At 35.0% G+C, this 207,561-nt stretch overlaps 6 protein-coding genes and 1 long non-coding RNA gene across 9 annotated transcripts; 4 read left to right on the forward strand and 3 right to left on the reverse strand.

Moving 5' to 3' along the window:
- Positions 1-37,807: 37,807 nt before the first annotated feature.
- LOC128557243 (uncharacterized) lies at positions 37,808-39,285 on the forward strand. Its single transcript, XM_053544423.1, has 4 exons — positions 37,808-38,003; positions 38,171-38,950; positions 38,981-39,130; positions 39,161-39,285. Exons 1-4 carry the CDS (start codon positions 37,808-37,810, stop codon positions 39,283-39,285), a joined length of 1,251 nt encoding a protein of 416 aa, XP_053400398.1.
- Positions 39,286-64,532: 25,247 nt separating this feature from the next.
- Positions 64,533-68,189, reverse strand: LOC123558769 (uncharacterized). Its single transcript, XR_008370873.1, has 3 exons — positions 67,825-68,189; positions 65,280-65,446; positions 64,533-64,973 (listed from the first exon to the last, which is right to left on the reverse strand). It is a non-coding gene; the product is annotated as an uncharacterized LOC123558769 (long non-coding RNA).
- Positions 68,190-75,811: 7,622 nt separating this feature from the next.
- LOC123556378 (uncharacterized) lies at positions 75,812-90,325 on the forward strand. Its single transcript, XM_045347030.2, has 4 exons — positions 75,812-76,058; positions 83,136-83,247; positions 84,170-84,656; positions 87,842-90,325. Exons 1-4 carry the CDS (start codon positions 76,005-76,007, stop codon positions 88,887-88,889), a joined length of 1,701 nt encoding a protein of 566 aa, XP_045202965.2. The 5' UTR covers positions 75,812-76,004; the 3' UTR covers positions 88,890-90,325.
- A 6,953-nt stretch (positions 90,326-97,278) lies between these two features.
- LOC123558770 (uncharacterized) lies at positions 97,279-110,358 on the forward strand. The gene is made up of 3 exons (XM_045350637.2): positions 97,279-97,419; positions 101,675-101,912; positions 107,518-110,358. Exons 2-3 carry the CDS (start codon positions 101,686-101,688, stop codon positions 107,993-107,995), a joined length of 705 nt encoding a protein of 234 aa, XP_045206572.2. The 5' UTR covers positions 97,279-97,419; positions 101,675-101,685; the 3' UTR covers positions 107,996-110,358.
- A 23,246-nt stretch (positions 110,359-133,604) lies between these two features.
- LOC123558771 (uncharacterized) lies at positions 133,605-148,942 on the reverse strand. Its single transcript, XM_045350638.2, has 2 exons — positions 148,787-148,942; positions 133,605-136,516 (listed from the first exon to the last, which is right to left on the reverse strand). Exon 2 carries the CDS (start codon positions 136,500-136,502, stop codon positions 135,261-135,263), a length of 1,242 nt encoding a protein of 413 aa, XP_045206573.2. The 5' UTR covers positions 136,503-136,516; positions 148,787-148,942; the 3' UTR covers positions 133,605-135,260.
- A 1,703-nt stretch (positions 148,943-150,645) lies between these two features.
- Positions 150,646-158,808, reverse strand: LOC128556853 (uncharacterized). Of its 3 annotated transcripts, none has more exons than XM_053542602.1 (2): positions 158,649-158,808; positions 150,646-153,154 (listed from the first exon to the last, which is right to left on the reverse strand). In XM_053542602.1, exons 1-2 carry the CDS (start codon positions 158,795-158,797, stop codon positions 151,924-151,926), a joined length of 1,380 nt encoding a protein of 459 aa, XP_053398577.1. In that variant the 5' UTR covers positions 158,798-158,808; the 3' UTR covers positions 150,646-151,923. The 3 variants fall into 3 exon arrangements, with proteins under 3 accessions (XP_053398577.1, XP_053398579.1, XP_053398578.1); XM_053542604.1 differs by lacking the exon at positions 158,649-158,808 and adding an exon at positions 156,293-156,442; XM_053542603.1 differs by lacking the exon at positions 158,649-158,808 and adding an exon at positions 156,146-156,281.
- Positions 158,809-165,529: 6,721 nt separating this feature from the next.
- On the forward strand, positions 165,530-189,328 carry LOC123556379 (mitochondrial ornithine transporter 1-like). Its single transcript, XM_045347031.2, has 6 exons — positions 165,530-165,646; positions 172,550-172,712; positions 177,195-177,606; positions 182,078-182,250; positions 185,186-185,347; positions 188,271-189,328. Exons 2-6 carry the CDS (start codon positions 172,571-172,573, stop codon positions 188,396-188,398), a joined length of 1,017 nt encoding a protein of 338 aa, XP_045202966.2. The 5' UTR covers positions 165,530-165,646; positions 172,550-172,570; the 3' UTR covers positions 188,399-189,328.
- Positions 189,329-207,561: the final 18,233 nt, after the last annotated feature.

Consider the following 207,561-nt stretch of genomic DNA (forward strand, 5'->3'; position numbering starts at 1 on the left):
TTTAAATTGTTGAAAGAACTGAGGAATGGAATCAAGTCTATTTTACATAGAATAAATGCCAGTCTCTTTTCTACTTACTTGCTTTTTCTATCCTCATGGCTTTTTGCTTAAAAGAAATTGTCCAGTTCTGCTGCCAGGGTGGATATTCAACAATGGTAGCTGTCCGGTACTTCTCCCACAAATAACTGTCCAGTTCTTCTAAGAGTGGAAACTCAGACCAGTTGGCTGTGAGCAAAACTGCTGCCATGTAGAATTCAACCAAGCCAGCTCTCTCTCAGCTGCCAAGGATGATATTCTGCAAACCAGGAAACCTCCATACACCTGTCCTTTACTGTCCAATAAAGTCCTATATTTCTGTCCAAATTAGCTGTCATGACAGCTTCAAAAGGAGGAATTCTACCAAGCCAGCTGTCCATCCATCCAGCTTTTGCAGGAAGAATTCCACAAAGCCACCTGCCCCAACCTGCTATTGGTGAGGAAGTCTTCCACTCCAGCTGTTTGCGAGGAATTTCCTGGCCAGCTGTCCCAACAGCTGTTTTGGAGAAATTCCACCAAGCCATCTAATGTCCTATATTTATGGCCAAGTAGGCTGTCAGAACAGCTTCTAAAGGTCCCAGCCAACTGTTGAGGAGGAATTCCACCAAGCCCTCTGTCCCAACCATGTATTGTGGGAGAAGAGCAACCAGTCCTGTACAACTATTTGGAAGGATTCTAGTAATCCATCTGTCCGGTACAGCTATTGAGGAGGAATTCCACCAAGCCAGCTTGCCATTACTGTTGCCATGAGGATAGATAAACAGTGGTAGATGGGAGAAAAATATTTTGCTCAACTTGTGTTTAGATTTGATACTTCATGTAATATCAAGGGCCAGTCAGCAAGGAATTTATTTTTGGTTTTCTAAGCTGGAATTGTTAAAAGAAATTGAAATAATTACATGTTACTAAACAAAGTAAAATTTCAATTTAGAGTCAGTTAGTCAATACACTAAATTACTGTCTAGTTGTAGAAACATAACAATAGAAGAACATTTTCATCAGCATTTCTGTTTAGTACATATTTAGTTTTGCATATTGATTAATTGGCATAGTAACTTAATTTAGTAACAAGTGTTTTGGAAAAATAGTCTTGTAGATACCAAATCATCGTTTCATTGTAACAGAAAAGATTGAGGTGTTTGTATAGTTTAAGGGAGTCCAGCAACCTGTAGCCTAAACGCCAAATTTACTTAAAATCCTTGGGCCTGTAATCATTTTCATCATTTTCACAGTGTGTCAAAACTTGAAAATTACTTGTACTGTGTCTTCAGATATAATATATACAATAAGCTTTTGTTCTGTTCAAAATTCTTCATGTGCAAGACACTCTGCTCAAAGGATTTTCTTCCACATACTGCCTGCACATCTGTTTAGGAATGGCAGCATTTTGGCAACTGAGTTTCTAGTTTTCCATTTCAAAGACAGTCTTGATACTTAAGTAGTAAGATATTATTTAGAGTTGAAGGTTAAGTACAAATATGTTTGGTTGTGGTCTTCCTACAGACATTTTTTAATTCATTTTTTATGTGTGTTTGAGCTGTATGATTGTGTTAATTGCTTATCATTCTGACTGCTGAAGAGATACTTCTGTGAGGTTTACTTACCTCCTGGACTGTACTGGGACTGTACTGTTTCATAGCCACTGTCAAACTTGACAGTCTAAAGACACTAGAGTACCGTATCATTATTGCTCAACTCTGTAATTGTAGCCAGTTCAAAGAAAATCCTAAGCTGATAAGCTTAATTGAATGCTAATGAAATCTAATCTGTTAATGAAATCTTGTTTTATGAACAATTTCAAGTGTTTACATTTAATTAGGAATATTGTGTATATTTGGAGTAAATTTCAAGAAATAGGTACAATAAAGGAAAAGATTAGCTTTAGAATTTTTTGTTAAAACAGAAATCTTTTGAAAAAAAAATCATTTATCATAAGTGAATGTTAAATGAAAATAGTTACTAGAATAATGTTGTGCAATGTAATGCTTTTGTGCATTGAATGACTGTCAAAGAATTACCTTGTATAATGCAGTGAAAGAAAGTGCAGTGAATGAATGTTAAATGAATTATATTGTAAAATTGTGCGAGTGAATATCAAAATCAAAATGTTTAAAGTAAATTGTTTTTTAAAACACAATGACCAGACAGTGGAACTAATGATTTTGTAAAGCAGTGGCAGAGTTAGGTTATTCTGTTAGAGACAATGGCATGGCATATTTAGTAATTTTTTGTTTTGTAAAGTGGTAAGAACTTTTGAGTTTATTTAATTTGTAAAACACAGTTGCAAGATTAAAGTTGATTTAATTTTTGTATCACAAAGTGGCAAGGTATTTTTAAGTGGATTTAATTTCTGAGTTTTCAAGTTACGGTGGAAAATGCACAAAACTTGATGAAGTTTGCATTTTTTTCTTTCAGAAGAATGCCACTCAATTTAGTATTATTCAAGTAAATCAGTGGCAAAACCTTGTATTTCATATACAGTATAGAATGGTTGTACAGTAGCCAATTTTTCCTGCAGTGAAGTGAAAGTTTGGTTACACAGTTGAGCTGATTTCAAGTCACTCACATAATCAGCCTCTGTTTTACTACAAAGTAAGATTTTTTTTATTGAGATGCAAGTTAAAGCTTAGAAAAGTACATTTTGAAATAAATTACATGTAGCCAGTATCAACTTCAGGATTTATCTTTTAAACGTTAATTTTTTAAAATATTGGCAAAGAAGCAAATAGCTGGTTAGCATTTTTTATTCAGTATATATTGGTTTTTTATCTGATGAAGCTTGGCTAGCTTTCAGTTTTGCTAAGTTTTCTTTCATCTTTGCAGTCTTTTTTCAGGTGAAGGTTAAAAAGTAGGAAGCTGAAATGATAGCAATGCATGATGTAGTGCCAGTAGATTTAAGATAGTCATGAGTTTGCTACACCTTGGAGATTTTTTTAACATGTCTTTCAATTATTATAATTTTTATATAATTTTTTTTATTAAATTTTGTTATGGTCTTTTAGATTTAACAGTCAATTATTATTGTTAACTTCGGTAAATAAACTTCTAATATGATAAGTTTCCATTGGTGCTGTTTTCTGACTGTGGCCAAGTTTTTTCCCCCTTTTTTTTTTACTGATGTTGAGGCCTGACAGATCCCTTTACTGTTGATCCACACAGCTATCGATGCCATTTAGGATCCCGGTGACAATATATCCGCAGCATGGAGTCGTGTTGGAGATACTGGTCTACAATATAGGGCCGGCAGTGTTTAGATGAAGGTTTCTCCAGTGTTGAGAGAGACGGGAATCGGAAATTGTCAGGTTCTTTTTGCCATCCATTTTCAGCATTTGTTTCTTTTCCGTATTTCAAGTTCTGTCTGTGATAAATTCTTTGATCCTTTTGACTGCCAATCAAGACTACTAACGTTTCCATTGAAGGATTCTGGTGACAATATATCCGCAAAATGGAGTCGTTTGGGAGTAACAGATCTACATTTTCCGGGCCAGCGGTTTGCTAGACGACTGTTGTTCCTGTGTTTAGAGAGGTGGAATCAAGGATTTTCAAGATTTGTCTCTGTACTAGGTCTTAATCTGCCAGAAATTGCTGATATCTGTTTAACTTGTTTGCAATATAGACTGGACAGAACTTCTTTTTGAAAGACTTTCCAAAATGTATTTTTCATTACCAGAATAGGCAAAATATCACAATAGTTTTGTAAGCCATCTGAATTTTTACCAAGTACTGTCTAATATTTTTTCAATTTTTTTTTTGTATTCAATCCAATTTCTTTTAAGACTGTTATAAAGTAAGCACTTATAAGTTTATTGGACATGATAAGGCCTTGGTGTAGCTGCTCATGCAGAACAAGTTAACATGCACTTTCATATTTATAAAAATACTTTTGACCAAGGGTTAAGTTTTGTTATACTCTCCTCTTGAATATGATTCTTTATACCGATACTTAGGTCAAATAGTTTAGATAAATGAAATGGTCAAAATTGTGACAGTTAATAGCATCTGTTCAATAACTAAACGAATTTTCTTTGAAGTAAGCCAGTATCACAGTAGAAATTATTTGAACTTTTTTTCCTTTATTTAATAGCCATTTCCTAACAGTGTCTCTGTTTGCCAATTGTATGAAACTTGATATTTTCTCTATTTAAATAGAAAATTTTTGACATTATCTCTTAATAATGTGATATCTACTAGATTCTAATATCTTAGGCCATGTTTCTTCCATTCTTTTGGCAGCTTTTTCTTTTCTTTTTATTAATAATTTCAGGATGGGAGTAGTTGTATTCCAATGGCTGTAAGCATAAAGTCACCTGGCCTTGTGTGGAAGACATCTATGAATCAATCAGTCAGATGTATACCTCTGATTTAAAGTGAGTATTGTGTTACAGAACTTATTAGTCCCCTACTGGTTGAAAACCAGTTTCGGGGACTATAGGAATGCGCTTTTCCGTCATTCCGTCCGTCCGCAATTTTGTGTCCGGTCCACAACTCTTTTATCCATGAAGGGATTTTAATATTACTTGGCACAAATGTTCCCAATGATGAGACGACGTGTCCTGCGCAAAACCTGGACCCCTAGCTTAAAGATCAAGGTCACAATTGGAGGTCAAAGGTCAACAGGGCTTTTTTCATGTCCGGTCCATAACTCTCCCATCCATGAAGGGATTTTAATATCACTTGGCACAATTGTACCTCATAATAAGATGATGTGTCATGCTTAACTTTGAGACCCCTAGCTCAAAGATCAAGGTCACACTTAGCAGTCAAATGTTAACATGGCATGAACAGGGTCTGTTTCGTGTCCGGTCCATAACTCTTTCATCCATGAAGGGATTTTAATATTACTTGGCACAAATGTTCCCCATGATGAGACGACATGTCGTGGGCAAAACCTGCACCCATAGCTCAAAGGTCAAGGTCACAATTGGAGGTCAAAGGTCAACAGGGCTTTTTTCCTGTCCGGTCCATAATTCTCCCATCTATGAAGGGATTTTAATATCAATTGGCACAATTGTACCTCATAATAAGACAATGTGTCGTGCACAACTTTCAGACCCCTAGCTCAAAGGTCAAGGTCACACTTAGCAGTCAAATTTTAACATGGCATTGAACAGGGTCTGTTTCCTGTCCGGTCCATAACTCTGTCATTCATTAAGGGATTTCAGTATTACTTAGCACAGATGTTCCACATGATGAGACAACATGTCCTGCACAAATGCCGGAGCCCTTGCTCAAAGGTCAAGGTCACCATTGGGGGTCAAATGTCAATAGGGCTTTTTTCCTGTCCGGTCCTTAACTCTGCCATCCATGAAGGGATTTTGATATTACTTAGCACAAATGTGCCTAATGATGAGGCAACATCTCCTGCGCAAAATCCGGACTCCTAGCTCAAAGGTCAAGGTCACAATTGGAGGCCAAAGGTCAATAGGGTTTTTTTCCTGTCCGGTCCAGAACTTTGTCATCCATCAAGGGATTACAATATTACTTGGCATAAATGTTCCCCATGATGAGACAACGTGTCATGCGCAACACCTAGAACCCTAGCTTAAAGGTCAAGGTCACACTTTGAGATCAAAGGTCAATACGATTTTTTTCCTGTCCGGTGTATAACTTTGTCATGCAAAACAGGATTTGAATATCAGTTGGCACAAACATTTCCTTGGATGAGACAAGATGTTGTGCACAAAGCCCCGGCTCTAGGTCTAAGGTCAAGGTCATACTTAGAGGTAAAAGGTCAAATTCAAGAATGACTTTGTCCGGAGCATTTCTTCTTCATGCATTGAGGGATTTTGATGTAACTTGGCAGAAATGTTCACCACTATGAGGCACACTTTTTGTGCCCCCCCCCCCCACACATGAGTGGTGGGGGCATATAGATTTGGTCTTGTCCGTGCGTCCATCCGTGACGCGCCTAGCTCGAAAAGTATTTGATATAAATTGATGAAACCTTGCATGAGTCTTTATCATGATATGAACTTGCACACCTCCTATTTTTGGTCTGGCTCCACTCCCTATTTTCAGAGTTATGGCCCTGAAATAGTCAAAAATGCACATTTTTCACCTTGTGACAGCCTAGCTCAAAAAGTATTTCATATAGATTCATGAAACCTTGCATGAGTCTTAATCATGATATGAACTTGCGCACCTCCTATTTTTCATCTGGCTCCACCCCCTATTTTCAGAGTTATGGCCCCTGAAATAGTCAAAAATGCACATTTTCACCTTGTGACATGCCTAGCTCAAAAAAGTATTTGATATAGATTCATGAAACCTTGCATGAGTCTTAATCATGATATGAACTTGCGCACCTCCTATTTTTCATCTGGCTCCACCCCCTATTTCAGAGTTATGGCCCCTGAAATAGTCAAAAATGCACATTTCACCTTGTGACATGCCTAGCCAAAAAGTATTTGATATAGATTGTGAAACCTTGCATGAGTCTTAATCATGATATGAACTTGCGCACCTCCTATTTTTTCATCTGGCCCACCCCTTATTTTCAGAGTTATGGCCCCTGAAATAGTCAAAAATGCACATTTTCACCTTGTGACATCCTAGCTCAAAAAATTTGATATAGATTCGTGAAACCTTGCATGATCTTATCATGATATACGCACCTCCTATTTTCATCTGGACATCCTTTTTCAAGATATGGCCCTGATAGTCAAAATGCACATTTCCATGTGACTGCTAGCTCAAAATATTTGATATAGATTCGTGAACCTTGCATGAGTCTTATCATGATATAGCTTGCGCACCTCCTATTTTTCATCTGCTTCGCCCCTACATTCAGAGTTATGACCTGAAATAGTCAAAAAGACATTTACACTTGTGACATGCTAGACAAAACATATTGATATAGATTGATGAAACCTTGCATGAGTCTTAATCATGATTGAAACTGAGCACTCCTATTTTATTGGGTCCAACCTATTTTTAGAGTTAGGCCCATGAATAGTAAAAATGTACCCTTTTCATGGTGACACCTAGCTAAAGTATTTCATATAAATGTTGAAACTGATAAGTCTTTATCATGAATAAATTCAACCTCTAATTTTTAGCTCACGAGCAATGCTCAGGTGAGTTTTCTGAAGCTCGTGTCGTCGTCGTCGCTGCGTCCTGTCTGTCAACATTTAGCTTGTGTATGCGATAGAGGCTGTATTTTTCAATTAATCTTCATGAATATTGGTTAGAATGATAACCTTGATGAGTTCAAAAATGGGTCATCTCGGGTCAAAAACTAGGTCACTAGGTCGAATCAAAGAAAAACCTTGTGTATGCGATAGAGGCTGTATTTTTCAATTAAGCTTGATGAAAATTGGTCAGAATGATAACCTTGGTGAAATCTAGGCCGAGTTCGAAAATGGGTCATCTCGGGTCAAAAACTAGGTCACTAGGTCAAATCAAAGAAAAACCTTGTGTATGCGATAGAGGCTGTATTTTTCAATTGATCTTCATGAATATTGGTCAGAATGATTGCCTTGATGAAATCTAAGCCGAGTTTGAAAATGGGTCATCTCGGGACAAAAACTAGGTCACTAGGTCAAATCAAAGAAAAACCTTGTGTATGCGTTAGAGGCTGTATTTTTCAATTATTCTTTATGAATATTGGTCAGAATGGTAATCTTGATGAAATCTAGGCCGAGTTCGAAAATGGGTCATCTCGGGTTAAAAAACTAGGTCACTAGGTCAAATCAAAGAAAAACCTTGTGTATGCGATAGAGGCAGTATTTTTCAATTGATCTTCATGAATTTTGGTCAGAATGATAACCTTGATGAAATCTAGGACGAGTTCAAAAATGGGTCATCTGGGGTCAAAAACTAGGTCACTAGGTCAAATCAAGGAAAAACCTTGTGTGTGCGATAGAGGCTGTATTTTTCAGTTGATCTTCATGAATTTTGGTCAGAATGATTACTTTGATGAAATTTAGGCCGAGTTCGAAAATGGGTTATCTAGGGTCAAAAACTAGGTCACTAGGTCAAATCAAAGAAAAACCTTGTGTATGCAGTAGAGGCTGTATTTTTCAACTGATCTTCATGAAATTTAGCCAGAATGATTACCTTGATAAAATCTAGGCCGAGTTCGAAAATGGGTCATCTGGGGTCAAAAACTAGGTCACTAGGTCAAATCGAAGAAAAACATTATGTATGCAATAGAGGATGTATTTTTCAATTGATCTTCATGAAATTTGGTCAGAGTGATTGCCTTGATGAAATCTAGGTCGAGTTTGAATATGGGTTATCTGAGGTCAAAAACTAGGTCACTAGGTCAAATTAAAGAAAAATCTTGTGTATGCGATAGAGACTGTTTTTTTTCAATTGATTTTTATGAAATTTGGTCAGGATGATTGCCTTAATGAAATCTAGGTCAAATTTGAATATGGGTCATCTGAGGTCAAAAACTAGGTCACTTGGTCAAATCAAAGAAAAAACTTGTGTATGTGATAGAGGCTGTATTTTTCAATTGATCTTCATGAATTTTGGTCAGAATGATTGCCTTGATAAAATCTAGGTCGAGTTTGAACATGGGTCATCTAGGATCAAAAACTAGGTCATATCTAAGAAAATGCTTGTTTTATCGCAAGAGACCAATTTTTTGGTCCAATCTTAATGAAAATTGGTCAGAATATTTGTTTCCATGAAATTACTAGGTCAAACATGTTTAACACTGTTATGGCGTGTTTCTTAGGTGAGCGACCTAGGGCCATCTTGGCCCTCTTGTTTGACTGGCTCCACCCTCTTTTTTATAGTTATGGCCCCTGAAATAGTAAAAAAAAATGCACTTTTTCACCTAATTTTTTGACCTAATTATGTGCCTAGCTCAAAAAGTATTAGATGTAAATTCAGGAAACCTTGCTGGAGTCTTTATCGTGATGTGACCTTGCATACTTGGCATTCTTCTTGAGAATCTTAGCTCTTATTACAGAGTTATGGCCCTTGAAATAGCCAAAATAGTGGATTTTTTGTTTGTGATGCTCATAGCTCAAAAGTAATGAATCCTTTGCATAAAATGTTTGTTGAGGCTTTACCCCATTAAGACTGCAAACATTTGAATTATTGCCCCTTATTTGTGACAAATGTACCAGTGGGGGGGGGGGGGCACACCCTGTGTCCTACAGACACATTCTAGTTTTAGAATTATGTCCCTTTGTTGTTACTATAAATAGATTATATTGTAACTTTTTTATTACTGGCCATAGGGAAAAATTGAGACCACTTTTCTGTGGTACAACATGCACGGTACATCCAAATTTTAGGTGTATTTTGATCTATCTCTACTGGTAAAGAGTTTCTTGTGGACTTATATTTTATAGATTTTTATACGCCCGTTTGAAAAATGGGACGTATTATGGGAACGCCCCTGGCGGGCGGGTGGGCGGCGTCCACAGACCTTGTCCGGAGCATATCTTCTACATGCATGAAGGGATTTTGATGAAACTTGGCACAGTTGTTCACCATCATGAGACGGAGTGTCATGCGCAAGAACCAGGTCCCTAGGTCTAAGGTCAAGGTCACACTTAGAGGTCAAAGGTCAAATTCAAGAATGACTTTGTCCGGAGCATATCTTCTTCATGCATAGAGGGATTTTGATGAAAGTTGGCACAATTGTTCATCATCATGAGAAGGAGTGTCATGCGCAAGAACCAGGTCCCTAGGTCTAAGGTCAAGGTCACACTTAGAGGTCAAAGGATACAAGAATGAAAACTTTGTCAGGAGCATTTCTTCTTCATGCATAGAGGGATTTTGATATAACTTGGCACAAATGTTCACCACCATGATGCGGAGTGTCATGCGCAAGAACCAGGTTTCTAGGTCTAAGGTCAAGGTCACACTTAGAGGTCAAAGGATACAAGAATGAAAACCTTGTCCGGAGCATGTCTTCTTCATGCATAGAGGGATTTTGATATAACTTGGCACAAATGTTCACCACCACGAGACGTAGTGTCATGCGCAAGAACCAGGTCCCTAGGTCTAAGGTCAAGGTCACACTTAGAGGCCAAAGGTCAGAAACAAGAATGACTTTGTCCGAAGCATTTCTTCTTCATGCATGGAGGGATTTTGATGTAACTTGACACAATTATACACCATCATGAGACGAAGTGTCATGCGCAGTTCCCTTCTTTCGAATTACTTCCCTTTGTTTTACTATAAATAGCTTATATTGTAACTTTTTCATTACTAGTCATAGGGAAAAATCGAGACCACTTTTCTGTAGTACAATATGCATGCTACATCCAATTTTGAGGTGTATTTTGACCAGTCTCTACCTGGTAAAGATTTTTGTGAGGACTTACAATTTTTTTTTTTTGATTTTTTTTTTTTAAGATTAACTTCCCTTAGTTGTTACTATAAATAACTTATATTGTAACTTTTTTATAATTGACCGTAGGGAAAAACCAAGACCACTTTTCTGTGGTACAACATAGATGTTACTTTCCAATTTTAGGTGTATTTTAAGGTATCTCTACCTGGTAAGGATTTTTTTTGTGGACTTAGAAAAACAAAACACTTAGTTATTACTAAACAACCACAAAGTTAAAATTCCATTTGCAAATACAGGTGCTAGAGTAAAGAAATTTGCTGTGACATGCTTGCACTCTTGTTTTTTTTGTTTTTTTGTTTTTTTTAGGGTTAATTTCACTTTGTTGTTACTATAAATATCTTTTATGATAACTTTTTGTATAATCGGCCAAAAAAAATTCCAAATGAAAACAACTGTACGTTTTTATATATGCAAATTTTAATCCAAGTGCTTTGTTATATTTTATTGTATATATAGTACAATATTGTTCATACATCATTGACAGATATCAGTTCATTATGTTATACTGCAGAAGAGAAAATTAGGTGCCTTCCAGTAGGGGACTTCATTCACTTGTTTAGACAGGGTTTAGCTAAATCAGTCGTCTGACTTACAGACACCTGGCTGTCACCTTAGTTTACTGTATAACTGTTACAGGAACAAGTAGGAAATATTTCTTGGCAAAAAGGCTCACGCAGCAAACTAAATTGGCAGTATGGAAATAAAATAAATTAGTTGTCGTCTGTGTAGCAGATTCACTGTTGTGTTGCACTTAAGACTGCCTTTGCACTAGACTTCTGATATGGTATAGACCAAAAATCCAGTGTGTTGCCCTTTCACTATAAAAGATATTAAGACCCACTAGCGCTGCTATTGAGAAAAACGCATGTCTCCCACAACTGCCTTATCCTTCAGTGATTCAAAGTGGTGTGGGTCACATTTGAATGAATGGTTCTGATCAGTTATGTATTGGAGGTCTGGATGGTTTGGATGAGTGGTACCTATCGTTAATGTCAAGTTTGTCTGGATGGTTCAGACCAGTGGTTCCTATCAAACTTGGGTCTTATGGTCAAACACATTTTGTTCAAGTTTGGTGAAGAGATGAGACAAATGCGGACAAAATTTGTGACAGAATCAGTCTGCCGTGGGAAACGGACAAAATCCCTCCTCAACAAAATCCCCCTTGCTATTTCTGATCTACCTGGAGAAAAAACCCGTGTGAAATTATCAAGATGGACAAAATCCCCATTGTGAAAATAAGTTGGACAAAATCCCTCCAGCCCCTGTGATGAATATTTGGAGAGGACAATATCCCCCTTTAACAAAATATCCCCCTTATCAATATTTCAGCTACTGTGTGGTGGGTAACATAATTATGAAATAATATTAGGGAAGTGGTGTTCTAATGGATAAGGTGTTGGCCACCCAATCCAGGGGTCGTGGGTTCGAGCCTCACTGGAGTCACAACCATGACTTCTGATATGACGCTAGTACTGGTTTTTCCAGGAAGCGGACTCGAGAGCAGTTCCAATAAGCTTGTTTTTATCACAATCGAGCTAAAACAAATTAGTATAAACTAATTATGAAATAGTTAATAGGCCAGGTGTCCAGGACATTTTATCAAATTGTTTTCATCAGGTTCAGAGCTCTGTGTTGCTATAGGCAGTGTAAACGGGGCAAAGAGTTCCAAGCTTAAACACATTATCATTTTACGAGGACAGCCACGATAAAAAAACAAATTTGTTGTCTCTATCCAAGTAAACCTCAATACAGAATGGTACGGTTTTTCTGAGTGAATCGACCTTGACTTTGTGTAGATATTTTAGCGTTCACTCATTAGCTCTACTATTCGAAGATAATATTCTACTCACCTTGGCGTCGGCGTCACACCTTGGTTAAGTTTTTGCATGCAAGTACATACAGCTATCATTTAAAGGCATATAGCTTGAAAACTCATTTTTCAGTCGGCTAAACGCTTTCAAGCATTTGACGAGTCCTTGCTATCGCCCGATTTCTCATTCTTATTAAATGGCCTCACAACACAGCGAAGTGATGTAGTTCCAGTAGATTGTCTCTAATTTCAAAGAGTTCATTGATCGAATGAAGTTCATTTATGTCAATCCCATTTGCTATGACCAATATACGATGTAATCTGTCAAATTTATGACTTGTAATTGTGCAATACTCGAATAAAGCCACGTATTTTCTTCCGCGGTAACTCATTAAGCATAAACACGCATAACGATTATGCGGGATTTGGTAATACATTTGCGCATATGATTATGGTGACGAATTTTATGCCCTTTTGTCACAAAATAGCAAATACGATGTTCACAAATTCAAATAAAAACTGCATATTAACTTATTCGCCAAATTATCCATTTGTTACCCTGTCCGTTTCAAAAAATAATCTTTAAAATCATTGCGCAAATAACAAATTTATTGCGCTGTGCATTTTATGAATTGCGCAGGCTTACCAAGCTTGCGTAACATCCAGCGAAAGACAAAATATAGTTCCAGAACATACTGCTATTATTTTATTGAGTTGGGTAGCTCTGAAAGCATTGGAATGTCTCTTATCAAAAAGTTTAGCACATCGATTAAATTAAATTATGACAGCTTCATTTTAAATGACCCGAATAAGATATGTGCAGTACGTTAATTCTTCCCCGAGACTTCGCGGATGAATCCTAACTACATACTGGACACTTGTGGGCGAACACGCGTGACCTGTAATTATAACAACGCTAATATCGGGAGAAGAAGCTCTTACTGGTCTGTTTAATTACTACTGATAATAAAAATGATTTTATTTCTTATTTTTTGAGAACTAAACAAATCGGCGAAACATTAAATTGTATTTTCTTGTAGTTTTTGAAATCGAAAATAGATGGTCTATGTTTGGCTGCTTTGACGAAACGAAAACAACTTTTTTTATGAAATGATTTAAATAAGACTGAGGTAATTTCACCGTAAACTTCAATGTCAGATACTGCCAATTGCTTCTAAATGTCTTCGTATCATCACAATTTGTAAAACATATTGTTGAAACTGGAGATTTAGAAAAGTGTAATTGTATCCGGATATAATTTTTTGGGTAAATATCGAGCTGTGTTATGAAATATTAACATTCAAGTAACAGACATGGTAGACAGATTCTAGAATTTATTTTTATAACACATACATAGAATCTATATCAGACTCATTCTAGTCCTGAGGCATAATCTGAAAGTTAAAAAGATGAAGTGACAGTCATTCATACTTTGGATATTGTAATACTAAAAAGAATCTAGGTAATATTTAGAAATTGAAACATAAAATTTTCAGTTAGAAATCGAACCAAAGGCTGTGTCAAGGGTCTCTTCAAAAATTTCTTGTGGTATCCTCCCACACCCTCCCCCCATATTGCCACTTTACAGTTTGATACATTTGCCATTTTACCACCTGCCACAGTGACAATGCCCATTTCAAAATCTGACTGCAATTTAATTTTCAGCCCAGTCTGGGCCTGTCTGTCTACATGAATCAAAATGGATAATTGAAAGTGCATGGACTTCGGGATTACTGACATGGTTTTGAAGGAGTTAACAGGTCTGAAATAGAATAAATGATGGTTTTAACTAAAAATGAACTCCATTTATTTATATCGGTTATCTTTTTCGGAAATTGGTAGCTAGTCCGAGTAACTTCCCTTAGTTTCGAATGCGCAATTTTCCTGTCAGTGTAAACATTCATGACACTATATGTTGACACTCAGCAACATTTACATATCTCTAAATGCAAAAGTAAGTATACTTTAAATTCACATCACTTATAATTTGATTGAACAATACCTAATATATGACACGGTTATCGCCAGGCCCGTTATCTGTAAAATATCTGAACATTTCATTATACCCCCACCAAACATGTTTGAGGGGGGTATATAGGAGTCAGTTTTGTCGCGTCCCGTCCCGTCGCGTCGCGTCGCGTCCCGTCCTGTCGCGTCCCGAAATCTATTATCTCAGTTATTACCAAATGGATTTGATTCAAACTTAAAATACATGTTCCACCTTATCACCCACATCATGTGACACAAGGTGCATAACTCTTGACACCAAGTTTTAATGAATTATGTCCCCTTTTACTTAGAATTTAAGGTTAATTTTGTTGTATTTTCACTATATCTCAGTTATTACTAAATGGATTTGATTCAAACTTAAAATAGATGTTCCACCTCATCACCCACATCATGTGACATAAGGTGCATAACTCTGACACCATTTTTTATGAATTATGCCCCTTTTTACTAAGAATTTAAGGTTGATTTTGATGTATTTTCTCTTTATCTCAGTTACTACTAAAAGGATTTGATTCAAACTTAAAATAGATGTTCCACCTCATCACCCACATCATGTGCCCACATCATGTGACACAAGGTGCATAACTCTGACACCAAGTTTTCATGAATTATGTCCCCTTTTACTTAGAATTTAAGGTTAATTTTGTTGTATTTTCACTATATCTCAGTTATTACTAAATGGATTTGATTCAAACTTAAAATAGTTGTTCCACCTCATCACCCAGATGATGTGACATAAGGTGCTTAACTCTGACATAAATTTTTTATGAATTATGTCCCCTTTTACTTTAAATTTAAGGTTGATTTTGATGTATTTTCACTATATCTCAATTATTACTAAATGGATTTGATTCAAACTTAAAATAGATGTTCCACCTCATCACCGACATCATGTGACACAAGGTGCATAACTCTGACACTATTTTTCTTGAATTGTGTCCCCTTTTACCTAGAATTTAAGGTTAATTTTGATGTATTTTCACTGTATCTCATTCTGATTGGCTTAGAGCCAAAGGGAAGTAACCTTTTTTTAACCTTTGTACTGAGTTTCTTCCCCTTAAATTCCAGGAATTAGTCTATTTTTAGAAATCCTATTTTTAGATTTTCAATATTTCAGGTATTTTTCTAACTTTTTTATTATAAGTCCTATGTAAAAAGTAAAAACATTTTTTCCGTGGTAACATGGGTTGGTAAGACACTTTTTTGTATTCACTTTTAGTGTATCTCTAATATTAGAGATTTAATATATTTACTAGTATTACTATACTGGTATTACTTATATGTGGAAGCCCAGGATGAAGTACTCCAAAGTATTTTTAAGATTCCTTATGGTTGCCATTCTTCTGTGACAAGACCGTATGATGGGGGTATGAGTCACTCCTGTGACAGTTCTAGTTCATCCATCCATTACAAATTGTATGTGGCAATCCGCGCTGTAAAATTTTAATATATAAATTGTCATATTCAAATTTTATCATGTGCGAATATATACCAGCCGATAATTGCCTCTTTTGGCAATGCCGGAGGCAAATGTTTACTGGAAAAATATATATAGTCATGGGCAGTATCTTAGTGTCAGCTGTCAAATTGTAGTTTGAACTTTCAACATTTTTATTTCTGTGAATCACTCTTCAATTTTAGAGAAATATATTGGGTTTAAATACTTGTATAATGTCAATCAAAGTTTTACTAGGCATGGACTGAATGTTCATTTCATTTATTAGCTCGACTATTCGAAGAATAGTCTAGCTATACTACTCACCCTGGCGTCGGCGTCGGCGTCACACCTTGGTTAAGTTTTTGCATGCAAGTACATACAGCTATCATTTAAAGGCATATAGCTTTGAAACTTATTTATTCTTTTTCTAGGTCAATTACCAACCTCACTGGGTCAAGTTCCATAACTCTAACATGTATTTTGAGCAAATTATGCCCCCTTTTGGACTTGTTAAAGTTTTACATGCAAGTTACTATCTCCAAAACTAATGCAGATATTGAATTGAAACTTAACATGTGTCTTCGGGGTTATAAAACTAGTTGATAGCATCAAGTCCCATTACTCCAACCTGCATTTTAGCCAATTTATGCCCCCCTTTTGGAAAATCCTGGTTTAAGTTTTGCGTACAAGTACATACAGCTATTACCAAAAGGCATATACTGATTTGAAACCTATTTTTTCCTTTTCTAGATCAATTACCAACCTCACTGGGTCAAGTCCCATAACTCTGACATGTATTTTTGGCAAATTATGCCCCCTTTTGGACTTATAAAATTCTGGTTAAAGTTTTACATGCAAGTTACTTTCTCCAAAACTAATGCAGATATTGAATTGAAACTTCACATTGTGCCTTTAGGGTTATAAAACTAGTTGATAGCATCACGTTCCATAACTCTGATATAAGTTTTGGTCAAATTATGTCCCCTTTTGAACTCTTTTGATATTGAACATTTTGGGTAATATTTTCCTGCTTCTGGGACAATATTTCGAATAGTCGAGCTTGGCTGTCTTAAGGACAGCTCTTGTTTTAGTTAAAAATTTACACAAATAACCAGATTTAAGCAGTTGTTTATTAGCTCATCTGAGTTTTTTTTTTAAAAAAAGGTGAGTTATTGTCATCACTTGATCGGCGTCTGCGTCGGCGTTGCCTGGTTAAGTTTTATGTTTGGGTCAGCTTTTCTCCTAAACTATCAAAGCTATTGCTGTAAAACTTGCAACCTTTGTTCACCATCATAAGCTGACCCTGTACATCAAGAAAAATAACCCCATCTTGCTTTTTGCAAGAATTATTGCCCCTTTTGGACTTAGAAAAACAGTTTTCTTGGTTAAGTTTTATTTTTAGGTCAGCTTTTCTCATAAACTATCAAAGCTATTGCTTTAAAACTTGCAAGACTTGTTCACCATCATAAGCTGACCCTGTACAGCAAGAAACATAACTCCATCCTGCTTTTTGCAAGATTTATGGCCCCTTTTGGACTTAGAAAATATCAGATTTCTTCCTTAAGTTTTATGTTTAGGCCAACTTTTTCTCTTAAACTATCAAGGCTATTGCTTTGAAACTTGCAACACTTGTTACATCATAAACTGGCCCTGTACATCAAGAAACATAACTCCATCCTGCCTTTTGCAATAATTATTGCCCCTTTTGGACTCAGAAAATCAGTTTTCTTGGTTGAGTATTATGTTTGTCAGCTTTTCTCATAAACTCTCAAAGCTTTTGCTTTAAAACTTGCAACAGTTTATCACCATCATAAGTGGACGCTGTACATCAAGAAACATAACTCTATCCTGCTTTTTGCAAGAATGATGGCCCTTTTTAGACTTAGAAAATCATGGGTAGGACAATATTTCTATTATACAAAAAAAATCAGATGAGCGTCAGCACCCGCAGGGCGGTGCTTTTGTTGTAATTATTGGATCTAAACCATTCATGGTGGAAGGAAATACATTTATCTCACATTGTCTTGTACGGAAACGAAGTAAATTTAAGATATAGACTGCGGGCATTTGTAATGAAGTGATAGTAGGTTTAAAGGCCACTTCCACAGCCTTGCTGTTGGGTTAACCCTTTAGCGACATGGTAAGAGTGTCACCTACGGATCATGCGGTCTGGGGTTCGAGCCCCAATAGGGACCTTGGTATTTTCTCTCCCAGTGTTTACTTTAATGGTGTCACAAGTGTTTGACGGACTCGTGCGGAAGGCATGGAGTGTCATTCTGGAGAGCTGGTAAGCTCTGAAAAGTAAAGAGGGAGAAGTGTAGTGATAGCAAGTTTATAGGCCACTTCCAACAGCCTTGCTGTTGGGTTAACACTTTAGCAACATGGTTAGAGTGTCTGCCTATGGATCACGAGGTCTGGGGTTTGAGCCCAAATAGGGACCTTGGTATTTTCTCTCCCAGTGTTTACTTTAGAATTCATCTCGTGTGGTTTTTGGCTGTATCTTATCCGTGTCAAAACCATTCTGCTTGTTTTGTACATGAATGCCCAGTTAGCACTGGTGATTTATAATACACAGAACTTCAGAAGGCAAAGTATGAGGTACGAAATAATGTTTTATTGTAAGGAATCATGTGTAACTGGATGATGCAGTCAAGGGCGTAAGAATTTAGTGAGTGAACAGCTGGATTATTTTTGCACAGAAAAAAAAACATTTTATCAGAAAATATATGTCATACACAGATTTTATTGGCTGCAGGATAAATAGAATATTAGGTTACTGTCTTTCTTAAGTTTATCCACCTGGTCTCCAAAAGGTTTATCCCCCTCAGAAAACCTCGGGTGGATAAACCTTTCTCCAACTCGATGGATAAACTTGTTAAGAAAGACAGTAACCTAATATTCTCTATGTATTAAGCAGTTGATGAACACACACATAAGTGTTAATGATCATTAATTTTGTTAAACTTTCAACCAAATCCATTACCTGATCTGAATCTGATGAAAATTACAGCTCCTGAAAATCCCCATGGTTGTGGGTCCCAGGTGCAGACAGAATGTGAGCCAGGAAGTACATCTGTAAAAGCCCAGACATTCCATATGTAGGAGTATCTTCATTCTTCAAGTGGGTATAATTATGTATATGAGAATTTTCTTCAAATCTGTATATCTTAAACATCTTTCTGACCCTTACCCTGCTAAATTTGTATAATGAACTTGTCCGTCTTTCAATTTGGACAGAACCATTAATTGTTATAAGGGGTGCTTACAGAAAAGATACTGACTGGCAAACAGAGCAGATCTTGATCAGACTGCACAGATGTGCAGACTGATCAAGATCTACACTGGTTGCAAAGGCAGAATCAATCCTGTCTAGCATGTTAAGGGTTAATTATATACTTGAGCCGCACCATGAGAAAACCTACATAGTGCATTTGCCACCAGCATGGATCCAGACCAACCGGTGCATCCACACGATCTGGCCAGGATCAATGTTGTTCACTAATGGTTTCTCTAATTACAATAGGCTTTGAAAGCAAACAGCATGGATTCTGACCAGACTGTGTGGATGTGCAGGCTGGTCTGGATCCATGCTCTATTTTGGTTTTCTCATGACGTGGCTCAAATAAGCTTTCAAACAAGCTTTATATAGTCTGGCATATATCGGCTAACTACACAGAAATACTTCAAAACAGCATGTGTTATTCTGAATAATTCCTGTTTGAAGCACTTGTTTTAACAAATCTAGCACTATTTGTAACTCTGACATAATATTATGTCAAATTTCATAAAGATGAAATAACATACTCGCATTTGTGCATTTGTAAAGAGACCCAACAGTGAAAATGAAGATCATAATTCGACACAAGAGATGTTGAATTCCATGTGATACACAGAGAGATGAGCTGAAAGCACAATCAGATAGTAAAAAATAAGTTCTTGTAATTGCTAATTCCTATTTACTGTTTTAAGGTGTATGCAGCCCATCTTCATGCATATTAATTTCAAATTTGAGGTGTTAATAAAGAAGCTGTGTTTTGTTATTCTTTTTGAGAATGAAGTGAGAACCTTAATGATCATAGGTATTAAAATACTTGTAACAGTTTATATATAGCAATAATGAATTTCACTCAGTTATGAGTTTATTATTGCTTTTCAGTTTTAAATCTTAGTGTTTTAGTTGGTTAAAATTAATGAAACTGTCAAATTGTAAGAATTGATGTCTTCAATTTCATTCTGCAGTTCTGTCAATCTGAAATGATTTGTATTTAAGACTGCACCAATGCCTCCTGATGCAAGCATTAATATTATTAAGCTCCCTTTAACATGAACTACATTAACCCAGGACTATTTTGTGAAATCAGATTGATTGATATATCATCATGGATATTTTAGCTGTCTAATATATTTATGTTGAACATGAGTATTTCAATCTACCGGATTGAAGAAAATGTCAAACACTTTCGCTCGCATGCTGAAATGAAATACCGTAAAGTATTCAGTAACAAGGTTTCCTGGGTTATAGCTATAATTATGCCCTTGAGTATAACTGACAAGTGTTTCAAAATGTGGATCTAATACAAGTTTTGTGTCAAATATTAAGTAAATCCTGCAAAAATGAAAATATGTATGTTTACAGAAAGAATGATACTAGTGTAACAGTTGAATATCTGGCCTGTAAGTTTTTTCAATAATCGAAACTTCACCAACCGTATAATACTTAAGTAAAGAACCATATAAGTATAAATGCTTCTATGATGTACTGATTTGTCCCCTTAGTACACTAATATTTATCATTTTATTTGCAACATACAGTTACAATACTTGTTATTAAAATGTCTTTTCTAAAGAAAAATTGCACAAAAGTATTGTATTTCAAGATACCATAGTTTTGCACTAACATGTAAGTAAATTCGTTAGATATATTTTGAGCAACACTATTGTATCTGAACTTTTTCAAAATACACTTTATCTACAAGATGTTAAATTAAACAATACATTTTTTGTAAAACTAATGTACTGTTTTATTTCAATTGATCAGATATCTTTTTTTTAATGTTAAAATTGAACAAATTGGATAGTTTTTTTCCCTTTCCTGTAAAATTTCTTAAATTTGAGTTACCATAGTTTTGCGCCAAACCCTCGAAATGTTTGTTTGTTTGTTTTGGGTTTAACGCCGTTTTTCAACAGTATTTCAGTCATATAACGGCGGGCAGTTAACCTAACCAGTGTTCCTGGATTCTGTACCAGTACAAACCTGTTCTCTGCAAATAACTGCCAACTACCCCACATGAATTATCAGCGGTGGAGGACTTATGATATCAGACACAATGTCGTTTATCAAATAGTCACGGAGAACATATGCGCCGCCCGAGGATCGAACTCGCGACCCTGCGATCCGTAGACCAACGCTCTTACCTACTGAGCTAGGCGAGCGGATCTGCAGAACAAATGTAACTGTTTTGCATTGACATAGATCTAGTAAGTTCTTGCCGCAGTGATCCGGGTATCATCTGGAACATAATATTTATCAACGACTACCTGCATGAGCAGCTACATTTATATTATTCTACAAAACCATTGTCAATTTACTCATATAACCACAGGATGGCCAGCACATATTCATGCAACCTCGCCAGGTATATGTATGTTTTTGACAACACAGAAAATGACGTCACTCGACCTTCAGCTATTTCCAGAAGTAAATAAAATGAAAGTAGAAATGCTAAACTTGAAAACGAAAGCCGCATTTTGATTCGTAGACAGTCAGGGGTCACGCGCAGGGGTCACCCCATCTAAATGTATGTGCGTGGATTTATTTTTTTTTCGGCGAACGCCGTCTAAATTTGTTTTCGTTACCTATGCCATGTGACTTCAATTTGCAAATCAAACTATTTGATAACGCATTATAGATAATTTATCAAAACGGAAGATTTATGCAACACACTGCCTGATTGGACGAGAGTGGCAATATCTTTCACTCTGTTGATTGTGCTACGCTGAGTGAAATGTAGACAAAGCGTTTATCCTAAACGACACTGTTTACAGTTTTAAATCTAACTTTGGCTCAGTATATTTAGCAAGAATATTGATATATCTCAAAATGATAAGTAAGTTTAATAAATATGATAAAAACCTGTTCAAATACCAACATATATCAAATTAAAGAAAGAGCTGAATACGGTCTGCGTATCACATGAATAAGGGTGTGATAAGAGTCTTTTATGTAGAGAAGTGCTTTTTAAAAGATTTTCCTTGTTACAATTGTCGTCTGTATATGAAAAGGTTTCTTGCTTTTGTGACTTATTCAGATTGCATATTAAAATGAGTACTTGTTTGCTTTGATATATTTGTTATAAATTATTTAACTGATTTATTAAATATGAATATTTTTCTTTAGTATGGTATGCAAATATTGAACTCAGTTGAAATCTGTTTTATTATATATATGCTATATAATGACTGAATCTCATTACACTGAAATGAAGGTACCCTGCATACAGTTTATCTATGTGATATGACTACGGTCAAACTTTGCTTATGAAACAGAAATATTGAAATAATTACAATTGTATGTTTTGCTTGACCTTCACTTTTTTATAGGTGTGACATCATTGTCCAAAAATTTATGAATAGCAAATATGCATTTGTTAAAGTGGGATCAGTTGGCCTATTTTAGAAATAGATAAAAATAATAAATAAAAAAAATCCTTTAATTGATTTTTTCTCATGTATTCTAATCAAACTTGATTTGTAGCATCTTTATTAGGCCCACAGCCAACTTTGTTCAGCTGAGACATTTGACCCCTTTTTAGGGGCTGCTAGAGCTAAAACTAGAAATGCCTTTATACAGCGTCTCATGAACAGCTTGGTGGATCTTTGTCATACTTGGTCTGGAGCATCATTATAAGGTCCTCTTCCAAATTTATTTATATAGAAACTTGGGGCCCTATTAGGGACCACTATAGCTAAAAGTAGATATGCCTTTCTTCGCATTAACCACTAAAATGTAATGGATTTTTATCAAACTTTATGTGTAATAATATCGTAAGGTCTCCTGCTATTTTGTTATAAATGGGGATAGGGACCAATTTAGCTAAAAAGATAAACAGGTTTAATGACCTCTTCTCATGAACTGCTTCATGAATCTTCATCAAACTACTGCTGTAATTATTCGTCTAAGGATAAACGAAACAAAATTGCAACCCTACGAAACCTTTGCAAAAAATTAAAAGAGAACCATTTAAATTGTTAAAGTGCGGTGTTTAGTTTTGCAATTTGAAAAATGTTAGATGAAAGATGAATGTTAGATGAAAAATTCATAAACTTCTATCCTTATTACAATTCGCCGACCATCATTTTTAAAGATATTCCTTGTTTTTGCGATTGGGGAGCCAATTTTCAGCACTTTATTACGAATTAATATTACCTGGGCTTTAGTACAGCATGTCAGCTTTTAATCTATGAAAAAAAAGATGCTCTGGATAAACACTAACCCACAGGGTCCGCAAACGGTACCAAGCATACATTATAATTTTGAACCACTCTACATATCAAACGCTACCTCATACAGCACTTTTATTATTCTACAAAACATTGTCAATTTACTCATTACCATAGATGTCCAGACATATCACAACCCGCAGTATAGTATGTTTGACGACACAGAAATGACCACTCGACCTCAGACATTTCCAGAATAATTTAAAATGAAAGTAGAAATGCTACTGTAAAAAATGCCATTTTGTTGTACGACAGTCAGGGGCCACCCAGGGTCACCCCATCAATAGTTTTGTATTTATTTTTTTCGGCGACGCCGTCTAAATTCGTTTTCGTTACTAGCATTGACTTCAATTTGCAAACAACTATTTGATAACGCATTATGATAATTATCAAACGAATTTATCACACACGCCTGATTACAAGGCATTCTTTCACTCGTATTGTCTACCTGAGCGAAATGTAGACAAAGGTTATCCTAACGACGCTGTTCAGTTTTAATCATTTGCTGATCATTTGCAAGAATATGATCTCAAAGATAGTCAGTTAAAATGATAAACCTGTTCAATACCAACATATATCAGATTAAAAAAACTGAATAGGTCTGCGTACCAGATAAGTGTATTAAGATCTTTATTAGAAGTGCTTTTTAAAATTTCCTTGTTACAATTTGTCTAAATGGAAAGTTCTTGCTTTGTAAGACTATTCAATTCATGATAAAATGATATTGTTGGAATATTGTTAACATTGTTAATGATTCATATAGAATTTTTCTTTAGTATGTATGCAATATTGAACTCAGTTGAATCTGTTTTAAAATATAGCATAAAGACGAATCTCATTACTGAATGAAGGTACGCGATACAGTTTATCATCGAATGACTTACGGATCAAACTTTGCTTGTGAAACCAAATATTGAAATATTACAATTTATGTTGCTGACTCTTCTTTATTTTTTCTATAGGTGTGACGTCATTGTCCAAAAATTCATGAATAGCGAATAAGCATGTGGGTTTAAGCGGAATCATGTCGCCTATTAGACATAGACTAACAATAATAAATAAAAAAAATCCTTTAAATTGATTTTTCTAATTATTCTAATCAACTTGATTGTAGCATTTATTAGCCAGCAATTGTTCAGCTGAGACATTGGACCCCTTTTAGGCTGCTAGAGCTAAAACAGAAATGCCTTTACGCGTCTCATGAACAGCTTGGTGGATCTTTGTCATTGGCGGAGCATCATTATAAGTCCTCTTCCAATTTTTATATAGGAACTTGGCCCTATTAGGACCACAATAGCTAAAAGAGATATGACTTCTTCGCATTAACCACTAATGTAATGATTTATCAACTTTGTAACATATCGTAAGGTCTCCTGCTATTGTCAAATGGATAGGGACCAATCTTTAGCTAAAAAGATAACACGTTTAATGACCTATTTCAGAACCCTTTCATGATGCAGTCAAACTACTGCTGTAATTATTCGTATTAGGATAACGAAACAACATTGCAACCTTGACGAACCTTTGCGAAAAATGAAATAGGACCATTGAAGTGTTAAAGGCACGTTAGTTTTGCAATTTGCAAAATCTTAGATGAAAGATCGAATGGTAGATGAAAATTCATAACTCGATCCTATTGCAATTCGCCGACCACATTAAAGAATTCTTGCTTGCATTGCGATGGGGACAACTTTCAGAACTTTATTACATTAAATTACTGGGTTTAGTACAGCAGTCACTTTAATCTATGAAAAAAGATGCTCTGGATAAACACTAATCCACAGGATCCGCAAGGACCAGCATACATGAAATTTGAACTTCATCAAACTAGCCAAAATGTCATTTTTGAGTCTGAGAGTGTCAGTATTGCCTTAGAGTAAGATATAACCGTAATGGAGAGCTGCGACCTAACATTTCAGAATATTTCAAAATAAGTCGGTAACTAAATGTGTTCTTCGAAGGGAAGGGCCATCAGACTGCTAATACATTTAGTAGTAAGGCAAGCGGAAAGGATGAGGGAACTGAATTGCATGAAGAGACAACTTGGACATTCACGTCTTACTAAAAAGGTCACATTTTGAAAATGTGTTAGAACTACATGCATTTGCATCATTATCTAAGTGCGTAACTTAACATAAGAGTTAAGAAATCTTAACAGTTGTTACTTATTTTTTTTACAATGCATCTTTTTTCAAGAGTGGGACAGATCTTAGAAATTGTAAGTATCATCGATAGAATTTGGAGTTACTTAACTTCATTGGTTTGATATCGAAAACTAGAAGTGTACAAAAGCACATTCTAGGGAGGTCGAACATTTACAGCTGGTGATCCAAGCTGGTCGCAACCCTATGTTGATTCTCATGCCCTCATCTTAAGTGGTTCTCATGGCAACTGGCTCATTTCTAAAATGAGCCATGCAGAGAAACCAACATAGGGTTTGCGACAGCATGGTCAGACCCTGCGCACTCATTTCTTAAAGACTTTCTAAATTGAAGATTAGACATAAGTTTTCATAACTATGTATTAGAGACAGGAACGCGCAGGCTGGTGTGATCCATGATGGTCGCAAACACACTATTTGTTCTCAGGCCTTATCGTTGTTGTTTTCCCAAGGAAGACCAACATAGTGGATTGCGACCACAAGGATCAACGCTGGCATCGCCAATTCTTTATATAGACTAATTTGAACCTTTCAGATGGCGTCAGCTAGTAGGATTTGCATCGAAGGAGAGGGACAACTTAGGACTTGCATCGAAGGAGAGGGACAACTTAGGACTTGCATCGAAGGAGAGGGACAACATAGGATTTGCATCGAAGGATAGGGACAAGCATCGAAGGAGAGGGACAACTTAGGACTTGCATCGAAGGAGAGGGACAACTTAGGACTTGCATTGAAGGAGAGGGACAACCTAGGACTTGCATCGAAGGAGAGGGACAACATAGGACTTGCATCGAAGGAGAGGGACAACTTAGGACTTGCATCGAAGGAGAGGGACAAGCATCGAAGGAGAGGGACAACATAGGACTTGCATCAAAGAGAGGGACAACTGAGTTCACGAAGGAGAGGGACAACATAGGACTTGCATCAAAGGAAGGGACAACGCCATCGAAGGAGAGGGACAACTTAGGACTTGCATCGAAGGAGAGGGACAACATAGGACTTGCATCGAAGGAGAACAGCATTAAGAAGGACAACTTAGGACTTGCACGAAGGAGAGGGACAACTAGGACTTCATCGAAGGAAGGACAACTTAGGACTTGCATCGAAGGAGAGGGACAACTTAGGACTTGCATCGAAGGAGAGGGACAATATAGGACTTGCATCGAAGGAGAGGGACAACTTAGGACTTGCATCGAAGGAGAGGGACAAGCATCGAAGGACAGGAACAACTTAGGACTTGCATCGAAGGAGAGGGACAACTTAAGACTTGCATCAAAGGAGAGGGACAACTTAGAACATGCATCGAAGGAGAGGGACAACTTAGGACTTGCATCGAAGAAGAGGGACAACTTAGGACTTGCATCGAAGGAGAGGGACAACATAGGACTTGCATCGAAGGAGAAGGACAACTTAGGACTTGCATCGAAGGAGAGGGACAAGCATGGAAAGAAAAGGAACAACTTAGGACTTGCATCGACTTGCATCAAAGGAGAGGGACAACTTAGAAAGAACATGCATCGAAGGAGAGGGACAACTTAGGTCTTGCATCGAAGAAGAGGGACAACTTAGGACTTGCATCGAAGGAGAGGGACAACATAGGATTTGCATCGAAGGAGAGGGACAAGCATCACAGGAGAGGGACAACTTAGGACTTGCATCGAAGGAGAGGGACAACTTAGGACTTGCATCGAAGACTTGCATCGAAGACTTGCATCGAAGGAGAGGGACAACTTAGGACTTGCATCGAAGGAGAGGGACAACATAGGACTTGCATCGAAGGAGAGGGACAACTTAGGACTTGCATCGAAGGAGAGGGACAACATAGGATTTGCATCGAAGGATAGGGACAAGCATCGAAGGAGAGGGACAACTTAGGACTTGCATCGAAGGAGAGGGACAACTTAGGACTTGCATTGAAGGAGAGGGACAACATAGGACTTGCTTCGAAGGAGAGGGACAACTTAGGACTTGCATCGAAGGAGAGGGACAAGCATCGAAGGAGAGGAACAACTTAGGACTTGCATCAAGGAGAGGGACAACTTAAGAATTGCATCGAAGGAGAGGGACAACATAGGAACTTCATCGAAGAAGACAACACAAGGAGAGGGACAACTAGGACTTGCATCGAAGAAGAGGGACAACTTAGGACTTGCATCGAAGGAGAGGGACAACATAGGATTTGCATCGAAGGATAGGGACAAGCATCGAAGGAGAGGGACAACTTAGGACTTGCATCGAAGGAGAGGGACAACTTAGGACTTGCATTGAAGGAGAGGGACAACTTAGGACTTGCATCGAAGGAGAGGGACAACATAGGACTTGCTTCGAAGGAGAGGGACAACATAGGACTTGCATCGAAGGAGAGGGACAAGCATCGAAGGAGAGGGACAGCATAGGACTTGCATCACAAGGAGAGGACAACATAGGATTGCATCGAAGGAGAGGGACAACTAGGACTTGCATCGAAGGAAGGGACAAGCATCGAAGGAGAGGGAACAACTTGGACTTGCATCGAAGAGAGGACAATATAGGACTTGCATCGAAGGAGAGGACAACTTAGACTTGCATCGAAGGAGAGGGACAAGACGCATCGAAAAGGAACAACTTAGGACTTGCATCGAAGGAGAGGGACAACTTAAGACTTGCATCAAGGATTGTACACTTAGAAAGAACAGCATCGAAGGAGAGGGACAACTTAGGACCTGCATCGAAGAAGAGGGACAACTTAGGACTTGCATCGAAGGAGAGAGACAACATAGGATTGCATCGAAGGAAGGACAGCATCACAGGAGAGACAACTTAGGACTTGCATCGAAGGAGAGGGACAACTTAGGACTTTGCATTGAAGGAGAGGGACAACTTAGGACTTGCATCGAAGACTTGCATCGAAGAGAGGACAACTATAGGACTTGCATCGAAGGAGAGGACAACTAGGACTTGCTCGAAGGAGAGGGACAACTTAGGACTTGCATCAAAGGAGAGGGACAAGCATCGAAGGAGAGGGACAACATAGGACTTGCATCGAAGGAGAATAGGACTAGCATCGAGAGGACATGAAGGACAGGAACAACTTAGGACTTGCATCGATGGAGAGGGACAACTTAGGACATGCATCGATGGAGAGGGACAACTTAGGACTTGCATCGAAGGAGAGGGACAACTTAGGACTTGCATCGAATGAGAGGGACAACTTAGGACTTGCATCGAAGAGAGGGACAAGCATTGAAGGAGAGGGACAACTAGACTTGCATCGAGGAAGGGACAAGCATCGAAGGAGAGGGACAACTTAGGACTTCAGACAGGATTAAGAATGAAGTGACAGAAAAGCTAAAGAAGACAATGTGACGTATGTGTAAATTGTCTAATTAAGGATGTATTCTAACTTTTAGAATTCGGAATTGAATGGGATAAAGATCAGGAGAGAAGGATGGACAAACTTAGAGACATGGAGTCAGAATGAAGGACAATAGAAAGCATAAACAGAACAATGAGAGGTAGTATGTAATGCTAATTAAGGAGTATTTTCTAACTTTGATATGTCAGGGAAATTGGATGAAAGTGATTAGAGATCAGAGAGAAAGGAATGGACAAGCATGACGAGAGCAGAATGAGCTACAGATTAAGCATACAAGAACATGAGAGGGAACAAATTGCTAATTAAGGAGGATATTCTAACTTTAGGATTTTCAGGAAATGTGAAGTGATTAAGATCAGGCAGAAAATGACAAACAGTGACAGAGTCAGATAAGTGACAAATGAAAGCATAAACAAGAACATGTGATGGTGAGTATGTAATATTTGCTAATTAATGGATGTATTTTCTTTTTTAGATATTTCAGGGAAATGTGGATGAAGGTGATTAAAGATGCAGGAGAGAAAGGAATGGACAAACAGATGACATGGAGGTCAGAATGAAGCTGACAGATGAAAAGCATAAACAAGAACAATGAGATGGTGAGTGTGTAATATTGCTAATTAAGGATGTATTTTCTGTCTTTTAGATATTTCAGGGAAATGTGAATGAGGGCAATTAAAGATGCAGGAAGGAAAGGAATGGACAAACAGATGACATGGAGGTCAGAATGAAGCTGACAGATGAAAAGCATAAACAAGAACAATGAGATGGTGAGTGTGTAATATTGTTAATTAAGGATGTATTTTCTATCTTTTAAATATTTCAGGGAAATGTGAATGAGGGCGATTAAAGATGCGAGAGAGAGTGGAATGGACAAACAGATGACATGGAGATCAGAATGAAGCTGACAGATGAAAAGGATAAACAAGAACAATGAGATGGTGAGTATGTAATATTGCTAATTATGGATGTATTTTCTAACTTTTAGATATTTCAGGGAAATGTGGATGAGGGCGATTAAAGATGCAGGAGAGAAAGGAATGGACAAACAGATGACATGGAGGTCAGAATGAAGCTGACAGATGAAAAGCATAAACAAGAACAATGAGATGGTGAGTGTGTAATATTGCTAATTAAGGATGTATTTTCTATCTTTTAGATATTTCAGGGAAATGTGAATGAGGGCGATTAAAGATGCAGGAGAGAAAGGAATGGACAAACAGATGACATAGAGGTCAGAATGAAGCTGACAGATGAAAAGCATAAACAAGAACAATGAGATGGTGAGTTGCAATATTGCTAATTAAGGATGTATTTTCTACTTTTAGATATTTCAGGGAAATATGGATGAGGGGATTAAAGATGCGAGAGAGAGAGGCATGGACAAACAGATGACATGGAGGTCGGAATGAAGCTGACAGATGAAAAGCATATACAAGAACAATGGATACGGTGATATGTAATATTGCTAATTAAGGATGTATTTTCTAACTTTTAGATATTTCAGGGAAATGTAGATGAGGGTGATGAAAGATCAGGAGAGAAAGAAATGGACAAACAGTGACATGGAAGTCAGAATGAAGCTTACAGATGAAAAGCATAAACAAGAACAATGAGATGGTGAGTATGTAACATTGCTAATTAAGGATGTATTTTCTAACTTTTAGATATTTCAGGGAAATGTGGATGAGGGTGATTAAAGATGCAGGAGAGAAAGGAATGGACAAACAGATGACATGTAGGTCAGAATGAAGCTGACAGATGAAAAGCATAAACAAGAACAATGAATGGTGGTATGCAATATTGCTAATTAAGGATGTATTTTCTAACTTTAGATATTTCAGGGAAATGTGGATGAGGGTGATTAAAGATGCAGTAGAGAAACGAATGGACAAACAGATGACATGGAGGTCAGAATGAAGCTGACAGATGAAAAGCATAAACAAGAACAATGATATGGTGAGTATGTAATATTGCTAATTAAGGATGTATTTTCTAACTTTTAGATATTTCAGGGAAATGTAGATGAGGGTGATGAAAGATCCAGGAGAGAAAGAAATGGACAAACAGGTGACATGGAAGTCAGAATGAAGCTGACAGATGAAAAGCATAAACAAGAACAATGAGATGGTGAGTATGTAACATTGCTAATTAAGGATGTATTTTCTAACTTTTAGATATTTCAGGGAAATGTGGATGAGGGTGATTAAAAATGCAGGACAGAAAGAAATGGACAAACAGATGACATGGAGGTCAGAATGAAGATGACAGATGAAAAGCTTAAACAAGAACAATGAGATGGTGAGTATGTAATATTGCTAATTATGGATGTATTTTCTAACTTTTAGATATTTCAGGGAAATGTGGATGAGGGCGATTAAAGATGCAGTAGAGAAAGGAATGGACAAACAGATGACATGGAGGTCAGCATGAAGCTTACAGATGAAAAGCATAAACAAGAACAATGAGATGGTGAGTATGTATATTGCTAATTAAGGATATTTTTTCTATCTTTTAGATATTTCAGGGAAATGTGAATGAGGGTGATTAAAGATGCAGGAGAGAAAGGAATGTCAGAATGATGCTGACAGATCAAAAGCATAAACAAGAACAATGAGATGGTGAGTATGTAATATTGCTAATTAAGGATTATTTTCTAACTTTTAGATATTTCAGGGAAATGTGGATGAGGGTGATTAAAGATGCAGAAGAGAAAGGAATGGACAAACAGATGACATGGAGGTCAGAATGAAGCTGACAGATGAAAAGCATAAACAAGAACAATGAGATGGTGAGTATGTAATATTGCTAATTAAGGATGTATTTTCTATCTTTTAGATATTTCAGGGAAATGTGAATGAGGGCGATTAAAGATGCAGGAGAGAAAGGAATGGACAAACAGATGACATGGAGGTCAGAATGAAGCTGACAGATGAAAAGCATAAACAAGAACAATGAGATGGTGAGTGTGTAATATTTCTAATTAAGGATGTATTTTCTAACTTTTAGATATTTCAGGGAAATGTGGATGAGGGTGATTAAATATGCAGGAGAGAAAGGAATGGACAAACAGATGACATGTAGGTCAGAATGAAGCTGACAGATGAAAAGCATAAACAAGAACAATGAGATGGTGAGTAGGTAATATTGCTAATTAAGGATGTATTTTCTAACTTTTAGATATTTCAGGGAAATGTGGATGTGGGTGATTAAAGATGCAGGAGAAAGGAATGGACCAACAGATGACATGGAAGTCAGAATGAAGCTGACAGATGAAAAGCATAAACAATAACAATGAGATGGTGAGTAGGTAATATTGCTAATTAAGGATGTATTTTCTAACTTTTAGATATTTCAGGGAAATGTGGATGAGGGTGATTAAAGATGCAGGAGAGATGGAAGGACAAACAATGACATGAGTCAGAATGAGTGACAGTTAAGCATAGACAGACATGAATGGCAGTATTAATATCTAAAGATTATTTTCTAACTTTTAGATTTCAGAATGTGATGAGGTGATAAGATCAGAGAAAAGGATGGACAACAATACATTTGAAGTTATCAAATTCTGCATTTGTGTAAGATATTGAACATACATAACTAAGTATACAAGTATCATTGTACCAAAAATTTATATCTTAAAGTACCGTTGTTCTACAGACTTACCATGATATTTGGTTGTTTGTAGGAACTGTTCCCATCAAGTTTGACTTAAATCCAGCAAAATAGTGCTGAATTATTAACTGGTCAGTAGGCAAACTATGGACTGGTCAATAAGTTAAACTATGGACTGGTCAGTAGGTCTAACTATATACTGGACAATAGGTCATTCAAACTATGGACTGGTACTTTATTTAAGGATTCATGTGATAAAGAGTCTTGTAAATGACAGATATTGTTTATGTTATCAGATGCTTTATATCTTTCAGGTGTGTTGAGGTGAAACCTGATAATTCCTAGGAAGACTGTCTTCGGCTGATGTACAAAAAGCCTGACAACAGCTTCAAGCCTGGCAATAGCTTCTGAAGACACATATATCAGTAAGTTAACATTTTCATTTAGTTATTGTCCATGTGCAGTCACATGGAGGAAAGATTCACAAGGGCAAAAATTAATCTAAAAAAATCGCATTTAATTTGGATTTCAAAAAGTCAAGTGAGTGAATTATCTCATCAGTTCTTCACAATAAATAAAATAATGTAAAATAACGAAATAAATAAAAACATTTTTTTTGGGAAAAAGTGACTCTTTTCTAATGCTACCCGATTTTAAGTTTGTCTAAAATTGCTTGATTGAGACTGTTTATATTTGGCTGTTAATGGGAAGTTGATAGCAGTAGAAAAAAATCTCTATGTAAAAATGTTAATCAGAGCAATGACAAACTTAAAATCTGGAGGTCCCAAGTCCTCAGAAAAGCAGAGGGAAAAGGAGCTGCTGCCTAGGTCTATCTTAAACAATATTTTAATTAGACTCAGAAATATGACATATGTTATGTTAACTCAAATATTTGACATGTAAAGAAAGAATCCAGAAGTGTCTTGCCACAATGTGCCATTAGTGTCCAAATTCAAGATTAAATTACACTTCAAAAGCAAATTACATTTCGTAACAACAGTGTCTCAAATCGAAAACTGTACTTAAAAATGTGAAAGTAGGTCACTAGATCAATGTCAAGGCAAAGTTTCTTGTAGCACAAAATCTATGCATGTGATCAAGTTTGAAGGCTGTAGTTCAGAAATTGAAAAGTAGGTCACTAGGTCAATCTTAAAGTCAAAGTTTATTTCGGTACTCAAACTATGCAAGTAGTCCAAATTTGAATGCTGTAGCTTTGAGAAATGTGAAAGTAGGTCAATAGGTCAAAATCAAGGTAATACACTCAAAACACAAACTATGCATTGTCAAATTTAAAGCTGCCTTCAAAGTGATAAGAGGTCATGTCAATGTCAGGTCAAAGTTTGTTTATGCACAATCCTAGTCAGTGGTCTAAATTGAAGCTGTAGCACAGAAATGTGTGAACTAGGTCACTAGTCACTAAGGTCAAAGTTCATTTCGGTACACAAAACTATGCAAGTGGTCCAAATTGAAGGCTGTAGTTTGAGAAATGTGAAAGTAGGTCTCTAGGTCAAATCAAGGTCAAATTTCATTTCGGAACACAGAAACTATGCATGTGTACCAAAGTTGAAGCCTGTACTTCAAAAATGTGAAAGTAGGTCACTAGGTCAATGTAAAGGTCAAAGTTTTTTCAGTAGCACAAACCTATGCATGTGGTCCAAATTTGAAGGCTGTAGCTTAGAAATGTAAAGTAGGTCACTAGGTCAAATCAAGTCAAATTCATTTAGGAACACGAAACCTATCATGTGATCCAAATTTGAATGTCCTGTACCTTCAAAAATGGAAGAGTTTCACTAGTCATGTCAAGTTTTTTCAGAGCACAAACTATGCACAGTGGCGGCCAAATTTGAAGCTGTAGCTACAGAAATTTAAACTAGTCACTTGGTCAAGAATCAAGGTAATATGTCATCATCTTGCCACTCAAAACCAAAGCTGGCCAATTTGAATGTTGTGACAAGAAGATGTTTCCTTAAAAGTCTATAGAACCATGTGACCCAGCGGCCTATTGACTAAGGGGATAATTTAACTAACTGTAAGAACCATAGTGATGCACATACAAATCCAAAGCTAGCTGTTTTGGACAAGGATTAAAAGTTTCCTAATAAGTCTATGAACCAGTGCCCAGGTAGGGCAATGACCAGGGTATTTGAACAATCTTAGTAGAAGACCACTAGATGATGTCACAAACAAAATATCAAAGCCCTAGGCCCTGTGGTTGTGAATAAGAGGTTTTTCAAAGTTTTTCACTATATGTCTATATAAACCATGTGACCCCTGGGGCGGGGCCATATTAGACCCCAGGGAAAGAATTTGAATCATCTTTGTAGAGGACCACTAGATGATGCTTCAGACCAAATATCAAAGCCCTAGGCTCTGTGGTTTTGGACAAGAAGATTTTCAAAGTTTTTCCCTATATAAATCTATGTAAATTATAGAAATAAACAAAGGGCCATAACTCACTAAACAATTGTTGAACTAGTCTGATTTTCAGGGGGACACAACTAGGGTACCAATACATCATTCTGACAAAGTTTGGTCAAAATCCCCCCAGTAGTTTCTGAGGAGATTCGATAATGAGAAATTGTTAACGGACGGATGGACCACGGACGCAGAGTGATTTGAATGCAGATCTTACTGTTATCCTTTCATATGTGGCTGTGTTTCAGAAGTTCGGGCATTGCTCAGAAGTAAAGTATTAAGCTGAAATTATGTCTTCAAGTTATAAAATGGTTTTCAGGAGAAAACATACAAGGAGTTGTAAATATATTTTTGTAAATTAGCTGCAGCAAATTTCCATTTCAGCTTCTTAAAAGATCAAGGCTGCAGGTTTGGAAATCAAAAGTAGGGCTGGGATGATTTCAAAATTTTGAAACTGGTTAAACTGTTGAAGAATTATTGATATATTGTGAACATAAGACCATTATCCAGTTTGACAGATTGTAAATTATTTACTTATCAGTCTGCAAAATTACCTAAATGTGAATTATCAATTTTGTTAAATAGCAAGTAAAGACAAAATCCAGAAGAAAGACAGAAGTTGAGCAAATCCATCTGTGTTTGGATCATACCCATGTACTGTCTAATTATCTTGCACTTTATATTTCAATTATCACAAATTACACAGAACAACAGGAGCTGCTGCCATATAACAACTGGATGTAGCTGTCCACTAACAGAATGTTATTTTGGGAAAGTAACAAGATCATAATTAAGTAAGGACATTTTGTTGTGTGATCTGCCATTCAGTCAAGTTGATTTAATCAACATCTTATCTAAGCTGCCCGCTTAGCTCAGTAGGTAGAGCGTCAGTCTATGGATCGCGGGGTCTTGAGTTCGATCGTCGGGCGGGGCGTATGTTCTCCGTGACTATTTGATAAACGACATTGTGTCCTAAATCATTAGTCCTCCACCTCTGATTCATGTGGGGAAGATGGCAGTTACTTGCGGAGAACAGGTTTGTACTAGTACAGAATCCAGGAACACTGGTTAAGTTAACTGCCAGCCGTTATATGACTGAAATACTGTTGAAAAACGGCGTTAAACCCAAAACAAACAAACAAACAACATCTTATCTAATGTATAGGATAAAACAAGTACTGAAAGTACAAAATTTAATGCCTTATTAAAGGAAGTGTAACAAAAAGTTGTACGAGAAAGACATTTCCATTTATGTTGGCAGAGTTGTCACCCTTTGTAAAAGAATAATGAAATTAAGCAACTATCTTTCTGGATGATAAATTACATATTTTATTTTACATATTTTTCTTTAGCAATAGAGGGAAATGATCAACTACAGTCAATTTGTTTCAACATTTACAAAGTCCAGGAAATTCCTAATACTGAACACAGGAGACTGATGCCTTGTAAACAAAAAGCAGCGCATGGTCAGTCGGTATAATATTAATAATGTAAGTTGCTTTTTGTCAGTGCAGCTATACAAAGTACAGTTTATAGAGAGCTATCCTAACCACTTTGGTATCTGGCTCTGCCCCTTGGTTAACATTTTGATGTACTTTTACTTTATCTCTGTTATTTCATTAGTGGTATATGTTTGCAACTTTGCACTAAAATTATTCTACTGCATGTGCTGCGGATGAAGAACGTGAATAAGAAGAATAATATGTATGAATGAGCAAACGATTTCGATATTTTACTCAAAATGTCTTCATTTCAAAGTAGTGGCGCTGATTATTAGACTAAACAGTTTTTTCTGACGCATATCACAAGACATCAGGCAACCATGATCATCAAACTTTAGTTTTACACCCCATTCTCTCTATTTAAAGATAAATAGTTATCAGAAGAAAACATGACAGGTTATCAGAAGAACTCAATCCTTCGTGTGACACTTCCTCCCCCGTGGATAAATGTGGCCTGTATTTACTAATACCGGATCAACCCATAACAATGAAATAGGTGGAAACATTACATGACAAAAATATTATATCGCAAAACCGATGTAAATAGCGGCATGGTCTAGTGGTTAACACGTATGATTAGTAAGCTTACCGTGCTGGTTCGAATACGGGACTAGCTACGGTACTTTTTTTTTAATTTTCTAACACATTTTTACCTGGAGAACAATGCAGGTAAAACTATTTGTATCATGATTTTCTTGTGCACTTATACTAAGTACATATTAATATTTTTCAGAGGATCTCATATTAGAATCGATATTAAATCTATTAACATTGCAAAATGAATAGAGAAAACTCTTGCAAGAATGAAAGCAAAAATAAATACAAAAGATGATATAAAAAAGACCTGCAAAAATAGAATTAGTAAAATCATTTTTAAAAGGAAGGACTCGAACCTACACCATACAAACATAAAAAGAATAGAGATCCAACACACTATCCACTTGACTGCAAAGTCTAGAGTAAAGAATATATACTACAATATACAAATTAACACCATGTGCTTATCGGAAAATACACAGTCCTGCTTTACCTGTTTTAGGATTTTACCAGTACCGTTAAAATAAAATTATTGTGATCCATTAATATGTTCGATATTCTTATTGTAAAATATGTTATTGTTGTTGTATATTCATTATTGTCTTTGTAAGCTTGATATTCTTATTGTATGTGCGATTTCCCGCGATATAAATAGCACACACGATATAAATAGCACAGCAAGCTATACAAATTATACAACCATAAATGACGTGTTTTGTAAATAGAATCATCAGATATTGAACAACAATGATGACATTTACCATAAGAATATCGAACATATAATATGAACAACGGCACATACAATAACAATGGTAAGACTTAGAATATGAATGACACAACATTGAATAACAATATCAGAGATACAATAAGAATAACGAAATACAGAATAACAATAATGACTTTCAGAATATGAATGACAAGGCATTGAATAATAATAACAAACATACAATAATAATAAGATACATATATATAATTTAGCAACATTTGACATGCCATACCTGTGACCTTCACCTGGAAGTTTTTTAGCCACCAAATTTTAAAATTTAATGTTTATAATATTGGTCTCAATGTAATAATGGCAGTAGCTTGATTTCAGAAGATGAAAATATGGAAGATCATGATCTGCCACTGGCAACACTGATAAAATTGTATAAAAAGACAGATGTGTCTGAAACAGAGTCAGATTGCTTCTCAGACATTTACAGCTCTGGCAGTGAATTTCAGTTTACTGAATATGAAAAAAGCTCTTGGAAGATAATCTGTCTGAGTCTGCTTCAGGCACATCTGACAATGAATTACAGAGGTACAAACAACTTAAACTCAAAAAGAAGAAAAGGTTTAGTAATTTTGTTCAAGATACTGTAAGTGGAAATAAAAGCATGGTTAAAAATTCAAATATTGTTAACACACGGGCATGTTCAAACAATTCTGGCACTGATTATGTTACTACTGGTAATGTTCATGTTGTAGGTGATGTGAGAAGTTGTGGTGGTGTTGTAGGTGATGTGACAAGTGGGGGTGGTGTTGCAGGTGATGTGATAAGTTGTGGTGGTGTTGCAGGTGATGCAAGCAATGGGGTTGGTGTTGTAGGTGATGTGATAAGTTGTGGTGGTGTTGCAGGTGATGCAAGCAATGGGGTTGGTGTTGTAGGTGATATGATAAGTTGTGGTGGTGTTGTAGGTGATGTGAGTAGTAGGGGTGATGTTGTAGGTGATGTGACAAGTGGGGGTGGTGTTGTAGGTGATGTGAGTAGTGGGGGTGGTGTTGTAGGTGATGTGACAAGTGGGGGTGGTGTTGTAGGTGATGTGAGTAGTGGGGGTGGTGTTGTAGGTGATGTGACAAGTGGGGGTGGTGTTGTAGGTGATGTGAGTAGTAGGGATGATGTTGTAGGTGATGTGACAAGTGGGGGTGGTGTTGTAGGTGATGTGACAAGTGGGGGTGGTGTTGTAGGTGATGTGACAAGTGGGGATGGTGTTGTAGGTGATGCAAGAAATGGGGATGGTGTTGTAGGCGATGTGATAAGTTATGGTGGTGTTGTAGGAGATGTGAGTAGTGGGGGTGGTGTTGTAGGTGATGTGAGTAGTGGGGGTGGTGTTGTAGGTGATGTGAGAAGTTGTAGTGGCGTTGTAGGTGATGTGAGAAGTTATAGTGGTGTTGTAGGTGATGTGAGTAGTGGGGGTGGTGTTGTAGGTGATGTGAGTAGTGGGGGTGGTATTGTAGGTGATCTTAGTAGTGGGGTTGGTGTTGTAGGTGATGAGTGAAGATGTGGTGGTGTTGTAGGTGATGTGAGTAGTGGGGATGGTGTTGTAGGTGATGCGAGAAGTTGCGGTAGTGTTGTAGGTGATACAAGAAGTTATGGTAGCGTTGTAGGCGGTACAAGAAATTATGGTGGTGTTGTAGGTGATGCAAGAAATTGTGGTGGTGTTGTAGGTGATGCAAGAAGTTGTGGTGGTGTTGTAGGTGATGCAAGAAGTTGTGGTGGTGTTGTAGGTAATGCGAGCCGTGAGGGTGGTGTTGTGGGTGATTCGAGCAGTGGGGGTGGTGTTGTAGGTGATGCAAGCAGTGGGGTGGTGAAGAAATACTAACATTTCCTGTGATTGAAGTCACTATTGTCGTAAAGTTTCGCAGCGGAAATACCTTGCTCGTGATTTGACTCTAAGAAAAATGTATGACTTTTATGTAGAAAAATGTGCAGAGCATCATACTCAACCTGTCAAATTGTCCTATTATAGACATGTTTTCATGACAGGGTACAACATGTCATTTCATACCCTGATCAAAGATCAATGCAATCTGTGTACACAATATAAAAATGCTCTAGATTCTGAAAAAAAGACTGCTCTGTCTACAAAATATGATAAACATTTAAGGAATAAAGCTGCTGCAAGAGATAACAAAACTAAAAACAAAGAAAGAGCCAAACTGAATATAGACTCTGAATTAGTATGTGCATGTTTTGGCTTGCAAGTACTGTTAACTCCAAAAGGGTTTGAATCTGCTCTTTACCATAGGCATAGGCTCAATACATTTAATTTGACATTGTATGACCTTTGCACATCTAAAGGTTACTGTTTCTTATGGAACGAAACTGAGGCATTTCAGGGGGGCCTCTGAGATAGCATCTTGTCTGTACCATTTCATCAAAAAAAAATGTCTGATACCCGAAAAAGAAAATTTATTTTCTACAGTGATAACTGTTTTTTTTTCCCAAAACAAGATCAATGCTTTGGTTTTGCATGCAAAATTTGGAATTAAATCAATAGAGCACAAGTACCTTGAAAAGGGTCATTCTCAAAATGAGAATGACTCAATTCATGCTTCTATAGAGGTTGCCAGTAGGTTTATTCATGTATACACCTCTTCTCATTGGGCGGCTTAATGATTATCAGGTCTGCTAGATCTTCAAGGCCGTATTTTGTCAAAGAAATGGATCTCAATGACTTTTTTTATTTTAAGCAGATATTATGCTCAAAACTAAAAAACTTTGATCTTGACACAAATCGAAACAGGGTTTACATCAGCCAAGTTGAAACAGTGAAGCTGATTGCTGATAGACCAAATGTAGTTCTCCTGCAGTACAATTATGATGAAGAAATTCATAAACTTAATTTAATGCAGAGACTGTGTAGGTCTCAGGAGTCAAAAAATCTCAATACATTGTCTCTGTTGAAACTTAGACAAAAACCAGTCAATTTGACTTGGGAAAAATTCAGGGATCTTTACCTTTGGAAAACAAATGTAATTCCAAGTGTTCACCAAGCCTTTTACATGTTGCTGCCACAAAATGACATGCAAGAAAAGTAAACTGTATGTCTATGGATTCATATTTTATTGAGATATTACAGTATTTTGTTTAAATTTTCACTACAGAGAGATGCACAAAGTTTTTTTTTCATTTCTAGCTTTAAAGGGTACTAAATTTGGTTTATAGATTGTGTAAAATGCTCTTATTATTTTCATTTTGCTAATAGAAATGTCTGCACCTGATCATCATAGTAAAAGCCTTGTTAACTTCATTAGTTATTAAGTTATGTGTTTACATGAATAATTTTCAGGTGTACATCACATTCTGTTACTGAATTTTGAGAGTCCAAAAAATGTGTTTTTAGCTCACCTGTCACAAAGTGACAAGGTGAGCTTTTGTGATTGCGCTGTGTCCATTGTCCGTCGTCCGTCCATCCGTAAACTTTTGCTTGTGACCACTCTAGAGGTCACATTTTTCATGGGATCTTTATGAAAGTTGGTCAGAATGTTCATCTTGATGATATCTAGGTCAAGTTCGAAACTGGGTCACGTGCCTTCAAAACAAGGTCAGTAGGTCTAAAAATAGAAAAACCTTGTGACCTCTCTAGAGGCCATATATTTCACAAGATCTTCATGAAAATTGGTCAGAATGTTTACCTTGATGATATCTAGGTCAAGTTCGAAACTGGGTCACGTGCCATCAAAAACTAGGTCAGTAGGTCAAATAATAGAAAAACCTTGTGTCCTCTCTAAAGGCCACATTTTTCATGGGATCTGTATGAAAGTTGGTCTGAATGTTCATCTTGATGATATCTAGGTCAAGTTCTAAACTGGGTCACGTGCGGTCAAAAACTAGGTCAGTAGGTCTAAAAATAGAAAAACCTTGTGACCTCTCTAGAGGCCATATATTTCACAAGATCTTCATGAAAATTGGTCAGAATGATCATCTTGATGATATCTAGGTCAAGTTCGAAAATGGGTCACGTGCCCTCAAAAACTAGGTCAGTAGGTCAAATAATAGAAAAACCTTGTGACCTCTCTAGAGGCCATATTTTTCAGGGATCTCTATGAAAGTTGGTCTGAATGTTCATCTTGATGATATCTAGGTCAAGTTAGAAACTGGATCACGTGCCATCAAAAACTAGGTCAGTAGGTCAAATAATAGAAAAACCTTGTGACCTCTCTAAAGGCCATATTTTTCATGGGATCTGTATGAAAGTTGGTCTGAATATTCATCTTGATGATATCTAGGTCAAGGTCGAAACAGGGTCATGTGCGGTCAAAAACTAGGTCAGTAGGTCTAAAAATAGTAAAACCTTGTGACCTATCTAGAGGCCATATTTTTCATAGATAATTCAGAGATATTCATGAAAATTAGTGAGAATTTTCACCTTGATGATATCTAGGCAAAATTCAAAACAGGGTCACGTACCTTCGAAAACTAGGTCAATAGGTCAAATAATAGAAAAACCTTGTGACCTCTCTAGAGACCATATTTTTCAATGGATCTTCTTGAAAATTGGTCAGAATTTTTTATCTTGATAATATCTAGGTCAAGTTCAAAACTGGGTCACATGAGCTCAAAAACTAGGTCACTATGTCAAATAATAGAAAAAAACGACGTCATACTCAAAACTGGGACATGTGGGAAGAGGTGAGCGATTCACGACCATCATGGTCCTCTTGTTTCCTTTACTGATATTTCAATTCAAAATAATATTTTCAGATATGCAATTTTCTGAACTAACACAATTGTATTTGCCTATGTTAAAGTGAAATCTTAACATAATGACTTTCAGACATGTCATGTACATTTTGTTTGCTTGTTTGTTATTATTAGAAGTACAAGAAATATTACAATGCTGAACAAGAAATAACATACTTAAAACATGTAAAACAGTTGGTAAAACAATGATGGTAAATCATTGGTGAAAACTTGTAATTTTATAATATTTAATAACAGGTCTGTACAAGATGATTATGAGCCAAGATAATACAACGATTCAGCACATATTAATCCAACTGAAGGACAAAGTATCCATTGATGCAGGTGAGTTTAGCAGAAAATTACCTGTTTTAGCTCACTGACAAAATTGTCCCAAGAGCTAAAGCTATTCATGTGGAGTCAGCTTCATGTTTAGACTGTGAACAACTCTTAGCAAACTCATGTCTCATTTATTACTCTTCACAAAGGAGGAATGAAAGCTAAATTCATCCTCCACCTTTGATATATGTGGGGAAGTTGGCAGTTGCTTGCGGAGAAAAGGTTTATACTGGTACAGATTAGGAAAAATGGTTAAATTAACTGCCTGCCATTATATAACTGAAATACTGTTGAAAATGGTGTTAAACCCAAAACTAATAAAACACACTATCTTAAATAAAATAAAATAAAGTTTGCTAGTTTCTGGTATGAAGCTAAAGGGTTTTATGTATGGAAATGCTGGTATACATGTGTCTGCACCTCAGAAAATCAGCCCACCCGCTAAGCTCAGTAGGGAAAGTGCAGATCTACGGATCACAGGGTTTGTCAGTTTGGTCCTCGGGAAAGGCCCTTGTTCTGTGACAAGTTGATAAAAACATGGCGTCTGAAATCATTTGTCCTTCACCTGTGATTCATATGGGGAAGTTGGTAGTTACTTGCAGAGAATAGGTTTGTACTGGTACAGAATCCAGGAACACTGATTAAGTTAAATGCCCATAATGTTGAAAAACGGCCTTAAACCCCAAACAAACAAACATTTCCTCCAACAATCTGCCACCTGCCACTTCAAACCCTCTATTCACCCAGAAGCAAATAATTTTCTTTATTATCTCCCGACGAAAGTCGAAGGGATATAGTTTTGGCATTGTCCGTCCGTCTGGAGCCATATCTAGGAAATGGTTGGGAATATTTATATAAAACTTCATATACATATTCAACACTATGAGTTCTTACGGCCGTCAAATTTCAGTCAAATTGCCCTATTAACACCAGAGTTATGGCCCTTAGAAGTTTCTAGTGTTAACTATATAGGGTACAACAGATATGGCAATTTCTGCATCATAACTTTTAATATATTTGACCTAGAACTATGAAACTTAAACAGAATTTAGATCACCATAATGTGGTTGTGTACACACAGTTTCGTTCGGATTTATAAGTAAATTAAGAGTTTTTGCCCTTTAATTGTATAAAATCCACATATTTGTACATAACAAACCATTTGGTAGAATTTCATTAAATTTCTTTCATTCTTTTCCATGAACATTTATTGTAAACATGTGAAGTTGTGGTCACCCCCTTACCTTGATCACCCCCCCCCCCCCAAAAAAAAAAACAAACAAACAAAACATTCCTTATAATTATTTTAGATTTTGTGAAACAAACTTCATATACATGTTCACCACTATGAGGTTATGGGGCCCATCAAGTTTCAGTCAGATTGCCCAAGTAACACCAGAGTTATGGCGCTTAGAAGTTTCTAGTGTTAACTGTATAAAGGGTACTATAGGTATGGCAATTTCTGCATCATAACTTTTGATATATTTGACGTTGAACTTTCCCCCCCCCCCCCCCCCCCCCCCCAAAAAAAAATTATTTATCAACATGCAAGTTGTACCATTCCCCTACCTCGCTCCTCCACCCAGTCATGCCCACCACTGATCATGCATCCTCTGCCCCCACCCCACTTCACCCATTTTTTTTTTTCATTTTTAATTTTGCATCAATATTTATAATCAACATGTGAAATTTTGTTTCCTCACCCGTTCCTCCACAGCCCCACCCCTCCCCCTAAAAATAAATATATACATATATCAATATATATACATATATATATTTCCATTCCTTTTTTTTTATAAAAAAATGTTCAAACCTTCAACATATTAAGTTGCGACTGCACAAACCTTGCCCTCAGCCATGTTCAAGATATCTTACTTGATTGTGTTCTCTTAAGGACATCTGTTCTTTTATGTACATGTTAAACAGCAACACCTGGTGCCAAACCACTCAAAGACAATATTTCATTCCAGTTAAACTTCAAGCTCACATTTCAATTAACTGCATTTAATTTTAAAAGCTAAGCTTATTACAGTAAGCATATCCCATTCAAAATAAATTCTTTAGTCAGGATCAAAGTATCATAGTTACATTGATTATGTACTCTTTAATTAAACATTTGTTTTCTGTTAAATTGATTTTGACTAAAAGAATTATTTGCTTCTTATTAACATCCTTAACTTTTTGCTGGATATATTTTTTTGCCATTCCTTACCACAAACCCTTTCGGTGGGGGATACCAATTCATCGAATTTGCTTGTTCCTTTAGGTCTAGAAACTGTTTTGGGATCCAATCATAGTAATCCCCCCATCCCCCACACATTCCCACATTTCCCCACTACCCCCTAATGCAAAGTTTCCCATGGCCCTCCATCTGTAATTCATGTTAGTTCCATATCTTCCTAACTGCTTGGAAGATTTTCACAAAACTAACATCAGCTTTTTAACCTCATCAAGAGATGGTGCAGAGTGCATAACCCATTTCACTACGTCAAAGATCACGGCACAGTTTAAGGTAAAAGGTCAAGTAGCTTAACTTCAAGTCTGCTCCATATCTTCTAAACTGTTGGGAAGATTTTCATAGAAGTAGCATCAGCTACTTGCCTCATCAAGATATCTTGCAGAGCACACAACAAAAGTTTAGTTCCAAGGTCAAGGTCACAGAACTCAAAAGACCATATATCTTAAACTTTTGTCCAAACAGTATTTTCAAACCACTAGAATAAACTTCATAGAAGTAGCATCAATTGTTAACATCATCCAGATGACCGGCAAAGGCTTGAGCCATAATCCAGGTTACTAGGTGAAGGTCTCATTTGATGGTCAAAGGTCATGATTTCACTTTCTCTGTATCTGTAGCTGTGTCTGAGTGTTTAGAATTCCTTTAGTGATAGCTCCTGTTTGAAATCTTCTTGTCGGTATAGAAACTTTACACTTGAAATGTGTTTCTTCAGGTAAAAAGTATTTTGGGTGTATTGCTTATTCCAGTGATAGCTCTAGTGTCCTATACATATGTATTATTCACTGTGAGCTAAGAGCTGTTGCATCTTAGCTAAGAAGTTGACTTGGATCTGCTTCACAGGGAGTCACTGATTATCAACTAAGTAGTAGGATACAGTTTTCTGATCAGATCAGGAAAATCTACCATGTAATAACGCTAATCCAGAACATTGCTACTGAGACTACCACACAGTAATGCTGACAAGGAAATTACTATTGAGTCTACCACACAGTAACGCGAACCCAGAGCATTGCTACTATGTCTTCTATACAGTAACATTCAAGTAATGGTCAAAGGTGGTAGTGAAAACTCATTGAATGTGACATCAAAGTTTAGGTGACTGTGAAAGAAAGATAGTTGTACTTACTAGTAAAAATCTATAAGATTAGATATTAAAATAATGTTTAAAAATGACAGTAGGTACACTAAAATGTGAATAATATGATTGTGTTTTGATTGATAATGTCAAATAATAAAGTGTAACTGATTGTTCAGGTGTATTTATATCATTTTGTTGAAACAGTTATCTAAAGAAACAAACTGGACCCAACTGTTTTGATCATTTTGGATTGGTTATTAGTTGCATCATTTTCCCACAAGAGACCAAAAAACGTCTGCAATCTCCCTGAGCCACATTCACGTGTATGATGGCATTTATACTGTACAATATGCTCCGTCTACAGAACGTTTTAGCTTGACTATTCAAAGAAGAAGAGTTATCCTAATAACCACAGCGTCGGCGTCTGCATCACACTGATTAAGTTTTTCATACCACATTGATTCAACCTTAACTCGTTAAATTCGGAGGTAAAAAAAATGTTAAATAACACGATTCTTTAAACTGGTTTTGAGCGTTTTTTTATGTGTAGGTTCGAGTTCAACGTCTTTTTCAACAATTTTTCAGTCCTATAAACAACGGTGTCTACTTGTAGCAGTGAGCACAATGACTTTATAGTGCTGCCTCACTCGAATATCACTCCGTAGACACGTGGCATGATACCCCACCCAGTCACATTATACTGACACCGGGCTGACCAGTCCTAGCACTATCCTCTTAATGCTGAACGCCTAGCAAGGAAGCTGCTAGTACCATTTTTACGTCTTTGGTATGACGCGGCCGGGGATCGAACCCATGACCTCCCGTTTTATTTGATGGAACAATGTTTTCAACAGTCAACATCTGAAGTCACTAGTGGACCAAAACAGGCCCTAGATTTTGTATCAGAAATAAACGCACAGATACAGTGTAAGATGTTATATTGAATGATACACATTTCCCCAAGGCAAACATTTTCTTTTTCGTGTTTTTCGAAAGAAAGTTCTGTAAGACAGGCATAATGCATGTGTGGTAACAACCCTATAACTCTGATTTGTATTCTTGACCAAATTAAGCCCTTTTCATACTAATGTTTTGATAAACTTCATTTTTTAGAAATAACTTCGGTACTATATTAGATAATGACTTTAAACTCGAAATATATCTTTACCATTATCATCAGTACCCCTTTTATACTTGACGTTTAACCCCTCCGAGTAGTAGGGTCTTTGTGTATCTTCCTTTTAAAGTAGAGTTCTCTTATTGAGACATAAATTCATTTTACTGTCGAATCGCCAAACAGTAGAGCGTGCTGTCTTATGGACAGCTCTTGTTGAATTGGTGGTCTCTGACCTATATGATGTGATATTTTATAGTTATCATCCGTCAGGACAGCGGCAGTCAAAAGTTATCAGAAACTATCATCCACACACAAAAAAAAAACAAAGGGAAATAATTCAAAAGAAATTTTAAGTCCAACAAAAATGTTTCTCGGCCCACAAAAAAATCCTTATCAGATACAGCTCTCAATTTTGATAATTAACTTGATGTCCGGAAAATACCATATATCTATCAATATGGCTGTTCGGGAAAAAAAGGACTTTGGAAATACCAGCGGCAGCTTTATAAAATCGACTGTTAACCGACTTGCAGCATTTTGAATATCAACAGATGTTTTCTCCATTGCATCATTTTACCGGTTAAGGCCGGTTTTGAAACATTAAAGTCATTCGGCAGGAAATTTACAAAAAGCAATATAATTCCACAGGGTGAAATTAACATTCAGTATTTCAATTTTTCGCTTTATTTTGCAATTATATTTCAAATTTGACAGGTTGTGTCTGGACCAGCAGCATGAGTCATAATGTAATTTTCTCGTATCTCAATTTTTGTCTGGATACTCAGACAGTGGGTTTTGTCTGTGTCAAAATGTTTAGGCGAATATATTTCCAGAAAAAGATGGAAACCATTTCGACACATATTTTAAATGTTATAATATGCATAAAATCTCTAAAAATGAAGATAATGCCATATTAAATGAAGTATGAATGGATACGGTTGCATTGTAGCTGTTTTTAAAAAGGTGAAATTGTGTAAATTATGTCTATCTTAGGAGGCAGTAAATAGTTTTCAGCTATTAGTGTCGAAATGGCCAGGTCAAATTTACAAATAAGAGGCACTTTATAGATTAACGCGTATATCTATACTTTGAATATGCTAGAATTCAATTTTCTGTGGCAAGCATCGACTGTCAGTTATATTTCGTAAAATGATTATTTGGTAGCCTTGACCTTGAAATCAAGACATAGTGATTTGCAGACGCGAATAATGCTTTTGGTGAACTGCCTTAAAGTAGAGCTGTCATTTTGACATGGGACTCAGGAAAATTAAAATAGTGCAAAACGGTACGGAAGAATTGGCACATATACTTGAGCTTATTTTCAGAATTTACATTGTTAGTTAAGTAAGAAGCTTTATAGTTGGTACTAGCTTTTGCAGAGAAATTTCAGTATTGGTTTGAAAGTAGGTAAATTGTGCTTTTTTTTTGTCATCCGATTCCGCGACCGTGAGCACACAAAATTCAGGGCTTGTAGACTGAAAACTAAATGCTAAACATTTAATGCTGATGGCCGGTAATAATGCACATATAGAATTGTTAATTTCGCAGTTGTTTTTATTTCAGGTGTGTGGTGAGGTTTTGAAAGTCAAGCAGGCGACTGTTGTCCGAGGACTACAGAAAACTGTTTAATACCTCCTTAATGAATTTTCTTTTGAGAGTTTACGAAAAACAGATAAACTAAAGAAATGAAATTTCTCTCTTAAAGGAATTATTGTTATATATGGAAAACACGAAAAACAAATTTGACTAAAATCACAAGTTTTTTTTTTTTTGCTATTTTACAAAGATTATTTCTTTATAAGTTTTGGAAGAACATGTATTAGCATTAGAGCTGAACTATATTGTCCTAAAACAAAACCAAATTGACAATTGTGGTGAATTTGAAAGTTCAGTAATCTGTACTCGTTTGCATCCGAGTAATGGAAGATAATTTAACACAGTGATTCTTCGGTTGCATTCAATAGATTTATAAACAAATTACCCATGAATGCGACTGTAATAGAGTTTTGTGTTCTCCAACAAAAGCGATCTTTAATTGATTTCACTGACTTAGGTATCTGTCTATCGTAATGTATCGGAACCTTGATAGAAGATGCAACGTGCGAAATCTTTGCTCATAGCTTAAATGATGAAAATGGTCGTTGCTCCTTTCGTCATGCTGTTCTTGGAGATCCATTTATAACGTAAATTCCTTCTTTATGTTCAGTTTCTTTTATTATACATGCTGTTTAGTAGTGCCAGTTATATCAGTGTTTTTATTATTCATAACAATTTTCTTTATATTTTTGTGGACCTTTATGAGTATGGATTCATGTATAACAGAGTTCCGTCTCAGCCGGTGCAACGTCACCTTTCACAAAGAAATCCGTTATTTTTATTAATATTTGAATGATAAATTTGGCATATGAAACACTGATATATTTTACCTGAAATTCGAGACAATCACATCAAAATTCGCATTACTCTGGGAAATATATTTATTTTTGAGAACGATTTTATCGTAAATAGAACGATACGTGCAGTTGTCAAATATGCTTGTTGAAAAATATCGCATCGTGTAAATGTTTCATGTATTGTGATATGTGTTATGGATCATACGAGATACGATTCTAGCGGAATATGAAGAGATTTGCAGAAAATATACAAAAAGAAATCCAAACATTAATTAATGGTACTGTGACAATGACATTTCTATTTCTTGACGTTGATGTAGAAATCAATAGTTATATTCTGGTTATCATACAGACTGGTGGATTCTCAGGCTAATCTAAGGGGGAAATGATAAATTAATTCTAATTGCCTAGGATCATATTTCACAATGACATAGTTTATAATGACATTTAAACTCTCACGGATACCAATAAAATGACAGATGCCAATGTTTTAAGTATTTTTTTAATCATGTCGTCAATTCGAAGTACATTATTGATGTAAATGATGTTTACTCCAATAATTTGTTTCTTTTCTTCTTAGTAGTAATAATTGAAAGGAATCAGCCTTTTTCACCAGAAAAATAATATACAGGTATGTTTGCGTTGGACGGGGAATGTTGGAAAATTAATCTTGAAAATTCAAATATTTTCGTTTTATTACACAGAGTAACAGAATATTTAGAATTTCAGGGTTGGTACTTATTTAATGCAATATCCATGGCAACAGAATACAAGAAAATGGTACTTTGTGCAGTTGTGTATTGTCGACTACCTTCACAACAACTGGGAACAGGGACTCTATCTGGAAACAGGGACTCTAGCTGGGAACTGCTGTTTTTCCATGAACCATTAAGATGAGGTCAAAGGGTAATCCAATCAGTTTCTTTTGAGAAAGAAATGTTGATGGTTTGGGGTCGTATTTAGTCAAAAATGTTTCATTTTCTTTTGGCACATTGGTTCTTGAGAATTCCATGCAATACATTCTTGGAATGCCTTTATTTAATTCCATGTATTGTTTATATAGATTGTTCTGTGGCAATATGTGCGTTCTGTGACTGTTGCGTTGTGTTTACCCATACCTACATACTTTCCCCAAAAAGTAGGGTACATTAACAGGCTGTGCGAATATTTTGAATCTGACCGCCGACGCAAGTCCTTTAGTTTGTTGGTAGGAGCAAAGAACAGATCAATACACATAGACCAGGTGTCATGATAGGTTTATAGCTGCACGACCAATTTCCGAAAATAACATTTCATACAGATAATATAATTAAAACGACCGGAATCACATGAATGGGTCCTGGTACTCAAATGATCGTCACTAGAGCGAGCAGTTTTTCATTGTATTTTTTGAGATTCCTGTAAAGTAAAATTAAGTTTAGACTGTAAAGGGTTAGTTTAAACATATTTTATTCGAGTAATACATGAAACATTTACAGAACAATTAATTAAGGAATTGGACAGAAAGCTATATTAGCTTACGGTTGTCCTCTCCTACTGTAAAGAGTTCTATGCACTTTATCAAATTGACATTTGGTCGATCTCAAGAGAAAATACAGTAGGCAATGATTACATTTAAATCAAATCAAAATCAACTTGGATTCAATCTTCAGCGTTTACAGCCTATACGATTGTATCTAAAATTGGAAAAACTGATTGCAAGTGTTTAACGGACCGACTTCACAAACTTCTAGTATAGGGCTACACTCTTCTTTGACAATTCCGCATGCATAATATAACCAGACGAAACCCTGACAACCAAATAGTCGTAAGACTACCTTACATTTTCTTATTTTACCAATACATAAATTACAAAAGCAGTTTGAACTGCGGTCGGTGTTTTCTAAACTACAAGTTTGTTGCCGCTGCATCAGTGCTTCAATATATTAGTACAGCGGACATTGTTAGTCTGAGTTACCTAGTGCAGATGTACTTTAGAAGTGTACTCCGTGGTGTATTGAACGCTGTCTGTATCAGCTTTGATAATTATTATGTTGTCCCATTACCAATTTTAAATGCTCCATCAATAGTGAGGATGATTTGCGTTAAAGATGCAAACGCTTAAATTACGAATACATAAATCACGGTTTTAAACGCATTGTATGTTCAAGAAGATTAATTTGCGCTTTGCCGCAAGGTTGAAAACCACGAAATCATTAAACTGCTGAGCCTTTCTGAGCAGTATTGTTACGGATTAACCAATTCTAATGGAAATTGTGCCTCACACAGATGTTATTTAATATCAATATACATCATTGACCAAGATAAAGAATCGATATCGTTTCGTGTGCAAAAGAATAGGCACTCCTTGAAATATCCTTTTAAAAATGGCACATAACTTAACTTCACAGTGGGCCCAGGCACATGTGTTGTCTTTTAGAAATGGTGCATAAATCTCCAAAAGTTCAAAACATATCATTTAAAAATGGAGCAAATTATCATTTCTGTTCAGCCTAACGAAAATATATTGCATCCGTTTTAATTATCATTTTCAATGAAATAATATTTCTGTTTTTAATAATTACAGACATATATGTCATCTAAATGCTATTTAAACTGATTTCACATTACACATGTTCTTTTCGAATGTTTTATTCTAATTAGGAAGTAAATCATTTTGATAAATATTTCAGTGTAAACAATAAATTGATGCTGGGACGACATATAAGAAGTGTGTGTGTGTGTGTCTGTGTGTGTGTGTTCGGCTTTAACGTCTTTTTCAACAATATTTCAGTCATATAAACGACGGTGTCTACTTGTAGCAGTGAGCACAATGCCCAGCTTTATAGTACTATCCTCTTAATGCTGAGCGCCAAGCGAGGATCGAACCCACGACCTCCCGCACTCGAAGCGGACGCTCTACCACCAGGCTACCGAGGCGGTGACATATAACAAGAGGCCTTTAATTCAAACACGTTTTATTGAGAGACAGTATAGCAAGCAATTATTGTCAGTTCAAAATTCCACAATGCACCATGTGCCATTTTTGCAATTTTGCGAAATGCAAATCAAAATTTAATCAGTTACTTGGCAACTGTTTGGTAAATAAAATGAAAATTGCAGAAGTTGTATAGTTTGTTTTCTTCATACTTAAGTAAACATTTTAAAAGGATCGATAAAATAGAATTTTAGAATATTAAAATAATGATTTTAAATAATCAAATGAAAGTGAATATTAAAGTATTGGAAGCTGTTAGGTTGTTATATTATGGAATAAAAAGAACTTTCAAAAATAGGTAAAGCTGTCTTTAGAAATTTTATGGCAAATGTCTTTTTCGTGGTTTAATACTGACTTAAAAGAAAAAATGAAACATTATGATATGAGTTTTAATAAATATTCAGAAAACAATCATATAAACGTCCTAGATTTATTTCATCAGCGCTCATATTATCATATATCACTTATTGATAGTGCTTCAAATATTTTTTGCATGTGAATATGCAAGTAAACTGTCGAACAGGAACAGACATATACAATCATGGAGGTAATATAGAAATTCTCTTTACTACCTCCAGGATACAATGTAACAAACTTATTTTCAAAGAGTTTTCTTTCGCGGTATTCCTGCCAATCTCGGTAATCTCTGTTGTGCCGAGTTCTGGCTATTATAACTCCACTGACGCTGTTCTTATTTTCAGGTAGTCGTGACCATTAAGTATTTGGTTTTCCACAGCAGTCTAAAATTCTATCAATAAGACTCCAGAAGTCTATCTTTTTAAAAAGACTGTGATTTAAAAAAAAACTGGTGTGCCTGTGATAAATTACAGACTCCAGTATATACCGGATTCAAGCAATTTGAATGATAAATATATTTAATTTATATATTTTGTAACCATGGTAATCCTAACCCTAGCCTTCAGTCGGTATATCATACACTAGTTGTTCGCGTACATGCAATAGTTTGTGTATTTTTGCCGTGCACTCCGATTGTTAATCACTTTCGGACATGCACAGAAGACCGCTCTAGGTCTATAGTCAGCAACATCGTTAAAATACCCCCGACGAAGTATATATAAGATAAACAGGAGTACGAAATTCTATCAATAGGACTCCAGAAGTATATTTAAAAGAATACCCACTTTTATATAAAATAAACACCAGGAAATAAACGTCAAAAACCAAGGCCAAGTAAGTCATTTTTACCGTTATACGTCTGACAACTCGAATAGCATCTCAATTATCAATGTAAATAACCCTTCAGAAGAAAGAAAACAACATTGATTTTATGTTACGCCAAGGACAACTTACAAGAAGTCTATTTAAATCGTTCATTAGGCCTATCTAACACTACTCAAATCGTCGTTTTGGTAGTACGCTATACCTTCCAATTTCCGGTTGCAAAATCCGAAGTAAATCACTTTTCAAAAAAAAAAACAAAAAAAAAAAAAAAACAACAACAACATATATTCATCGGTAATACATTTTACCAAATAACAAAGGTGACTGAACAATTACATATTTAAAGACTACCTGTAAACATCCCAAGCCGATAGACCTCTGTTTACTTTGGAAAACCACCAATGGTTTCAAGAATTGTGACATATTATTCATGACGTCATTGCAGCTGTTTCTGTTTCAGTTTTCAATTTTAATTTCAATCCAAGGCATATAATATGCATGTGGATATAACAACTCAGCACAAATGACAGAATAGTCAGAAAACCATAACTAAACAATATGTGGTGCAAAATAAACATGTCTGACTAAATCCCAAAGAAACAAAATGGACTTAAAAATCAAATGGAGACAACCCTTAAGCTACAGAAACAAAAATACAAACTGCAACACAGTGTTACTTCCCCATTATCGGTACAGTAGATTGTTTGACAATATTCCTGCACGGAGCTTGACAAAATAATGACAAAATGAGAAATTTTGTATATTCCTCATATGGGAGATAATCCAGAAGCTAGGAAATACAGATGGAATCCCACAGTATTCTCTCTTATACCCAAACTTTAAGCATGTCAATATTAATGCACAGTGACTGATCGGTCTGAATATTTTTCGACTTCCTTTTGAAGACCAGATGCTGAAACTAAAAGGTTCCAAATTAAAAGATGTCAAATTATAGTTGGATATCATACCTTTAGTATTTCAATTGCATGTAGTACCTGTTGAAAAGTTTAATCAACGAAGCCTTTCCATAAATGGTTGGTATATGAACTGTGATATATTAAAGTTGAATTTTTGCATTCTTTCATCGTTTTAACAGTTGCAATGAATTAGTGTTTGTCTGGTTATTTGTCAACATTTGTTAGGCAGTTGTAGACAGTTTACATTGGACCTTGATACCGTTTCTATGCATTGAATAGCTATTTAAATTTTGGTGAGAAAGAAGTGTGATGCATGTCCGATATCATGCTTGTAGAACATCTCAACGCTTCAGATTAAAAGGAAAAGTCCAAAGAAATCATTCAAATAAGGGACTTAAATATACACCGCAGACTGTTTCATTCTGGTCCCAAGAAAATTATGGCTAATTCGAAGAGAACCTTTTTCGTACCATCAAAACACGATGCCATATTCAAAGCCGCCAAAGATTAAAAATAGATAAAAAAAAATAAACAGGACGGGACAAGATTAATTTAAAATTTACCTATTATAATAACAACAGAGAGAGGAGTCAACAAAATTAAATCGTCGCAGAATACATTTTTTTTTTGTAGTTCTGAGAGCGTTTTGCAATCTAGGTACCCACGGCTTTCCCAAATGCTTTATCATGGTCAACAACAAGTAGATTTATTAGAGATAGACCCTAACATTTTCATTGATAAAAATACATTAAATGAAGTCTAGAAATTGATTTTCAAGTCCTTGAAATTAACAAAAATGATTTCGCAAATGTGCAATGTATGATAGTTTTGCTAATATCAATAACAGAAATTTTAATATTTAATTCAAAGTTGTGATCCGCAAAGAATGTCAACTCTTGCCTTGGGCTAGTACTTTAAAGCAGAGATATTTATTAGTTTACTTCCCTTGCAATTACACAATAGAGTAGAACACGAAAACGGTTTAAGACACAATATTATACATTTTTGCACAACAAAATTGTTTAGGATTTATGAATATATGTTTGATTTACCCCTGAACCACTGGTTCCTATAATTTGTCAACTTACTTATGGTAAAAATTAACTTTTAGCAAGCCGATAATATAGAGATAGTACCTAAGTTTTTCAAATCATAGGTTTGGAGTTAAAAAGCTTTGAAATGAAGAGAAATGTCCATATATTTCTCAAAAACAGAAATATAGACAATATTTTAACCAGAAGTGCGGAGTTATGAGCATTTAATATTTTCATGATAACGAAAATTTTGTGATCAAGGAAATGTAACTCTTCTTGAACATGGAGAGCATAAACATCAAAGGGACATAATATAGTCAATATTTTCTAATTGGGTGCATTTGATTTAACATTCAACTTTGATCTGGATTGCTAAAAACTGATCCATGATACTGTGTGCTAAAAATTTAGAACATCTGGAACAGTCTATTAACAGCAAAATTATGCTTTAGCAGAATCTAAATAGTTAAGCTCTAACTGGGACTCGAACCCAGGACCTCTCACCCCTAAGGCAGACACTCTACCACTTCCCTATAACAGCAGTAGCTAATAGCTATGCAGTTTAATTGCTGGATTACATTGCGTGAACTGGAACAATAATCGGTGTAATCGGATTATCGGCGTATTCGCTTTGTTACCTAACGGCAATTTTTGTGTAAAGAAAAAATATAATCTAATGCTGCCAACGTCATAATTGGTCAAATCTGCCCAAATTTCTCTGACGTGTTGTTCAGAGTATGAACTTACTAACTGGCAGTACCAGTGAAATATTACTTACACTGAATCTTTTATATTTGCCCTTTTTGCAGCTGCCGAACGGCAAAGACGATGCGATTTGTCCAAATAAAAGTAATTATTTTACCAGTTTTTAGAGGATTTCAATTGATGGGAAATTACAGTTACAAACTAAATACCTTTCTGCAACACATGGAGTCATTAGCATTCACTGTCAATCAGTATTATGACTAAGATCGACTGTCATTCATTCATTTCAAAGTTTCATAGACAGAGTCCGTTGTTTACATTTTTATCGTAACCGGTGCACTTGTAAAAATCACTTTAGTTTGAAAAATCAAAGTATGCGAAGAGCTATGGTACGGTCTCTAGATAATAAAATGAAATACCAGTAAGTATTTTATAGTGCAGATAATACAGTTTTGCTTGTATCAAAATGTCACAATAGAAGCACTTTTGTAATACAGAACACCTGGTAGGATTAGTAAAGGTGCAATTATATTGATCTCTTTTTCCTATGCCTAGAGTTATGTTCTCTTATGAAATAAATTGTTTTAATTTTGGTGGGTATCGTCTTGTCTAACATAACGCCTTATTGCTAATCCGCACCTGTATTTGTATTTATAGTCATATCAGTTCAAATACTAGTCTGACAAGTTTTAATCCCACGGGATTTTCATGGGCAAATTTAGTGCAGTGACAAGTACATTCTTTATCGGAAATCCGTAGAGGACAGATCGTTTACAAAAATTTAAAGAAGATTACGACGGAAAACTGCAGCGCTACTGTTTTGAGAATTCACAATTCAGATGAGTATACATTATATATTTTCTTTAGATGTCTGCGCTTATAATTTTGATTGCTGAACTTTTTGTTTATACGGCATTTGAATATGTCCTCTGGAAAGTATTTGTTTGTTTGTTTTGGGTTTAACGCCGTTTTTCAACAGTATTTCAGTCATGTAACGGCGGGCAGTTAACCTAACCAGTGTTCCTGGATTCTGTACCAGTACAAACCTGTTCTCCGCAAGTAACTGCCAACTTCCCCACATGAATCAGAGGTGGAGGACTAATGATATCAGACACAATGCCGTTTATCAAATAGTCACGGAGAACATACGCCCCGCCCGAGGATCGAACTCGCGACCCCGAGATCCGTAGACCAACGCTCTTACCTATTGAGCTAAGCGGGCGGGCCCTCTGGAAAGTAATGGAGCCACGTGTTCATCGTACAATCAGCAAGATATTGGTTATTTGGTTTTATTCAATCACTGACTGAATCAGTCTGAAGTGAATTTTAGTTATAAAAAAATATAAATAAATGAAATTAACAGACATAATGAGCTGACAAACACTCACAGGTAAAACATGGGTGTGTTCGAGCGTTTTTTGTTTGCATGTACATGCGCAAAAATGCAGTACGTTAGTTCCTGTACATTATTCTCTGTCATTATTATTTATGGACTTAATCATATTTACAATATGCATGTACTGGTTTCACCGAGGTGTATTGAGGTTTATGCATTTTTTAACGTACATGTTGCAGAAATTATTTTGTAACATGATTTAGTATCGCTGGGATTAATAAAAGAATTTTGCTTTGTAGCCTAATATAATTTCAAAAAAAAAAATACAAACTATTATGTCATTAAATCAAATAGAAATATACATTTGGTTGTTTCTTACCAACCCAACTGTCAAAATTATACCTTAAATATCTTGCTTTAAATGATAAAAAGCATGCTGCATAGTCTAGTTACAGCTTAACAGATCCGATGAGAAAGGAGCGACATACAATTAATTGGTTCCATGCCGTTTTCAACAGTATTTCAGTCAGATAGTTGAAGTGTTCGTAGAGACTGCACATAGTGAAATTGGTATGTAATAAGGTAATGTAAGCTTACGCTTTTTACGTGTCCAGGAACGAAATTGGCTATATTAACTTGATTAGCTATACTGGCAAGAGAGCGTTCCAGTTAGGTCGTTACCATGGCATGAAACATTAACAGCTGACAAGAAAGATACGTGTATATTGGATGTTTTCATAACATATTGGTTTGCTGCTGTTTGTTAGATATCGAAAGAAATGTAAGATATATTTTCATTTTATACATCAGCAGGGTAACCTAGATCTCAGCTGTTGTAATGTATAACAGTAAATGGTAAGTGATGCTTATGAAAATTAATAACATACTGTCACAATTCTAAGTCGTAGAAATATTTCTTAAAGCACGAAAGCGTCATGTTTAAATCAGATAATTCACGGATTTATAGATATATTATTAATTCATTGTAATGAAATTACAAAGCTCTTTCAGAACTGTTAAACAATATAATGGGGACATGTTCGAAGTAAGGTAAGATGTGCTTTTCATACTTCTGAGGGTATTTTACATAAGAATAAAATCTAGCAAAACAACGAAACTTATGGAGAACGGTGCTATAGAAATAAAAACACAAGCATTCTGAGCTAAATGGAATAAGCCACACTATTCTTGGGAGTGTCACGAATGATTTCCCATGAACCAAGTTAATCGAGCCGAATCTGCTAATACTTTGCATGGTTCCGTTCTGCAAAAATTATCATATACAAGGACTTATATAAATTAATACAGATTATTGTTACATTTTGAACAATATTCAGCTTTAAATGTATTTCTTAATGACTAAAATATGGATTTGGGTTATCAATTTTGTTACACGCTAATGAAATGCATACACATTATTTTTAGACGCAGTTCTAGCCTGTACGCTTTGATGCGGATAATCCATTACGTCAGCAACTGTAACACCAGCATTAACACGGTCAATCTCTGGTATAAGGGGCTGCAGAAAACTAATGTCGTCAACCGGCTATTCTCCTAACGTCTTTAAACAGTTTAGCTATAGGAGCGGCGTGGCATGGTCGGGATTCGCAGCTATTGGGGCACCTTGTGTTGAAAGGTAACTGCTGTACCTGGTTAATTTATTAGATCCAATTTATCTAGGTCCGCTGCATGCATTACTTAACTGCCTGCATGTAAAAGAATAAGTTATAAAAATGCATTGATATGGAAAACGAAATAATCAAGAAATATCGAAAATAAGTGTAAAACAGAATTGAATCAATTATGAGAATAATGTTAATAATATTAATTATTATTATAATGACAATAATGATATGAATAATAATTTCAATAATATGAATGCAAAGAAGACGTCACAGAAAACTGTTCAAGCATATTCTGTTTAAGACGTAACTAGTCAATGGCAGTAAGACTCTTCTAATTGAAAGTCTTATGGCTATTGGTTTCCTATTCGTCCGCCCGTCCGTCCGTTCGTCTGATGTTCGTTCAAAATAAATAGATAATACATTTTGACTGAAACCTCAGCAACAGGTTTCATGATGACCCTGGCTTATAGTAATCGAACTATTGGATAATATGTACATGTACCTGAATGACATTGTAACATTTAAAGATATACAATATGTAAAATATGCAGTGAGTTTCATAGATTTTGATACATCTTAAAAATTAAGGTACATAGCAAAAGGTAATTTCTAGCTCTAGACTGTTTGTCAGTGACCTGCTGTACCTATTGAGTACCTATTGAGTAAACGTGTATTCACTGCATACCTCGTTTTGGCGAATTTTATTTTCATAAAATGTTGAGTGGCCCTCAATACACGTAATATGCATTTCGGTATGGCATATTGTAAATCTTATAAGTACTAAAATCTAAAATGCATTACATTCGTTGAAATCTATAGTTATCATCTTATATCATAGAGATTGGGAAGAACATCTTTGCCTCGTTTCTCATTAGTGCGAAGTACTAGAACCTACAATTTCCTATTAGGTCTGGTATGTTCTGCGCTTAGTTTCATAGTTTTCTGCACCTTCGCGCTGCTATGTTGCTTCCAGGCATTTTAGCTGGAGCCTTGTCTTTCATATTTTCTCATCATTTTCATATATACCATGCTATATATTTACAATATGCCATAATTTTCATTTGAAAATTTACAATAAAGTCACGGCCTTATCCCACATAATTTTGTTTTGTTTTTGCTATATTACTTGGTACATTCACCTTTGTCTTAGAACCCATGAACTCTCTTATGCAGTCAGACCCGTACTGTAGGACAGCCTCCAAAATATAACCTGCTTACTATGGTCACACGTCACCTGTCTTGAGAAAATAGATGTTTTCACAAATATACCGGCATTTTTTCAGTCTCCAAGGGAGGTTCTGCAGCCGGGTTTGACTGTATATATATAAATACCCTAGCACCCACCAATAAATTAAGTAAATTTATGTTTCTTATGAAATAAATTGTTTTAATTTTGGTGGGTATCGTCTTGTCTAACATAACGCCTCACTGCTAATCCGCACCTGTATTTGTATTTATAGTCGTATCAGTTAAATACTAGTCTGACAAGTTTTAATCCCACGGGATTTTCATGGGCAAATTTAGTGCAGTGACAAGTACATTCTTTATCGGAAATCCGTAGAGGACAGATCGTTTACAAAATTCCCTCCCACCCTTCCCATTACAGTAACTTTGTTTTTTTTTAACATATTTCTGCCGTCAAGTTTAATCTGTTTCAGGGTCACAATGGTGAATCTTACTGCTGAACCCTGCCACAAAATGTACTGCTGAACCAAACATGTCACGCCGCTTCTGTAATCTATGGTATATTAGAGAACAAACTCTTTACAGTGTGTGTGTATAAACTCAATTTTGCTAGTATGCTTCTGTTGGTACATTTAATCATCATGGAACAATACGGTTGAATGAAACCAGCTTGATTTTTAACTGCATGTATTCATTTATAAACATTCCGAATGTTACTATCTTTTTTCTTTTTGGTACTTTGTTGTTTTTGTTAAATCTGGTTTGATTTTAAGCACGAAGATATCATGAATTAGTGCGGGTTTACTACACAAAGCGATAGCATGCTGGTTCGCCAAATTCTGGCATTGTATTTGCAGAAATATGAGGAGATGGTCTTAATGTCATTTATTCTCTAAAAAAAAAAAAAAACATAATTGAAATATTTTTGTAGGATATCGTTTTGTACATCGATTTATAATTCGATGACAGCTCATGAACATTACCCAGTTTTTCGTGTTGTTTTTGTTCTGTTTGGCACATTTATTTTATCTACTATAAGACTATAGAAACATTGATGATAGTAAATACTCGAAAAGCAGGGGATGGAGAGAGCCTTTTCGCTGGTCAGAGCCTCGGATTCTCCCTACCCCCCCCCCCCCCCTCTTATATAAAAATATCATAAAAAATAGAAAAGAGTTAGGGTTGGGGCAGCCGGCTCGCAGCATACGATTAACCTGCCTTTCTGGGTAGTTTTTATATGAAATTAAAACAAAAAATAATAATTATAATAATAATGCGTAAAGATTAAGATAACATGACAAGTATTTGTCATATTACATATGAATTGTCCATTCTGTATTCTGTCTTACTGCATATGTTCATAAATAGTCCGGTATATTTTATGTTTCTTTCGGCATATTGATTGCTTAAGTACATGCATATTTGGAAAGAAATATGATATTTCTGTCTGTATATATTTCGAAGGCGTTCTATTGATGCATTGTGTTATTGGGATATTGATTGTTATATGAACAGTAGTTAACCACCATCTTTGAAACCAGTTTAAGTTGTTTGTTTGGTATTAGTTATATAGTAAAGGAATGAAATAAGGCCTGTATGCGTAAATAAAACTTGATTTTATTAGTAAACATACATTATTTGCATTGATCTGATTTCATCAATTTAGAATTATATTATTGTCGTGACTTAAATGGCGCTTACAAATTGTAATCTTTATTCGGGGTACAGTAAAGAAAGTCTTCTTTATTAAAATGTTTGGCTCAAGTCAATTCTAATTTCATTTTAATTTTTGTCCGTGTTGTGAGCAATATTTAGTGATCCACAAAATATTTTATTATTGTATACTACGGCAGTATCAAAATAAAAGCTCACTTGTCTAGGTTGACCTTCTCGTATCTGCAACCTCGCGCTCGGTTGGTCATCTCTTATTATTGGTGTTATTGGGCGGGCGCTCTTTAACCGTTAGAGGGGGCCTTGTACCATGTGGTCGGCCATTCACCTGGTCCATGGGTTGACTGTGTCTTATATAAACAGGGTTGTTCAACTTATCGGCCATACGATTATTAGTGATCAGTCGAAAGTTGCATTTGTTATATGTACGTGTAGGTCCGTACATATTTTTATAATTTGTGGATCACTTTGCTACAAACCTCTAACACATGGGTTATGTTGAAACAGACATGTAAATCCCCCCTGTTTTTTCTTACGTTTCCAGTCTGCTGGTTAGCTCAGTCAATCGCTTGGATGGATTATATTATTATTGTAGCATAGTTTGCTATAACCATTCCCTCGCACCGGTCCGTTTGTTCATATATTACATTGAAACAATTTTTTCAATATTTTAATATTTTTGTGCGTTTGTTTGCTGAAGACTTTCTTGACTTACATCAGATTTTATTTTGATCTTGGTGTCATGTTTCATTTCGCATTTACTTAATCTAGGAAGAATATTTTTGTTGATATATCATCTCATGTCATAGAGATCTCTGAGAGCATCTTTGCCTCGTTTCTCATTAGTGCGAAGTATTAGAACCTACAATTTTCTATTAGGTCTGGTATGTTCTGCGCTTAATTTCATAGTTTTCTGCACCTTCGCGCTGCTATGTTGCTTCCAGGCATTTTAGCTGGAGCTTTGTCTTTCATATTTTCTCATCATTTTCATATATACCATGCTATATATTTACAATATGCCATAATTTTCATTTGAAAATTTACAATAAAGTCACGGTCTTATCCCACATAGTTTTGTTTTGTTTTTGCTATATTACTTGGTACATTCACCTTTGTCTTAGAACCGATGAACTCCCTTATGCAGTCAGACCCGTACTGTAGACAGCCTCCAAAAATATTACCTGCTTACTATGGTCACACGTCACCTGTCTTGAAAAAATAGATGTTTTCACAAATACCGGCATTTTTCAGTCTCCAAGGGAGGTTCTGCAGCCGGTTTGACTGTATATATATATAAATACCCTAGCACCCACCAATAAATTAAACACAGTTAAGTGAGTATGCTCGCAGTGTATATTTTGGCTGGACAAATGCACGTGCGTTTCATGACATATCAAAGTTGTTTCTAAATTGTTATCTGAAGTTAACTGAATTAATAAAATGATAAAAGTGTATCATTTGCCCTTTTTATACTAGGATGAAGGAGGTTTTGTCCTCCTTGTGAAAAAAAAAGCGAAGGGGATTTTTTCCTCCTTGTAAAAATCGCAGAGGAGGTTTAGTCCTCCTTGTAAAATCAACGAAGGGGTTTTTGTCCTCCTTGTAAAAAAGATGAAGGGAGTTTTGTCCGTCTACGCAAAATTGAGCGAAGGGGGTTTTGTCCGCAGGGGATTTTGTCCTACACTCTATTATCTCTGTTTTATTAAATCCCTAGTTTTGTGAATATTTCTTCCCGCTTTTAAACAATACTGAGAAATATTGTCGTTTATTGATTTCTAACATCACTAAATCTAGCATATAATTTTCTTTAACAGTCGTTTTTGATATTACACAAATAATTAATATTTAAGTTTAGGTGTAGCATCTGTAGTCATTTGCCATTCTTTTATGCCATTGTAAATCAATATTTGAAATAACTGTGTTCTTGGTAATCAGCAAATCATATTTTATCGAAGATTTATATAGGTTATAACACACTAAATAGCCACCACTATATATTCTATATAAAATGACAAGTTTTCACAATGCTGCAATACACACCTAGACCCATTTTAAATTTCTTTAACTTACATTTTCTTGTAGAATAACATTTATACTGTAAAAATATCCAAAGAAAAGTAGGGGTCATGTTTGATGCAAGAAAAATATTTCTGGTCAAACGGACACACCGTAATTTTTACACTGAAATGACAATCACAATTTAGGGTAGGGATGTATGAATAAATTTCACATGTTAAATCAGTTTGGAGTCTTTTTACAACATGCAAATGCTACCAGTATATCAAGTATAGGCATGCAATATGATTTCAACCAATATATAGCAATGATTTCAAGGAAAAATCCTTCTTACAGCAAAAAAAAACTGAGAACTATTTGAATCCGCCATTATGCGACTACCATTTTTTCAAAGGTGCTCAGGCTATTTAGTGTCTGTATGCCTATAAGGAAATATGAAATTTTTTTTTCAGCTTTTTTGCTCTCTATGTGAAGTTTCATCTATATTCAGCTTATAAAACAAGTTTCAGCCCAAACAAACCAGTAGTTTTATCAAAATCACTATTTTTGTACAGCCATCATTTTGTCCAAAGACTGCGGTTTAAGCCGTTAAATTTGGCTGAATCACATATAGTCATTAAACGCTGTTTTTTTCAAAAAACCCGTAAGATATTACATCAAATATACCACCAGCAAGTGCGGAATAGACAACTACACTGAAAAAAACTTATAATTATGCAACTGTGATAAAATATAGAACAAAATTAGTGTTTAGTGAATTTTTTTTGGTTAAAAAAAAGCTTATTTTTCAGTAAAAAATGGGAAAATTGTCTTTCTTTTCATCACAAATGCAACAATACTGCATATTTTTGCATTCTATAGCTAAAGTCATATCTCATGGCCATGGTATTCAAGTTCTCTCCAACAATTCATGTCAAAATGTAACTAAAAAGGTGTTGATACTGCACACCTGGTCTCTGCTCAAAAATGTGTGAAATTCCTCAGGTTCAGTACTGTCAGACACAGGAATCCTCCTGAAATGTTAGTTAAGTTTCTGCATGCCTTGTTACTAACACATATAATTTAGAAAATAAAATAGAAAAAAAAGGTTTAGTGTAAATAATCATTTTTTTAAGAAATAAGCCGCTCTTCAAGTGAGATGCCACGGAAATTTTCCCGTAAAAGTCATAACAGACTTGTCGGATTTAAAAAGGGGGTAAATCATGAAGGTAAAACTAACATTTCTTTACTTAGTCAGACAAGTGTTACTGCAAAAAAGTATGTTAGACTTACAAAAGAGACTTTTGAGTCAAGGTTAATGATAACGAAGGTTTACTTACACTAAATGATGTAAATGGCTCTGAAACGGGTGTTGCACCTCTGCGATCACTAAACAGCTGTCCTAAGTTGGCGGATGAGTACAGTACACCAGGAAACACTGAGGCTCACCCTGATCTGTTAACTCACAAACTGTACTGTCCTAAGCTGCTACAGGAAATGTTTAACTCTGAAATAAAAAGGCATTGCACTGGTGAAAACATATGTGATGGCAATCTGAATTTTGATGCTGAATCTTCTCGTAAATGGGGATTAGCTTGGGAAGAGCGGCTTAAATGCTCAAAATGTAGCTATATTAGTAAATATTATAAGCTTTATGATGAGGTTGAAAAACAAGGAAGGGGTAGAAAAGCTGCTAAAATCAATGTTGGCTTCCAGTTAGGTGTAATGACAACCCCAATAGGTAATACAGGTGCAGCTAGATTACTGGCCCATGCTGAGATAATTCCACCCTGTGTTACTGGTATGCAAAGATTGTCAAATAAAGTTGGTGAAAACATTGAAACCCTTAACAAACAGAATATGCATGAAGTAAGACAGTCACTTAAACAGGAAAATGCAAAATGTGGTAATTCAAATAGCTCAGAAGTCTTAACCGAAGGGGACTCCTGCTACAATAAACCCCTTGTTTAACTCCGAAAGTACGCCCTTTCAAGCTGGCACCATTGTCGCAACAACTATTTGTGAAAATAATACACATAGAAAGTCAATTATTGGTGCATTTGTTGGTGTTAAAGCATGTACAGCTGCTTCTAAATTAAGAAATCAAGGGTATAAAAATGTAAAGTGCCCCAATCATCCAGGCCACTGTACAGCAAATTTAGATGAGGCCCAATCCATTGGTGATGAAGCCAAATGGAATGAAATGGTATCTAAGGATATTACTAAAGATCTTCAGATTTCACACCACACAGGTGATGGAGATTCTAAAGGTCATTCTGGTGTAGACAAAGGTCAAGGAACTAAAACTGTGCACTTAAAAGATGTGAGGCACCTAGAAAATTCTCTAAAAAGGCAAATTAACCGGGCACCATTTAGTGACAAAATGTTCCGTGGTAAACAGAAGTCTAATCTAAAAAACAGATTTGCTCTATCTATTAAATCTAGGTGTGTTTCAGAGCTATCAAGTGCACATAAGAAGTACAAAAGCAATTTGAAAGTAATAAAACACAAAATGCCTAATATAATTTCAGCAGTAGTACTATGTTTCAAAGGTTACTGTGGTACCTCATGTTCTAAATACAGCTTGGTTTGTTCTGGCAACTACAGAAAAGCAAAAAACTATATGCCACACAATGTCAGGCTTACAATGACTGATGATGATGAGACTTTACTCAGGAAATGTATTGAAATTCTCCTTGGTCCAGAAAGCATAGAAAAAACTAAATTTTTAACATCTACACAGAAATGTGAAGCAGTGAACAGATCCTATAATGCATGCTTGCCCAAAAATGTTACATTTCTCCGCAACTGCCATGGCCGTATCCATGGCCAGATTCTAAGACTAAATCATGGGCTTGCTGACACTGTTATCCTTAAAGCTAGGGTAAATGGTGTAAAACTGTCACATGGCTCTTCTGTTATCAGACACCTTTTAAGAACAGAGTACTACGACAAGTTGCGTAAAACTACTAGGTACATATCGCGAGCAAGACGCAGTCGTTTTGCATCACGCCAGTATAGGTACAAATTATATACAGATTTACACTATTCAAAGGGTCTCACTGACCCCAAGCCTGACTTTTCTAACACCCCACACCTAAAAGATCATGCTTATGCATAGAGTGTGATATTAGGATGAAATAAAGATGGTTATAAGTAAAATTATTGTGCTGCCTTGTGGCCAGCTGAGCCGGCACTGCACACATATAACAAGTTATATTAACCACACAAATGTAAATAAGCCTTGTAAAAGTTTTGTATATAATAGTGCTATATTTATAAAAAATATTATACAAAAATAGTAAACTACTGTATACCATAGAATACAGTCCTTGAAAGAAAACTCCCTAAACTTATGGCCTGAGCATTGGTCCCCACATTTCTGCCTTTCATTATTTATGAACTGGGGTTCAATGCTCAAATGTTCCGGGTTCACACACAGAGAAAAGTGGCATATATGCGACACGTGTAGGCCTTCGGGAATTTTTAAAATATTTCTAGTGGCCTGACACATAAGTCTGTGCACATAATATTGTTTTCTGACAGTTTCTCCAGGCAGTTTTGTGGTTATTTTTCCATAGCTAGGATTTTTATTCACTGTCGTACAACCAAGCCATTTCCGACACCCTTTTTCCCCCACCGGTATAGAATTATCATTTATTTTTTGCTTAATTCTTTCAAAAATCAATTGTCTGGGTTGATGTGCCATGTTTACAAATTTTTTTTTATTTGCAGACGACAGAAAATTTTAGTAATTCTACCGGGTGACAATTCTTATAGGTTATAACACACTAAATAGCCACCACTATATATTCTATATAAAATGACAAGTTTTCACAATGCTGCAATACACACCTAGACCAATTTTAAATTTCTTTAACTTACATTTTCTTGTAGAATAACATTTATACTGTAAAAATATCCAAAGAAAAGTAGGGGTCATGTTTGATGCAAGAAAAATATTTCTGGTCAAACGGACACACCGTAATTTTTACACTGAAATGACAATCACAATTTAGGGTAGGGGTGTATGAATAAATTTCACATGTTAAATCAGTTTGGAGTCTTTTTTCAACATGCAAATGCTACCAGTATATCAAGTATAGGCATGCAATATGATTTCAACCAATATATAGCAATGATTTCAAGGAAAAATCCTTCTTACAGCAAAAAAAACTGAGAACTATTTGAATCCGCCATTATGCGACTACCATTTTTTCAAAGGTGCTCAGGCTATTTAGTGTCTGTATGCCTATATAAGCTGTTTGCTATATTTATATATAGCAATTAGTGCGACCCGTATTAGAACGAGTCTTTAAGATGAAATAATTACTAGTATAATAACTCATGCATATGGAATAACGGCAAGTTAGATTTGCAGAAATAGCTAACACCGGATGCCGATAGTTAACGTTTGCTTTGCGTTAAATTCACTCGAATGATAGCATTTAGAATATGTAGAACCAAACCTATTAGGTTGTTTAAATAAACTAATAATCTCTTGCGTAAAAACAATTTATTTACATTCAGCTCCAAGAGGAGTACGTTCAAGCGTAAGTGGCAAGATGGACTTTACTAATGGTACGCATGTCTGAGAAGAGGTGACATTTTTACTGAAAATGTATCCCATTTCTCTTCATATTTCCAATAATGGCACAACATTTCACAATATCGGCCAAACAATGGCTTACGTGATGCAGTAAACAATCGATTTAATGATCTATAATTATGTTACATGGTACGTGATGTTACATTATGTTATTTGTTGTTATGCTTGTAACAAATGTTATCTATGTCACGAAATTGGACCGAGTGTTTGCTCTAGGTACAGACGCATTAAAGACCGAGTGTTGGTACAGACGCATTAAAGACCGAGTGTTTGCTCTAGGTACAGACGCATTAAAGACCAAGTGTTTGCTCTAGGTACAGACGCATTCAATAGGAATACATATGTCTGAAATGCATTAAACAAAATCAAAGGCAAATAACAACAGAACGAGAATTTCAACTCATTTAGATTTGAAGGTTGAATACTGCTTAAGCCGGTGATAGGGGGCGTGGGCAGTGTTGCTTTTTCCACAATCTGACTAAAGTACATATCCTATTACGCTACGCATAGGATCTGAGAACGACCTATTCATAGCCTCGTTCTGACAACCCTTCCGCTAGCCAATCAGAGCGTAACTTTCAACATTTTGCAAATCTACCTGTAGCCTTGACTTTTGATATTTACAATTCTTATGTCGTAATGTGTCAGATAACCGGTTAGCTCAGTCGGTAGCATGCTTGCTTTGTAAGCGAGGAGTCCCGGGTTCGAATCCTGGAATGAACGCACATTTTCTTACTCTTTGACTGTTAGAACAAGTCGTCTGATTGGTTAAAATAAAAATAGCCATACTGGAAATCCAAAATATACAGGAGACGTATGTGAATGGGTCGTTCTCAGATCTTCGTTTAGAAGATCAAGTACTTAAGTCAGATTGGCTTTTTCCATTACTGCCCATGAACAGACTCAATCAAACCGAGTCTGCAATTTTCACTATTTGTCTTGTTCTCGGTGCTTCCGAGGGATCTACTTTCCAGATTTTATTTACTTCACAACAGCGGGTGTTAAGTGCTGTGTGGCGGCCGTAAAAAGTCGCCCCGACTTCATCTCAGTGTTGTTATATTTTCTGGTCCTTCGGGATCATTGATTTCAACTCATTTAGATTTGAAGATTGAATACTGCTTAAGCCGGTGCTAGGGGGCTATACATTAACTGAATGAATATTTACACTAGATATTGATTAACCCTAGCCTGCTAAATTTCTAAAATTGACTGGTCAGTCATTCAATTTGGGCAATACCATTTATTATTCGAAAAGGTGTTTACTGACTGAATAGCAGACAGTACAGACCAAGATCTGTCTGCACGGGCTGATCTTCGCCTGCACTGGTCGCAAAGGCAGAATCACTTGGCGATAGCAGCTAAACGTTAATAATAAATGATACGATTACTACTGCGTGACTATAATTAAAACCTACAGGGTATGAAAGTAAAAGACGATCAATGAAATGTATGGACACCTTTTCGTTTCCTTGACAATGATATTTATATTATTTCAATCATGATATTAATATATATGATTCTACAGGGAAAACCTGTAATGTTAAAGTGTTACGTTTCATCTTTGCTTTGTAAATATAATGCTTTGCCGCTTCATTTGTAAATGAGACAAGACGCATATCTTTTTTTCACGTTTTTCTAAAGTATAATTTATCAACGATATATGTTATGGAGTAGTTTTACTTTTCGTGGTGACTTGTGCTCTTCTTTGGATTTTCTACATTGAAGGTTCGTTCATGATTTTTAAATTTTGATATTATTGTAACATATTTCATAAATCAAATAACTTCAAAGGGCTAGTAACTGCTGTTCTGAGTCTGAAAATGTAGAAGAAGAGCTTATTTAGTGGTTTGTTGATCTAGTTGCATTTCGAGATTTATTTTCAAAAGATATGCTAGTGCTAAAGTTAACGCATGTTTTTTTTATAATGAAACATCTTATATTTTAAGAATCTTAAGGCACTTATATTTTAAGAAACTTAAGACAGTATAGTATACACTTAGTGAATAGTTTTTACTATAGGCCAGCAGACCATTCAATACAAGTTTTATTATAAAACATCAGAAATTATTTTTCACTGTTTTAAGTTAAATTGTTTTCGCTTGTTAGCAGAGTAAACATGACGATTGTGTTCAATACAGACAGCCTTATATCACAAACTATGGACCGGCGATTGATATGAGGAGTCATATAATACGAATATTTATTTGTATCTAATCATTATTTTAAGACTGCGGTACAACTCACTTAATTATAATCTTCATCGTCTTCTTTTTCCGCTTGTTCTTTTATGTCGTCATCGTGACCATTGTTATTATAAATAACATGGTCAATAATGATTCAATTACGTAAAAAAGAAAATAATTTCCTTACTGTTATATAAACATAAAAACTATCAAATTGTTATTTCTCGTTTCCTGTGTATTAATGGATATAACACTAAGCAGAAAGTAAATTTAAATGTAAAAATTGAAAATCTGTCTGAAAAGGTACTTTAGATGCGAGTTGAGGAAAAGCAACCAAACTGACTTGCAAGATCTTACCTTACTTCTTTTGTGTAACCTATCGTTCTTGTTCTTCAAACAGTACATATATTATTTATCTCTTTGTTAACAAAATCAGATTCATGTTTACGGTTAAATAAAACAAAACATGTAATTAATAACTGCAAAATCAAAGGTAATCTGGTTATGAAGTGTTTTTGTTTCAAAGACCTGAAGTGTTCAAGTGAAGGAAATTTTACTGTGACCCCCCTACCCCACTCTCTACCCCGTACCCCTTCTAAATTATAATAAAATGACGCATATCCCTGCTTCTTTGAAGAGGGAAAGTGTTACAATCGCTTACGCATAGCCTGCACGTTTAAAACCAACCTCTGACAACTGCGCCAGGGATTCAGGGAAGTTAATTAAATCGTTGTTTTAAAATACCTTTAAACACCAGCACCGGATCAAGTCATAAAACTGTTTTGTTTACACATTTTCCTCAACCATTTCCTTCCTACTTGTTGCAGGTATATATGCCATTTTTACAAAGTGTTCGTGTTTTCTATATAGCGCTCGTGTGTTTGTCAGTGTACGTATACATAATTTCTAAACCTAGGTTTTTCTAAATAAGGATCCTTCTAAACAAGGATCTGTCCTAGGACCGAAAAACTACATTATGTAAACAAAATCCGTTGGTACAATCTGCAGAAGCAATGGACTGAATCATCACTTTTATGCCGATGACTCGCAACTATACTTACCGTTTAAGCCAAAAAATATTTCCCACCAACACGAAGCCCTATCTCGGACTGAAATATGTCTCAACGACATAGTCTCTTGGATGCATCAGAGCATGCTGAAGCTCAATACTGACAAAACAGGTCATTTTGTTTCACACAAATCACACAAAAATACAAAAATAAGATATCTGCGTGAAAGTAGGACCCTCTCAGATTAAACCATCACTTTGTGTGAAGAATCTCGGTGCTAGAATGGATTCAAACATAGTCATGACACAACATGTTAACACTCTGTGTAGAGCTAGTTACGCACAACTTCGATAAATTGGCCACATCAGGCAGTACATCACAGCTAATGCTACCAAGTCTCTTGTGAACTCTCTGGTTAAATCGAAAGCAGACTACTGTAACTCGCTGCTGTATGGAATTTCCAAAGACTCACTGCAAAAACTTCAATGTGTACAAAACACAGCGGCCCGCATCATAACCAGGAATCCAAGATACGAACACATCACGCCGGTCTTGAAGGAGTTGCATTAGCTTCCGGTTCAGCACCGCATTGAGTTCAAAATCTTGACACTTACATACAAAGCCATGCACAATGAATCTCCTACGTACATTGTCGATAAGCTGGATGTACAAGCCTCGTAGAAACTTAAGGTCAGCAAATGGCCCGGTGTCTTTGGTTGTACCGAGGAGTCGAACAGTAAAGTATGGTGACAGAAGTTTCAAGCATGCAGCTCCAAAGCTTTGGAATGTCCTCCCATTAAGCATCGGAGATTCAAGCTCACTGTCCGCATTAAAAAAAATCTTTGAAAACGCATCTCTTTCACATTATGTTATAAATAAATGAAATCTGAAAAACTGTTGAAAATGGCGTTAAACCAAAGCACATTTACATAATTATTGTGTTATAAATAAATAAAATCTGAAATACTGTTGAAAATGGCGTTAAACCAAAAACCATGAAAGGTTTGTTTCGTGTTTAGAAAGATGTAATTTTACGTTGGACATAATTTGTGGATGATCTTGTTTTAATTTCTATTTATTTTGATCTTTTACCAATATAATTATTTTCATGTATGTATGTGTATGTATGTGTTCTTTATGTTTTTGTAAAGCACTTTTGAACGTACATATTTTGTATAAAAAAGTGCTATATAAGTTAGGTTTAATAATAATAATAATAGTAATACCTGTACGAAAGTAATAATTGTTGTACATTTATATAACGCTAGTAAAATACCTGTACTTTAAAACTAGTCTGTGTTCAGACCCTGTGTTTTGTTCGCAGGAGATAACTCCTGAGGCTATGATTTTGTCTCTTTTCTCATAAAAACATAGGCAGATGATTAAAAACTAAACAAAGATTATCTTATCGGTCGCCAGACCACTCTAAAGCATTTATTTCCCAAAATGACAGTTGTAGAAGTTTCACAGTTGAAACTACAGCTGTAAATACTTTCGAGGAAAACATTAATGTTGTTAGTCATCTTTAATGCAATTTCGCGGGATATTACTGAAACTCATCAAAGAGATACATCTAAATATTGGCTGAGTGAGTGTAATTGTTTAAACATCTAATACCGTTAAAAAAGTGAGTGTAATTGTTTAAACATCTAATACCGTTGTAAAAGGACGTATAAGCACATACATTGATCATCTGCAACGTTTTTGAAACTGATAATTTTGAAAGAGATAATTGCAATATTGTAATAAGATTTCATGAGAAAGATGTTTATGTAAACAAGACCTGATGCATAGTTCTTACTTCTTAACTCTTGAGTGTTGTAATGGCTATACTGTAAGACCTGGCGCATAGTTCTTACTTCTTAACTCTTGAGTGTTGTAATGGCTTTTATGTAAGACCTGACGCATAGTTCTTACTTTTTAACTCTTGAGTGTTGTAATGGCTATACTGTAAGACCTGATGCATAGTTCTTACTTCTTGACTCTTGAGTGTTGTAATGACTATACTGTAAGACCTGATGCATAGTTCTTACTTCTTGACTCTTGAGTGTTGTAATGGCTTTTATTTAAGACCTGATGCATAGTTCTTACTTTTTGACTCTTGAGTGTTGTAATGGCTATACTGTAAGACCTGATGCATAGTTCTTACTTTTTGACTCTTGAGTGTTGTAATGGCTATACTGTAAGACCTGATGCATAGTTCTTACTTTTTGACTCTTGAGTGTTGTAGTGGCTATACTGTAAGACCTGATGCATAGTTCTTACTTTTTGACTCTTGAGTGTTGCAGTGGCTATACTGTAAGACCTGATGCATAGTTCTTACTTTCTGACTCTTGAGTGTTGCAGTGGCTATACTGTAAGACCTGATGCATAGTTCTTACTTTCTGACTCTTGAGTGTTGCAGTGGCTATACTGTAAGACCTGATGCATAGTTCTTACTTTCTGACTCTTGAGTGTTGCAGTGGCTATACTGTAAGACCTGATGCATAGTTTTTACTTTTCGACTCTTGAGTGTTGCAGTGGCTATACTGTAAGACCTGATGCATAGTTCTTACTTTTTGACTCTTGAGTGTTGCAGTGGCTATACTGTAAGACCTGATGAATAGTTCTTACTTTTTGACTCTTGAGTGTTGCAATGGCTATACTGTAAGACCTGATTCATAGTTCCTAATTTTTTAACTCTTGAGTGTTGAAATGGCTATACTGTAAGCATAAGGTTCTTTACATACCATGTCCTTTGTTTTAGACATATTTACAAGTTTAATTAACTTTTTTACAGCTGTTTTTGTTACAGCTATATCTAATTTGCATGATTCGAATCATTGTTTTACAGTCGTTTTACAGCTACAAATAGAAAATGAATGGTGTTATATAAAATATACAGGTGTAAATTTGAATATCCATGACTAATTTTGAACAAAAATACAGGCATTTTACAGCTGTAAGAATTCGTATTAATAAAATGCACAAAATGCTGTATTAAGATTACTAAAAAAACTTTTGTGGTGATCCTATACAAAATTTAAGGCACATGAATGCACAAAATTTTTAATTTTTAAATAGCATACCGATATCTTTGTATTCCTAGCAAAAGGAATGAAAATTTATATTTCTAATGACATATATTTTCTTTCTTGCGTACCGGACTGGGGTTTCCGGTGGTCTTACCAGTGCTAAAATATCGTACATTTTAGGTAGCAGGGTACACTTGAATACGAAAATTTTGGGCACGGCCAGGCTTACATGTAGCGAGTCGCAATGGGTGGCCAACGTCCCTAGTGAGCAGTAATCAGGGGGGCCCAAATTACGTAATTGTGTCTGTTTGGAGCTTTTATTAATGACAAGTTTTGACTTGAAAGTTTCTAAAACGAAAGTTTTGAAACTACTTAAGAAATAATCTATTCAACAAAATCACGTGACATTTTGTTCAACTTTTTGAACAACCTGCATGGTCCCGTTTCAAGAACAATTTTCATTTTTTTGCATTTCAATTTGATGGTCTCTATGAACTACCGGCATTTAATGGTAATGGGGGCTTAGCCATGCGTTTTTCCCAAAAATAGCAAAATGTTCCGAGTATCAATCAAAAAGATGGGCCTTCTACGATTTGAATTGCCCGCGCCAGATGATCATCGATTCATCAAGCAGCAGTTAGTTTTACAACTGACTCAGAATTTTCAGTATCAAGCTGTTTAAAATTTTCTAACAAGAATTGACAATCATTATCTCTCACTTTAATTTACAGACATCCAAAATCACGAAGTTACTAGTTATACAAACATTGACGGGGGAGTGGGAGTGGGGAGGAAGTGGGGGTGTGGGTGGGTAATGAAAAGTTCGACTACAATAATGTAGTAGTTCGTGCAGTAGTGTTTTTTACGTAACTGGTATAAATCAAATACTTACTCAGTTTCCCACGCTTGTTTATACGTTACTGTAAGAAAAAAGTGCTATAGAGAGAGTTCATTTCTTTTGCCTCGATACCGCTTAAACAGTTACCCTCGAGCCAACAATTGTACGTTTGTAAAACTAGAATGGCCCTTTTATCAGCAGAGCCAGAAGTAATTTTTAACGCTACACATACACGCGGTAGCGTGTTTAACCTCAGTACTATAGATCTGGATTAATAATAAATGATACGGTATTACTATATTTACATGACTGTATGCTTGGTATAAAAGTGAAAACACATAGTATCAAGTAGTGTAAGATCAATACGTTGTAGAGAGTTACCTTGCCGCATTAAATGTTTCCTTGACAGTGATGAGGATAATATTTCAATCATGCCAGTCTGTATGGAAAACAAGTGCTATAAAGGTATTTATGTTTTATTTTTGTCTGAATAAGAAATGAGGTTGTGCTGTTTATAAGATTAAAGTTAATCAAGTTAAAATCAACAGTAGTGTTAAAAGCACTGTATGCTTAGCCCTTTTTCTATTTTAATGGTTACTTCAACTTATTTCAACTGTCAATATTTACTGTGTTTAATTCTTATTAAATGTTGTCTGGTTGTTTATAACACTACAACGTTTTAAATAGATCAAATGTAGGTCTAGAGGTTGTTGTTGGGAGACTTGAACTTCTCTTATTTGGAGATATTAAATGCATGTTGCATTTTTTTTTTAAACAAAATTAAGCAGCATGTCAGCATTTTAAACCTTTTCTTTTGAAGTTCTTTGAAACATAAGTACAATCCATGTACTTATTTGCCTTTTTACATTAAGTACAGTTCGTCGCTTTAATATCAGGGGCAGTTCATATTGTTGTAAGAACTTAATTGCTCAACATTTTTTTTGTATTTGTCCACTGTGAGATTTTATTACGAATATATATATATATAATCTGTTACGTAAAAACATCATAATAAGATACGTGCTTACATAATATCATTACTTGCGGAGTATATAAACCATTACAAATTACGAAATATGTAAATTATTGTTAATTGCGAGGTATGTAAATTATTGTAAGCTATCAGAAAATAAAAGCTTAGTGTTTAATACAAACAGTCTTTTGTATGGCATACTTTATAAGTTACGGTCAAGCAATTAATACCAATGACACTGTCATACTATAAGGACGAAGTAAAACTGATACAATATCCGGTATTCATTAACAACATAAATACTGACCTAACAAGGAAATATATACAAGCACCACTTGAAAAAAAGTCTTAAATGTAGATAGTAGTTAGAAGGGGGACAATGTCAACACGGAAACAAACAAAGGAAACAATTACAAGACATATGCCGTTTGTTCTGTTCTGTTCTGTTTATATTTAGAGTAGCCTATAAAAACCCGCGAATCTGCTGACCGTTGCATACTCTTGTTTACGAACGTCAAGTAGTCATATGCGATTTAGCAGTTGAGCATTTCTATAATTTAATATAAGTTGACCAGTAACTTAATCATAAAAATATTAACATTTTATTTACTCACAGGTCAGTGTATGAATGATAGAAATGTCATAAATAATATACGTGTTTATATATACATCTGCCATACTGCCACGTTTTCTTTGTTGTAAAGAGATTGTAACTTCAAAGGTATGCAATACTGGACCAAAAGAAAGTTTTTTACACCCATAAAATAATATGCCATTTGGCAACTTTCTTGACCTCAGGTGCCATTGCAGATATTATTTCAGGCACGAGCGGGGACCTGGGTAGAACCATCGACATTCTGTATGCCAGCTGCATGGCTTACTGATACTCACATGAGAAAAGTGCACACTCTAAACGAGGTTACCGGGTTCCAAAACTAATAGAGGGATTCGACAAAACATTGTTGAGTTTGAGTTCATTGAATCGAAAATGGGTTGGGTTTAATGCTTGAGATTTGTGGATTTGTTACCGAACAAAACTTAATTATATATATCAGTGAATACATAGCGAAATGAAGTTTACGAACAGTCAAACTACGACTAAAAAGGCCACTTAAAAGGTAGCTATATATTGCAAAGACATCTACAATGTATGTAGTTTCAGACAATCTTTTATCCTGATGATTTATTTTAATAACTTACCGCACATATACGTTTAAAAATACTTCAATGTCTTTTGCTGATAAGACGGACTATATTTTAGCTAATATTTAAGTTCTTTATGCTGATGATCATTCTCTAGCACTACTTTAGATACAGAGTACTCAAAGGCTCACCATTTCAGTGGTATTGTTGTAAAGTTTTCAAGCATATTCAAACATCCACCTATTTAGCGAAGCAATTTGGTTACAGCCTGAAATGTAATTTACATAACTTCCTTCGTAAAAAGTTTGTAAGAGGCAAAATTGCTGTTATTTTGTCAATATTGCATTCGCTTGACACCTTGTCATAAAACAGCGTTACATCTCGATACCAAAACCTAAGATCTTACAATACATGCAGCCTAAAGCCTTACTCCTGAAGGACAGGCATTCTGCATTTTATATGTTCTCTTAGTTTTCTGACAATCATAGCTGTTACAAAACATTGTTAGCCAAGTTATTTAGTAACACTGTCAGAATTGAATGGCCGAGTGACTCTCTGGAAATTTTTGCTGACACTATGGTAGAGACAACGAATTCACAAGCGAAGCACGCAGCTTTCTCATATGAAAAAAAAAAACAACTACAAATCTACCCATTATTTAGGTTTCCGACCCGTGACGTTGATGTTGAAGTCAACATTAGTTACACAGATTCACTGTCAGTATTCAACCTTTAGCCTGCTGGCGGCAAGTGATTCTGTCTTTGCGACCAGTGCAGACGAAGATGCAGGTTGATCTTGGTCTGTTTTGTTCGCTTTTCAGTCATAAATTTTTAGTGAATACCTCAAATGATAAATGAAGTTTAGAAGTTTATTCATATAAATTCCAGAAGGTCTTAGACCCAAGAGGACATGTGATACATTATATGGCGGTATATATAACATAGTTTTACAATGAAATTTGACAAATATAAACTACATACACACACCTATATATACATATACGCTAATTTTTAATAAATTTATATGTAAATAGAACTGTGTCAATGACTACGACTGACAATAGCTGCAGACAATTGCTATTGACAATGATTATATGTCGGTATATGTAACACAATTTTACAAATGAAATTTGACAAATATGAACTACTCTATCTCATATCATATTACAACATCCAGTAGAAAGAAGTTTATTATACCATCTCTGATCATGGCACTGACTACTGACCATGACCTGTGGTAATAAAATTTAATACAAATTACCCATATATCAATGCTAATTGCGATACTCTTAATATATGTAAATAGATTTTGACAATTACAACGGCTGACAAAAGTCGCAGCCAATGGCTACTGACAATGATTTTGTCAGTATCATTAAATGTTATTACCCAAATTGAATGATAGACATATCCATTTAAAAATGCTGAAGATAAGTTATATTAATGAAAGCATTAAATGCTCTACATGGCTCTACTCACGTTTTTAGTTTGAAGTTATATTATGACGATTTTTCCTGACTAATTAACTAACTAACTAACGTTTTTTAGAGCTTCTTTGTATATTTTTATATTTACTTACTCCATGTTTGGTTTTAGAAGACAACAAATACTGTCCAGAAATCTTTTTGTTATTTTGTTGTGTTTCGGTTTTCGTTGTCTGCCTAGTTTGTGTCAGCATAACACTTGTCTAAGGAAGTATGTAACAAACGAAATATTCTTGTATCAGTTTAAGTATTTAAAGAATAGTTCAAAGTATCAAAATAAATATGATTAGCTCAATAATAAATCTAATGCATGAGCCAGATTATCTAAATATCCATTCATACCGACAGACGGACGGATAGAGTGAAAATTAATGACCTCAAAACAAGTTTTCAAGCAATAGAAGACAATATAAGTGATCATATACTGAAATTCTGCACCACGTATATTCTGATAAGAACTTGGTACTTACCTACGTTACAATAATATAGCATGGTATAGTTTCTTTTTGTTTGCCATTTAGTTCAGAGAAGATTATTTAAAAATGCATCTTTCCTAACTTTCATATTCAGATTCATGCATAATGTCTAATGTAAGGGTTTAAAGTATTTTGCAAAATTAGTATGAGCCAAATTGTCATTCATGATGCTTATTTTACTTCCAGTTCCTGGTGTTTCCTTTCCAATTCATTTCCGAGAAATGTAATTGGATATTGCTGTAAATACCAACTGGTGTGTTTTCATAGGCATGTCAAAAGAAAATTATTATGCCATTATTTCATTAACAATGTTATCAGAGTGTTAAAAGAAACAGTCTGTACATGTCATGCAAAATGTCAAATGTTTTATTTTCAAATAACACAGCATCAATTACGAAAATGATTCAATGACACAAATCCTTTCAAATACTTAAACGATGGTCATGATATAGGCAACAGAAGTAGAGTAACCAACAAAATAATGACATAGATGTTTTATGAGTATTTTATATATTTTCATTCTCAGCATTTCTTGAGTTATTGCATATAAATTTACTCTAATAGTTTTAATTGTATTGTAAAAAGTAGTGAAGAGATATGACAATAAATTAATATCTGCCACTAAATACTGTAGTGAGATACATTCTGTATATTAACATCGATTAAAATGAGCTGTTGGGATTACATCAATGGCTGATTAAAATGTTGAAGTAAAGAAATCATATTCAAAAAGAATTAGTAAATCAAACTAAATGCAGTAAGATATAAGAAATGAATCCTAGTTTCTCAAACCAACACCACGGCGATCATCATCTCGCTAAACTCGGCCCTCAGTATCTCTTAATAAAATCTGAAAAGTAGATCCCTCGGAAGCACCGAGAACAAGGCAAACAGTGAAAATTGCAGACTCGGTTTGATTGAGTCTGTTCAGTCAGTTACCAATGTAACCATTATGTCGCTTGTGACCGTCAACTCTCAAAAAAGTTCATTTATTCGAAGTGTAAGTCAGTGCATGAAATTGAATTAATAAAACATAAAGAATGAACTATATTTTCTCTTCTCAACACCACGGCGACCATCCTGTTGCTATCATGTATCTGTTCCACATCAAAAACTGCAACCATCGCATTAATAGCATTTTTCTGCCTTTGTATATCCACCGTGCGCTCCCCTGTTAAAGCTACTTGTCCAATTTTTTAACAATGTTTGGCGTAGAATGTATATATATATATGACACTGCAAAATGAAAAAGTTGGTGAAAATAAAAGATATTGATAAAAATAGTCGAAATTAGCAGATGTGCTTATTCTCTGAAATTAATACTTGTGCAAGCTAAATAATCTTTGGTGAAATCTTTAACTTGTCCTAAAAAATTTGAAATGGTGCTAATGTTTACGTTTTGCTCAAATTCTATACTAGACTCACTGTTTCTAAAAAACAACGAAATAAATGTATTCAAATTTGAAATGAAAATGTTAAAATCGTTGAAATATCGTCCAGGACACGCGTGGTTTAAACCAAAATACTCTTGCAGCCATTAAAATAATTCATTGTAAAAATTCTCTGTTTAATTCAAGTTGGAAATGACAGGTACTTCAAAATGCAGCTCTGTAATCGTTCAGTTAGAATTCGTGATGTTTTATTAAAACATGAATAAGAAAAATGATAAAAGTTACCGGCTGCCGCATGCAAAATGAAAACCTGATGTGCTATTTTCGTTTCAAAAGGTATATGATAACTTTTAAACATTACCATTGTGTGAACATATGAAAAGCCATTCTCTTTATTGTGCTAAGATTAAAATAGTTCAGTGTTAGGATGTTTTCCGCTCACAAAATCGCAGTTCATATTAATGTCTTTAAAGACCAATAGTGAAATGATATACATGTATAATTAAAATATAATTTTTCCTTTACAATATCTTAAAACCATTTTTTATTGTTTAGTACGATATGTCACCAAAATCTCCGACACATCTTAATGAAACATCGACTGAATGTCGTAAAAAGAACTAATGCAAATCCATTTAGTCGAGTAAATGTCATTTCAATGCACCATAATAACTAAGTTTGAAATTAAGTTTACAAAATACATCTAAGGAAGATCTATATTTAGCTTGTGTCCGTTGTCTTGGTAATATTTTGCACAGAATCAGGTGTGAATTAATTAATGATCCTTTAATAATACTGTCTAAATGAATACACTCTACTTGACATGTTTCTTAAAAAAAAAACTACATGTTTGTTCCTGCATAATTTAGGATAAATACGACTGAGGTCACGTAATAATTTCAGTGTCAAACTGAATACCCCCGACCTGTACGCCTGTGTGTGAATTTATGTAAATTGAAATTTCAATAGTAGGTATCATAACCATGGAATGTCAGAACATTCAAAATCTTTTATAAGTAAATAACTGTACTATTGATAACAAGGAAATATTGATTCTTAGGTTGTGAATTACTTGCAAAAATGCATTTCAGAATAGTTTATGGAAGGAACATTATGTGTACTTACCACACTTTGTCATGCTTTAAGTAAGTGTCATCCATTAAATTCACCTAAAATACTTTAATATATTATGTGTAACACAGGGGTGTGTAATAGTTTTAATTGCATAGGGCTGCTATAGTTTAAGACCAACGGCCAGAAGATATACTGATGGGAAGAATGGCAGTCCCTTAGAGGACTACACAATATAATTACTTGTGTTAGACAACAGATTCTCTATATATTCTCTGTCATAATAATAGATATATTCCCCTTCTGAACCAGTAATAAAGTTAACAAAAAGTTACAGCTAGATATACAAGTTATTTTGTAACTATTTTGACAAAATTAGACACATTCTATAGGAGTATAAATGTGTATTCATATTGATGAAATGACTAAGTACTTTAAAAACTCAACTTATGAAAATGCGCATTGATGAAATGTTCAAGTATAAAACTTCCGTCTGCCTTTTTTCATAATGTCCTTATCTACACAAAAGTTAAAACGAAGAGAATTGTATGTACAGATTTTTCCGTTTGCCCGTGTCCGTGTCATTTTTCCCACGGAATCTTTCAAGTCCTGTTCAGATCAGAAGCAGTAATAGTTTGAGTACGAAATTCTTAAAAAAATCAGATTAATGATTTGCCAAGTTTGAAAAAAATAGCGTGACAAGATTTTAATATATCACATCTAATAGATCAAATGACATGTATACAATCGTTCTGATGGAAAACATTAAATCTGAAGTTACTGCCTCAATACCGGACCGTTTTGAACGTATCTCCTAGAAACCATTCCTGTAAGTGTACAAATCATGTGATCCTAGTATTTCTGCGAATATGATTTTACATATCTAATATACAAAACTACTATTTTGCCGGGTTTTTTAACCATCACATCTAAATTGCTGATACAGCTCATTTTTCTAGCATAAAACCCAAAGTCTTGTGTCAAACTTGAATTTATTTATTTCAGACAGAGATGTCGTTTGTGAGAGTAAGCCGCTGTACCTATCGCGGGATTCTCTTTTCCCTTTGTTTAACATTGGTAACCCTGCTCTTCGCTGGAAATCACATATACAAACCAGGTATGTTCCATTATAACATTGGTTACCTTGTTCTTAATTGGAAATCACATATACAAACCAGGTATGAACCATTATAACAATTGTGACCTTTTTCTTCACTGGAAATCACATATATAAAAAGGTATTAACCATTATAACATTGGTTACCTTGTTCACTGGAAATTACATATATAAAAAGGGTATGAACCTTTATAACATTGGTTACCTTGTTCTTCACTTGAAATCCCATATACAAACCAGGTATGTAACATCATAAGTATCATTCATAGGTTGGTATTACAAGGTGATGTACCTTTATTTGAGACTCTCCTTCATCATCTATTTTGGTGTCCAGTGCATTTGCCAAATATAAATAAACGTGAAGAATATGAGTCCGACCAGTTTAAATCTTGGGTACAGTAGTACTAAAAAGATATTCAAGCTGCACTTCCGGAGTAAAAAAATTGCGGAAAGAAATAAATCCTCAAAGTTTTCACAGTTAAAGTGGTATTTGCATGTATTATGTACGCCAGTTTCTGTTTTTATTTCATTGTGGACCTATACTTGACATTTTGGTAGCATTTTCAAGACGTTTTGCATTTATATAACTGCAATCAAACCTTATCACACATTTGTTCATACCCCCATTTTAGCTGTCAGTTTAGAAGATGTTCCATAGTGTTGACCTGTCACACAAAGTCTCATAGACAATACATGACCCCTACTATTCTTGGTGTTTTATGGTTTATAGATCATTTATAAATATAAGGTTAGTAATTTGTTTTAGATGGGCCTGGCTATGTGTGACAGTTCCCCAAAAAATTGTTTATTTTATATATCAAATTTATTTACTACTACCTAAGAGCTTTGTGCTTATCATTAAGAACACTTACTTTAAGGTAATATAATCAAGGATTATATAAATTATGTTTTATATCTTCAGAAAATCGGTATACTTACGATTTGAATGCAGCTGTCATGACCAATGTAACACCGGTGAAGAGTAGCCATGCCAGAAGAGCACAGCTGTTTCTTCAGAAAAATAAAACGCAAGTTTTCGACTCGCGTGGATCTGCTCGTCATCTACAAAATGTAATGAACAGTCGTTCAGCGGACAAAACAATGTACCATAACGAAAGTAAGGCCGTCATAGTAAAGTCTCTACATACAGGACATTTACCGAACAACAGTTCTCAGTCGGTATTCGAAAGAAAACGGGAAAAAATTAGTACAAAAAATGACATAACACGAGAAAACAGAGAGTGTGCGAAGATTGTTATCATACTTGCTTACATGCACACTGGTTCATCTTACACCGCCAGAATAATACAGAACCATCCTGGGACATTTTACGAATTCGAACCTCTGCGAAGTCTGCAGGAGAGTTCTAGACGAGGCACATGGATACAGTATTTGAACGGAACAAAAAGGTTAACATATATATCTTTACTCTTTCGTGCTAGCTCTAGCACGCTTGATTGATAAAGGAGTATTTCGCATATTACGTTATCAAATGTGATACGTCATAAACATTACTTGATATTTTAGAATTTAAATCGAACAATTTTGATGGTATGTGTTAAAAAAAGGAGACTCCGTGGCCGAGTGGTTAAGGTCACTGACTTCAGATCACTTGCCCCTCACCGATGTGGGTTCGAGCCTCACTCGGGGCGTTGAATTCTTCATGTGAGGAGCCCGGCTGACTTACGGAACGTCGGTGGTTCTACTCAGGTACCCGCTCGTGTTGAAATAATGCACGATGGGGCACCTGGAGTTTTCCTCTACCGTCATTGCTGGAAAGTTGCCACATGACCTATAATTGTGTCGGTGCGACGTTAAACCAACAAAAAATGTTCCATTAGAGGCCATAACTTTGATACTATTTTACTTCACTTTTCATTTTCGGTGTTCGTATCAAAATAATCAATTCGCCCGCAAAATATAACTCTGTATTTTGTATGTACCGTCGAGGAGCTGCAAGTGTCATGACGTTAAGTTAGACAAAAGTCACATGCACTGTTCATCTCATTCATTTTTGTTTATAATCTAAGAGCAAAGAACAGCCTGTCTATTTTGCATTACTTTCACATTTCAAGCTATAGTGGTAGATTCTAGAATGTTTATTCTTACACGACCTGATTCATCTTCCTATAAATTAAACAAAGAAGGCTGAAAATTTTGTGTGATTAATTATAAAACAATTCATTTTTCTGACGTCGCAATTATTATGTCATAGCGTCAAATGGCATAGCGTCGCGCTGTAAAATAAGCCAACAGAAAACAGACAAATATTTGACGAATGTCGTCAAGGATGTACTAAAATCCTTGATAACTTGTTAGAATCGAAATACTATATCTCATTTAGTGATTTGCTCTTGAATAAAATCATTGTTTGTCTTTAAGTTGCATCTCGGGCTCTACCCACGTTATATAATTCCTTCGCATCTGAAACCCAATGACTTTATTCGACGACAAATCCCAAAATGAGATATATTATTTCTTAAACATCACCGGAGTTATCCCTCTTGTGCCAAGGCGCATAATTTCAGAGGTTTGAATTGAATATTCAAATTACACAACCGTGATATCAGTACCTTGCAAAAGAATAATTTCTGTTTAATATATTCCCATGTTTATGTCCACTAGATCAATGGGCATGCACTCAAAACTTTAGACAGATTACAGTAAAGATGTTAGGACCTTGGTTTCGTAAATGTTGGAACATCCCTTGTGCATATTTCATTCGAAAGTGTGTCATGCATTCGGCATAATTTTGGGGTATATAGTTAGAATCTGATTCATGTAAAACTCAGTTTTCCCTGGCGTATATTTGTAAGCTTGTAACTAGATTACCACTACCGGAAATGTTTTAAAGCTACGGTTCTTTCAAAATTACGCTATTCTTTCTTTGATTTGAAATAAGTACATCGAAGAATGCCAATGGTTGCCGAAAACCTTAGCGGAATATGATTATCGATATTTTCCGATGTTGAATGCAATAGATTGATTACAAATACCTAAAATGATGTGTTTTTCGGCGACGCCGTCTAAATTCGTTTTCGTTTTCCTATGCCACGTGACTTCAGTTTGCCAATCAAACTACTTGATAACGCTTTATAGATAATTTATCAAAACGGAAGATTTATGCAACACTCTGCCTGATTGGACGCGAGTGTCAATTTCTTTCACTCTGTTGACTGTGCTACGCTGAGTGAAATGTAGACAAAGCGTTTATCCTAAACGACGCTGCTCACAGTTTTAAAGCCAACTTTGGCTCAGTATATTTAACAAGAAAATTGATATATCTCAAAATAATAAGTAAGTTTAATAAATATGATAAAAACCTGTTCAAATACCAACATATATCAAATTAAAGAAAGAGCTGAATACGGTCTGCGTATCACATGAATAAGGGTGTGATAAGAGTCTTTTATGTAGAGAAGTGCTTTTTAAAAGATTTTCCTTGTTACAATTGTCGTCTGAATATGAAAAGGTTTCTTGCTTTTGTGACTTATTCAGTTTGCATATTAAAATGAATACTTGTTTGCTTTGATATATATTTGTTACAAATTATTTAACTGATTTGTTATATATGAATATTTTTTTTAGTATTGTATGCAAGTATTGAACTCAGTTGAAATCTGTTTCATTATATATATGCTATATAATGACTGAATCTCATTTTACACTGAAATGAAGATACGTTGCATACAGTTTATCTATGTGATATAACTACGGTCAAACTTTGCTTATGCGGTCATAATTTGCTTATGAAACAGAAATATTGAAATAATAACAATTGTATGTTTTGCTTGACCTTCACTTTTTATAGGTGTGACGTCATTGTCCAAAGATTCACGAATAGCGAATATGCATTTGTTAAAGCGGGATCAGTTGGCCTATTTTAGAAATAAATAAAAATAATAAATAAAAAAATCCTTTAATTGATTTTTTCTCATGTATTCTAATCAAACTTGATTTGTAGCATCTTTATTAGGCCCGCAGCCAACTTTGTTCAGCTGGGACATTTGACCTATTTTAGGGGCTGCTAGAGCTAAAACTAGAAATGCCTTTATACAGCGTCTCATGAACAGCTTGGTGGATCTTTGTCATACTTGGTATGGAGCATCATTATAAGGTCCTCTTCCAAATTTATTTATATAGGAACTTGGGCCCTATTAGGGACCACTATAGCTAAAAGTAGATATGCCTTTCTTCGCATTAACCACTAAAATGTAATGGATTTTTATCAAACTCGATTTGTAACAATATCGTAAGGTCTCCTGCTATTTTGTTACAAATGGAGATAGGGACCAATTTAGCTAAAAATATAAATACGTTTAATGACCTCTTCTCATGAACCGCTTTATGAATCTTCATCGAACTACTGCTGTAATTATTCGTCTAAGGATAAACGAAACAAAATTGCAACCCTACGAAACCTTTGCGAAAAATTAAAAGAGAACCATTTAAATTGTTAAAGTGCGGTGTTTAGTTTTGCAATTTGAAAAATGTTAGATGAAAGATGAATGTTAGATGAAAAATTTATAAACTTCTTTCCTTATTACAATTCGCCGACCATCATTTTTAAAGATATTTCTTGTTAATGTTGTAGACGAGTGTCAGGGGAGGTAATAGACGCAAATGTTGGAGCTGAAGCAGTATACAACACTGTCACCTGCAATCACCAAAATCTTGACATTGCTACACTATCTACAAGTTACCTAGGTGTAGAAGCAAGCGATAATAGAGACATTAAAGATTACTTTAGATGTCAGGGAATACGTCCTTTCACACGGACAGCCTCAACTAGAGACCGAAGGAAATATCGCCCTAATGTTAATGAGGTCGGTCATAGTCAAACAGGAAGGAACATGTCAAAGCTGAATCATGTGAATTTTCCAAATGAAAGGAGACCAGTATTTATTAATAGACAGCATTGGTCAAAACGGCAAGCAGACATTATAAATAGAGCCCGAAACTTACGATTAAGCCAAACACTTCAAAATCCAGTTGTTGAGAAAAATATTCAGTCTTGTTTGCCCCGCTTGATTGACAGATGCAGGAACGCAACCACCCGACTGACAAAATATATTAGAATGACCATGGAAATGGTGGAAGGACTGCTTGATAAAGTTGGAAATCTTCGCGTGATACATTTATTAAGAGATCCAAGAGCAATGATGGATTCACAGTTACGGAAAAATGATATGAATGTCAAGTCATTTCCAGTTTTTCAGAGAAGAACTCGGTATATGTGTACACGCATGAACATGGATCTAGACATTGCTGAAAAACTTAAGAAATCATATCCTGGTCAGATATTTACTTTACGTTACGAGGACTTGGTTGACGATCCATTGAAAACCAGTCAAAAATTATTTAATTTCATAGATATTCCATTTACGTCGGCTGATAAGAAGTTTATAACGTCTACCAGTATAGAAACAGTAAAAGATTCCAAATACAGAGCAAGCGTTTGGAGAAGCCATATAACATCAGAGCATCTAAATGTTGTTAATAGATACTGTTACAAATTATATAATACATTAGGCTACATTAGTTTCGAACATATTTCTGACGTTAGAGATTTGAAATTACCTGATCATTTTCCAAAAGGTAATATAATATCTAGTCTAACGAATGGAAAAGGGCACAATTGATTTTGTATTAATATTGTATAATAGTTGGTTTTACTTAAGGTTTTAAATCTCATGCGGGTACAAAAGGTTTGAAAGTTTGTCTTCATAGCGCCAACAATCGAGTTTGAAGACAGCACAATTCAAATATTTTTTTTCGATTTAGGTATATTTTTTTGCACGTTGGGAGAACTTTAAATGTTTCATTGCGGTGCCTTGTCTTCTTTTGTTTTGTTGTTCGTTTCTTAAAATAGAATGAAATAATATCTTCCACAAGACATGAGCAGTATCTAATAAAAATCAGATGCACTATTATCAGTTCATCACTGTCATTCTGTCGTATGACCTATTTAGCCTAATCAAAGAAGGAATAGGATAAGCCTTGCAATGAGTGGGTTTTGTAAAATGTATATGGAAGTGTTTGTCAAAGACATTGGACGATCATTTGAATATAAAATTGAAGAGAGTTAGTAAACTCGACAGACTTACACATGTTTGATTTTTGAAAACAAGGAACCTAATGCAATGAAGGTAAATATGTTTCGCTCATGACTGCACATACATAAAAGATAAGTGACGCAGTCTTTACCAGAGAATGTTAACGGCTATTTTAACATATGGCAGTTGAATGCTATATATGATAGCATACAGGCGCTAGGCATCCAGCAATCAGGGCAAACCTTTAGTTAAGAAGACATGTATGCCGTTAATTCAGTTATGGACTCTGTGATCTAAAAAGACAGAAAAACATGGCTGGACTATTGTGTGTTTTAAAAATGCACCAGGAGGTAACATATTTGGCACCAGTATATTATCTCGGTATGATGCTAGCAACTTTGTGAAACTCTTCTTATTTTAAACCCAAATGAAAAGACTAATTTCTGAAATGAGTCTTGTATGCTTTTATATACAAGTATCGTATATTTGTGTGATAGGCGATTTTTATGATTTAGCTTGAGCACAGATAATTGTTTTTCTTAATAGTTTTAATCACAGGTCATTTACACACATGTCCGTTGTTGCTAATTTGAGAGATAAGAAAATGAAATAGCATTGCAATATTTGTTTCATAAAAATGGAATAGTTTCTAATTTGTCTTCTCTGTTTGATTCGAACTTCTTAATTGGCTATACTATTATTTACAAATGCGTTTTAAGTTGTTAGATGTTAGTATTGAGGGTCCTTCTTAAAACAACTAGTAATTGAGGTTAAAATTTCCTGATGAAATATGAACAGACAGTTTTGTCAGAGTGAGTTATGTCAACATGTAGCATTGTTTTGTTGTTCAATGATACAATATACTCAAGGCAGCAAAAGTATTAGACCTATGTAACATAGCATTCTGATGAACTATGTAGCCTGTGATAATTGATGTATAATTGTCCTTGATGTAAAAATTAAACTGTTTTCATTTTCCACTCTATCTTTAAGTGTAAGAGAAATAAACTAACATATATATGTTTGTTTGTTTGTTTGTTTGTTTGTTTGTTTTGGGTTTAACGACGTTTTTCAACAGTATTTTAGTTCTGTAATGGCGGACAGTTAATGTTTCCAGTGCTTCTGGATTCTGTACAAACCTGTTCTCTGCAAGTAACTACAAACTTCCCCACATGAATCAGAGTTGGAGGACGAATGGTTTCAGACACAGTAAAAAGCAAGGACAAAAGTCCCACAGAAACAGCCATATCCAAAGAATGCAACCGCCCATACAGTACTCTACTTGAAAATATGTGTCTGTGCAACTATATACACGCACACAGTAACTGAGCATGTACACAGTAACATAAACAAGCGCATTAAAAACAATGAAGTAACAAAGGCACAAAAACATACATAAAGAAGAAACACATTAGGGCTTTGGAACGGTCAGTGGCAAAATCACCACTGGGGAGTTTAAACTAGTTTACTGGCGCCAAAACCTCACTCTTTGAACCCTACCTGTTCCTATAATGACATAACAGTGTAAATAAAATGTTCCCCGCCAGGTGAATCACTAACACATGAAACAGATACCACAGAAACACATCGTAAAACACAAAATCTGCTCGTGTAAAAACATATAAATCAAAGAAGTCAGAGGGAAACGCCATTAAGGGCACGACGAAGCAGGACGATAGGGAACAAGTATCAAACCAGTCCGTCGCAAGAGCTAGCTAGGGATTTGAGAGCTAGCTACCATGGAGTCCCCCTCCTGTCCCGTCATCGCACAATCAAAGAAGAAAGCGTAGTGGCCAACTATAAAAGGTATGAACACTAAACATGCAGTGTAGCTCGGAACAATACGGTCATAGCCTCTATTAATAAAATGTCGGAGATGGCTATGCCCTAGAATTTCACGAAGTTTGAAAATCAAGTCTCCATAAACATTTTGTTGTGAAATACCTTGTTGCAGAAGAGTCTTCCGATTACATGTACTATTCAATTTAATCACTTATTCTGAATTAGGTTGATAAAATTTAGCAAACGGTTTTAGAAGTTTATGATAACGGTAGCCTTGACTAAGAAGCTTTCTTGTAATAGCAATACTATGTAGATTGAAGTCTTAAACATGACTACATGCTCTGACAACTCTTATTAGCTGTGAAATATAAACCCTATAGAAGTGGCACGGGGTACATCTCCATCAAGGTGGGGGAAATTGACAATATCAAAATTAAAGTCAGCTTTCTTATCATATATTTTTGTACCTATGATCCCATTATTTATGGAGAGATGAAAATCTTAAAGCGAATTAATGGTATCATCATTGTTAGATATATTTTATTGAAGTTCGCTAAGGTATGTATTAGCAACCATAGTAGCTAACTTGGAGCAAAGTACGGGTTATCAATGTTTAATATATCGTCCAGATAGTGTGAAGTACTGTTAAAGGCATTGATGACATCTAGCTGCGTATCTGGCGATAAACTTAACATAAACTATTTTTCAAAGCAATATAAAAACAAGTCTGCGACAAGTGGTGCGCAATTTGTTCCTATGAGAATACCATTAACTTGAAAACAGTATTCCCAAACCTTACAAAAATGTTGTCTGATAATAAAGAGATGGTCTGACAAACATCGTCACAAGTCCACATTTTGTAACGTTGAACGACACTTCTAGTGAAAAATGTTTTGTAATAATTACAAGCCGAAACATGCATTTCTCTCGAGCAAATATTCTTTGGATAAGAACAATCAGTTTGTCTTTAATACGATTATACAATAGAGTAGTATATACCGTAGAGAAATCATATGTAGTAATAGAGTTATTAGATTGGGGTAGATGTCGGTCGGGCGGGCGGCGGCGGCGGCGGCGTCAAACTGGTGTTTCCGGTCAATAACTTTTGTTTCGGTAAAGATATTTGAATAAAACTTGGTATGTATGTAGCTTATATCAAGACAAAGGCTGGGATTGATTTTGGGGTTTCTGGGGTCAAGGTCAAGGTCACTGTTTCTTAAAATAGAAAAAGGGTTTCCGGTCAATAACTTAACTTAGGAATGAGCTATCATGATGAAACTTGGTGTATAGAAAACTTATATAAAGTTGTAGCTTGGGATTGATTTTGGGGTTTCTGGGATCAAGGTCAAGGTCATTGTTACTAAAAATAGGGTAAGGGTTAGGTTAGGGTTAGGGTTAGCATATCTTCTACATGCATGGAGGGATTTTGATGAAAGTTGGCACCATTGTTCACCATCATGAGACGGAGTGTCATGCACAAGAACCAGGTCCCTAGGTCTAAGGTCAAGGTCACACTTAGAAGTCAAAGGATACAAAAATGAAAACTTTGTCCGGAGCATATCTTCTTCATGCATAGAGGGATTTTGATGTAACTTGGCACAATTATACACCATCATGAGACGAAGTGTCTTGCCTAGTTCCCTTCTTTAGAATTACTTCCCTTTGTTGTTACTATAAATAGCTTATATTGTAACTTTTTCATTACTAGACGTAGGGAAAAATCGAGATCACTTTTCTGCAGTACAACATGCATGTTACATCCAATTTTGAGGTGTATTTTGACCAATCTCTACCTGGTAAGGATTTCTGTGTGGACTTACAATTTTTATGCCCCCGAAGGGAGGCATATAGTTTTTGAACCGTCTGTCTGTCGGTCTGTCCACAATTTTCGTGTCCGGTCCATATCTTTGTCATCGATGGATGGATTTTCAAATAACTTGGCATGAATGTGTACCACAGTAAGACGACGTGTCGCGCGCAAGACCCAGGTCCGTAGCTCAAAGGTCAAGGTCACACTTAAACGTTAAAGGTCATTTTTCATGATAGTTGGGCGTGTCCGGTCCATATCTTTGTCATCGATGGATGGATTTTCAAATAACTTGGCATGAATGTGTACCACAGTAAGACGACGTGTCGCGCGCAAGACCCAGGTCCGTAGCTCAAAGGTCAAGGTCACACTTAAACGTTAAAGGTCATTTTTCATGATAGTTGGGCGTGTCCGGTCCATATCTTTGTCATCGATGGATGGATTTTCAAATAACTTGGCATGAATGTGTACCACAGTTAGACGTTAAAGGTCATTTTTCATGACAGTTGGGCGTGTCCGGTCCATATCTTTGTCATCCATGGATGGATTTTCAAGTAACTACGCATGAATGTGTGGCACAGTAAGACGACGTGTCGCGTGCAAGACCCAGGTCTGTAGCTCAAAGGTCAAGGTCACACTAAGACGTTAAAGGTCATATTTCATGATAGTGCATTGATGGGCGTGTCCGGTCCATATCTTTGTCATTCATGCATGGATTTTAAAATAACTACACATGAATGTGTGGCACAGTAAGACGACGTGTCGCGCGCAAGACCCAGGTCCGTAGGTCAAAGGTCCTAAACTCTAACATCGGCCATAACTATTCATTCAAAGTGCCATCGGGGGCATGTGTCATCCTATGGAGACAGCTCTTGTTTTTTGTATTTTTTTTTTTTTTTTAAGATTAACTTCCCTTAGTTGTTACTATAAATAACTTATATTGTAACTTTTTTATAATTGACCGTAGGGAAAAACCAAGACCACTTTTCTGTGGTACAACATAGTTGTTACTTTATAATTTTAGGTGTATTTTAAGGTATCTCTACCTGGTAAGGAGTTTTTTGTGGACTTAGAAAAACAAAAGAATTACAATGATTACTAAACAACCACAAAATTAAAATTACATCTGCAAATACAGGTGCTAGAGTAAAGAAATTTGCTGTCACGGGCGTATATTGTGACATTCTGACACTCTTGTTTATTTTTATGGAAAGTGTTGAAAACCTGGTTTCGTGGCATTGCCGCGTTTCTTGCTATATGAATTTTGTCAAGTACGTCTCTGCTATTCTTAACTGACCAGAATAGATTTATACCAGATTTCTCATACACTTTATCACTGTACTTTCTCAGATTGTTTTCAGATTGTTTAAATATTTTTGAATAGAATCGATAACACGTTTATTACGAAATATGCTAGGTATATCGATAAAATCAACACATTTATTGAGATAAGAAATCTTAAGAAAGTTCATTTATGATCATATTCTGCAATAATATGGGGTCGAGGTACGTGTTGAGTATAACTTTGAATAAGATAAGCTGCAGTATAGAAAGGACTGTACGAATAACAATCTTGTGGGCTTCCTCGTTAAGTAGTCTGAGGGAATGAATAGATAAAGAAGTTAGACAGTCTGCAATAGACAACATTATTCGTGATTTACGTTTAGTATTACCATTTCTTCTAACACAATGAGACCTAGATTTATGTTTATGAATATTCATAATCGAAAAAAGGTCAGTATCTGGATCTGCAGAGATGTTCCCTTCCTGATATATAGATCTATTATCGTTTAAGCTTAAAGGAAATGGAGTTGGCATTTTTTTTATCCATTTGAATTCTGAGATTTTACTTCTCATCAACAGACTCAATCAAACCGAATCTGCTATTATACTTATTGGTTGCATTCTTTGCTTCCAAAGGATCTTTTTACAGATTTTATTTATAACCAACCGTTGCATCTTGCCTTTTACCAAATCATCACGGAGAACATACGCCTCGCCGGGAGATCGAACTCATGGGTTAAGTGGGCGGGTATCTATGCTTGTAAGTTTTTGCTTTTTGAGAGTTGTCATTCTTTGCAAACACATTTCTACAATCAAACGCATCTGTGAAATAAAACTCTTGTTATTAGTATAAACAAAACTTCCATTAAATTCGCATTTGTAAAAAACATTTTCGGTTATTCGAAGGTTTAGCAATCAATTTCTAAGACTTTGTTTAATGTGCTCTTCATTTTGAAAAAATAAGGTTCTATCTATAGCTTTTGTAGAATTTTTATTGTAACAACCATTCTTAACACAAAACTGTGATTTTCACTTATTTATTTCTTAAAAACTAGCTAGACAAGAAAACCCCATGACTAAACAAAAATAAACCATACAGCAGTATAACATATTTTCACTTTTGATTTCATCCAGATACTGAAATTCAATGATGGAATGATGTACTTGCTATTGTAAAAACAACTTGATAAGATTCTTCAAAAAAAGTGCTCGATATTTGCCATCTACTTTCAACCACCTTCTTTGCTTTTCAGCCATAGTTCTTCGGGTTAACGATATCCTTTATCAGTTTCACATTAGATTAGCTAATTTAGTTACTGCCAAATCCTGTTCGACAAAAATTGTGTTTTTCATTGTTTGAATTTGTGTTTTTCTTTTGAAAGGTAGCACATTAAAGTTTAATGTTTACTGGAAACGTTTATGGTAAAAGAAAAGTTGCACAGTACCATCTTCTGTTGTTGAAACTAACTCACCAGTCAAAATCAGTGACTCAAAGTGAACATGGTTCACTATATGGCTGTCTGACGGGCATCAATAAAACGCTAATATTTTTTATATTCACTGTTCATGCAGCAACTTTCACAAGCGTTTGCAACTGACCCAGACTAGAGAAATGTCACACGAAAGGTGAATTTATTCACATTCTATAAGATTGTTATCAGATTACGGTCAGGCGCCTGGCTATGTAGTCAGATTGGCATATTACGCTATCAAAAACGCAGATGGTAGGTTTATAGTTGTACTAGCAGATAGTTTGATACAAATTTATGCCTGCAGGTTCGTTTCCACTTTGTAATTCAGGTATATTTTTCTGTTTGTAAGTATAAAATTGTACCCGAAGGATCTTACTTCTTTTGACCAAACTGCTACGTCATAAATTACTGCAGGGCGCTTAGCTATATAGTTGGACCTGAATGTTACATTACCAAATACCATTCACAAAACAATGAATTATTCAATGATATATGATAGTATATTAACCGTTTTATAATCGCTGTACATATTTCATAGAAAGAAATAGTTTTTTCTAGGAATATCGGTTATTGCATTAACGCGGAAGTCATCCGATCACCGCTTACGTTTTTATTTTGTTCATAATGATACACGATTTTACTTGCTTAAACCAATGCAACATTTGCAAACTCGAATGCAATTACTCAAAAAAATATATATATACATTTGTTTATACGAGTACAACGTTTACGTTTTCATTTCTCCTTTGTATTGACAATCAGTTATTAGTTTTGCCCACGGGTTTACAATAATAAGTATGCTATTTGTACGAACAAAGAAGAAAACAAATATGCATTTGAATATTGTGAATGTTGCTCGGCAAACATGTCATAATGTCCTTCTTCATTATAAGGTTTTTTATAAAATATGTTAGAGGGACAAAAAATGGTGTCTACTTTGACTGATGAACAGCGTAAAGTGGTGGTTTGTTTACTTAATACGTTACTGTTTTATCTGATTAGCCAGGATATACCGATCTTGTTCAGCATGATGTAAAGAATGGCCAATACAATGCCATATTTAGAACCATTTTAAATAACGATAAAATAGTTACAAAGATGAATGAAATGAACAATATGAACCTTCAGCGAGGTAATATTAATATTCTTCTTTTGGTATCATTATTTAGAAGAGAGATACCTCAAAAATACTTCAAGATTCATTATGATTTTTAGGAACTAAAACATAAATAAAATGAACATATAACTTATCATCACACGAAATGTTTGAGTGTAATACTGGTCGGTCCGCTACATTAAACTAGTAATCGTTAAAATGGATAAGTACATTTTTGACAGAAATGTTAAATAAACTGATAAACTGTTGTTAATTCTGTATCAATAATTGTAAAACAATATCCTTCTTAAATTGAACATGATTATGTTTTATTAACTGAAAAAAAAGACAGAAAACTTCAAGGACATAATAAATATAATAAAGGACAAATATATAGATTTCGCAGTACCGAACTTCTTTTCTTCGAAACATTACAAATTAATATCCGTTTTATGAACAATGTAGACTTCAGAAATACACCAAAATGTTATATTTAACCTGTTTAAGAATTTATGAGGTTCTTTCAGCTATTATTGATTATTGATTAGTTTCATCGATTAAATTTTTCTAGGAATATAGTTTATATTTCATAAAAGCGGAAGTCAATTGTACCAGCAATCTGATCACAAACCGCAGAAGAGCCATCCATACAATCAAGACTATTAGAAGATTTAGGTATGTATTGTTTTGCTTTTATATTGTAATGAACAGTAATTTTCTTGAACATTGCATCAAATTTATTTGACCCGATATGAAATTTCAGCAGTAATTGTTTAAGTGCTAGTTATTTCGAAACAAGTTTGAAAATTTCTCTATCACACAACATTGTGTTTTTATAAGGTAAGCACTTGTATGTTGTTTTGTTGCGGACTTGTTTGCGTTTTAAAAATGCTTGATCAATTGAAAAGTCAGCATCGAAATATTTTTCATTGATAAAAAATGGCGGTGTCTTGGAGAACGGATCCATAACCGAAGACCCAGTGTCTGCAATTTTAGACAAACCGTAGGGTTTTCACTGAATCAGAAGAAGGTCATCTACTGATATTATTTGTACAATTCCAAAAACGTATCAAATATTTGAAGTGAAATTCGATTATTTTTATATCATGATCATGACTTACAATGTGTAACTATTGTTATTGTAATATATGTAAGAGATTCGCCTTCACTGTCTTAAAATATAGGAGCATAATTTTGGTTAAAGAGTGAGTTTTGGTGCTAGTAAACCATTTTAAACTCCCGCTCACTGACCGTTCCAAGTTGGTGTCCCTCTGTTTTTCTTCGTTTATGTTTGTTTCCGGTAATAATCTTTGCATTATCGTGTGTTCAGTCTGGCGTTGTGAAGTGTGTACATTTGCATATACTCCTATTCCATGTGGAGTGCTGTATGGACGGTTGCGTTCTTTGAATGTGCCTATTCCTAATGGCCTTTCGTTCTTGTTTTGAGGTCGTTGTACAGCGAGTCGCCATTTTGCTTGGCTATAGTTTAAATTGATGGTTTTTTCTTAGACTTCCATGAATCAAAAAGCTTTTTAATTTAACTATAAGTTATATCAAAATAACGGCCAAAATATATTAATAGGGATACAAAATGTATGCAAGACCTTGGAACATTTAACATTGCTGCTTGAAACTGTTTTGTTGAGCTGATTGAATTCAGGTATGAATTTCTTTTGTTTTAGTTTATTGTTGGTAACAGAGATTCCAGATGTAAGAATGGGTAAAGCAAAAGCAGTAGACTGAATTATTATGTTACCCATTTTAGAAACAACTAAATTATTAGTGTCACCCACACTGTGACCGATCTTAATACGGCACGAAATCATGTGTGTTTCGCTTTGTTTGTTATTCCAGAAATAGAGTTTGGTAGAGTATAGTATAAAACCTGACAGATTGAATATTGTTGTCGCCATTCTCAACCATAATATGGGGAAAAGTGATAAAAGCGTTCTTATTTTATACATCGTAAATAAAACCAAATACATATTGAACTATGTCTACATAGGAATAGGTATTGCATATCAATATAATTTCATAAATGTAACAGGCAAAAGTTGTCATTCTTTGCAAACAAAGCTGAAAAACACCTCAAAGTTTCTGTTATTGATCTAGACAAACTTACATATAAATCACATTTGTAAATAATTTGGAGTTATTTGAAGGGACTTAGAAATCAATTTCTACATTTAAGCGTGTTTCTATCTTTGAAATCTTGAGGTTCTATCTCTAATCTAGTATGTACTGTTAATTAGATAAATCACTCAATCTACAGGTTCTAAAACTTTTACAATAGCAAGTCACATAATTATGGTAAACTGTAATTCAATACTCGTCAATGACCTGACAGAACACTATCGAAAACCGACATGCTCTTGATAGTGTTATAAGGTTAAGGTTAAGCAGACTTAAGTATTATTTCATTATCATATATATTCTATACAAAGTTGACAATGTTCACAGAACTGTCATGCATAGCTATACCAATTTCGGAGTATAATTTCTTACCACATTTTGAAAAAATATCCTATAACTGACATAAAATGTTATTGATATAGGTCTACTTTTTGTTATTGTGCTCTGTTTTTCTTTCTGTCCTCCGCCTATCCTATAAACTATTTAATGGAAAATTTGATAGTCGTTTTGTTAGAAACCGCTGCTCCGATCTGAAAAAAATCTTTACACATTTTTACCAAAATTGCGCAAGTTATTCGAATTTGACAAAAACATGGATTCCAAGCTGAAAATGGAAAAGTCTCCGGAACTTTGAAATAATTTCACACAAGCTTTCCTTTCAAAAATATGCCACCATAGCTGAAAAGAGAAACTTCTTCCAACAACATATCCTAAAACGGTGGTCTTATTTTGAAATAACTTTAAAGTACTGTTTCTTAAGTGATTCTCTATCAGAATTAATAAGGCCATCGTAATTTGTCAATATTTCTGCGTCCACAGACTAGTTTTCCCCAGATGGCTCTCTGATTTATTGAAAATCATGGTCAACAGAGTGCGTGGTCACTTGTAAGTATATAGTGGAATCATTGGAAAATATTCTCTTTCTGAACTGCTGACCACAATTTAAGATGATTTAACACAACTTCGGTGACACTTTACGAGCCAGAAGATATCTTTAAACAGACACTATATCCTCAAAAGCCTTGGTCGAATTTTTATTTGATTTGTAATTTCACATAAATTTGTCTTGAGTTACCATCTATTCAGTTGGTAAAGCCATCTTGATTCATCAAAAATGCATTTTAGCTTATTGTAGTAGCTGGTCTTCCATACTAGGCACTATGAAAAACTTTAACAATCTTTTCTTCTGAATCTGCAGGTCATTTTTCGTGCCGATGATGGCACTCTACCAGAATTGTTACAAGTTTGAGCTATAAAACGCAGGGTCATTAGGGTCAGCATGGTCATCTTGTTCTATATACGTCCTTTAGAATATCATACATGGTTTTTCATTGCTAACAGTTGGTGAAGGGATTATTTTCAGAGTATTCGCGACTTCTAAATATAAAATATCATAGAAGCGTCATTGTCGTACCAATTGTTGTTAAAATCTCTTTTTCTTTTAAATTTAAAGCTAGCAGTATTAGAATTTGATGTTTTGTCAACGAAATAGTGGTACATATGATCATTATAATAACCACGGACACTTTAAGGCTCATAATACCTTTGTTCATAACCTAGCTGCCACATTTTATTATGAATATAAAATATATTGATTTTTTGTTATAACATATTTTCAATAATTGTTTTCTCAGAAGTATGAATATTAATTAACATAGTACACAGTTTTATTGAATGCACTATTTTGATTACCTCCCTTTATAGCTCTAACTGTATAAGTTCGTGCGCAATATTTCAAATTGTGCCTTTTTAACCATGTAATTATGAGAACCATCTATTTAGAAATTTTATCATTTGTTTTTGATATAAATTCAAAGCCTTATGGGACTTTAAGGTCTAAGTTTTTCTGCGCTCAAATTTAAAACACATAAAAACCATTTACATAAAACATATTAAGTAAGTCCGCCTGCTACATTACATGACTTATAAATAAATTGTTCCAATAATTAAATAATTACATAGAATAAATTTACTTCTAGGAATCAAGTAATATATAGGAACAGGGTTATCTGTATAATTTTGTTTTTGTTTGTGCCAACTCGTGAGATAATTGGCAATGCCACGGATCTTTTTAAAGTTGAACTATATTCTAAAAACTAATGCGCGTAAGATGATATCAATAAGTAGTCATAAAATCAGTTCAAATTTACTGTTAACTCTACATTGTACACACAAAAATAGGTTAAAAATTGATTTGAAAACTGAGCAACTAAGCAAAATAATCGCACACTCATTTGGTTAAATCTGTTCATAAGAGGTAATATAATGTGCAACGAACGTCACGACCCTATCACCGGGAAATCTAATATTGGACACCAAAAGAATCGGATCGGCATATTACGCTATCAACAGGCGAACAAAACACAAAAAGTACTTGCATGCGCGTTTCTAGTTTGTACCTGGAGATATATATTTTCTTCCTGTAAAAATTTAACTATACCTGGAGGTACAATTATTGTATCTGTCTACTTTTGACCCAAATGGTACATCATAAATTACTACAGGGCGACTAGCTAACCAGTCGGACTTGCGTTTTCCATGTTATATAATGGTATTTAACTGTCTTTAAAATTTTATTATCGCCCTGCGGAATGCAGTTGTATCGTCCGATTACAAACCAATCTGTGAGAAGAGACGACGCAAAAAAGCAAATCAATAAATAGCAGACTTGGTTTGACTGTGTTTGTTTATAGGGGTACTGAAATGCGCAACATCCCTCGAGCCCGACTTCAGCGAAAATTTATACAGCTGCATTGAATACATTAAAACATCAGTAAAAGAACCTTATGTTTTACAGTTCATAACAACATGAGTAAATCGCTGAGCTACGAAGATCTTGGAAGCGATGACGTTGTGGTTGACGTTTGTCCATTTTGTGCAACTAAGGATAAAATCGAGCAAGCGAATCATTTCTGTTACGACTGTGGCGTGTTTGGAAGGTACATCTATGACAACTGCACAGAGAACCATGATATCATTACAGCGTCAGAAGACCACGATGTTAGGACCTTTTCTGGCGAAACCAATATCAGGAGGTAATATATTTGGCATCAGCGTGCTCTTCAATTTGTTATGTTGTTAGCAGCTTTGCTAAATTCTTCTTATACTAATGCTCAAATGAAAAGACAAATTTCTGAAGTGCGTTTCTTTTGATGCATTTCTTAAGAGAAGGAGCACTTATGGTTGGCATTTTAAACTTGACTGAGCAGGTATGGCTACATAAACACCGGTTTGATGCATTCATAAAATTAGTACCAACTTCTTCGGCTGCGTAAAAAATAGATCGGTCAACATATTTTTCGAAATAAGTAAATATGCACATTAAGAGACCAAACAGATTTTCCATCAGTGCTATATCAAACATCTGCAACATGATGCTAAAACAGATTCTCTTGAAGGCCAGAATATTGTATATGCGCTAGAAGGAATCTTTTACTACGTTCAATCTTGTACAATCATAACGTTCGATTGGCCGCGCATGTTTACATTCATTATATGAGATAAATGCATTTTCCACAAAAAGCGAATCAATCACGCAAGGTAAGAACGTTCGATGCGCAAATAATCGTCTTTAATGGACGCTTTTATCGTTTAAAGTTTCAATATTAACATATAACAGCACTAGAGCACTATGAATTAAAATGGAAATAGAAACAGTTTAGTTTATGCTTTTTACACAAGGATTGGAAGTAAAATAAATTATGGACATATTATGTAAACTATATGTTTAAGTTGATAAAATATCGTTAGATATATATGAACAAAAGCTGAATATGTCTATGAAAGATAAGAGGAGATTGGAAAAGTAGTGGCAACAGTGGCGGGCTATCCATACTATACCTCAGTCAAGAAATTACTATATGAGACCTTTTAGGCGCAAAAGCCACTCAGAAAATGTATTTTCGCAGCGTTCTTTAGGTACAGAGCGTTTCCAGCTGCGCTGCGCATTTCAAAGCGGTGCCCCCTTAAGCATGAGTTTATGTATGAATTCAACCAAAAGTCACAAAGGGAGAGATCAGGACTATATGGTGGATGAGGTAATTATTTTTTGGTTGGGTTTAACGACGCACCGACACAATTATAGGTCATATGGCGACTTTCAAGCACTGATGGTGAAGGAAGACCCCAGTTGCCCTTCCGTGCATTATTTCAATACGAGCGGGCACCTGGGTAGAACCACCGACCTTCCGCAAGCCTGCTGGATGGCTTTCTCACAGGAAGAATTAAAGCCCCGAGTGAGGCTCGAACCCACATTGATGAGGGGAAAGTGATTTGAAGGTCAGAGACCACCAATTCAAAAACGTACAGGGAACTTACTGGGAATGAGGTAAGTGTTTACCTGGGAATAAGTTAACGTATTTGCGTTCTGTCTTGTAAGCAATCCCATGAGGTGATTATTTTTTTCAAAATTGATATTTTTCACTGCATTTACAGTATTTTATTATACATTTTGAAAAAATTTGCTACATTTTATGTGTATTGAAAAACAATTATCAAACGAATTTCTCCCGCCATGCCAATGATGAAAACAGGGGCTCATCTCATTCACACGAAAATAACTTAAATAAAGTATCACTATTCATATGTTTTTCATCCGATATTTTGGTAGAACCAAGATAGTTCTTGAAAAACTTGTAATTAGATATACATGTTTCGATGTATGGAAGGCCGTACACGTCATGATGTTACAATGTAAGTCTATGGGAAAACAGGTGGTGGTTTCTAACCTGAAATCAGCGACCTTAACCACTCGGCCCCGAAGGCAACCTCAGTGTAATTCTCCTTGAGTTATCCCTGTACAACTACTGACTGATGGGCCGGAGCGTGTTCATGTAGCAGCACTTGGGCATTTTGCTGTGTAGTGGTCGAGAACAGTAGAGAGAATTTTCTTTGTAAAATGTACCAGGAACACTACTGTGTTTAGGGACAGGAACTCGATTCATAATTCCATCGAAATCAAAGAACAACGCATATATAACCCGCATGACTCTGCTGCTCCACCGAGCAATAACGCGCCTCTCGTTATTTTCACTTACCCACATTTTATTGTTATACCCCCACAAAACGAAGTTTGGGGGAGTATATAGGAGTGAGCGGTCGATCGGTTGGTCGGTCGGTCTGTCCGTTGGTTTTCATGGTTTCCGGATTATAAATCATGACGGCTTGATCGATTTACATAATTTTTGGTACACAGGTGAAACATCAGAAAATACAGATAAAGTTCGAATTTGGGGTCAGACCCTAAACAGTTGAACGGTTTCCGGATGGTAACTTGAGAACGCTTGGGCTTAAGATCATCATAAAATAAAGGTCAAGTTTGACTTTGACGTCTGTAGGTCAAAGGTCAAGGTCACAGTGACTCGGAACAGTTAAATGGTTTCCGGACTATAACTTGAGAACGCTTGGGCCTAGGGTCATAAATTTTGGTACACCGGTGTAACATCATAAAATACGGGTCATGTTTGACTTTGAGGTCAGTAGGTCAAAGGTCAAGGTCACATTGACTCGGAACAATTAAACGGTTTCCAGATGATAACTTGAGAACGCTTGGGTCTAGGATCATAAATTTCTGATCACATGTGTAACATGATAAAATACAGGTCAGATTTGACTTTGAGACTAGTAGGTCAAAGGTCAAGGTCAAAATAACACGAAACAGTTAAAAGGTTTCCGGATGATAACTCGATAACGCTTGGACCTAGGATCATGATAATTGATAGAGAGGTTGGTTATGACAAGCAAATGTTCCATATTGATTTTGAGGTCAGTAGGTCACAGGTCAAGGTCACGGTTACCCGGAAAATTTAAACAGTTTTCGTATAATAACTTCAGAATGCTTGGGACTAGGATCACGAAACTTAATAGGAAGGTTGGTCATGACCAGCAGATGACCTGTATTGATTTCGATTTCCAAAGGTCAAAGGTCAGATTGACCCGGAACTTTTAAACCTTTTTAGGACAATAACTTGAGAACGCTTGCGCCGAGGATCATGGAATTTGATAGGGAGGCTGATCATGACCAGCAGATGACATCTATTGATTTTGAGGTCATTAGGTCAAAGGTCAAGCAAGTTCAGCTTTGACATTGGCTTAGTTCTGTGACACGGCCATATTGTGGGAGTATAAACCGTTACTCCTGTGACTCTAGTTTTCATTATTGTCAGTCTCAAAAAATACAACTATGTCTCATCATCTTTAACAATTTCATTGATACGCCGAGAATCCTTGTTTTAATATTTTACGAGCATGGCGGAAGCTTTTTCTACCCTCTCCCTCTTTTGCTCAGGGGTTAATAAATGCGACATCCAAAGTGCACAACCTTATGCAGGTTTACCCAATCTTTTAAAATCAGAAAAAAATACTGTCGAATTAAGGTCCGACATTTCCCCTATCTGCTCCACTGTGCATCTTGTATCTTTCTCGATTATCATTTCACAGCATCAATGTCTTTGTCAGACACAGCAGTCAGAGAGCGCCCAGAACTGACCTCATATTTAGTTCTGGTTCTTCCCGCATTAAGGCGAGATACCCATCGGGCAATAGTACGGTATGGCAGCGCACTGTCCCCGTACACTTTGTCAAAATTGGATTTAATTTTTAATGTAGCGGTGCCAAGCAGTCCGCGTATTTTACAATACTGCCTCCAATATTGAAGTCTGTCATAAACGTTTCGAGGAGTATGGCCATATGAACACATTTTGCGGGTGTCTCTAAATTGTTTTTCGTACTTTTAGACCGTGTAAATGTTGAGTTCTGCTCAACCCGGGACTAGAGGGTGTGTACGGAAGCATGCATTTCCACTACCGTCCATAGAAAAGGCTAAATCAAACCGAGCCTATAACATTTTCGTTTTTGTCGTATTGAGCGGCCTGTGGAATTATCACAGCGGCGTTGTTTGTGTCGTCTGGCGGCCGTACAAAGTCTCCCCGTACTTTCAATCAGTTATATTAAGATCTTCTCAGATCGTTCAGCACGACGTTTATGTCGTGTTATTGGTACTGTTTAGTTTCTAAGCATGAACATTTCGGCCTGGGTGGTTCCAATACCCCCGCTTTTATGGCTTTGGATACTGCATAATCACCCCTTGGATATGGTGCCTGCTTTATATTTTTGTCTTTTGGAATTCCAGTGATATGCAGACTCCATAACTTCAGATCCCCTTTCTAAATTCCAGTTTGTTTAGTTCTGCCAATTGTTTTTACGTTTAGGGCAAACCCGTTATTTTAACTGGGGACCATACGCCGCTTTTCATGGAATTACACGCTAGTGTATCATTGAAGGTTCCATGTGCCCCGCCGTATGAACACATTTGCGGATGTCTCTAAACTGTATTTTTTGTACTTTAAGCATCTGTAAATGTTGAGTTTGCTCAACCCGGGATTAAAGGGCGTGAACGGTAGCATGCATTTCCACTACTGTCTATGAACAGGCTCAATCAAACCGAGCCCGCAACATCTTCGTTTTTGTCGTGTTGAGCGCACTGTGGAGTTGGATTTAACGTCGTACCGACACACGATAGGTCATATGGCGACTTCCCAGCTTTAATGGTGGAGCAAGAACCACCATGTGCCCCTCCGTGCATTATTTCATCACGAGCGGGCGGCACCTGGGTAGAACCACCGACCTGCCGTAAGCACTTTAATTAAATGCAGAGGATTAGTGTATTATAAACTCAAGCAGACGATTAGCCCACTGACCTATAAATTAACACGCTTTATATACGAGACAGTGTTCTTCTTGCCGGGTGACGGATTTTTCATTGAAGATTTTACATCAATGCAATTCGAAAATTAATTAGCTGTACTAAAATATTCAGAATTTAGGAAAAGTAAAAGTTCGGATATTTGTTATTTTTATGATACTTGGAAATTTATTGAGAAAGGAATCTATTATATTGCCGAATACAATATTACCTAACTCTCGGTAAATCTGTAAAAGTTATTACTATTCTAGTCTAAGAGCAAAATCAAAATATTTCATGCTCAAATGATTTGACTATTACAGTATATTTTAATTTGCGACACGGTAATCAGTTATATGTGTATTCCCTAAAAGTCTGAACGTCCCTGCTATAATTAGTGACCTTAAAAATGTGTTTCAGTTCTATTCCCTATGTTATCATAGTTTGATAGCTATTACAAAATGTATGATTGTTTTGTAATTGTGCGTATGTGTCTACACGCGCATCTGTGCAGTCTGATAATGAAGTCTGCATTATTCATATTTAGTCATCAGATTCACAATGAACATGGAAATTTGGCAAGGATATGGTTACACCGTTGTAAAAAACAACCGAAAAAGACATTTACTAGTTTAACACGCCCAATAGAAAAGGGACTTTGCTGATCTCAGACCTGACAGAATCAATACCTTTCAAGACAATCCGTCCTCCAGTATTTACAATGCTTTGATTCTATTGAATTACTGTGTGCCGTAAAGATGGAGAGTATCTTATCATGACAGATGCAGATAATAATCATGATCATATTTAATGGTCAGAAAACAAATGTCGCGGTATTTTAGAAAAGAAGTATAATTCCTTGTCTTTTTATTTTCAAAAGAAACGATCTTCATTATCTGTATCATCTGTCATGTTACAGACTGTACTTAAAATAATTATGCTTCTCTACTGAATTTCAGAGAAAATCTGGATGAATTCAATGATATTGAAATGCGTCACAGAGCAGAGGTTGAACAGCTTGAACAAGAAAAAGATGAAGATATAATGGAATTTAAAGAGCAAATAAATCAGCTATCGTTAGAAAACACAAAGAACCGCGCAGAGATTACACACCTGAATCAACAAAAAGAAAAACAAGACATTAAAATTGGAAAACTAGTCCAAGAAAAAAATGAACAATACGACCACTTTAAGATGCAATGGGAACATCAGATGGGTAAAGTTGATGAAATATATCGTAATGACACATGGGCTAGGGAGAATGAAATCCAAACTTACCAAAACGAAATAGAAAAGCTTGAAGAAGGAAAGCAGGAAATGATCATCAAATTTGAAGCTCAAGCGCATGAGCTGCTTGAGGAAAATGCAAACCTTCAGTCAGATGTCGAACGTCTTAATGAAGAAAAAGAAAAACTAGAGGCTAAAATAAGGAACTGATGCAACAGAAAGATGCACAATGCATCGAGCTTGCAAGGAAGAGACAAGACACGCGTGCTGAACTGAAGGACAAATACGCCGATAACATCGACACAAAAACAAAGGAGAATAAAGCTCTAGAAAACAAAATAAACACACTTGAAAAAGGAAGATTTGAATTCAAAACACAATTTGAACAACAAATGAATACATTGCGAAGTGAAAATGAAAACATTCAGTCAAACATAAAGCGCATCAGAGAAGAGAGAGATAAATATCGCGCTAAAACTGAGGAACTTTTTGAAGAACGTGAGGAACAATGCGCTATATTTACTGACCAATGGCAAGAGGCAAAAATTGAAAATGCAACAGAAACACAAAGTAAAGACAGAGAAATCAGACTGCTCCATGTCGATATGCAAAATCTGAAAGAAAAGAAGCATGAAAGTGCCAGAAAGTTTGAAAAGCAACTAAGCGATCTAACTTCTGGTAATAAAAATCTGAAATCTGAGATTAAACTGCTGAAAAAAGAAATAGAAGAGATGGATTTTAAGATTAAAGAACTGCATAAGATTCATGAATCAAATGGGTTGTCACAGAAGAAACTTGACAATGAAAATCAAGCCATGGCTACGGAACTAAAAAGATGCAAAGTCGAAATCCAAAAAAAAAAAAAAAGAAAACCGGGAAGAGGAAATGAAAAAACAAGTAAGTGAACTTCGTGCTGATAACAGTAAGAACAAAGCTGATATTACGCGAATAAGAGAAGAAAGGAACAAGTGCCGAGTCACTATTGAAGAACTGAAGGGACAAAAAGATGCGAACAGGAAAATGCAGGAAGACCACAGAAAAGCTATGCATGCTCTGAAGAATAAATATGATGACAAGATACAAGCTAAGGATTACAAGATACAAAGTCTTCGCGTACAGAGGGACAACTTGCAGTCAATGCTTCAATCAAATGGTATCGTCGTTCAAATCAGATAAGGGAGAGGGGGATTACGACTCTATTATTCTCACTCTTTGAATAACATTTTCTATACCTTTTTTCCATTACCACTATACTGACATCGAGACTATCTGAATTTCAGATTAAGAATATATAAGACATTCATTTTGCATTGAACTTTGCATTTTTTTAAATATGTCTATGCACTAAATAATATCAAAGTAAGTCGGTATGTTTTATTGTCACAAGATATGACGTTAAAACTAAAGTGCAAACCAAGTATTTAAATTATATCGTTTAGATGCAAGAAACGGATAAATTCAAAAAGTGTTAACAATCAATATAGATATTATGATTCACCATTTAATTATATCGAAGACTAAAATTTAGTTTAGCTGATGTGCGTGCGAGAGTGCGTACGTGTGCGTGTGTGACTTCATAAAGCAAGACTGGTTTAGTTTGTTTGCCAACTACGTATTTAAAGTATATTGTGTCACTTTAAAGAGATCATATAATTGTTTCAAATAAGGCAAATTTGTTTATATTGATTTTCCTACTAGCATTTTCTGCATTTCACAAAAGTTAATTTAATAACGTACGGTTTGAAATACACTGCCGATTTTTAGTCGTTTACGAGTGTACGCAATATATTTTTGCCTTAGAAATAATGACTAGATATAATGCTAGAAGCACATTTAACAAATGCATTCTGAATGTTCGTACAGAAGGGCGAGAGAGTGAATATTGATATGAATGTTGACATCAGAGTTTAATGAATTCTGGCTGGAAATGTAGTGGCTTGGATCGCACAAATACACTTGTTGGATAGTAATGAGTAATAATGGAAACACTACACAAAAGAAAAGGCATTTGAACGATATGGAAACTCTTAAATCTTTTACAATTGTAATGAAAAAAATGATTGCATGAACATTTGATTTTAATCGTTCTTGTCGTGCTCGAGAACAAAATAAATGATCAGTGAATGGAACTTTAACATTACGTTAAAGGAAATCACGTACATATCAGCAAAATGTGAATCTGAGAAATATGTTAAACATTCCAACATGGACTTTATAATGGTCTGCGAGAGAATTGTTCATATTCATAAAAAAGACCTTTACATACCTTATTAACCCATGCCAGAAAATTTACAAAATGTTTTCTATTGCCTTTTCTTGAAAATGCAAGTATATCAGTTTCATGAGCTACAATCCCATACTATTTTACATGATCTTATTGTGTAGCATGCCGTGTAAAGTAAATTCCTTAATTCAGAGTATAGCTTTTATAAGTACATGTTACGTCTGTTTACATTTCATGTTTTCTTTCTCAATTGGTTCTACACATTTTCATAACATATTTGCTGAGTTGAATTGAATAATACATCTCAGGGGTTTATAAAACTTGATAGACATATAATACTTTATCTAAACTTTGTTGTCGACTCTGTGCATAGTTAGCTATAAAGTAAATGCATACGAATATTATGAGTCAGATTTGGAAAAGCAAGTATTGTAAAGTGTCCCATGACAAATATCAAAGCGCTGCAGAATAACATTTTAAAGTCTGATAGCTGAGCACCTTTCTTTATCCAAAAAGACCCATATTTGTTTAACTGGAACCATTTGAGCAAATCCAGGAGATCACTTGTGTGAAGTGTCATCAAAGTACATTCAGTGGTTTTGGAGAGATATTATTTAATAAAAGGGTTCCACCAAGAGGAGCAATATAGCCCGAAGGGTTACATCAGAGGATGGAATAAAGATTTAAACAGCTTTACTTTTGAAGCCCAAAGGACTGGAAAAACAAAGGGAAGAACTTAAAAAATTAAATCTAAGTACAAAAATCCTTACAAGGTACAGGAATGTCAAAATACACCAAAACATTGGAGTTACCATCCATATTGTACCTCAACGAAATGGTCTCGGTTTTTCGTACGGTCAATAATAAAAAAGTTTCAAAACAAGCTATTTATAGTAACAAAACGTGAAGTGATTAAAACAAAATATTGTAAGTGAACAAAAAAAAATCTGCCAAATAAGAACAACAGCACTGCAATTCAGAGCAATATACACAAAGAAAAGTCATGGATACCGTAAGTGTGACACTGATCTTGAAGCGTGTCATCCGAAACATGCGCATGTCGTCTAGGTTTGGTGAACATTTGTGTCAGGTTTCTTTGAAATCCTTCAAGTGGTTCAAGAGTAACAGAGCGGACTCGAAATTGCTACCGGACGGACGGACGGATACACGGAGTATAGCATAATACGTTCCTTCGGGCGTATAAAATATGACCGCGCCTTCTGGCAGCTATTTTTGACGGATTGGGAAAAAAACAACAATATTTGTAGAAAAATCACAAAAAAACTGTTTGAAATTATTTTAAAATCCGACTTTTATTCAACCTTTTGTACAGTTTTACACAAGAAGATTTTCTTAGTTTCTACTACATGCATATATGGAAAAGTGACCACATCCTCCTGGGCATTTTGTTTTTTGGAATTTCTTTATCAATCTTGGTAGAAGGTAACGCAAGGAACGTTTGTGTAAAATTAGTTTAGAAAAAATCTGACAAGCGTAATCACAGTCCTCACTATGAACACTTTGTGCTCAGGTGAGCTAAAACACATATCAGATAAATTGATAAATATACTCTAATTTGTTATTGAACACCTTGATATATGTCGAGTAGTTTTTACTTGTTGAAGTTTAAGACATACAAGTAAAACACCAACGTAACAAGAGCTCGTCGAACACGAAATGATCCCTTGATGCATTCAGTAATTGCACAAGGAACAGAAATATTTGTATATTTGTAAACAAAAATTCTACTGTTCTGATTCAATGTGACCTTGACTATTGACCTAAGGCCTTAAAAGTCAACACGGGTTATCTCCTGGTTATGATCAATCTCCCTATTAAGCTTCGTGATTCTAGGCCCAAGCTGTCTCGAGGTGTCGTCCGGAAAGGGTGTTACTGTTCCGGGTCAATGGGGCCTACATATCTCAAAATCTCATCTGCTTGTCTTGATGGATCTCTGTATTATCTTTCATGACCCTTGGTCCAAGCCTTCTCAAGTTATCTTCCAGAACCTGTTTAACTGTTCCTGGCCAATTTGACCTTATACTTTGACAAAATGACAAAATGAGCACCAAGAGAAGTAAAGAAGTTCTTCACATGTTTATGTATAGAGCAAATTCGATATTTGGTATCCCTTTGAAATCAAAACAAGAGCCATGTTAGACATGGCCAATCCCCCCACCGGGCATATTATAATTGAAGGCTAAAGTTCCTGGCAAGTTAGTGTCTGAAAGTATTAATTTTGGGGAAAGCTTTGAAGAACCGTTTAGTTGTGGTCCGCATCAGGGGTTTTAAAGATGTGGAAGAATGAATAAGTCAGTGGTGAGGTGGTTTATTGCTAAATTTTATCAGTTTTCATGAACAGCATAGCTATGATGTTTTTCATTAAGGCAACTGTAAAAAGAAGGAATGGAAAGCTAACAGGGAACAAGAGTGCCAGAATGTCACAATATGTGCCCGTCACAGCAAATTTCTTTACTCTAGCAGATGTATTTGCAAATGGAATTTTAATTTTGTGGTTGTTTAGTAATCATTGTAAGTCTTTTGTTTTTCTAAGTCCACAAGAAATCTCCTTACCAGGTAGAGATACCTTAAAATACACCTAAAGTTGGAAAGTAGCATCCATGTTGTACCACAGAAAAGTGGTCTTGTAATTTCCCTACGGTCAATTATAAAAATGTTACAATAACGGTTATTTATAGTAACAACTAAGGGAAGTTAATCTTAAAACCAAACAAAAAATTGTAAGTCCACACAAAATCTTTACCAGGTAGAGACTGGTCAAAATACACCTCAAAATTGGATGTAACATGCATGTTGTACTACAGAAAAGTGGTCTCGATTTTTCCCTACGACTAGTAATGAAAAGGTTACAATAAAAGCTATTTAAAGTAACAACAAAGGGAAGTAATTCTAAAGAAGGGAACTGCGCATGACACTTTTTCTCATGATGGTGTATAATTGTGCCAAGTAACATCAAAATCCCTCATTGCATGAAGAAGAAACGCTTCGGACAAAGTCATTCCTGTATCTGACCTTTGACCTCTAAGTGTGACCTTGACCTTAGACCTAGGGACCTGAATCTTGCGCATGACACTCTGTCTTGTGGTGGTGAATATTTGTGCCAAGTTATATAAAATCCCTCTATGCATGAAGAAGAAATGCTCCGGACAAGGTTTTCATTCTTGTATCTTTTGACCTCAAAATTGGATGTAACATGCATGTTGTACTACAGAAAAGTGTTCTCGATTTTTCCCTACGACTAGTAATGAAAAAAGTTACAACAAAAGCTATTTAAAGTAACAACAAAGGGAAGTAATTCTAAAGAACGGAACTGCGCATGACACTTTTTCTCATATACGCGAAAAAGAAATCTTTTAAATGGGACCAAAATTACCATTTAACTGCACTCAATATAATAGAACGATTCACACTGTTTCGTGAAAAAAGACCAAGTAAAAACTTGTTAAGGTTCGTTTGGATATTTACCAATGCTCTACACTTTCACTGTCTTCTTATCAAAAACAGAAAAATATTGACATGTTATGTTGTATATAAGAAAAATAATCTGTTCTGAGAAACATCACCCTCTAAAAATGCCCCCATGAAAACAGCCGTTTAGCAATTACGCGTAGATAGACATTTTTCGCGAAGAATAAAACTTATTCAAATAATCTAGATCTTTTCCCAATACAATAAGCAATAAAACATAAGCCAAAAATTTAACTGTCACCTCCTCATGTCACTAATTATGGCATGAAGGGGGCAATTAGCCCGATATGCCTCCGTAGTCCATATCAATATATAGTGCAATTTTCCCGCCATTTTCATGCCAGATATAAGCTTTATTGATGCTTGACTGTAAAAAGGAATGTCCGCAGATGATTTTAAGCTACGTTATATGCTTCAAAAGTTGATTTGAAGCTGCCTTTGTAAAATGAAAGTGAAAGTAGGTATTTCCTGATGTCTACCTATGCAATATTAGCGTTTTCATCACGTGTCTCAGTCACGTGACCATGGTTTCACCGCATTATGGTCAACCCCATACTTTCTGGGTATATTTTGATTGCCTAAAGACAGACATTCAAGACAAGGGTAGTCGCGCAGGAAGTGAAAGGCTAGAAATCTTGATAAAAATATGTTATAAGTTGTTAATTTTATATAGAAAATAGTAGCGGAGGCATTTAATACCTTCATACCTAAAATTAAGTGGCAGGGTCCAGGTGGCAGGGTCCAGTTTTGCATTTGGCCCGGTTACGTTTTTTAAATAAAATAGACATATGTATTTTACAGGCCTATATATTCAACTGCTTATTTATGATGTTTATAGAACTAAGGTTTCCTGCGTACGAGTGATTGTTGTGTAAAATCGGATATTTTAGAATAAGTCAATTAATTTAATTCACAAATATACAAATCTTATAGACATTGCACCTAGACTTTTCTTGATATACTTGATGTTTTTGACGAATCGATTTGCTATCTTTTCGTCTTATGAAATCATTCAGTCTTTTTGACAAATGTTTGTGGAAAAGACAAATGCATTTTGCCTTTCGATATGAAAGTTATCTCATTCCCGCATTGGGTATGGTCAAAAAGAGTTACACAAACTCATATGCTAAAATAATCAACTCATACCCATTAAATCTTTAACGTACCATTAAAATTTTTAACTTACCATTAAAAAGAGTGAATATTTCAAAACAAGAGGACACAAAGCTAAAAACATAACAAGTTTGTACTTTCTGTACTTCAAGGGAAGAAATTAAACGACTACAGATCGATTGTATATAAATAAAAGATACAAAAATGGCCAATACGTCGAAAAGAGATATAACGAGATCTATAATTTAGTCGAACAAATTATAGTTTTAAAATTATTTATAGAAGTTAAGAGAAGATCACTTTTAATCTTGTATATTTAACTTTACACAATCATGCTTTAAATTTTTATCATAATATCTTTAAAAGTTCTCAATGGAAATCAAGCATCCAATTAGGCATATTGTCGAAATGCAAAATATCGAACTGGTGGAAAAAAATTCTTAATTCTCATGATAATGTCATGCTCTCCGTTTTTAGTTAAAGATATAGAATCTGATACGAGATAAATCTCTAAAAGATATGGATATCGGTCAGTTACATACGTACAATATAGGTAAAACAAAACTATGTAAAATGAGCCAAAATGTCGAAGCGCATGTTATATATATTTTATTTGTGATGGGCATAAAAATTCACTGACCAATACATGCCCAACTTCAGTATCTCTTTCTTCACGTTCCATCAGTAAGTATCTGCAATGTATAAATGATTACAAGCCTGTACTTCCATGGAAGCAAATAGAAGAGTACGGATCAATTGTATATAAATAAAAGATACAGAAATGGCCATTAGCTCGAAAAGAGATATAGCAAGTTCCTGCAAAGAAATTTATAATTTAGTCAAACAAATTATACTTGGAAAGAGTTGATAGAAGTTAAGAGAGGATCACTTTAAATCTTGCATATTTCACTTTACAAAGTCAAGCTATAAGATTTTTTATTACAATACCTGCAAAACTTCTCAAAGAAAATCACGCATCAAATTATTCATATTGCGAAATGCAAAATTTTGATCTTGTGGTACAAATTGTGTTCTTAATTCTCTTGATGATACGGTTTTCTCTCGCTTGAAGATAAAGTTAAAAGAAGGTGATGCGAGATAAATCCCTGAAAGATATGGCTTTCAGTCAGCTACATACGTACAATATACGGAAATATAAGACTGTGTAAATTTAGCCAAAATGTCGAAACTCTTGTTATATATATTTTAAATGTGATGAGCATAGTAAATCAATTAACCAATAAATGCCGAATTTCACTATCCCTTGTTTCATTTTGCATAAATAAGTACCTGCAATATAAAACATTGCAAGTCTGTACTTGCATGGAAGAATAAAAACGACCACGGAACTGTTATACATAAATAAAGGATACATAAATGGCTAGTACGTCGAAAAAAGATATAAGAAGATCATTCAAATCACTGAAATAAATTATAGTTCAAAAAGTGTTTATAGAAGTTCAGACTGGATCACTTTTAATCTTGTATATTTAACATTACACAATCATGCTTACAATACTTGTAACAGTTGTCAAAGGAAATTACACATCAAATGATGCATATTATCGAAACGCATAATGCTGTACTTGTGGACAAAGTTTTCTTCTTAATTCCCATGATGATATCATATTCTCTCGTTTTTAATAAAACTCCAGAAGCTCATACGAGGTAAATCCCTGAAAGATATGGTTTTCGGTCAGTAACATACGTATATGATAGAGCAATGTAAGACCTTGGAATATTAGCCAAAATGTCGAAGAGCAAGTTATATATCTTATCTGTGATGGGCATATAAAATTGACTGACCAATACAGGCCCAGTTTCAGTATCTCTTTCTTCACGTTCTATCAATAAGTACATGTACCTGCAGTATAAAACTTTACAAGTATGTACTTGAATGGAAGAAAATAAACGACTACAGATCAATTGTGTATAAATAAAAGATACAGAAATGGCCAATAGGTCGAAAAGAGATATAACGAGATCTATTATTTAGTCAAACAAACTATAGTTTTAAAATTATTCATAGAAGTTAAGAGAGGATCACTTTTAATCTTGTATGCTTAACTTTACACAATCATGCTTTAAATTTTTATCATAATATCTTTAAAAGTTCTCAGTGGAAATCAAGCATCCAATTAGACATATTGTCGAAATGTAAAATATCGAACTGGTGGACAATTTTTTTCTTCATAATTCTCATGATAATATCATGCTCTCCGTTTTTAATTAAAGATATAGAATCTGATACGAGATAAATCTCTAAAATATATGGATATCGGTCAGTTACATACGTACAATATACGGTAATACAAAACTATGTAAAATGAGCCAAAATGTCGAAGCGCATGTTATATATATTTTATTTGTGACTGGCATAAAAAATCACTGACCAGTACGTGCCCAACTCCAGTATCTCTTTCTTCACGTTCCATCAGTAAGTATCTGCAATGTATAAATGATTACAAGCCTGTACTTGAATGGAAGAAAATAGAAGAGTACGGATCAATTGTATATAAATAAAAGATACAGAAATGTCCATTAGCTCGAAAAGAGATACAGCAAGTTCCTGCAAAGAAATTTATAATTTAGTCAAACAAATTATACTTGGAAAGAGATGATAGGAGTTAAACGAGAATCACTTTAAATATTGCATATTTCACTCTACATAGTCATGCTATAAGATTTTTTATTACAATACCTGCAAAACTTCTCAAAGAAAATCACATATCAAATTAGTCATATTGCGAAATGCAAAATACTGATCTTGTGGTACAAATTGTGTTCTTAATTCTCTTGATGATACGGTTTTCTCTCGCTTGAAATTAAAGTTAAAAGAAGATGATGCGAGATAAATCCCTGAAAGATATGGCTTTCAGTCAGCTACATACGTACAATATACGGAAATATAAGACTGTGTAAATTTAGCCAGAATGTCGAAACTCTTGCTATATATTTTAAATGTGATGGGCATAGTAAATCAATTAACCAATAAATGCCGAATTTCAGTATCTCTTGTTTCATTTCCATAAATAAGTACCTGCAATATAAAACATTGCAAGTCTGTACTTGCATGGAAGAATATTTGTTTGTTTGTTTTGGGTTTAACGCCATTTTTCAACAGTATTTCAGTCATGTAACGGCGGGCAGTTAACCTAACCAGTGTTCCTGGATTCTGTATCAATACAAATATGTTCTCCGCAAGTAACTGCCAACTTCCCCACATGAATTATCAGAGGTGGAGGACTAATGATTTCAGACACAATGTCGTTTATCAAATAGTCACGGAGAACATACGCCCCGCCCGAGGATCGAACTCGCGACCCCGCGATCCGTAGACCAACGCTCTTACCTACTGATCTAAGCGGGCGGGCTGCATGGAAGAATTAAAACGACCACGGAGCTATTATATATAAATAAAGTATACATAAATGGCTAGTACGTCGAAAAAAGATATAAGAAGATCATTCAAATCACTGAAATAAATTATAGTTCAAAAAGTGTTTATAGAAGTTCAGAGTGGATCACTTTTAATCTTGTATATTTAACATTACACAATCATGCTTACAGTACCTGTAACAGTTGTCAAAGGAAATTTTAAATCAAATTATGCAAATTATCGAAATGCATAATGCTGAACTGGTGGACAAAATTTTCTTCTTAATTCCCATGATGATATCATATTCTCTCGTTTTTAATAAAACTCCAGAAGCTCATACGAAGTAAATCACTCAAAAATATGGCTTTCGGTCAATAACATAAGTACAGAATAGAGCAATGTAAGACCATGGAATATAAGCCAAAATTTAGAAGCACACGTTATATAACTTATTTGTGACGGGCATATAAAATCGACTGACCAATACAGGCCCAGTTTCAGTATCTCTTTCTTCACGTTCTATCAATAAGTACCTGCAATATAAAACATTACAAGTCTGTACTTAAATGGAAGAAAATAAACTTCTACGGATCAATTGTATATAAATAAAAGATACAGAAATGGCCAATAGGTCGAAAAGAGATATAACGAGATCTATGATTTAGTCAAACAAACTATAGTTTTAAAATTATTCATAGAAGTTAAGAGAGGATCACTTTTAATCTTGTATATTAAACTTTACACAATCATGCTTTAAATTTTTATCAAAATACCTAGGAAAGTTCTCATAAAATAGACATATTGTCGAAATGCAAAATATCAAACTGGTGGACAATTGTTTTCTAATATCATGCCCCGTCGTTTCAATTAAAGATATAGAATCTGATACGAGATAAATCTCTGAAAGATATGTATATCGGTTAGTTACATACGTACAATATACTGTAATACAAAACTATGTAAAATGAGCCAAAATGTCGAAGCGCATATTATATATCTTTTATTTGTGATGGGCATAAAAAACCAACTGACCAATACATGCCCAACTTCAGTATCTCTTTCTTCATGTTCCAATAATATGTACCCGAAATGTACAAATGATTACAAGCCTGTACTTGAATGGAAGAAAATAGAAGAGTACGGATCAATTGTATATAAATAAAAGATAAGAAATGGCCATTAGGTTGAGAAGAGATACAGCAAGTACCTTCAAAGAAATTTATAATTCTGTAAACAAATTATAGTTGAAAAGAGTTGATAGGAGTTAAGAGAGGATCACTTTAAATATTGCATATTTCATTTTACATAGTCATGCTATAAGATCCTTTATTACAATACCTGCAAAACTTCTCAAAGAAAATCACGCATCAAATTATTCATATTGCGAAATGCAAAATTTTGATCTTGTGGTACAAATTGTAATCTTAATTCTCATGATGATACGGTTTTCTCTCGCTTGAAATTAAAGTTAAAAGAAGGTGATGCGAGATAAATCCCTGAAAGATATGGCTTTCGGTCAGCTACATACGTACAATATACGGAAATATAAGACTGTGTAAATTTAGCCAAAATGTCGAAACTCTTGTTATATATATTTTAAATGTGATGGGCATAGTAAATCGACTAACTAATAGATGCCGAATTTCAGTATCTCTTCCTTCATGTTCCATAAATAAGTACCTGCAATATAAAACATTGCAAGTCTGTACTTTCATGGTAGAATAAAACGACCACGGAGCTGTTATTTAGACAGACAGACAGACAGACATACATTGTATTTCAAATCAAATAGGCTAAAAAGTCCATGATGACATACATAGTCACAAATACAACAGCGGACAGTGTACAAAAGAAATATATATACAGTGACATAATTATATAACTATATAAATAAAGGATACAGAAATGGCTAGTATATCGAAAAGAAGATATAACAAGATCATTCAAATCACTCAAATAAATTATAGTTCAAAAAGTGTTTATAGAGTGGATCATTTTTAAGTTTGTATATCTAACATTACACGATCATGCTTACAATACCTGTAACAGTTGTCAGAGAAAATTACACATCAAATTATGCATATTATCAAAATGCATAATGCTGAACTGGTGGACAAAATTTTCTTCTTAATTCCAATGATGATATCATATCATCTCGCTTTTAATAAATGTTCTAGAAGCTCATACGAGGTAAATCCTTGAAAGATATGGCTTTCGGTCAGTAACATACGTACAAGATAGAGCTATATAAGACCATGTAATATTAGCCAAAATTTCGAAACGCGTATTATATATCTTATTTGTGATGGGCATAGTAAATCGACAGACAGTACATGCCCAGTTTCAGTATCTCTTTCTTCACGTTCTATCAATAAGAACCTGCAATATAAAACATTACAAGCCTGTACTTGAATGGAAGAAAATAAACGACTACGGATCAATTGTATATAAATACAAGATACAGAAATGGCCAATAGGTCGAAGAGAGATATAACGAGATCTATAATTTAGTCAAACAAACTATAGTTTTAAAATTATTTATAGAAGTTAAGAAAATTAAGAGAGGATCAATTTTAATCTTGTATATTTATCTTTACACAACCATGCTTTAATTTTTTATCATAATACCTTTAAATGTTCTCAAAAGGAAATCACACACCAATTTAGGCATATTGCCGAAATGCAAGATCTTGAACTGGTGGAATAACTTTTCTTTCTTCTTCAGTCTCATGATGATATCATGTTTTCTGGCTGAAGAGAATACCCTGAAAGATATGGCCATCGGCCAGTAACATGCATACAATATACGGCTCTATAAAGCTATGTAAAATTTGCTAAAATGTCGAAGCGCATGTTATATATTTTTAAATGTGATTGGCATAGCAAATCGACTGACCGATACAAACCAATTTTCTGCATCTCTTTTTTCATGTTCCATCAATAGGCTTCTGCAATATAAAACATTACAAGTCTATACTTGAATAGAAAAATTAAAGTCTATGCAAAAATAGTTATAGATAAAAGATACAGAAATGAATAATAGGTCGAAAAAATACACAAATCAGTCAAACAAATTATAGTTTAAAAGGAGTTGATAGCGCATATTAAATCGACTGAGCAAATACATTCAGAAAAGATAAAGAATTGACCAATAGGTCAAAAATAAACTACAGAAAATGTATAAAGCAGGCAAAAAAAAATATAGTTTGAAAAAAGTTGATCGGTGTTAAGAGAGGATTAGTTTTAATCTTGTATATTTTACTTTATGCAATCTTGCTTTAAGATTTTCACTACAATTCCTGTACCAGTTTTCAAAGGAAATCACGCATCAAATTAGGCATATTGTCGAAATGCAAAATGTTGAACTGGTTGACCAAATTTTCTTTTTAATTCTCCTGAAGATATCATGCTTTCCGCTTATAATATTTCATAGACATTTGTTGAGAAATAAAAAAAAAACTTACATTGATTTGAAGATTTGAATCGACGATTTTTGTTGATAATTTCTTCTTTGCGGAATAACGATATGACGTACAACGATCACGTGATTCGCCACCCTGTGCAGTACACTGTGATATTGATAAATTTTAAAAAAAAAATCTTAATGAAGAAATTTGTGAGATTTGAAGAAACAACATCCATTCAAAGTTTTATTTTGCTTTTTCCAGACTTATATTTGTAAATTATAATAAGAGGACTCAAACGATTCTTCTTTTTGTTATGTATCAAAATACCGAGCACTAGCAAACTGACTGAAAGGGCATTCTGTATACAATAATATATCAAATCAACCTAAATAAATTGCAAAGTTTTGCAAGATATGTCTAACCATTGAAGTTTAATCTTGAAGTATCTAAATGCATAATCTGAAAGTGTAGAGCATTGGTAAATATCCAAACGAACCTTAGCAAGTTTTTACTTGGTCTTTTTTCACAAAACAGTGTGAATCGTTCTATTATATTGAGTGCAGTTAAATGGTAAGTTTGTTCCCATTTAAAAGATTTCTTTTTCGCGTCGAGTTTTGGTTCACCAACTAATGTGAAATACACTCGATGACTGCTTCCTGGAATCTAATCTGTGCTCGCACAGAAAGAAGGGACTTTTGGAGTCACGGTCAAAATCCACTGACAGGATTCGACCCCGCGACCTCCGGATTACGAGACATCTGTACAAAAATGAAAAAAGGTAAAATTTATATCTCAATTCTACTCTATATATAGTTTTGAACTAATTTGAATATAACTTAAGTAAGTCAGTTTATTCAGAGATTACTTGCAAACTTTAAAAAAGAATAAAAAAGAAAGATGTTAAAACATCATAGCAACCTGCCGAATATGAAATCGATTATCGAAAGTGCAAAGACTATGCCACAAACTACAATGTACCACAATATATTCAATGTGTGACTTTCATCGTAAGTCAATTCAGTCGACGTAGTTCAAGAGATACTCAGAATACTGCGTGAACAAACCTATCTCACTATTTGTTTCTATATATTTGTACAGAAATATTTTAAAAATATGGGGTACCGTGTGTAAAACTTTTCAATATTCAACGCTGCATTCTTCGTAATCGTATCCCGACCTATCCTATTTTTTTACATGACCATAAATGTTTTATGGTCTTTGAGATTTTTTAAAAACTTTTTAATAAAAAGTTTTAAAAAACTGCTCATTCTATTCATTAAAAATTGTCAGTGATATTAGAAATTATTCGTATTCATTTTCTTCTTTTTTTTTGAACATAGAATAATTTCCGTAAAGTCTCATTGAACAAAAAAGTATTAAAACCTGCCTATTTACTACCTATTTTTAGGCATGTTACCGGACACAAAGAATTATTTAGGCTTTGGGAATGCACAGGTGAAACAAAACCTCTTTGAGGCCCGAGAGGGATTCCTTTCTTCGAAATATAACAACTTTTTGGACAAAACGTGATTATAAAATACTATATAATGATAACGATACAAAATTTCGGGAACTAATTAGAAGGCTCGTCAAAACAACGCTATGTATAACGACTTGCTGTGTACAAGTTTACAAATTATATGAAGACGTTTTTTGCAACCAGAAAGAACACGCAGTCTTAACCCATTCATCAAAGAAGTTCCTCGCGGGCATCATAAAGTTCAGTGTTTTTTACTAAATTCTAAACATGTAAGTTGATATTGACTATCATTCGTAATTATATTAGCCTTCCGTCCGTAAGTTTCCGGTGGTTTCCGTGCAATCGGAATTGGCTATTTCCGTGGTTTAGGCCGGACCGGGGCTAGGCCTTGTTTTTTTTAAACCGTTATAGAAGCAACAGAATCGGCTGACTGAAAATGTCACATAACAAGATTTAGCTTACCAAAAGGTTCCTTATAGCGTATATAAAATATTCTTTTTAAGGATATTGTTTTAGCATAATGTTACAAATGTTTAATAATGCAATGAGAAAAGTATGTTCTGTCATTCTTGGTGCAAACCTTACTATTTAAGAATTGATCTAAGTATTAACAGTTTTATCATAACCCAATTTTTTTTTTAAATATAAGCAAGAGCAGTACATACTATGCTATTTGGAAGCATTTGCCTTGCAGTCTGTATTTCACTTTCGGATGTTTTCATCACGCGACTACACCAGCGAGTACCTGCACAATTAACACAAAAGAAAAATCATACATGCATTTACGATTCGGAAACAAATCAGGAAGAGTAAGAAAGTACGCAAAAGCAAAGAAGTATAAATTTACTTTTATAGCTCTTTGGCAAAAGAAAGCACTTGCAAATGTGAAACGTAAGAAGCTTAAAAAAAAACACGTGACCAGGGACAATTTCATTACGTAAACCTTTTTGGCGGGAGGCTATTTTTAGATGATGCATATTCATTCCATTAATCTCGATTCTTTATTATGATATATTCAATCGAGGAGTAACATGATTTAAACTTTATTATTGTGTCCTGTTTTTCTGTTATTTTATGTAGTTGTATTGCACTAAAGACTGAAATAAAGATTGATTATGCGTAAACACATATTGGGCTGGAGGCTATTTGTAATGAATATGCATGAATCAAAGATTGCGGCGCCCTACGGGATATCGGATTCCTTTGACGATACCCTTGTATCCATTACATGCTCAGTCAAGTGTGACATGTTCACCACAAGTGTTCCTTCCCTTGAGAAGGAACAATGAAGTGCTATGTCTATGCAAGACATTCGTTCAACAATTGCCTTAAATTTGTCGAAATTCGATTTTTTTATGATTTTTTTCGCACTGGTATCAGCGCAGAGTTGTGGAGTTTTCACATTTACTGTCCCTTGCCCCCATTTCATCCATAGCATGGAACAACATTTGGACTATTTCACAATAGGCTGATAACTACCAAATAGAATGTAAGCAAGTGCGGAATAGACAACCACACTGAAAAAAACTTATAATTATGCAACTGTGATAAAAAATATAGAACAAAATTAGTGTTTAGTGAATTTTTTTTTGTTAAAAAAAAAGCTTATTTTTCAGTAAAAAATGGGAAAATTGTCTTATTTTTCATCTCAAATGCAACAATACTGCATATTTTTGCATTCTATAGCTAAAGTCATATCTCATGGCCATGGTATTCAAGTTCTCTCCAACTATGCATGTCAAAATGTAACTAAAAAGGTGTTGATACTGCACACCTGGTCTCTGCTCAAATGGAATGAAATGGTATCTAAGGATATTACTAAAGATCTTCAGATTTCACACCACACAGGTGATGGAGATTCTGAAGGTCATTCTGGTGTAGACAAAGGTCAAGGAGCTAAAACTGTGCACTTGAAAGATGTGAGGCACCTAGAAAATTCTCTAAAAAGGCAAATTAACTGGGCACCATTTAGTGACAAAATGTTCCGTGGTAAACAGAAGTCTAATCTAAAAAACAGATTTGCTCTATCTATTAAATCTAGGTGTGTTAATTGAACGCTCATTGACGACATCTGTCACCTTTTCAAAATAGTTTTTGTGATTGATTTTGTATGTTTAAATCACGTTTTCAAATTCTACTTTAAATTGTTCGACACTTGGCCTTACGGTGTTCCTTCCCCATTCATGTCGCTGTGTACGTAACCATATTTCCATGTGGAGTACTGTATGGGCGGTGGCGTTCTTTAAATGTCTTTTATATTGGACTTTTGTCTTTGCTTTTTTGCTTATTGATTTCTCAAATACTATTTTTCTATCTAATTTAATTTTACGAGAAAAATTATTTTTAGTGCCAATAATCATAGTTAAAAACAATATAATGTTTCTAAACAATTTTTGCAATTGGCAGTATAATGGTCCCTGATGACCAAGTAATGACATAATGCTGTATACCCACAAAAGTGACGAGGACAGGCAACCGCCAAAATTGCTATGAAGGGTACGTTAACATGAGGATTTTAACCGAATTCTTGGATTCTGACTGACGCCATGAGTGCCCATTATAAACAAGCTCTAAAATACTTTTATGCATACTGGCGCTCATCATCCATAGTCTTTTCTCGTTTTTTTCCACATGCATCTGTTGAATTAGTTAACATTTCTGTGATTCAGCTATTCTATTTACATAAATCTTTCAGTTAATGTTGAAAAGTAAGACTCGTTTATAGAAAACTTCCACTTCAACAGTAAAATATGTCTGACGCAAAAACGTTTTCGGCCTGTGCAGGCCTTCTACAGTTGTTGCCTAGCCTTAATATCATTGATGAAACAAACAAGTGTTTTATATAATCCATATATAATTCTTTAGGTAATATTGCACATGTCTATACCGGAGGTTTTATAACAGTTTGCAAAGCAATTAATGTCTGCGAGAGATGCTGAGAGTGTTATTTTTTCTAGTTATTTTTTCTAGTTATTTGCTGTTGACCTTTTTAATGAGTCAGTATTATGTAAGATTACGGTTTATTACAAATTTGAAATTAAGTGCAAATTACATATAAGTATGTTTCATGATCTGGGATGTATTTCCAGTTTATTGTAGGCTTTCAATTTATGCAGATACTTTACTTGTTAGTAACGACAAAGTAACGACATGAGGTTGGTTCCAAACTGATTATGGCATTTCAGCCGATGTAACTATCTATATATAATTTTTCATCTATTTGTTATAGCAGTAGTTCTTCGACTTGAGGAATGTTAAGCCAACGTTGCTTGATAGAAATGTGGCTATCAATTTTTCGTTTGAATTTTAAAATATGAGATTGGCAAATATGTTGGGTTGTTGATAGTCTGAATAGTCAGACAGTCCTACTGAATCTTTTCTATCCAATTTGACAATTTGACACATTGTTGACATTTTAAATACGTTTTGGAGACGCCTCCCTAGTTCAAGGCTTCACAGTGTGGTGGTAAACCCCGTTACCTCACACAGTCAAGCAGTCGTACAGCATCTTATCATATTTCAAAAGTGACATTATAAATGGCATTCAAGCCGTGTGTGTATATTTGATGACAGTAGGATACTTTTAAAGAAAACTGATAGCCGACAAAGAGAAAAAGTATCTTCTTACTGCTAAATCGGTGTGAGTCACTTTATAAACCCTTTGTATGCTACAGCCAGATTCTACATTAAAATAATTATGTTTTACAGGTGTAACGCAGTACGCTTTCTTTAAGCAAGTTTTGAATTATAAAGGACATCATCTAAACCAGTTAATTACTACTTTAATACATGCTTGTTTAAGGTGACTTATAACGCGTTATGTTTGTATCTTAATATAAAAGCGATACCTTTATGGATTTGTCCTTTAAGGATGTACGAGCGTTTTTTTTTAGGATATCCGCCATTTTGAAAAATCTTTCTTCGAATATTGCTTTCTAACAAAAGTTTTGACAAAAATTAATGCCAGATAATTAAAATATGGATGGTAATGTAGCATTTTACCAAATAGATTCTACTTTTAGCATTTTACCAAATAGATTCTACGTTTTGCGAATTCTTTTTTTCACCCTTATTTTTGGCTGGCATTTGCCTAAAATTGACTTAAGATTTACAATGGGGTAGGGGTACGTGGTTTCAAATATCTATTAAAGAAGACAATGTTGGTTTTGATATTTTACTGACTGATACATATAATGATAAGCTATAATTTAAATAAAAGTTTTAAAGACAGCACTTTAAATTATCTCGAAAATATAAATTAAAACAAAAATAACAAAAAATATCAAAATTCACCCGTTTTTAACAGTTTTTATTTCTTAATAAATCTCTTAGATCAACGGTGACCCAAACTTTTTTCTTTCAGTTTTTGTGTGTTATTAAATCTGCAAAATATTTTGAAAATCTTACGTCAGATTTTTTTGTAGATCTAAATACGTTTTCCATTGAAAATAAAGCGGGTGGGGTAATTACGCCAATATGTAAAAATGAAAGCGATTTGTTAGTGACATTTAATTTCAGAAATGCTTAAACAGTGGGGGAATAAAATTCCCTATACCATTAAAACGAGTTCGGTGACCTGTGTTTTTTCTTCTCTTGTTTGTCTTGGAAACTAATTTTCTTTAAGCTCACAGAGTAAGAAAAAAATCTTTACGTTAGAAAAAATTCGTTCCTACATCCTTAAACCTCATCATAGAATGTCTGTATTCTTTTGTATTTCCATGATGCTATTTATACATGAGTTGCATGAAAGATTTGAGAAGTACCTTATCTAGTTACACATTGACAGTGTCATATATATTAGGCCTATGCAATAAACATTTTTATTGAATAGCATTTGAGAATTCTTCGATGCGTCATCGGGAAGGGAGACAACTCTCTTTATAGTCTACAAATAACCAATTCATGATATTTCTTGCTCTGTTACCCTTAAAAGTATCTGTTCTTTATATCAGACATGCTCCCTTCTGTTACAGACAAAGCTACCAAGCTCTTGTACGACAAACATTGTATCCAGTAAGGCCTTTGTACCTCCTGGTACAGCCCTTTAAATACTAAGTGCAAAGCAAGGAAGCTATCAGTGCCATTTGTAACGTCTTTGGTATGTCGCGACCGGAAATGGAAACACCGACCTTCCGCACTCATACCTGACAATCTATAATTCAGCTATTGAGGCGGTCCAATGCAGATAGATACTATAAGTTTTTCACCTCATACAGTTGGGGAAATATTTCAAGCGAAAAGGAGCAAAGATTTGCAAGAACCTCTGATAAAGAGTCCTGGACAAGTTCAAAATTGTAAACATTACTATTGGTTGCAACCATAAATTATGAAGTAAAACTCTAATTGACACATGTGATATACACGGTAGCAAAGAACATACTGGCTATGACGGTATAACTGTTGTTGTCAAGGGAATGCAGAATGACGGTCATATACTCGGTTGTATTGTAGACGATGAGATAGAAATTTCTTGTATTTGATATGGTGTGATAAAAAAAAGTGCGCATATAATATGTACTCTGAGGATATATCCTTTGGAACATTTCATTTGTTCGAGTCATCTGCATACCAAGAAAGCAAGTTCGAACAATTTTTGCTCCTAGGTGTCACGTAAAGTTTTACCTATGATTATTTCATGCAACTCATGTATAAATAGCATCATGGAAATACAAAAGAATACAGACATTCTATGATGAGTTTTAAGGATGTAGGAACGAATTTTTTCTAACGTAAAGATTTTTTTCTTACTCTGTGAGCTTAAAGAAAATTAGTTTCCAAGACAAACAAGAGAAGAAAAAACACAGGTTACCGAACTCGTTTTAATTGTATAGGGAATTTTATTCCCCCACTGTTTAAGCAATTCTGAAATTAAATGTCACTAACAAACCGCTTTCATTTTTACATGTTGGCGTAATTACCCCACCCGCTTTATTTTCAATGGAAAACGTATTTAGATCTTCAAAAAAATCTGACGTAAGATTTTCAAAATATTTTGCAGATTTAATAACACACAAAAATGCTTCAAAACTGAAAGAAAAAAGTTTGGGTCACCGTTGATCTAAGAGATTTATTAAGAAATAAAAACTGTTAAAAACGGGTGAATTTTGATATTTTTTGTTATTTTTGTTTTAATTTATATTTTCGAGATAATAGAAAGTGCTGTCTTTAAAACTTTTATTTCAATTATAGCTTATCATTATATGTATCAGTCAGTAAAATATCAAAACCAACATTGTCTTCTTTAATAGATATTTGAAATCACGTACCCCTACCCCATTGTAAATCTTATGTCACTTATGCAAATGCCAGCCAAAAATAAGGGTGAAAAAAAAGAATTCGCAAAACGTAGAATCTATTTGGTAAAATGCTAAAAGTAGAATCTATTTGGTAAAATGCTACATTACCATCCATATTTTAATTATCTGGCATTAATTTTTGTCAAAACTTTTGTTAGAAAGCAATATTCGAAGAAAGATTTTTCAAAACGGCGGATATCCTGAAAAAAACGCTCGTACATCCTTAAAGGACAAATCCATAAAGGTATCGCTTTTATATACAGATACAAACATAACGTGTTATAAGTCACCTTAAACAAGTATGTATTAAAGTAGTAATTAACTGGTTTAGATGATGTCCTTTATAATTCAAAACTTGCTTAAAGAAAGCGTACTGCGTTACACCTGTAAAACATAATTATTTTAATGTAGAATATTAATCTGGCTGTAGCATACAAAGGGTTTATAAAGTGACTCACACCGATTTAGCAGTAAGAAGATACTTTTTCTCTTTGTCGGCTATCAGTTTTCTTTAAAAGTATCCTACTGTCATCAAATATACACACACGGCTTGAATGCCATTTATAATGTCACTTTTGAAATATGATAAGATGCAGTACGACTGCTTGACTGTGTGAGGTAACGGGGTTTCCCACCACACTGTGAAGCCTTGAACTAGGGAGGCGTCTCCAAAACGTATTTAAAATGTCAACAATGTGTCAAATTGTCAAATTGGATAGAAAAGATTCAGTAGGACTGTCTGACTATTCAGACTATCAACAACCCAACATATTTGCCAATCTCATATTTTAAAATTCAAACGAAAAATTGATAGCCACATTTCTATCAAGCAACGTTGGCTTAACATTCCTCAAGTCGAAGAAACACTGCTATAACAAATAGATGAAAAAATATATATAGAACGTTACATCGGCTGAAATGCCATAATCAGTTTGGAACCAACCCCATGTCGTTACTAACAAGTAAAGTATCTGCATAAATTGAAAGCCTACAATAAACTGGAAATACATCCCAGATCATGAAACATACTTATATGTAATTTGCACTTAATTTCAAATTTGTTATACAACCGTAATCTTACATAATACTGACTCATCAAAAAGGTCAACAGCAAATAACTAGAAAAAATAACTAGAAAAAATAACACTCTCAGCATCTCTCGCAGACATTAATTTCTTTGCAAACTGTTATAAAACCTCCGGTATAGACATGTGCAATATTACCTAAGGAATCATATATGGATTATATAAAACACTTGTTTGTTTTATCAATGATATTAAGGCTAGGCAATAACTGAAGAAGGCCTGCACAGGCCGAAAACGTTTTTGCGTCAGACATTTTTTACTGTCGAAGTGGAAGTTTCCTATAAACGAGTCTTACTTTTCAACATTAACTGAAAGATTTATGTAAATAGAATAGCTGAATCACAGAAATGTTAACTAATTCAACAGATGCATGTGGAAAAAACGAGAAAAGACTATGGATGAGGAGCGCCAGTATGTATAAAAGTATTTTAGAGCTTGTTTATAATGGGCACTCATGGCGTCAGTCAGGATCCAAGAATTCGGTTAAAATCCTCATGTTAACGTACCCTTCATAGCAATTTTGGCGGTTGCCTGTCCTCGTCACTTTTGTGGGTATACAGCATTATGTCATTACTTGGTCATCAGGGACCATTTTACTGCCAATTGCAAAAATTGTTTAGAAACATTATGTTGTTTTTAACTATGATTATTGGCACTAAAAATAATTTTTCTCGTAAAATTAAATTAGATAGAAAAATAGTATTTGAGAAATCAATAAGCAAAGACAAAAGTCCAATATAAAAGACATTCAAAAAACGCCACCGCCCATACAGTACTCCACATGGAAATATGGTTACGTACACAGCGACATGAATGGGGAAGGAACACCGTAAGGCCAAGTGTCGAACAATTTAAAGTAGAATTTGAAAACGTGATTTAAACATACAAAATCAATCACAAAAACTATTTTGAAAAGGTGACAGATGTCAATGAACGTTAAATTGCATAAAAATACAATATGTTCTTTTGAATTTGGAACCTCGTAAAATTTATATTCTGGTCTATATTATATCTAACGTAAGTGTTATAGTGTTTAAATGTCCAAAGAATAATTTCAAACACAGAGGTCATAGGAAGAAAATCGTAAAAGAAGATAATACATGTTGGTATAAGATCTGTGGAAAAAATTATTTTATCTTACATTGAATAGGGCCTATGTGACTGAGTGGTTAAGGTCACTGACATAAAACCTGCCCCTCACTGATGTGAGTTCGAGCCTCACTCGTGGAGTTAAGTTCTCCATGTGAAGAAGCCGTCCAGCCGAACGATGCTGTCCTTGATGAAATATGCACAGAAGGGCACCTCCCCCAACAAATCTGGAAAGTCGCTATATGACCTATGATTGTGTTGGTGCAATGTTAAAAGCCCAACGAAAACAATACAAACTTACCTTTAAAAGCCTAAATAGTGTACATTTTTCATTGGAAGCGTTATAACTGTCATGAGATCCGGTTTAAGTTTCTGGTTACCTCCCTTGTCCATATTGCCATTGGATTCGGGACACGAGACATTACAATGACAATGTATTAATTTTCTATTGGCCGCAAGTCCATAGCAAGTTTACTATACAATTATACAATAAACACATAGACTGGTACCTATAAAACAAACATATAAAGATTACATCATGTAGAAATCCAACACAAGAATGTTTGAAGTACAAAAGTAGCGGTTTTCGGCCAGATGAGGGATTGTCTACAGGCCAAACAGTAATGATCAAAGCTTACCAACTTTGTTGGTTGTGTACCCACATAACTGGCGAGGAACGATATCCGCAGGAAAAGTAAAATTTTTCGAGGCCGTTCTTGGTAAAAATTTTTCTTTTTTCACCAGATTTTGTAAACCGACTTTTCGATTTGCAAATGACGCAATGATTGCTTGTTTGTTTGTTTTGGGTCTATCGCCGTTTTTTAAAATATTATTTCAGTCATGTAACGGCGGGCAATTAACCTACTCAGTGTTCTATACAAGTACTAACCTGTTCTCCGCAAGTAACTGCCAACTTCCCCACTTGAATTAGTAGAGGTAGAGGACGAATGATTTCAGACACAGTCTTTTATCAAATCGTCACGGAGAACACACGCCCGGCCTGGGAATCGAACTCGCGACCCCGCGATCTGTAGAAAAAAAACGCACTTCCTACTGAGATAAGCAACGATAGTTCATTATTTCAGGCTTACAAGATACGCCGTCATAAATTTTGACTCATCTGCTGTACAAAAGAAAAAGAAAATCACCAAGCCCCGCAGTTTAAGCTAGATTTTTTTTCTACATCTTTGATTTTGTTTTCACCCAAATATACTTTAATTTCACGAAGAACAATATTCTTGAGTTCTGTGGTAGCAGCGATTTGCCTAAAAGTACATAACTAGTATTTTGACGGTGCTAAGAAATTGACATGAACGCTAGGTGGTGGCCAACTTCCGTCTGCAGATGCATGTAATTTATTTGGGGATAAAATTCACCCTCTCATGACGCTTTGTTCTACACAACAAATTAACAGACGTGACGTTAGATGAAGACGTTAGTGTCGCAAGATAAACAAAACAATCCAAAGTTACAGAATCTCACATGATGCAATAGGAGAGATTAAGAAAACAAGTCAGTTAGCTCAACTTTACTTCCGCAAATTGTGAAAATATGTGCTTGTTTGGTGGGACGCCGAACAATACTCAGCTCATATAGTAAATTCTAACACGATCCGCAGCAGTTGCTATATAAACATATAGCGAAATCGCCTATACATGAATCTACGATAAAATATAGCTGTTCCATTCCACCCTACGATTGTAACATGACTGTGAGATTCTATTTTGCTTACGTTATATGCCGACTAAATACTCGACTTTTTCAATGCTAAGCAGTAGTAATAAAATGTACATCAAATTTTCTGAAACAAACAATTTCTAACTGATGAATTTATTTGTTTATATTTTTACCGTAAGAAAATGTTTCAGCCCGGTAAGTTTCAACCTCAACATCAGTGCATTTATCTGGTCGTGTACGTAGTTTACAATTTCTGCGCTGTGAGCACCACGAATGTCAACTAGATTCTACTTTGACATTACTAAAATAAAATTATAATTCATGTTCCAATCTTCCAGACTCAAGTGTTTACGTGTTTATATGCCGCAATGTTCTGGCGTGTATGTTTCAGTGCCATCATGTAGTGACGTGTACTATTTTAAGAAACTGCATATATATAAGGTTTGAATAAAGTATTTACATCTGATTTCTATATCTGACCTTAGATATTATTGAAAGTAGCATTTTCACAACTTAATACTTTAATTAAAATTTAATGAATATCGGAAAATTCCGTTTTATGCAACGCTTTCCAGTCGTGGGAGGTTTTTGTAATAGCATATGGCCAGCCGAATGACATATTGAGCTAAAATGTAGTGCTGTAAAATGCGCAGAATTTGCGTGGTTAGAATCGAAATAATAAATATGTTCCAATAATTTTATCAGTTAATAAAGTATGGGCAGTCGTTCGGATGCGAATATTAAATCACTCGTGCTACGCACTCGTGATTTAATTATTACGCATCCGAACTCCTGCCCATATTTTATTAACTGATAAAATATAGGGACATATTTATTATTTCTTAAACAACGAATTCCTGTGGTGTTTATTATTCGTTGTTTAGATGTATAGTTGAGGAAGTCCTCGATTGTCAAGTACGAAGTTAGATTATGTTAACGTTTACGTTTCAATTTTGGTTTGAAATGTCTACAAGAACTATGTCATACTGTAAATCCCAGAAAGGATATTGTAAGAAAGTTTTAGTAAAAACTGCAATTTATATTAAATGTGATTATAATTTTTTTTCATATAATGCAGTTTGTGCTTGAACGATTGAATGCAGCAGCATCGATATGTAAGGAATGTATGTGGGAGTAGGCGTACGTATGTATATAAGTATATGTGTATGTATATATATGTATGCGTGTGCGTACATATGTGTTGCCCTGTGATTTTTTGTTTGTTTTTATTTTTGGTTCGGTTTAATGTCGCACCGACACATATTAGGTCATATGACGACATTTCAGCTTTAATTGTGGAGGAAGACCCAAGGTGTCCCTCCATGCATTATTTTATCACGAGCGGGCACCTGACCTTCCGTAAGCCAGCTGGATGGCTTCCTCACATGAAGAATTCAACGCCCGAGTGACAATGACAATGATTTTATTGATGTTGGCTTCCGGCCCATACCAACAGTTATTTGCACATGATACATCACAATGACAATCACTGGAACCAAAGTGAAATAAATCAAAGTACTTATTGTGTCAAACATATATACAATCGATAATGTCACTAAAGCTTCTTTTGTACCCTCAAATACAATCACATGTTATATGAGTATAACTATGCAGAACCTATACATGTATGTGTGTAATCTCTTGCTATAATTCGATTCAGTTGTTCAACATAAAAGCAATATTTTAAATCTTGTAACATGTACATATGGTACTTACATATAAATATTCATACAAATGCATGTACTTCATTATACTATGAAGTGAGTGAGGCTCGAACCCACATCGATGAGGGGCAAGTGATTTGAATTCAGCGACCTTAACCACTCGGCCAAGGAGGCCCCTATGTTGCCTTATGTGTCGGTGTTTGCATGTGCGTGCCTATGTATAGTTCTTAAAGTGAGCAAACCAATCAGTGTAAGTTATACGTTTGTTTGTCAAAGTATGTTAAAACTGTATACCAAGTATATGAATACTCTATAAAAAATAATAAAATAAAATATAAATATCAAGATCGTCTTCAGTCAGAAGTACTATTACATCAAATGTGCTATCAAGCTTTATGGTTGTATTAAAGTTAACACTTCAAATTAAGTAACGTTATATAATGTATATGACTACTTGATTAAATGATTTGCGATGGCACGTAAGTTATTGTCTAACAAATTAGTATGTAACCCATTGATTTACGGAATTTTCCGTGAAAGTAAGTAAAGAAGCATCAATATTTAACACCTTCTCAGCGTCTAGATGACTTTTTCGATTGGTTTTCGTAACATTTACAATACTTCATCAACTCTTTTCGCTCTTGAGACGCCCTTTGTCTAGTTAGAGGCTTGAATTTTCTCCATTCAAAAGGTTTCGGTTCGTTCCATACAATCTCTATAGAACGGCCTTCATTTGTTGTAGTAAGATTCTCTGTCAGCTCTCTATATGGTCTTAATTCTACTAGAACGTTCTCGCCACCATTAATAACATCGTTATATTTGATATGATTTGTTTCAATAATATGACTTTTTGTGAGATGTTCATCATTCTGTTCTTCATGTCGTCCTTTCAAGTCCAAATCCAAAGTTCTCAATTCTTTTAATTGTCGCTTCTGCAGTTGATTATATGAATCTGACTCATTTGTCTCGCCTCCAACGCTTTGACTTCCGTCACTAACATTCCTTTGATAAATTACAGTTTCTATCATTTTTACACTCTTTCTACTTGTTGGACATTCATTTTCAGGACTGGCATCTAAATTATTTACAGTACCCTCAACACTAGTACGGTCATTTTGATTTTCATCGCCAATACCATTACTTGCTGTTTTGTTATCTGTAGATGCATCCTTAGAAAGAGTTTCGTCTTCAATAGCCTGACCGTTTCTTTGATACCATTGTTTCAACAGCCAAAGCTGTAAGTTATCTAAAGCATATAACTGACCCTTTCTTTTCACCACTTTCAAAGTTGGTAATTGTTTAGTTTCATGTATGTTAGATGAGAATCTTTCAAATTCGTCATATATTGTAGAACGTTCATAATGGCCACCGTCATATTTACTAAATCGATAAAGTTTGTCGGTACTGTAAACAACATCGGACAATCTTACAGTCTCAATACTCGTGTGGTATTCTTCGGATCCTTTAGCCCGAACCATTACCTTTTCACCTTCATTTGTTGTTGTCATACCACTGGAAATTAACATTTTTAATGTACCGAATTTGACCGGCACCTGTAACACCTCATTTTTCGTATTTTCTACAAATTTTGCGTACTCTTTAAAAACCCATAAGCGTTTGTTGTTAAGAGAAAAGTACACTCCATCTTTTGGTACAACGGTAATTCTTGGTATTGTTTCTACATCATATTTCCCGTCTTTTAAATCCTTCAGTGTATCTTCTAAATGTCTCTTATCTTCAAACGTGTCATAAACTGAATCCCGTGTAAAGCGGATGGTTCTTGGGTCCAGTCGTTTGGATCGTCCAGTAGGCATATTTTTAAGATAAACTGTGAAAGTAAAATATATGCAATACATTTGCACTGTGCAATTTCTAACAGATAATTTGGTGAGTTGCAAACGAATGAAGGAATTGTAGTAGCACGTTTGTTTAACCAGAGTGACGACGTAACGTCTTTTATCATGAAAGCTTTAACAATTCCGTGTGGAACGGGCGGAACAGATGTTACCAGGAATAAATACTATCCCGGGTATTAAACAATCAACGCTACTGTCTTTTTTCAAGATTTTGTAAAATGGTACTAGTAACAGACAATAAGCAACAATGTTTGGACTCTAAATGATATTTGGCGAATTGTAAAATTAAAAACTAAGGCCATTAATTTCATGCAGCAACATGAATGAAAGTAGGTAAATCTACAACTATGAAAAGCTTCATTAAAATCTGCATCGTTAAACATTTTCCTTACCCGAAAATGTCATCAAAAATGAGGTTTTCCTATAATAAACATTGTAAATTGAGCGGTGGACCAATACTTTCAAACCGGTCTAATAAAATGTAAAGCATGTGATCCTATCACTGGAATCATTGTAAGTACGGTTCAAGAAAATTCTTTTTCAACGAATATTTTTTTCTCTAAGACTTGCAAAACATCCTTGTTTTTTCTGATGCTCGCCAAGAGATGAAACGAAATTCTAACACAGATAGAACCATAAACTAGTTAACATTGTGATTCAGACGGGAAAGGATGAGAAGCCGGTGTAACATTAAATATTGACCCCGTTAGAAAATTGACCCCATGGGTCCTTTTTTCAACGTTGACAACGCAAACATTTCAACATTACATTTTGATCAAAATGTTGTTGAAACAATGATTAGTCGTTAAATTTTCATCTGTCAAGGGGTCATTTTTAACAGCTATTATATTTAAGATAAAAGTCTGAGATCGTCTGTTTGTAAAAGAGATATAAAATGGAAAGAACCAGAAACTTTCTCAGGTTTGCTGGATAGTTTCTTTTAAAAACATTCTCAAGGCCGAACCCGGGCTCAAACCGCTAACTTCACCGAGGTAGGCGAGATCATCTGTATGTTGGACAGGAACTGTTTACGAAAGTTAACCACAATGGTTTTTAACAGGTGGATAGGGTGTGGTCAGACTTCGACTGGCACATCAAGACTTCCACAAAAGAAATATCAAAATATTTATAGTGATAGCTCTGTAACACAAACAGATGTATTTTTTGCGTTATAAAGATATCTTTAATTTTATGTTTAAGCATAGAAGCGCTGTAGTTCCAGGTTTGAAATATTCATCTCTTAATTACTAAATCTTTATTACGAGATAGCAGAATTAGGACTTAATAACTTCTAATTATGAGATAAAATATCACAATGTCATCATTTTTTCTAACATTTGATCAGTGTTATATTTTTTTAATAATATCAAAGTAAAACCAACTATTCTTGTAAATACAAATAATATGTTATCATACGTTTATGAAAGTGTATTATCTTCCTTTAAAGTTCATTTATAGCATAAACCTATATGGCTTGTAGATACGGTTACTTATAATACTGTTTGGAATTACCGCATGTTTTAATGGTTTTATATGGTATGTATAAAATGTAAATGTGGATGTGACTTTAATTAACTATAAATCCACCTTCCATATTAAAGCAATAGCTCGAGATCTGATTTAGTTTATACTAATTTGTTTTAGCTCGATTGTGATGAAAGCTTCAAGCTTACTGGAACCACTCTCGAGTCCACTTCCTGGAAAAACCAGTACTGGTGTCATATGAGATGGCATGGTCGTGACCCCAGTGGGGCTCGAACTCATGACCCCTGGATTGAGCGGCCGACACCTTATCCACTAGACCACCGCTCCTCTTATCCCTGATTTGATTTAAACATATTTCATTCCTTCCCTTTTGTGACAACATATACAATGTACATATACAGAAAATATGCAAAACATTCTAAGAAAGGTAAAAGGGTTGGACCACAAGTTCAAATAACATTAGTAGTTCGGTCCGTCCCCGAAGGTATATTGTTAAAGGAAAATTTTAGATTATAGATTGCATTGTATTCTTATGAAAAATGACAAAATGTAATTGGAAGAGAACGAAGTTAAGCGAAGTGAATTACAACAATGTTGGAGAAAAAGTAGAATGACTTAACTGTAGAAATTAAAAGAAAGCTAGATAGATGGTAATATAAGATGAGGGGGAGTAGAGAGTCTTCCAAGGGTCATAACTTGATGCGTGAGGTACAACTGCGTTAAGTTTATATACTAAAGTAATACAGCAGCAATCAGATATCTTAACTAAAACGATTTGCATGTTTGATATATTTTTGTACTTCTAAAAATATTAGTAAATTTTCTTCTTCAATATAATTTTCATCTCCAAACAAAAGAATACGCGTATTCATTGGATGAAAAAAGTTGTATTCTTTGTAAAGCATAATGTCTACATTTAAAGAGAAAATGTTCGGCATCTTCAGTATCGTGACCACAATCACATTCAGCATTGTCTCCCAAATGATTTTTATATAAATCAGCATCTAAATTACTGCATTTATTACGCATTTGAGCATGGTAAACCGAATACAGCCTTTCGCCAATACAAAATTATCTAGGTACAGATATATGAGCTCTCTTGTGTAATATGTGATATGTGTTACGCATGCGCAAGAAGTATGGTGGAAAATTTCAAACTGGATAAAGAATTTATGTAAATAATGAGCTAGCTAAGTGTATTGGATATAGAACTTTACAAACTATAGTGCAAGAGATATGGGAATATTATTCTGACATATTAGTGGTATTATTGTTTCAATAATCCTTATTTTGATACAGTAAATGGGTGGCAAAGGTGGCAAGAGGCGCAAAAATTGCAACAGATCACCCCAACAATTAAGCAGACCAAGAGGCGTCACGTCGGAAAGTTATTGATATGAGTAACCCTTCAGTACAGATTGTAGGACAGGGGCAGACCTGCATGAATGGCAGTGTAGGACAGGCAAGTCAGACTTTTGTTATGCCTGGAAATGGTAGTAATTACGGATATAATTGGCTAAGGCAGAAAGAATGGGAAGGTATAAAGCTGAAAAAATCCGACCTATTGTGGTAAGCTATGGTAGTTTTGAGGAGCGAGAAACTGAAAGAAAATCATGCAAAACTTTGACAAGGGAAAACTCTGTAAGTGTAAGTCAACATTTTCCAAAGGATATCGCGGATAAGCGGACGGCATTTAGGAGGGCAAAGAAAGACAAGAAAAAAGTCGAGCTCCGGTATGACAAACTTTTTATTGATGGCACTTTATACATACCGCCGCAAAAGGAGTAGGGAAACACAGGGAGTCATATACGTGTTTTGACATGGAACGTCGAGGGGTCAACTAACCAAAAATAAACGTTCCAATGAAGAATTACTAAAACTTTAACGCAATATGATATTATTTGTCTGTCAGAGACATGGACTTCTAAATTATCGAAGATAGACTTACAAGGCTATAGCAGCCCTTTTCATTCATATAGACGTTTTCAGAACAGAAGAGCGAGAAGGTCAAGCGGTGGTCTGGTAGTATATGTTAAAGACTCAATAAAGAAAGGTGTATAAAACTGGTTAAAAACGAAATAGTCTGTGTAATATGGTTCAAACTAGATAAAACATTTTTTTCAAACAGATGCAGACTGGTACGTAGGATGTACGTATATAGCACCGGAAAACTCTAGTGTTCATGATCTATATGAAACAGACATATTCAGTATACTAGAACAAGATATCACAACATTTCGGGAGTATGGAAGGACGATATTGCTCGGTGACATGGATAGCCATATTGGACAAAAATGCGATTTTATTGAAAATGAACGCTTAACAAATTTAGACATGAATGATGTCTTAAACGATATACCGCCTAGGCGTCAATCAATGGATTTAAATAGCATTCGATTTGGTGATTTATTGAGCTGGGAACATATGTATAGTTAATGGACGCTCAGGTATGCCGGAAGACAATGGCAGTTATACATGTTTGACACATAACGGTGAGAGCGTAATTGACCTTGTTCTCACTAAATATTCAAACTTTACTTGTATAAAACAATTTATGGTACATGCATATACAGAATTCTCCAACCATACACCTGTATCTTTCCAGTTGCAAATAGGCAACGTCGAGAGAAGGGAGACAACTCATCGACGGATATATTATAAGTGGAGGCAAAACTTTAGAAGCGATATATCTGGAGAAATAAACAATTTAAACAACTTGTTAGATCGCAGTGATATGAGCGTTGATGAGAAAGTGCAGTCGTTTAGCAAAGTTAACCGATAATGCGGATAAATATTTTAAGAAAAATATTAAAGGCACAAATAACACCTTTACTGGCAAAAACAATGACAGAAAAGTGTGGTTTAACGAAGAGTGTGTTGAAAAACAACGTATATACAAGGCAGCATTGAACGATTATTTAATGCACAGGGGTAATGATAAATTAAGTGAATTGCAATGGCTTAAACGTGAATACAAGTCGTGTGTGAATCGGTCAAGGAATGCACATAACCGTGAACAGTGCCGTCAAATGAACGCAATGAGAAGAAAAAGTCCCCGTGAGTTCTGGAAAATGTTCAAGGCTCGTAAAATTAACACTGAGAATGCAATTTCAAATGAGCAATTATCTGAGCATTTCAAAACACTAGCGCAGGATCAAAATGACTCGGACGATAACATTGCAGGTTTCTTGTGGAATTTTGATAACAATAATGTAAGTAGCACATTTGAGGAACTTGATGTTCCTATCAAACAAGAAGAAGTGTTAAAGGCTTGCAAAGCATTAAACAGGAATAAATCGCCTGGAGAGGACTCCATTATAAATGAGTATTTGATTGAAACTTCTGACCTGTTGATACAGCCAATTACAAGATTATTTAACATTGTCCTTGACACAGGTGAATTTCCTTCAACCTGGTCACATGGTGTCATTTTCCCAATCTTAAAAAAGGAACCTTGCAATGATCCAAACAACTATCGCGGTGTCACACTCATCAGCTGTTTTGCTAAACTGTTCACTTCGGTGATAATTGAACGCCTTTAAGAATGGTCAATAAATAATGAAATAGTTACTGAAGCACAATTCGGATTTCGACCAGGACACGGAACACTGATGCCATATTTGTGTTACAAGCACTAATTGACAGTTATCTAAGCCAGGGCAAGCGTTTATATGGTGCTTTCATTGATTACCAAAAAGCCTTTGATTTCGTCTCGAGAAGTGCATTATGGTATAAACTAATAAAATATGGAATTAATGGTAAACTACTAAGGGTACTTCGATCAATGTACGCGGATGCGAAATCTTGTGTGAAACAAATGGGCAAGGTATCTGACTTCTTCAATTGTGAAATCGATGTGTTTCAAGGGAAATAATGTCAAGCATATTATTTTCCCTCTTCGTTAATGACATCGAAATGGCTATGCAAGAAAATACACAAGCTGGATTAACACTTGATCAATTAAATATTTACCTTTTGCTATATGCCGATGATTGTATTCTACTTATCGAAACGCCAGAAGGGCTGCAGTCTCATCTAAATCTACTGTATGACTATTGCGTTAAGTGGAGATTAACGGTTAATGTGGGGAAAACCAAAATTATAGCATTCAAACGAGGCAATGGTCGATTAAGTGAAAATGAAAAGTGGACATATAACGGCAAAGAAATAGATACTGTTGACTCTTTCAATTATTTAGGATGTGTAGTAAGCAGTAACGGCTCAGTGAGACGCGCCATTGACGCTTTAGCGTCAAAGGCTATAAAATCAATGAACAGCTTATTCTCTTTAACAAAAGGCATAGAAATACCAATAAACATTAAGTTCAATCTGTTTGATGCATACGTTACATCAATTTTATGTTACAGTGCCGAGGTCTGGGGATTTTCAACATCAGAAGTAATTGAGCGTGTGCATCGTAAGTTTATCAAGCGAGCATTAAATGTAAAACTATCGACAAGTAGCTATGGTATATACGGAGAGACGGGTAGATACCCGCTACTATTAAACAGAAAATGTAAGATAGTTAAATACTGGTTGAAACTAGTAAACAAGGAACAACGGAACTGTATTCTCTGGACTGTATATGAGTCAATGCTGAGAAATGCTGAAAACGGACAGCAAAATTGGGCTTGCAAAGTAAAGAGACTGCTTAACGAAAGTGGATTTGGGGAAGTGTGGCTATATCCACACTCTGTTAATATCAATGTATTTATGAAAATATTTAAACAAAGATGTCTGGACATGTAAATCTCTGAATGGAGAGTATGTAAACGTAGTAGTCCAAGTATAATGCTGTTTAACGAAATAAAAGAAAACTTTGAAATGACAGAATATTTAATGCATATGGAAAATCTCAAATATAGACATATTATCACTAAGCTAAGGCTGTCATCACATTGTCTGGAAATAGAATATGGTAGACACAGAGGCATTCCGCGAAATGAGCGATTTTGTGCACTATGTCATTTACGAACAATAGAAGACGAATATCATTTTACGTTAGAATGCCCGGTGTATAATGACATTAGAACCCAGTTCATACCTCAAAGATATAGAATTAGACCAAATATGGTTAAATTCATAGAATTACTGTCATCTTGTAACATTGAACTATTATACAGACTTGTCAAATATTTGTTGAAAGCGTTTGAGAAAAGAAAATCACTCCTCAATGCAAATTGAAGTCTTTGTTAATGATTGAAAATAAAATTTGCGACCATTTCATGTTGCTAGGTATATTATTATTGTCATAATGTATCATGATATTGTATATGCATAACGCCCGGAGACTACATGATCATTGTGGTAGGATCGCAATTTCTTCAATTTTTTCATTTACGCCGTGCCGTTATTTTTCATAACGTGGTTTGTGTTGTATGTGCTCTCATTTCATTTCATACATACTTATTATGCATGCACATATATGTAAGTCATTATCTAATTGCTTAATCACTGTGCTGTTTGCATACGATTTATTAATAAACTTATGTTCTGTTCTGTTCTGTTCTGTTCTGTTGTTCTGTTCTGTTCTGTTCTGTAATACGTATCTAATTTAGACAGTTTGTCATAGAAAAATGTGTAACTGGCAAATATGGTAAACTTATACTCGAGGAGCTTATTGGTGGCGCGCGACGAATGGAAAGATGCCTGATCAGTGTTTGTAATCACCAAATTAATTTTTGGCTTGTAAAAAAGGCGCGTTTGCAAATACATCGGCGGCTTGGATGCTGTGTTTCATTGGCTCAGCTAAACATGAAAGATACCGCAAAGAAAGATCAGAGACGAAGACGCTGAAACGACGTTCTTTTAACCAAAACGAGCGCCAAAGTGAAAACGTTTCATGTTCACATGAGCACTTTGGTCTACAAGTACGATGGAGGGTCTGGATGAAATAAAGACTATATACTGTGACTCAAATCCACGACCTTTCAAGGGAAAGGGACGACCTATTCATAAAACAGAGTGGTGATAATAAACACTTTCCATACCGGTGCTAGGGGGCGTGAGAGGTGTTGCACATTTCATTACCTCTCATGAACAGACTCAATCAAACCGAGTCTGCTATTATTCTTCTTGGTTGCATTCTTTACTTCCAAAGGATCTTTTAACAGATTTTATTTACCTGTTCAAGTGTACTTATAACTGTACAATTGATTGTTAGAAACTGACCAAATGAATTTGAGGACCGCCTGTATTTTTGCAAAATCTGTTTAATATAAGGCAATTAAAATATCTATTAAAGCTATTTACATACATCTAAAAGGAAAAGTCTCCGTGCCTGCCTGTCATCCAATAAATGGCTTACTGTCTTTATCCACATTTTATTTCGGTATCAGTATTTGCTAGATGAATTTTTGTTAAAAATATTCTCATTCCAGTGTATAATTGCAACACTGGTTCTCATAGTGTAAGCAGAGTCGTGCATTGTCCAAATTCATTTGCTTTGATACATGTTAATAGTTAATAATAAAAGAATCCATGAAAGAATCCATGGCATAAACAAAGTTTTGAGCATTTCTGTAAAAATCTTGCTTATAAAGAGTGGCAAGTAGCAGTTGCCGCAAAGAAACTTGAAAGAAGTACTCGTTTTGCACTATTATTTTGTGAATTGGTTTTCAAAAATCAGCTCTCGACTATTTGAATCTTTGACACAATAGAATCAACTGTTACAATAAAACGAGGGCCATAACTTGTAATATATTCAAGAACGAGTTGTCAAACTTTATTATTTTAATATGTTTGATCACTGGGAAGACCTGTGTAATGTTTTAATCAAATACATCAAGTGGTTACTTAGATATGGTCTTGATGTTACTTGCACGCGAAATCTCAATCAGAATTTTGTAAGTTGAACAAGGGCCATAATTTGAATTATAGTCAACAAGAGTTGTCTAACTTAATTATTTTAATAATGATGATCATTGGGAAGGCTCATGTGATGTTACAATCCAATACATCAAATGATTACTGAGATATGGCCTTGATAGTAACTTGCACGCAAAATCTAAACCAAGGTACATATGACGCAGACGCCAGTGTGTGTAGAACAGCCCTCCTTCTTTGAACAGTCGAGTTAATAAAATGTATGACTATGAGCATAGTATTGAAGTTCTATTTTATTTTTTAACTCATAAAATGTATCTTCATACGACACTAGTAATGGATGAGCTGAAGGAACCCAAATTTAGATACTTCACTGATTACAATAACAGAATTGTAACAGTTAACTGTGCCCAATCGGATATGATATTGTTTTCTAAATTGAAGATTTACACATAATTGTATCACTTGTGTACACCTGATTATAATCAGACAAAAAGAAAGTATTCGTTCTCAGTCAAGTTTTCATCTTTTGGTGATTATTTGGAAAATATTTTCTAGTTCACCATAGTTAAGTGAAATGAAACATAAAATGACTTCTTCAGAATTGTTCAGATTTTGAAAGAATTATCCGACTGGGCACCTTTAATCCCTATGTTTTGCCCATGCAATGGCCATACATTCCTTTCAACTGGTGATCAGTTTTGTGATATGCGCAATACTATCACTAAGAGGCATGCGATGATTCTTTCAAGGATAGACAGCTTCGCGTGTATCGGTGCTATACAGTATACACTGGACATACACTGGACATGTTAAAGAAGCAGACTGTATATTCGCAAAGAGCTAGACAGAACTGTATCTAAAAAGGATTTCTCTCAATCTGTTCTAATGGGCTTTATCTCACCCTGTCCCTCTGGTCAGATCGTTCTGTGTCTCTACTAGAAGAGGATGTATTTGTGCCCTGTGTGGCAGCGTTTGCTATTATATGTAGAGCACCTTTATCATTTTTATGATGAATAGTGCGCTATATAATAAAATCTGGAAAGTAGATCTCTCGGAAGCACCGAGAACAAGGCAAATAGTGAAAATTGCAGACTCGGTTTGATTGAGTCTGTTCATGGGCAGTAATGGAAAAAGCAACACTGTCCACGCCCCCTAGCACCGGCTTAAGCAGTATTCAATCTTCAAATCTAAATGAGTTGAAATCAATGATCCCGAAGGACCAGAAAATATAACAACACTGAGATCAAGTCGGGGCGACTTTTTACGACCGCCACACAGCACTTAACACCCGCTGTTGTGAAGTAAATAAATTCTGGAAAGTAGATCCCTCGGAAGCACCGAGAACAAGGCAAATAGTGAAAATTGCAGACTCGGTTTGATTGAGTCTGTTCATGGACAGTAATGGAAAAAGCAACACTGTCCACGCCCCCTAGCACCGGCTTAAGCAGTATTCAATCTTCAAATCTAAATGAGTTGAAATCAATGATCCCGAAGGACCAGAAAATATAACAACACTGAGATGAAGTCGGGGCGACTTTTTACGGCCGCCACACAGCACTTAACACCCGCTGTTGTGAAGCAAATAAAGTCTGGAAAGTAGATCTCTCGGAAGCACCGAGAACAAGGCAAATAGTGAAAATTGCAGACTCGGTTTGATTGAGTCTGTTCATGGGAGGTAATGGAAAAAGCAACACTGTCCACGCCCCCTAGCACCGGCTTAAGCAGTATTCAATCTTCACATCTAAATGAGTTGAAATCAATGATCCCAAAGGACCAGAAAATATAACAACACTGAGAAAAATGATAATAATAATTTCGCCGAGTCTTAAACTGTTAATGGTTTGACTTGATCCATCCATAATGTATTAGGCATTCGTATCTGTTAGTGTTTTATTTTCGGTCATGTAAATGTAGTGTAACATTATATTTAGGACCCGTTGGTAATGGCCTTGGGCTTACCAATTGAAAACCAACATAACTTGCGTTTACGACAAGCATGGGTCCAGATTAACCTGCGCATCGGCGCACTCTGGTCATGATCCATACTGTTCGCTAATAGTTAGGCTTTGAAAGCGAACAGCATGGATCCTGACCAGACTGCAAACGCACTATGATGGTTTTCTCATGGCGCGGCTCATATTTTTTTGTAAAATAAATATTTCCGTTGTCATTTAATAATGATAGGTTCTTCATGACATTTAATTTGACGGATTGTTTATATTTCAGTATGAATTAACCAATATCTAGGCTTGTGAAATGTAAATATTTGTTACTACGTCGTGTGTTTCTGGGAGTGACTGATGAGCCCCGTTAGGCTAGGTTTCGTAGATGTATATTTGATTTCCTTTATCTATTTTAACCGATTTAAGTAATAAAACAGTCTTATAATTTGTTGGGTCTTTTTGGCGTTTTCGTCGTGCTCAACAACATGTATTTAAAAAAAGAGAACATACTATATTGTTCCAAAATACCTTGCACAAATATGAACTTCCGCTTTGACATGACACTGTTATCTTACTTTCAAATTAATTAAATATTGTAAATTTATCATCTAAAGTTACATCATGAGAAACACTCAAGGGTCCCCAGGACCTCCCTCAACAGTCACTCACTCTTGGGAGTTGACTCGACTGTCAGTCACCTTTATGAATACAAATGGAATCTTTCCCGAGTAAAGACGTGACCGTTAGGCAATTTACTGGAGTGTACTCAGTGAGTGGTGTTGGATTATTGTCTATGGATATAGCCCTATATCTGACCAGTATCTACAGGGTTATGGCCGATGAACTGGCAAATAAGTAGTCGTATTATTAGTTTGTGGCGCGCTCGAATGTATAACTAAACGTTTATTACCTACAGTCCTGAAAAAAATACAATATGTTAATGTATGGTAATAGGCAAATTGCGTAAGATTACTAGGATCAGTTTTCAACGTTAAAATATGACCTGACTATAATTGATCAGTTTTCAACGAGGGTCAAATTGATCATTAAATAACGGGCTGGTCAATTTTCAACGTTGAAAATTGATCAGCCATCCGTTGAATAAAAACCCCATGGGGTCAATTTTCAACAGGGTCAATATCGTACAGTTACTGACTTATGTTTCGGTCAATAGGTGTTTTCACCGACCTGCGTCCTCGGTCAACATCATTTGTTCATGTCCGTAAAACACATATTGACCGAAGCATAAGTCTATAATTGTTATATTATATGCCCTTCTCAAATGCACTCATTAGACTGGCCCATATTTCATACATATAGAAAAAAAATGATATCACAGGAGTCATTATCAATTTTGCAGGTCAATACCGCTTTTTGTGGACTTTTTTGATCAATCAAATGAGTGCATTTGAGAAGGATATAATATTTATTATTATATGTTCTAAAAATAACCTGAATTTCATTGGCCGAAACCGCTCATCATCTTTCAAAATATATTTCATGTTTCATAGTTAGTGGGTTTTCTAATATGAACAGTGGGAAAATCAGCTTCAGGTGTTACTCCAGCCAATGATAACTGGCCAAAATGCTCAGATTACAATCAACTACATAATATTTCAGCAATTACTTAAGAAACTGTATATGCACTGAATGATTCCAGGAAATTTAAGTGTCTTCATTTAATTAATCTTTAATAAGTTTTTGTTACTTGTTACTTTCAAACATTAAATATGTTGCAACAAATACTAGTTACTTATTCATAAACATGAACCCATATAATAAAACAGTTATTGACTCTTGAACCATTGGATATGATGTGATATTCACCGGAAGAGAGCAAAATTAACCTCGGCAATAATTGTGTAATGTTACACCGGCCACGACCAAACATGCTACACTAAAAGCTTCTCTCAGAGCAAGTACATTACTTCAGTATTAAAACGTTTTAAAATCAAACTAAAAAAATTAAATTCAATCAATACTTACATCAATAAATATGACGGTAAGCAATATGGAACAAAAATAAGCCTATCAAAGCGAAGAAAATTCCAAAAATGCCGTTCAATAAATAATATTAAAATTTATCTTGTTTTTATCAGTTTTATCGCTGGAAGTTATTCAAATACAGTTAAATGTACGCAATGCCTTACGCCGAGATAAAAGTATTTTACCTTAATTGATTAGCAGTATTTCACGCGCTATTTAGTTTCGCATATTGATACAGCTTTTTTTAGATTTTTCGAAAATATGTTATGTTAATAGGGCATATATTTATAATTTGTCAAACCATGTGACACGGTTTTGACCAATCCTTTGAATAATACTTTCAGTTTATGCACATACGTTGTAATTTTATATTATTTCGCCCTACAAACTGAAATATGTCGTTCTACAGATATGTATACTTTTGTTAAAACCATGTGTTCGTGTGTACATTGGTATGTACGTACATTTGTTACATATGTAATTCAAACTCTTTCTAGAATTTTTCTGAAAATTATTCCATGTTAAATCTTATACCGAGTGTCTGATGTCATTTGTGTTGTCGCGCTCGCTAAAAAGTTCATTACAGACAGTATTTTAAAATCATATACTTATAGTATGTTATAATGTATGTGTTCAGTTTAATATAAAATACAACAGTATGATATGTTAACGTGATTAGATTCTTTATGTAAATAATTTTATTAATTATAACATAGCATTGATTACTATTCTCACGTCATCAGATGTCATCAGATGTCAAATTTTGATATCTTCTAGAGGTTACTAATTATCATGTAGTCACATGATCTATTAATATACCACTATCTCTGCTGCAACAAGGTTTATCTTTTGTATCAAGGGACATTATGATACATAAAAAATGAAATCATTAATTTTAATACAATCAGCGTTCAGCAAATTGATTATCTAGTGTGAAAGCCGACATAATTTTGTTAAAATTGTTTATTAGCAGAGTTCATTTTTTAGAAAAAAATAATCTCATATGAATAATCCCATTATGCAAAATAAGTCATTTAAACATTTAGCTAATATAGTTTCTCTGCATTGGACACAATATATGAATTGGTTACATTAGTTGTAATTACATATTTTTATTTCGTCTTTATGGTCAGGTGTTGCTATTGAATAGTGGCTTTTGATTTGTTGGATCTGGAAACCCGTAATAGTTTCTGTGTAGTTTGAAATATTTTGTAAATGCTTAGCTATATATTTGATTCTGAAACTTGCATCTTAGTACCGTAATTTGAAATTTCATAACTAAATTCCATGCACAACTGTGGGAAGTTCTGCTACGTCCATATAAATGGATATTTTCTTATGTCTGAAAGGCTATTTGACAGGGGGAAATGACACCTCATTGGTCATAGGGATTCTGTAGAGTCATCACCTATGGGGAAAACATTATTAGATTCTACAAGATGACAATATACAATGGAAAACAAATACTAACTGAAAGACGTTTGACTGCCAAAGGCCAGAGGCTGGGGTTCGAATCTAGGTCCAGTCACTGGAAATTTCTAAATTACTCTCGAGTGTCTCCCACCTAACTAAGAGGCCATTACTGGTTCTTCTCATGAAAGACCGCTTCGCTTGTATAGGTGCTATACCCCAGGCAGGTTAAAGATCCAGAAGAGCTAGACTAAGCTAGCTGGACATGAATGTAAAGTATTTTTTCTCTCTATGTTCTTAGGGCTTTGTCTCACTCTGTCCCTCTGGTCAGATCGCTCCATGTCTGTACTAGTAGAGGATGAATTTGGCGTCCTGAGCGGCTGCATTAGCGCTATCTAAAGCGCTTTTGAACGTGTTAATTATTAAAAGGGTGCTATATAAATAAAGTATTGTTTGGTTTTGTTTCATTTATATTTCTGCCTCTCTACGACACATGAGTATCATTATATACAACGTTAACATACTGCTATGCTCAACATCATAAAGGTACAATGTATATTACAAGAGTAAAAGTTCATTTTTCATACATAGAGAAATACAGAAAAACAATTGCAAAAATAGTACTTGCAACGTAAAGACATTACATTGTTGTGTCAGATAGTTTAAAGTTTATGTTAAAGAAGCAAATCTTTATCTAAATTGTTTTTATATGAGTATATCATCTCTTTGATTTAATATCAACTATCACTATATACAGCATAAAACAAAACAAAAACATAGACTATTGTATTCAGATGTAAAACTATAATATCATAAGTAGAATATTTTCAGTGCATCAATCTAAATAGAAAATCAATTATCAAACTATTTTGCAAAATTTAGTATAAGTAACGTTAAAAGTAAGAAGTAAAGGAAGGGTATATTTATTTACAATTAGATGTTATTAAGTATATTACTTCGATTTAATGTGCTATCAGCCTATCACTATATCCAGAGTTAATATACAACTATTGACTACTGAATACAGGTATAAAACTACAATGAAACAAGAAAAACATTTTCCGTGCATTAATCTAAATAGAGGAACAATTATCAAACATTTTTACAAAAACCAGTATTGGCAACGTTAAAATTTTCAAGAAATGGAAACGAACCTTTATTCAGAATTAGATTTTATTGAATATTCTCCCTTTGACTTAATAACAATATTGATATAAAACTTACGGCTGTGCACTTTCTACAGGTATAACACTACAATGTCAGATGTGGAACATTTTAATACATTGATCAAAGTAGGAAAATTATATAAAAATAAGTATAAAGTACGTGTAGGTGAAGCAAAAATCTTTATTTAAAATAAAATCTTACTGAGTATGTGGCATTGCTATCATTATATACAACGTAAAATATCCAATATGCACAACTGTTAACTGGTATAATATTAAATTGTCCAGTGAAGAACATTTTCATGTACATGTATTAATCTGAACAGAAAATACAATTATAATACTCTTTACAATTTTTATGTTTGCCTAATATAGGCTTTATAAATACAATGTAATGTCACGAGACATTGTTAAACAGCATGAGAAATTCTCCTGCAGTCTCTGAGCGCCAGATGCATTATATACGTAGTAGAAGTCCAATTCTGACACATGATGTTCCTCTCTATTTTAATACATAACAACGTCTTTGTATCAACATTTAACATTTTGCATGCTTACAGTTCAGCGTCTAGATGACCTTTTTGACTGGTTTTCGTAACTTTGACAATACTTCACCAAATCCTTTCGTTCTTGCGACGGCTTTTGTCTAGTTAGAGGCTTAAATTTCTTCCCTTTATCCTTTTTCGGTTCGTCCCATACAATCTGTATAGAGCGCCCTTCATCTATTGTTGTAAAGATCTCTGTCAGCTCCCTATATGGTCTTAATTCTATTCGTACATTCTCACCACCATTCAGAACATCGTTATGTTTCAAGTGGTCGGTTGGAACTAAATGACTTTTCGTGAGGTCTTCGTCATTTTTTTCTTCATGCTGTTCTTTCAAGTCTAGTTCCATATCTCCAATTTGTTTCTGTAGTTCAATATCTGAATCTAATTTATTTGCCTTGCCTTCAACGCTTTGACATGCATCACTGACTTCCCTTTGATAAATTACAGATTCTAAGCTTTTTTCCCTCTTTCTGCTTCTTGGACTTTCATCTTGATGATTGGTATCTGATTTGTTCACTGTATCTTTAGTAACACCCGGACGCTCATTTTGACTTTCATTTCCGGAACCATTATTCCTTACGTTACCTGTAGATGCAACTTTAGGAAGATTTTTGTCTTTAATAGCGAGACCTTCAGGATTTTTTTCATGCCATTGTTTCAACAGCCAGAGCTCTAGGTTATCTAGAGCATATAAATGACCCTTTCTTTTCACCACTTTTAAGACTGGTAACAGTTTAGTTTCATTTACATTAGATGAGAACCTTTTAAGTTCATCATCTATTGTAGAACGTTGATAATGGCCGCCAGATTTACTAAATCGATAAAGTTTGTCGGTGCTGTAAAGAACATCGTACAGTCTTACAGTTTCAATATTTCTGTCGTATTTTTCGGATCCGTTAGGCCGAACTTCTACATTTTCACCTTCATTAGTTGTTGTCATATCACAGGATTTTAGCCCATCTGAGGTTCCAAATTTTACAGGCACCTCTAATACCTTATTCTTGTTTTCTAGAAATTTTGCGTATTCTTTGAACACCCATAATCGCCTGTTATTAGGAGAAAATATCATTCCGTCTTTCTTTACAACGGTTATTCTTGGTATCGTTTCTACGTCAGTTGTCCCGTCCTTTAGTTCCCTTAGTGTGTCTTCTAAGTGTCTCCCATCATCAAATGTTTCATCTACTGAATCATGTGTAAAACGGATGTCTCTTGGGTCCAGTCGCTTAGGCATATTTCCGGATGTACTGCAAAAGTAAAAGTTTTACACATTAACTGTTCTTAAACTAATTAGTAATTTGTCAAGTTAGAAATCATTTAAATATTTCTGATGCTTGTACGTAATTTTACAAGTACATGTAATTTACTAGTTATTTCTCAGGGGCCAGACATTGTGATTCTGTCGGAAAGGGATAATAAACTTTTCGTGACCAAATTGATATCGTCCCCTTGAAAGATTGAGGTTGGTTTGAAGAATGAGCTATAAAGGAAGTATATTTCACTCTCTGTCAGCAATGTGGGAAGATTTTGCGTCAACCTTAGAATTTTGGCACTAGAGAAATTCATATCCATGAGTATGTATAATTTTAAAAGTATCCTTTCATTTTCTAATTTTGTAATATCGTCAATAGCTCCATTACTCTTGTTCTTATATTTTACTCTAAGACAAGACTTAATTAAACGGGAAACGTATTCCACAGCAACTACGATACAAGCTCATAACACTTGAAGATCAAATGAGCAAAATCTAAAATATAATCAAAAAATAAAACAATATAAAATGTAAATAATAATACCCTTACATCTGCAATATAAAAGACGATTTATGCTACATTTGAAAAGCCAGTATTTTGCAATGATTTTATTGGACAATTGTAAAGGTTTTATTTTTTCAATTGACTAACTTCAAACGGTTTTATAATATATGAAACACACGCTTAGTTTGTTATTAATATGAATATAGCTTCCTTACCCTTTGAAAATAATTTGAACTACTTTATTTGCTACTGTGTCCTAACTCTACTGTGTCCAAACTCAAGCTGAATTCTTAACAGTTTCCTCTCTTTGTGCGACCTACGGTCGACTATGTAGAAGTTTTACTGTTTTATGAATTTGAACCTGCTGCTCTGTCTATTTTTAAAATCAGTCTAGCAAAACATCAAGCACATACAAAATAAGTGTTTATTCAAATTCTACATTATTGAACGCGCAGAACTACCTGTCTTGCTATCTTTCTTTTGTCAGTAGAATTTTCTTGAACCACCACTGTGAATGCGCCGCAAAAATTAGTGCTGCTTATAAATATGTCATTTTATTACATACTCGTTTCTATTCCCCGTTAAGTTACACTGTTACCGGAAACGTCAATATTTTTCCATATACTGACGCCTGAATTTTATATCGGGTGCGTGACGTAATTCAGTGTGTGTTGATGCACTATTTTTCTCTATTTAGTTCAGTATTGCCAATCCTATTCAGGCTATTGAACATATTTGTGATATTAACATAATATTTATACGTGTAGATGCGTATGTAATAAAAAGGTTATTATCTTTGCATCGGGAAATATGCACTCGTTCTTCAGTGGAAGAATATTGCGCTCCTAAAGTCGCGCAATATTTCCGCTGAAGATCTCGTGCATATTTCCCGATACAAAGCTAATAGCCTATAATTATATAACGTCGCCACATTCAATGTAAGCTACGCAAACGGGTATCACATTAAGCATTTAAAAATAAATGATACAAAAGAGACTGATTTATTTCAATGAGAGAAAAAATAATTGTCTATTTAATTTCAAAATATATTCTAATATAGAGAGTAACCTGTTTATTCGTTCATATACTGGTGATGACATATTAATATTGTACTAAATATGACCAAAAGTTAGATAACATTTATTTAAAGTTATTTTGTACTTTATTTATCGCATTTTTTTTAAAATGTTATTCCATCTTCACACAAGAATCGTAATGATTACCCATCACCTTAGCAGCCACCGCAGCGGCCACTTTCAACATCCACGTCCACCCGACACCGTCACCACCGTGACCTCTTCCAGTACTCACCACTACCACCTTCACCACTACTACTACTTTCAAAACAAACTACCAACAACAACATCCACCACCACTTTCACAACTACTTCAACACCCACCACAACCAACATATGTCACCACTCATCATACTACCACCAACAAAATAATTTCCAACAGCAACCATCAGCACTACCACTGCTACCACTAGCCCAACAACTGTTACCACCACTACTACCACAAACACTACCATTGCCACCACCACTGACACCACTAGCATAACTACTGTCACAACCTGTACCACCACTATTATCATTAGAATCACCACTGCTACCACTAGCAACACTAATTTCACCACCAGCACAACCACTGCCACCACTAGCATAACCATGTTCACACCCAGCACCACCCTTCTATCACTAGCATAACAATTGCACAACCAGCACCACCCTGCTATCACTAGCATAACAATGTGCACAACCATTACCACCCTGCTACTACTAGCACCACCACTGCCGCCACCAGCACTACAAGCAAAACCATGTGCACAACCAGCACCACCCTGCTATCACTAGCACCACCACTGCCGCAACCAGCACTATAAGCAAAACCACTGTTACCACTAGCATCACCACTGCCATAACTATCGTCGCCATGCAACACCGTAACCAGCACCATCCACTGTAATTGCTACCACCACTTCAAACATCCACCACCATTCATCACTGCCATCACCTACACCATAACTGCAACCAACACAATCACTGCCACCCACAACACCAATACCATTACCAACACACCGCTGCCACAAACTCTACCACTGTCATCACCATCGCCACCCCCATCATCACTGCCACCTCTATCACGACCACTCACCACTACTACAACTCGAACTCCCACCAATCAGTACCATCACCAACCAGTACCACCACAACAACAATGGCATTTTAAGAAGAAACTGCAGTTTTATTTTATATTTTCACTGTGACAATAATACATGAAACTGTTCAAGAGTTGAATGTTGTGTTGGTTGTCTTATATTACTTCCTTCATCGATTTTATCTTTGAACTGGACTAAATATTAGTCGTATTTAGGCTATAGTTAATGGTGAAAAAGTGGTGTTTTACCAAAGATAACGTATATTTATTCGTTAACGAAGTAAAACAAATAGATGAAATTCAATTAATAACATTAAAGTTTACCTTTTGAAAATGTCTGTCGAAATACAGTGAAATGCACACATGCACTTGGGTAAAGATAATAAAACTATTTTATTTCCTGTGTTGTTATAAAGAATCTTTTTAAAGTTTTTCGAAAATATATTTTATCTGTTTTCAGAAAAACGATACCTCAAGTAATATTACAGGTTTTGTAAATCAACTGCCTACAATATCTTCCCAAGAATTCTACTTTCACTTCCTACTATTTGGCGAGTCCAGTTCTTCCAGGAATTCTATTGCACTTTATCAATCAACTTTTTTCTGAAAATTGTACTTTTTCAAAAACGAAAATTGTATACGTATGCACTGCACCTTTATGATAAAGTTAACGCGGGTCATAAGATATTAATAACTTTCAGATGAAGATCAGGGGTATTATGTCATCACTGAGAATTATTATTTGCCGAAATATAATGTGGTAACATGTGATTTACCGGAATCGTGGTTCCTTTTTGTTGTTTTGGCCTTTAAATTCTTTTGTGGATAATGTCTATTTCTTACAGATTTCAACCGAATGCATAGACTGTTACGTTGAATTCTAAACTAGTCTTTAGAATTCTAAACTAGTCTTTACATGGATATATGCAAAGAGCTCCGAATTCGGCTACAGTCAGATAACAGCATTTCAAGTGGAAGCTATATATGTCTAGACTTAAAGGCGTATGCTAATATTTCCATGTATGGGAGATATGTACAAAATTTTTCCCAATAATGGAATTTCTTCAAACTTTGAATATTAAAGGACAATCATCAAAAGAGGGGGGGGGGGGGGGGGGGGGGGGGGGGGGGGGGGGGGGGGGGTATGTTTTAGCAGATATAAAACTGTTTCTATGACTATCTCAATTGTATGCATATATTTGCAAACTATATTGGGAATGAGAGGATGACGTCATTCGGTGCAAGATTTCGGCACTATTTCTAAACTTGAGGGTCATATGCACAAAAAGCATCATATCGCCAGCATTAACATATTATCTGTGTATATAACTTAACAACAGAAAACAGCAGGTGTACTTAGAATATCTTACCAAAGAGGAAATCAAATTTGCAAACTTATTTTAATTATTTCATCACCATAACTTAAAAATGTTCTGTCGCTTTTATACGTGCATTATTAAAAACTTGTTTCATAAGACTTTGAATGCGCCGCAAAAAATTAATGATGCTTAAAAACATTTTATTTAACGTCGCCGTATTCAATGTAAGCTACGCAAATGGGTATCATATTAAGCATTTAAAATTAAACGATACAAAAGAGACTGATTTATTTCAATGAGAGAGAAAAATAATTTTCTATATTGTTTCAAAATATATTCTTATATAGAGGGTAACTTGTTTATTCGTTCATAATTAATATTGTACTAAATATAACTAAAAGTAAGAAAACATTTATTTAAAGTTATTTTGTACATTATTTATCGCATTTTTTTCGAAATTTTATTCTACCTTCACGCAAGAATCGTAATGATTACCCATCACCTTAGCAGCCACCGCAGCGGACACTTCCAACACCCACGTCCACCCGACACCGTCACCACCGTGACCTCTTCCAATACTCACCACCACCACCACCACTACTTTCAAAACAAACTACTAACATCAACATCCACCACCACTTTCACAACTACTTCAACACCCACCACAACCAACATCTGTCACCTCTCATCAATACTGCCACCAACAAAATAATTTCCAACAGCAACCACCAGCACTACCACTGCTACCACTAGCCCAACAACTGTTACAACCAGCTACACTACTACTACCCCAAACACAACCACCAGCACCACCACTGACACCACTGACACCACTAACATAACCAGTGTCAACACCAGCACCTACACTATTACAATTAGAATCACCACTGCTACCACTAGCAACACTACTTTCACCACCAGTACAACCACTGGCGCCACCAGCATAACCATGTTCACACCCAGCACCACCCTGCTACCACTAGCACCACCACTGCCGCCACCAGCACTACAAGCAAAACCACTGTTACCACTAGCACCACCATTGCCATAATTATCGCCACCATGCAACACCATAACCAGTACCATCCACTTTAATTGCTACCACCACTTCAAACATCCACCACTACCCATCACTGCCATCAGCTACACCATAACTGCAACCAACACAATCACTGCCACCAACAACACCAATTCCATCACCAATACCACCGCTGCCAACAACCCTACCACTGTCATCACCATCACCCATTATCACTGCCAACTTTATCACCACCACTCACCAACACTACCACATCTCGAACGCCCACCAACCAGTACCACCACCAACCAGTATAATTTATCAAAATATTACGAAAGTCTTACATTACTTCCTCCATCGATTTTTTCTTTGAACAGGATTATGGATTAGTGGTATTAGGCTATAGTTAATGTTGAAAAAGTGGTGTTTTACCAAAAATGTTTAACGAAGTAAAAAAAGATGAAATTCAATTAATAACATTAAAGTTTACCTTGTGTTAATGTCTGTCCAAATACAATGAAATGCACACATGCACTGAAGTAAAGATAGTAAAACTATTTTATTTCCTGTGCTGTTATAAAGAGCCTTTTTAACGTTTTTCGAAAATTGCTTTAATCTGTTTCGAGAAAAACAAACCATGATACCTCAAACAATGTGACAGGTTTTGTAAATCAATACAACTAATTAACTGTCTGTAATATCTTCCCAAGAATTCTACTTTCACTTTATTTTTTCCTAAAAGAATGATATGTCTACGAGTTCAGTTCTTCCAGGAATTCAACTTCACTTTATTTACTTTATCTGAAAATTGCATTATTTTCAAAAACGAAAATTGTATACGTATGTCTGTACCTTTATGATAAAATGAACGCACGTCATGTATAGGTTATAGAACATTTATTGAACTTCTAATGCAATTAAGTTTGCCGAAACGGGTTTCATAAAGATTGGGTTACAAATGTGGTCTCTAGAGTGTTCACAAGCATTTTCTTTGATATGACCTACTGACCTAGTTTTTGACCCCACATAACCCAGTTTCAAATTTGACCTAGAGATCATCAAGACTAACATTCTGACCAAGTTTCATAAAGATTGGATTAAAAATGTTGTTTCTAGAGTGTTCACAAGCTTTTCCTTTGATCTGACCTACTGACCTAGTTTTTGACCCCCACATGTCGCAGTTTCAAACTTGACTTAGAGATCATCAAGACTAACATTCTGACCAAGTTTCATAAAGATTGAGTCAAAAATTATGGTCTCTGGTGTGTTCACAATCTTTTCCTTTGATCTGACCTACTGACCTAGTTTCTGATTCCACATAACCCAGTTTCGAACTTGACCTAGAGATCATCAAGACAAACATTCTGACCAAGTTTCATGAAGATTGGGATACAAATGTTGCCTCTAGAGTGTTCACAGGGCAAATGTTGACGCAAGACGCACGACGGACGACGGACGCCGACGGACGCCGGACAATGACCGGTCGCAATAGCTCGTGCTCTGGTGAGCTAAAAAGATTCAAGATAAATATTCAGTTCAAATCTTAGTAACATCCAAAAAGTTGTATTTCAGTGACAGGCACTACTAAATACCACCGCGCTTGGGGCGCATCTGATATTATGGTACACCGACGTACTGTTTTTCTTTCTTTTCTTTGTTTTTTTTTGTTGTTGTTGTTATTGTTGATGTTGTTGTTGCCGGTTTTGTTTATTTGTTCGTTCTTTTCTGTTGTTGTTGTTGTTTTGATAACTTAACGATGTCTTCACATTGTACAACGATGTTTACTACTTATCAAAAAAGATAAGTCAATGTATTAAATACGTATTTCTCCTAATTAACCTTTGAAAACAAATGATATCTAAAAATATATATATAATAAATAAATAAATAAATAGATAAAAAAAACTGAATTTTTGTACTATCTTTTCGGAATGAAACTCATTCAGTTATCCTTTGTCTTTTGTCTCCTTTCGTTAAAGGTTAACTGTTTAGTTTTGTTCTGTTTTTTTAGTCACATATCACCTTTGTTATTATATTATATATGTGTTACATAATTATATATATATGTGTATGTAAAATTGTGAGTGTAATTTTCTTCGTAATCCTTTTAATTATATATTGATATGTGCCACGTGTATATCTGTATAGTTAGGTGTAATATGTATTTGTTATTGTTTTCATTTATGTAAATGTATCTATTATATACCGATAACAATTTCTAAACTCTTTACACTGTCGGTATTTTGATAATGTCAGAAATATCTAAGAGTATCTTTTTTTCTTTTCTTTTTTTTTAACGCAAACTAAAATGATACTGAAGGTCAGATAAAACAAACACTTTTGGAGTAGTTACTGCCACGAGTCCCAAATTGTTTAACAATTTACAGTAAATGTTTTGTTTTGTTTTGCATTATTTTCAGTAGTAAAAAGGTTAGAGGACAGATTTTTTCTCATAGCTATTTCTGACCTTCTCCGGAACAGAATTTTAAATTCCAATTAAAAAAATCGCATAGTGTGATGTTCACCACTGTTTTGCTATATCTTGTATTATGTAAATTATATGCCATCATGGGTTTTGTAGCCTATATGAAAGTAATAAAGTTATCTATCTATCTAATGACGCGTATTCACGTTATCATAAATGTGCAGTACCTAATATTTTGTTACGTAAACATCCTAAAATACGATACGAGTTCACTGTCAAATTGTCGAAAATACCAAGCCCTTGTATATATGTACGTTCCAACATAAGTCTTGTCTCAACGACAACATGTGACAACATCACAACGACGACTGAGTACAGGTAATTTACGTATATAATGATTGCATTATTTACATTTATTTGTGTCCTTTTATTAAATTTTAAACGTATAAATTAATCAAAACATAAAGATTTTAAAAATAGTCATCAGTGATTGAGTAAACAGAAGTATCTGCCATTGTCCAGTATAAAAGTTTATATTATACGTTTTCAAAACCAAGATTTATACAGTCAATAATATCAATGAAATGTAATGCAAGTTATACCCTCAAAAATATTGTTCTGCAACTGGTTTCTCAAACACACTCAATATCTTTTAATATCATGTTCCACACAAGTTTATAACCAATGAATGATGTTACAAACTCTAAACGAAGGCACAGGCAAGCGTTACAAACTCTCATAGAAGTACTGTGGCTAAACATATTATCTAAAGTTAAACGTACCAACAAGTCTGTAAAGAATTATGCTGAAAATTCAAATTTTATTCAAATTGTGTAATAGTTAATTCCGTTTGATACCGTTTTTTCCAGCACACGTTTTCCTCTGGGTTTTCTTTAGACACTATGTTTACTAAAATATCAATTATAGTATGTATTGAATTGAAGAACTCTGTGGCTGTTTTCTTTATTTTTCCAGATATCTTTATAAGGTCTTTATCATCACGAACAATGTTGATGGGTTGTAAATTTAACATTTTTGTACTTTAGATTTTGGTTTTACTTCTTGATGGATCGTTACGAATCTTTAAAGATACCTTACTTTAAATAAAAGCAACATTCACGATGGCACAGAGTTTACTTATATTATTGCATGCGTACGTATTAGTCATAAAGTGAGAATTAAATAGCTAAAATGTGTACACGATATTACTTATATATCTACACGTTATAAGTATTCCGTGCAGACGAAATAAGTAGCACTTATACACGTGATGACAAAAACGTTTACGCAATAGCTAATGCGTGTGCAAAGTTTTAGGAGTTATACTTCACCTGGACACATATTATTTACTACGTTTGCATGTAGAACTTATCATGTGCCAACTTAGTGACATTTTTATTGGGTTTAACGTCACACCGACACAATTATAGATCAGAATGCGGCTTTTCAGCATTTAAGAAGATATAATTATGAAAATGATGATGATTGTATGATATCATAGTAATATAATTATTGTATGATATGATGAAATGATGATGAAATGCTTTTGATTTGACTGTGTGATGATGATATGATGATAATTAAAATGATGATATTATGTCATGATGATATTACGGTTTAAAGATGATAACGCAATGAAAATGATGATGATGATGATGATGATGATGATGATGACGATGACGATAACGCCGACGAAGACGTCGACGATGAGGAGGAGGAGGAGGAAGAGGGGGAGGATACGGTGGTGAGGATAACTGAGCCAAATATTTGACAGAGTTACATACTCTTACCTACAATCAGAGACTGTTATAATAAACAAGACTTCAAAGTTTCAAAGCCACATGTCTATTAGTTTTGACAAAACATAAACTTTAAAAGGGATGCAAGTTGTACAAAAACTGAATCAATTTCTAAGTCCAAAAAGGGCCATAATTCAACAATTTATGGAGTTAGGTACTCTTGCCTACAGGTAAAAAGTATTATAATAAACAGTTTACAAAAAGTTTCAAACTCATATGTCAAAGAGTTAACAAAAAAACGAACCAGTACAAAAAAACTTGACCAAGACTTCTAAGTAAAAAGGGGCCAAAATTCAGACAAAATCCTTGATGGAGTTATGTAATCTTGCTTAAAACTGGGCATGGTGATAGTTCACAAAGTTTCAAAGTTTCAAAGCTATATCTCTAAAGGTTTTATAAAAAAGTGGACTGGTACGGAAAACTTAACCAAAGGGTGACACTGTCGCGAGTAGGATAGCTCTACTTATTCTTCGTAAAGTCGAGCTAGAAATATGCAGATGTAAAATCTATGTACATATAACTTTCATATTATTTAGTTATCATTCAGGGAGCTTATGGTAAACATACTCATCATAGCAGCGATAGTAGCGCTAGCATCAGTCACTAATTCCTTTACAACAACTCTGTTCTCTCTCAATATCCTCAGCCCTCGAATTAATCCCTTTTTCTCCATATTTGTTGACTTGAGATCAGTCATTCTCTTGTCAATTATGATACGACACAGAAGGTCCTTGGTGCCACTTTGATGGACATTTATCATTAAATATTTTGTACACATGATTAAGTGTAAGTTGCGTATACCTATATTCAAAAAATCGAGATAACTAAACTCGCAGAGAAGTTCTACATTCATAATTTAATATATATCTCACAATCTTATTTTGGGCAATTTGTAGTTTACACTTCAAATGTTTTGAGAGCCCACAATAACACGACGAACTAGCGTAATGAAAAGGGCACTGTAAGAGTGCATTACATGTACATAGAGTTTTTCTTAATGTTTCATTTAAATAACTTGTTTGCCTATATAAAAACTTTAAATCTAGAATTGACTTTTTTGACAATATTATTAACAACAGTAGTGGCAGACAGATCTTTATCTAACATAGCAGCCAAGTATTTTACAGTGTCCTGTGCCTTAATTGTATGCTCATTACAATGAACTGAAAAGTCATGAATTTTATTAAGCTTACGTCTCGAGCCAAATAGAAAACACTCTGTTTTTCCAAGTGTAGTGATAGTTTGTTATCTATCAGCCATTTACTACAATTAGCAAGTTCAGTAACTAAAACAGGACTGATCACATCAGGATTCTTATGGGAGAAAAGAATAGCGCTATCATCACTATACAAAATTAACTTGCATTTTTTACAAATGCTAATACCCATATCATTCACATAGCACAAAAATGATATTTAAGGTCCCATTATACTACCCTGGGGAACACCGCAAACTATAATATCAAAATCTGACATAGTATTATTCACATGACTAGCTTAAGTCCTTCCGGTTAAATATCAGCGAACCCCACTCCACCAGCTCAATACCCATCGCCTTCGCCTTCAATTTAAGACAGAGTATCTGGTAGTTGACCGTATCAAAAGCTTTTTGAAGATATAACATAATCATCCCTGTATACAGTCCTTTTGATGTTTGATTTCTTATGTGATCAGACAAGTGTATAAGGCGTGAGTCGGTAGGGTAGTTTCCTCTAAAACCGCTTTGGAATTCATACAGTAAACTATTTTTGACTCGGAAAGATTCCAACTGGTTACAAACAGCTCTTTCAAGACTTTTAGGTACTATTGATAAAATAATTACAGGTCTATAACTGGAAACATCAAACCTTTCATTTTTCTTAAATAAAGGTTTTTACCTTAGCACTTTTCAAATCTTCAGGAACAGAATTGCTAACAATTGAACTATTCACTATAAAAGTACTTTTGTAACATGAATTTTTAAGTAAGATGCTGTATCCTTCAGGAATCTAGCAGGAATATTGTCTAACCCTCTACTTTTAGAGCAATTTAACTAACATAATTCCCGATACACAAACTCTTCAGAGTTACTGACAGAACACATTATTGCATCAAACATTTCCTCCCATTTATCTAGGTACAACATCCTATATGAACTGCATCATGGATTCAGAGAGCGCCGCTCATGTGAAACGCAACTCATACAATTGGTTGATGACCTAGCCAGATTTTAGCAAGGCTTTTGATAAAGTTAGTCACACTAAACTGCTTTACAAACCTCATGAGCATGGTATCAGAGGCTGCACTCTTGACTGGATTCGCTTTTTCTTAATAGGCAGAACCCATGTGGTTGTTCTCTCCATATTAACGACCTACCTGATCATGTAAAATCCAAGGTCCGACTTTTTGCTGATGACACAGCTGTCTATCTCACTATCAATAATACAACTGATTGCAATAATTTACAACAAGCTCTTGACACCTTACAGAAATGGGAAAGTGAATGGGAAATGCTCTTCAACCCAAGTAAATGCCAGGTTCTTAACATCTCGCGAAACAAACATACAATTCAACATTATTATATATTGCATGACCAGATCCAAGAAACCGTAACAAATGCTTAATACTTTGGTGTAGACGTAATAAATGACCTCTAGGTAGGTAGGTAGGTAGGTAGGTAAGTAGGTTAGGTAAGGGAGGTAGGTAGGTAGGTTAGGTTAGTTAGGTAGGTAGGTAAGTAGGTAGGTAGGTAGTTAGGTTAGGTTAGGTTGGGTTAGGTAGGTAGGTAGGTAGGTCAAACGTTTTTTCTGTTTCCTTTGTTTAGATGAAATATGTCCTCTCAAAAGATTTAATGCGATTGTATTTTTTAACAGACAATATTTAAAAGTAGTAACTCTCTGCTTCATCTAATATGTTAACAAGTAGCATTAACTCTAACAGTCAAAAAAGAAATCTGCTAAAACCCGCTTCCATCTGTCTTCTCAAACCTTTGATTATTCTGTATTGTTATAATAGGCATGTTGTGGACCGTTGTTATAATAGGCATGTTGGACCTATTATAACCTGATTTAGTGGCGGTTATCCCAACTTGTGTGGCCTTGAAATAACCAATCAACAGAGAGAATATCGAAAGGTGTGTTGCTTCCTGTATTTGGTTCCTACCTTTCGTGTTACAATCTGCATGTGACACAAGAACCAGTAAAGTTGACAGCGAATGTCAAAAACTTAAAAAAGTAAATTAACTCTGTACGCCTTAACCGTTAAGAATACATTTTCAAACTACAGGGTAAGACGTAGTAAATCTTACGATATTTTGAAATAATATAGGTTTTTGACGTCTATTGAAATATTTGATAACTGTCACATCATTTCAACTCTAAAATGTAATATGGTTCGGATAGAAGAGTTTCGTCTAAAGCAAAGAAATATAAACTACATTTCAAGTTGCCGATCTATTTATTCTTATAGCGCTTTGGGTAAATGTAATCTTTATTTTACGTTGCATATAATCCGACATACAACACAAGCTACAAAGCTCTTATGCGACAATCTAGGTACAGCGAACTTGCCTATTCTGAACCAGTCTGTAAATTGACTCATTTCCAAGCTTTTAAGCAGCCGTCGTGCATACATCAAGAAAAACCGTAAGCAATGACTTGGTTTTATATCTAATGCATTAAACTAATAATTCATTGCTGGTAAATGTTCAAGTTATTCTTACATAATGCATATTTGCAACATTGTCCAAATGCTATATTTTTTCTTATGTAGAAATCTGACGAATGTAAACAAAAATGTCAGATTCAAGAAGCGCTTGCGTTCTGATTTTTTAACGAAATGAAACGAAAGGGAGATTAAAAAGAAGGAAATTTTACGTTCATTCCAGTCATATATCCCACATTAAAAACGACTTGACCATTGAGATGCCTAAAGAGGAAATATAGATGGCACACATTGTGCCTATTCCGAATCACACATTTTCGGTTCTGTTCTGTTCTGCTGCATGTTGTTTTAAGATTGCAGAAAAAATGCCGATTCGGTGTGTCCAAAATATAAATTTATGTTATTATTTTTACCCATGGCCAGATGTTAAAGAAGAAGGCGGAGGTATTATTATACCATGTAACTATTTTATTCACACGAAGAACAAGACCGCCCACATGATTGTTTTAAAACAGCGTATTTTAATAATGCCAAAGAAGGATGACATGCCTATCGTTTAAGTCATTTTATTGGCCTTAAATTCGATTATTTCTATTCCTAACATAAATCAGTTTTCGATTCAAGATGGTAGTTTTATGTTGTTGTGGACAGTAATAAGAAAACCATTTTAGTTCATTTGTGGTGATTCGGAATAGGCGAGTATGACCCGGATTACGCACAGTACCAGTCTGATCAGTTACAGAAATCTGTTACAAACAATGTTTTGTTTCGAATTTCTTTTCATGTTATTTTGATCGTGACATATATTTGTCCAGCATTTAAGATGAAATTTATATTTTAAATATAAACTTGATGAAGTAAAACGATAAGAAATTAAAAACTGGTTCGGAAAGGGCAAGTTCACTGTATCCAGAAACATTTTCTCATATTCTCAGGGGCCTAAGGGGTTGTTGTATTCCCAGTAACATATTTACCATTTCATAAACAGTATTTGGGTGTTGTTTTGTAGAAAATTCACTTGTCTTACACATGGAGCCATGAGTCAACCAAGAAAGCTAACTAAACCCTAGAGTTCTTACGAAGAAACAAGGTCAAATCCCAACCCATTAAGACCATTGCTTAACAGACTGTAGTCCGACCCCAGCTCGAATATGCCTCCGAGGTATAGTTGCCCTACACCCAAACTCAAATTGACCAAATTGAAAGCGTCCCAAGGAGAGCCGCCCATTGGATCAAGACTGACTGCGGCACTTCCAGTGTAACAGATATGCTAAAATCCCTAAACCTTCGTCGACTGGATTTAAGGCATATAGATTCTAGGTTATCGTTCTTCTATAAGATTCATCATGATCTGGTTGCTATCCCAATCGTAGATTACCTGACCCCAGTGACACGTTGTGTCAGCTATGGCCATTCCCAAAGTTATAGGTTAATTACTGCAACCACTGACTATTACAAGATTTCTTATTTACCGAGAACAGTGTACAGTTGGAACCAACTTCTCCCCAGTGTCGCCCACCTCCCTACCCTAGAGCAGTTCAGTGCTGCAGTTTGCAGCCTTGAACATGTCTCACCCTAGTTATCCTGCAAACTCAAGTTTTAACCTTTTTATATCACCAAAGTTATTTTTAGTTTCTTCCACTCTAAATTTTTATCACTTTATTCTTTTTCTTTTTGATTTTGACGCGCAAAACATCAACATTCCCGCAAGGGGTTTGACGTCAACGGCAGATAGATAGATGTAACAGAAATTATCCCATTTAATTATTTTGTTACAGTATTTGATACCACCCAGGGCGTCCACTGCCTATCGCATTTGGAGCCACTGGCTCAAACTTTGACTAAAGTGGCTCAGAAAAATCTCGAGTGGCGAAACATTATGGCTCCACATAATATTTTCATTTTTTCCCCACGTTGTTATTGTGTATTTGATCCGGAAGTGTGGTTCCCATTTCGCACCTCTAGGATATTCTCCCTGGTAGAGAAAACCGATAGCAAGTAATCAGCTGATGCGATGACGCATGTTTTGATAGTTGTGTATATAACATAATGTTGTAACATGTGAGTGCGAGTTAACTGGAGCAGGGAAGACGGATGCGATCAATTATTAAAGAAAGCAAGTTTTCAATAGAAATGTTTGAAGTATCCGCTGATGTTTATTTTAATTGATCCAGTTATCGATGACCAAACCGATTTTATTGATCAATGAGCGGCGACGCATTTGTTTTTAATAGCTGTTTTACCGACGATATTTTCGTTTTTTTGTACGAGATTAACTTAATCAGATAATATTATTTGCGATAATTATCCGATATTTTTTAATAACTTTTCTTTCAATTTCCATCATGTTTTGTAATTTTAGCATGACACCTTGTGTCAGGTTTTTTGTTCACAGTTTGATCTCGGTTGGAGTTGATACTCGATATTTAATTACTTAGTATCGTCATATCTATGATTTTTATATTTCTTTCAGCAAAATAATGTTAAATTTACATGAAATTAAAACTGTATAAGGAAAAAATCAACAACAAACACCCGATCTTTAACAGAATGTAACTGCAATCTTAAATTTTAGCATAGACAATTAGCGCGGAGAGTAGTTTCCCTTTACCGAAATGGCGAAAATCGTAAATAAACTTAATTTGAAGTTGAAAAATTGTGTATACCTGTGACTACTATGTGCTGACGATTCGGAGTGGGGGGGTCCCGGAGGTCATAAATCTGCACATTTTACACGAGTATCAACGGTATGTTCCGTAATATGATGAAAGTATAATGACATTTATTGAAAATGTATTCAGATTGCACTAAAAGAAACTTGCTATGAATTCAAATGGAAAACAAAGACACAGAACATTATTCCTGTTTGTTTATATAACATGCTTATGATAAATAATACATACTGCCGGATTTATGATTGCAGTCATTATTTTTGTCTCGCAAGTTATCTTTATTAGAAATATCATAAAATGTTAGGTTCTTCATAAAGATTGTATTGCACACCATGTAGTAAACAATGCAGTAACTTACAAAAGAGACATTTATAACCAAAAACCATGGAAATATACCTTTTGTTTGTTGTAGACAAAGGTATGCAACACGCAAAATGGACCTTGTCCCATTTTGAACAGTAGCCTGCCCTTTTAAGAGTTCTCGAAAAATCCCTATAAATGCACATCTTTCTGTTTAAAAGTGTCTGTTGATTGTTGAAAGTTGATATATGATGAATATGAGATAGTGTTGTTAATAAGCATGCTAATTTAATTTTGTATCATTACTGATAAAAAGACTTAAAATTGTTACTTATTTATTTGTAATAAGAAATAAGAAAATATAAAACACAAAAAATATGACATTTACATAGATAGTAAGTGTAACAAGTATTATGTTGTTTATTTTATAAATATTTCCCTTCTTAAGACTTTATGCATACAAAACAGACCACGGCTTCAAAAGAATGGATTGGCTCCAAAGTGGCACAAAGTGGCTGTAAAATTGGCTAAACTGGTGGCTCCAACTTTTAAAATCCCAGCGGACGCCCTGCCACCCTCAACCACAGAAATGGACCAAGAGTTTCTCCTATTCCCATGGATTAAGATCTGACTCTTCATCACAAATACATCTGGTTTGCCGCAGATCCTCAATGCCTCCATACAGTTTCTGGTGGATTGAGGTATCTATCGGCCAAGTCGCAGCTTGCTCCTGGTCATGCCTTTTACATCTCTGAAGTATATCGAGGGCTGAGCGCGAAACTATTGTATCTTGTTCTTTATTCATATATAGTTACAATAGTTTCGCGCTCAGCCCACGATATGCTCCACAGTCTGATCTTTCTCACCACATGGACAAGTTGGCGATGATGCCAGTCTGTATTTCTTGTACATGTGAGCATTGAGCTTGTTGTACCCTGAGCAGAGCCTGACCATCATCACTTGTTCAGACTGATCAAGGAGATGAAAAGCATCTTCCTCCATCCATGGTCTCGTTAGTGCCTTGATGAAGTTGACTATCTCCTTGTAACTCACGGGTTCTGTTGGTTGTTCTGACTGAGCTCCTAGCATAGCCAGTTTGTCTGCCTCTTCATTGCCTGCAAGTCCACAATGGGGTGGAATCCACTGAAGTGCTACTTTGCAGGTTATACTCAGGCTCTGCATTCTCCTGGCTAGCAGCGGAGCTTTATTGTTGAGCTTCCATGACAGACAGTGCATCTGTGAGAAAGACGACTGAGGAGCTTTCTTCTGCCAAGTCTTCAACCATTGAGACGGCCTTGATGAGTGCTTCAGTCTCTGCCTTGTATTTGCTGCAGTGTTTTCCTGTGGCTGCATGTAGTGTTTCTCTCTTGCCAGATGGGTATTGAATGAAAACTCGTGCTCCTCCATCTTTGACGGCGCATGTGGCTGATCCGTCTGTATAGACGTGAGTCCATGATTCCAGGGGATAGTCGTCATTGATCATAGCAAGTGTGAGGCTCGTCCGTATGCCTTCATCCTCTTGCTTCCCACAGTCAAGATGAGGAATAGCAAGTCTCACAGTCACTGAGGACAGATCATTCGTTAGTGGGTTTATAATGTCTTCACTACCTAGGGGAGTCGTTGGTATGTTCAGCTCAGTTTTGAACTCTCGGTTGAGTTTCTTTGCCTCATGAACGATGCTGCTTTGTTTGAGCCAATTTTTGGTGTAGCCATCTAGCTCGGCTTTCATGGGATGGTCTTGAAAAGACCTGAACTTTACTGCTTGAAGCAGGACTTTTGCATGTCTCCTGTCTTACAATGGCTGTGTGCCTGTTAGCTTCTCCATGAAGGAGATTGGTGTAGACTTTGTAGCACCTGTCATGATCTGCAATGCTTGGTTCTGAACCTTGTCTAAAGCCTGTTGCTTAGTTTTGGCAGTAGTGGACCAGGCAGTTGAGCTATACTTTAAATGGGGTCTCACTGTTCCCTGATATACTGTCTTGAGTATTTGCTCATTTGCTCCCCACGTTATTCCAGCAAGTTTGCGCATCATGGCAAGCTTCCTACGGGCCTTGCCTTCTGCTTGACTAATGTGGGGCTTCCAGGTTAGCCGTTTGTCAAAGGTCACTCGAAGATATTTTGCCTCGTCTGCTTCAATCAGCGAAGTATTTCCATTGATGATACCCACCCTCTGCTTTGACGACAGGGAGAATAGTGTGGTAGACGATTTCTCTGTATTGATCGATACACACTAATCTTCAGTCCAAGCTGAAAGCTTGTTGATGGCTTCTTGCATCCTGTATGTGGCTGTAGTGGCATGTTCTTCCTTACATCATAACACCAGATCGTCAGTGTAGAGTGCAGCCTTAACTCCTTTCGGTAGTTCAGACACCAGATCATTGACGAAAAGCAAGAAGAGTGTAGGGGATAAGACTCCACCTTGTAGGACACCATGAAGCAACAGGAACTTCCTACTGCTGGCATGTTCTAAACTTAGACTCTTGCTCTCCTGTTGTGGAGGTATGACTTAATCCACCTCAGCCTGTGACCTCCTACTCCAGTCCTCATCAGTTTGACGATGAGTCCATCAGTCCAGACGATGAGTCCATCAGTGTCAAACGCTCTCTGCAGATCAATCCATGCTGTAAGCACGACTTTCTGCTCTTGGAAGGCGTCCTCTGTCTCTTGTGATAGATAAGTGGTCTGGTCCTCAGTGGAGCGGAATTGTCTGAAGCCAGCTTGTTGCGTTGCAAATAGGTTGTTAGTCTCCATGTACCACTTCAGGCTTGCATTCACAATCCTCTCCATGGTCTTTCCAATGCAGCTGGTTAGGCTGATTGGGCTATAGCTTGCAGCCTTCTTTGGATCCTTCCCTTTCTTGTGGATGGGGATCATGACTGCCTCTTTCCATATCTGTGGAAGCAGTCCTTGTGTCCAGCTGTAGTTGTAAATTTCCAGGAGTTTGCAAATAGCTGCAGTGCCTAGACGGGTCAGCATTTCATTTGTGACTCAATCTGGTCCAGGAGACTTCTCTGTCTTCAACTGCCTAAGAGCTGTCTGTTGTTCATGCAGTTTAATTATTCTAATTTTTATAATAAAAATTTCAAATTCAGACTTTCTGTTGCTACATTAAGTTAATTCCTATTGAAGCATATTTTTTATTTAGATTACCAGTAAAGAATACAATTTTCATTGTAAATTTGTGTTTTTTTATGTGAATACTTTCCAAAAATTGTCAGAAAAATATATTTGAAACCCCATGCATTGGAAAGAGGTGATACAAAAATAATCTTTAAAAAAAATGCTTTTCAGGTCGTACTTAGATGCTTACCAAAAGATGTATACATTGTAATTAAATAAATTAAAAGTGGCTCCATGCATCACTTTATGGTTGTTCTTTGATATTTACCAGACAAACTAAATAATTATGCCATTTAATTTGATTCTGTTATACCACTGAAATAAATTCTCACAGTATACTAGAAAATATTTTATGTTCCACTCTTTCTTCACTGACATGTTAATTTGATCTTTGCTTTTAATTGATATTGACTTTACTCTTATTTCACATACAGTTCCACCATTAAGAAGCAAGCATGACAGTGACATCTGACTCATCGCCGCTGCCAGTGATCGAGACTGTTCCACTTGGAGAACATTTACCAACATCAGAACGAATTGTCTATAAACGAAACCCAGTCATTGATGGTATTATTGATTTCAGTGGTGGTACAATGGGTAAGTCACATTATTCTGTTTAAAAAATTGTATTCATCATTTCAATTAAAAGTTAAAATGTTTAGCCCAATCTCAGTGAAACTTAGACAGGATATTAACCTCAATAAAATCTCGGAAAAGTTCTTTGCGCTACAGTCTGAGGTAAAAAAAACTAGATCACTAGGTTAGTTAATAGGAAAATCTTGTTCACATTCTAGAGGCCACATTTTCAACCCCATCTTTATGAATCTCTGTAAGAATCTTTGTTTCTATCAAATGTGGATAAACCGGGTTACTTGAGGTCAAAAACTAGGTCACATCATAGAAGAACATTGTTAAATTCACACTCCAGAGGCCACATTTACCATTGGCTCTTCGGAAAACTCTATCAGAATGTTTGTCTCTTTGAAATATAAGTCGGATTCAAAACTGGGTTACCTGCGCTTTTGGTGCGTGGCATTCCCTGTTTGATATTTTTCTTTGGTTTTAAACTAAAATCATAGAAAAGCCTTGTTAACACTCTAGAAGCCACATTTTATATTTGATCTTCATAAAACTTTGTCAGAATGATTGTTCTCATTAAAAATCAGATCAAGTTCAAAACTGGATTACCTATATCACCGCCTCGGTAGCCTAGTGGTAGAGCGTCCGCTTCGAGGTCGTGGGTTCGATCCCCGGCCGCGTCATACCAAAGACGTAAAAAATGGTACTAGTAGCTTCCTCGCTTGGCGCTCAGCATTAAGAGGATAGTGCTAGGACTGGTCAGCCCGGTGTTAGTATAATGTGACTGGGTAGGGTATCATGCCACGTGTCTACAGCGTGATATTCCAGTGAGGCAGCACTATAAAATTGGGCATTGTGCTCACTGCTACAAGTAGACACCGTCGTTTATATGACTGAAAAGTTGTTGAAAAAGACGTTAAACACACACATACAAGGTCACTAGGTCAAATAACATAAAAAGTTTGTTGACGCCCTATAGGTAACTTTTTTTCATTTAATCTCCTTAAAACTTTCTCAGAATATTTTTAGCACTCACGTCTACGTCTTGAAAGTTTAAAACTGGGTTTCCAGAAATCAAAAACTAGATCACTAGGTTAGGTCATAGAAAAACCTAGTCCCAATCTGTGACTTTAGTTTCCTCACCTGATGGTCTGTCCACAGTCACAAGTAATGACTGAAGAAAGTCACCCACTGACCTTTATTACCGATTTTTTTTTTTTTCGCCATTGGTGACGTCACAGCTTTATTATGTCACTATTGTTGCATTTCATTCACCATCATGTACCGGTACCCGTATAGAAGATAATGGAGAGCACAGTGTTTCAGGCTGATTCTAAGTGTATTAGCGCAATATTATTTACATATTTACATGGCTCTTAAGTACATTACAACATTTGAAAACAAAGCAGGTCTGGGAAGAGATCTATTCATATCTATTTTCATGTGCTTGCTCCTTCATGAACACCCAGAATAAAGTTTGGTGAATGAATCGAACACAACTTCATACATATATTTGATAGCTTTATGCAGAACATGTCAAGTAACATTTCTGTTCATGAGATAAATGTATTAATTACCTACAGAAAATTGAAATATTTTCGTTTTTCATATTGTGAAGTTTATCATTTATGTTAGGATGTTAATCACTCATGATTATGCCTGTTTTCACTGAAATGAATTGAAAGCACTAATTACATCACGAGTTGGACAAAGTAAACATCTCTGGAACTTCTGAAAACATTGTCAGAATGTGTGTCTCTGAGAAAACTGCTGGATAACCTATTCACACCCATTAACCAGTTGCGAGCAAAACAGTTCGTGGCGGACAAAACAGTTCTCCGATATTTTTGCCGGCATCTATATTGGGGTAAGTATTTTCGATCCTAGAATCGGTTAGTGCAAAATATGTTAAAGATCTTTATTTCTATAAAAAGTAGCATGAACAAAGAACATGTCATGTGTTTCCCGTTTAAAAGTAACGTATATTGAGTAAGTTATGGCCAGTTAAAAGTGTGATTTTGTTGAAAATATGCGAAAACAAAAGTTTATCGCAATATATTTAATTCAATGTTCAACATACGGCCATATTATTAACGTCCACCTTTAAAATGATGTTTGCTCTGAATATTGCGCAACTTTTAACCGACAAAGCGCAATATTCAACGAGTTATAGACATCCAAATATGTCATGGTCTAAAAAAAAGTGTGGCGGCATCGCACAGTTCAAAATTATTTGTGTGGCGAGACAGAGCAGTCCCGTGTCTTTTTTATTTTAGTTTAATAAATAGTGTCTAAATAGTGATATCGAGCATGTAACTCTTAAAAAATAATGTATAGTTCTGACAACAGCAGATTATTTATTGAACATCTTATAAATTTACTTTTTGCGGTAATGGACACACCGAAATGAAAGCAAAAGCTTAATCAATAAGGAAATCAATAAGTGTCTTTGCTGACTCACTAGGAACTCTGTAATCCTGCATATTAATCCAGTAAGTGATAAAAAATGGAAATATTTGGCAGCTTATTGGATGTTTAGACTAATTAAATTATAAGAATCTTTATATAAAAAGCCAATCCATAGTTCGAACAAAGACCACTCACTTAAATCATTAGGGAAAGCTATACATAACGAGGCTGTGAGTTCAAGTCCCCGGACGAAACGTTCGTCCTCTGTGACTATTTGAAAGAAGACAATGTTTCTAAAACCTTTCTTCTTCCAACTGTGATTCATGGGGAGAAGTTGACAGGTTTTTTGGCTGAGAACAGGGTAGTACCAAAAGTTAGGCTCGCCGTTATATAACTGAAATACTACAAGAAACGACACTAATCAACAAATAAACAAGCAGTGTTCCGTATTTAATGAAACTTGAAAATCTATATCAGATCTCATGTTATAAACTATTTGTAGATTGGTTGCATTCAGACCTCGGGCAAATAGTAATGATTATTAATTAACAAGCCCAAGTTATTCAGTAAAGGTATGTTACTGACCGGTATGGCATTACATGAAAATCCAAAAATTATCCTTTTTTCAAGTTTTTATTTCAAAATATAATTGTAAAATAGTACCCCAACTATGGACTAGTGTTGTATATAATGAATATATGCGTATTTTACACCAGTGTATGTATGCACAAGAAATGCATAATGTTATCTCCGCTGTAATCATAATCAATCCTTAAACAGACACAATGCACGTTGCTTTACCGTTATAGTGGCTATTATTAAAACTACGTAAATGTATATATAGATAAAGGTACTTAATGTAAGGCTTACGTTTGTCTAAATTTTCACTCACTGAGACATTGCTGAGCTAGTACCGATTCCTTTTGTCAGTTTACAAGGAGTAACGAGCTTGATATCACTATTTATACTATTTATTAAACTAAAATCACAAAAGACACGAGACTGCTCTGTCTCACCACACAAGTACTTTTGAACTGTGCAATGCCGCCACACATTTTTTCGACCATGTCATGTTTGAATGTCTATAACTCATTGAATATTGCGCTTTGTCGGTCAAAAGTTGGACAGTATTCATAGCAAACATTATTTTAATAGTTGACGGTAATAGTATCGCCGTAAGTTGAAAAGTGAATTAAATATATCACGATAAACTTTCATTTTCGCATTTTTTCAACAAAATCACACTTTTAACTGGCCATAACTTACTCAATATACGTTACTTTTAAACGGGAAATGCAAGGCATATTCTTTGTTCATGCTACTTTTTACAGAAATAAAGATCTTTAACAATATTTTGCACCAACCGATTCTAGGATCGAAAATATTTACCCCAATATAGATGCCGGCAAAATATCGGAGGACTGTTTTGTCCACCACGAACTGTTTTGCTCACAACCGGTTAACGGGTGTGCTATTGTCAAAAACTAGGTCACTAGGTCAAATCATAGAAAAACCTTGTTAACACTAGAGGCCACATTTTCTGTTTGATCTTTGTCACAATGTTTATAATATAGGATAAATTTGGAACATGGTCAATTTGGAAAAAACAAAGTCATTAGGTCAAATTATAGAAAAACTTTGTTAATAGTCTAGAGGCCAATTTCTTTAACTTGATCTACATAAATCTATGTCAGAATGTTTGTATGAAATCTAGGTCAAGGACAAAAATGGGTACCTGAGGCCAAAAACTTGGTCAGATCATTGAAAAACTTGGTTATGAAATCTAGGGCAAATAAATGCTCGGTTATCTGTGGTCAGATGAGTAATACAGGGCCTTCATGGCCATCTTGTTTAATTCCTTTTAATCTCTTTATGTTTTAGTGTTTTTATTCAGCAAAGTTTGTCTGCCTCGTTCAAATTGAGCAGGGCATTGGAGTGAGCAGAGTACTCATGAAGGTTGCATAAAAACAAAATAAGATATTCTGTCATATTTTTATGCTCTAGATATAACAGTTTTGATACATTTTTATTATATGCTTATAAATTGTTTAGCATAAAACAAATGGTAATATTTTTTATATCTAATTTCAGGGGGTATAGCATCAGTGTATGTAGGCCAGTCATTGGACACAGTGAAAGTTAAGATGCAGACATTTCCAACACTGTACAAGAATGCATTAGACTGCTTCATCAAAACATATAAACAGGACGGCATTGCTAGGGGTCTGTATGCAGGAACAGTCCCAGCTCTAGCAGCTAATATAGCAGAAAATTCAGTACTGTTTATGTTTTATGGAATTTGTCAAAAAGGAATGGCATATTTGGTACGTAAGGACAGTACTTTTCATCTGAATCCATTAGAGAATGCCTTGTCTGGTGGTTGTGCAGCATTCTTTTCCTCATTCACACTGTGTCCTACAGAACTTGTTAAATGCCGCTTACAAGCAATGAGAGAAATGGCATCGCAGGGTAAACTGGAAGGAGGAATGGAAAGATTAAAAATGTAGGTACAGTTTGTCTTAAGTTTCAAGCATCTGTAAGTTTTGAAGTTGCTTGTACAACTTCATAATTAATGTTCTTGACTGATAAGTCCAGTTAGTTTGACACGAGAACTGTAATGATTGTTAAAATAGGGGTAACTGTAATTACATGTGTTTTTAACTCACAGGAGCACAATATGCTTGGGAATAAGCTATTGTGATCTCTCATACCCTGTCCATCTGTCTGTCCACACTTTTCTTCAAATGCATCTGAAACCATGTGGTGAAAGTTGATGAAACTTGGCTTAGGTGTACCTTGGATGTTCCTCTTCCAAATCTGTTCAAAGAATTCCATTTCATTCAGAATTCTGTTTGCCATGATAACAAAAAGGAAAAATTAAAAATTCTTCTTTCCAAAACCACAAGTCCACAAGCTTAGATATTTGATTTGTAGCATTTTTAAGAGGCTCTCAACCTACTTTTTTCAAAGCATGCCCCTGGGATCAAAATTGGCCCCACCCTTTGGTTCACTTGTTTTACATAGCCTTTTAATATATGTAAAACTTTAAAAATCTTCTTGTCTAAATGTATAATGCACTGATCTGGCATGTAGCTTTTTGGAGTGGTGCTTTACTAAATCATGCTTTTGGGGTTAAAGTTGGCTCTGCCTATGGGAGTCACCTGTTTTACATAGATTTATATAAGAAGAACTTTAAAAATCTTCTTATCTAAAGTCTCAAGGCCTAGAGATTAGATCATTACCAACTTTTAGTAACATCGATCTATCGGAAAATCGATAAATTTGCCTATATAAACAAAGAAGGAAAAAATCACTTAAACTTAAATAGAAAAAGTTCTATTTGGAAATCAAAAATTCGATACCCAACAAATTAACGTTTAATTTATTCCGGATATTATGAATATTTTAAAAATATTTTAATAATTGGTTGGTCCTTTTTTACTTTAAATAGACCCACCTCAGTTCACATAGACTCTATAGGAAACGGGTTAAAAAAATTGACTTTTTCAAATATAACAGATAAAATTAGGTATTTTCCACAAATAATCAAAAATTCGATACCCCTAAAAATGTAGAAAAATTATTCAGTTTTCTTTATGTGTAATTTGTTTTAAATTTGATAAATATTTTAATAATTGGTTGGTCCTTTTTTACTTTAAATAGACCCACCTCAGTTCACATAGACTCTATAGGAAACGGGTTAAAAAAATTGACTTTTTCAAATATAACAGATAAAATTAGGTATTTTCCACAAATAATCAAAAATTCGATACCCCTAAAAATGTAGAAAAATTATTCAGTTTTCTTTATGTGTAATTTGTTTTAAATTTGATAATGGTTTGTTTGGTCCTTTTTGCATTTTAGTGTGTACAGTGAACCGTCGTTATCCGTAAGTACTCGGAAGCTGTTACGGAAAATATGTCGTCTGCTAGCCTGACTTTGTCGGTTCAAGTTATTATAGCTCAAAGCCTATGAATTGTAGGCAACTTCATATTGACAAAAAAAAACACAAAAAAAACAAAAACAAAAAAAACAACAACAAAAAAACTGAGATTGTAATAAGACAAATTAAAACAAATTAATTGTTGAACTCAGAAACACCGAAACCTAGATCTGCTTTCGTTTAAAATAACGCTATGGAGGATTAAGTGTTCAATTCGCATTTATAAAATATACAAATGCTTTTAATTTTCATCGCAAAAAAAGATACTTAAAGCAACTAATTCTCATATGTTTCCGTAAAATATAGTCTGTCAGTAATTGAGTTTCAAAGCATTCTTAAGAAATATAGCGATAATTAATTTCCAGATACCTATATAACCTATATTATTTTTTGCTGCTGGTGACTTTTTTATTGCCGCGGCGGTCCGGGTCCGATCTCCAACGCGGTCATCTTTTTTTCTTCATATGGGATTTTTTTAATAATTTTGAAGCAAAAAAAAAAAATCCTTTTCTATTATTCATAATATGACCAAACTTTAATTTGAAAGATAGCCTTGATGAACTGATAATTCTGCTTCTTTCCAAATCTCCTTTGTATATATTATTCTGTATTCTTTTTTGGTACATTCTTAAATCATTCGTTTAAAAAATTGCGATATCTATTATTTCTTTTAGTCCCAAGATTGCACACAATCACATCAAGCATAAAATATTTTAATTGTAACAAATATCTTAAAACTACCCTTTGACTTTTATTGTGTATTACAATATTGCCTAGGGGTAAACAGTATCCGTTCAGTGTTGTTTCAAGCCGGGTCATAAAAAATATGTTACCCCACTTACTACAAGTGATAGGTATTTTTATGGTTTTATGGTTTTTGCGTTTTAATATATTTATTTCACTTTCTTCTGTCTTTATATAGTCTTTTCCCTTTCTTTCAGAACTTTGTTTTTACGATTTTTACACTTATTTCACGAATCGTATGACAGTACAAATTTAGAATTCACGTCGTTAATAGAGTTGTTCCGTAAATATTTACTGAGTAAAGATCTTGGCCCAAATTTCACGAAAAAACTTATTTATTCTAAAATTATAATTTTGTAAGTCTGCTGTTCCAAAATTGAGATATTGATTAAGTTATTGTTATTTAATGTTGATTTTTTCCTGTAACGATATATTTATAGTTAAAGTATACTATGGTAGTAGTATTTGTCAGCAGTACCTATTCACGCAAATATGATATTTCTATTTAGGCACGATATAAGAAGCTTAATCCTTACCATGCTAAATTACAATAATAAACTTGTCAATCTTTCAATTTGGACAGTACTATGAAAAGGGTGCATACCAAAAAGTTACTGGCTGGATGGCAGACAGTGTAGATCATGATCAGTCTGCACATCCATGCAGACTGATCATGATCTACACCGATCTCAAAGGAAGAACAAATCGTGTCCAGCATGGAAAGTATAAGTCTTATTTCTGTACTTCTTTTTCTTTAAAGCGACTGGTCTCCAAATCGTTCGACAACAAAAATACTTTTTAGATATCTTGAAAAATAAAGCTATATTTCTTATGAAGGCTTCAAAACTTAATTACTGACAAACTTTTAGTTACGGAAATACATGAGAATTTGCTGTTTTACTACCTTTTACGATAAAAAATTGAAAAGCGTTAGTGATTTAGAATTTTGAAAACATTTTAGAAACAAAAGCTCATACCTAATGTTCATAATATGTGAAAGAAAGCGCGTATAGAGGAAGTATATAGGCTTTCTAAATATTTTAGATAAAATGTTCATATTCTTGAATATTTATTTTATTTACAGTTTTTTGTGCGTGAATATTTCTTTTCTGTAATTAGATATATGTTAGCATGATGTTTCATGTATTAAAAAGAAAGTAAATCTATGTGTTCGAAGTATAAAATGTAACGTTTTGTAAATATTTCAGATAACATATTCATATTCTTAAATATTACTTTTATTTGACAATTAATAAAGTGTTATATAATGATTTTCACTTTAATAATTATTAAAACTTCATTCAGGTATATCATATAGAAAACCGCCCGCCTGTAAATGCATCAGATAATGACCAAAGCTGTTAATTATCGATTTTTGCCCCCGTGTTACTACAACAACAACAATTAGTACGGAAATCAACGAATCCGTCTGGTAGCGATGATATTGGATTATTGATTTTATTGATTTTTATGTTTTTATGATAGGTAGATCTGCCCCGCTTTATCGGTTTAGAGATGTTACTAAAAGTTGGTAATGTATTTGGCATATTTCATTGTGTGGAGGTGCTCTGCAAGAAATTTCGTATCTTTTTGAGTCAGATGAGCAGAATAGGGTTATCATGGCCCTCTTGTTTTGTTTTATAACATCTCCGAAATCCTAAGGGATCAGGTGTAGCCCAGTAGGGGAAAGGCACCAGTGTATCCTGAGTGATTCTACAAATGTTATTACCATGGGAAGCTTACATACATTAATGCTACTCTAGCATAAAATATATAAAAAGCTTAGATAAAAGAATATTATGTTAGAAACTTTCAGTCTATTTTATATAGTACCGTATTAACAATGCACTATATGTGCAGTTTATGTCTGCATTTCATAATGGAAATCATGCTTCATGTAATTTCCATTGTTGACACAAACTTTCTGTGTTCTTGAAACTCTCCTTGAAAATGACAATAACAACAAATTTATGCAAGAGTAGGTAGTTTATTACATATTAATTTAACTACAGAAATACGCTTTTAGAAATAATTGCATTAATAATGTGCACTGTTCTGGCTTATTGGTAGATAAAGTCTTTTTATTAGTGTATTGTTTTGTAGATTGTACAGACAGATAAAATACTATTTAGGTGGCTTTCACATGACATGAAATATTTCATTTAAATAAAATATGCTTGTTCATTTTGTTTTTGCATTTATTTAGGTGTCACATTTAACAATATGAAATACAGTTTTGCATTCATAAGAGTTGTATTTTCTTTTGTCATGTATATGTTTATTTCAGAGGTCCTTTTGGTTTGACACGGGAGATTTTAAAACAGGAAGGTATAAGGGGTTTGTTTAAAGGTCTGACAGCCACATTTATGAGGGAGATCCCAGGGTATGTGTTTTTCTTTGGAGGATATGAAATCTCTAGACATCTGTTGACACCAGCTGGAAAAACCAAAGATGAAATAGGTGTGTGCTTGTGATAAAAGATTAGTCTGTTTTCAATTTCACCATTGTTCACAACTATATGAAATTTTTATACAGGAAAATTTCTCTTGATGCATCTTGCATTAATGCCATTGAGCCATGCCATGGGAAAACCAACATAGTGGCTTTGCATCCGCACAGTCTGGTCAGGATCAATGCTGTTCGCTAACAGTTTCTCTAATTGCATTAGGCTTTAAAAGCGAACAGCATGGCTCATTTAATTAAGAGTAGGAGTCTTAATTATCTTGATTTATTTTCAGAGACAAAGTGTTCTTTTTAAATATTGTTAATAAAGAAATTTTCTTTATTAACAATATTTAAAAAGAACACTTTGTCTGGAAGTTCCACCAGGTAAGTTTAGTAGGCAGGCAACAAGAGTCACACTTAGAGGTCAAAGTTCAGTAAGGTTTTTCTCATGTGAAGTCCATAACTCAGCCATCGATCAATAGATTTTAATATTTTTTGGCACAAATATTTCCCAAAATGAGACATTTGTCATGCACAACACCAAGACTCCTTCCTCAAAGATTAAGGTCACAGGTCGGTAGTTTTTTCCCCAGCCTGGTCAGTAATATATAGGTTATGAAAATTTGATCAAACCTTTACCCAGATATTACACTTCATTTAAATGAAGCCGAGCTACTGTTATAATAACCTTATTATATTGACACTTGTTCAGAATAACTCCAGCTTTAATATGAACACATGTTGATCAAACACAAGTTTTTATTAATTGAATAAAGTAACAGTTTTTAGTACTGATACCTTGAATTTAAGTATTTTAAATTTATAAAATAACAGTTATTAGTATTGATGGCTTGAATTTAAGCAAGATACATTCATGCTGACGGCTTATCAAGTTTTAGCCTTTGTCAGTCTTATATGATACCATGTATGTTTTCATGTCATTTTTAGCTCACCTGTCACAAAGTGACAAGGTGAGCTTTTGTGATCGTGCGGTGTCCGTCGTCCGTGCGTGCGTCCGTAAACTTTTTGCTTGTGACCACTCTAGAGGTCACATTTTTCATGGGATCTTTATGAAAGTTGGTCAGAATATTCATCTTGATGATATCTAGGTCAAGTTTGAAACTGGGTCACGTGCCGTCAAAAACTAGGTCAGTAGGTCTAAAAATAGAAAAACCTTGTGACCTCTCTGGAGGCCATATATTTCACAAGATCTTCATGAAAATTGGTCAGAATGTTCATCTTGATGATATCTAGGTCAAGTTTGAAACTGGGTCACGTGCCTTCAAAAACTAGGTCAGTAGGTCTAAAAATAGAAAAACCTTGTGACCTCTCTAGAGGCCATATATTTCACAAGATCTTCATGAAAATTGGTCAGAACGTTCACCTTGATGATATCTAGGTCAAGTTCGAAACTGGGTCACATGCCTTCAAAAACTAGGTCAGTACGTTAAATAATAGAAAAACCTTGTGACCTCTCTAGAGGCCACATTTTTCATGGGATCTGTATGAAAGTTGGTCTGGATGTTCATCTTGATGATATCTAGGTCAGGTTCGAAACTGGGTCACGTGCGGTCAAAAACTAGGTCAGTAGGTCTAAAAATAGAAAAACCTTGTGACCTCTCTAGAGGCCATATATTTCATGAGATCTTCATGAAAATTAGTCAGAATGTTCACCTTGGTGATATCTAGGTCAGTTTCGAAAGTGGGTCACGTGCCATCAAAATCTAGGTCAGTAGGTCAAATAATAGAAACACCTTGAGACCTCTCTAGAGGCCATATTTTTCATGGGATCTGTATGAAAGTTGGTCTGAATGTTCATCTTGATGATATCTAGGTCAGTTTCGAAAGTGGGTCACGTGCCATCAAAAACTAGGTCAGTAGGTCAAATAATAGAAAAACCTTGTGACCTCTCTAAAGGCCATATTTTTCATGGAATCTGTATGAAAGTTGGTCTGAATGTTCATCTTGATGATATCTAGGTCAAGTTCGAAACAGGGTCATGTACGGTCAAAAACTAGGTCAGTAGGTCTAAAAATAGAAAAACCTTGTGACCTCTCTAGAGGCCATACTTGTGAATGGATCTCCATAAAAATTGGTCAGAATGTTCACCTTGATGATATCTAGGTCAAGTTTGAAACTGGGTCATGTGCCTTAAAAAACTAGGTCAGTAGGTCAAATAATTAAAAAAACCTTGTGACCTCTCTAGAGGCCATACTTTTCATGGGATCTGTATGAAAGTTGGTCTGAATGTTCATCTTGATATTACATAGGTCAAGTTTGAAACTGGGTCAACTGCGATCAAAAACTAGGTCAGTAGGTCTAAAATTATTAAAATCTTTTGACCTCTCTAGAGGCCATATTTTTCAATGGATTTTCATGAAAATTGATCTGAATGTTCACCTTGATGATATCTAGGTCAGTTTCGAAACTGGGTCACGTGTGGTCAAAAACTAGGCCAGTAGGTATAAAAATAGAAAAACCTTGTGACCTCTCTAGAGGCCATATTTTTCATGAGATCTTCATGAAAATTAGTGAGAATGTTTACCTTGATGATATCTAGGTAAAATTCTAAACAGGGTCACGTACCTTCGAAAACTAGGTCAATAGGTCAAATAATAGAAAAACCTTGTGACCTCTCTAGAGACCATATTTTTCAATGGATCTTCTTGAAAATTGCTCAGAATTTTTATCTTGATAATATCTAGGTCAATTTCAAAACTGGGTCACATGAGCTCAAAAACTAGGTCACTATGTCAAATAATAGAAAAAATGACGTCATACTCAAAACTGGGTCATGTGGGAAGAGGTGAGCGATTCAGGACCATCATGGTCCTCTTGTTACTAAGAGTAACTTCTTTATTTTTTGTCTTTTCTGTTTTCTTGTAACTGTTTCATCCTTTTAAAATCCAAAACTACCATTTTGTAACATTTTCCAAATTTCTAACAACAGGACCAGTAAAGACAATAATATCAGGTGGCGTTGGTGGTGTGGCTCTGTGGACGGCGATATTTCCTGCCGATGTTGTAAAATCTCGTGTACAGGTAGCAAGCACCGCAGGAACAGTGGAACCAACATTTAGAGCTGTGATTACACAAGTATTCAAGGCAGAAGGTAATCAGATTGATATGGTCACATCCATTTTATGAATTTAAGTTTAAATACTTGAAAAATATGCAAAAATTGATGTTTATTTAGCAAAATTGAGCAACTATCAAAAAACTCTGCCATCTTTTGGATAAACATAAATTTTGATATGAGAACAAGGTTAATTTAGATGTGTGGAAGATTTCATTTTCATTTTATGTCATGTTCTAAAGCTACTCATAACAGATGTTGGAAATCAGACAAAGTTATTTATGGATTTCAAATGATTTTATATGATATGTTGCATTTGATCTTGGTAAAGATTTTGTAAAAACAATTGACTGACATATTGTTTATGAAATTGTCATTTTTAGCTCACCTGTCACAAAGTGACAAGGTGAGCTTTTGTGATCACGCGGTGTCCGTCGTCCGTCGTCCGTGCGTGCGTCCGTGCGTGCGTCCGTCCGTCCGTAAACTTTTGCTTGTGACCACTCTAGAGGTCACATTTTTCATGGGATCTTTATGAAAGTTGGTCAGAATGTTCATCTTGATGATATCTAGGTCAAGTTCGAAACTGGGTCACGTGCCTTCAAAAACTAGGTCAGTAGATCTAAAAATAGAAAAACCTTGTGACCTCTCTAGAGGCCATATATATCACAAGATCTTCATGAAAATTGGTCAGAATGTTCATCTTGATGATATCTAGGTCAAGTTCGAAACTGGGTCACGTGGGGTCAAAAACTAGGTCAGTAGGTCTAAAAATAGAAAAACCTTGTGACCTCTCTAGAGGCCAAATTTTTCATGAGATCTTCATGAATATTTGTCAGAATGTTCACCTTGATGATATCTAGGTCAAGTTCGAAACTGGGTCACATGGGGTCAAAAACTAGGTCATTAGGTCTAAAAATAGTAAAACCTTGTGACCTCTCTAGAGGCCATATTTCTCAATGGATCTTCATGAAAATTGTTCAGAATGTTCACCTTGATGATATCTAGGTCAAGTTCGAAACTGGGTCACGTGGGGTTAAAAACTAGGTCAGTAGATCTAAAAATAGAAAAACCTTGTGACCTCTCTAGAGGCCATATATATCACAAGATCTTCATGAAAATTGGTCAGAATGTTCACCTTGATGATATCTAGGTCAAGTTCGAAACTGGGTCACGTGGGGTTAAAAACTAGGTCAGTAGGTCTAAAAATAGAAAAACCTTGTGACCTCTCTAGAGGTCATATTTTTCATGAGATCTTCATGAATATTGGTCAGAATGTTCACCTTGATGATATCTAGGTCAAATTGGAAACTGGGTCATGTGGGATTAAAAACTAGGTCAGTAGGTCTAAAAATAGAAAAACCTTGTGACCTCTCTAGAGGCCATATTTCTCAATGGATCTTCATGAAAATTGGTCAGAATGTTCACCTTGATGATATCTAGGTCAATTTCGAAACTCGGTCACGTGGGGTCAAAAACTAGGTCAGTAGATCTAAAAATAGAAAAAACCTTGTGACCTCTCTAGAGATCATATTTTTCAATGGATCTTCATGAAAATTGGTCAGAATGTTTACCTTGATGATATCTAGGTTAATTTTGAAACTGGGTCACGTGGGGTTAAAAACTAGGTCAGTAGATCTAAAAATAGAAAAACCTTGTGACCTCTCTAGAGGCCATATTTTTCATGAGATCTTCATGAATGTTGGTCAGAATGTTCACCTTGATGATATCTAGGTCAGGTTTGAAACTGGGTCACGTGGGGTCAAAAACTAGGTCAGTAGATCTAAAAATAGAAAAACCTTGTGACCTCTCTAGAGGCCATATTTTTCATGAGATCTTCATGAATGTTGGTCAGAATGTTCACCTTGATGATATCTAGGTCAGGTTCGAAACTGGGTCACGTGGGGTCAAAAACTAGGTCAGTAGGTCAAAAAATAGAAAAACCTTGTGACCTCTCTAGAGGCCATATTTCTCAATGGATCTTCATGAAAATTGTTGAGAATGTTCAGTTTGATGATATCTAGGTCAGGTTCGTAACTGGGTCATGTGCGGTCAAAAACTAGGGCAGTAGATTGAAAAATAGAAAAACCTTGTGACCTCTCTAGAGGCCATATTTTTTACAAGATCTTCATGAAAATTTGTGAGAATGTGCATCTTGATGATATCTAGGTCAAGTTTAAAAGTGGGTCACGTGCCTTCAAAAACTAGGTCATTAGGTCAAATAATAGAAAAACCTTGTGACCTCTCTAGAGGCCATATTTTTCAATGGATTTTCATGAAAATTGGTCAGAATTTTTTATCTTGATGATATCTAGGTCATGTGCTCAAAAACCAGGTCACTATGTCAAATAATAGAAATAACGACGTCATACTCAGTTCAACACTGAGTCATGTGGGGATAGGTGAGCGATTCAGGACCATCATGGTCCTCTTGTTCAATAACTAATAGAAAAAAAAAGAATTCTCATTCTAACCAGTTTTATCTGATAAAGTCCAGTAAAAATGGAGTCCATAAAAATGCCTAGTGAAAAAAATGTGTAATGATTATTGCTATTTTAGAGAAAAAAAAATCAGAACGTATAAGCCTTGCAAAAGAACCTTATACATGTATTAATGTAAGCCTTTTGTCTAACTGTAGTATACTAGCACAAAGCAAATAATGTCAAACAATCAGAAAAGTTTGGGCTACCAGAAAAAAAATGGTAGCCCAATGGGCTCCCATAAAGGTGTTTCAGTGGTGCGGTGAAAAAGGATTACTGAAGATAAACAAGGAATTTGGAATTGGTATAAAGTGCTCTGCCTTTTACAATTGCAGTTTAGAGAAATTCATACAAACCTAAATTTTTCGTAAATTAAAAAATATGCTTTCTTTACACTTTATGTTGTTTTTTTTTCATACTGATTGAATAAGAAATACAAACCTGTTAAAAAGATGTTTTAATCATGATTGTGTATTTGACAGGAATTTTGGCACTGTACAAGGGCCTGGGTCCTACAGTATTACGTACATTTCCAGCAACTGGAGCCCTATTTCTCGCCTATGAGACAACAAAGAAATGGCTCGGATATACAGCTGACAAATTTCTGTGATATTTTATGAATCTTTATTTTGAAATGATGTCTTTTTTTTATTAAATTGGACATTTTTGAATTGTGCAGTCCATCAAAGCCCTGTAAAACAGGTGTTATAATAAGAACTTCTCTGATGAATTTACTGATCAAGTGGTAGCCAATTTTCAGTATTTGCAGTCATGTCACTGACATTGCTTAATGTATTTCTCTCAGTCATGTCACTGACATTGCTAAATGTATTTCTGTCAGTGACGTATTTCTCTCAGTCATGTCACTGACATTGCTAAATGTATTTCTCTCAGTCATGTCTCTGACATTGCTAAATGTATTTCTCTCAGTCATGTCACTGACATTGCTAAATGTATTTCTCTCAGTCATGTCACTGACATTGCTAAATGTATTTCTCTCAGTCATGTCACTGACATTGCTAAATGTATTTCTCTCAAAGAAAACTTTAAGAAGAGGTATAGTAGTTCATTTTCAGTCAAAAACATTGATATCGTTACAAAGTATTGTATTTCTAAAAACATGTTAGAGGTAACAAAATTAATTGGAAACACAAGGTGTTTTTTTTTTCAGGGTTCTTTGTTGTTTTATTTGTTATTGTATTAGATATACCAAGTAACAGGGTACAGATGTTTCTGTTGCTACCTGACTTCTGTCAGTTATTCAAAAACAGTTTGTTTGTTTTTTTTGTATGGAATGTAAGTTTTCCCTTACCAAAAATTGTGACAATTAACCATCAGATAAAGTATTCCTAATTCCATACACATGTGTATCAAAATCATGCAGTTTTAATGATTGTACAGGATTCACAACAGTAGACAAGGTTTATTTATAATGTCAAACATTATTTTGTGTTGTAATTGTATTTTACACTTTAATAATAAATTAATATGGTAGGAACTGTGTATAAGAAAAAAAGTTCCTTTCCATAAAATTGTTGAATCAATTTTTGTTGTTAAAGACATATCATACTGTGCCAAATACTTGCAAGCAGTGGTTTGTAAATGGCTAAAATATGATCTCAGTATATTTGGAGGAAATATCTCGAGGGTAGCTGAATGTTTCAAAGAAGTATAGATTTAGTATAGTTATGTAGAGAAGTGTTATATTAATAGTGTAGAAATGATTAACATTCTCATCAAGTATGTTTTACATGTCAAAATACAACTTCGTTTTTTAGCCTGTCTATTTGAAGACTAGGTAGAGCTAGTCCACTCACCCAATTGCTGGCATCCATGTCCCAGTCAAGTTAAGATTTTCTATGTAAGTAGTACATCATTAACCTCTAGTGGGAATGAATTGAAACTTCACACACTTGTTCACTGCACTGCATTTTACTTTTTTACAAAGTTATGCCCCCTTTCTGACTTAGTAACTGTTATCTCATTTTATCCTGTCACTTGCAGTATTTTCGACCCGATATCAGGGTGCGGTATATCTTTCTTGATATGTGAACAGTGATATACGGTCAGTTGATCATGTGACCTTATGATCGATATTGTTGTCATAAGAAATTTTGCATTGAAACCAACACTACTGTGTTGAAAATGTCCGAACTAAGAAAATGAGTGGTCAAATACTGAGTTTTTATTCAAAAACGAAGAAGTCATTGCGATTTTTAATTGTAACCACATTACTACGTCGGTGATTACGTCATTATATAAGTGACGTCATTACGAATATGACGTCATTTGAACGGTTGTCGCACACTTATTTTTTGTAAAATAAATTGCCAAATATCGGAAAATGAAGTAATGACAAGATAAATAGAATAATAGGTTAGTGCCTAAGATGGAGAAAGTTTATCTGGCTCTGCACCGGACATTATCAGGTTCGCCTTCGGCTCACCCGATAACCTCCTCCACCTCGCCAGATAAACTTTCTCATCTACAGCACTAACTATTATTCTCTATTTAGCATCATAGAAGGAGGAAGTTATGAGACTGAAATTTGTTGTCTTTTTTATTAGCTCATCTGATTTTTTGAAAAAAAATGATGAGTTATTGTCATCACTTGAGCGGTTGTCGGCGTCGGCGTCTGCGTCGGCGTTGCCTGGTTAAGTTTTATGTTTAGGTCAGCTTTTCTCCTAAACTATCAAAGCTATTGCTTTGAAACTTGGAATACTTGTTCACCATCATAAGCTGACCCTGTATAGCAAGAAACATAACTCCATCTTGCTTTTTGCAAGATTTATGGCCCCTTTTGTACTTAGAAAATATCAGATTTCTTGGTTAAGTTTTATGTTTAGGTCAACTTTTTCCAAACTGTCAAAGCTATTGCTTTGAAACTTGGAATACTTGTCACCATCATAAGCTGACCCTGTACAGCAAGAAACATAACTCCATCTTGCTTTTTGCAAGATTATTGCCCCTTTGGACTAGAAAATCAGTTTCTTGGTTAAGTTTTATGTTTAGGTCAGCTTTTATCCTAAACTATCAAAGCTATTGCTTTAAAACTTGCAACACTTGTTCACCATCATAAGTTGACCTGTACAGCAAGAAACATAACTCCATCCTGCTTTTTGCAAGATTTATGGCCCCTTTTGGACTTAGAAAATATCAGATTTCTTGGTTAAGTTTTATGTTTAGGTCAACTTTTTCTCTTAAACTATCAAAGCTATTGCTTTGAAACTTGCAACACTTGTTCCATCATAAGCTGCCTGTACAGCAAGCAGCGTAACTCCATCCTGATTTTTGCATAATTTATTGCCCTTTTGGACTTAGAAAATCATTTTCTTGGTTGAGTATTATGTTTAAGTCAACTTTTCTATAAACTATCAAAGCTAATGCTTTAAAACTTGCAACAGTTTTTCACATCATAAGTGGAACATGTACATCAAGAAACATAACTCTATCCTGCTTTTTGCAAGAATGATGGCCCTTTTTAGACTTAGAAAATCATGGGTAGGACAATATTTCTATTACACAAAAAAAACCAGATGAGCGTCAGCACCCGCAAGGCGGTGCTCTTGTATTTGTTTATGTCTGTGATTTCAATATTTTACCCTGTTGTAGTGACAAGGCTTTTGAATAGCAGAGCAGTGTAGTCCTCTGACAGCTCTTGTTCATTATACATGTAGCCTTTGAAAACATTTTATTGGCTTAATTTCATTGCTTGGTTTATAGTGCTGTCAAATTTAAAACTTGTGCAGTTCAAATTTTAGACTGTTAGTAGTTGCTAATATAAAGAAGCAAAACAGATTTTGTACGAACTATTTTAAAAAGCAAACTTCTTTTATTTTTAAACTTTTGTGAAAAGCAGCGGACCCTAAGCTAACAAAATTGAATTAGAAAGAACTTTCAGATTGGGAATTTTTAACAGTAACTGGACTGTACAGAACTAACATACTATCAAATGGCATAGTAGTTATACCCCCACAAAATGAAGTTTGGGGGTGGGGGGGGAGGGTATATAGGAGTGAGCTTGACGGTTGGTCGGTCCGTTGGTTTTCATGGTTGCCAAATGATAACTCTTGAAAGGCTTGACTGATTTAAATAATTTTTGGTACACAGGTGTAACATCAGAAAATACAGGTCAAGCTCGAAATGGGGGTCAGTAGGTCAAAGTTCAAGGTCACAGTGACCTGAACAGTAAAACGGTTTCTGGATGATAACTCATGAAAGGCTTGACCGATTTAAATAATTTTTGGTACACAGATGATGTAACATCATAAAATACAGGTCAGATTCGACTTTGAGGTCTGTAGGTCAAAGGTCAAGGTCACAGTGACTTGAAACAGTTAAATGGTTTCCGGATGATAATTTGAGAACGCTTGGGCCTAGGATCATAAAATTTGGTTCACAGGTGTAATATCATAAAATACAGGTCAAGTTTGACTTTGAGATCAGTAGGTCAAAGGTCAAGGTCACAGTGGCTCGGAACAGTTAAACGGTTTCCGGATGATAACTTTAGAATGCTTGGGACTAGGATCATAAATTTTTGTACACAGGTGTTTCATGATTGAATACAGGTCAAGTTTGACTTTGAGGCTAGTAGGTCAAAGGTCAAGGTCACAATAACATGAAACAGTTAAACGGTTTTGGGATGATAACTTGAGAATGCTTGGGCCTAGGATCATGAAAGTTGATATGGAGGTTGGTTATGACCAGTACATAACCTGTAATTATTTTGAGGTCAAAGGTCAAGGTCACAGTGACCTGGAACATTTAAACTGTTTTCGGACAATAACTTCAGAACGCTTGGGACTAGGATCACGAAACTTAATAAGGAGGTTGGTTATGACCAGCAGATGACCTGTATTGATTTAGAGTTCCAAAGGTCAAAGGTCAGAGTGACCTGGAACATTTAAACCTTTTTTGGACAATAACTTGGGAAGCTTGGGCCAAGGATCTTGAAACTTCATAGGGAGGTTGATCATGACCAGCAGATGACCTCTATTGATTTTGAGGTCAGTAGGTCAAAGGACAAGTAAGTTCAGCTTTGACATTGGCTTAGTTCTGTGACAAGGCCATATTGTGGGGGTATAATTCGTCACTCCTGTGACAACTCTAGTTGATTTTTTATCTGCTGCAACTAATGTATTTACCTACCATACCAGGTCGTGTATGTATTTATTCATTTATCACTTTTTCATGTGAATCATGCCTGAGCTATTTTTAATAGAAACAATGCTGAACAATAGCTAACTCCAGAGGTGTGATTATCTTTTTTGCTAGTTCAATCGAAATAATAACTTTACATTTATTTACTCATAGAAAAGGTTGTTTAATTGAATATATGATGTAGAGTTAGTCATCATGCATGTTGCAGGATAGGTTGTTCAGTTGAAGGATGTGCCTTGCCTGTGTAGAAGGCCTTGTTGTACAATAAAAATCATGTGATAAGATAGTTTTTAACTCACTTAAACAGTTCTGTCAAACCTGAACGTGCTCAGGGTGAATTACTGTGATCACTCTAATTATGTCTTCTGATGTTATACCTGGTTAACAGTTTTACTGATATTACTCTGTAAATCACAGTTTTGGCCTAATTGTAATGAAACTCTGTTAGAATGCTTGCCACAGTAAAGTCTTGGACAAATTTGATACTTGATCATCTGAGGTTGGTAACTAGGTAACTGCGTCATATCACAGATAAACTTGGTCAACACTCTAGAGGCAATATTTTTATATGGTATTGATGAAACCTAATCAAAATGACTTCCAGATCAAATTCAAAATGTGTCATCTTAGGTCAAAAATTAGGTCACTTGGACAGGTCATAGAAAATCCTTGTAAATACTAAAGAAGATACATTTTCTTCTTAATGTTCATAAGACAAGGTCTGGAAGTTTATCTTTATATAAGCAAGTTTGCATTCATTTTTTTTTTTTTCAAAATTATGGCCCATTTTAACTTAGAAAATTAGTATTTCTTGATTATTTTCCGTTAAAGATCACTTTTTGAAATTGTTGTAGCTTTGAAACTTTATACATTTTGTGCAACACTAGGTGAGTAAGAAGGCCAAGGCCCATAACTCTTGTCTTTTCATGTGCCTTATGTAACGCACAGACATGCATAAGTACCAGCAAGCAGTGCCTTTGTAGTAAAATATCTAATGAGATGTTACAAGACTACAAGGAACTTTTTTTCAGTGAATTTGATTTAAAGAATATGCTGTGCTACTGTGATATTTTTGTCAGTGTTTATTGACATTATTTATTTGGAACAATAACTCTATGTAAACTAATTAATTATTGAGTGCTATACGGTTCTGTGAAATTTCTAAAATATCTTCCAGGTTCATTGACTGAACTTTAAGTTCTTAACAAATTTATGCTCTTTTTATATTACTTAGAACTTTTAGTTAAAGTTTTGTATATGTATTTTCATATTTTGAAGGCCAAATAACTTTCCATCTTAAATTATGATAAAAACTTGCATATTTTGATGTTAAAGTCAGTAGCATTGCCAACCACTGAAGAAATCAGGAAGTCCAGTGTGGCCATTTTTTCCCAGCAAATTTACCATGGTTATTTGACTCAAAATATGACTGGATCTTTATCATTTATACTAATTTACTTATTTAGGTTAGCTGGGTAGAGCACAAGTTGAGGGATTGCAAGTTTAATTCTGTGGCACAGAGTATGTTATCTGTGATGATTTGTCAGTAAAATGTGTCTGAAATCCTGAAACTCATTACATAGTCCTGTATGGAAGTTGTTTGTTACTTCATGTCAGTTCATAACCTAGAAGCACTGAATAGGTTAACTGCTTGTCCTTACATATAACTGAAATAATTTAGAAAATAAAAATAAACCAAACCCAGTCAAACGAAGGGCTAATTGATTTTGTATTTTAACCTGTGAAATAAGACCAGCAGCACATCAAGCATGTTTTTATGGACAGGTTTGAATGTACATGTACTTTAGAATATCTTAAAGCACTAGTTAGTAAGTGAATGCTGATTGTCAGTATATGCTTTGTATAAGACTGTTTTTCTGATGCAAAAGTTCATTGGATTTTTGTTTGTTTTTAAGCTTGACCTTATAAAGAATAGGTAGAGCTGCTGCATTAACCTGTTTGTTGGATTTTTTAATTTTTTGTATGTAACCACAAGTTGGTATGTAAAATTATGCCCCTTTTTGACTTCGCAATTTCTTGTTAAGTTTTTGTATGCAAGCTATTATCTCTGTATTTCACACACATGTTCACTGCGATGACCTGGTCTGTGCTGCCTAGGTTCCATACCGTGAAATATTAATATTCAAGGGGGATAAATTTTCATGGATTTCATGTTTGTGGCAATCCAGAAATTAAATCCTAATGGACACACAAAATTGCTATTCATTTTGTCTTCAGAAGTTGAAATCTATGAAGCTGAATTCCTGTGAAATAGTAATTTTGGCCAGTGCCACAAAATTTCATTCCTATGATTTCACAGTATCTCTCGTTTTGCTTTTTTACAAAGTTATGCTTCTCCATCATAGCTACCTGTGGAAATGGATTGAAGCATCACACCTGTTAAGTGTGATGGCTGGACATTCCTGTCCATGTTCTTTTACTCATTTTTACAAAGTTGTGCCCCTTTTGTTACTTAGTTTTTGTATGTAAGCTGGTATCTCAGTAACCATTTGTGGGAATATGTTGAGTTTCACAAACCTATTCACTGTATTAATAATTATTTGATTTCAATTTTACAATAAAAGACGTATAAGAATTGAAGTAATTATTGCACTATTCCACTTAATAATTTTGTGTGTGTGATCTGTAATCTCATTAAGCATCATAAGAGGTTACCGTGTACTTGTTAATGTCTTATGTTTTCATTATTGTAACTTTTTTATGGAGAGCTATACTACTCACCCCAGCGTCGGCGCTAGTTAAAGTTTTTATGAAATGGTAATATCTTATAAACCATCAAATATATTTACTTCAAACTTTGGGCACTTGTTTATTATAACAGTCGCTACTTGTAGGCAAGAGTACATAACTCTGTCATTTGGCCCTTTTTGGACTTGAAAATTGATACAACTTTATTATTATAAGTCCACGTTATGTCAAAACTATTTGACATGTGACTTTGAACACTTGCTTATCATCATGACTTCCATCTGTAGGCAAGAGTACATAACTCTGTCAACTATTTTGGCTGAATTATGGCCCTTTTTGGACTTGGGGAATCAGTTAAATGTTTCATACCAGTCCATATTTTGCCTGACCAGTTTGTCATATGGCTTTGAAACTTTGACCACTTGTTTACCATCATAGTCTACATGTGTAGGCAAGACTACATAACTAGGACAAAGACTTTAGCTCAGTTATGGCCCGTTTTTATGCCCCTAGCATCTACTGATGCGGGAGGCATATAGTGATTGTCCTGTCCGTTTGTCTGTCCGTCCTTCCGTTCGTCCGTCCGTACGAGGTTAACCAAATGAGACCGTTTCGTCTAGTATCAATACCCCTTACTAGAATGACTTGATACTAATGCAGATGTAACCTGTGACCATTCCTCATCTTCAGACATCACCTGACCTCAGTTTGACCTTGACCTCATTTTGGACTTAGGTTGCTTTATATGGACCATCTCTTGGTTAACCAAATGGGACCGTTTCGTGTAGCATCAATACCCCTTACTAGAATGACTTGATACTTATGCAGATGTAACCTGTGACCATTCCTCATCTTCAGACATCACCTGACTTCAGTTTGACCTTGACCTTTACCTCATTTTGGACTTAGGTTGCTTTATATGGGCCATCTCTTGGTTAACCAAATGGGACCGTTTCGTCTAGCATCAATACCCCTTACAAGAATGAATTGATACTAATACAGATGTAAACTGTGACCATTCCTCATCTTCAAACATCACCTGACCTCAGTTTGACCTTGACCTCGTTTCGGACTTAAGTGCAAAATCTATCGACAAGGATGCCACTGGGGGCATCAAGCGTTTATTGAACGCAGCTTCTTGTTTTATATAGAAATTAGTTAAGTTTTGCATACCATTCCATATTCTATCTAAACTATTTGATATATATATATGGCTTTGAAACTTTGAAAACTTGCTTACCATAATGGTCACACATTGCCATAAAGTTCAAGACTGGTACATTTTTTGTCTTATCTATTTTTCATCTTTTGTCTGAAAATCTCTGGTAATATTTTGACCCCATACTTCCATCAGTTCTTCGAATAGTCAGGCGCGCTGTCAACAGACAGCTCATGTTTAGAAATTTAATAGTTTTATCTCTTGTGCTTTTTATAAAGATGAGTTTTAATAACAAACTACCTGTAATACTCTGTATGCTCATTATATTTTTGCTGTTAACATGGAAGCATGGTCAGAATTTATAAATTTTTTGAATAACTACCGGTTTTGGGTATTTATTTATTGCTTATTTTTTATCAAAAGCCATTTTCTAGTCAGATGTTGACAATGAAGACATTATATATGTTTACTTATGTTAAGGTTAATATTACTTTAAGACAGGACAGCAAAATTCAGTAAGGAGTGCAAACATAAGTCTGTTATGTTATATACATACAGTGTCTAAAAAAATAGTTAGAAAATTAGTCAAATATTTTAGATCAGTACCACTTAACTCATGATCAGTTTTTGCACACCAGTGCATTCAGCACTATTAACTATGGTAGTTATAGGAGTTTTTTTTTATTCAAAAATACAGGTTATGTATATGAGATATTTTTGCCAGAGGAATTAGTTCAGTTCACGTATTACATGAGGGTTCCATAGTTTTGTTAAATGATTTAAATATAGATCATACATGTATTACTGTATACATTTATGTAAATATGGCATACAGGACTTTCCATGACCATTATTGTGCTTACAGTATTAAAATAAAGAACAAACTTGAAAACCAGTACATTACAGTTATTTATTATTGTAACTTGAAAATATCTTTGTAAAATATAATAGAGTTATTATAATAGTAACTGTATTCAGCTCAAGCGGATTTTAACCAGATTGGATCTCCATCTATACTTCCACCTTTTTTTGTTGTTTTGTTATTGAATGAAATCTGCAATGTTTACCGATGTTAAAATGGAACTTCGGGAAGTTTTTATGTGCGCTATTTTTAGAACTGTGTCAGGTCATGCATATTAATGAAAGTAGTCCGGCAACATACAATACAAAAGGTACAATACGGAATTTTTTTCTGCCTGTTTATATTAACTTGTGCAATACAAGCTGATTTTTTCCAGAATTTATATTGGTATATAAGAAAAGCATTTATAATACTTTTGTAAAATATAAGCATTTATAATATACCTACAGAATTTCTGTCACAAACACAGCCTGTATTTCACTTAGGAATACAAAATCCTGTATTCAACTCGTATCAGATACAGAAAATATTCAACAGTGGAACTACTTGCTGTAGTTGCAACATTGCACAATATCAAAACAATTTCCAGTCTTATTTTTCAATGGTCATTTTGGCTGATATAACAGCAGAAATAGGTATAGGTATATAATAAAAAATGTCTTAAGCAGTTCCTTGATCTGTAATGATGCATTTGGCTCTCCTGGATTTTGCTAGAGGGGATCAGACTTTGTGCAATCACCTCATGGGATACAGGCCAGACAAAATCCTCTCAAGTCAAATACATTTGTACTACACAGCATATCAAGGAACAATTAACTATAAGTTGGAACTGAATTATCTTGTTTTTGCAAATAGCTTTTTAGCTTGACTATAAGGAGAGCTATCCTACTCGCCCCGGTGTCTGCGTCTTTCCGCGTCCAAACCTTGGTTAAAGTTTTGATGCACTTTCTCTTTTTAGCTCACCAGAGCCAAAGGCTCAGGGTGAGCTATTCTGATCAGTCACCGTCTGGTGTCCATCGTCCGTCCGTAAACTTTTACTTTAAACGACATCTCCTCATAAACCACTAGGCCAATTTCATCCAAACTTCACAAGAATGTTCCTTGGGTGAAGCTCTACAAAAACTGTTCAAAGAATTGAATTCCATGCAGAACTCTGGTTGCCATGGCAACCGAAAGGAAAAACTTTAAAAATCTTCTTCTCAAAAACCAAGAAGCCCTAGAGCTTAGATATTTGGTGTGAAGCATTGCCTAGTGGACCTCTACCAATTTTGCTCAAATCATGACCCCAGGGTCAAAATTGACCCCGCCCCAGGGGTCACTTGATTTTACATAGGAAAATCTTCAAAAATCTTTTTCTCAAAAACCAGAAGCCCTAGAGCTTAGATATTTGACATGTAGCATTGCCTAGTGGACCTCTAGTTAAATTGTTCAAATCATGACCCTGGGGTCAAAATTGACCCCGCCCCAGGGGTCACTTGATTTTACATAGGAAAATCTTCAAAAATTTTCTAAAAATAAACCAGAAGGCCTAGAGCTTAGATATTTAACATGTAGCATTGCCTAGTGGACCTCTACCAATTTATTCAAATCATGACCCCTGGGGTCAAAATTGACCCCGCCGCAGGGGTCACTTGATTTTACATAGGATTGTCTTCAAAAAATTTCTAAAAATAAACCAGAAGGCCTAGAGCTTAGGTATTTGACATGTAGCATTGCCTAGTAGACCTCTACAAAATTTGTTCAAATCATGACACCCTGATCAAAATTGGCCCCGCTCCAGGGGTCATTTGATTTTACATAGAAAAATCTACAAAATTTTCTTAAAATAAACCAGAAGGCCTAGAGCTTAGATATTTGACATGTAGCATTGTCTAGTGGACCTCTACAAAATTTGTTCAAATCATGACCCCACCCCATGGGGTCACATGATTTTACATAGGAAAATCTTCAAAAAATTTCTAAAAATAAACCAGAAAGCCTAGAGCTTAGATATTTCACATGTAGCATTGCCTAGTGGACCTCTACCAATTTATTCAAATCGTGACCCCGGGGTCAAAATTTAACCCGCCCCAGGGGTCACTTGATTTTACATAGGAAAATTTTCAAAAATTGTCTAAAAATAAACCAGAAGGCCTAGATCTTAGATATTTGACATGTAGCATTGCCTAGTAGACTTCTTCAAAATTTGCTCAAATCATGACCCCCAGGGTCAAATTGACCCCACCACATGGGGTTACTTGATTGTACATAGAAAAATCTTCAAAATTTTCTTAAAATAAACCAGAAGGCCTAGAGCTTAGATATTTCACATGTAGCATTGCATAGTGGACCTCTACAAAAGTTGTTCAAATCTTGACCCCCCAGGGTCAAATTGACCCAGCCCCAGGGTTTACTTGATTGTACATAGGGAAATCTTCATAAATTTGCTAAAAATAAACCAGTAGGCCTAGATCTTAGATATTTGATATGTAACATTGCCTACAAACTTTGTTCAAATCATGACCCCCGGGGTAAAATTGGCCCCGCCCCAGGGGTTACTTGATTGTACATCAGAAAATCTTCCAAAAAAATTCTAAAAATCATCAGTTTGACATTTGAAACATGTAGTTCATATTACTCTGGTGAGAGATCAATGGTCATCATGACCCTCTTGTTTCTGCTTGTCTCTGTTATTACTTGATTGATTTACTTCAACCTTAAAATAGTTATTCCTCAACATCATCTGGCACAAGGGCCATAACTCTCGCACCAATATTTCATGAATTATCCCCTCTTTTTACTTAGAATTTCAGGTTAAAGTTTCAGCACACTTTCACTCTATCTCATTTTCTGATAAATGGATTTGATTCAAATTTAAAGTAGTTGTTCCACATTATCACCCACATCATATGACACAAGGTTCATAACTTTGGCACCAATTTTCCTGAATTATGCCCCCTTTTTACTTAGAAGTTAGTTCAGGTTAAAAGTTTTGGTGCACTTTCACACTATCTCAGTTATTACTAATGGATTGGATTCAAACTTAAAATAGTTATTCCACATCATATTACAAGGGTCATAACTCTGGCTCCAATTTTTCATGAATTATGCCCCCTTTTTACTTAGAATTTTAGGTTAAAGTTTTGGTGCACTTTCACTCTATCTCAGTTATTACTAAATGGATTGGATTCAAACTTAAAACATTTGTTTGACATCATCACCCAGGGTCATAACTCTGGCACCAATTTTTCATGAATTATGCCCCCTTTTTACATAAAATTTCAGGTTAAAGTTTTGATGCACTTTCACTCTTTATCTGTTATTACTAAACGGATTTGATTCAAACTGAAAACAGTTGTAGCACATTATTACCCACATCTGATGATGCAAGGGCCATAACTCTGGCACCAATATTTCATGAATTATGCCCCCTTTCTACTTAGAATTAAACAGTTTAATGTTGGTGCACTTTCACTTTGTGTCATTACTTAATGAATAAAATAGTTCTTCCACGTTGTCATCTTCATCATACGACACAGGGTCCATAATTGTGGCACAAATATTTAGTGACTTGGGTCCCTTTTTTACCTAGAATTTCAGTTTAATTTTGATGCTTTTTCACTATATCTCTGTTGTTACTATATGAATTTTATTCAAACTTAAAACAATGGTTCCACTTGACACAATGCTCATGATGCCGGCACCAAAATGATATGAGTTATGCCCCCTTTTTTATTAGAATTTCTAGTTAAAGTTTTACTGTACTTCTGTTCTGATATGACACAATGTCCTTGGGCATTACTGTTGTAGAAATTTCCATTAATTAGTCTCCTTCATACTTATTTAATGTTTTGATACACTCCTCTATCCCTGTTATTACTAAATACATTTGACACAGACTTATTGCCGAATATCTTCATTCACATTGGAGTCATTAAACACTTCATTGACAGTTCTAGCTTCCTCACATGTACCCAGTTTCACTATCCAGCATCAAAATAGTTGAGCGCATTGTCTCCTGTGACAGCTTTTGTTGAACTTCAAACAGATGTGATCTTTATTATACCCATTCTGCATAAAGATTCAGGAAGCTAAAGGGCAATTATTTGTCTAGTTATCTGTCCATAAAAAATTATTGGACTCTTAATACATATGTTACTATATATAGTAACAAAAATGAATGTGTTTTCAGCAGGTTATTGCTTTCACGCACAATCACTTATCGGCCCGGGCTGAAAACTCATAATCATAATCCGCCCGGTGAACACGTGTGCGTGAAACCAATAGCTACATAAAACGTCATCATAGACGTCATAATGGTCTGTCACTGGTCTACACGTTAAACCATTGTTTATCGCAGAATTACAATGCTTTGCTTAAGATTAGTAATAAAACAGGACATGCACATATTTACTTCAGCCAGAGTTCCGAGTTTCAACAGTGTTCGAGTAGATCTATGCGTTGTAAAACTGCATGAATCGCACCAATTTCGACGAAGTAACGGGTTTCTTCTCAGTGAAAATGCCATGACTGCTTTTCATAAACATAGGTCTAGATAGATCTGTCTAGATCTAGCTATTGTTAATAAAATTACAATTGGCTCGAAGTAGCTATGTGTTGTTCCACATTTTTAGAATGGAGATTTGATGAGTTTGATAGATAGAGTCTACATTACGAATTTACTTTTCGCTCCTGACCGACAAGAAATTCTGTCTAAATGTTCAAGAGTAAGTTTACTGTAGTACACTCACTTATGACCCCAAATTGCTTCCGGCTATGAACAAACACAATTTTTGAGACAAGAGTACCCCAAACTATTTAGCCATTGAAATCTAGTGACAGGAGTTGTAATTCTACCTTCATTGAGTAGTGCAACAAAACATATGTATTAAAGACATTAATACACGCAAGAGCCTGGCCGGGAGGTGATAATCGGCCCGAAATTCAGAATGGCCCTCGGGCCATTATTTATTTTCCGGGCCGATTATCACCTCCCGGCCCGGCTCTGTCGTGTATTAACCTCTAAGTGAATGGCTATATAATCACGCCTGACAAAAAATAAATCAGTATCCATAGGCCATTTTATGTGCCTAATTTTCTTTGGTATAGCTAAAAACAGCATTAGAATAGAAAGGTATCCATAGATTGTAGTAATTTGTCAAAATTAAGAACATTTGTTTCTGTTCACAGCTGGGTGACACCTTATCACTTGGGGTCATCCAGTAAAATATAATTAAACAGTCTAGGAAATATGATGTGATAATTTTTGAAATATTTTTCCTATATAACTCATATCAAGTGACCGCTGGGGCGAGGTCTCTTTTCACCCCAGGGGCATACATCGAACAATCTTGTTACAAATCAACCAGGCAATGATACATACAAAATATCAAAGGCATAGGCCTTGAAATTTCAGACAAGAAGATTTTCAAAGTTTTTCCTATTTAAGTCTATGTAAAACTTGGGACCCACAGGGCAGGGCCTCTTTCACCCCAGGGGCATCATTTGAACAATTTTGGTAGTAGACTACTAGTCAATGCAGCATACTAAATATCAAAAGCATTGGCCTTGCAGTTGCAGGTAAGAAAATTTTAAGTTTTTCCTATGTAAGTCTATGTAAAACTTGGGACCCCCTGGGTGGGGCCTCATTTCAATTCATGGGGGCATAATTTGAACAATTTTAGTAGAAGACCACAAGGCAATGCAACAAACCAAATATCAAAAGTATAGGCCTTGCAGTTTCAGGGAAGAAGATTTTTAAAGTTTTTTCCTAATATATGTCTAGGTTAAAACTAGGGAACTCCGTGGCAGGGCCTATTTTCACCCCAGGGGAATAATTTGAACAATCTTGGTAGAGGCCCACTAGATGATACTACATACTAAAAATTAAAGCCCTAGGCCTTATGGTTTTGGACAAGAAGCTTTTCAAAGTTTTTCCCTATATAACTCTGTGTAATCCATGTGACCCCCGGGGTGGGGCCATATTTGACCCACGAGGGATAATTTCAACAATCTTGGTAGAGACCCACTAGATGATGCTAAAAACCAAATATCAAAGCTCTAGGACTTGTGGTTTTGAACAAGAAGATTTTTTTAAGTTTTTCATTTGAGTTGCCATGGCAACCAGAGTTCTGTACAGAATTCAATTCTTTGAACAATTTTTAAAGAAGACCATCCAAGGATCATCCCTGTAAAGTTTCATCAAAATTGCCTTAGTGATTTAGGAGGAGATGTTGTTTAAACGAAAGTGTGGACGGACAACGGACGCCAGACGGTGAGTGATCACAATAGCTCACTCCGAACCTTTGGCTCAGGTGAGCTAATAAGCACACGGACCTTTACTTTTTATTTTACCATGTTATAAGCCATATGTTTATTTATAACTGTAAGAAGTTTCATTAAAATCTACATTGTAGAAAAAATTCTATTTGCGAAAATGTTATGAAAGTTATAATTTTCTCATAGACTCCTATAATTATGAAAAATTGCGCAAGGTTCAAATTTTTCAAATAGGTCTAGCAAGAAATCAAGCACACGGCCCTTTCTTTTTTATTTGCTGAATTTTTTAAGTATATTCTGAAGTTTTGAAAAATCAGAGTTAATCAAATTCTACATTGTAGAAAAAAACTCATTCCAAACTTGCAGAACTACCTTAACCTTTATCCTGCTAAATTTCTATAATGGACTGGTTCATCATTCAATTTGAGCTTTACGATTTATTATTCCATGGGTTGTTCACTGAAATTTACTGACATACAGACTGAACTTGTGTGCACTGGTCGCAAAGGCAAAATCACTTGCCACCAGCAAGCTAATTTTCGTAATTTTCACTCTGTTGTTTTAATGCCGATGTTACAGGGGTCTCCAACATAACTTGTACACTTTGGTTTGAATTTCAGGTTTATGTATGAAAATACTGACCCTTTGAAATCTGCTGTAGTGTGTCAACTGTCTTTCATAACAAGGCTATTATCTGGTTTTACCATTCACTACATTATTTTAGTAAAATATTGTGAGCATAATTAGAATTTTCTCCAGCAGCAACTTCCCTACATGAATCAGATGCGGATTATGAAAAAAACTCGACTTAGTTTTGGATGTCTGAAACACTGGAAAGGATGGTATAATATTATTATGTCATTTATTTGTAAAACATAGTATAAAGCCTCGACACAGCATTCAGAAACAAAAATCATGTTATGAATAAAAGGAAACCAGTGAGTAAACATATTAAAATAACAACTCTGGTATCTTTCTGAAGAAAATAAATGTAATAAAAAAACTGACGCATTACATAATTCCAAAAAATGTCTTAAAATAAGCTACAAAGCTGCTGATTCTTTAAATTATGAGATATCTGAGCCTTAAGAATATTTCTACTTTACTCAGACTGTGCACCCAGGTCAATATATGACGAATCTCTCGACTTAGAGAATAGTTCTCCTGTACAAAAACTGTATATCCAGGTCAATATATGGGACAGAATATTTCTACTCAACTCAGACTGTGCACTAAGGTCAATGTGTGACAAATGTCTGGACTTACAGAATAGTTCTCCTGTGCAGAAACTGTACATCCTATGAGCATCAGACTGAGTACAGAATATTACAGTGACATCAAGATTCGTGTTGCAACAACAGCTGAACCACAGAATATTTATAAACGATCAACCACTGTAAACAATTTGTACACTTTATTTCAAAAATGTTGAACATTTGAGCATTCTTAACAATGATTTAAAGACAATCAGTAAGATTTTAGTAATATTGGTCTGCCTGAACTTAAAACATAACATATTCTAATCATTTATTAAAACGTAGACTGAAAAAACTTCCTCAGTATGTGAGAAGTAATTGTTTGATTTATTTTATCATGTGGCAAATGAAAACAAATGTTTGTTTGATTAAAAAAGTAGCAATACAAAATATAAGTTTTCTTTCATTACCATATACAGGTATATTGTATATATTGTGCATTGTACTGTACATATATCTTACATTGTATCTGTATATGGAGGAGAACTATCAGCTTTGCTCAAATTTATATTTATGTCTAGATAAGATACAAACATGGATAAATTTTCTACAAGAACTAAACAATAAACCATTTCAACATAACTGAACTTAATTTCTATGGGTCTTACTGAAACATTTACTGCAAAATGCATTCCTTTAACTGAACCTGCTAAATTTCTTACCAATACTTGGCTGTTCCTTGACAACCCACTTGTCAAGGAGTGAAGGTCTAAGTACTTTCTGCAGTTGTAACAGTTCTACTTTACATTAATTGTTGAGAAAGTTCTTACAACTTAAGCTAACTAAGCTCAGTAAATGTGACCAGCGTTTTGAACCGCTTGCATCTTGAAACCACTGTGGAATGTCAACTTTCTTCAGGATCCAAACTCTCTACCTCTGTAAAAATGATGATGATGATGATGATGATGATGATCATGGTAGTGGAAGTGATGATGATGGTGATGATGATTATGAAGACATTTCTGATGATGAATACATGATTGTGTAAATAGAAAACATGTAGAATAACCTACTGAGATTTTAATCTTTATTACCCTTCCTATCTGAGCACCATTATGCAAATATTTTCAGGTTTTAATAAAAACTAAATAACAATATAAAATGCTGGGGAAACAGTGACATTAAAAAGTCAGAAATACATAATTATAGTGGATATAAAATCTAAACTAAACAAAACTGTTATAAAATACACTGAACTGAACATAAGAAGAAAATATACATCTTGCTGTAGGACCATATTATTACCAAATGAAAATAACCTGTATTCAAATACATGACGTTAACTTTTCTGGCCAGCTATCAGACTATGCATTACAGAGTTGTAAAAACTATCATTTAACTTCAGTAACTAGAATTTGTCTACATTACAAAACCGGACAAGTTACCACGGGGAATGTTATATAAGACATATATCCCTAACTGTTCAGATGCATCCTTGTATCACTAGGGCAATGTATCCTTGCATCACTAGGACAATGTCTTTGTTTTACTGATACTATGCACCTGAACTCAAAACAATGCTTTTATTTATGTACATGCATTTATACAGTTTTCAAAGCTCTTTACTGCATAGTAAATTTGTCCTTCCATGAAGTGACCAGACAATTACAGACAATTTATAAATGAAAATTACATAACTTCCATAATCACTTGGTAGAATAGAAGAAAACATCTAAAACAGTTCAGATACAGATCAGAATATGTCTTGTGCAAAGTCATTGTGATATAATACCCAAGCATCTGATTTAAAAAAAAAGGTTTCAATTCAACAATAGAATAAATATCTGGGATGTATTTCTTAACATTGTGTAGATCTGCATTAACTGTTGTATATACAGTATGTACACCTCCAAACTTACCACACTTTTCAAATGTCAAACTATTTCAACAGGCTTATAAAACTCCTCTTCAGTCTTAAATTTCACTACAAAAAGTTTTGCATGTTCTAATACCTAATAATCATACAAAGGGCATACAGGACTATGCCAAGCTATGTAATTGATCTTATATATCAATTAGAGCAACTTTTAACATCACAGCATTTAAAAATGCACATGTATGCTAACATACCTCATATTCATAATGCAAAACTATCGATACAATAATATCAACAAATTTCCTTGCAGGTACAACATGAACACATTTTTGTATTTCCAAAAGATGTGTCATATATAAGCTAGATTACAAATTAACAAAATCTTAAAACTTGTTATGTACAAGTCTGTAAGCATACACAATACTGTAAGCATTTACACATCCTGTACTATCAACAGTAATAGTAAAGAGACAATGCTAGGAATGAACACAATTGGCATATAAAATCATTAGTAAATTCATTTCAAGCTTTTTGTTAGGTTTATAGCCACACT

Source organism: Mercenaria mercenaria, chromosome 5 (assembly GCF_021730395.1).
Source record: "Mercenaria mercenaria strain notata chromosome 5, MADL_Memer_1, whole genome shotgun sequence".
NCBI classification, from domain to species: Eukaryota; Metazoa; Mollusca; class Bivalvia; order Venerida; family Veneridae; genus Mercenaria; species Mercenaria mercenaria.

Bases quoted from the DNA above. Each gene is read 5' to 3' on its own strand.
- LOC123556378 (XM_045347030.2), top strand. From the start codon at position 76,005: ATGAGGATAATATTTCAATCATGCCAGTCTGTATGGAAAACAAGTGCT. The intron at 76,059-83,135 runs GTATTTATGTTT...TATTTATTTCAG, and splicing joins GGAAAACAAGTGCTATAAAG to ACAGAGATGTCGTTTGTGAG. The intron at 84,657-87,841 runs GTTAACATATAT...TTAATGTTGTAG, and splicing joins TATTTGAACGGAACAAAAAG to ACGAGTGTCAGGGGAGGTAA.
- LOC123558771 (XM_045350638.2), bottom strand. From the start codon at position 136,502: ATGCCTACTGGACGATCCAAACGACTGGACCCAAGAACCATCCGCTTT.
- LOC123556379 (XM_045347031.2), top strand. From the start codon at position 172,571: ATGACAGTGACATCTGACTCATCGCCGCTGCCAGTGATCGAGACTGTT. The intron at 172,713-177,194 runs GTAAGTCACATT...ATCTAATTTCAG, and splicing joins TTTCAGTGGTGGTACAATGG to GGGGTATAGCATCAGTGTAT. The intron at 185,348-188,270 runs GTAATCAGATTG...TGTATTTGACAG, and splicing joins ACAAGTATTCAAGGCAGAAG to GAATTTTGGCACTGTACAAG.
- LOC128557243 (XM_053544423.1), top strand. From the start codon at position 37,808: ATGGAAGATCATGATCTGCCACTGGCAACACTGATAAAATTGTATAAA. The intron at 38,004-38,170 runs GTACAAACAACT...TTCATGTTGTAG, and splicing joins TCTGACAATGAATTACAGAG to GTGATGTGAGAAGTTGTGGT. The intron at 39,131-39,160 runs GTGATGCAAGAA...GTGGTGTTGTAG, and splicing joins AAATTGTGGTGGTGTTGTAG to GTGATGCAAGAAGTTGTGGT.
- LOC128556853 (XM_053542602.1), bottom strand. From the start codon at position 158,797: ATGGTTTGTTTTTCTCGAAACAGATTAAAGCAATTTTCGAAAAACGTT. The intron at 153,155-158,648 runs GTAAACTTTAAT...TTACTTTTGCAG, and splicing joins TGGACAGACATTAACACAAG to TACATCCGGAAATATGCCTA.
- LOC123558770 (XM_045350637.2), top strand. From the start codon at position 101,686: ATGAGTAAATCGCTGAGCTACGAAGATCTTGGAAGCGATGACGTTGTG. The intron at 101,913-107,517 runs GTAATATATTTG...ACTGAATTTCAG, and splicing joins GGCGAAACCAATATCAGGAG to AGAAAATCTGGATGAATTCA.